Here is a 215765-nt window from a genome sequence, read left to right on the forward strand (position 1 = left end):
AAGTTTGTGTCTTTGTTCAGCTGCACTTAATGCTAACAGTCTGGTTTCAAGATCTTCGAAAACAGTACTGCCATTAGAAAATGTTACCTATTTAAAATGAATGGTACAATATTTTTCATCCGATTTTTTTTTTTTTAATTATTGTTATTTACAGTTGACAAGGGCTTTAAAAATATGTCTTTTGTATTCCTATATTAAACAACTCTTTTTGAAATGTTCTGTATAGTGTAATTTAATAAGGCTGCGGGCAGCAACCTGGGTATCTTGTTACACTTTCTGTATGTCAGTGTGAAGCACTTCTGCATTTTGTTTGCTCAAGCTCAGAATATTGGCAACGCCAAACAAAGAATATGGATGAGTAGTAACACACCAACATCTAGGAGGATCTACCGATGTACTACGGTATCACAGAAAACGGGGGCAGTTCAATTTTTGTCAGTATTGGTCTGCGAGATAAATCACCATCACGTAATAGATGAAGTTCAACCCAAAAAGTGCCTTTATGACATTTCAGTCACATTTTGAAACATGGTGAATGCATGCTTCTCCCCCCCCCCCAACCCCCACCCCCACAGTTCTGTTGTATTTGTACAAGGTCGTCGACAAACAGAGGACTCTGCAGCGAGTGGTGTGTGAGATAGCTTGACTTTGGATTCAAACACCTTGTTCACACCCAAGTCGCTACTGCATGAAATACGTCTTCAGCAGTACAACTGAACAAATTTGTCTTTTGGCCCATATTGTGCTGAACTGTGGAAATGTTTCTCTTGGCTGTGAAAACTAGCTGAACCTTGTTTACAAGATGCTGACTAAATCTTGAGCACAAAACAATGACTCAACGATGACTGCCTCTTTTCAAATGAAAGAAATGTCCATATAAATTATGCAGTCATTTTTCATGCGTCCAATAGTTTTCTATGTGTTATCCTTTTGAGTTTATTCTTTGGCAGTTCTTCTGATTTTCCCAGCAAACTGCTGTAAGACACAAAAGTACACTTTTGTACAATCACTTTTGTAGTTCTTCCATTGCTTTTTAAGCACATACTGTACAGATTTGTTGTTTGCTTTCTTGTATTGACTCTCAAAATTTGTTGATTTGGGACAAGTCCATTTTTTTCTTTTTCCAAACGATGGGGACTAACTGTTGGACAAAGGTTAGTAAGATTGTCTGCCATTCTCTCATGATTGTAACATTGGTTTTCCAAGAATAAAATGGCGTCTTTTTGTTATAAATGAGTTGCTGAGTTCATATTTTGTGTTTAGTGGTTTTACAGTACTCGTACAAGAGTGTTATTTTTCCACAATATTAACTGATACAATAATTGGAAACATTAATGTAACACTTATCAAAGGGTTTCAAAACAGTAATATTTCTGGACAGATGTTTGATGGGGGGGGTGTGTTTGAATAGAAAATAATAATATCCATGTTAAAATTACAAATCATATTAACCCCAAATATAAATTGCTGCTTGTGCAATGTTATTTTGGATGTATTTCTGCAGAAAGTGCAGTTTATTTATGGAGTTACATTTCCTTGAAGTACTTTAGAAAAATATATACTCAGCAAAGGAACTGTAGATTAGAAATTATTTTAGGTGAATTATAGTGTTCTTTGTAAAAACTGTTCCATCTGAGTGATGCAGATTGTGACATTTTTACTTTTAGCCAGAGTACAGGGTAACTGTGAGAAAAACACAAGACTCTTTGGTTTTTACAATTGAAAAGATGGGCGTCTTAGCCAAGTTCAGTCTGCTCTATTTTCGTAAACGTCAGGCTGGCCAAAGAAAATATTCTGTGTGTATTCAGGTGATTTCCATGCAGCAATGGTGTGGATGAATTAAACCCAGGTTGCAAGATTAAACGTGTTCATCAAAGAGGAACAGAGAATACTAATAGGCTTTCGCTTAAAGAGCGTTCTGTTTCCAGTACGCTGCTGAGCTGCTTCCCTGCAGATACTGGTGATGTATCCTACAGTATGTCTGTAAAGGGAAAACATGTGATAATACTGGATAATAATTTGCACCCTGCGCTTGAAATTGATGCAGTTCCCTGAGCTTCATTTCCAAAACTCTTCAGATAGTTGTTGGATTTATAAATACCGTTTCCTCATGTTCTGTACTTTCAGCGGATCAGCCTTCTCCATGTTTGACTTGACATTTGTCACTCGTTTACTTCCTCTAATTGAGTAAAATAATTTCCATTATTAGTCATCATTTAGGAGATTCCTTTCTCTGAAGTGATTTGTAAAGTTAGACATTCACATGACGCTTTTCTCCAAATCGACTTACAGTGTTAAGCTACCTATACTTATTTACCTGTTGATACAGCTGGCAATTTTACTCGAGCAATTTAGGGTAAGTACCTTACTCAAGCACGGTGGGTTGGTCCCGGGTCCTGCTCTTCGGTGGGTCTGGGGTTCGAGTCCCCCTGGGGGTGCCTTGCGACGAACTGGCGCCCCGTCCTGGGTGTGTCCCCTCCCCCTCTGGCCTTATGCCTTGTGTGCTGGGTTAGGCTCCGGTTCCCCATGCCCCGTATGGGGTAAGCGGTTCGGACGGACCTTACTCAAGGGTTTCATAGCTGGAGATGGGATTTAAAGCTGCAACCTTTGGGTCCTATTACGTTATCAGCTGCTCCGTAGACGTGCTACACAAAGCTGCTTACAATTATTTACCTATTTATACAGCAGGGTAATTTTTACTGTCTCATTTGAGGGTAAGCACCTTGTTCAAGGGTATTACAGCTGAAAGAGGGATGTGAACCCCAGTCCTTCAGTTGCAAAGCCATGGCGTTAACCACTGGACTGCCTGCTACCCCTCTCTCTGTCTAACTTCTCATAGCCATAAAAAACTAATGTAAACTTAAGCAATGAAAAAAATGTATATACTAATTATGTAAAGTATATGCTAATATAGTATAGTAACCTGTTGGCCCTCTTGAACCAAAACTTTCTTTTATTCAGAAATACAAATAAGAAATACAACACATTCGACAGCTCAGCTCAGATCAGTGTTTGCTTTGGATCGTTCCACAGGAAACCCCCACCAACAGACCTACTTAGTGCACTCTGTGGAGCTGGAGCTGAGTCGGAGGCTGTTTTACATTATGTAAAAACACAACAGAAAATATCTGCTTCGCACAGAAAGGCTATTTGATAGATTAAGAAAGCTGGGAATATCTAAGAATGCTTTGCATAGCAGACCTGGACTGATCGGTCTTTTCTTGTATCGACGCAAATATGCAAATACACTGATCAGCGTGTTCACTGTCAACATTTTTGTCATCCTGGTGTCAGTTCATGGTGTTAAATCTTTAGAAATATCCCAAAAGCAGCAAAGCCGGGCACCATAAGGAATGTTCTACTGCAAAACTAGATATGGATTGAAGGAGATTTGTTATTTAGTCGGGATGCTGCATTCTGCTGTTGAATGCAAATAAACAGTTTTATTTTAAGCATCATGGAATGTATGAAAAGTTCTTTGTTCCTCCATTTGGTGGCCCAAAGTACGAGAGTAAACATTGCTGGAGAGAGCAGAAATGACAATCTATAGCAATTTTCACACTAGTGGGGCTTCTTGTACATATCCAATAATGAAACAAATGCCCATGTGTCATATAGACCCTCAAAGTTCGCTGACAGCCACTTAGAACGTAAATAAAACATCAGTACTCAAGAGAAAAAGAGTAAAAAAACGCTCATTCCCCAGAAGATATACCCATTGACCAGGTCCAACATTGACTTTACTTTGACCATTCAATAATCCAAGGTTGTTCATGCCCAAACAAACAAGAGCCTTGTAGAGTTCCCCTTCACCTCCCCATCTTTATTCGAGGAATGCTGATTTATGCATCATTTCCTATATTTTTCTACTTTGGTAAAATACGACAGCTTGGGTTTCACCAAATGCTCTGCTGGACGACCGTTTTTCATACTTAAGCCCCTTTTCTTGAATAATGTCACAGCCAGCTACAATCTGTAACCTGCTGTCCCGAGCATTTTGGCTCACATCCAAGCACAACCGTCAAGCTCCCTCATCCGCAATAGCGGAATTGTAAGGCTAGGATGGGGGGATCTTGAAGGAGAGACCCCTGGTACCCCCCAACCCCCCTCCCAGCCGTACAGACGGGGCTCCTAGACCTTGATTTATGCTCCTGGCCCAGCCGCTGGTCCCGGTGAAATATTTGCTGCCACTGGGAGGGATCCGGACAAATGAAGTGTGAAGCTCACAGGAGGAGGGCAGACAGCAGCTCCACAGCCACTAAACACTCGCAGCGCGCTGGCAGGGAACTGCGCTGTGGTCCCAGGTGGGCCGGGGGATGGGGGCGTGATGGTTGTGATCGCTCTGACAGGGCCTCCCCAGCTCTCTCCTAACATGGCCGCACTTTGTACTACAGTAATTTGGCTTGTTGGGTTCATGTTGGTGGATGAACCCATGGCTCCATCTATGATAGTGGATCGGTATGATATTCACTAGCACGATGATGGTATCGCCACTGAATTAGGGCTCAAGTGGGAAGACAGTCACTCTACTTTGACAGCAATATCCATGGAGGCTGCTCACTAAGACAAGAAAGCGCTTTTAACCGTGAGCCAAAAATGGGAAATCCACAGCCTTTTATCTTGCAGCAAATCCATAAGGATGTGGTGATGGATGGGTTTAGAGCTGCGCATGTTGTGGCTTTCTCCCCCAGTCAGAACCATCCACTGGGCTCAGGACACCCAGCAGCTGGCACTTGTGTTAATCGAGAGACAAGTGAAATGAAACGTATCCACCAAACCATTGGGGGGGAAAAGAAATTAAATATCGGCAAGGCTTAGTGACCTTGGTTATGTTCAAAAACGGAAATGTGATCTTGAGTCCAAATGCATCAAAAACACACTGGAGTTTTACTCTGGGTAATTTTTGGGCTGAGTAAAATAATGACACCCATGTCTCCATCTCACCAGCAGAAGGTCAACTACAGAAGACTCAAGAGTAAGCTCAGATGCAGTTTGATTTGTTGTTTATGAAATATTGAAGCATTATAAATGTATTATATATCATCATAATGATATATCATTATTATTACATTATAAACATATATGATATAAATCATGGAAGGAAAGAGGGGGTAGTCTGAAGAGCAGTGGTTACTACCACACCATTTGAAGGTGTCTGCATAGAATCCCACTCTTGCTCTTGTTCCTTTTGTCAAGGTACTTACCCTGAACTGAAACAGTAAGAACACCCTACTGTATACATGGATAAATCAATGTATGTGTCTTAGATTGCAAAATAAATATTAAAAGTCCCCTTGAACAAAAGCATCATTTGGCCAACACAAGATTGTTGATCAATTGGTCCATTAAATTAACAAAAAAAAAAAAAAAGGTGTCACAGCGAGTTTGAGCACATTGCAACCTACTTTGGAGCAGCAGTGAAGGACAAAGGGCAGCAGGCAGCTCAGACCCAGAGATGTTTATTAGTTGAAAACGGCATAGTGGTGTGAAGTGATGCCTCAGACTCAAAGCATCCTGGTTCTCATTCCTCCTGCTGCAGTACCCTTGATCGTGGTACTTACCCTAACTAACTCAGCAAAAACCACACAGTTGTATAAATCACTGCATTGATTAAGAAAAGCACTATCTTATCTTAACGTTGTGAGCTGCTTTAGAGAAAAGTGTCCATTGGAAAAAATGTAAATGTGAAGTGTCATGCACAACTTACAAGAGCAGCTGAGTGTGAGAAAAGTTGGAGGAGAACCAATGAGGTAAAGGCGAAATCAGTTAGGAGGCCAAGGTGCCTTAGTCAGTGAAAATCGTAAAAATCAACTACTGCTGTTAAGGATCAGTCAGAAAGAGTTCCTGCTCTTACTAAGCCATCTGAGTAAGATTTAACCTTGCGAGAAGGTTAAGAACACACGTCCTGGTGTCTCAAACTGGAGACAAAGTCTGAAATGATAATGAATCATGCCAGAGGTCTGCGATGCCAAGTGGTTCTGAGAAACCTGTGGGAAAAACAAGTGGGGCAGATGGGTCACCCAGGTATGTTGAGATGGGTGGAAAAACATTCATCATTTTCGGGAAGAAAATTATACAATCTGCGAAGCGCATTTAGCCCAGTGGGTAGTTGAGGTCACAGAAGAGAAAAAAAAAATATTTGTGTACCTTAATAAGAAATACTTTATTTTTTGTTTGTTTTTACTGTTTTTTTTTTTTTTTTTAAATGCCTAGCTACACTAGAAATGAACTTAAATTAATATGGGTGGCATGGTGGCACAGAGAGCAATGCTGCTGTCTCACAGCACCTGGGTGGTACAAGGGGATGTGGGTTCAGTCCCTGCTCAGTCTGTGTGGGTATTACATGTTCTTGCTGTGTCTGCATGGGCTTCCTCTTGGTGCTCTGGTTTCCTCCCACAGTCCAAAGACATGCTGTTCAGGTTCACCCATAGTGTGTGAGTGATAGAGAGAGAGTGTGTTTGGCTGATGTGTGGATGAGTGACCCAGTGTAAGTAGTGTATCTAGCAGTGTAAGTCACCTTGGTGACTAAGGTGTGTCAGCTGTTAACACTACATAGAGTTCACTGGAAGATGCTTTGGAGAAAAGTGTCTGCTAAATAAATAAATGTAAATGGTCCTTAAAAAATGTAATTCAGTGACTAAAATTGTTACGCTTTGTAGTAGCTCTTCGGCACTCTTTAAGGACCAGAACTGAGGTCCGTTAGTGTGTGTATGCGCGTGAAGACCTTCCTGAGTGCATGAGTGCGTGCCTGTGAATGTATGTGTGACCCTTCAGTGCATTTCTAACTTGGTAACACTTCATCTGGTTTCAATGAGTTGCGTGTCAACCGCATAAGTGAAAAGAATGACTGCATGCCTGTGAATAATACTGGGGATATAATGGGAAAGCCGAGGGAGGCACACTGCGTTCGACTCGGGGAAGGTCAGTGGCGTCGGCCTTAATTTTCCGAACCTGATACCTCTAAGGCTGATAAACACGACTGAAATAAGGTCAATGCAGTAGCACTCTGATCAATATTTTATCAATCTGTATAGTCCAGAGAACTATAATTTAGCAAGAAAGTTATGGCTGAATGTAATTAAAGGTCATATAGAAATAGGTGGGACTAATGGTCACCGGTTCAAATGCCAAATGAGGATGCACCTTAATGTATCGGGATGGTACTTAGCAGCCAAGGACATTCCGGTTATATAGTTAAAATAGAAAATTTTCATCCAGTCCTATTTCAGCAGGTAGCTATTGTTGTTACAGCACATCTACTGTTCATTCATGGGCTGTACAGTGTGGTCAACAGGAGAACAGAGTATTTCACTGGCCCCCTCTATAGGAGAGCGCCGGGTACTGCAGTTAGCTAGCTATTAGTCGGAGCTGTTGGAGAGCCGCTCCTGGTGCCAGTCCCGATACTCCTTCGGTGACCTTACAAAGGTGGTTGATTCCTATCCCCTCATAAACTGCTAACTGTCCATTTTCTTTCTTTTTTTTTTAAGAAATAAAACTAGCAGGAAACTAAAGCAACCACAAGTATACCACCAAAATCCACTGGTCCCAACAAACGAGAGCCTAGCTCAGCAACACAGGGTACAGGGCCAGAGGACACATCCAGGACGTGATGCCCATCCATCTCAAGACACCCCTCGCAGGACTCGAACCCCAGACCTACGGGAGAGTGGGACCCAGCCAAATCCACCGCGCCACCACGTTCCCCCTGTCACAAGAACCGCTATTTCTTATTTTTATTCCAGTGGTTTACACTCCCCCCACCTAAAATTTTCCTTGTAAAACTCTCCATTACTTGGTTGGATGATGGAGAAACTTCTGGTAAAGTTTGTCTATTTTTGTGGTCTAGGCTACTGACTACACGTTCACAATGAAAAGGTTTTGCGGGGTTTGATCATTCAAACAGGGCAGTGAAACAGCAGGAAGAAGTAGCCCGTCACGGTTCAGCTCAAGCTCTTTTGTACGCTTTGCACTGTGTGCAACGGTTTTACAAGTGGTGTAATCTTCATAACATAGTAGAAGCTTCTCCTAGTCTAAAAATTAATTACACATTATTTCATGCATTTTTTGTTTTCGCCCCACAGCTGTATTGCTAAAGAGCACACGTGAAATGAAGAAATTCGATTTTCATTGTGTCCGATTATACATTTCTCAAATCAGAGCATTTTACAGCAGATCTGGGATAAATGTGCTCTTTACAAATCTATAGCTGGTACAGATGTTTACTGAGAGTGCACCATAGAGCGGGTTGCTCGGAAAAAGGAGAACTGGAGTTTGCCTAAAAGCGCATAATGTTGATGAATGTTGATGGAATGACTGGCGAGGAAGTTAGAAAGAAGCGCCACCTTGAGCATTGTGTCACGCAATGAGGAGTCCGAGATAATGATAGTTTTAAAGGTACAGTTGTGCACACTTGGCTTTTGACCTTATTTACTTTTGCAGACTTCTGCCAAATTGGCATTGAGAATTATGTCCTCTTACAAATGAAACGTGCTACTGTTTAGAACACTGAATACCCGGGTGCTGCCTGTAAGCCAATCTTCTGCTGCCAGTGCCACAAAAACCCAAACTGCATGCAAATGGTCTGAATAATTTGCACGGGCAATAATGTTTGAACAATACGTATTATTTGCAATGTCATTCAAAAATACAGTAATTAGGGAACTATAGCAGCTAACATAATAATTAAAAATCCTTCCTAGTTGTCTGAAGCACCTCTTCAGACCATCTAAAGAGCAATTGTGAAACAATTTGTATTTTCGTACACTTTAATTCAAAGAAAATAAAGGAAGGTTTTGCCTGTAACTCAAACTGCTGGCACATCCGTGCAGTCTGGTATCAAGCACAGCGTTACTGGAGCTCTCATTGTCCAGCGTGTGATCCAGACCTTTAAAAAGTGCTGTGTTAATGCATTATTGTGTGAAGGAGACACTGCTGCGCGGGAGAGCATGGAAACAGATGTGTAAAAGGCCAGCGAAACTCTCCTTGGGCACAAGACAAATAAAGGGGGGGAAGCAAATCTGCTATAGCTCTAACACAAGGAAACTGGAGTGTGTGTGGGAGCCAGAACGCCAGTGAGCGCTGGTGCCAAAAATGACACTGCTGTAGCCCTTCAAATTCACCTTCCCAGCATGCCAAGGTACACTGGAGCACAGCGCGTGGGAGCGCACCTCCTGGGCAGAGATGCCACCAGTACGGGGCAGTGGACCCCCCCGCCCCAAACGTCCGATAATAGCTTTAAGAATAAACATGTTGAAGGTAAAGAGACGACTGGCTTAAATTGATGTGACACTTTTGGACAAAGCAATTTACAATGTTATGCTACCTAAAATTATTTACCAATTTATACAGTGGGGTCATTTAATGGAGCAATTTATTAGGCAGGATTTGAAGCTGCAGAAGTCTATCCACTACACTATTATATTTATTCACTTAGCTCATACTTTTCTCTGAAGCAACTTACAATGTTGATGTTACAACTATTTATCTATTTATACACCTGGGTAATTTTACTAGAGCAACATAGGGTAAGTACCTTGCTCAAAGGTGTTACAGCTGGGGCTCAAACCAGTAACCTTTGGGTCCAAAGGCAGTAGCTCTAAATACTACACTAGCAGCTGTCCTATATTAGGTGCCCCCATGGTTATTTTACCACAGTCCTTGATGTGAAACCCAGCAAGGACCTCTGAGAAACTTGATGGAGGACTATTTACACTCAAGGTAACTTGTTTCTGTTCACATTCATTCATGCTTCTTGAGAGGTGGAACAAAAATTTCAGCGCTCATGTCGACCTTTGAGCCCACGATTTCAATGCGCCGCATCAAAGTACATCACTACTAATGCACTGAACCCATCCAGCCCAGCAGGTGGTGCAGTGGTTAGAGTTGCTGTCTTATACTTGAAGAAAACAGGTTTGAATCCCCACCTCCTGCTGTGCTACACTTGATAAACGTATTCAATTTTTTCCAGTAACATCAGTGAGTAATTAGCTGTAAATTACTCTGAGGAGTGTCAGTGTCAGCTAAATGAATAAATATAACTAGGCATAAAATTCTCAACTAAAGAGGACTTAAAGCTGTTCTCTTGATTTTTGGGAGGTGGGAAAAACATCATAATTCTGATCGCAAACAGCAGTTGTATATAATGGGAGATGCAACTGCAAGGTTTCGGCCATAAGTGAGGATCTCAGTTAAGTCATATCAGTTTTTTCAACGTATACTATAGTAAATGCAGCGTAATCGGAATGCTTTCTTCTGCAACGGTTTGAACCCTGCTGCGGAAGTTCTTTTTAATCAGGGGGCTCCACACGCTAAACCCACCTTTCTTGCTTTCCTCTCCCCCTTCTTTGGCAGAACTAGTAAGTGCACAGGTGTTACCGGTGTGGTTCTCACTGATTCCTCAACTGATAGACCCAATACACAGTTGGAAAAGGAGAACAATACGTTGTGAAGCTTTTTCTTGGACTTTTCAGCTCTTTGCTGCCGGCAAAAAAAAAGAAAAAAAAAAAAAAAAAAAAAAAAACTTTTAGACAGAACTGTTCCATTTGACAGGAAGACTCTGAGTTTAATGCGCGCGGGGCCTCGTACAGTATTTGGTGAGAAAATAAACCATAATACTTACCCAGGCGTGATTTCTGCCAATGGCAGCAGTCCTGTATCCTCGGAAAATGGCTGTTTGCTGAGCCCATCTTTCCTTCTTTCAGTGCTACTCTGTAGAGAAATAAGGCAATGAAGGTAAATTTTAACCATGGTATAGCGATCCATGACTCGCTTTGTGTTTTGGAGGGCATGCAAGTTAATACGTAGAAGTCACATAACAGAAACAGTGAGTGCACATAGACAGTAAAACATAACAACCTGTGTTATAAGTATGTTTTGCATCTAATCAATGGCATCGCTAATCAACAATCTTTTTGAGAACTCAAAAACTCTATATTTTTTGTTCCAGGCAAAATTAACACACACAAATTGAAAATATAAGTGCGCATTCCAAAGCCGCGGACAGCGTTCCATTCTGGCAAATGTAAGATTTTCAAATAAATAATAAAAAGGACCATTTCATGGCATGCCAAAATATCAAAATACCAGTATGTGCAGACACTGAGCGAAAAGATGCCAGAAAATATTGAAAACTGAAACAATTGCTTGACAGAAACTTGTAACATATGTGCGTTTAATGTTTTCGTCTCACGATAAGATGTAATTTAAGGAGGTCTACTTTGAATAAAATATTTTACTGTTAAAAGCCTAATTTTAACATGCCTCAAGCAAATCTTGTGCATGTTTTTAAATTATAGATATGGCAGATAAATCTGACACAACCCTTCTCCCAAACATACTCTTTTAATGAAGCATCAAAGGCTTCATTGAACTGCACAGCCTAACTGTTATAAATCAACACCGATGACTATTTACAGAATTCATCCGGCTGCTTTTCATTTCTTTCCACAGCAGAGGACTGAAATCTAACTGCCTATTAATGGGTTCTTCAAACTTCCATGGCTACAAAACTAAGAGGTCATACAATCGCAATCGTTATGATTTGGATTCATCTCCCTGAACACCTTATTTTATAAATGTTTAAACTTCATCTAGTCTGTTTGTTTTCGTGGAGAAGAAAAGTTAGCTGGAGACATAAACCTTCCATTCCAGAAGTCAGTGTTAACATGGCAGGTCCATTCTGCATAAGCAAATTATTATACAAATGCTTTGAATTACACAAGTAGTTTTAAAAGGAGAAAAAAAAAAAAAAAAAAAAATCAGCAAAAATAAACAATAATAACAAAAATCATTATTGTAGTTCTTTTGCTGATTTTTGGCATTTTTTTTCCCCCTTTTTTCCCCTTTCCTTCCTTCTTCCTTTTCCTTTCCTTGTCTACTTGTGTAATATTGAACATTGAAACAATTGCCCGACAGGCACTTCTATGTTGATTTAATATTTTCTCATGATAATTTAAGATTTACTTTGAATAAATGCAATTTCACACACACACACACACACACACACACACACACACACATTTTCAGAACCGCTTGTCCCATACAGGGTCGCAGGGGAACTGGAGCCTACCCGGCAACACAGGGCGTAAGGCCGGAGGGGAGGGGACACACCCAGGACGGGACGCCAGTCTGCCACAAGGCACCCCAAGCGAGACTCGAACCCCAGACCCACTAGAGAGCAGGACTGTGGTCCAACCCACTGCGCCACCACGCCCCTAAATGCAATTTCAACTGCATTTAAATTAAATTATAATTTATCATAAATGCAACAGAAAACAAAAAAAGATTTAGTGTTGGCATTGTTATACTTGGCTACAGAAAATATTACTATTATTTGTGGCGATGGAACAATAGCTCCAAAACTGCTATTATTATGGCAGCAGATATCGCACAGCAGTGAGAGCTGTCACTTTGCAGTCGAAGGATTGAATCTCGTGTTACCTATAGCATCCTTGCTCCTAGTTTATCTCATGGGATAAGCCATCAGTCCATCAGGAGATGGCTCTTGCATCAAGATACTTCTTGCAAGCCATCAAAGTTCAGATCTCTGGTGCTGAGAAAAGGGGGGTCTACTGACAAGTTCATCTTCAGCAGTGGAAGTTCACAGATTCTATCTTTGCTGGAAAAGCTGGTGAGGAGTTTAGGCAATTGGTTTCATTGCAGCTTCAGGGATACAGTTGTTTGACTCGGGTGACTTGCAAAAAGTTGGAAGAGTGGCTAGCAGTATTGGATAGGTCAGGACTACCAGATAAGTTTAATTCATGTATACATCAGTACAGCATCCTGCTACTGCTCCTCTGTGCCCATGAGGTCTACGGATCCCCAGTATCGATAGTTGGAGCATTTGAGAGGAAACAGAGCTGCTGTTCCCTCCGGTGGTTTATTATACCTCAAAGCTTGATTACATTTAATTTAGCTGATGCTTTTCTCCAAAGCAACTTACAATATTAACCTACCTACAATTATTCACAGATTTATATAGCTGGGTAATTTTACTGGAGCAGTTTTGGGTAAGTACCTTGCTCAAGGGTAATACAACAGTAGGTGAGATTTGAGCTGGCAACTTTCAGATGCAAAGATGGCAGCTCTAACTATTACTGATTAATATTTCTTGTACGGGCTGAGTAACAGGCTGAGGTTACCCTTCAGGAGTTTAGAGGAAATGTTTAGGGTAACGTGGGTAAGAAAAATGCTGCTATACAGGGGTTTCAGGGATCCTGGGGTTAATGGAGCTGCTGGTTGAGGTGGGGTAGGCCAGTGTCTAAACTTTAGCACAGTGTGGTGGTGTGCACAGTGGCTTCTGTAGCAGCAGGTGTGGGCAATGTTCTATCATGGAAATACAATGAGGTCCAGTGAAAAGAGAGGTGCCAGCAGATGCAGGAGCAGATGAGTGCAGCAATGTAGTAAGGATGAATGGCCTGGATGGTAGGTGTGCAGCAGCAGAAGCATGGAAGAGGCGAGAACAGGCATTGCAGTGTCAGGTCTCTTGGGCAGAACTCTGAAGAACAGAGCACTAGTGCATGAAGTTCTTGATCCAAGCAGTTTGTGATGTTCTACCTAGTCCATCTAAGCTAGTCAGCTGGGGAAACATCAATTCTCCATCATGTCGATTATGTCTGCTGAGTGCATCATTGGAGTATGTCCTCAGTTGGTGTCCAAGAGCACTAAGTGAAGGCCGTTACTGCTGGCACCACGAACAGATGATCAAGGCTGTGGCAGAATCTGTCAATGTGAAGATAGAACACAGTAGGACCCAAATCTGGCCATATCATTTGTCAAAGAATGGGAAAGGCTCCCAGTGTTGGGTCAGGGCTCCCCGTGGTAGCCTGAGACTGGTAGTTGATGGTTGGCTTAAGAAGGCAACTTAAGTTTCAAGCCATCATCACAGCGACATCACCAAGGCCAGATATCGTGCTACCCTTGGAAACCTGTAGTTTGTTGCCATCATCTTGTTGGAGCTTACAGTTCCTTGGGAAAAATGTATGGAAACGCTAATGAGAGAAACATGGTGAAGTACTAGGAACTGGTGGAGTGGTGCTACTCAAAATGCAGTAGGGCAAGACATGCACCCATCGAAGCAGAATGCAAGAAGATTGTTGCATAGGGTCTGCAGTGCTGGAAGACATAGACCTGAAAGCGGTTGGTTCGAATTTCAGTAGGTTTCCAGACTGCCAGTAAAATAGTTTGTTTAGTACAACTACATAACTCTGCAAGCAAAGAATAGCACAGTACAAACATACTATGGATTTAAACACATGTGACAAACGATCAATGTGTGAACTCATTTGGGTTAAAAGTAATTGCCCCATCATTAAGATTCCATATGTTCTTGAAAGGAACGCAGTGTCCAAGACATATGGTGCTGAAAGGCCCATCTTACTAAAACATATACAGAGGAGCCCTGTACTCTGGTATGCATCAAAACCAGGTGGCTGGCTGGATAGGAGGTCAATGGTAAATGCACAGATCATGTGTCCTTCAGCATGTCAAATTACATCAGTCTCAGTGTATCAAGTCAAGTAACCAAGATTTTTATAAGTGTAAGGTCTTTAGACCTCAAGTGTTGATTAACGTGATTTACATTTGATAATTTAGCTGATCCTTTTTTTGTGCTGCATTTATACATCATTTATCCATCGGGATATCTTTGGCAGAGCAAATTTAGGTTAAGTACTGCGATCAAGAGTTCTCCATTAGGAGGTGAGATTCAAACCTGGGTGCTCTGAGTACAAAGAGCTATACCACCTATATCCCTGTGGATCCTTTGCCCAATATGAGGCTCCTGAAGCAAAATTCATCTTTAAGAATCTAGCACCGTCATCGTTCACCATTACCACTCATTTACAGTGACATGTGCTATGCAAATATCAATATAACACCAGCATAAATGAATGTATTACCAAGCAATGTGTTTATATCTTTAAAGAGTTAATGCAGATCTCTAAATAATAGCCACGCCATCATTTTCTTCCTTTCCACCATCCTGCACGTATTGGGTAGACAATCCTATTCAACGGGTCATTTTTAGGCGGCAGATAATGAAGATACTTCAAGATCCCAGTTCGTTTTGATACACAGAGTACATAATTCCCACAGTTTATACTATAAATTACATTCAGAGAGCAGCCACATGGTGTCTATCTACACTGTCACATGTAGACCAGCGCACTGTTGCCCTGCAGACGCAGCACTAAAGGGATTCGACACACCAGCTGCAACACACCACAATGGAAAGCTGAATGGGGCTGCCTGGCGAGTTCAGATCTACGCACCCTTTACACACTTTGCTCCTGTTCTGAGCACCTAAACTCGGATGCGCCGCTGAGAAGCGCAATGGTCCGAAAGCAGCGAGCGACAAGATGAGCGATGATGTCTGAAGTCGTTTCGTTAGGATGGCAGTGCCACATGTGACACTTCCAGCAAACTCTCTCAGCTCATACCGTTTAAGAGAATACAAGGGCGGGCGTTATATAAATACAAATAAAGACACACATACACACAGGCTCAAGCCGCTTGTCCCGGCAAACTGGAGCCTAACCCAGCAACGCAGGACGCAAGGCTGGAGGGGGAGGGTACACACCCAGGACGGGATGCCAGTCCGTCGGAAGAAACCCCGAGCGGGACTCGAACCCCAGACCCATCGGAGAGCAGGATCCGGTCAAGCCCGCTGCGCCCCTCCCAATAAAGAGTATAAAAGAAAAGAAAATATTCTACACACCGTTTCATACTCTGTAAAATAGTCGTCAATAACTCTGGTGGTGCTGTGACACAAACTGAACATTTCGATAATGAAAATTATAGCAAATATGAAAAAGGGCAATGACAGAGAAGGAGAAAGAGAGGCAAGATAGCAGAACATATATTTAAGCATACAAACTGAATATGCTGTATACGTTTCATAACTATGATTATTTTTGGCAAAGGGCACCGTTATTCCTACGCAAATATTTACATGAACTGAAAGTATAATGGGTTAAGGCTACCATAAGTGAACATGTCACAGCAAATGCTCGCGCAAGCGATCGCAAATTTCGAAATGAAACCGCAGAGATTTTCTTGTCAGATTTTTTTGCAGCGAACAAAGAAGTGCACTTGGGCAGTTGTGCGTCAGAGAACGCTGCAACGGGCCCTCATACAGGATACGGCGTCTTGATTTCTAGATAATGGGGTTATCAGAATATGGAATTCAGTCATTTATTTGTCAGAAAGTATTTTGCTAAAGGAAATAAATATTAGCAGAAATTCATATAAGGTGGCCATTATTATATAGAATTACGGGGTATGTAGAGTTTGAAACGTCAGACGACACTGGCCCTGAGCTAAAACTAATGTTGAAACAGTGTAGACCTCAGACTTGTAATTGTCTCTGAATCACTTTGTGGTGTCTGGTTGGGGGGGGGGGTCATAAATTCCCTCTTTTCCATAACTCGATATGATATGAAAGACCAGAATTTAAATTAATAGAAGAACTGAATAAACGGGAGAAATTTAACTTGATGCACTTTCATTATTTGTGTACATCCTAGAGTCCCACGGATATATGAGACCAACGCAATATACTTTGTCATCATCATAATCGTACAAGTGATCATTCTGGAAGGGTCATCTACTCAGACAAGCTATTTGCAAGCACACTTAAGATGGTTAAACTTACCATGCTGAGTTTGTAGGAATTTTTATTATACGAAAGTCATAGCGCTTGAACCGGAGTGACCTACAGGGCAGTGACTGATGAATAAATAAATAATCTTGCACAGAGTGGAGTAAGTAGTAAAATTCATAACATTGATGTTGTACAAGGGGACAATACTTCCGTTTCCCCCCGAATCCAAATACCACCTGCTTACGGACGGATTCTCCCTGGAGGTATTTACAGAACTCAAATTCCAGCCCTTGCCTTTTTGCAACCTCATCCTAATGATCATGCTGACATCCTGCCTGCAGGAAATGGTGAGTTTCTTTGTTGGGGAAGTAGCATCAAACATTTCCCATGAACAATGCCTACGGTCGCCTCTAATTCATCACAAGCACACACACACACACACACATTTTCAGAACCGCTCGTCCCATACAGGGTCACGGGGAACCGGAGCCTACCCGGTAACACAGGGCGTAAGGCCGGAGGGGGAGGGGACACACCCAGGACAGGACGCCAGTCCGTCGCAAGACACCCCAAGCGGGACTCGAACCCCAGACCCACTAGAGAGCAGGACCGTGGTCCAACCCACTGCGCCACCGCACCCCTCATCACAAGCATAAATTAAAAAATGCCAATTAATTGTAAAAGAGTCTTAGGAGCGATGGATCTTACCTTAGAGCAAGTCCTCTTGGTGGTTCACATGTACATGGTGGCAGTCAGTCATCCTCTTGTTTATTATAACTTGTATAATCTGTGATTTACAGTGTCTTCAGTTTGAACCACTGTGGAAAAAAAAGCACATTTAAAAATAAAATAAAATAACCCGGACAAGTCGCAATTTGTTTTATTTATTTCTTTGTTTTATTGATAATTACATACAATATTGAGGGATATCTGCGTTGAATATTGTATGTAATGATCAATCAATCAATCAATTAATCAATCAATCAATCAATCAGAGATCCAATGGACAAGGCTGGTGCCTTACAGGTGTCACGACCCCAGCAGGTGAAAGTCCTGAGGTCCACCAGAGGCACCACCTGAGAGCCATGTGATGAAGCCAACGCCTGCTTTCAATGAACCTGATCAGTTCCCAGCCCTATAAAGGGGCTGAAGTCCCATGAGTGTTTTGATGAGTTTTTGTCAGCTTTTTCTTTCTTTGATGCTTGTGTCCAGTGGTTTGCGCTTCCTCTCTGTGTTTGATGCCTTCTTGAATGTGAACACAGTCAATGTACAGCACAAACTAAAGCAAATACAGAATGTGCATTACCTTAAAATATAATTAGGCCTTAGAGGAAATAGTTAGACAAAGCTGCTTGTCACAATCGTAAGATACTTTAAATACTTTGTTGTCCATAGACATGTAATGGTCGAAGAAAATGGAAACAAAGTGCTCGCTGCAAGGTGTATAGCTTTGGAGGTGCCACTCGGCAGGTCTCATAGTGCCTGGGTGGTGTGAGGAGGGCGTGGTTTGCGGTGTTCTCCCTGTGTCTATGGGTTCCTGTGGGTGCTCTTGTTTCCTCTCACACTCCAAAGACATGCTGTTCAGGTTCCCCCCTTGTGTGTGAGTGACAGAGAGAGTGTGTGTGTTCTACTGCTGTATGGATGAGGGATCCAGTGTAAGTAGTGTATCTAGCAGTGTAAGTCACTGCTGCTATACAGGGGTTGTGTGGGCTGGTACTCTACATAGAGTTCATTGGAGAAAAGTGTCTTCTAAATACACACACACATTTTCAGAACCGCTTGTCCCATACGGGGTCACGGGGAACCGAGCCAACCCGGTAACACAGGGCGTAAGGCCGGAGGGGGAGGGGACACACCCAGGACGGGGACGCCAGTCCGCCGCAAGGCACCCCAAGCGGGACTCGAACCCCAGACCCATCCAACCCACTGCGCCACCGCACCCCTGTCTTCTAATAAATAAATGTAAAGGTGCTTTTAAAGAAAGTTAGGAAAAACCCTGAGATATTGCTTCACCTGAGAACTGGGCAACTTCACACATTGCAGTTCACCCATATCCAGCAACAGCTTGTTCAAATGTAGCTGAGTTCAGGGAGCACAGTGTACAAGGCAAGTCACATCTCAGCTGATCTGGAGGCCAGTCTATGGCACAGTGCGCGCGCGCACACATACAGAATCATACACTGCGAGACATCGTGCCATACTTTCAGACCGACAGCACTGTGACAGGAAACCAGAGAACCCAGACAGTGAGAAAGCCACACAGGGTGACCTGGGGCGGGATTGGAACCCACTACGCTGGAAGCATGGGACACCAGCGCTGACTTCTGATCTTTTTGTCAGGGCAAAGCAATTTGTTTGCCCTCATTAAAGAAATTGGATTTGGTATCGTGAGGTCCCAGAAAAATCATGGCCATCTGTTTCCCCCAAGAGAATAAGATTAGATCTTGACATTAGCTGCTCTTACCAACAAGGCTCGCTAGCTCTGCCGTATTTGAGCCATGCAGCAGAGAGCAAGCTGTACCCGTATCGCCACAATTTAAAACCAGTTTCTCCATCTGCAGCTCAATGGAGCACTGCTAGGGAGGAAGCTCGATTCTGAGGACGTTTAAACCTTTATTATTATTACAATACCATACATATAGTACTTCCTATTACTTACATATACCATACATATGATACTCACTGTTACTTATACTCATCATACATATAATACTTATTCTTACAATACCATACATGTATAGTACTTCTGATTACTTACTAATACCATACAAATAACTCTTCTTGTAACTTATGCAAATACTTACTTATTGTACACAATACTATTGCTGCTCATACTTATATATCTTGCATATAATTATTATTACTTGTACTTATAATACTGTACATGCAATGCTCATTATTAGTTATAACACCATACATTATGTTGCGCCTCTAAAATATAGAGTGGGGGAGAACAACGGGCACAACTGCTCGATCGCCTATACTTTATGTAGCTATACACTAGAACGAAATGATGAAGAAGCGTCCGCACCTTTCGATGCACGTGTTCCAGAAAGCAGAACAAAAGGCAAAAGCGTATGTGCCCTGGCAGCGGTCGTGCCCGGAGCTTGACGTTTCATCCTCCGCAACGGTCCGGCCCTGCTTAAAACAATCAGGGAGGGATCGGAGCCTGACAGACTCGCCCTCGAATAAAGATCGCAGGCGCGGATGCATGTGGTTTGAATTTCCAGCGAAGAGAAACGAGTTGGACGCAGAGCGGCCTGGTGAAAGGGCTTCCTCGCACAAAACGCCAGTAATGAAAACCCCAGGGGCACGGGGCCAGAGCGCCAGCCTCGCAGTGCAGGGCTCACGTTTCTCTGTTGACAGTGCCAATCTGATCTCCTAACCGGGATAATATTCCTGAAATATTATTCTCCTGTCTAATGAACATAGCATGCATTAATCACAACTGGAAAGAGAGAAAAGAAAAAAAGACAAGCTGATTTAAAAAAAAAAAAAAGTCAGTGCCATTTTTCATTTGATCATTACTGTTTCAGTTATTTTAATAAGTTATGGACTGTTATTGAAACCTGTCTGGAAAGCCACAAGACAGGCTGGGCTTTTCCAAAAATTTAAAATGTAATCAGCTTTCTCTATTAAATATGTCTACTTTTTTTTTTTAAACTACTTTTAATGGAGGAATTAAATTCATTCTGCATTCTGTAAAGTCAATACGATCTGCTTCAAACATTTACATTTATTCATTTAGTAGGTGCTTTTCTCCGGCGCAGCTCAGAGTAAACAAAAGTGCCTTTCACCAACGGCTGGCGATAGAGAAATCATTTTACCGCAAAATGTTTACCCACCGTGAAGTACTTGTGCATTGTGGGAGTCCTTTCCTTGCCAGTGGGGTGCGGTGCAGCCGATCGACCGATCGGGGGGAGACGGCGGGAGTAAAAAACCTGCACGCTAACAGGGTCCCCTGGCGAGACGTGCATTTAAAACCCCTGGTCTGCAGACAATCTGTGGGTAAGTAAGGTGTAAAATACACGGGACCACCTACGCAATCCATGAAGCGTCCAAAGAAAGACGCAGCCAGATGTCCCTTGGAGGAAAAGTCAGCCTGACAGACAGTGAAATAAACAGAAATGCTATGAACATAAGTGCTACTGCCACAGTCATCAAACACAAATGTACAGCAATTAAGATGAGTGCAGCAGCAAAACCAAAGTGTCTCATAAGTCCGTTTATGTTATATTGTTGTTATTATTTAGCTGATCGACAGTATTTGTACAGTCCATCTTACACTATGTATGGCACTGTAATCCAATAACTGTACGGTATATAATAATGAAATAAATAATTCATGGTTGAGGGGGGTGCGGTGGCGCAGTGGGTTGGATCGGGCCCTGCTTTCCAGTGGGTCTGGGGTTCGAGTCCCGCTTGGGGTGCCTTGCAACGGACTGGCGTCCCGTCCTGGGTGTGTCCCCTCCCCCTCCGGCCTTACGCCCTGTGTTGCCGGGTAGGCTCCGGTTCCCCGTGACCCTGTATGGGACAAGCGGTTCAGAAAATGTGTGTGTAATTCACGGTTAAATAACGGGGGGTGCGGTGGCACAGCGAGTAGCGCTGCTGTCTCACAGCACCTGGGTGGTGCAAGAGGATGTGGGTTCGATCCCTGCTCAGCCTGTGTGGAGTTTGCATGTTCTCTGTGTGGGTTTCCTCCGGGTGCTCTGGTTTCCTCCCACAGTCCAAACACATGATGTTCATCCATAGTGTGTGAGTGACAGAGAGAGAGAGAGAGAGTTCCACTGATGTATGGATGAGTGACCCATTGTAAGTAGTGTATCTAGCAGTGTAAGTCACCTTGGTGAATAAGGTGTGTGGGCTCATTGATAGTTGCTGTGGAGAAAAGTCTTCTAAATAAATGTGATGTTAATAATATGTTAACAACTGTACTGTGGTGCTTGCAGTGACATGTAGTAGCAGCAATGTGTTATTTGCCCCCCCATACAGAGTACAGTAGAGTGTAGAAAGCTCCATTCTGTATAATGCATGAATAAAAATGTCTTCACTGAAAGAGATGCTGCAGTCTCATATTGGCTTATAATTATGTTTATTCCAAGGAAATATGGAGCAATTCTATTCAACACGTAAGGAGGCTGTGTTACAAACATTAAAGCAGGAAATATAAAAACCGGTGAACTTTGGAGATGGTCTCCAACTCGTTCAGCTCCGTCCCCAAGTCGGCTGCCGGAGCTGCTGGGCGCCATGTGACCCGGACACAGCTCGGGAAGGGGGATCCAAGCCATGCCAGGCGTCCTGCCAAAATCAATCCTGCCGTCTTTCTTTACTCTACAACAGTTCCACATAAAAAGACCCCAGGGTCTACATGGTCCAATCAGAAATGTCCTCCAAATTATTTTTGTTCACATCAATATATAATCTACATCAACACAAGCTCCACCGTGCCCGCGTGACGGGTAATTTATATGTCAGTCACTCCATTTGTTGGTTTTACTCCTTGTGCCAGTATATGTATTTACAGCCCGTGCGAGGTGACTCCGAGTGATGAGGGTCCTCGTTAAGTCAGCCAGCCGGGGGTATTTCGGTCAAGTGCACGTGGGTGTTCAATAACGTTCGTAACTGGCACGTCAATCAAATCAATTCAGGGCTGTTAACTGGAGAATGGGATTTTAGGAAAGCTGGTGAAGCTTGCAGAGCACCCTTTAAATTATGTGCTAGAGTACAAGTAGAGTATAAAGTGCTACAGTACAATGCGGTACAGTGCAGGGCAGTACAGTACAGTACAGTGTAGCACAATACAGAACAATGCAGAGCGGTACAATACAGTACAGCGCTGCATCGTAGAGTGCAATAGAGTACGCTATAGTACGGTACAGTCTAGTACAGCGTATCGCAATGCGGAAGAGCACAGTGCGGTGCAGGGATGTCGCTGGGCCGCACAGTCAGTGAACTGGAAAGCGTAGAGGATCTAGTGCAGCCAAACACAACACTCAAGTAAAAGAACTTAGTTAAAAGTACTCGCCCAAATATTTACTTGAGTAAAATTAAAAACAAATCAAGAAAAAAAAATAAATTCCTCAGGTATTACGTTTGACGCGAGAAAAACTATCTGGCATCACGATAAAATTATTGGTTGGTTGGTTTTCACAATATTCTAACGTTACACCTGACATTAAATTAGAATTAACGCCAAATACGTTCTCAGAATCAATATGCAAATATTTCCTACAACAAATGAAAACATCTGATAAATGACTATAAATACAGTTTTTAACTCACCAGAATTAAAGGAAGTTTATCTTAAGAATGCTATCATTTTCTTACGTAAAAAACAAAAATCTATTGCATCCGCATACTTCTATTGCTGACCATATTAACCAACATCTATTAACATTATTAACCATATTAACAAATATTTCTGAGCTTTCATTAGCTTAATTTTACAAGCAGATGCTCACTCAGAACTCTCCACTAGATGACACATGTAGACTGAAATAGGTTTTTGTGTGTTTCTTAGAGCAACAACAAGATGTTAGCGTTGAACTGTAAGTTAAAAGACGCAGAGACAATTTGCCGCAGTGACAGATGAAGTGGATTGATGAGAAAAGTAATTTGTTAGAAATGAAAAGTCATGTATTAGGACCGGTGTCACAGGGTCAACTCAACTGTCACGTTTCATGACGCTTTTCTTCATGAGACACAGACCATATCATTTTCAGTCTAACATCTAAAAATCCAACCAGATGCAATGATTTCAGTCTGCAGTTTTGTTTGACTTAAAATATTTACACATTTGTATGCATGACACGACAAAGAATTTAAAGGTTAGCAGAGCTAGTTGCAAATCCCAAATAATTGTTTTCTGATCTCTTTGGAATGTCAATATGTACTTTTACATATTACAAGTTTTACAATAATAATAATAATAATAATAATAATAATAATAATAATAATACTAATAATAAAGTTACTATCTAAAAGTGACCACCAGGTGGCGCCTAAACCGCTCCATTTCCTACAACAGTGTTGAAACATTGTATTGAAGTCTTGCTAACTAATGACATTGAACTGTTGTTCTCTCACAGATCTGCATCCTATGGTAGCTGTGGTGTTTTTCGCAGAGTCTTAAGAATTTTATCATAACGTGGGCATCTTACTTTTCAGTAGGTTTTATGCGGATTAAAAAGTTAAGCTTTATTATTTATTAACCTTCTCAGTGATCACCCATCCGGAAGGCATTGTGGCCGATCAGCATCGCAAGGTCACCTCCTCATATCGGATCACAATTAGATATCCCAGACACCAACGCAGAAGAATTATGGCGTTACCCTGGAGAGCCATTACGGTACACTGGTGCACCACGTGGACAGACTGGAGAATACAGCACTCGAAGTGAAGCTTTTCGGAGGCCTCACTTTGCCAGCCGCTTCGCCACGTCCATGTAGGCCAGCTCAATCTCCTGGTCTGCAGCACATGTGTTCACAAACTCTTCTTGTTCATAGGCATTTCGCAGGTAGCGCCACACCCCAGTCATCTCTTCTGGAATTTCGTACTTACGGTACTTCTTTGCAACCACCTAAAAAAAAAGAGTGAAAATTATGTTCCTGAATTTCTCTGAACTCCTTTCAAGAGATCCAGATTCATTCTGATTCTGATTTATGCTAATTCATCAAATACGACATTTATGATATGATACAGTTCATTATTGTTTGGTGCAGCTTTTGGCTGTTTCATCTATTTCAAAATAGATTTTTGAACTCATTTTAAATCTGCTGATATTTATATTAATAATATAACATGCTTATATATATATATATGTATATATATAAATAATCTAACGTACTTTTTTAATAATATGGATGATTTTGAGACTATTCAAGCTATGTACTACCGAAGATGTTTAGCACGTGGCCTTGGTGTTTTGCTCACCTTGACAATGTGTAACTTTGGCAGGAGGTTGCAGTCAGCCAGCGTCAGCTCATCTCCATCCAGGAACTTGCGCCTGGAGCTCCTGTCTTCTGTGTTGCCTTCCTGGACCTCACCTGGAAGAGGGGCGTTCAGGTAGCTATCCAGCCTTCTCAAGGCCCGGGTCAGACTTTTCTCCAGACCTGTGCGTGGTGCATAGAGGGGCTTTATGACCAAGGAAATGGTACATTTATATATGCACTCATTTTCATACATTCAATTACACTGTTCAGGCTGAATTACACTTTTATGAATTATTTCAGATATTTAATTTACAGAAGTTTCTTCACAAAGTGGCTCAATTTTTGTATTTTAATTCACACTAACTGTTTGTCCAGTCTATCCCAGAAGCACAGGGTGCAAGACTGGGTGGGGTAAACCCCAGACAGGGTACCAGTCGATCATAGGGCAGCCACACACTTTGTGTGTGTGATCCCATTGGCCCTTTTTTGTTCACATTTATCCATATAGCAGATGTTATTCTCCAAAGCAAGTTGCAATTATTTACTCATGTATACAGCTGGGTAATTTTGCTGGAGCAGTTTCGGGTAAGTACTTTGCTCAAGGGTACTACAGCTGGAAGAAAATTCAAACCTGCAATGTTTGGGTCCAAAGGCAGCAACGCTAATCACTACACTACCAGCCTCCCCAAGAATTTCTGCAGTATTCCATTACTGCACCGTGCACATGTCTGTTGAAGATAATCTTCTCTTTGACATTTAGTTTGGGATTTAAAACGTGATACTGCGACAGTGTAATTTCCTAGATAGCCTGGTGAAAAAGAGAGCTTCACAGCACAACATGAAGATGAATGGTTCCTGGATCAAAGAGCCTTTCCCTGGGTTTGGTTACCTTTCCTGGACCCACCTGCATTGGCCTCTGGCTTTGTGTTCTTGATGTATGCTGAGAATTTAGCAAAAATGTCATTCCCGGCAGTATTCGATTCCTTCTGCTTTGCAGCAAGTTTTGGGTACCTGAGGAATTTGCATATTAATTAATCATTAAATTTACTCTGCTTATAACTTTTTCTGAAGCAATTTACACTTTTAAGCTGTTTTCAATGAATTACCCATTTATATAGGTAATAATTTTTACTAGCTGTAAATGTAAGTAAATCTACTAGACTGCAATGTAAGTGCGTTGCTCAACAGCATTAAAGCAAGACATGGGATTCAAACCTACCTTATCTGAGTTAAAGGTGGGAACTCTAATCACTATGCTACATGTTCGAAGATGTTATGACCCATACATGTGCTACTTTTCTTTTTACGGTACATGTGGGGAAGGTTATTACAATCGCTTCCACAGGATGTTTGCTTTGCCTCCAGTTTAAAAAAAAAAAAAAAAGAAAACAATTCACCAGAATACCTCCAAAATTCTGATTTGTACATTACCGTGCAGTGAAAAAGTACTTCCCTCTTCCTGAGTTCCTCTTTTAGTATTTGACCCTGAAGTTTTGAAGTCTTCTAACAAAATCTAATATTAGAAAAAGGGCACATGAGGAAACTAAATCTTAAAAACATTTAAAAACTTTTTTTAATGAACAATGTTATCCAAGTGATGCTGTGTGGAAAAATAAACAATTGCTCCATCACAAAATTAATGATGTAATTAATGGTTGAGCCACTTTCCAAGCCCTTCTTATACTGTAATGTCAAATAGCTATGGAGGAGTTTGTTTCAGAGAAATTTTAAGGATTTTATCTGTGTTCATTTTTAGTTATGACATGTCTTGGATTTTGAGAGGATTTCATGTGAAAAAGATATGAAAGAAGTTTATTTGCATGGACTTAGACTATTTGCATGAACTGAGGTTTATTCATTTGAATTTGTTTGCTTTTGCTCTCTGTTCACGTGTGTGGACTGCTGAATATGAATGGACTTTCATTTATGTTAAAAAAGCAACAAGGAATGAGACTTAATTGCTTTGAATAGCACTGCATATTTCCCAAACTCCAAAAACTGAACCTTCGTGAGAACCTTCATTTTAATTCAGCCTTCCTTCTGTCTGTCAAAATAGACATTATTAATGGATGCTCTTCAGCTGGAAGTTTATTTGTCAATCATAAAGGTGTACAACACACCTGTGTGAACAGCATAGGTACTTATACCATCAGCAGTAAGTGACCCATCTCATAATATGGCAGAAATGGTACACCTGATATTTTAAAACCAATTAGTGGCAAATAGTGATTTGTACTGGTTTACAGTGGATTTTAGATGTATAGAAAACTACTCTTGGGCATGGTACCGAATAATAATAATAATAATAATAATAATAATACTTGGGAGGCGCCAAAACTTCCTCCAGGAACTCTTCAATCTTATTGACGTCTGTCTTGACTTCCCCATTGAATGTGAGGAAAGGTGGATGTGTCCCAGGAGCTAGATTATTCAGGTCAGGTGGCTTCCTATGAGGGAAAACAAACCAAGGGTAATAAAGAATGCTTTTCCACAAAAGACAAAAGTCATTTCTTGGTGCAGACTGAACTGATGTTTCTCATATACAAGAGGTGTATGGTCCTCCAAGCCAATGAAGAATCCACCTTTATGCAGCAGAGTTGTTTTTACATATGACCTGAAGACAGCTTTGACTCAGTATGAAATCATTAGCTCAAAATAGGTTGCTTGATGGATTCCTTTTCTCTCAGATCTGTTGTCTAACCTGGTACAAAACCACAGAAAAGTCGAGCACACCTTTACAAAACTAATGCTTTTTTTCAGAACAGGCAGTGTTTTCTGTCCAATTTATTAATTAAGTTGTTCTTAAATTTATCTCTAAGCCACACAGTTTTACATAACTTTGACTTTGTTTCCAGCCAATATCGTATCTTAGCCCTTAAAGGACTGCCCAGCTGGCCCTGACCCTGATGGCACAGCATGCCTTTGAAGTATACTATGAGAGCCCCACAACATGATGCTGCTACCTCCACGCAGGACAGTGGAAACCACGCTTGTAGAAGTCATGCATTTACCCTTTTACAAATACTCTATGTCTGGAAATATTTCAGATATCGAAACAGCAGTTTCTTTTGTTCCAGGATAGTTTCAGTTAAAGGACTTTTTACTGGTACTGTACATACTAGGCATCACATCAACTAGTAGCAGAATGAGAGTCTTTGCTGATGCTCTGTAATTCATCTTCTCAGCAAAGTCAGTTTGATCTGAAGTTAATGAAAACTGCAGGATACCTCTTCATGTCGATAGTGGTGATGTTGAAAACGACGCCTTTCAGCCAGAGGATCATGAAGAGACGCTGTGAGAAAGGACAGTTTCCAATACTCTCCCCGTCACTCCCAGCCTAGCAAAACCAATCCCACAGTGACCCACTGTCATTTACATAGTTTAATCAAATTACATCTCGATTTAGGAAAATGTTCCAGATTAACAGATAATTTGTGTTTTGTGGTAACTAGCCTAAATATCAGCCAGACTGCATTAATCATTTTACGTGAGCTGCTGATAAAGTTTTGTTTGTGGTCGCATGCTTGTTTGAAATACCCAGGTGTGACAGGTAACAAAAGGTAAAGCACCTGTTTGTAAGGGTAGCCCTATTCAGAAGACTGCATGCTCTGTTCACAAGCAAATGTATTTTAATAACAGACACGATCAGGCACAGACACTGTAATGGAATCCCGAACACAAATACACATGTACATACTGTATTTTTCAGCAGAAGCAAACAATGTATCAGTGCAAAGGAAAGAATCACAGGTACATTTACATATCAACTGAAGGGGATCAGGTTTTCAGAAGGGACAAATGTGGAAAGGTAACCCTGCCATGGGACACTTGTGAAAGCCTAAATTATGCATGAAAATTCCATTGCTTCCTTTGTTAGCTTTTGAGCAAGTAAGTTTAAACTTTTCCAACCTTTAAACTTATTACACACTCTTTTCTTTGGCAACTTTTCACTGTGTGAGAGAAAGTCTGCAAAGAACCCAATCCGGTTTACAGCAGCTGCCGAGTGAGATTTACAAAGTAAAATTATTTTGCTAAGAAAATTCCTTAAGACAAATTTACTTTGCTGATTAAAGTTTTTTTTCTTTAAATTATTGCATCACATAAAATAATCATGCAATGCATTCTATCTTTAAATTATCACATTAGTCCCCATGCTTCAAATTAGGCTGCGTTATTTCAAACATTATTACATTACATCATTATGTAATTCAAGGCGTAAAGTATGTCAAAACAAGAATAATTGTGTATCCTGTCCAGTGAGAACAATCAAATAAAAAATATTCAGGTAAGGATTGCATCATTACTCCTTAGAGACCATAGCAATGAGAGCCCCCAGACTCACAGAACAGTGTACGAAAAAGTGTGATCATGTTTCATTGTCACATCAGAATGAAGCCACTACCAAAGTGTCTCAGAAATTCTAGCACCGATATCATGTTACAGGGGTCTTTTAAAAAGATTATGTCAGACCTGTCAGTCCAGTACTTCAAAGTATAACATGTTTGTCCCCATGTGGTTCCATACAACACCCTTCTGATTTTATGTTCCTTTCAGAAAAATCTGTAAACTTTTACAGACATATCTTCACACACATGCACAATACTTACCTTAACAAACAGCTCAACATCAGGATCCTTGTCATCCCCGTTATTGGAGCACGAGTCCATTATTATTCAAGTTCTCTTTGCTCCAGATTAAGGTAAGTAATTTCTGATGCAATTGCAAATTAGGTTGCATCAATTGCTTGTCCTTTTACATCCATCATCCTTTTTTGTTTTATAAGAAGCCTAGAGAGGTAAGTACACCTCTGATTCACTAATAGGGCTCCAAAGTCTGCTCTCCTACACTATGGTAAAAACTGACCGAGTCCCAGGGCATCGAGGGTCAAATTCACCTTGTGGACCGCATGCCTTGTGCATCTGACAGCGCAAATGGATTTGTCAGCATGCGGTAATAAAATAGGAAGGAAGGAGGACAGGTGACTGGTGGGATACTCAAGGGGAGGAGCTTGTTCACTCTTGCAATAAGGTGTTCTATTACGTGAGAGTTGGCGACTATGATTCTGAGGACATCCCTGTTACGCAAAAGGATGAAACAATGCTTCACATGTTGGTGGTGTAGATATTAGAGCTGTTGTCTTGCTGATGGAAGTTGTCTGGATTTGAATACTTCTGCTGTAGAATCATAATAGTTAGCGGTACTTGCAATGAAGTGAAATAGTATGAAATGTTTCATAAATGAGTAAATCATTGTGACTCTCTGAAAGTTACCTTGTGCATTGGTGTGAGCTAAATAAAGGTTAATGATAAGCATGTCACAAAGGCAAAATGTCTTACTTTTAACTTATACCCACATTGTCTTAATTTTCTCAAAGATAAATTATGAAAACTTTTATGGATTACATCCTAGTCCTTTAATTTATCTCCATTGCGCACCTTCAGGTTAATTAAATTAAGAACACTTTTTTTCTAGACCCAAAACTAAAAATATACTGCTTTCATGTGTCTAAATTGATAGCGACAGGCTCTGCAGAGTCTTGGTCAAATTATATAATGGAGAATCCGTCATGAAAATAAATTGAATTGAATGTAAGTGAATTTAGTTCCACAAGGCTCAGTTTTAAACTAAGGCTAAAAAACAGACCTTGAATACTCCTCTGAGTTTAACAGCAGGGGAGCAAACCTTGTTATCAGTGTGCTGTGAAAAATTACTTTGGGGGAATTTAGGGATATTTATAACCAGTCATGTTCCAAGTTACAAAGTACATTAAAGCAGAGACAAACATGGGTTAAGGCAATAATATGATTTTGAGACTTTATGCTGATGGACCATATAATGAACCTATGTGATTGCACCTAGAGTATTCAGAGAGCTCTTATTGTTTGTACAGTTTATAAAAATATTAAAGCTCTGCAGCAGCTCAGTTTACTGGGAAACTGGGCAGCAGGTGACGTTGTAGTTAGAGTTGTTCTCTTCTCATCTGATGGAATGTGTAATCTACATTTACATTTATTTAGTAGACACTTTTCTCCAAAGCGACGTACATCTCAGAGAAAATATAATTTCTGCATTACATTAGGAGAAAGAAAGACATAGTTGCAGACATATGATTCTTAAGTAAATGTAGTTTGTTTCTTTCCACTTTATGCACTGATGTTCGTCGCAAAAGTAGGTGCACAAAACTCAGGATAGACTAATCCTGATCACCTTCCTACAATTTTTCTTTTTGTTTTAAAAAAGTTACACAAACATTTACATACAATACAGGAGTAGCGGCTATGTAAAGCCTTATCTGGGGATGATCATAAAGTTAGGGTGCATCAACATTTACATGAACATTTGAGAGGGGGAGGTCATTCCACCACAACGGAGCCAGAAACGAGAACCTCCATGCTCTACCTTTCGTGCGTGGGACCACCAAGCGAGCAGAAGTATATGAGGGAAGCGGTCTGGCTGGGGTGTAGCAGTTGATCAAGTCCTGTAAATAGCTGGGAGCAGTTCTATTGATGCATTTGTAGGCTATAACCAGGGTCTTGAATTTGATCCGGGCAGCTATAGGAAGCCAGTGCAGAGAAATGAGTAGAGGAGATACGTAGGACCGCTTTGGCAAATCAAACACAACTCGTGCAGCAGCATTCTGTATCAGCTGTAGAGGTCCGATGGCAGTAGCAGGAAGGCCAGACGAGAGAGTTGCAGTAGTCCAGATGGGAAGTTACCATGGCCTGGACAAATAATCTGCATAACACCATATAATCATTATTGTTATTTTCCATCCAGTCATTATCAATAACAGCTTGTCCAGTGCATGGTCATATTGTGGAAGCTAACCCTGAAACATATGGAGGCAGGGTGCATTCTTGACATTAAACACATCCTTTGCACAGTATTATTATTATTACTACCGCTACTACTACTGCTGCTGCTGTTATGACAATTGATAATTACAACACCCCAAAACTTTGTTGTTTGCTGTAAATGTTACAGTCACATTAAATAATAATAAATACACACACACACACACACACACACACACACACATTTTCAGAACCACTTGTCCCATACGGGGTCGCGGGGAACCGGAGCCTAACCTGGCAACACAGGGCGTAAGGCCGGAGGGGGAAGGGACACACCAGGACGGGACGCCAGTCCGCCGCAAGGCACCCCAAGCGGGACTCGAGCCCCAGACCCACTGGAGAGCAGGGCCCGGTCCAACCCACTGCGCCACCGCGCCCCCCTTAAAAATAAATAATTTAAAGAATTAAATTAAGAGAAACGTCACCATCTAAGGCAGAGAACGTCATTTCTTCCCCGCATTTCAGTGCATAAAGACAACCACAAAGAGCAGATTGTTGTTATTTTCCAGTCAGTGGTAAGTTACTGTCTGCTAACAATCCAAATGGATTAGCAGTTATTGCTATTATAATGTTTAGGGTTAGTGCTGCTGTCTGGCAGTCTGGAGGTTCCAGGTTCAAATCCCGCTCGTGTTATTTGCCCTTAATGAATATAAGTAAGAATGTCCTGCTGTGTAAACAGGTAAATCACTGTAAACACTGATCATTATCTAACACTAAAAAGAGAAAATCATCAAACTCATCGGGGTCATTGTAAAAAAGAAGATGAATAAAGGTTAACAAGATACTGTGATGATATCAATAATAATAATAATAAAACACGACTCGGCACCAAGTTTTCAGCGGAGAGGGAACCGGCGGGCTTTAGGACGGCGCGGAGCCCTTTCTTTCGCAGCCCCAGATGCCTGCTGATGAACAGACTGCAGCAACAGCGGCGAAGCGGCGCATCCTCCCGCGGGTCCGCATCCCGCTGCCGCCCGGGTGTCAAGAAGGAGAAATTAAACAATCTAGGGAAGGAGCACCAGCTGATCAAATAACTTAACACTCACTTCATAGGAACAAATGACGCGTGTTGTTTCAGTGAGGCGCGCATCGCTGCAGCTCCAGGTGAGTGTTTGTGACATTGATTGATTAAATGTGTGTTTTGCGCGTTCGAAGCGCGGGGGGGGGGAATCAGAGCGAGCGCAGTTTTTATTGGATGACAGGCGCCCATTGATTGATTGATTGATTGATCAATAGATGGAGCGGCGGAGAGGTTGCAAAGTGGAGTTCATTCCTTATGAATGGAAAAGCTGCCCATCCCTCCTTACTCACTGTCTTTAACTGCATTTAACTAGTGCCTTCTAATCCTTGTCTGTGTTCATCATTCATTGGAACATACAATACTCCAGAGATCATTTTTCATTCTGCATTTCTTTACAGATATTACAGATATTATACAGATATTTTTACAGATAATCTTTACAGATATTTCTGTTCTTAATTGTCCCATCACGTGACTTTTAAATGGTTCCATCAGTGAAGCTACTGTCAGTTCCTCCCAAGTCCTACGTATGATTTCTGAAATCTCCGGATCATTTCGATGCGTCATGTAAAATCAGCAAAAAAAAAGTAGAAAAAATAGCAATTAGTGTTGACGCAGTGAAGAGGACCTTGAGGTGATGTGGGAAATAGGGAGGGTAGGAATTGCCACTGAGTAAAATTGCTGTTACTTGGTCCTGGGGTGTTCCAGGTATGCGGCCTGCACGCAAGCGCTGCATTGTAATAAGGTCAGGATACAGTTTCAGGGGGATGCGTTCTTTGGCGTGGTGCGCTTATGATCTAGTTTCCCTCCGAGGTGATGTGGTTTTATACTGTAATTTACAGCTCCGATTTTCAGGTGGCGCAATCTCGAATTGAATCTTGGGCAGTGCGAGATAGGGTCATGTCTCACAATGGCGTTTCCCCACCTACATTATTTAGGGCACAGTTTGAAAGAAATGTTTCCCCAGCACGTCTGTCAGTTTCCCTGTGCCATGTTTTTCATTTCATAGCGGAATCTCAGCTGTGTCGATCTTGACAGTCGAGCGACGGTTTCCTATGAGCTGAGATATCACTCAGGATGCACTGAAAGCTCTATCGAAACAAAGTGTCAAATCAGGCATAACTAAATATATGACACTGTAATTATTCATGAAAATGCATCATGTGAAGATGAAACATATCACTTCAGACAGTGGTGTAATAACTTTGGTAGGTGGAAAAGTATCAGCAATATTTCTCAATGGAATTATAAAAATGCTGAGTGGGCACATGAGGCGTGCTTGAAAATTTAGGGTAATATTTAATATTTCTATTGCTACCAGGATGCCTAATATATAAAAGACAGTATTTCTCTTAAATCTTGCTTATCAGACTATAATCCTTTATTATGCAGCTTGTGATTTTACGTACTGCCACTAGTCTATACTGTCCAGACCAAGTAAAAACCTTACTATAAAATTACTACATGTTGGTAGTAGAAACACTTAGATTTAATTACCCACGTAATTGGAATACCTCAAATTCTCCCATAAGTAATTGAAAGTCTGTAACGAGCTTTATAATAATCATCCCACTCACTCTTGTACCTGCAGCTACATTGCAGCACCTGAAACATGTTATAACGTCAAAAGTTTGGGTACACCTGGGTGCTGATTTCCTGCTGAAACTTGTTAAAAATGTCTTAGAAATAGATAGCAGCAAGTGTGCTCAAACTTTTGCCTGGTACTGTACATACAGTATAAGTGCCATGTTCACCTTAAGTCCCTCAAGAACACACACCATTGTCCTCACATCCCATTCCCTGCTTCTGAATGACTGGACAAAAAAAAAAAAAAACAGAAGCTCTATGAAGACTTGGTGGCACATGTTGCTTACAAACTTTGTACTCTCACAATGCTGCTCCGTGGGTAGCTAGGGAGTTATTATCAGATTAATTTATTCCATTAGGAAAATTTCCTCTGACGTGTCCAAGAGTGGCAGCGGTTTCCGGGTTCTTTCGAAAAGACAATTTTTTTTCAAAGAGTAAGAAACAGCTCAGCTCGATAGGATGCGGGCAGCATTCACAACATCTTTTTATATGAAGGCCAAAGACCTGGGATGGACTTCTTGCAAAGTGAAAACTGAAAAGCTTTTATTTTTATTTTCTCCAACTCTTTCAATATGTACAAAACATTTTTCAATCCATCAGCAGGGCTATGTGTGTCAATGGAAAATTTCTTTTCAAATTCATATTCACATTTACATTCTTGCATTTGACAGGCACTTTTCTCCAAAGCAAAGTACAGCTTTAATGATTAATCATTTTTGCCAGATGAAACTGTGCAACCTTTTCTAACCTGTATCCTTAGTGATGTCCGTGGCCACTGTCACTCACCTTGGTGAATAAACTCTTAGATGGATGGAATGAATTCATCCAACTTTTCATGATTGCTAGCCACTTGTCCAGCACAAAGTCAAGGTGGTCTGGAACCTATCCTGGAAGCACAAAGGCAAGGAACACCCTGGATATGATGCTAGATCCATGTAGAGCAAACACACACACACACAATATAGGCAAGAGAGTCACCAGTTCACCAGAAACACACACACATCTCTGGACTGCGGGAGGAAACCAGAACACCTGGAGGAAACTCTCATGAGTACAGGGACCACATGTAAAGTCCTTACAGACTGAGATGGATTTGAACCCATATCTAATCCCCCAACGCAAGCAAAGCAAAGCACTAGTGCTACTTGCTGTGCCATTCTGTGCCACGTGATCTATCCTATTTCATTGAATTCATATGGAAACAAACATAATACTTCTTTCCTTTATTACTATATTTCCATTACAAAGAGCCTCCAAAGGGTAACTCTCTCAAATTTCAAGATAGCTGTTCTAAACACCACTATTCAACAAAGCCCACGTTATAATACAACCTGTTGTTTCCACGCTGTAAAACATTGTCCAGTCAGTCTAAAAACTGGTATTTCCACCTTTTTTATCTCATGCTCGGCCATCAGAACTGCATGCTTTTAAGCTCACATGTCCTGGCAGAAATGGCTCAACAGATTATAGACTCAGTCCTTCAATATACTGGTGAGAAATGACTGGTTGATGAATGTAAAAAAATGTCAGTACCCCAGGGGTTCCCAGTTTAGCAAGCAGCTGCCGTGTCCCAGATTCAGTAGTTTTTCTCTAATCGACCAACAGAAGTTTAAATAGGAAAATGCATAACCCAGGTTCCCTATCACAACCTCCAAAATCACACTGAATCTGTGCAATTGTCAGTGTAAAATGATTCTCACTATGTTCTAAGATAATTTACCGAGGGATGTCGATATGACTTCGGTTCAGGTTTTCTCACCTCAAATGTAACCTTAACCATTTTAAGCAAAAAAAAAAGTCGCGTATTAAAGTCGACTGTATTAAAGTAGAAGTAAGCCCATGGTAAAGACACAAAGATATTTCTGCATATATTATAGAGGCTGTGGAAAAGGACATTTACAGACGGAATAATATGGACCTATATTATATGGAATGGATGTGTTTGGGAGTCTATTTGTACTCCAGCATGCTGTCAGTGGAATGGGAAATTCCTGGAAATAAAGACCAAGGAATCATTGACATTTATGGTCCCGTTTGTTGCTATGGAAACTGCTAGCACATGCAACGTAAGGAGTGTGAGGTTTTCACCAGGAAGCAGAATTGAAATATATGTCGAAATTACACCAATGCATTTTTCAGTATGCTTTTTTTCAGCAGTGCTATAAAAATAATTTTTAAGTAAATATGCTTTGTACAATAAATTATCCATTATACTACTGCTGGAATCAGTAATAAACTCTATACTTTGAATTAGCTCTAATTAATGTAAAAATTATGAATATACCATTCCTAAAATTTTTTTGTACGAAATGTTTTGAATGAAATGTATGAAATGAAATGTTTTCTATCTATCTATCTATCTATCTATCTATCTATCTATCTATCTATCTATCTATCAAATGAAATACAGCAGTATGAAGTGTAGAACAGTTAAACAAGCACAGGTGAAGGACATATTAAACAACATACTGTGTTCTTGAGTTCAGCGGTGGCCAGGGAACTATAAAACGCAATCATGGTTACTGGGAAGCAAAATATGAACAGAAGCCATTTCTTCAGAGACTGTCATAGACGAGGGATTCCGGTCTAGTATGATGATATAAACTGAACCCCATTAAAATTCAAAAAAATTCTTTTTTTTTTGTTCAGTGTTTTAAATGATAACTGTGCATTTACATGTGCATATAGTGTTTTATTGTCCGAACCTTCCTTCTGGAACAGCTTCATTGTTCCACACAGGTTTGACAGCTCAAAAGAGGTTTGACAGCTCAAAGTACCAGAAAAAGGAGAAACTCCACATTCCAGTTTCACTAAAAGAAATACAAAACAGCAAAGTTACCTTACTGGAAGACACATAACAAATATATAGATGCTACAATTAAAAAAAAAAAAAAAAAAAAAACACAAGCGCTTTCCACACAGAATTCCAGAGAAACAAACAAAAAAAAAACAGCAGAAACCTCATGTATATATTTTATACATTTGCTGTTTTCATACTGAACATGCTGAATATATTTAATCATATTTCTGAAACCAGGCTCCCTGTTTCATTTATAATTGATTACATGTCTGAACCCAAGATATATCATATATATGTGCTCTATTCATTTTTGTAGCGTTACTTATTTCACAGGGGGCATGGCGGCACGGCTGGATTGGCCTGTGCCTGCTCTCTAGTGGGTTTGGGGTTCAAGTCCTGCTTGGGGTGCCTTGTGATGGATTGGCGTCCCATCCTGGATGTGTCCCCATTGCACCCTGTGTTGCTGGGTTAGGCTCTGGTTCACCATGATCTTGCTCAGGACGAGTGGCTTCAGACTCTGTGTGTGCTTATTTCACACTTTAGTTTACCTTGTGCAATGATGTCAGCCAAATAAAGGTTAACAGTACATGATGATATAAGTATATGTTTAAATGATCTGATTTAAGTGTTTGGTGGGAAATGTGATAGCTTACACATGTCTTTCTCTGTTTCTTCATTTCTAGAACCAAAATACTGAGGACCTCTGCTTCAAGTGGAGCTGGAGTTGACTTAGCAGATATGCAGTATGTTTCAATTTTCAATATTTCAAAGAAAAACAAATCCAGAAATATTAAAGCTCCAACATCAGCCTCCGTTCTCAATTTTATGCATTAATAATATTATTAATATTATGGCTCTTTCCTGACTGATAAAAAATTAATAATGAATGAATTTATGAATTAATGAATCAGGAATACCTTGCGCAAGATACTTCTAAATACTTGGATGCATCTGCCAGACAAATCCAGGCAAGAAGACCGACTTGTGACGTTTCAGTGTATTTACCTGACATCACTTTAAAGTGTGTCTGCTGTGAAAACTGAGCCTGACGCTCAAATGCTCAGCACATATTGATTCACACAAGAATGATATCTGAGGTTATTGAAATAATCATACATTAAAAATAATAAGTAGTGTTCAGTTTAGCGAATTTATAATTGTGTAGAGTTTTTTTTTTTTTTTGCCATGGACCCACATAAAGTGTCAACCCCACAAATCAAGTGTGAAGACAAAAGCCAGTTAGATCAGGAGAGCCTGGGTGTCACCCATGTTGACCATCTGAGGAGCTTGAAGGCTTTGACAGAAAAGCTGAGGCTGGAGATACGCAAGCCTTCCTACCTGGAGTGGAGATCCCAACTGGAGGCCAAATGTGCCAAAGGTCCCAAGGCCCAGGAGGAGCTGTCGGGCCCCAAGGAGAAGACCCCGGGTTCCCTGAGATGGTCCAAAAGAACCATCTTCAGCACAGGCGTCATGCAGGACGGAGGTGTGCCTTCAGGAACACTGCGAGGGTTTGGGAGCATTGAGGAGGCTCTGAACTGGGTCAAGAAGGAGCTGGTAAGGAAAAGAAGAGGGTCCAGTGCTTTTCCACCATTGAGTAATCAGTGAACAGTACCTACCAGTCTCCGCTTTTGATAGCAAGCATAGGATCATAACATGGGATACTGATCACTATATTCTGTTCAGATCTGACATTTTATTATAAATGTTTTTTTAAACTTGGGCAGCACACTGCCACCTTCTAGTTCCTGGGCTGTTCAGGTGTACTACTCAATTTGAACGTTCTCCTCATGTCTCTGTGGTTACAGTCCAAAAACACACGTTTCAGGTGAAGTGAGGACTCTAAATTGCCCATAGTGCGTGAACGTGTGTGTGTGTGAGTGAAGGTGTCCACCGTACACCCTACTTTGCCTTGCACCCCATACTTCCAGGATGGGCTCTCAGAAACCACGGCCCTGAATTTGAAAAGCCTTTAAGGACAGTGAATAAGAGTGAGTGAGTTTTAAAGTTTTGATTAGAAATAGTGTTATGTATTTGTAATTTGATTCATTTTAGGGAATTTGTTTAAAAAAATCAACAGTGTACTACATACCGATTTAGTGATGAATGGACATGACTGATTTTCATAATCAAGTTTCACCATATTGGTCAGACTACTGTGAGACATGTTGAACTTTAAAAGGGTGCATCCTTAACATTTCTTTCTGTATCCCCTCAAATAATGGTGACAAAGGCAGCTTTACAGTGTTTCTCAAGGAAAGATTGTGCTCAAGCAGTGTGTGTTAGAAATCAATAAAAGGTAAAGTGCTTCTCACACACAACGTTTTTCTCAGTACACGATCTCTTTTTGAAATCCATCTTAGTAAATATAAGAATTACAGGAATACACTCATGACCTTTTGGAGAAATAACAGTTGAAAGGAGTAGTATTTCTGAATGGAGTGAAATGTCACCGTTGGAATGGTTCTGTTCCAAAGGAAGACGTCTTATTTCACTTACCTGATGCTTTTCTTCAAAGCAACTTGCACCTTTAATGCTTCAGTTTTAGGGTTCTACAGCAGGAGGTGGGCTTTGAACCTACAACCTCCACTCCATCAACCAGCTACTCCAACCATTACACCACACACTTCATGTGCTGCTCTACCCACTGTCCCCCCCCCAGACAGAGATGCGCCTGCAGGACCAGCAGCTGGCTCGGCAGCTCATGCGTCTGCGCGGCGACATCAACAAGCTGAAGGTCGAGCAGGCATGCGACCTACACCGCAAGATGCTCAACGACGCCACCTTCGAGCTGGAGGAGCGCGACGAGATGTCGGACCTGCTGTGTGACTTCCCAGTGGGCCCGGGCCTCGGCCTGTCGGCGCCGCTCAAGGTCATTGGGGTCACCAAGATGAACATCAACACACGCCGCTTCTCCCTCTGCTAGTGCTACTAACTGACACCTCAAAGTGTGCATCTCAAATAAACCCTTCTTGGTCCTGGAAAGCTCATCATTGTGGATTTATTTTGTGGCATCTGTTAATAAGGCAGTATGATCCTGCTGTAAATCCTGCCCAGACGCCAGTCTCTCTTGTACAGTATCACAGTGGCTTCTTTTTAGTGCCAGCTTTTTTTTATTATTATTATTATTATTATTTCTTTCACATTTCTGTCTTCGCCTTCAATGTGACACATTGGTTGCTGTCAAAAGTACTAAATCTGCTAACGGCGCGCTGACAGATGCTTGGAAATGTTGAAGTTTGTAGGGTAATGTGGTTTCAGTGAGGCTGTTTTCTAATGTAAACGCAGTGATGCCTTAATATAGTGTGACTGTGATTGTACAAAACGGTGAGTTTTAAGTGTGCTGGATTGACTGTACTTCTCGAATCGTGTGGCTCTCAACAGTGATTCAGAGCTTATTGTTTTAATCACAGTAATGAAGGCCTTTTTTACATAAAATTCATGTTCATCAAGTGCTGTTAGAAAATAAAAAGCAGCTGAATTACAGTTTGTATATGTTTATTAAATCTGAAAAGAGTCTTTGATGTATAAAAGATTATGAAAGCGAGTTTCTACGATCAGGGCCTAAAGAATACACTGAAGTTGACATGTGCTGATACAAGTAATGCAAAATGTCAGTCTGCATTTATGTTGTTTAAGGTCTTTATTATCAGTGGGGATTTAAGGTGCAGGTAGGATACAAGACAATGATAAGACAGATGATACTTTATTCTCACTGTATACAATACAATGAAATTCTGTATGGCAACCCTGAGAAGAACAGCAGCACAAAGTACACTTGATACAAACAACCAAGTAAATAAATAAATAAATAAAAAATAGGATGGAATAAATAAGAATTGCACTGAAAAGCTTTGGAGTCTTCAGTAATTAGCAGTCTTGGGGAGGGGGAAGGGGGTGAATGTGGGGGGAGTAATGGAGGCGGTAGGTGGATTATTGGGTATTGTTTACAGCTTTTAAAAAAATTATTTTAATGGACTAAATTTTAAATTCTAATTTCATTATAATTTAGTTTATGTACCAGCCTGATTGCAGGCCAAGTAATTTGCACTCTACTGCTAGAGAGGTAATGTGACTTGCTGTGATTTTTTAAATAATTGAAAGACAGATTTATCTGATGCTTTTATCCAAAGTAACTTACAGGGTTAAGATACAATTTTTTTACCTGTTTATACAGCTGTACATACCCAAGTAACTTACAGTAAGTACTGTTCTCAAGGGTGGTACAGCTGAATGTGGGAATTAAACCTATGACTTATGTGTCTGAATGCAACAGCTGTAACAACTACACCACCAGCTGTCCCCAGCTTCTTGTCTTTCAAAGAAATAACTAATATTCTGTTGAAGCACCTGTCTGACAACCCTGGAGAACAGGAAAGAAAGTCCCCAGATAGTCATGAAATCTAAAACAAGGGTGGCACTGACAGTTTGTTGTAAACAAACAAGTCATACCGGTTGTTCTTAGCTGAAGACATGAGGGAAACTGTCAACAATGACAATCAGTGTGTCCAAACATTGTGACCTTAACTGATCTTCCACAGGACATATTTCAGAGCTTAGTGCAAATAAAGTAGTACAGAAGGAGTCAAGTGTGATGCAAACATATCTACTGGAAAAGGTTCTGGGGTGCATCCAGATCATCCAGTCAGACAGGGAAATCATGCACCTGGACAGTGCTTCGGACATTATGGTACTTGTGTTTCACAGCACAGACACAATGTAAATGGTATATGTTTGTCACCTAAAGGAGGGCATATTGAAATCACATTTGATTTTTCCAATGCGATGCCTTACTTTCACATTGACTACACAAGAAGAGGGTGGTGTGGTGGCTCTGGGGGATAACACTGGCGCCTTGCAGTATCTGAGTTTACCTGAGCGCTGCATCTGGACACGGGTTTGAGTCAGGATCGGTCTGTGCAGAGTGGAAATGTGTGTTTCAGGCAAACTAGTGACTCTGAGTTGCCCTGAGAGTGTGTGTGTTGTTGCCCTGTGATGATGGACTGTCATGCTGTACCCTGCCACATGCCATGTGTTTCCAGGATTGGCTCTGTGCTGGACACATGGTAATGGATGGACTGCAAAAAAGATTTACTTGTGTTAGTAGAGCAGCAGTTCAGTAGGGCACCACCATTTCTCTAACATCATCCCGCTGGTATTTTTAGGTGTGTCCATTTCCATTCATTACTGAAATACCTCCTTAAGCATAACCAGTCTGGTAAGTTAACTGCCGAGGAAGCACTTCGGAAGGCTTTAAAAGGTGCATGGAGGAGATCTAAATCGGCAGAAATCTCAGAGACCACCTGTGGGTTCTTCCTGAAGGCATTACGCTGGGCTGACTATTAAAACGCTCAACAAAAAGTGCGTGCTTTGGGATGCAAAGAAGCAGGATGTCGCTGTCTTGGAACTTTAGGTTTGGAATTGTGATCATCGGAGACTCTGCCGTGGGAAAGTCCTCCTTGCTACATCGCTACACAGAAGGGACGTTCGACGAGTCCAGGCAATCTCCCCTGGGAATCGACTTCAAGGTTCAACACCTTGACTTTGACCCCGGCATCCTGATCAAATTGCTCCTCTGGGACACAGCAGGGCAGGAGAGATTCAGGTAAGCTGTTTGTGAGGTGTTGCTTCTTTTCGGTGCCTCTGCAAGCAAGAAGAAATACTGAGGGCTGAGTGCAGAGACACATGGAAAAGGCTGCATTGTGCAGTGCATGGCTTTCCGAAATGTATTGTATTATAAAATGCACTTTCAGAAAATTTTGCTCAAAGTCTTGCTCAGGGTATAAATGTTGCGTTTCACAGAACCCATGGAGAAGTAGTTTTCTTACCACCAATAAAAGCACAAATGCAGGGTTATGATAGCATTCATTGCAATGGAGCCAAATTTATACTGCATATACTTCCATGATAGAAAGTTTCTGTTATAGGATGACAGATTTACACTTATTTAATTTGCTGACAATTTTCTCCAAAGCAACTTAGAATGTTAAGGTACTTGCAACTATTTACCAATGTTTACAGCTAGGTAATTTTACTGGGGCAATTTTAGGGTTAAGTACCTTGCTCAAGGGTACTAGAACTGGAAGTGAAGCGGAAGCCTGCGACCTTTAGGTCCAGTGGCAGCAGTTTTAACATAATAAAGGAAAAAAATTAAATAAAAATTAGCAAAAAAAAAAAACAAAAAAGCTTAACCATGCAGTTGTCAAAAGCAGCAACAGATCATTAGAGATAAAAAACTGGAGACAATAGACATTTTTCTGCTGGCAAACATGTTTGCAACTTCAAATAAGAAAAATACTATTTTGAAAGCACCCATATTCTGTAAAGCATTAAAATTTATAAAACACTCACTCACTCACTCACTCACTCACTCATTATCATTAAAAGTTTGTCTAAAAAAGTTTCCAGAGCACATCTTGGAAGTGCAGGGTGGTGGGCTAAGTAGAGTACACCCTGGACAGGATTCCAGTCCATTGCAAGCATTTAAAGTGGTCTATAATCAAATTATTATTGATTTGATTTTATTATTTGGGGGGCGCAGTGGCGCGGCGGGTTTGGCTGGGTCCCTCTCACTGGCGGGTCTGGGGTTTGAGTCCTGCTTGGGGTGCCTTGTAACGGACTGGCATCCCATCCTGGGTATGTCCTCTCCCCCTCCAGCCTTGCGCACTGTGTTGCCAGGTTAGGCTCTGGTTTGCCGTGACCCCACTCGGTTTCAGCCAGTGTGTGTATAATCAAATTTTTTGAAAAATCTATTGAAGACTTTAAAATCTTATTTGATACCTAAATGTGTTTCAAGCTGGCATTAAAGAAAAATGGGCTGTTTTTGTGACCTTGTTTTTAATTTCCACAGGTCTATTTCCAAGTCCTACATGAGGAACTCAGTGGGCTGCATCCTGGTCTTTGACATCTCCCAGCGTCAGAGCTTTGAGCACATACAGAGCTGGCACAAAGAGGTGCAAGATTATGTGAAGCCAGCCACCATGATCTTCTTGCTCGTGGGCCACAAGAGCGACCTGGTGATCCGCAGGCAGGTCAGGAAGACTGAGGCAGAGGCATTAGCCAAGGAGCTGGACATGGCAGGTTACATCGAGGTCTCGTCCAAAGACAATGTTAATGTCACAGAGGCTTTTGAGACCCTTACCAGGGAGATCTACCAAAGGTTCCAGCAAGGAAACATCCCATTGGTGGAGAGCTGGTATGGCTTGACAGTGGGGATGCCTCTTCATGAAAGTCAACCAAAGACCGAAAAAACAGGTTGTAACTGTGGTTAATTCTCCAACATTCCATTCCTCAACCTGTATCGTACAGTTCATGAAGTCACTAATGCAAATGCCTGGAAATTTGTCTGGATTGGAGTCCACAGTAAAGGTGCTGCATCTGATTCTTGCAGCAGAGACACAGTGGAGCCATTTTTGATGCTGAAAGGATACACTTGTCATTAAAAAAACAGAACCGTTATCCACTATTGGTTTTGACCACGTTTAGAATATTGGCGCTATCCAAACAGGTCTCATACATTCACTTTGCCACGCCCACACCTCCGGGTCGACACGGAACACCTGGGACGCAACGCAGACTACAGCATAAAAGGCTGCGTCAGACCACCAGCTGATGTGGAACCTTGATCTGCCTCCTCGTTAGCGACCTTCTCCAGCCGTTTCCTGTTCCCGAACGCCTTCCCCGAACCCGTCCCTTGTTCCCCCGATCTCCTGCCTCTTTCTGATCATCGACCTCTTGCCTGTGTACTGACCTCGCCTTTCGGATCCTCCCTGTTACGACGTTCGCACCTCGAAGACCCTTTGCCCGTCCTCTGACCCCCTCTCTTGGATTTCCCCGAAGACACCACGATTTCCGCTCTGCACTTGGGTCCGCCGCTTCCTTCAAGACCCGACCATGACACACTTAGTAGACGTATCTCTTCAAAATGACATTCAGCTCAGAATTTCAGCAGCTATCTTATCACTGCTTGTATTTTGGGTGCATCCAAAAAAAAACAACATATTACATGTAGAGGAGGTGAGGTGGCGCAGCGGGTTTGACTGGGTTCTGCTCTCTGGGGGGTCTGGGGTTTGAGTCCCACTTGGGGTGCCTTGCGACAGGCTGGCATCCCTTCCTGGGTGTGTCCCCTCCCCCTCCAGCCTTGTGCCGTGTTGCCAGGTTAGGCTCCGGTTTGCCGTGACCCCTGCTTGGGACAAGCAGTTTCAGACAACGTGTGTGTGTGTGTGTATTACATGCAGCTCCTAACAGAACAAAAAATAGTTTCCCTGCAGTTCAGCAGCAAGCAGCCATTTATTTGTACACATTTCAAGGATTTCAGTAGGTTAAATGGTCAAAAGATTCCCTCCTCAGTTCAAAATAACTGTATTATTGCTTTCACCTGAAGCACAGCCAGATAGTTTAAATTATTATTTATAATCTGTAATCTCAAGGGAAGTTAAATTTCTCATCTTTCATTTTATTCATGTTTCTTATTCCACAGGTGAGAAAAGAAATTTCAGTATTTATTGTGCTAAAAATTGTTGGTCTCTTTAAACTCTATTTCAAGTATACATAATTCGATTTGATCTACATTTTATAAGCTCTTATGTATAGTAATTGTAAACCCTGCGCAGTGTAAAAAGAGTAAATTATTTTTTACCTCACTGAGAATTACACAGCAAGCAGACATTCAAAAAAAAAAAATCCATTTCAGTCAAGAAGTTTTTGATTTCATGTTTTTGTTTTGTGAAGTTCGACCTTAAGCTCATGACTCTGTATGTGTCATAAGGAGTCTGATGGGGCAACTTTACCTCGGCGGAACCTGCTGGAACATGTAGGTATTGATGGCAACCGGGGTGGTGAACTCCAGTTACACTCAGCTCTGCTCTATTGTTTTTGGTTTTCGTACCAGCTCCCCTGTGTTGTGCTCGGACGTTTACTGGGATCACCCCGCTAACATTAGTGTGTATGTTTAGAAAGTGGAACAATCAAATAAAGAAACAACTGAGAGCACATTTGCAAACATGCTGGGTGTATCAACTGTGAAAAGGCATGGTGCATAAAGTAAAAGTTTGTATGGTGTATATGAGGAAAGGATGGAAAGTTGCTAAATATACTGGAAAAATATTACACACACACACACACACACACACACACACAAACACACACACATTTTCAGAACCGCTTGTCCCATACAGGGTCACGGGGAACCGGAGCCTACCCGGTAACACAGGGCGTAAGGCCGGAGGGGGAGGGGACACACCCAGGACGGGACGCCAGTCCGTCGCAAGGCACCCCAAGCGGGACTCGAACCCCAGACCCACTGGAGAGTAGGACCGTGGTCCAACCCACTGCGCCACCGCACCCCTGGAAATATTACAGTCCATTTCATATAATATAAATATACTTCTGAGCTGAAATGCTAACACACATCTAAATAAAAGCTTGGAAAACGGTGAAAACCGGTGATTTTTTTTTTTTTTTTTTTTGCCTTTTTTGATAAAGAGAAAAATTATTCTAACCAAATCTGGAACATGTTTTGGTGAAAAAGAAACAGACTGATGAGCAACTGTTGTTTCATAGCACCTCATGATGATGGAAATTGCACTGTCATATGGGAAACTTATTTGTGCTGCTCACAAGTTTTTCTATATAAACAACTGTTATGCCATCACAGCAAAAATACTGATTTAGCAAAAAAAAAAACACAGAACAAGGGACCAAACATGACATTACAGATGTTTTTTTTTTTTTTTAAATTTATTATTTTCTATATCGTTTGGGTGAGTAAAGTATGTACATTTTGAAATAATACAGTTCCAAGACACAAAACTCAAAAAAAAAAAAAGAAAAACGTCATGCTTCAAAACAAGTATGACTGTCTTGTTTCCGACCCAAGTGCAGCGCAGAGGCGCACAAGGCGGTGGGAGGATCCGCAGGTCGTTGTCAGGAAACAAGCGAGGGTCACCGAGGAGCAGACGTCGTTACGAGGAGAATCCCAAAACCGTGAATGGAAGATCAGGCAATGGGCCGAAGGAAACGAGGAAGACGAGGAGAGTCAGGAGGAAGAGGGTTGAGGAACGGGAGCTAGGAGAGGGAATACAGGAAAGGTAAACAGGGTGATGCGAGAAGCGCTGGTGAGCAGTAAGGCTGAACGTGGTTCTGCAGCGTTCTGAGCTCCGAGCTGTCCTTTTATGATATGTGTCTGGGCCCTGATCAGCCGCAGGTGTTCCTCGTTGCCGAGGCGGAAGGCGTGACAATAGCCTCATCTATAGACTATTTGTTAAGAAAACAAGTTGGATAAATAAAGTGCGGTACAGTATTTCACAATGACAGCTAACTAATACTGACACACCTACTAAAAAGTCAACTTTTCCTGAGGAAAATTGGCTATGGTTAACATCAGTTGAATATGTAAATGGTGTTTTGTTTTGAAGCCTTGTTGTTAATGTTATGTTTTGTATATGTTTTATATTCCCTCTGTCTAAAGGACTAAAACTGTGGTTGCTAATTTCCCAGTAATAGACAGCACTGGGTTTTCGCTCCAGCCTCCGCCTTGTTGGATAAAATCATGCTTCCACCACTTCTTTGCACACTTTTATAGGTATAATGACATTATTGTATCTTTGGGGGTGCGGTGGCGCAGTGGGTTGAACCACAGTCCTGCTCTCCAGGGGGTCTGGGGTTCGAGTCCTGCTTGGGGTGCCTTGTGGCAGACTGGTGTCCTGTCCTGGGTGTGTCCCCTTCCCCCTCCAGCCTTACGCCCTGTGTTGCCGGGTAGACTCCGGTTCCCCGTGACCTTGTATGGGACAGGCGGTTCTGAAAATGTGTGTGTGTACTGTACCTTTTAAGTGGATTTGAAAAAAAAAAATTTGCATTTTTATTTTTACATTTTTAACTCAACAATTATTTACATTCAGCTGTATCCTATAAGAAAAATCTCTTATGAAAAATCCAGAAGCTTAAATGAACAACTGTGCCCTCTGCTGGACTGAGAGGTGTGATATCATGTTACATTAAAATATTTACTGTTTCAAAGATAACAGATAAAAAAAAAAAAAAACACTTAACCCGGATGGGGCTATCAATGCGGGTGCCTTGCAACACCTGTGTTACGGTTTCGGATTTTAGTTTGAATCCAGATCAGTCTGCGTGCAGGTTGCACATTCTCGCCATGTTCACGTGGGTTTTATCCCACGAACATGAGAAGGAAATGGTAAACCACTTCAGAACCCTCCCTTATGACAAAAACAACATGAACAGTAACAAAGAGTGGTAACCAACGTTGACTTGATGGCCCTCACTCCTATCCCCATACACAAGAAGTAAAACAGGCCTACACATTACGTTCTGCACAACACTTACACTCCAAAAACAGATTAACAGCTCAGCAGCTGAGCTAACTCTGAGAAGGAGCTGCAGTCAGGCTTTTATATACTCAAATCCTTTTTGCTAGATAAAAAAAAGACGATGGCTACGTGGTCCAAATTAAACTGCTCAACTGCTAATACGTTACTTGCTCGTAGGTATGAATCATGAATGATTAAGACTTTTCTAAAATGTGGGTCCTGCCACAGGATTCCCTGAAAGCTCACCCCTGCTCAGTTATGCCCCAACACTTCAAGTGTTTAGGTATCAAGTCACAGTTATGTTTTTCAAGAGTCAACTAAATGTAGCATCAGAAAAATAAAACGCCAGTTTGTTAGCCACGAGCACTATAGTGGTTAGAGCTAAGTCACTGCTTTGAACCCTAGTCTGCTGTAGTATCCTGGAAAAATGTACCAACCCTAAATTATTTCAGTAGAAAAATTACCCAACTGTGTAAATGAGTAAATAATTGTAAATTGCTTTGGATTTGGCTAAATGAGTAAACGTGGCAGCAAATACATTACTAAACGGGACTAACTTTTTTTAGACAATATCTTGAATTGCGTAAGCAAGGTGAACTATATTCCTGTTCAGTAAACACAAATACTGGGACAGCTGTATATTTTGAAAGTTTTTTGAAAATTTGAAAATCATAAACTGAAGTCTTGGATTGAGACTGAGGCAGAGATGTGAGAAGGGATACTAGGAGCAATGACTGTGGAGAAACATTTGAATATTTTTTTAAATTTAAAAGATGAAATGGGAGCTTAAAAAGAACATGTGATGAAATGTGTGATTAAGTAAACCTTGTACACAACTGTACAAAATTCTGCCAGTATATTGTGTCCTTTAGGTGTAGTGGATGGCACCTATATAAAAAGAGGAAAAATCTGGCAGTACTAAACATGCCCAGGTAGGGATAGTAACCCCAGAGCAACTGAGGGAGTGCACATGCAGTTTATTGCATTATTCTGGGATCCCGTGACTCTTTCAAAGGAGTGTGGGCCGTTGTAAAAGCCAAAAGGCATCACTGAGAATTTTTACAATCCTAACTCCCACCAATTAAAGGAGGATGAGGAGCCCCTTGACACCTGCTCTACTTTCCAGTAGCAGATGTCCATCCTACACTGTGCCACATTCTGCAAGACCAAAGGTGCACGCAGATGGTCTATATAAAAAGTCCACGGCAACCAGTTTCTCTCAGTCAGCAGTTTACCTGCTGTTGTTTATTGCTCAGTGAGCATGGCATGGTGAGTTTCTCACCTGATATCATTCCTAAAGTTCCTAAACTTCTAGAAAGCTTGACACAGTTGCCAAACAAGAAATATGGATTACCAGGGGCGTTTTGGAAGGTGGAATTAATAAACTAATTCCTGGATGTCAGTGTTTAGCAACAGCTTGGTCAGATACGGAAGGATGTGGGGTTTATGGTAAAGATACAAAGCTCTCACTGACTATGAAAGAGGCAGAATACAGATTTTCTTTTTTACTTGAAGGTTATAAAACAAAAGCCCCATGATTTTCTTCAGCACAACTTGTTTTCATTCATCTGAGTAAACTGTGAAAAGCATTAGTGCTAGTTGCTACCCCAAATTGCTCCTGTAAAATATGATTCCATATGCAGAAAATGTCTGAGATATTTTAAGCCGCTTTGCTCATGTCTCATAGCACTAAATGAAAAAGTCAGTAGGTGAGAAAAAGTTGAGTTTAAGTCTTAGTAAATCAGGTAAAACTTGGGAATTTTGTAGAATATATTTATATTCTATAAATAAAACATTATTCAGGGGGGTGTGATGGTGCAGCGGGTTTGACTGGGTCCTGCTCTCCAGTGGGTCTGGGGTTCAAGTACTGCTTGGGGTGCCTTGCGAGGGACTGGCGTCCCGTCCTGGGTGTGTCCCCTCCCCTTCCAGCCTTACGGCCTGTGTTGCTGGGTTAGGCTCTGGCTCCCCGCGACCCTGTATGGGACAAGCGGTTCAGACAATGTGTGTGTGTGTAAAACATTATTCTTAAAGCCATGTGCAGAAATAGCTGTATATTCTTCGAAATAATGAAACAACACTTCTTTTCTAGAAAAATTGACCATTTATATATATTTTTTTTCATGTTAGTCACAACATTGTAAAGTAAAATGCAAATATACAAAACAAAAAAGAACACTCTGACATTTGATATGCAGATGAGTCCGTGCATGGTCTTCAGTCAACATTTTATTTTATAACTTTATACCTATAACATGAACGTAATCATACAGTCATTTAATAGAATAGAAAATGTAATAAGCAAAAAGTATTTAGTGGCAACTGTTACTGAAGTAACAAAATAGCTATGTCATGATAACCTTGGCAACAATTGTTAAAATAAAAAATATTTTTGCTTAATGTAGTTATATTTAAAAAAACATAAATACTTTTTTTAATTGTAAATTTCAACCAGTCATGTTATGTGTGCTCTAATGCATTAGATACATTCATTATTGTCTTTGGGGAAGACAGTCACATATTCTATGGTTAAAATGTCTAAAACTGTACTAAGCAAATGAAGAAATCTAAGCAAAACAAAAATGTGAGAAACTGCCAGATGGCTAAAAAAGGAAGTTATCTAAAAGTATGTTGGCAGTAAAATGAAAAACCAGGTATAAGGCAATGGAATATAAGCCACAAGGTATGCAAAAAAAAAAAAAAAAAAAATCTTATATTTCATGAAGTCTGGGGAAACTACAGGATTAACAAGCAGTTACTTTGTATAAAAAAAACTCTTATTACCATCAGCATCAGAGCAGAAAGGCAATGCTAGTGAATTAATGCTGTGGGGTTCCCAAGATTAATTCAAAATAAATACATGCAATACCTTGAGCAAAAATGTTTAATTAGTGGTTGTCTGAAAAGCACACTGCTTTATGTTCAAATATTGTAATCTTTCATATACTGTAACCTTTTTACTAATACAGTTTGGCATTCTGATCATGAAATTAAAAAAAAATAATAATAAAAAATAAATACATAAATGAAGGTGACACAGAAGAACAACTGAGACACTCTGTGATCATTATGTAGCACATCTACTTAATGAAAGATGTTTACCGTAATATAAAATAATTATTGTTGAAAACATAAAATACCCCTTTCACTACAGAGCTCAACATTTCTGCACCAAGTACATCTTAACCATGCAAGATTACACAAACATTTTAAACTTGATTTTTAATTTTTTAAAGATTTTTAAACAATTTAAACACTGACATTATGCGTTTGTTCATTACATCAGATAAAGACACAGCCATCTGTTGACCGCCATATATCTAATACATCACATACATTTTAAAAATTATTTATACAGCATCTAGATGACATATTACACACCATCGTAGAAAACAGTTTTCATCATTCATTGTTTGAACCTCTAAATCAATATAACATCAATGAGTAATATTCAAAAAGAATCCCTTGAGAGTACACAACCCCAAATGTCCCCCAAACAAACCCCAAAAAATCAACCAGTAATTATTTAAAAAAAATAAATAGATAAATAAAAATAAACTAGGAAACAAAACTGTAAAATCATATTCTGCTGTTATTTTCTCTCTGAAACATGTTACAATTTAAACTGGGATATTATGCTTATTTGATCCTTGACGGAGAAGTCTACATAGAGCCTGAGTTAAATGAATGCAAATACAAACTTATTTAAATATGTATAAAGAAAAGAGACAGTGCATGCTTTGAAAAATATCTTGCATTTGACTCACTTGTAATATCACCTAGATGTGTTCACAGCAGAAAAAAAGTTTTTTTAGAGTATGACCTGTGAAAATAAAATGTCTGAATTACTGAAAATATCATATCAATATATTATAAAAATATGTTCTGTAAATATGACTTTTGCATCCACACTGAATATGTGTATGCACACCATACCAAGCTTATATTTGGCTATCTTTATACAATCCTGACTGATTCACTAATAAGCACTTAGTTAAGCGCTTCATTTCACTGTGTGACGGTTCAAACAACATTGCGTTTTGCGCCGGGTTTCTGGTTTCAGTACCGTGTACACTTTGCTAGTAGAAACAGCGCAGCTTATAGTTTCAAATGCCCAAAATTTCACTGGATGAACTGGAACTGCAACCAATATAAAGACAAAGACAGAAGTGCAAGAACATGAACCACTACAAATATAAGGAGGGAATCACTTTGTTGTTTAGATTATGAGAACAGCAAATTGATCATATCAAAGTGAAATATGTATTAATGGCATAATTGTTATCTAGACGGTACACTATTCTTTTCAGTTTGAAGAAAATATTTTAAACCTTTAGGTTTGAAAATAACAATAAATAACAATAACTTTAAAACTAGCACACTTTTTTGCATGTTTGAGGTAGGGGGCTCAATTAAGCATGTAATTCAGAATAATCTTTTTATTTGAGCACAAGTGAATAGAGTCTTTAAACCCATGTTTTAGTCTATAATACATCAAGGCTCTGTGTTTATTCTGAACATTTGTCATTAATAAATTAAGTAACAGTTTGTTGACAAACTAGTGGGATTTAAGTCTGGTTTAGTTTGGACTCGGTTCTGAAAACACACACACGAATACGAACAAACCCAATGATACACACTGCTGTTAGAAAAACTTTCGAGTATCTCAAAATTTCTGTAATCTTTAAATATATATAAATTTACATATCAATATCAGTCACACTACAGTACTGTGACAGAACAGAAGGTACGTACTGATTTATTGTTAAACAGCAATTTTAAAAGTTCACACAGAAAGCCGACATATTTTCATGTAAGTTAAGAGCTTGTTTTATTTCTTGGAATTGAAACACTGAAATCACCAAAAATTCAGGCCACAACAAGGTGATCCCCATTTTTCCAGTGAAATCAAGTGACAAATATAAAATCTATGACTGGAACAATTCTGGAGATTACTATTAGCTGTATTTGCAGAATCTAATATTAAGCCAAAACATTTAGTTTTAGCAAGAGTCTAAACTAAAAAAATAACAGATTGTTTCAAGGAAAAATATCACATTAGCTGGAAGGTAAGACGTTTCTTAATGACAAAAATTCAGAAGTAATAAAGGAATCTCCAGGTGTCCTTATGCCATCTTTATACTCATCTACTGGGTAATCACTCAATACGGCCTAGAGAATTGATTAGCAATGTCAGAACTCCTTGAGGACATTGTAGTTTTTAGTCAACATCCCAGTATTAGCTCACAACTGCCTTATCGATGCATAAATTTCGGCAGTAAATTGGGCCACAAATAAAACATGTTCTATAACCTTCAGGTCTCTGGCTTGTGATGTAGTCCTAACCCACAAATCTCTATTTGTGTAATTTAACTGCTACCATTGTGCTTATTTCTAATAAAACACAAATAAAATCGAGGTAGAGAAAACCTGTTATCATTCGAGCATGGCAATGCAACAAAAGCAGAAAAAACACTTGGCTAAAGGCAGTCTGTTTCTGCACCAGTAGTTAAATTCACTGATATCCTCTGCCCTGGTGGAAAAGGGTCAGAAGAAGTTGCATCATAATAATAGTCAGTAGGGGCTGCATTACTCTTTCATGGGTAGTGAGACTGCTACCCCAAATATCTGGTACTATGTTATTGTATATTGAAATTTAACATTTCCATAGACACACGTATATTCATATTATACACATAATGAGGTAGGTGCATATTCAAAGAAGTATTTAATAATAAGAAGAAACTTAATTTATGTGTACGTTTTAATTTACGTGTTTAAAAAATCTTGATAAAATTGGTTGATGGGCACCTGGAATGTCCTGGGGAAATCTTGGGCAAATCAAAGCCGGAAAAAGTACAGAATAATGAAGAAAACTGATGTGTTTATGCAGTTGGCTATGGAATTAGTTCAGGAGTGGCAATTACAATCTGCCATGTTAATCTCATTTCCTGGATGACTTAATAGCTTCCGGTTTCAAGAGTTTTAAACTTTCACGTTATTCTTTTCTCTTGACAAAATTACAAAATGAAAAACTGAAGAAAATACAATTAAAACCAAGAAAAATATTATGAGAAAAAATGAGGACAAACTAAGTTACAGTAAGCAACACTACAATTAGTCATGGTGCTGCTTTTTGTGTTATGTACGTAATAATGATTGTTATATATTAACGAATGTCTCGATGACTTATGCATTATTTCATTATAGCTACCTGGAAGCAAGAAAAGTGGAACTTTACTGAACAGGAACTTTACTGAACATGACCAAAAATAATTTTTGGTCCCAGAAGAACTTTGTGGTTGTGGTCTTAATGAAGTACTTATCCTGAATAGTTTAAGAAAAATATTCCACCACACACGAAAGTTATTTTACATGAAACTGTATGCTAAAGAGTTAAATGACAGCCAGGGAGTTACCTATGCAAAATAGCATATGAAAGAATACTGATACAGCAATTTTCCTACCTTGTAAACTACTGTTCTCTTCATAAACTATCATGAGCTATCTTCATTGAATTGTCTTAATTTATCGTATCGACTGTTGCTCATTCACTAGACGATGTTACATGATTTAGCTGCATTGTTTTGAAAGATTTGTATTTTTTAAAATTCAATACTTTCGCCAGTTAGATCTTACTTTTACGGATATGTTTGGAACAGCACGTTTTTGTTTTGATGTGAAATAAAATCAAAAAGCATCTGCTAAATGAATAAATAAAATGCAATGTAAAATCAGGGTCACAACGATTGAAGTGTGAGACCACTCAGGTATAATAATAATAAGAAGAATAATAATGAGCCCTAAAGCAAAACACCTTTAAAGAAGGCCCTAGAAGTTCAAAAGGCAAGGGAAATTTAAAGGAAATTGAAGAAGAGATAATTATCCATATGAGCAGGTCATTGGGAACAGACTATGACTGATATGAGATGGAAGCCAATGTATTCACATAAGAAGGAGAGAAACTAAATTAAGTTTGAAAGAAACAATGAATAGGTGAATCTTATGCTGTCCTTTGCTTTCCGATTCATTCACAAAAGAGTTGTTTCCCACACCGTTCAATAAGAGGTCATGTGATTGATAAGTAGTCGGTTAAAACAAAACACCTGTAAACGCTCTGAGGGTTTTAATAAACTTCCTCAGAGACGCTGAGACCTGCAATTACACCATTAGCAATAATTGTTGAACATAATATCTGTGTTTGATTATCAGTCAATGCACTCTCACCTTAAAGATAAATGTAAGTCTGGCATACGTAAAATGCCTGTCCAGAAGTTAAGAACAAATATTTCCGTGAACTGTAAAACCAGGAGATTGCATAGTTTTGAGATGTGGCTTTACATCAAGGTGAGAAAGTGCATTTTTTAATGATTTAACAAATGTAGTAATTTGTCAGCTGATACACAGCTGTTAGCTGGAAAGATAAGTACAGTCCCCTTGCACACATACATATTTTCTTTCTAAGGAGCCTACTGTGCATCTAAGGTAAAATTGTATGATTTCCATCAGACATAATCAGTCTGTACCACATTAATTCCATTATAGTACCATACGTTTAGTTTATTTCTTCTTGTTGCTGTAAATATATTTTTTTGGAAATTGTTAATGTCTCTGATCAGCTTTAATAATTAGAAAAATAGCTGATGAGCTGATAGTAGGGGAATAGGCAGAGCATTTACAGTATGTGCTTAAATATTATTTTGTTTTCATAAATGGATTTTGTTACTCTGGGAATGCCACGTAGTATTATATTAGTATAAACCCACACGCATATGTACAACCATTCACATATGCATGTTAACAATAGTTCCAAAAAGCACCCACCTAAAAAAATAAGTAACAATAAAAACTGAATATACTATCGAAAAGTGTACATACAGAATACAATTACAAATGAATATATATATATAATCACTATTGTATATGCATTGTCTCTGTGTTGTTTATCTGTTTTTTGGGGGTAAACAGTCTAATATAATGTTCCATAATAAGGCTTCAATGGAAGTTCATATATTCATATTTCTCTTTACATCTAAAAATCAAAGCATATAAAATGAGGTTTAACTGTAGCACCTTGATAATCTTATTCCCAAAAATATGTAGATAGAGCAATACCGGACATCAGAAAAAAGAGATTTGAAATAAAAAAAATCATATATTCATAACAAACATCTTGGTTTCCTGAATGCATATATAATATTCCTATATGAACTGTTTTTGCTAATTAATGCTTTGCAGTAGATTTCTATTTCAGTTGGGAGTTTGGTCTATATATCCTTCATACAAATTCACAAAAACAGCTATTTATATCTTCTCACAATTAACCATTTCAATAAACTGTAATTTTTACTGAACAGTATTAATATAATTTCAATACTCATAACCATATCTAAAATTTAGTTGAGATGACACTTACAAATGACTTTAAGAATGTTCCAAATAAACTTCTTTCCCAGCATAACAATAACTGTAACAAATAGCAACATTTTAAAAATCTGTTTTGAACACAATAGTACCGACAATAATGCAGCAAAAAGTTTATATATACATTGAAAATTAACACAACTGGAAAATATTAAAAGCTTTTCAACAAACATTGACCCATAATGCCATGAAATAACCCTCTCCTAGTGATAGATTCTCTAGGCTGATAATTACAGCACCAAAAGTGAAAAGAAGTAGTTCTCTGATGTAAACATGATCAGGAGGTGCACATTTTCCAGAGAATCAGAAAGTTTAATCCAGAGATATTACCACTGGTATGACTGCAATGAAGCAGATATACCATATTTTTTCCACAATTTAGTAGCACCTTTGATTATGTTAATAAGCACCATTTTCCCCAACTAGATTTACATTCTCCCTAATTCTGGTTCAAGGTCAAAAGAACAGTTTAAAAAAAAAAATCAGAAATGAAAAAACAAAAAACTTTTACATTAAACTCATAATAAAGTTTGAATTGAATACAAGCTAAATGTTTATCAACAAATACATTTCTTCACTGCAGCTGGAAACCTGTGAATCACATTTTGTCTCTGAAATTGATAAACATACTGTACGCAAATCAAAACTCCATACTGCAATTTGTCCACAGATTTTACTTAGTGAATAAAATGTGTACCTTTATATAATGGCATTGATGTTCTTATTCAGTTTTTCAATTTTTTTCTTAACTCTTTCCAGCAACATCACAGGTGTAACCATTAAAACACTCAAAATAAATAATTGAGTCATATGAAGCAATTCAGTGACATATCCTTAACATAAAGTGGTAAGAGGGAAGAATCAAATTAAATATGCCTTTTTACAGTTTATTAAAAAAGATTGATGTGTTATTGAAAGTTGCTTTAATATGTCTTTCGAGACTAATATATTTTCCTTTAAATGCTATGTAAAAAATGCTGTTCCTAGGAGTATTCTAGACTATAAAAGTACAAAATAAAACTACAACATGTCTACTGGACCTACAGTTGTTACTTTTTCACAGACACTTGTTTGAGGACAAGGATAACTGAACACTGAAATATAGCAGCGGATGTCCAGTATTGCCTTGCTTGCTTTTCAAATCCATTCTGTCACTGTTCTGTCACAACTCTTATATAAAGTTCTGCAGTGGAACGTTCATTTTCCAGTGCAGTCACATCACATTTAAACATATATTGGAATATCATAGCCATAATAACAATGGAATGTATAATAGCGTAATATATTCTAATGTCATTATGTCACGTTTATGTACATTTTTCCTCTTACTGCACTGGCACATACAGAAAGAAAGATACTGGCATTGTTGTTTGCTGAGCCGTTGCCTTGACAGAGAGTTTAAAGCACCTACTAAAAAAGGCACCATAAAGTCATGTTTCTTTCTCTTCTGCAACTTTTTTGTGGCTAGAACTTCAATGATCAAGCTTATTCTTAAATGGTCACTGCTGGCATGTTAGTAAAATGCACAATTCTAAAAGTACAAAACAAGGATCTGGTTAAAACGTTTAGGCCTTATTTTCAGTGAAATTAAAACAAAAGATCCAAAAAGACATCATGAGATCACTCTGATTATTAAAACTATTGTCCATTTGTTGAGCAAGTGCACTAAAAAGAAATATTGTTTTGGATTTCTCAATATTATAAAAGCGCACGTGATCCGAGGAGATAAACCTAATCACAGTATATTAGCACCCAGAGGAATCCTCCTTCTACCTCTTTTGTTAGTACATTAATACATACACTAAGTTGCACCTATTACCATCCGACCGACAGAAAAATTCAACCAGTGGATCAGAATTTCTTGACGGTTTCTTGATGGTGTCATCAAAATAAAACTTTTTGATTTCTTCAGGGAATAAATAGAAAAAAATGAGAGATACCTCAGCAAACAACAATGTATAAGTATACCATGAGTAGAAATGGAAATCTAAAGGGGAGAACATCAACAAGCTCACTGGATTGCACAGGTGATAAATGACACCAGCAGAAAAACAGTAAAATAAGCTTCTTGCTGGACATAAATCCAACAAAACTCATATATATATATATGTGTGTGTGTGTGTGTGTGTGTATATCCAAAGCATGGCCACCTGGTCTGAAAATGGCACAAAGCGGCAGTAAAGACCGATCTTATTGTTCACACAACAAAACGTATAATGTAAACCCTTGTTGGATGTTCTCCCAAGACTTCCAGTTCTCTCCCCACCCCTCCCCCATCCAGAGCCCCCCCAGCCCATGTAGAATCCTTAAAGAGAAGAATCTCTGCACCAGAATACACCTGAGTCCTACACTGATGAGGAAAAAGGGGAAGCAGCAACCAGGGATGGAGCCAAAGAGGGCTGAATGGTGGGAGAGCAGCCCGTGAAGCTGCTCCAGAGCAATCGTGTGTCCAGGGCCTACAGTGACATGTTTCAGCTGGAAGAAACCAGTGAAGGTCAGTCAAATTTTAGAAGAAGGGGACTTCACAGACTCAAGCTTAGCAAACAAAGTGGCTCTCGGTCTCACCGACCGTCACATTGCAGGGCTCAAGTTACACAAAGCGACATCTTTTATCTGAAAGTTTCGATCCTGTGCTCCTCAGCGATTTCCCTGGAAGGATGTTTAAAGCAAATCTAGTTGCTCCTTGACACAACAACATTTGAATCTGAATGAAGATTACACTCACCAAATGCACTTTCTCTTTTCATTATTAACCGGCAATCCGGAAAAGTCTAATAAGCTTTTTCTCCACCCAAGCCGTCGGCCATGATTGGAATTTTGATCAAATATATCACATAATTCAAATCACATTAAACTGAATTCACTAACCCAGAAATCATTCTTCTGTAGAGGGAAAGCAAAATAAATTTTTGAAATGTGCATCTGCGTTAATAAAATGTTCCATTTGTTTGGTAATTCATGAATCTAAAACAGAAAATATAAAGTACATAATAAATTTGTATTGTATTTACATTTGGCAGTTCTTTAGTTTGCAGTTGTTTGAACGCTAAAAATGCAGTGGCTGATTAATTGGCAGATTATTTGTTCAAGGGTCCAAAAAATATTATGAGTTTACTTCAATTTTAACCACTGGCTTAGTTATTCCTCAGTTAATGACTTAATTGGCCTACTTTTTGAAACTGGGATTTTCGAGAACTAGTTGTGTTACACCTTGAATTTGTTTTAAGAACTAATTCCTGTAGTTACAAGAAATTCCTAACAGGCTAAAAGTTATATAATATTTTCCAAAAACTGTAGAGGAAAACACAAGAGTGCCAGCAAAACTGGAGCTTCCACACTACATATAGAAGAATATGAGGCACATCAGATCCACTGCTCGAGCCTGTTGTCCATGTAAAAGTGCATCCCTTAAGTCAGAGTAACAAAATTTCAAATCATGTAATACTAATACTGCGAATGATACTAATCTAATACTAATTGGTTTTGTAAATGTGATTTTCATCGCTTTCCTACAGATCAAACGTTCAAAGCTCAATAACTGCAAGTTATAAGCGGTACATAATACCGAAAGGATTGGCTGGAAGGTTGAGTTATTATCAAAAGCATTGAATATTGAAGTTTTATATGATCATATGATAATTAAGTGAATTTTTCGGACTCTGTTATGATTTCCCCGTTTAACTTAACGGTAATTTATTCACCCATTTATGAAAATTTCACTTACAGGCAGTTCTCCGGAAAAAAAAATAGATTTTAAGACAACAAAAATACGTTAAAAACAAAATTAGACTGTTACTTCATGAATAATTACGATGAACTGAAAATGGAGGGGGGGGCGCGGTGGCGCAGTGGGTTGGGCCGCTGTCCTGCTCTCTGGTGGGTCTGGGGTTCGAGTCCCGCTTGGGGTGCCTTGCGGAGGACTGGCGTCCCGTCCTGGGTGTGTCCCCTCCCCCTCCGGCCTTACGCCCTGTGTTACCGGGTAGGCTCCGGTTCCCTGTGACCCCGTATGGGACAAGCGGTTCTGAAAATGTGTGTGTGTGTGTGTGTGTGTGTGAAAATGGAGGGAAAACACAAGCGCTTGTTATAGGCACATATAGTAACTGTTGCAAAACTATTTTGATCAGGAAATCTGGAGCACACTGATTGCTCTGTAGAGGCTGCTCTCCCATTCCTTGTCACCCCTGGCAAGAACCCTTAACCCCACTGGTCTCACCTGCAGAACATCTGCTTGCAAAGATCTACGCAGGCACAAAAGGGTCAAAGAAAGCAGTGTCTTCCTTTTTGTAGTGCACCTAGACAGCTCCTGAAGTGTCTCACTCATATCTTGTGGACACGGTTGCTTGTAGTTGCTGGATATTTGCTACACAAAATACACTGTGCCAAGCACCATTACGAAAGCAATTCTGTAAGAACAAGACGTGTCGCTCCCTCTGCGATTTCACTGTTGTCGCTGAATATTGGGTTACCCACCTAAAACCATTAAAACTAGTGTCTAAAAAGTGTGCAGTCTTCAAAGGATGCTGGTTTTCTTGCAAAAGAGTTTCATAGCGGTCAAGAATATATGTATTTATTTCATCCACGAGAAGAGTGTTCTGTAAAAAATCAGCTTAATGGATGATTGGCTTAAATTTATTTTATACAAATCCTGCAGTTAATGTGTGAACGGAAAAATCTAAAGCGGTTTTAGGAAGGGGCTCAAAAAGACAAGCCTTTCAGAGGACCATCTTAGTCTCACAGAATGTCTTTGGCAACACACACACACACACACACACACACACACACACACACACACACACACACGCGCCCTAATGGCCAATACCATTACCTCAGGATTCTTTTAAGTCAATATTGTACACATTGAAGTGGCACCTTCACACTCAGAATAGTTGGATCGAAGGAGACTAGGCCAACACCAGAAGTAGGGACAAAATTACAGTAAAAGGTGTGATTTGGCTTTCATATTTTTCTGCCTAGTAGGAGCCGATGGCAGAAAGCCCTGTATATTGAGGGAGCCTCTTTTTTGTAACAGATTATAAAAGTATTCTGTTGTAACACTGCAACGTGTTGTTAAAATTGTTAAAATGTGTAAAAATTCAGGTATATTCAGGCAAAGGTATGTTTTGTTGTTCTTGTGTTGTAACATGCAAAATGCGAGCAAATGCTGAACGTAAACAAATAAAAAAGTAAACAGAGGGCCGGCGCAAGTCACCATTCACGGTAGAATCGGTGACGTGCGTTTGCTCCTCCAGCGTATTACGTTAAATAGAATTTCTGTTTAACAAAAAATTGCAACCAGAGGAAGAGGGGCATTAAAGATGTGGAATGTTGAGAGGTGATGAAGAAGAGGAGGAAACCAAAACACATCCAAAGTCAGAAAATGATGGAGGAACCAAAACGCAGCTTTCACACATGCCTTTGATCGCCATTCTGCATGGGATTTGTTGTTATAATGTTTCTGACTTTCATCAAACATTTGCTTGGTTGTCTTGTTTGTTTGCATACCTGTGCACAGGTAACAACGCTACCAGCTCTATTGATCATGTACAACTGTTTCATACGCAAGAAATTGCACAGTCCCTTGGGACATATAAACCTTCTATGTGCTTTAGTAGTGCAATGCACCTTCAAGTCATTGTGCTCTTAGCAACACCCAGGCAACCTTGGAAAAACAATGTTTTTTTAGAGAAAGACACCTTGTTTTGATCCGAAGCCCACTTACACACACTAATTCTTCCATGGAGAGGTGCCAAAAATAAAATTATATATAATTGTGGGAAAAAACTGGAAAAACTGGATTTATATATAGCATTTTCAGTCATAAATACATTTAAATTTAACAGTAAACATCTCTTCATCGATTGTGGCAGGAACGGTTTTTCTGACCTTCTTGTCTGTTTTTAAGTCAACAGCATTTCAATGCATTTTTAAGAAAACTAAGAAATAGCACTGTACTTCCTTTATTTTAAGCAGATATTTTCATACAGAACAAATAGCTACATTGCTAAATAGCTCCAGTTTTGGCAACTTCAGTCTTTACATTATATATGTATATATATATATATATATATCCAGTATATAATATATATAATATTGGATAATAAGTGATACTGACATTAAGGCAGTCTGGCAATCAGTGCCACTGTAATGCTGTTAGCACCAAGCTGGTGAACTTTGGTAGTTCTTCTCTCTGAAAGGTCACTGTGATCAGCAAATTCGATGTGGCTGAACAGAAAAGAATCCACGTAAGTGTTTACTCTCCATGGAAGACAAGGAACAAGTGGGTCAGACATGGATGTTCAAGTTAAGGCATCAGATATGCCCGCCACTGGCAGAGTCACTGTAGTAAATTTTCTATAGTGTAGTCACTTCATAGCCACTCTGCAGTGTCATTGAATTTCTTTCAGTCTACCTGCTGCTGCAGAAAATTAGATTTATGCCCCAGTTGTTAGAAATAAAATGTGCTTTCAAATTTTCAGCATGGATCCACTACCAGTTGAAAATGAATTGGTCCTTCATTTTGTCTGATTGCCTTTTAAGAATTTTGATGGAAAATTGCTGATAATAAAACATGCCTAAAGTTAAGGAAGCCCATACCATAATGAATTACCTAAAATAAGAGCGGAGGTGCTTGCAAGGAACCTACACCTCTCCTCCATCATTCCCATCAGACCGAGCCTGATGACCAAAAAACATAATACTACTGACACCACTATTCCCCAAATGTGGATTTACAGTTTGGTCACCATCAGAGTGACAGGACACATTTCTAACTCAAGTACAACCAAAAGTCTATAGATTGGTACCCAATTAAATGGGAATTAGCTACAATTCCTCCCTTTCTTGTGAATATGAATACTTTCAGATATATTTTTGTGTATCCTTTTTATATTCATACATGGAAATAATTCTAATGAATATAAAATAGATGCAATAATCTGCCCTTTTGTGATGCTCATAACACACTTCAAGCTTTCAATACGTATGGTCAAAAATAAAATAAAATGAAACCCCAGAGACGAATGTATGGAGGAGGAGGAGGAAGAGGAGGAGTAGGAGAGAAGAGAGAAGTCGTCAGAGAGAGGACTCATACTGGAGGAGCTCGTAGAGGAGGGGGCCATCTCTGTACCTGATCCCTACAGCTGTGGGGGTTATGTACTGCAGGATGTTGATAGTCCTCCTCAGGCGTCGGTCAACAAAGTGGGCATCCCAGGCTGGGTAGCGCTTCCTGGGCATGTCGATTTTGATGAGGGGTCCCTCGGGGCGGCGCGGTCTGCCAGAGGGCGTGGTGGGTGGCGGGGACCTCACCTGGAATACAGGCAGACAAGTGTCCGCCGCCAGGTCTTCCTGCTGGGATGGGTCGACCCGGGTCGGCGTGGCTTGGGAGCCCCGGGGGCCCAGGGTTGGGGTCATGGGCTCGGCCTCTGGGGGCAAGGGGAGCCCCCACAAGAGGTCAGCGCAACAGGAGCTGGCCAGGACCCTCACCCTGGGCCCCATGGGGTGCAGAAACCCATAGTAGAGGGACATGAAGGCCACACCCGAGGCGAAGCAGAGGTAAACCCCGCAGAGTGCAGGCACGGCGTATGAGTCTGTAGTGACAGGGTCCCTGTAGGCATACCACAGACAGGTCAGGACGGTGTTTTCCACCAGCACCACCAGGTAGTAGGCCACCATTCGGAAGCGGGTCCGGCCCTCCTTCACGTTGAACCAGCAGAAGATGTAGACGATGCCCACCACCATGTTGAAGAGCACCTCCTCCCACTTGGACATGCAGAAGTCAGTTCCCCCATGTACGATCCAGAAGGCCATGATGCACCAGTGCACCACCACGAATATGCCAAAGTAGATGTGGAAGATGGAGGCAAAGAGGGCAAAGGACAGCACCCGGGAGGAGATGGTAAAGAGCCGCCAGAAGATGTGGATGATGGCCCCTCGGTAACTCATGCTCTTTGTGTCGTCACGAGAATCTCGCAGAAGCTTGTGGTAGGAGGCCAGCACCCAGGCAAGGGACATCAACGAGGCCACGGAGGAGACGCCTGGGTGAGGGGAGGTGGGGGACAGGATGCTGTAATATACCATCTAAGCGCATGCTCCAAAGACCATAGAGCTAGAACTCTTCAACTGAGGTCAGAGACAACAAACGTAATAAAAATGGTATGATTTTGTGCTCATATTGGAACAAAAATGTGTTCATTTAGCTGATATTTTTGTCCCCACTGACTTACAATGTTAAGCGACTAACCAAACAGCGTCACAATGGTGCAACAAGTAGCACTTGGTGCTTTGCCACTCCTGAGCCGTGGATTCAGATGTGGATTCAAATCTGGCTCGGTCTATGTGGAGTTTGCATGTTCTCCTTATGTTCATGTGGGTTTTCCTCCAGATGGTCTGGTTTCTGCCAGCAGTCCACAGACATGAGTTATGGTAACTACAGTAACTACTGGTTACTAAAAATTGCAATAATTATAAATTATGTGTGAATGAATGTCTGATTTTTCCTGCAATGGACTGGCATCATGTAATAAATTAATGCATTTATTAAAAAAAAAAAAAAGAAAAACATAAAAAATAAAAGAAAGAAACAGATCTATGGACAATGTAAATAGAGGTACGTGTGTTAAACAAAAATCTGCAAAGTGTACATCACGGTGTGTTTTGAGGAGGTCAGCCTGACGTTGCTTTATGTCTTGGGAACATTCTTTACAGAAGACATGTTTGGACGATGTTGCCCTGCTCTACTGATTTGTAAGTATAAATTCTATTTATTATTTTTCAGGAACCGTTACACAACAGTTCCCAGCAGTCGTTCTGATTAAAGATTATTAGTAATCAAGGAACCTTTGCGTGGCTGAGCTGCAAATATTACAGCAGAGGGGAAACAATGCGGCGTCCAGGAACATGTGCTGTCAGAGGGGCTATGAAAGTTTATAAAACCCCCTCTATCAGACCATGAAATAAATCTGTCACATGCAAACTTATTATGTACCAAAACGTAATGAATAAACCAAAAACATGAATCATGCTGTCCGGCAGCAAGGTGGGCGTTGTGGCCCTTTAATCAACTGTGCTTCCGACTGACTCAGCACCGCCAGCACAGTGAGGTTACATTCCTTTTTTGCTGTGCACACAAAGCTGTTCTCTTAGAGGCGCCAATATGCTCACTGGGGCGTCAGCACATCTCTCAGCGCTGTCACCTGAGACGTTCGCAGTGTGCTCCTAATATAGATCACCCGCCAAACCGCAGGGATGGTTACCTGCCGAACTGCAGCGGGATCAATAATATTTGCATTGCACCATCTCTAATAAAAACATGAGCGAACGGCACTGGGTGGCACTGGGTGGCATTGGGTAGCATTGTGGTTAAGGACGCGGACTTGAAACACAAAGTTTGCTGGCTGAGCAATTCTACTGTAGCATCCTTGAGCAGGATACTTAACCTGAAATACCTCGATGAAACACACAGCTTTGTAAAAAGGGCCCTAAGTTCATTAGCAATCATGAATCAGACAAGGAACAGAACAACAAGTGTAACAAAATAATTTAGGTGCAGGCTGTATGTTAACAAAAAAACCCAACAAACGTATTAACCTCCACAAAAAAAAAAAAAAAAAAAAAAAAAAAAAAAAAAGTGAAATCCCTGTTCAAGTATCCATCCACCTTATAGATACAGAGATATGGAAGATGTGAATATGAATTGTGAACTATGAATATGACATGCATCATAAATACAGTCACTGTTTCTTTAATATTAGGGTTATGTACCAAGATGCTCCTGGTCATAACACTGTAAGCTACACTCATGATTGGGCTACATAACTCCCCCCATGAGCTCCCACACCCAGTCTCCTGCTCCCCTTACACTGCAGCGTCTCTGCCCGGTTCCTTTGGATCATTATACAGAGCTGTAGCACCAGTTGGGGGGCGCTCTCCAAGAAGGTCTCCAGGAGACGCAGTATGCTGACGTCTGCGTACTCATACATCATGGCCCAGTAGAAACGGCGGTGATATTCCTTCCGCCGCCGGCTCTGGATGCCCAGGTACATGGTGCGGATATACCTGTGGAGAGACATCAGTCTTGTAGTCATGTCACAGTTTACTCCCCTGGATACTTTCTGTATAATAATGTGACATCAAACTATGACCAAATGTTGTCGTTTTCTCTTTTGACCACAAGTAGACTTTTTACTCATGCTTTCCCACAATTCTCAGTTCGTATCAGTGATATCTGAGCGACGGTAAAGAAAAAGGAGCGTATGCCTCTACAGTCCCTGCTAAGAAAACAACAAAGTCATCTGACAGCTCTTCAGGACGGTATGTCACATATTCTATATTGATCTTGATGGTACCCAGTAGTCAGAAATATCATCCTGACACTACCAAGGCTAAATGACTAAATATCACTATAGCGAAATGCAATACTAAGATGCGCTGATTTAAACAAAAAAACAGACACCCCTCTTTTAGTGATATGGTCTGACACTTTAAGATTTAACAAATTAACAAACCCCTCTCTAGTCCTCACCATGTCCTAACAGCAGACAAAGTGCGTGTGATAACACGAAAAAGATTTTACTCCATTACTACCTTCTTTTTTTTATTCAACCAAAAACAAGTGAACATGCAGAATCCATTATTCAGCAGCTTGTGACACCCCCGCCCCCCCGAGCCCCGCCTCCCATTTTAAGAGAAATAACTTGGAGTAGTAATTTTCTGCATATGTCACATCAGAGGAATTCTGACCCACTTCTCCTTGCAAAATTGCTTTGCACCCCATGATTCCTGGGATTTGCTCCAGACTGCTGTGACCCTGTATTGGATAAGCACTTTCTAAAAATGGGTGGATGACTCTTTCAGTGTGTCCTGCTGATTCACTGACTGAATCCGTGGTTCAGTTTACAACGGTGCCACAGCCACCAGAGGGCAGCCGGCACTGCGGGGAAGACTCGTCATGTAGGAGAGACAAGAACATGTAGTAGTACACGTAGTAGAATTTCACACATCAGTTGTACAAAACGAGAAGAGAAAACACACCGTGGGTAACATGTGATGGATATTGGTGGTGAACATCCAGTCAACAAATTCTAGGTTCAGGGTCATAATAACTTTCAATGTGAGATAACAGATTTCCCATTTAAACAGCTGGATATTTTTACTGCATCCATTCAGAGTAAATAAAGCGCTCTACAGCAAGAACTGGATTCAGGCCAAAGAATTTGAGATGCAAAGGCTACAAGCCTAACTAGGATCCCGCCCTAATAAGGGCACCAGAAGGAAAAAAAAATGCCCTGAATTTTCAGATTTATTATACACACACACACACACACACATTTTCAGAACCGCTAGTCCCATACGGGGTCACGGGGAACCGGAGCCTACCCGGTAACAAAGGGCGTAAGGCCGGGGGGGGAGGGGACACACCCAGGACGGGACGCCAGTCCGTCGCAAGGCACCCCAAGCGGGACTCGAACCCCAGACCCACCGGACAGCAGGACTGCGGCCCAACCCACTGCGCCACCGCACCCCCCATTTATTATACATTTACATTTATTTATTTAGCAGATCCTTTTCTCCAAAGCGACTTCCAATGAACTCTATGTAGTGTTATGAGCCCACACACCTTATTCACCAAGGTGACTTACACTGCTAGATACACTACTTACAGTATACTTACTGTACACTACTTACAATGTATACAGGTGAACTGGATTGTGGAAAAAAAAGAAAAAAAAACTGTAATAATAATGAAAATTCTGAAACACACGCTATGTGTTCCTTATCATCACGACAAGGCCCAAACTATTAACTGTTTATCACAGGCTAAGAAACTGCAAAAAGAGTTGGGGCAAGGAGCATAGAGGCTGGAGCTGCTGCTTCTGGACTTGGAAATCCTACATTTGAATCTCACTGCCTGCTGTAGTACCCCAGGGCGAGGTGCTTACCATACATTGCTCCAATAAACACTAGCCAGCCATATAAATGGGTAAATCACTGTAAGCGGCTCAGTGCGATAAGTTTCTTTGGAGAAAAGCATCAGTTAAATTTAAAGTGGGATACAGGGTTAACCTTTGCACACCTACACAACTGGCACTCATTGAAACCCATTATCTTGCCTCTTCCCTGCAACATCTCACCAAGATGAAACATTTCACTTTCAAAGGCGGTCCTTAGGGGGGATGCTGTTATGAAAAAAACATTGTACTCGTTACATTAATTGGCTCTGCGATATATAACATGGGCTGTGATCTAGGGAAAGCCCACTGTATACGCTGAGCGCCCTGCAAAAAGGAGCTCTGGACTCCACATGTTTCCAAGAGAAAGAGAGAAATGGGAAACCATGGGCAATTAAGTGTTAGCACCTCATTCTGTCACTAGTATCTCATTCAACTGTGTTGAAAATGCACCCAGCAGACAATCCTCTTCATAGCATCTAAGATCTGATGAATTCCCTACTTCTGAACGTAAAGATCTAATGGAGACCAAGATTCTACAGAATGTAGAGTAGAGGGTAAATAATACATCTTCTAAGTAATAAAAGGCATATAACCACCGTAAGTCAACTTATTTTGGTTATGTATTCTATCAGCAGTCAGCATGGTAGTTCCAGAAGATGCCTTGCAATAAAAAGATCCAAGTATGAATCCACAGTCCTGCTGTAGTACCCTTGAGGAAGGCGCTTACCCCAGATTGCTCCAGTATAAATCAGCCACCTGTAAAGATGGGTAAATATCATAAGTAGTTTATTACACAAACCTCAGACTGTAAGTTTCTTGGAGAAAAGCCGAAATAATAATGTCAGAAAGTCACAGTGTAAAATATGACTCCTTTGATATTTAAATTATTGGGGTTAGATCCAGGGAAGTATTTGAAATTATTCATTTAAATGTAGATGGAATTTAAACATCTGGAATGCTCTTGAGCAGTACAGAGCAGCGTGGGCAATGCACGATATGTTTAATGATGAAAACACAACATGAGAAGTGTAGTACTATAGATCAAATGTCAATTTAAAGAATACAACAGTGCCTTTAAAGCCGGCCAAAAACGCAGTCTTCAGTTGTAACTGCTCTCATCGCCGGATGGTAAGCTTTTGACCAGGAATTTGGGCAGGGAGGAAAGGGAGGGGGGGCTTTTATTGTATATTTCATTCATCAAGGATCTGGTGGAAAAAGGGTTTTTAATGGTACCCCTGGACCATCATGCGTACTGTGCCACAGTGATTTGGAAGCAGTAATCTACTAACAATAGCCTAATGTAGACTTAGGAAATAGCTGGTGCTTGAGGTTTCCTTAAGAGGCCCACCCAGGGGCTAAGTAACCGGCCCTTTTTCCCTTAAACACACACACACACACACACACACACACACACACACACACACACACACACACACACACCTGCTCTAACTGAATACACTATAGTCAACAACAACCATGGAAACAGCTGCATCTAACCTGCTTGTTATTGCAGCCAGTTAGTCAGAAGGACAATAAATCAGACCTTTCCTGCCCTTGAGATGAAAGTCCAGAAAGGATGAGGAAACAGAGCAGGAGAAGCTGTTATGACTTCACTAGGGGCAATCTAAACAAATGGAAACACCATCAGGCACAGTAAGCATTGAGGACATGTGACATGTATTCACATGTATTGAATGAACAGGGTATGTACAGGGTCAGTATGGGCTACCTGTACGCCGGAAGCCGGGCATATAAGCTTTTTATAGAGGAGTGAAAAAGCCTTGATAACGCACAAGGTTTAACGTTCATTCATTCATTAATAACCCTTTTACCCATTGCAGGGTCCCAGTGGTCCAGAGTCTATCCTGGAAAGAAAGAGCATGAGGCAAGGTACAGTCTGGATGACACACCAGGGCATAAGTTTGAACAGGTTATAGTAAAATGATACACAGTATGTCCTGGGCAAACCATAAGCAATACTGCTAATGTAATAATAATAATAATAATAATAATAATAATAAAGTAATACTTCTCTATTTGTGTTAGTAATACAAAATAATGTTTTACAGAACAGAGAGTTAGGTTTAGACACATTTTCCAAGTCCTCTGTCAAGGCCAAACAGATGGCATGAACTATTGTTTACGAGTCGTTAACAAGTCGATATGAACCTGGTGCTTGAACAGCAACAGGAAATAGGCGCCTTCACAGCTGCATTTCTCAGGTGAGGCTGGTGGACCCTGCAGTGCGAAGGGATGACGGATCTCCTAGCGTTCTGCCCCTGCTCTAACAGCGAAAGTCAGACTGTGGTACTTCTCAGGAAAGACTTGATTTCTACAAGATATGACACCGACTTTCATTTCTCACCCTAACTTTGTAGAGTGAGCCAGGCCTCATCTTCTGCACATACAATTTAAACTGGCAGCTGTTGAGAGGCTTCAAAAGCCCTGTAAAAATTGCTAAAACGTCAAAGTTTCATTTTTTTACGGACTGAAAGTCGGCACTGTAAAGAAAAACATGTAAATTTTGAGCTATATCTATTTATACTCTACAGAGCTGTCAAGTTTTTTGATAAAAATAGCTGTTCCTCTGTCACTAACATTTTTCAATAGCATTTAATAGACGTGACACATGGAGAGCCTTGGATTCGGTTTTTATTAACTGGTATTTAATGGATGCCTTCTGCTAAGCGGTGCTGCGGCAGTGCAGACAGTAGCGCGCCCGCCGCACAGCGCCTGGGTGGTACGAGAGAACATGGGTTCGATCCCCATTTGGTCCGTGTGGATTTCCGCATGTTCTCTCCGTGTTTGTGGAGGTTTCCTCCCACAATCCGAAGACATGGAGGTCAGATAAATTCATGGCGCTATCTTGCCCCGAAGTGCTCTCTGATACTTAGATAGCTGTCACCAGAGAGGGCTATGGGTTCTTCTGCCCAAATGAATCATGAAAGCACATAACCATGAAGTGATGTTGGCCCCAGTGCTTAAATTGCTCTGGACCTAGAACGGAATTTGGATAGGGCAGCTCACAACAGCAGATACCCCACACACACAAATTTCTCCCAGTCATTCAATTACCTACACGACAGTGCAGTGTAACACAGAGTAGGGCACCCACACACACATTGACTGAAATGCTTGTCCTGAGTAGGGTCGCAGCAAACCGGAGCCTAACACAGGGCACAAGGCTGGAGGGGGAGGGAACACACTCAGGATGGGACGCCAGTCCATCACAAGGCACCCCAAGCGGGACTCGAACCCCAGCCCCTCCAGAGAGCAAGACCCAGCCAAGCTTGCAGTGCTACCACGCCACCACACCATTGTGCCCCCTTAGGGGCAACTAAAAGTCACTAATTCCCTTCAAACTGGGACTGTGGACAGAAACCCACACAAACACATGGAGAATATGCAGATTTTGCAGACAGGCTGTGAACCCACAGCCCAGGAGCTGGGAGGTGCCAGTTTTACCCTCTGTGCCAGTAGTTCAGCAATAATTTGCATCTCCTAAATTTCCTCTTTTCACTCTGCCAGCTCGGGTATCGACTGCACAATGTCTATATGGCCATGTAGTAAATAGAATTACAATTCTTTCACATTATTATTTCTGTTCTTGTTCATCCCACATCTTCGTGAGCAATGTCAGCAGTGTGACAGGGACAATCTCTGGAATTCCTGGTTGAATACATGTGTATGGGCTGTGAAGGGTGAGCTCCGCTGGCGCAGGGTAACGACAATCCGCCCTGTCCCAACGGAGACACACACACACTCACATGGGCTCAGATGAGTCACGCAGTGAGTCACAAGTCGTAGGTGAGAGAACAGTGTGTGAACAGAGTCAGGCGGTGACAATCAATTAGGCACACGCCGAAGTCCTACTGGACCGTGTCATTCCTGACGGCTTGCCGTAACTTTGACATTGAGTTCTCGGCTCACAGAACGACGTTCCTTTGTAAGAACGCCATCCAAATGTAAGCAAACAGCGGAAAATAAACAGCTTACTATTTTCATCTGAGTTATGAAAATTTTTATCTATATTTATTCATATTTACTTGTATTCATTCGGTGGACGCTTTTCCCCAAAGCGACGCACAGCTCTGAGTAAACACAAGTGCATTGCACCAACAGATGGAGAGACAGAGATGCAGACACATGATTCAAAGTACAGTCAATTGGTCTAATGCCACCAGCACATATTACACAAATAGCTGCACATAGAATTGCTAGGGAGTAAATTTATTTCTTTATTTTGTTTTTTTTCAGTTTATTTATTATATATCAGATAATGTAGTAAACAATTAATGGAGCTGATAGGAGATCAGGAAAGAAGTGGGTCAGAAAGAGAGAGGGATTCAGCAGTTCTGAGTGAGGGATGGAGCTCATTCCACCACACTGGAACCTTCAGGTTTTCGATTTTGAACTTGTTGTCCGTTGGACGATCGAAGGTAGATAAGTGTTGCTGGAGCATAGAATGTCAATAGGTGCTGCAGGGAGAAGATCTGTTGTTGGTCTTGCAGGCTGTAACTAGAGTCTTGAATGGGATGCAGGGAGCTACAAGAATCCAATGAAGAGAGAAGGGGAAGGGAGATGCATGGGAGCGCTTCGGCAGATCAAATGCAACTCACGCACTGGCGTTCCATACCAAAGGGAGAGGTTTGATGGAGAAGGTCCGAAGACCAACAGGAGAGAGTTGTAGTAACCTAGGCAAGATATCACCGTAGCCTGGAGCAGGAGTTGTGTAAAGTGTGATATGAAAAATGGGCGAATAGTGTGGATGTTATCTGTCGCACAAGTTATGGCATCAGTGTGTTCACAGAAGCTGAGACAAAAGTATTGCTTTGAATTACAACATGCGACTGTAAGAACGCTTTATGTAAAATTAGAAGGACAAAGGTTATTAAGGACAAGATCGGAATGCGCCGGTTAAGGAATACCGTATGTTGCGCCCGGACGTGAGTATAGAATACAGCATATAGAATATAAGAATATAAAAAATCATTTTGTAGGACATTCAAAAAAAAAAATCTGTGTATTCAGCATAGATCAGTGAGACTAGTTTTGCTGTTAGCAATTATCACATATAATTATGAACATGTATTATTATACATGAATGAATGCTGGTTGATTTTACATCCGGTTGCATTCTGGCCTTCAACAAATATCATGCGTCGGGGAGATTTTGTGATAATTATAGCAGCCAGAGAGTAATAAACTATTATTAGTGATCGATCATTTCACTAAGTGCCTTTTAATGGCTTAAATGAATCTTTACACAAATAAAATTATTTCCACTCGCTGGCTGGCCTGCGGGTTCGGAGGAACAAAAAAGTATAATTATGAAAGGAATCAGAAGGAGAAAATGGAGGAGAAATATGTATCTCAGGCCTGGGAGCTAAAGCGAAGAGCACACAGTGCAATTTTCTGGCTGTGTGCTTCCACTCCATCGCCTCCCGTCTTCATCTGGGGGCTTCATGTGGGCCTACTTCAGCATTCCGCGCGCACCTCTCGACTCGGAGCCATCTGTCTTAATCAGCCTGCCATTTTAGCCTGACTCCGCATAGAAAGGAAACCTCCCCGCTACACTCGCAAGGCGAAGACGCGTGAGACGTGTGAAGTAAAATACACAACGCAGACGTAGAAGAAGCCGGTATTATCTTCTTTGTGAAAAATTGAACAAAGTGATATGTGGAATAATAATAATGCGGGTATGACTTTGTAAAATCGTTCAAAAAAAACTGTAAAATGTAAAAAAAAGAAGGAATTCCACGGAATTGGCCTACTGAACGCAATTTTAACACATGGTGCATAGTTAACGGGCGCAAACAATAGATGGTGTGTAATTTCTCGTCTGTCTTGTGCTGTATATCAAGCTGAACATTTGTTAAACTAAGGAGTTCCCACACAATGGTGAATTTACCCATCCATCACAGCAATGGGACCCCAGGGCAGAACAGATCAGTGAGACCTGCTTCCTCAGCAGAAAGAATGTGTTCCGTCACAGAGGGATCTCCAGCCGAGCAGGTGACTGGCAGCCGAAAACACGCCGCAACCAACAAAAGAGAGCTGCACCAAATGCCATCCCCCTAGCCCCAGAGCCCGCCCGAGCCCCTAGCCCCAGTCGATGCCTCCCAAAGACACACGTCAAAGTGCTCAATCAAACACCATGACTGATGGAGAGCGACGGCCTGGCCTGCGAGGACGCTCGTGTGACATGTCGGATCATCGTGTCGCCGCTCACCTCAGCAGTGGGAAACTGGCACTAAACCTGAATGGGATGGATGTCTAATGATCGCTGCATTAAAAAAAAAAAAAAATGTTGACGTGCTGCAAAATGTTATTCAGAATGTAACTGATTTGCATTTTTTTTTTCTGTATGACAAGCAGTGCTTTTTATGAGCAACTTTTAATGCACGACACCCACTTCTGTTACTTATACAATACAAAACCTACCAGCACTATTTTAATTGATTTTCTTTTTTTCTTTTTTTTTTTTTCCAAACTGTAACCGGAATAATTATTACAGAGGTGAAAACAAAGTTGAAATCACAAATGGCCACTTTTGCCAATGGGTTACGCTGACTAGTAGGAGAATAGATGACTTAGACATTTAGAAACTTTATTTTTGTAGTGGAGTGAATGTGGCCTACACTACTACTACAAATAATAATAATAATAATAATAATAATAATAATAATAATAATAATCAGGGAGGACTAAAAACAGATCTATGGATAGTGGCTCCTCTTATGCAATGGAAGGTGTATGCCTTCAAGGACCAAAATAAAGACTGCCCTATAAGAGTAAAGGCTTTGAGCCAGTGGTCTAACTTCATTCATAAAACCACAGCTCCTGCTTTCCCTCTACTTAGATCTCCTTCCTTCCAAATGCACACCTCCCCACCCCCACTCCAACCCGTCTCATGGCATAGAGCCAACTGCTGCTACTGGATGTGCATATTAAATATTCATCAGCAGCCAGGAACGGGAAAGCCAACAGAGGCCACGATACCTCAAAACACTCAAGTGATAGCAGGTAAGGTTACTTCCTATCATGCATTACCACAAGCACTGAAATTCATAATCGCGTGTCATGTCTGTTACAGTCTTGTGCTTCCGCTCGAGTTCAGTATCACAAGTAAATGCTTTCCCTCTGTAAAAGCATGTTCCTCAAACATCCCTATACAGCAGCAATGAGGTTAGTGATAATCTATTGGAAAATAGCACATGCATCCATTCAGCAGCACATTATCAATGCAACTGCAGTAGCTGTGTATTTATCCTTAATTCTAGGAGAGCAGTTTCATCTAAGACCAAAGTGAGAACAGTGAAACATGGGCTATACTGCGTTCAGCTCAAATGGGGAAGGGTGGTGGTGCACCATGTACAGCAGGTGCCTCACTGTACCTGGACTGCATAACTGGACACAGGTTAGATTCCACTTATAGTCTGTCTGCATGTTCTCCCCATGTTCTAGTGGGTTTCTTCTGTAACGCTTCAGTTTTCCCTCCACAGTCCAGAGACCTGCATCTCAGGTGAACTGGTGATCCTAAATTGCCCAGAGAATGTGAAAGCGCATGCGTGTGTGTGTGTGTGTGTGTGGCAGCCAAGTTATGATCCAGCATCCCATCCAACGTGTTCCGTATCTGTGCTTCTGCCATAGACTGCAGATTCCATAACCGTACACATGGTTCGTAACACACAGTTACGGTTAATGAATGAATATACTCACATTTTGACAGTTTGATTTGCCTCCTCTGATGTTAGGATGGCGCTGTACTCAAGGCTAGACTGTTACACAACGGAGAGATGAAGCGTCATTTGTTACACTGAAGGCTTCCCTCTACCCTAAAGTGACATCACATGCAGCATACAGCTCTTTCTGAATATTATAAAAACCAGCATACGGTTTGGAGACACAACTTCCTCACGTGTGCTTTTTTCCCTGAGGGAACGTCACTTTTGGTAGAAGAGTTGGCTAAGCAACAAATTAAAGATAAAAATAAAAATAACACTATACCAAGCGCTCGAAGGCAATCTCTGAACCTTAATTGTCAAATCTGTGAAATGCTGGGATCAGTCGTTCCAACACGGGTACGAGGGAGTTCAAGGACCTGTGGAATCTATATCAGTAACAGTTATAACACTACAGTTCCATAGAGGTAGACCTTAACTTTAAACAGGCACATGATTGTAAATTAGAGGTGCTTCACATTACATTAGCATTTATTTCTTTAGCAGATGCTTTTCTCCAAAGCAACTTCCAGTGAACTCTGTGTAATGTTACCAACCCACACACCTTATTGACCAAGGTGACTTACACTGCTAGATACACTACTTACACTGGGTCACTCATCCATACATCAGCAGAACACACTCTCTCCATCACTCACACACTATGGGGGAACCTGAACAGCATGTTTTTGGACTGTGGGAGGAAACCCACACAGATACAGGGAGAACATGCAAACTCCACACAGACTGAGCAGGGATCAAACCCATGTCCTCTCACACCACCCAGGTGCTGTGAGACAGCAGCACTACTTGCTGTGCCACCATGCCACACACTAGCGTATGATTTACTATAATCTATTGGTCTAGCAAATGTCTTTATCCCTCAGGAAAGGCATTCTTGTTAAAATAAAGCTTATTATTATTATTATTATTATTACTAACAACAACAATAATAATAATAATAATAATAATAATAATAATAATAATAAGAAGAAGAAGAAGAAGAAGAAGAAGAAGTTAGAATATCCTTCTGTGATGACCTTTGTACAAAATCACGATGGTGCATGTGACATTTGACAGCCCCAGGATTAAGCTGCTCTTAGAGATGTTCAGTGAACTTCGAGGCAGGTGGTACATGCGATGTGTTACGCAGTGACAGTGTACACACAAAACTGAGGCCAGCGGTCGAATGAGACCAGAATAATGAGGCCAGAAATAAAATATCCAGACACTGTTATGGGTTTTGCATGAAATTACATGGTATACTCGAGCCTTTATGCATTCAAATTAGAATTGTTAAAATATGCAAAAATATTTAAGAGGCTCATCTGCCTTAAGCAAGAAGAGGATCAAGATCCCTGTCAAATGACCAGGTTGATTGTTGACTGCAGTAGTATAGCTGCTATTCACTATGTTTTACAGTGTTCCTACTGTTTTTGGCAAAGCACTGACCATAATTTACCAATTCCCATTTTCTAGGGCAAACACCAACTCTGAAAAATATAACAATACATTTTATATACAGTAGCATACAATTTATTCTTATATAGCAGTCGATCCTGAAGACAGATTCTGGGCACACTGTAACAAGGTTACAAATAAATTTTCACTTTAGGATGCATGTCATGTTTGAAATTGGTTTTACTCATTTAAACCTGGGAATGTGTGGATGTACATTTGTGTTATCATGCAGAAAAAAGTACAGCTAATAATAGCTTTGTTTGGGGTGAACACTTGGCAGTCTCCGTTCTCCACCAGACATCAGATATTTCATCTGATTTAAATTATAGTTGTGTGTCGATTTAAATTACATTTGTGTCTTAAAGGCACCCTTGCACAATACATTTAACTGAAAAATAAAACTACTTTAGCGTACACTGCAGTTTATAAAACAAGGTCAGTGCTTCAGAAATATTCTTCATGCCAACCTCTGCAAAGGAGCAACCCTGAGACAAAGCAAAGGCCAATGAAAGAATTCACTGTCCACGTACCACCAGCAGATTCTGCTTTTCATTTATTTTACTGCTGCTGCAACACACTCTAAAATGAATTTGGTGTGGAATCCATAACCAAATGGATATGTGGTCAAACAGCTAGTTTCCTCATACATGTTTCAACTCCCATACGGGGGTTGCGGGGAGTCAGAGCCTAACCCGGCAACCCAGGACAAAAGGCTGGAGGGGAGGGGACACACCCAGAATGGGACGCCAGTCCGTCGCAAGGCACCCCAAGTGGGACTCAAACCCCAGACCCACTGGAGAGTATAACCGATCCAACCCACTGCACCACTCCACCACTACACCCCTCTCTTTCAAGTCTCATTTTCAAAAAAAGGTTTCTGCTCTTCCCTTGTGTGTCACCTTCAACATTCATAAATCACCAGACTTATAATTATTTGTCAAGTGATGCCATGAACTGTGAAGCTCTCTCATTTTCACAACAGTGATAAGACAGTTCAAGTCAGTCAAGTTCCAGCCAATTTTGCGTAAGTGGAGGACGCAACATGAAACTCCTGCAAAATCTGAAAGGTATGGTGGGCTATTCACAGAGGGGCCAGGGGGTTTTCACCAAGCTGGGCAGTGACCCAACCGAACCAACTTACTACCCTGGAAGAGTTGGAAAACCAGGGCTGAAGCTGAATGGACCTAGTGTAGAGTCTTAGCGAAAAAAAAAAAAAAAAACGCAGGCTATATTTCACATCACCTGCACGACTAACACACATTCTTTCAGCGTAGTGATACTTAGCCAGATATAAATTCTTTTGAATCTGTCATAATAACAAATATTATATCATATCATCGAACAATTCTTCATCACATTCACAATTTTTTACATCCTTTCATGACTACTGCACGACTCCAGATAATCAAAGCCTACGACAGTATTTAAATACTTTTACATGTGCATAATAGAATGCACTTTGAGCGCCACAAAAGACGATTCAGTCATCGCAAGCCGGATGACACGTTTTGAAGAATCAGAACGCTTGACTCAGTACTGCCTCTGCTTTGCAAAAGCACCACATTTAAATGCTGAACTATTTTAGGCTGGAGGGTGAGCAACTTGATACATCTTGTTCAGCCACATTTTGAAAAACACATCATCCAACCCGTGCTAAGAAATATGATTCTACTGGGATTCTGCAGGAATGGTGTCCTTCAGGATATTAAGGTCTTTCATAATGAACACTTCCAATTTGCATCCGTCTTCATATTTGTTCACTTTGAAGATTATAGAAATATATTTAACTTACAAAAACCAATAAAAGAGAAATATAGTTGCATATGATATTATGCAGATATACCCAAAAGCACCATTAACATCTTTATTAACATAAAGGTGAAACATGGAGGAAACAACAGCTGAAATACTGTACTTCTAAACCCTGCAAAATAACAGGTCTAACATAAATAATGCAGATTGAAAAGGTTGGAATAATTGGTATATAAGACTGGATACCTGAGCTTGTCTTGTACATGCTAACTAGAAGATGATCAAAGTAAACTGACAAAATACTATATTAGCATCTGTTATACACAGACACACTGTCTGAAATCATTTGTCCCGAGCGGGGTCAGGGCGAACTGGAGCCTAACCCGGCACAGGGCGCAAGGCCGAAGGAGGAGGGGACACACCCAGGATGGAACGTCAGTCCATCGCGAGGCATCCCAGGCAGGACTCAAACCCCAGACCCGCCAGAGAGCAGGCATAGGCCAAACTCGTCACACCACTGTGCCCCCCTATAAATAGACATTCATCACAAAATCAGGAGAATAAATTACCTCTTTACAAAAAAAAAAGCTTTTCTCATCATACTCATTCATCAAAATATATATATTTTTTTCTGCTTGTACACGCTCTCCTTAGTTAACAAACCAGAAAAGACTCCCAAGCTGCTTTTCCTTCTCAGGATCCTCAAAACCTAATCATCATGTTCCAATCACAGTACAGAGTTTGATTTGATCTCTACGTTCTCAAATTGAACATGACACTTGAAGAGCAAAACTGGAGTGAGGCCTGAATTTAAGGATCATGATAAAAGATGACGGATTTAAGGATTAACGAAAAGATAAAGGATGGCTCTGGCGCTTTTACAGCACACTGTCACCGCAAGTGCACGCCACTATCAAGTTCTTCTCATCCAATCCCATCTATGGTCTCAGGAGCATAGTGTGAAAATCTGAGAATGAGAATTCTAATTAGTGCTTAACAGCGAGTTATATACTCCCCATCTGATGTTGCATATTAAGCCATTTCCTTGTTTAACGATTTCTGTGTTGGCATCTGTAAAAATGGTGCTGCTGGAGAGAAATCAAAATCATCAAAACATTTAATATTTATTCTGAAAACAGGTAACAATAATGAATATAAGTAACACTTTATTTTTTTTTGGGTTCTATTGCCTTTGAAAGTGCATGCACATCTTGCAAATACGTGGATTTCACGTAAGCACCCCCTGCATCATTTGTTACCAAGGTTCCCATCGGAAGGAGTAACACAAAAAGAGGCAACATCAAACATGAAGCTGCCGTGTCAGGGATGAAACTAACATCACAGAACCTCAGGTCACGTTTGATTCCGCTAATGCAAGAGCGATCAAAGGGTTCGTTGATAAGTCATTATTGGCCTTCATGTTGATATCTTCGTTCATTCTGTGACCAAGCCAGATAACCCAGGATAACCCTTGTCAAAGACCTTCTGCGATTCTTATATATCATTAAATAAGTATCACAGAAGATAATAGATGTAACTTTCAAATATTAAATAGACCAATTTTCACTAAATGGACCATAATCTTGATTGTTTTCACTCCATCCAGAGAAGAAAAGCATTCTAAATTATTATAATTGCAGTTCTATTTGTTACACACCAATATTTCAATACATGCTTCACTCGTATAGAAGATCAGCCCCAAGAGAGACATCACTCTCTAATAATAATTTGACAGTTTGCCTCCTCACCTCCAGTCATTGTTTTGACAGGACATAGAACAGCGTGACGAATATGTAATTCCTCAGTGAACAGATCACATTCATCGTCTTCTTCTTCCTTCCACCCTAATGCTATTCTTAGCCCTTTCGAGCTTGCAAGAGAATAACCTTTATGGCTGAAGCTTAGCAACCTCATGCAGAAATAATTTGGTCTTTTGAACAAACTGGGAAACAATAAGGAATGGAAGGCTGATCATTACATTTGCTGAGTGACTCCTCTGGAGGTAGAGATGAGAAGGCAATGAAGAGAGTAAGGGAGTATTGAGTGTTAACTTACATTGGGCAAGAGCCCTATCCCATGTTTGGTACACTCATAACAGCAACGCTGAATAAGAGCAGTGTTCATGAGAGGTTGACAAACAGGAACACCGCCAAAAAACTTAGCTGTCCATCATAAGTTTGCTAAAGACCACGAGGATTTTCCACAGCACTACCAGAACAATTGTCTTGTCTGTTCGTGAGACCAACACGGATGCATATCACTGTAACGCCCAGACACAGGCGTAAAGTATAATGCCCCACTTGGGTAGTGTATTTGCAAGTGTACAGTGCAAACTGGAAAGTACAGTGTAGCGGTGAAGCACTGATCATGGGACAAAGAGACGCGGAGGGCATTTAAACAAAGGTGAAAAGTGAAACACGGACCTGTGAGTGGACCTCGAACACGGACGTGTGACAAAATACCGGACTGGAACACTGGACCTGGACAGGAGCACAAAAGGCAGACATCGACGGTTTGCTCCTTTTGTACGTGACTGATTACGAAATTATTAACAGGTTTACGTGTCTGGAGTAGAGGAACTGAGTGGCGCCTCCTCTGGTCACTAGGAGTATTGTCCCTGTGGGTTGTGACAACAATGTTCTAAGGAGAGATAAAAAATTGAACATTCTTATAAACGGGCACAGCTTTATGTTAGGAAACGATATAACATTGCATACCAACACCACAGTCTCATTCCGAAGCATGGTGGAGGGAGTATAATGATGTGGGACAGCTTTACTGCCTCAGGGCCTGGATGGCTTGCAATCGTTGAATGACCAATGAATCCCATGTACTTTAAGGAAAGTTTACAACACAATGTCAGAATATGCCTGTGATCTAAAACTCAAAGTTGAATCATGGACCATGGCAATGATCCAAAACACAGGAGAAAATAAACAGATTGGTTAACAGATTGGCTGTAGCATCCTTGAGCAAGGCACTTGCCCTAAAGTGCTCCAGCAAAATTACCCACCTGGAAAAACGAATAAATAAGTGTAAACTTAACATTGTGAGTAGCTCTGAAGAAAAGTGTCAAATAAATGTAAAGCGTTTGTTAAATAAAACTATCCTTACTTGTTATTATGATGAAGATTAGATCACATTTTAAAAGCCATTCATTAGATCCTCAGATAATTCCAAGGTAGTGACAATTCTTTTTTTTTTTTTCTCACAACTGTAAGTAGCATAATGTATGAATCTAACACTGTAAGCTGGTTTGGAGAAACTAAAACACACGCAAGAAGCAATACACAATGTTTTTTTGGAAACAAATAACACTTTTGCTGTTTTTGACAAGAAAATTTGTGTATGACTTCCCTACTACGTATTTTGGGCGGGTGTGGTGGTGGAGTGGTGCAGTGCGCTTGGCTGGGTCCTGCTCTCTGGCGGGTCTGGGGTTCGAGTCCTGCTTGGGATGCCTTGTGACGGACTGGCGTCCCTTCCTGGGTGCGTCTCCTCCCCCTCCAGCCTTGCGCCCTGTGTTGCCGGGTTAGGCTCTGGTTTGCCGTGACTCCGCTCGGGACAAGCGGTTGCACGCTCCGTGTGCGTAAGTACATATTTTGGAGATCCCAGTACAAGACATTTCAATTGTAGAGCAGTGCAATATCTTTCTCTGAGCAGGACCTCTAATGCATGCTGCCTTTCAGCCATCAAGCCATTTTCTTGTCCTTTCAGTCCCACTTTATGCCACTACCTGCCACGGGACACATGCCATATGATGTTATTATGTGGCCCTATAGCATAACCTAAGTGACAAGGTAAATTGTTTTTATCGTGGCAAATGCATCGCAGAGGTCTGGGATAAGGCAAGAGTAATACGGTCAAAATATTCAAAGAGCAATAACATTGCACACCTACCAAAAAATGTTTTACAGTACTTTGTAACTAGCCAATATTTAGATTGTACATTTGCCCAAGGCAATTTACAAAGTTAGGTTTGTAGAGTAAGGTCCTTAATTAATTTGATTTATATATCGAAGTTATTTTTTACTGCAGGAAGGCACCGTAAGTGCCTTGCCAAAGGGTATTAGTTGGAGTAGAGATGATGGTAATAATCGATACATGACCCAATATAAACTATTCTACCCACTTTGTTACTATGAGAGGGCAGCACTTTGATCCAAAGTGTCTAACATTCTTACCCTTTAGCAGAAGTGGATATTTCATGGTGAATTTCAATAACCGCCTGTATAAAGGCTCAGAGAAGGAACAGCTGTTACCTTGAAGGCAGCAAAGCGCTGGTTCAGCTCTCGCCTCCACACCACCCCTACCGTGACACAGAAGGTCAAACCGTTCAAGGGCCGTTTCAGGATTACATAAAACATATGTTCTCGCCGTTGCTGTCAACTAAAAGCAAATGGAGCCAGATGATGTTGTCCTCGCCCTCCCGCCTGCAGCGTCCCCGTTAGAAGATGTCTTGTGTGCCGGCGGAGGTGACGCCGGCAGCAGAGAGGCAAGCAGATTGCCCGCCATTGCAAATACATCAGTGTTCGTGTTATTTGCACAGTTCAACATATTGGCACAGGGGGAAATACTGGGTATATGCATATGGATGTGCCAGGGTTTCCCTTACCATTATTCTAGCATGGCAGCTATGGCAAGATGGCACAATCACTGCCACTCACATTTCATTCAAATTTAAAAAAATTCTTACAATTGTTGTTGTTGTTAATAATACATAACCATTTTTATTATTATTATTATTATTATTATTATTATTATTGTTATTATTGTTATCGTTGTTGTTTTTTATTTATTTATTTATTTATTTAGTTATGTTTCGAAATGTGCTTTGCCAGTTTTTACTTGATATAATCATTGCATTCTCAGCTGCCACAGATTAGAATTTCGTGTAATGAATTGGAAACAACAGATCAGTAAAAATAAAACTTTCAAAGCATAAAGTATATGTATTATAATACTTCACGATACACAAAATAACTTAAGGCTTACGATTCCCTCCTGCAGCGTGAACATGGTCTGACTGACGAAAGAATTGCAAGAGGAGAAGTCACTGAGAACAAGTGGCTCCTGGCTCTGCGTCCTGGGGATTTAGGCACCACGCTGCATTCGCCTCAGTGAGTGATATCCTTCCAAACATCTCAATTATGGATCAAAGTGGGATTTAGCAGCTGCAGCGCCAGCTTCCTTCGCAGAGCTCGTGCTTTAACAGACCATGATTGAAACCCCGCTGTGCGAGGGGGGCCTCCCATCGTGCTCTGTGACTCTGTGTCTGTGTGTGTGTGTGTGTGTGTGTGTGTGTGTGTGTGTGTGTGTGTGTGTGTGTGCAAAATCTGTGCTGGGGGGAGGGCGGGAGTGGGAGATTGTGTGGCACCCCCCCACCCCACCCCATTCAATCGTCATCTTAAATAAAGATCACTTGCTCTTGTGCTGTTATCGCTGTTGCATTGACAAAATGAAATTACCAGTCAAACTTCATTTCCTATGGCTTACTTTGCAACGCAAGTTGACACTAAATGCTTCACGGTACATTTTCTAGCAGGAATCGGCAAACAAGATGCCCGAGTTCAATGTGTTGTAATGTCCTTTTTATTGTGCTCATGACATACATTTAGTGGAAAGAATGTTAAGGTCATGTGCCCAAACACACTTCTGAACTAAACCTCATCTGATAATATATTCACATCTACTATACCCAGTCAGATTTACTGATTTATGCTTTTATTTTCCCTGTTGAGTTTACTAATTCTTCCTTTAATAGTCCGGGGTACCTTGTAGCTGACATGTTGTCCTCTGCCAGCATTAATGTGAAAACTGCAGCCAAATTAATGATGTACCCTCTCAAGGAATGACATAAATTTGTGATTCTGCTGTACACATGTAGAATCTTTCCCTGACAATAACACACATGCTGTCTGAAACCACTCGTCTCAAGCGGGGGCATGGCAAACCGGAGCCTAACATGGCAACACAGGGCGTAAGGCTGAGGTGGGAGGGGAGACACCCAGGACAGGACGCCAGTCAATCGCAAGGTACCCCAAAGCAGGACTTGAACCCCAGACCCACTGGAGAGCAGAGCCCAGTCAAACCCACTGCACCACCACAGCCCCCCTTCATTAAAAATATATACATACACACACGCACTTTCTGAACCATTTGTCCCTTTCATGGTTGCAGGGAGCCAGAGCCTAACCTGGCAACACAGGGCATAAGGCTGGAGGGGGAGGGGACACACCCAGGACGGGACACCAGTCCGTCGCAAGGCACCCCAAGCGGGACTCGAACCCCAGACCCACCGGAGAGCAGATTCCGGTCCAACCCACTACGCCACCACACCCCCTAATGAAAGCCCATTCAATCCTTTATTAAATAGTTTTCAAATAGATAAGATTTTACATTTAATACTACTTCAAATCAAAATCTTTGTTCCTTTTCTTTCTGTTGTGTGTATGTAATATTATCTGTTAAAAGCTATTGAGTGGGGGTGTTTAATGAGGAATTTACTCGACCAGTCAAGTGTATGCAATAAAAAAGCAGCTTCAAAGGCAATGAGAGAAAAACATAATTCGGGTTTTAACTTCCCAATGACCAATGTCTATAGCTCTCCACCATTCCCAAAATGAGTCAACTGCTGATGTACATCCCAGTCCTGATGTTCATTACCTTTTACCTCTCCAGGGGTAAAGTGCTCACTGTAAACCTACAGCTTGGCCAGGCTGAGAGCCAAGAAATCAGCACGTCCCAATGTGAGATTATCATCATGCTTCCATATCTGTTTCGCAGACAAGACCGCAGAAACAAAAACGTTATCGCCCAAGATTGTTGTGTCTGCTCTCGCCACCCGTATCAAAGAATCTACAGGGATGAGGATGAGTCAGACACCCCATCACAGGCAGCAGGGTCTCGTGTTATTGCACCTTGGTTAAGTCGACAAAAGACTACACGAGCGAAAACTGTAAGGGTGAGACTATCACCATTTACATTTACGTTTATGTATTTAGCCTGTGATGTGCATCTCAGAGAACAATACAAAACCATGTTACACAAACAGAAGGAGAAATCTAGATGCAGACATGATTCTTGAGTAGTCAATTTGCCATGTAGCGCTGTAGAAACCAGTATAAATTACACAAATAGCTGCAGAAAAGGTTTTTTTTTTTTTTTTTTTTTTTAATTACCAAACAGATGGGATAGTACACGTTTATTGAGCACATAGGAAATCACTTTCACTGAACTGACAACGTGTCAACGTGTCACAACCCAGAGTAATGAGGCACCACGAGATATGGTTCTCCAGAATGACTGGACCATATATTACCGCCATTACCCTTTTTGTTCTGCTTCTTTGGCTGATGCTTTTATCCAAAGGGACGTATTAAAGAAACTCAACACCTTGCTTGAGGGTACCTCAACAGAGCCCTTGGAGACTGGCTACCTTCAAGTTACAGGTCTTTAACGTTCACCTCCATGGTATCTGCTGTCATAACCTCAGCATCTGTGTGGTAAAAATAACCGCAGTCACCACGCCCCCTTAGAGTACTATGCAGGGGATTTTCCCTATCGTCACAAATGAGGAAGGCATGTTTTCAGAACAGCAGACAGACCTTCTCCCGGTGGACCTAACAGCCACAGGGCAGCTGCAGGCATGAGAAAAACTGGGATGCCTTGCTGTGCTTTCTGCAGGAACCTGCAAATGAGATGTAAAAACCTTTAACAGCAGAGCTGACACTCAGCAGGCAGTGGGGGGCGCGAAGGGGGGTGTGATGGGGCTAAGAGAGATGACTGCGGAGAGACGTTCCCCAACAGCATGGAAATTCTAAAGAAAGTAGAGCTGATGAAACGGGGTTGCGCTGGTGGTATTCCCCGGAAGAAACCCTCGCTTACCTTCTTCTCATCTGTTTCCATTCAGCCCTGTGTAACGGATGGAAAAGTTGAAGAATTCAGTGATCATCTGATTCTCGATTTTAGAGAATGGGCAGTTGAAACCAGCAGACCAGCAATTCTGACAGAGGTCTCGGGGAAAAAAGCGCATACTTTTCGTTGCTATTTCAAGATCAAAGTAACTTTGTTTTGTTTGCTTTTTAATTGATCGCTTCCTCCGACGCTTCTTAGTACTCCCACGTGTATCACGTCAAGAGCAAGAGTGAAAATGCTAAACTATATTTATTCAGCCTGAAGGAGGAAAAAGATATTACTGATACAGAGAGGGGAAAATGAAGCCTAAGTCTATGTTATTTTCTCTTTTTCGTGCTTAGCATATACTTTTATTCAAAGTGACGTGTGCATTTTACAATTTCACACTCCATGCACTTATACAGTTGGATTATATATGGGGATATTTTTACTGAAGCAATTCGGGTTAAGTTCTTTGCTTCAGGGTACAATATCGGGGCTCATACAGAGAGTTGCACTAGCAGCCTTTTTTGTTCAAAGCCCATGTCTTTGACTGCTGTGCTGCCCTGCCGGCTGCCTTGTGTACAAAATCGGTATTTTTTCATTTTGATATTTCAAACCGAAGCAAACTTTGAATGATGACTGCTCCGAAACTCAAACGCTAATCTGGTCCTCCGAGGCGGTAAAATTTTCTAGGACAAAATATTTTGTTGGTGAAATCCACTCACATAGACTCAGAATGAGCCCAGGGCACTAAGAAGCCAACTCCAAAACAACAAAATAAAAGCTTTTTCTCATCTACGGAGAATGACCCACTGACTGGTACATGTTTGCACACACACACACAAAAAAAAAAAAAAAAAAAAAAGAAATAGAAGTGATGGCTGCTTCTTTGAAACAAGAAATCTACTTCTAGTCTTTAAAGATATTTTGAAAGATTATATATAAATATACAAATCTTACAGTAATATTACTAGATATACTGTTTATATTTAAGTTAAACAAGGTTTTTTCAAACTGTCATTAAGATCAAAATTAAAATCATTTTACTGGACCAGTCTGGCAAATCCTCTATGGGGTAAAATCAGATTGTTCACTTACTGGCAAAAACTGTTTAGTTGGGTATCAGAAATGGAACCAAAGCCCATTTTAGTATCATTGTTAAATTTGAGCTGTAAAGTCATACAGCTGTTGGGAAGTGCTGCTTAAAAAAGGCGTGTGGCTTCGAGGCTTTGAGTAGCTGAAAGCTTTAAGTGTCGAACAGGGAGCTGGGATTGGTCTGAGGACCTGAACTAGCAAACCGCAAGCGTCTCTTGGCTCCTGACCCTCTGAATAAATATCTACTGTCCTGGCAGACAGAGATCGAAAGCCATCTGTCGAATGAGGAGAGTTTGTGCGAGGGTTACTGAGTGCAGCTCCCACCCAACCCCAGCAGCACGAGGGATAAAGAGGGAGAGCATTGGATCAGGGTGTCACAGCTAGGAGTCTCAGAGCATCTGGACTTGTGTGAATGGCCTTTGGTTAAAAAAAAGGTGAAATGAGCAAGAACTTCTAGACTTGGTGAATAGTATGGTACATCACACATTGTGCATTACATCTCAGTCATCAGAATCTATGAAATATATATATATATATATATATATATATATATATATATATATATATATATATATATATATATATATATATAAGGGGGTGCGGTGGCGCAGTGGGTTGGACCGCAGTCCTGCTGTCCGGTGGGTCTGGGGTTCGAGTCCCGCTTGGGGTGCCTTGCGACGGACTGGCGTCCCGTCCTGGGTGTGTCCCCTCCCCCTCCGGCCTTACGCCCTGTGTTACCGGGTGGGCTCCGGTTCCCCGTGACCCCGTATGGGACGAGCGGTTCTGAAAATGTGTGTGTGTGTATATATATATATATACACATACACACACATTTTCAGAACCGCTCGTCCCATACGGGGTCACGGGGAACCGAAGCCAACCCGGTAACACAGGGCATAAGGGACACACCCAGGACGGGACGCCAGTCCGTCACAAGGGACCCCAAGCAGGACTCGAACCCCAGACCCACCGGAGAGCAGGACTGTGGTCCAACCCACTGAGCCACTGCACTCCCCTGCAGATATTATATATATATATATATAAAAAATATCTGCAGGGGGGTGCAGTGTGTGTGTATATATAGATATATATATATATATATATATATATATACACACACACACATTTTCAGAACCGCTCATCCCATACAGGGTCGTGGGGAACCAGAGCCAACCCGGTAACACAGGGCGTAGGGGACACACCCAGGACGGGACGCCAGGGGATGCCATCACAAGGCACCCCAAGCGGGAGGGACTCGAACCCCAGACCCACCGGAGAGCAGGACTGTGGTCCACGCCACCACGCCACCACGCCACCTATTTATATATATATACACATATACATATATACATATGTGTGTGTATATCATAGATTCTGATGACTGAGATGGATATATAACCTTGTCTAGGAATGAGTTGCAACCTTGATGAGTTATTAAACCTACCTTTGGTTTTAATTTTTTAGATTGGGGTCAGAGAGTATCGAAGCATTACATACCTCTGCAGTTTTCCTTCAACTATCAATGCAATTTGTGTAAGGACCTCTCTTTGTCCCTAAACCACTGCACATTTAGGCCACCGTAAAAAATTTGAGCTGACCAACAATACGGCTTGAGGCTGGTCACAACAAAAATGACTATTGGGCTCAATTTAGGATAAAATGTAATAAAAGATAGCTTGCTGCATTAGGTAAACCGTACATGGTTGAAACGGGGACATCTGCAAAAGATCAAACCACCACAGCATATTTTAATGAATCCACAAATTATGAATTCAAACATGCAACATAAACATTCTGAATTAAAATATTCTGTAATCCATAAAAGATATTTTATGTTTAAATTATGATTTTTCTGATTAGAGAGACTGAAAGTGAGGGCAGCGAGTGAAAACCAGTTTTCGCCTTACCAAGCAGTGGGATATAGGCTTTTGTAAACAGAGAAAGAAAGCTTTTTATCTGGCTTTTCTCTGACATTTAATTTAGTTTCTTGTCTGAAAGGTGAAAAGGAATCTGCAGAGAAGTCATCTAATGGATAAAGAGGGACGCTGGCACTTACTCTTGTATGTGTTAGGACACCATGAATAAGTGCAAGCTTCTTCTGTGTTCACCTTACAATTTCAAAGGCTTAATTCAAAGCCAAAGGCTTCTTAGCTTTCAGCCAATATAGGCACAGTGGGTTGATTTGGATTCTTTGGGAAAAAAAAAAATACACATTCACACACACGCACATGTAACTAGGCATTCCATTCACTTTTAACGTTCTTGTTGTTAAAAGGCCTAAGTCCCTGTATCTTAGAAATTTAATGTAAATATTTTAAGCATCAATAAAATGTAAGTCATTCTGTCATTAAAATTTAAATCATTTGGTGGACAGTAAAATAAATATCTGAAACTACAGAATGAAACTGAAATGATTATATTCACAGCCCAGTTGTTTCTTGGTCTTCAATGAGTTTAAATGTTTCCCAGCTGTTGTGTTAAGTGTTAAATGTATGGGGTCAAATGTATAGAACAAACTGAGTGAAACTGTGAGCCATCATCCATGTCACGCTTCTAATGAACCTGAAATTTATTCATTTTTTTAAAAATAATTTTAGGAGTTTTCCTTGGCTTTGAAACAGCTTTGAAATGGCTTAAGGACTAAGCTTGCCTGAAGCTCCTTTTATACTCATTAGTCCATCTCATTTGATGAATATATGCATATCTTATTAAACATCAGAACATCTTTCTTCTTGCCCCCATGCAAATTGTATGTTTTCTGGGCAGTAAGTTAGCTCAGCATTGTATTGTATCATTAATACGACAAATCTCACTCTCCAGCATTTCAAGGTAACTGAACATCAATTTTATGATAATTATATAACTGTCTTGTTTAATTAAGCATTTTTCCTTCACTTTAGCAAACAAATTTAAAATACCAATTTTTAACAATTATTTAAAAATCCTTTTTTTGTGATTTTAAAAATTGTCTTCAGGGGCTATTTTTCATAACAGATTACATTTAGGCCTAGACTAAAAGGATATTGAGCACTGAAATCATACTAAGTACAGTATTTTGAAGACTATGATTAATCTTTGTGTAGAACCATTCAATATAAGTATTTAACTGAAGAAAGTAAAGCTTAGCTCAAAGGTTAAGGCATAGGCTTGTTGGTTAAGTTTCATTAGGTTCTTCTGTAGTATCCTTGACCAAGGCACTTAAGGAGAATAGTTTCAGGGAATTATCCATTCCTCCCTAAATTATCAATAATTTACACTACGGGCAACTCAGAGCTATTAATTCACCTGGAACACATGTCTTTGGACTGTGGGAAGAAATCCATAGAAACAAGGCAAAAGAAGACATTCAAACTTTTAACAGAATGCAATTTGAACCCACAGATGAGGACTTGTGATGCAGCAGGAGTTTCAAAGCACCACCATCCTAACTTTCTCTTAATAACAACTCTTGTAAATTTGCAGTGCAAACAATGTATGGTTTAGTAAAAAAAAAAAAAAAACTTTTTTCCATCAGCATCTGATTACATCATACATTTAGAAGAGCAGAAAAATGTAAATATCACTATCAAAAATGCAGAACATGTCAGCGATATCTGCTTACATAAGTTGTTTACAATTTTGCTCTCCATACACTCAACACACCAAATCCATTATGCAAAATAAATAAATTAAAATTACACCTCCACACAGTCTGCACAGTTTTTTTTTTCTTGGCATGAAGAAAAATGCTAAACATCCCGCTGATCATGAAATGTTCCACTGAACGCAACTCACCGAGAGAAACAGTGACTCGTAATGAAACAGCATCCAAATTTATAGTATATATGCAAGCAGTTCAATTGCTTGGCTAGACTGAGGAATGTTCCTGAAATGTGGGATTGGATGTGGGTTTGCATTCAGCTAAGATTATATGGAGTTGTGTGTGTTCACGGGAGTTCCCTCTGAGTGCTCTGGTTTCCTGCACAAGCTTTTATTCAAAATGGATGGATTTATAGCTATCAAAACATCATTCTCATCACTGATGATATTAATTTAATAAGAATTAAATGCTTTTTTGTAACAGGTACTTATTATTATTATTATTACACACACACACATTAGCTGAAGCCGCCTGTCCCAAGCGGGGTCATGGCGAGCCAGAGCCTAAGCTGGAAACACAGGACGTAAGGCTGGAGGGGGATGGGACACATCCAGGATGCAATGCCAGTCCATCGCAAGGCACCCCAAGCCAGATTTGAACCCCAGACCCACCAGGGAACAGGACCTGACCAAGCCTACTACGCCACAGCACCCCCATTACTTTTTTTTTTTCATCTCCACAGAGAAAATTTCATGTCAGACATCAAAGATCATGTTACTGTTAGCAAAAGAAACATGGAAATGCAGAAGTATTTTTTTTCATCCAGCTTATCAGGTGAACAACAAATTAGATGCAACCTGAAGCGGTCTCAAATGACACAAAAAAAATTTGGCGAGAATATATTGTAAAGGTGGGGTCTGTATTAGTTATTTTACCGTGATTAGAAAATGAATTGCAAGAAATTCCTTGTTAAAAAAGACATACTGAACTGAAAAAAGACCAATACAAAGTTAGTACTTTTCAGGAGTCGGCACAAAGCTCCGTTCCAAATCAAACAGCTTTGCATCATCTGCATCTCCAAATTTTTCCAAGACATGACACGAGTAAATAAATGAGTATGGATGGCTCACAGCAGACGTTGACTTGAGCAAGCTCTTCATGTGTGGATTACACATCTGAGTCACCCAGTAAGATCAGATGGAAGACTGAAATTTGGCTACACAATATCAATCATCTCGCTTAGCTGGCGAAAACAGAAGTGAGAAGGTCTGTATTTTTAAAATAATGATTTAACAGACTAACAAATGCAAAAGGACACATGTATTAACACATGCATACTACTCTGGTAATCTCTGAGGTTCTTTGCTCCAAAGAACTGCCCGATGTCCGACACGGGGATAGATTGGTCCCAAACTGTAGCACTGCACTGGGTGGATATCATTACCCAGCTTGCCAAGGGTAACATATGTGCCTGTCTGGAGAGGTTAAGTGCTAATAGCTAATCTCTGCACGCGCCTAACTTGCCAACACTGATCCTCCTCAGCAGGGAATTTACAGCCTCACATCAACTCAGCCATAGACAGAAGGTGGTATCAAGATGAGATGCCCACCTTTCCATCTCTTTTAGATGCCTAATTTGCACCAGTGGGTGGCTTCAGCTGACTTACTGCCACCCGCACTCCCTAGAGCCAGACCCACCGCCCCAGTCAATGAAGTGGTCCAGGCAGATCTGTCTGACTCATTTCTAGAGATCCAGGTCCCTCAACAATTCTGGGAAAGTGTGGGACAGGGAGGACATCATAATTAAGTATTCCCTAAAACCGCACAATATGACTGCTAAAGAATGAACATTCCTCACCTAGCAAAATGGGCATATATCTACAGTTTTTAATGTTTTATTTTGTGTATAAATAATACGTTTTCAGTCCATTGTACATATCCTTATTTCAGTCATAAATCTAGTATGATCACAGGTAAGGTCGCCAGAGGTATCTGAGCGAGTTCTGAAAGTTGCTGGTTGCCAGGGGTGTGAAAAATGCCACAGAGGCCTAATGAGACTTTTCTCTCCTTCAAGGAATAAGGGTCTAGGATGAGACAGGAGTGGAGCTAAAAAAAGGTACATACTGCACTTGGGGAAAAAAGAAACACTAAATACAATCTATGCTAAAATCAATTTTGTTTCTTGTTACATCTTAGTATCTCCACTGGTTCTCATGAGCACAGCATGAGTCACAGCCGAAACAGGCAGGAGGCGTCCAGCCCACGGAGGCAGCTTTGCCAGAGCTTCGTGTCCCAGCAGAGTCACGCTGAGGAACATGGAGTATTAGGGAACCTGCTGGACTCTGCATGACTGTGAGTCAGAGGAGCAGGGACTGAAGGGAGCGTGATATTAACACCGGGGGTTGAAGAAAATATACATGTATGGAGGACCAGTGCAAAATTTTTATTAGCCAAGCAAGGCTGCAGTCAATAGCCATATAGTTCACTGGTACAGAAAGGGCAAGAAATAATTTGAACACTGGTATTTCTTCCCGGGGGTGCGGTGGCGCAGTGGGTTGGACCACAGTCCTGCTCTCCGGTGGGTCTGGGGTTCGAGTTGCGCTTGGGGTACCTTGCGACGGATTGGCGTTCCGTCCTGGGTGTGTCCCCTCCCCCTCCGGCCTTACGCCCTGTGTTACTGGGTTGGCTCAGGTTCCCCGCGACCCCGTATGGGACAAGCGGTTCTGAAAATGTGTGTGTGTGTGTGTGTGTGTGTGTGTGTATTTCTTCCCTTGGGGGGGATGGGTTGGTGCAGTGGTGTGGTGGTGCAACAGGTTTGGCTGGGTCATGCTTTCTGGTGGGTCTGGGGTTTGAGTCCCACCTAGCGATGGACTGGCATCCCATCCAGGGTGTGCCCCCTCCCTCCAGTCTTGCTCACTGGGTTAGGCTCTGGGTTGCCATGACCTTGCTTGGGACAAGTGGCTTCAGACTGTGCGTGTGTATTTCTTTCCTCTTATCAAAGAATGAAATGGCTAGGAATGATCCTGCAACTTTACAGTTTTGTTAGTTTTGGAAGGAAACTAAAATTGTCAACAATGTTGTCATAAAAACAGCAGGTGGCACTGTGTTTAGAGCTGCCAGCTTTGGACTTGAATCCCCTTCCTGGTGTAATATTTTTGAGCAAGGGTCTTACCCTGAATTACTCCAGGAAAAAATAGCCAGTTGTGTAAAAGGGCACATAGTTGTATGCACCTTAAAACTGTACAGTAACTCACTTTAGAAAAAAGTATTGGCTAAAAGAACAAATGTAAATGTCATAAAGTTGCCCTTCTGAACAACTACACTACACTAGTTTTGAGTTTTGAGTATAGCTGCTTGAAAACAGATTTACCTGGGTCAAAAAATACTGAAGCATGTCAGTCTTGTATACCATGCATCCATCTAGTTTGAATAACTGCTTGTCCTGAGCAGGGTTGCAGTGAACCGGAGCCTATCCGAGAAGCACTGGGTACAAGGCTGGAGGAGTACGCTCTGGATGGAATGACCGTCTATTGCAGGGTAGCCACACATGCACACACTAACACATTACAGACAATGCAGTGTCACCAATTCACCTGAACTACATGCTTTTATACTGTGTGAGGAAACCTGAGAACCCAAAAGAAACCCACACAGACATGGGGAGAACATGCAGACTCCAGAGAGACGGAGTGGGGATTGTACCCTCATTCTGCTGTCCAACCCAGGTAGTGTGAGGAAGCAATGCTACTCACTGCACTGCCATGCCACCCTTCATGTATATCAACAACTCAAAATTTTACACATTTGGGTCTAAGAGCCACATATGTGTAAAACAGACCAGACTGAACCCATGAGCTTTGCCTGTGTGGTTTGCACTGTCCAGTATGGAGGTGGCAGTGTCATGTTGTGGGGATAGTTTGCTTTGCTGACCTGGTGACCTTCAGCAAGTCCATGACAATCTGAAGTAGCATGGTTGTTGTAGTGTACTTCAGAAGCAAGCCATTCCATCGGGTTAGAGCCAGCTGGGTAGACCTTCATTCTTCAACAAGATACTGACCCAAATCTCACCTCAAAATTGTGCAAGAACTATCTATCCAAGAAGAAATATGAAGGACAACTCAAAGTAATAACCTGGAGGTAAAACACTGTCAATGATGAAAAAAGCTTGCCCTAAGTGTACTTTGACAGGTACTGTACATTAATCTGACTGTTTGGCCACAGAGGTAAGATGTAAAGGTTCTCTCCGATGTTCAAGACTGACCAGCTTGGCGCAGATAAGGAGAGAGCAGAGCAATAACACAGCCACAGTTTCACACTGAGTTCCTCGGTAGCTCTCGAAGAAATGTAGCATAGTGTTTCCTCTATCATCTTTAAGGCAACATCACGGCTCTGTTACTATGGACACCACTGACATCTCAGAATCTCCATATTCTGGACAGCAGTGCCGACAGCGTTTTAATTCAACAAATCCAATACAAATACATTTGCTCAAAGGTGCCTTTAAAAGCCGCTTGCCTGTAAAAGGCAGAACAATTTTATTTCCAGTTTTATGTAAGCCATGTAACAGCCATAATATCCGTCAATTCATTGCCGGAAAAGTCCATTTTTGTGCAATGGAGCAGTTAGATTTACACTTGTGATGAACATTTCTGGTCATATTTCCAATACATCTTTCCAGTATGAGCCAAGGAGCCTGGATAAAAAAAGGATCAATGAAATGACACATACACCACCTGCTAGGCGTTTCTATCATGGCAAAGAATGTGTAGCGAAAAAGCAGTGCAGCAGCAGTCCCTTGAACGCAGGAAATCGAGAAAAGCACGTGGACACGCCAAAGACAGCAGGATATTCTTGTTCAATTGTATTGATTTGACAGTTCAAGCAATCCCCTTTCTTCCTGCAAAGACCGTCCATCGGAAAGGAGCAGCCTCCAGTCACAGGCCTTATGGAGAGGTCCACCCTTCCCGAGCCAGATTACTACAGAGTCCTGTCAGCGGCTGTCACTCCTGACCTGACAGCTTAGAGGTAGAGATAACAGGAGGCTGGATACTGGGCAACCTTTATGCAACACTCTAAGTCATTCTGAAGAAAAGCATCAGCCAACGAAGCATGATCGTCTTCTGTCACCATCCAGTATGATCCCGAAAAATTATTTGCCAAATTAATAAAAGCAAAATCATTTATATTCTAATCTCAAAGCCAGAATGTTAGTCTTCCCAAGGCATTAAAAAAACCATTGCACCATAGATGGATTAGAAAGATTACATAGAATAACCAGTGCTTATCGCATAACAAACAGGGCCACACTTCTGTGAATCCTTTAAGCAAAGATGGGCTTGTGTTTCGGTACAGGGAAAATTGCACTTTACAAAAAGGGGACTTCAGAATAAATATAAATATTTAAAATTATTATGCTGCATATCTGGAAGAATAGAAGGGGAATAAATCTGTTTCTCTGCAGGGGCACTGGAACCCACAGACGCGCGCGCGCGCACACACACACACACACACACGCACACACATAAACCTGAGCTGGACAAAAGCTTTTCTCACCTTAGCGCTATTCTACTTTGAAGGGAGCTTTTGAGTGCACACCCATGAATCAGTTGTGAGACGAAGCCTTTTGTGAGCACCGCTGCTCTGCCGAGCATGTCAAAGCAAACAGCAATCAGCACCCGCTGCCACCACTGGCCGTGCACCGCCCTAAATTCATGCGCAGGTGACGTTCCCGGAGACAAGTCCCACAGATTGACCTCTTCACAGAAAACGGAGAATGCCCAAGTACAAAGACTCAACAAAAAGAGAAAATAGACCTAGCGCACGCTACAGTTCATGTTTGCTGCATGTCTTCATGACAATGAGTCTTTGGAAGACCATATTGAAAATATTCAGTAATTCTCTTCTAATTAAACCAGTTTTTTTTTTTTCCATCGCCAAGAAACCTGACTGTATACAATGTTTATTTTCACTGAAAGAGAGGTGAGGTTTATGGAGGTCAGTAGTGTTTGTGCTGTTGCCTTACAGTCTGAAGTTCCCAGATTGAAATCTCTCTTCTGCCATAGTACCCCTGACCAAGGTATACCCCACTGTATGAATGGGTAAACAACTGTGATGCTGAGGGTGACACCGTGGTGCAGCAGTAGTGCTGATGCATCACACATCCAGTGTGTTGGGATATGAGTTTGAACCTGGCTTAGTTTGTGTGGAGTTTCCATGTTGTTTATATGTTCATGTAGGTTTCCTCCCACAGTCCAAAGACATGGGTTTCAGATTAAGTGTTGACTCTAAATTGCTTGTGTGTGTATGCCTGAATGAATGTGAACATTTGCCCTGTGATGGAGTGGTGGTATAACCTATAACACACTCTATGTTTGTAGGATAGGCTCTGGACCACTGCGATCAAGCAATGGAAAAGTGGTTATTGATAATGGACGAAAGATTCAATTCTAACATTGCTGCCTCGGCCAAAGATGTTGAAGAGAACATGGTCGTTGAATTCAAAGCTCAGAGTGACAGTAACATACAGGAACATGTGATGGTTCCTTGTGAGGGAGATACAGAAAACCCTCTTTGCTCTGGTTCGTTCCAAGTTTTTCCTGTGTGGGTTCAGCTAAGGACAGTGGACTACGCCTACAGCTCTTCTGAGGATCGCACAGTATGGCAGTGCTACTGCTGAGCTCAAATGTCCTTCCGCCGTACTTGAGCATCGTAATGGCTGCCTATAAAGAGCCAAAAATAAAGCTCAAACTTTTGAAATGTACCACACCGGCAAAACCTGCTGACACACTGAATGTTTTGCCCAAAAGGCCCTGTGATATTTTTGGTGTTCACACCATGAAGGAGAAATGCAAGCTCGTATTATGTTATGAAAGCATGTTTGTACCTTTGTAACAAGAATGGCTTGCCATGTAACTATGCAATTTAATCCTACGAGTGTCTCGGTCATGTACTCATACAGCCTGAGAGGCACATATTGAAACTCATTTTAGAACATAGTTGTTTGCATATTGATAGAATGGCATTGTGGTGAAAGATGGGAGAGTAACCAAACAAAGAAGTTCTCAAGAGTGAGGACTGCCTTTAGTTGAGGAGTTTCTCTGGGATGAATCTGTCGTGAGCTGATGGGAGGTAGATCCCTGACGTTAGGCAGGACATGTTTTGATGAACAGCTATCCACTGCTCACCCCTGCCTCACAAGCTTAATGATGACCAGCTGCTGATGGTTGAGAGCTCATTTCCAGGGACATTTAAGGCAGCTGGTCTGAAAGCTGAAATAGAGACTTAAGGGGATACAAGAGAGGAAGTAGGGGTGCTCCCTCTATTTCAGTGGCTGTGCCTACAACCTCAAGGCTTACGGAAAAATGATGTAGACTAGTTGAGGACAATGCAGCATTGATATATGCTTATACAATGAAGTATGTTCACATCCGATTTGTGCATCATACAGAGGAGCCTGTTATTAAGCAACACTCTTACCTGCAGATTTTCATTTCTTTTTCATTTTGCCCAGTTAAAAACTATGAGAGCCATTGTGTTGGTAATTCATTCAACGATCACTAACATAGCATGTACTAGTGTTTAGGGTCACCAGGCCAGGAAAACATTGTATTTAGGGTCACCGCCAAAAAGTCTGCAGAAATTGCTCACCCTGTATAGTTTTTTGTTTAATTATGGATATTTTTGTGGTTGGTTTTGTTCACTCTTTGGTTTCTGTGGGATTGCCTTAAACAGGCCGTGTCCCCTTTTGCTTTGTTTGCCCAATAAATGCCTCACTTTGTACAAGAAACCCTCTGTCTTTTTGTGTCTGTCCTTCCCATGTGGCAAGTACTGTCCCACAATCTGTCAAACTGTCCATAATACTTTTTTAAAAAAGAGTCAGAATAAGTGTCGTTTCAGAGCTGTTTATGAGGTGCGAGGTTTTGCGTTGATATTGTTTTGAAAAACAAAGAGGTTTTTTCAGTGCAGTCGAGGGAAGCGTGGGCAAACAGCAAGCCCCCTCAAAAGGACAACACACTATAGCAAGATTAAAATCTTTCTTGGTAGAAATGCCGCTACCCGCAACATCTTAAAGTTATTTTACTTTTAGCACGGATAAACGGGTGAAATTATGGCACAGCAGACAGTGCTAGTGCCTTATAGCACCTGAGCTGTGCAGTCAGATGTGAGTGCTGGAGTCTGTCTGTTTGGAGTTTGAATGTTCTCCCCATGTTAGTGTGAGGTGCTTCCAGGTGCTCTGGTTTCCTCCTGCATTCCAAACCTATGCATTTCAGGTGAGGAAGGAAGCTAGTAAGGGAAACTGATGCCAAAACTCTGATTGCGGTCATGTGTTCTCAGTCAGGGTGGTAATCAGATTGTTACTCAGGCAGAAGGAGTGGTCCTCAAGCACAGTGTTCAGCACCGATTAAATGCTGCATTGTGGAAAGATGCTTTAACTGAGCGTGATTATTCTTCCTCCACTCCCCTCGCTCTCACGTGATGAATTTTTGATGGAAGTAAGTGGAGAGACGGAACCAGTGAAACTCAGCTTCCGGCTCAAGGGTGGCTGTTAAGAAAGACCGGTAAACACGGTTTCCCAAAAAGTGCAGCAAACAGCCCGCTGCTATTTGCAACACAAAAAAGGGAGGAAAAAATCTTCCTCAAGGCAGATCTCCATGGCCTTGAGGGCCATTTCGTTTTGGTGACTGTTCTTTTCTTGGAGCTAAATGGGAACACTTCCTCTCTATAATCACGTTAATGTGTAAATTAGTGACTTCTTATAAGCTCCCGTTCCTGATGACGTCTCGGAGCGTGAATGCAACAAAGGGATGTGAGGAAGCACTGCGTTCGACACACTTGCTGTCCTTGGTGGTGGCACCCCTGCTCCTCACACATTTCAGTGAATAGGCAACCTACTGTGGATTAGTCGAACAGTATGACTGGATCATATTTTCCATTTGACTGGCAGCAGTGCAGTTTTTCCACATGGCCCGAACACATTTATGTCAATTTGCTCCTGATGTGACTTTCATTGAGACCTAAAAGTTGTACATTTTGAAAAAATAAAGTTACATTACTTTAACACTCAGTGAAAAGCTGGGAATTTAAGTGGACACGTGGAAGGTCTTGAGAACAACACAAAAGGCACAATGCAGTTCCATCCATCCATCCATCCATCATCAACAACCGAAGGGGGAGGGGAAACACCCAGGAAAGGACGCCAGTCAGTCGCAAGGCACCCCAAACACGGTGCTAACCCCAGACCAGCCACACAGCGGGCACCGAGCCAACCACGCCCCAAAGCCCGGCACCCCAATGCCTCCTACAATGCAGTTTAAGACCAAATCAGTAACAACACAAATGTGACCTTCACAGAAACAAAATGTGTACAATCAAACATTAATGGATGTCTAAATTGGCTGTAGTGCGAATTTAGTGCTAATTTAGTGGTTAATTAATAACAAATTTTTATCGAGTATGGACTTTGTGAAAGGAATGCATTTTTGTTTGTAAGAGCAACCATTAATTCAAGTAATACCGGGATTATCTATTTTTGTGTCAAATGCATATAGGATATTTGGTAAAACAATGTGATTCCAGTTACATTTTAGCATCTTAACCAGTGTTACTTTTTATTACTAAAATTTGTTACAAATTATTCTCAAGGCACAAAGCAGTGGAAATTAAATGATTTTTACTCATTTTGGTTAAGTTTAATTTTTTTGTTCCTTTCAAAAAATGTTTTGGTAACTTTAGCTCCTGATCTGCCAAGAAAGGCTTAGTTAACTTGAACCCACTTTACATAGGCTTTACAAGTGTGAAATCCGCTCATGTCCCGAAATTGTAAATCTTTATATTGGATTAAAATGTAAACCAGAGTGACGATTTACAGTATTTAATACTGCAAAAGGTGTTATGCTTATCGTTGTCAGAATGGTATCTATTAAAAGCTTATTAAGGCTGACCAAGGCAGCACTCATGTAAATGACAGCCAGACTGCCTGATAACAGTAATGACTTATTCTGTAATTTAATAACATAAAATCAGATAGGGCATGTATATATGGTTCAATAATCCAACAGAATATGTAGCATTGTACTGTCTTGTGCCATTTGATCCCAGATCTTGTCAGTTTGTTTCCTGAAACTGAAGCTTAGAAACACACCCACAATCTGACTGGTTCAAAAACACTGACAGCAGTCAACATGTTTAGAAATTAAAAAAAAATAACATCAGGGTGTAAGATGAAATATGTTGGGTTACATATACTAAGTATCTTACAGTTATTTATCAGTTTAGGCAGGCATGTCATTTTTACAGGGGCAACTGAGGGTAGGTACCTTGCTCAAGGGTACTAGAGCAGGACCTTCTGATTGGAAGGTAGCAACTCTAAGCACTACACCACCTGCTGTCCACCCAGAGTCCTTAGCTATGTGGCTCTCCTTACAAAGCACACTTCAGTCTAATATAGCCAATTCTGAGGAAAGAGTTGCTCTTTGTTACCTTGGTCTTTCATTCTCATTCAATAAACTTTTATTAAGCCTCCTGCAGGGAGCTAAGAGCTTCAGTAAAACACCAATTGCACACTTAAGAACTGGAGTGTTTTTAAATAATTGCGCAACCCAGTGATCACATTAAGCATCCAAAAACAAACAGGGTGTTGCATTATGTCAGATACTATGGACTAAAGACAGTGGCTGAGATACTTTACCTTGCAAATAATTTAACATGCACATCTGAGTGAAAGACATACTAGTTTTCAAAACCTTAAAGAAGCAGTCCAGGTTTTGAGACATCGCTCAGAGGTTCATTTACAGATTCAGTCAGAAAAATGGTTAGAAAAATTCCTGCTTAAGACAGTAAATACATCCCTGCAGTACTAATGAAACACCTTACACTTTTAACACTTTAAAGTTCACAAGACACAAAGTGGGGTTCAACCTCAAAAAATAAGGGCTTTCTTCTTGAATTAAATAAGTGCTTAGAACTGTGCCTGTGAGTTATTGATCATTAATCTTCATTTATGTGGATTCTTTGGCCAAGGTGACTTACAATATTTGATAAACAATTTTACAGTGATGTACCCATTTTTACACTGGGGTTTTCTTACTGTATTGGTTCAGGTTAAGGACCTTAATCAAAAGCACTAGAGCAAGAAGAGGGACTTGAACCAAAAACCTTCAGATTAGGAGAGCCCTAGACATTACACTGTACATGTTGTTCCTTAGTGAAATCTCAAATCAATCTGTCAACCACAGACTTTTCTGAAGTTTTCTGCAGCTCTTCTTATCCTGAGCCAACAGTATGCTCTACAACCCCAAGAGTGCTGGCTGAAAGTAGCTCAGAAATTCAAACCACATTGCTTCTACCATTCAGTATAGGGGCCAAATGGTCAAGGAGGGTCACAATTATTTCGCCTAATGCAATATGAGTACAGGAGCATAACACATGAGAGGTGAAGGGGATGTGATCAAAACAGCGTTGGACCAAACCCACTTCGACCTCCACATTTGTGTATAACTCTGCTGAGCATTATTAATATTTTTCTGATTTGTCACAGTGCTGTACCTGACAAACTCCTCCTGTGTATGTAAAGTGTGTTTTTTCTACAGTGTGTGTACATCTATATAGATTTACATGTATACATATAGGATGTCTATGTAATACACATTGTGTGTGTGTGTGTGTGTGTGTGTGTGAAGCAAACGACCAATGATTAACTGTGAAAAGACACATCACATGCCACAATCAAAGCCCAAGCCCACAACACACTGCAAGCACGAGCGTCCTCCGTCGCCCCGCCCCCCTGCATCTCTCCACGGGTCACTTGATAAATTAGATTTAGAATTTCGGGTCATTATGAAAGATCCATTGGCCACACTGCACCTGCAATCAGAGCACCAGTTTCGACAGCGACTGCAAACCAGTCACCGCTGAGCGATCGCCTTTTCCGCGGACACTCGCAATCAGCGCTCGCCTTCGACGCGCGGGACGCGCGCGAGCCGGGCGCATTCGCACGCGAGCATAGAAACACAAAGGAAAATCACAAGGGTAAAAGGCGAAGGGGTAAAACCATAGGGGTAAAATACGACTGGTAGCAGGAGGGACAAAATGAAAGAAAATGGGACGAAATAAGGGTGCACGAGGTTTTGCTCGCGCTGGTCGAATGATGATGGCTGGGAGCGGGGGGTCTTTATGTGTGTTACGGTGTGCAGGTCAGCAGTCACACTCCACTACCGGCCCCGCTTCGCGAGAGCTCCAAATACACGGAGGCTGTTACAGATGTGCTGTAAGCGCTCCGCATCTCACCTACAGAGGACTCATCCGTGCTGCTACAGACCGGTCCCGGGTTCGAACCTATGACCGGCTGCAGAACCCTTGAGAAAGTTGACAGTGTCCGACAGTGTAAGTCACACCGGAGGAGGGACTCAACTCTTAAAATAATCGCAATCGTGACTTGAGTTGTTCAGTTTGTGGACGGGCATCGTCTTTCAGAACTGGACAGCTCCCCCCGCTCTCCATCGCACCAAAGCACGCGTTCAGCTGACCAACGATGACGTACGTTCGGCTTATTATACACTAAGCTACATACCCATTTATACAGCTGGGTAATTTTCACTGCACCAGTTCATGGTTAGTACCTTGATCAAGGGTACTAGGGTGGGAGCAGGGATTCAAACACGGAGCAGTCGGAAGATTGCAAGGTAACGGCTCTAAAATGAAGAAGAATGCTGCTAAACAAATGTAACATCCACACCTCACGCACACACCACGCACACACTGGACCTACTGCGAGTAGGAGAGGGTAAAGCAAGCGCGGTGTGTCACCCTACCTTGGGGTCTTCTGCAGACATCCCGGGTTATTCCAGGTAGGACTGCAGGGGACTGGGGACGGGGGGCAGGTCTGCAATAAGAGGCACATCATAGAACCCCCCCCCCTCCCCTCCCCTCCCCCCCTCCACTCCAGCAACCTTACCTCCACACCTGGCCCATCTGCAGGAGGTGTACGAACACCTGCCACGACCACACGGACACCTGGCAGCGCTTGTCCCTGCCGTGGATGGTTGCCCTGAGGCCGGCCGTGGCTTTCGTGCTGAAGCCCTCCACTGCGCCCAGGCCACCGCCGGTGTAATCCTGCACGAACCACCTGAAGCTCAGGATCTGCACGAGCACGGACGGCACGAGCACGAAGAGCAGCGTGAGCGCGGACCACAAGTACTCGCGCTTGGAGTAGTAGTCCGCGGCCAGCCACAGGTCCGTGCCCACGTCCCAGAAGAAGACCGCCACGGCCAGGACGATCCACAGGCAGTCGAGCCAGAGGCGCTCCGGCACCTCTTGCTCCCCCTGCCGCCGCCGCTGCCGCCGCCGCCGCCGCCGCTGTCTGGACCCGCTCCCCTTGCCCAGGAGCGCGCGCAGGCACGCGCTGCGGCAGCCCCAGTAGCAGGACGAGGTGTTGCAGCAGTGGCAGATGTGGATGGCGCTGCTGTCCGCGGGCTCCTCGTCCGCGTCCCCGGCCGCCACCGCCTCGTCCAGGTTGTGCAGCTGGGCGAAACCGGTGACGACCCCCAAACCATCAGATTTCGCTGCCATCTTGCTCTCTCAAAAAAAAAAAAAAAAAAAAAAAAAAAAAAAGAAAAAAAAAGGAAAAAAAAAAATTACCCCCCTTCCCTCCCTCCCTCCCTCCCCCTCCGCTTCCCGGACACTATGACGTCACTTCCTAAATACCTGTCCGCAGACCGTACCTCGGCATGGTGCCCCGGGGTCTGGAGCTGCGACTGTAAGGCGCGTCTGTAGCGCAGCTCTTCCAAAACAGCTCTTGCAAACAGCCCCCTGTCCGAGCGAAGCACGAGGAGATGTGCAGATGATGATGTGATGACGCTCTGATGTCATTCATGCTGGTGCTCTCTAGTATCTTGAGGCTAAGCCAAGAAGGACGAGTCTGTGTGTCATCATGTAGTTGTTCAGCTTTTTCATTTTTTTTTTTAATTTACTTTTTTGAAGAAGAAGAAGAAGAAGAAGAAGAAGAACGTGTCTCCCGTGTGTATCTCGGACGCTCCGCCTCCGTCCGTGCACTGTGCAGTTCCCCAAATTCGCGCTTAAGTAAAGTTCAATAAAACCCAAAAACAGTAACGCATCATTTTGCGGGAGGTTATTATAGAAATTGCATATAAAATCAAATAATATATTAACGTCTTCCCGTTCCAACTCTTAATGGTACCCGCAAAATAGTATAACGCAAAAATATACTGACACATCATCTTTTAAATATTAACTCTATTTTTGTTAATGTATTTGAAAATGAATCATTTGTCTTGAGCAACTGAAGCATACTAATGTTATTTATTAGTGTTTTTGTAGGAAGCCTAATCATGTTTGCGTTTCATTCTCCAATATGTAATTTTGTTATTCTCTTGGGAACTATTATTAATATTAACCATGATTATGTTTTTTTATTACTCTGTTTCCCTCAGTTTATTTGCAATAAAGCACAGAATAGTTGAATTTATTGTTGTCTTGTGTAAAGTCCTGATTTTTCAGAATTGCCCAGTAAGCTGAACTACACTCATTTGAAATACCCCATTGTAGTATCTGTGGTACCTTAATCCTAGGATGGACTGTTTAACACCCAAAACTGACTGGACTGATGGTTCCTGAAAATGGTGTGTGGATGGATAGCAATAAAATTAATCTCACCACCTAGGTTGTTTGTTTATGAATACAAATAGTCCCCGATCTACAATGCTAAGAAGGACCGAAAAAGTGGGGCTCAAATTGACACAAGTGCTATTAGTGATACTTTTTCATAATGAATTAGAAAAACATTATTTATGTTGGGGGTGCAGTGGTGCAGGGGGTTTGGCCTGTGCCCCCTGTGTGGCGGGTCTGGGGGTTGAGCCCCGCCTGGGGTGCCTTGAGGCAGACTGGCATCCCGTCCTGGGTGTGTCCCCCTCCCCCTCTGGCCTTGCGCCCTGTGTTGCCGGGTTAGGCTCCGGTTCGCCACGACCCTGCTTGGGACAAGTGGTTGTAGGCATTGCATTATTTATGTGGATAGATGTGATGCAATTAAACTGTTTAAAAGAATGTAGAGCTAGCTGGCTTCTTAATTCCCTGGTGAGTGAGCATTAGATTATCCTTGGACAACTTTTATAGATACTTGGGATGAATAAATGGAGTATTATAACAATACTCTAAATAAATGGAGTAATATAGTGTGGCGTATTATAAATGCAGTTTGTACAGAATTCATATTTATCTGTAATTATTACAGTATTTTATAGCATTCTTAATAATTTTACAAATGTCATCAAAAGTATTTGGAGATACATATTTTTAGGATCTTACATGTACATTATGTTAGCCTTGTGAATCAATGGCAGGAACAACAAGAAGCAGCAACAAACACACAGCACACATACAGTAACATAAAAGATACCATCCATCCATCCATCCATCCATCCATCCATCCATCCGCTTCCAATAACTGCTTGTCCTGATCAGGGTCATGGTGATCTAGAGCCTTTTCTGGAAGCACTGGGTGCAAGGCTAAGAGATACACCCTGGATTGAATACCAGTTATCACAGATAAAAGATACCGATACAACATTGTATTCAGACATGTTAAATGAATTAAAGAGTACTTTTAAAGAGAAAATATGAAGCAAACTTTTTATTATAACTTTCAGTTTGTAAAAAAAATTGATCCTTAGGAATGTGTCTTACAGCAAGACATGGTCACAAATAAGAGCAAAGGATATGCAAAGCAGCGTTTATCAAGTTTTCTGTACTCATTGCATTGTATCACAGGGTGTGCATGTTTAAGAATACGATAATGAAAAAGAAAATCATATCATATTTCCAAGTGGTTTCCAAGGAAAAATTGATATGGATAGTCTTTATATGATAAACCTGAAGGGTGAATTTCATTTTTTATTTTTTTTTCCCTCAAATGATGTGTATGTTTGCCCACTTTTTTTTTTTTAGTAGTGTCTGAGAACAATCTAAAATTGAGCCATTTTTTATAAAGATGCTTTATGATGGCTTTTATCTTGCAGCTGCTCGTTTCTTGGGGCTACGGTTGTGTGAAAACCTATTAAAAGCAGGACAGATAGAGTGCCAGCAGTGAAACACTGTGGGTGTGTCTCTGCATATCAAATAGAAACACACTACTGTAAAGGGAAACTCCTTCTGCAGGCATTCTGCCATTTGAATCCTTACATATGCCATCTCATGCACTGGGTGGGGGGGGGGGGGGAAGCTTTTTTTTGAACGCATGAAATTTTTATGAAAGCAAATGCAGCATGCAGAGATTCTCCTGGGGCAGGGGGTTAAATGTCTCGAAAATGTTGGGTGAATAATGCAAAGGAGATAATTTGTTACAGATCTCAGGGGAAGGCAGGTTTGCTTTCAAGTCGGCAGTCAGAAGCAGCTGAGTTACGGATGCGTGCTCTGTGGAACAGCAGTTGGTGGAGATACTGGTTTCGTGGAATGTGCAGCTCTAGTGTCTCCAAAGATGTGGCTTCATTCAGCTATTGCGACGTAAGGTCACAGTCAAACTGTATATAAAATTTACATTTAAGCAAATGATGTGACTGTTACCACTAACCCATAATAACCCTCTAACTCCTAACCACAAAAACCTAATCTCATAACACCTTTTCTTTTACCCTAACCCCAAACAAGTAACCCCTATCACCACTAACCACTATCCCCAAATCCCTAATCATTACAATTTACCGCTAAACTCAAATCTCCAACCCTCTACACTTACTATCTAATCCATAACCTGAATCCCCCTAACCCTTGCCATCTAATCAATAACCATTATCTTCAAACCCCTAACCTGTCCCACAGAACTACTAACAGCTATCTCCAAACCCTTAACCCTATCACCTAACGGCTAACTCGCAATCCCTAACCTCCAATACACGAATCAGTCACAGTGTGTATTACATTCAAAGTAGAGAAACTGATCAGTTGCAAAGGTGTTTGGATTTTACAATCAGCTGTTCTATTTTAAGTACTTTGGGATTATGGGGTTTGGGGCTCGCTGCTACGAGCTGTTCGTTCCCTGTATGACCAGAGCAGGAGCTTGGTTTGCATTGCCGGCAGTAAGTCAGACCTGTTCCCGGTGCATGTTGGACTCCGCCAGGGCTGCCCTTTGTCACCGATTCTGTTCATTATCTTCATGGACAGAATTTCTAGGCGCAGTCAGGGAACGGAGGGTGTCTGTTTTGGTGGCCGCGAGATCTCGTCTCTGCTTTTTGCGGACGATGTGGTCCTGTTGGCTTCATCAAGTCAAGACTTGCAGCGTGCACTGGGGAGGTTTGCAGCCGAGTGCGAAGCGGCGGGGATGAGAATCAGCACCTCCAAATCCGAGGCCATGGTTCTCAGTCGGAAAAAGGTGGATTGCTCCCTCCGGGTTAGGGGGGAGTTGCTCCCTCAAGTGGAGGAGTTTAAGTATCTTGGGGTCTTGTTCACGAGTGAGGGAAAAATGGAGCGGCAGGTCGACAGACGGATCGGTGCGGCGTCTGCAGTAATGCGGTCATTGTACCGGTCTGTTGTGGTGAAGAGGGAGCTGAGTCGTAAGGCGAAGCTCTCAATTTACCGGTCGATCTACGTTCCTACCCTCACCTATGGTCATGAACTCTGGATCATGACCGAAAAAATGAGATCGTGGATACAAGCGGCAGAAATGAGTTTCCTCCGCAGAGTGGCTGGGCGCACCCTTAGGGATAGGGTGAGGAGCTCAGTCACCCGGGAGGAGCTCGGAGTAGAGCCGCTGCTCCTCCGCATCGAGAGGAGCCAGTTGAGGTGGCTCGGGCATCTGTTCCGGATGCCTCCTGGACGCCTCCCTGGGGAGGTGTTCCGGGCTTGTCCCACTGGGAGGAGGCCTCGGGGCAGACCCAGGACACTTTGGAGAGACTATGTCTCCCGGCTGGCCTGGGAACGCCTTGGGGTTTCCCCAGGGGAACTGGAGGAGGTGTGCGGGGAGAGGGAAGTCTGGAGGACTCTGCTCGGACTGCTGCCCCCCGCGACCCAGCCCCGGATAAAAGCGGAGGAAGATGGATGGATGGATATTAGCAAAATATATGTATTTTCAGGGGTTATTCTTACAAATATTATTTCCATATACACTACAGGACCTGCCTTGTTCGCTGTCTTCAGGTTTAGTGCAATCGGTGCACCTCAGTCCTTGTGCCTTCCTTTAGATTTATCGGCAGGGCATTCATCTCGCATCTGGCAGGACTCCGAACTCGGATGATGACATTTAGGTGATCTATGAGGTTAGTTCTGAAGACACTTTACATTTTTCATCCAGGCTTGCATCATTTTCCAACATGCGTGTATAAGAGTGCAGGGATAGTTGTTTCCCAGTTGTCACAGCCGATTAATGTACACAATTCCAGTGTAATAAATGTAGAAGGTGAAAGTAAAATAAAAATGATTTATAGTGATCAGAGATCTTTTTTCTTCCTTTGTCTATCTATCTATCTATCTACTTATTTATTAATGATAGAAAGTACTTGCACATGTTTTGGGAAACTGTTTCTGAGGACTTGTACATCATTTGATAACGCTTGTAGGGTGTTTGTGGCACAAAATTTCATTTTAACCGTACAGTGATCAGTTGTAACTAAAACATAAAGTTTAAGCCATACTGATACTATTATAACTTCAATGAAGGCAAAACATTTTATTCCAGCACTTGATCTATTGTGTAAATGGTAAATGGTTATAGGTACTGCATGATGCTTTTAATGCTGTTAAGCCACCCTGTTGAACAAGACCAAGGTTATAAAGGCCAACTAGAGTTTAACGCAAAACAATCTGGAATCAGATCTGAAAAATTGTCCTGGTAGTTTATTCATCAAGTATTTCACACGGTATAACTGTTATCCACGTTTCCAGAACTGCAAATCTCAAACAATATGAGTACATTTGAATTCAGATTTGAATTCATACCTGATCTGAACACGTTTTAATTCAGACTGAATTTAGTTTTTTAATTATATAAAATATCTGGTAATCTTTGCATATTTTCTAGACAATCTTTTGATGTTTTTAAGGCAATTTGTTAATATTTTTACATTTTCATTTTGCATCAAGGGCTAACTCACTGCATACTTGCACCAATGTATGTTGCATTTACTAATGACTGTGTGTCAGCCACTGTAATTGCTCTGAGAATCTAGTTACTCCCATGCCAGATGTTTTGAGTGCATAATTATGCGGAACTGAAACGTGTCTTGCACATCATAACTGTAATATTATCATCTTCAAAGTTAATTAATTAAATCCTAAAATGTATGTATTGTATTTTTCAGGGTGTGTGTGCTCAGGTGATGCACTCTTCCACAAATACCTTAGCATCAGTTGCACTGTGCCAGATTTATAGAAAGTTTCATTTCAATCATTATAAGTTTTGTTTTGTGATGTCACCGATAAAAATTAATACACCATATGTAATTTGAATATTCATTGTGAATTTAGATTTTGTTGTCAAATTACTTTCCCAGTCTGAGAGAACATGGCTGAGCTCTGCCTTCTCTCTTTCCTGCATTTCCATTACAGGGTCTTGCTTCTAGTTCCAGTTCTTAAATTATCAAATATTATACATTATTATATACAGTTTGAGGATTATTTTAGCATGAATAAGGTGTAAAGTTTGCGGGAAAAAAAAAAAAGATGACAGAGCCCTATTATGGAATGTTGGATTCATTCATGTTAATTGTTTATATATCCTTATGTTTCATATAATTTGGCATAAGGGGATTTTCGACTAACAACCAACAACAAAGTTGAACTTAGCAATGGGGTCATCAGAACTGAACCCCATTGTAAGTCAAGAGCTACTTGTACCTTGATCAAGAGTACCACAGCTGGGGAAGGATTTCAACCTTGGTCCTTCAAATGGAAAGCAATGGCTTTAACTACTCCGCCCCCTGCTGGTTCAGTGTGGTAAGATTCAGGTTTGATTCTTATGGTGGCTGTCAGCAGTACAGACACAAGAAAGTGTTTGAAAAAATTCTTAAGAAGCTCAAACTGCTGGAACTGACTAGGAAACCAAACAAGGTTTTGGGAGCGGAAGCCGAAAACACGAATGCACTTAGTGGTCACTCCCAAGAGTGACATCGTCTTACTGTCATGAATTTAAAAGTGTTTCATTTGCATTTTTCATTGTCAGGTCCCCTGTTCAATACTCTGTCTTTCTTTCTCCTGCTCTCACTCATCTTCATTCTGTCACCCTGTCCGAAGAATTAACCACCCAGTTGCCATGACTACTGATGTCCTGCCTTTGACAGTCAGTTTGTGTTAATTTAGCACCCAGGCTACTCCGTCTATTACTTTGCTGAACTGGGCTGACACTCAGAGTCCAACAAAATATTTACACTCAAAATCAAACCTCGAAAACAGTTGCTTTGAAGGGAAAATGAGCTGTTTCAGACAACATAGGTCTTTTAGGCTATTATTTTTCCATTGGAGGGGTAATATAGTGTCCCACGCTACTGATAGGTGTCCCCCTAGGTGCAGGAACAGACAGTGAACAGTATGTAGGTATCATATGCATAAAGGGATGCTGGGTATTGTAAATAGTTCGTCTGCTGTGGGAACTGTGCAGGACTGTTGGGAGTGACCATGTGTTTTATGGGACAAGTGGGCCGGTGGGGGTTGGTCCTACAGGAGGGGGCTTCCTCGGACCAAAAGAGCAATATTTCTGTATCAGCTTCCTCTTATTTATTTCTTGTATTTGCCCAGGGTTCTAATGAGTGTACTGTTATGGACTCCTGCTTTGTGTCTTGCTTACTCCATTGCAACTCAAAGCTGTGCTCGCTGCAATATTTTAACATAAATAAGAAAACTGTGTTATTTCCCAAGGGCAAAACAAGCTGTTTTCACTTTGTAATGTGTTAATTGGACTTAGGCATTTTTCACCAAATTTCCTTGCACTCACGAATACCCTCCCTTTCAGCAAGGCCAAAAATTTGGTAAAAGTGGTATAATGAATGTAGAAAGACTGTAAACACTGTTTTGTAAGCGTTCTAATGTAGTGTTGCTGAAAATGCCTCGATAGGTTTTACACACACCCACACACACACAGACTGACGCCACTTGTCCCGAGCGGGGTGGCGGCGAGCCAGAGCTTAACCCAGCAACACGGGGTGTAGGGGACACACCCAGGACAGGACGCCAGTCTGTCGCAAGGCACCCCAAGCAGGGCTCAAACTCCAGACCCACCAGAGAGCAGGCACAGGCCAAACCCGCTGTGCCACCATGCTCCCCTTGGTAGGTTTTAATTAAGTTGCAAAAAATAATGACCCCTACATTGGCATTTCGTTACACGTTCCTCATCCCAAGGCCATTACGGGCAGTTATTCTCCATCCGGGTGAACTTTGATGCTGTCTAAAAACATTGTGAAGTCCCTGCTTCTGGGCTCCGGGGAAAGGTGTCATGACCACAGGAGTCTTCCTACAGACATGGAGTTTTCTAAATGAAAACAAAGTTATAATTTCCTTTCCTGTGCTCTGGAATTGGCTGAATGGCACAAGGGCAGCCTTCATCTGCTGCAAATTAAATCAAATTAAAAGGAGGTTTCTTAGAGCTGTGACCCAGCACGCATCAGTCTGGCCCACCTTGGAGTCTCCAGAGCTCGGTACACATCGATTTGAGTCCGACTTATGTCGTTGCAAATGCGATGGGTGAATCCCACCCGCTGTCTCTTTTGCTGGGTGTTTGGTTTCTTGCCCACCACTGCTTCCTCCCATCATCCACCTGAGGCCATTGACCCCCACATCTCCGTGTGTCCGTCTTTCTTTGCCCCTCTAACTTTTCCCCTTTCCGTCTTACTTTTTTCAGTTTCTCTACTAAGCTGGGTTTTTCTGTCTAGAATACAGATATATTTAGTATTTGTTTAACAATGAAAGTACACGACTGGGAATTTACAGTTTTTGAAGCTGAGAGATTTTCCTGTTTTTTTTTTTTTTTTTGTGTTATACTACTACTGTTTGGGGGGGGCACAGCGGCGCAGCAGGTTTGGCCGGGTCCTGCTCTCTGGCGGGTCTGGGGTTCGAGTCCCGCATGGGGTGCCTTGTGATGGACTGGCATCCCATCCTGGGTGTGTCCCCTCCCTCTCCAGCCTTGCACCCTGTGTTTCCAGGTTAGGCTCCAGTTCACCATGACCCTGCTTGGGACAAGCAGCTTCAGACTATGTGTGTGTGTATTTCTTTCCTCTTATCAAAGAATGAAACAGCTAGGAACCTAGTTTGGCTGACTACAATTTAATTTTAAGCAATTATTTTTTAAATTTCATATCTTGTGCAGTGGGTGGTGCTATTGTAATACTTAAGGAGAGCAATCATATTTTGCGCAAACCTGTTGCCAACTTTCCACCACTCTCCAATCCACTCTGCCATGTACTACAGTATTTAGTGTAATTTCTGTCCATGGCCATATTACATCTCAAGCTATGTTTCTTGATATTGTTGCTTTGCTGCACATTGGTGTGGCATTTTAACCCCAGTGTCTGTTGCCTGATAAAAGTAACAATGGCAGTTATATCCAAAGTGTATTACTGAGATCTGTTGATGAAAGTGGAATGCAAATTAATTTTAAAAGTTGTATGCAAAATGTTATCCATATTAAATGAATTGTGACAGATTTTATACAAAATTAATTTAATTTTCTGAGTGTTAAGTTACTTGTAATTATTAACCTATTTATATAGCTGGGTAATTTTTGCCAGAGTAATTCAGCATGAATATATTTCTCAGAACAGAGTTCATTTTTGACATCATTATTTCTTGAGGATATTTCTTGCCTATTACTGATGGTCGTTTTACATTGATAATACACTGAAAAAAGTTAGAGTCTTTTTAGTAAAATATTTAAAGATTCTATGGTTTCCCCCCAAATTTTTCTCTAGTTGTAGTTGACCAGAGATGGAAACTCTGAGAATATTGTTTTTCATCATTCCATTGTGTTTGTCATTGTTCTCCTCAAAATGCCATAGGACTGATCTAAAAGCACTGGAAACAATCACAGTGGTGTCTCAGGGGCACCCTGAAATAAGTACAAGTGTTGGGTCAAGGAACCGTGATAGACAGCTGTGAGGCGTTTGTTTTCATTCCTGTTTTCCAAGGCATTTCATTTCATTTTTATTTCTTTATGTAAGTGCTTACTTCCAGACAGTATGTAGTTTCACCTGTTTGCAGAGTTGGATTGAACTTGGGTGAAAATATATGAGCAAGGTGCCTCTGGGCACATAAATCTGCTATTATAAAAAGACTGGTAGGGCAGCATGGTGGCACAGCGGGTAGCCCTGCTACCTCACAGCTGCTAGGCTCTGGGTTCAGACATGGGTTTGAATGGAATTCAGTATGTGTGGAGTTCGAATGGGTTTTCTTCCGCAGTACAAAGGCGTGCATTTCAGGAGAGTTGGTGACTCTAAATTTCCCTTAGTGTGTGTGTGTGTGATTCCCAGAGGAGTGCGGTGGTGCGGTGGTGCAGCGGGTTTGGCCTGGTCCTGATCTCTGGTGGGTCTGGGGTTTGAGTTCTGCTTGGGGTGCCTTGTGACGGACTGGCATCCCGTCCTGGGTGCGTCCTCTCCCCCTTCAGTCTTGCACCCTGTGTTGCTGGGTTAGGCTCCGGTTCCCCGTGACCCTGCTTGGGACAAGCAGTTTCAGTCAATGTGTGTGTGTGTGTGTGTGTGTGTGTGTGTGTGATTTCCCTGAGGTGAATTAGAACAACATCCCAGGAATACCCTACCTCATGTCCTACGTGTCACACCCCCACTAATGCCTCCTGAAGCTCAGCTCTTCACACCTGTATTGAGACAGTAAGGTTACGGAATCTCGCTAGAGTCTGCATGCCTTTCTAAAGTACATGACCACATCCGTTACCATGACCTCAATCAAAAACTACAACCCTGGCTACAGCATTGTCATCAACCCCTAGCACTGTTTTCAACATCAACAAAGTCTCCTACCTTGTCTTTGTCCCACTCCATGTCAATGTCTGCCGTCCTCAGCTGGCTCACGTACCGTGTCTGAGCACAGCACGTTTCCCTCAAGTAAAACTCTGCACTTGGATTCAACCTCAACCCTGCCTTTGAGTGTTCCATGACACTGCGCTTGTAGGATGGATTCCATACCAATGTGACCCTGCACTGGGGATGTGGTTTTTTGGAAAGTAATGAAAAAGGTAGCCTTTTTATTACTATGCTACCTGCTGTGGGTTGATGGATGCCTTCTCAGGGCTGAGAGTGAGGGAGCGTGTCTTTGGCTTTGATTGCATGTGTGTTTTCATGTAACCCTTAATTTTGTTTCACAGCTCTGACATTCTCCATGTGAGCTTCCTGCCTTAATGAAACAGAGCTTCCAGGCTGCCTTTTATCACTAATGAAAATGCCCCCTAATGATAAAAAGGGCAGTGGGGAAATCTGCAGTCTGTATTTTGCACGTCAGTCTTGCTGGTGCTCTTTGGGAGAGAAACACATTCCAGATTAATAATATCTAAACAAAAAATGGAGGATGGGAAAGTGGTGCAACAGGTAGCACTGATGTCTCACTATGCCTGATCTATCTGTCTAGATGTAGCTTTGTTCCCTTCGCAAGAGTAGACTTTACATGTTCTCCCCATATTCCTGCAGGTATCCTCTGGGTGCTCCAGTTTTCTCTCACAGTCCCAGTGTGTGTTTCACATTAGTTGGTTACTCCGTGTGTGTGTATGGCCACCCTACAATTAACTCACGTGGGAGAGCTGGTGGGATGAGCTACAGCCTTCAAATCTCAAAGTTGGTGGTTCAGATCTCATCTACTCCTGGTGGGCAAAGTACTTACCTTGAACTGCTCCAATAAAAATACCCACCCGTGTAAAAGGGTAAACAGTTAGAAGTAGCTTAACATTGGAGAAGCACAGCAGCTAAACAAATACAAATGGTTAATCTGGAATATATCTTACTTAGCCTAGGAGCCAGAGTTTCAAGACAGGCTCCGGACCGCCACAATCATATGTTCAGAGTGCTTAATGGTAACTCCCGTTTGCTTTTAGGAAACACTTTTTTTGAAGGTGATGTACAATGAAAACAATGTAGTAATGTAGTATTTATTTGACCCCTTCATCCAAGGAGACTTAAAATGCTAGATAAACTACAGACTGTCCCCGGGTTACGATGGGCCAACTTCCGATTTTTCGACTTTTCAATGGGGCGATAGTGATACGCATTCAGTAGAAACCATACTTCGAATTTTGAATTTTAATTTTTTCCCAAGCAAGCGATATGTGGTATGATACTCTCTCACGATGTTGGACAGCGCCAGCGATCCATATTTCCCAGTTTGTCATTCGGTTGCTAGTATATACAACCGATACTGTACAGTGTTCTGTGTTGACAGCGTTTTTTTGAATACCTCTCTGTATCTACATTGTGTTTTGTACCTTCACCATGTCTACGAAACACCCATCTGTGTCTCCTGCTACTGGTGAGAAGAAGAAGAGGAAGGCAATTACTCTTGAGGAGAAACTCAAGATAATTGCCCAGCATGAAGGCAACAAGCCTGTAATGGCCATCGCACGTGAACTTTGACTTTTGCAATCAATGATATCAACCATCTTAAACAATAAGAAGCGATGATGTTCGGTAGGTTAGGTGTATTAAATGCATTTTCAATTTACGATATTTTACGTTCCAATAAACCCATCGTAAGTCGAGGACCATCTGTATACTAAACTGCCTACAGTGTTCACACATCTACATATCAAAACAATATAACACACACATACTTTATTGATTTAGCAGGGGCATTTACCCGAAGCAACATACAACCCAAACATACATATACACTATTTAGAGACACACATACACACTACAGGGAATTTAGAGCCACCAATGTGCCTGAAACACTTGTCTTTGGACCATGAGCGGAACCTGAAGAAAACCCAGGCAAACACTGGAAGAACACATAAATTCCACACAGAGTGAGCAGGGGTATAAACCAACACGTCCAATTGCACAGCCCTGCTTTGCATGCTACCCCATTTACTGGTGTATTTCTGCGCGGGCTGCTCTGTTGTTCTGCCCAGAGGATAATTTTCTTCATTTTGGGCCAGTTTGAAGATTTTTTTTTCCTTTCCTCCACAGCCAACTACCTATATGTGTCCAGTTTAATAGCTTGTCTTTAGCTTTATTTTTAACCCTATAAATGTACTCTAAGTTTGTCTTCAGGATAGATTGTAGGATACAGGGTAGAATGCAGTAAAAGTACTGTATTGCATTACTCATCAGATTTCACCTGAACAATTATCTGTGGGCCCATCATAGTACCACAGCATGCCAGGAAGAGAGAGTCATTTTTCACCCATGAAAAATTATCTCAAGATGAATGACAAGGAGGTGGAAATGCAAGTCCCTGGGCTTCTGCTTATCAGGAGTCCACACCTCTGCTCAGTGGTGTTGTCTGAGACTAGCAGGGCATGAGCCTGATTTATTGATCATTACTTTAGCTCATCTACTCCGACGAGCTGAGACATGGGTTTGGCTACAGCACGTTCCCATTTGAGACACAATCCACGTAATACCGCAAAATTAATCTCTGAGGTAAACCTGAAACATTTGGTTATTTGAGCTTGTAAAAAAAATTAATGCCTTTAAAATGTGAGGAAAGACCTCTGAAGTCTCAGAACATAGTGGTATGGAAGTCTAGACAGATGACAGTTTTATCAGGGTGTGAAAGTCTGGACAGGATCTCAGTTTCTATGTCCTCACTTCCCTTTTGCCAAATTTAGACCCATGCTGTTCTATACTGTAAATCTAGGGGACAGTGCTGCTGAGGTGGTTAAGGACCTGGAGTTATCAATTAAGGCTTCAAGTTCAAGTCCCAACATTGTAACTAAAACTCTAAACTCTTGCAGTGTTGTCTTTCCTTTTCATGTAGCACTGTTTCTGTGCAAATAAAATAATTTCAACTGAAAGCAGTGGTATGTTTGCCACATTTTAAGTAAGATATTTAAATTTAATTTCCTCAAAAAGGAAATCGTTTGGCTGTAAATGGCCAAGTGCAAAAGTGCCAGCTGCAGTGTATATGCTCCTTCGTATAAAAGTGAATGCTAAGCAAATATGTGTATTGCTGACACGGTAAGCTTTTTGCACAAAGAATAAAGAGTTTGACAGTTAACTTTGAATGTTGCTGCAGGAGAGCTCATCTCTGACTTTTAATTAGCTGAAGTCACTGTATCTCTTAGTGCAAATGAAATAGGAGTCATTTTGTCTGTAAGAAAAAAATTAAAAAGGTCCTGCTGTGATTTTTTTTCTCAACTTTTCAAGCGTAGGGGGCTATATTTAAGGAACACACACACACACACACATTTTCAGAACCGCTTGTCCCGTACGGGGTCACGGGGAACCGGAGCCTACCCGGCAACACAGGGCGTAAGGCCTGAGGGGGAAGGGGACACACCCAGGACGGGACGCCAGTCCGTCGCAAGGTACCCCAAGCGGGACTCGAACCCCAGACCCACCGGACAGCAGGACTGCGGTCCAACCCACTGCGCCACCGCACCCCGTATTTAAGGAACAGTGGGGAAAAAATCTATGATTCTGTTATGGTTTGATTCTTTATCAGTGCTTTGCGTAAGTATATATACCAAGTGTATAGAGTGCTCGTGTTTGCTAAACTTCCTGTATATTTTAGTTTGAACAAGGCTTAAACTTGTGTTATCTTCTTTTAGCAAAAGGTCTTGGCTGTGCCTTGATGCTGATATTCTTGGGCTGTGACACCATGTTCTTTCCTGCAGAAAATATGTTTAGTCTGGAGTGGAAGTAAAGTTCTTTACTCTCCCTCCTTGCTGCGTTGTACCTGTGGTCCTGAGGCCGCCTCCAACCTTCTGAGACTTGCCCCCCCGCCCCCCCTTCCTCTCATCCCCTTGGACGACCCATACTGGTTTGCCTTGCCAGGAAAAAAAAGGGAAGACGATAACCGTGAGTCCGCCTCTGAAGGAGGCTTATCTCGAGGCAACACGCGGCACTGGGACTGTATCCCCTTCCTGCAGTGCCTCGCTGGGAACGAGTGAGGAGGAGGAGGGGAGCGCTGGGGCTGGCGGGCCAGATCTCCTCGCAGGAGACTTCAAAAGCGTCCACCCCCAGCCTCTCTGTCTGCAGGAGAGTCCTTAGCTTCTGCCAGCCAGCGGGCGGGATGTGTGTGTGCATGCGCGCGTGTGTGGTAGCCTCAGGGCAAGGGTTATAGGGAACCATGGGTGCTCTTCAAAAGATTTTTGGATGCAGTAGGATGTCTAAAATAGGCCCAAGGGCCAACCCGAGGTTACCAGGGAGGATTCCCTTTTCCTTTCTTGTCTCAGAAATGTCACGTTATCTGTTGTTTATTTATACATAAATCACCATTGTGGACTATATTTGGATTTGGAGACATTAATATATGGACTTGTCTATTAAGGGGCGGGGGGCGCTCTGACCCTCAGCTGTGCTTAAATTAAAAGTCTATTACTGGCCATTTTTGAATAATTAACACTTTGCAGCACAAGAAACCAAAAGTATGGCAAATAAAATTAATTCATAATGATTGTGGTAAGTCATAACTGATAGCCATTTAATGCATTCTCTCCTCATATTTTTAAATTTAGGACACATATAACGATGTTTGCAGACAACCACCATGAACTCCCTTTTCATCACACTGCAGAATGGGGGTGAAATGACATTCTGAAATAATGGATAAAAAGCGCTGTGAACAAACCTTGTTGACAGCATGCCGACGCCACTAAAGCTCGACCCAAGTGTGTCGGAGAGCAGGATGAGGGAAGGGTCACTCGGCCTCCCTGCCGCTGAGCGCGCAAAGGATTTCCTGCCATTCCTGCAACACCTTTGCCAGCTATCCATGGAATGCCAAAATGTTGATGTAAGAGAAAGTGTCCCCAGAATTTCCAGCCCAAGTTGTTCCACTTTGTGATATTTGCAGTGATTCCTCATGACCATACTGTACCCATTACATTGTTTCACATAAGTTCAATATTTTATACCTGAACACTTAAATTTTCATTATCCTATTATAATAATTTTTGCAACCATATTCAGACCCTCTAGGACACCTGTTCTAAATGCCTTTATGAATTGTTTTAATTAAGCCACTGATGTTATATATTGTTTAAGTTATCTTTTTGAAATAACTAAATTATTATAGGATGGATTCTTAAAAACCCTTTATATTCAGTTCAGTTGTTTTATTATGCTATATACTGAGCACAGACTTCCCTTCAGTTACTGCTATATAAAGTCTTAATGACTGTTATAAGCACTTACATTTTCTTATATGATTTTTAAAAAATCTGTTTTGGGAATCGGTTTTTTCTATATAAATATCATAATTAAGGCTTTTTTAAATTAAAACAATATGCAATAACCCTGAACCCATTTTAACAGTGAACATGCAGTTTAATAGTTAAAAATATTACAAGTAACCTGATTTTGTACTGATAAGTTATGATATAGGCACGGGAAAGCTTTTGCTATAAAAACGTAGGCATTCCAGGGAAAATATTTTTGAAATAACAGTTTTGAGAGATAGGAAATTATAAAAACGAGCCTTGATGTGATTACAATATCAATACAGTCTACGTTTAAAATGCTGCAAGGAGCCTTACATCACACTGTCAGCTCCTGGTGTTAAGAGGGCAAACAGATGTATCGCTGCTGAAGAAGCTGCAACATCTCCGCTCTGTCCTTATAGTTGTATATGTTTGATGTAATGATACATAAACTGAAGCTTTATGTGTGTTTTCCTGCTCTTCCACGTGTTCCTCGTGAAACGAGGAGGGGCTCCGGAGCCCAGGCTCTTCCCTTGGTGGTCCCACACGTATAAAAGAGCTTTCAGGGAGCGCGAGGCGCTACAGCGCACACTGACACCGGAGCGCATCCGTGCGACACCTTCATCCTAGATGGGACAAAAAGACAAACATGCCCTCCAGGATAACATAGTGGATCTGATAGCAAGTCTCTAAATACAGGAGGGAATCCGAGTTACTTCCCCATGTAAGACAAGGTGTAACATACTGGATACTACTGATATTCCTTTTGTGTAATTTAATTTCAAAAAGAAAAAGAAAGGATCAAGTTTTTTTTTTTTTCTTTGGAAGAGGACGGGATTTGTCTCCTTCCCACGTTGGGTCGGATGGCCGCTGCCACGGTCAGTGTTTATCCCCCGTGGCCGGAGAAGCCCGAAACCCCCCCGGGAAGCGGGGGTCCCTGTGACGGACAGCGGATGAGTCCCATCAGAGCGCAGGAGGAGCGCAGAGCGGAGCCGCGCATCAGGAGACCCATGAACGCGTTCATGGTTTGGGCGAAGGACGAGAGAAAGAGGCTGGCAGTGCAGAACCCGGACCTTCACAACGCCGAGCTCAGCAAAATGTTGGGTGAGACATCATTCCACAGTCGGAAGGAACCAATTAATTATTATTATTATTATTATTATTATTATTATTATTATTATTATTGTTGTTATTATTATTATTATTATTGTTCACAACAGTTCGGTTCTTTCCTTGATTCAAGGAGGTAAATGACGAAATCTCTGTACACAAGTATAGAAAAGTCAAGCAGCGGGTAATCGGTCATACAGTAGGTTGTGGGGTCGTGGCCGGATGAATGGCGCAATTGGGACTTTCGAGTGATCTTGAAAGTTATCACAGTGATTTGGTTTAATTTCATTATTTTTTTCCTTGGAGCGTCAACATCAAAGTAAGGCTATGAATGTCAAAAATAACTCTTTATACCCGACATAATTAATATGTACGTATATATTTTTAATAATAAAGGGGGTGACACTGAATAATAAGAATAAAACTCTACATTTTAAGATGTATTCTTATAATTCATATGAAGCTGAATCAATTTAATTTGTAAAGAACTTTTGTCCAACGTTACAGATTGTCCCCTCTTGATCTAGTTTCATATATTATAGAAGTATTTTTTATTACCCCAGAAACACAGAAATCAAAATGAACGACACATTTTAAAGAGCAGTGCAGCTGTTTTCCCTGGCTGCTATGTCTCATGATTAGACGTTTTCATAAAACATTGCAGATTATTTATTCATTCATTCATTTTTATTTAAAGAGTGTATTGGATCATTTTCATTTCCCTCCATAACGAAAGGTTTTCTTTCTTATCTGAATTGTTCTTGCATCTAAAAAATAAATAAATAAATAAAAACATGTCTGTGTGCACCTCAGAATTTTTATCTGGACTCAAATGAGAGCAGTGATTTGTTGATGATAATTTGATGATGAGGATGATGATTTCATGCTGATTTGCTTGTGCTGCTCTCAGGAAAGTCCTGGAAGGCCCTGACCACTCTCCAGAAGAGGCCGTACGTAGAGGAGGCCGAGAGGCTGCGAGTGCAGCATATGCAGGACTATCCCAACTACAAATACCGTCCTCGGCGGAAGAAGCAGATCAAACGCCTCTGCAAGCGCATGGACTCCGGGCGGCTGCTTGGCAGCATGTCCCCAGATCAAAATACCATCCGAGAGGTACGCGGAAGCCGTTCGGTCTTGGACAAGGAGGACCGCAGCTCCTTCTCCTCGGCCTGCGACTCCATCTCTGTGACAAGTTTCAGGGACCTGTCCAGCTCAAGCAGCACGTTTGATGCGTTCCACTGCGGCCTTCCCACCCCCCCGGAGTTGTCCCCACTGGATGCTCTGGATCAGGACCAGTCCTCCCTGTACTCATCCTCTCAAGCCTGCCATGTAAACCACCACTCCAACTCATCCTATAGCCCACAGTGCGGAGGACCACACTTTGAACACACATCAATACCCCCAGTTGGTTCAACTCTGATCTCTCCATCGAATTCCAGTTCTGCTCAGTTCTCATACTACAACCCCTTGTATCCCCCCATGAGTCACGGCCTTCAGAGGCACTTGGGACAGATTTCACCTCCACCGGAGCACAGCACGCTGGAGACCCTGGACCAGCTGAGCCAGGCAGAGCTCTTGGGAGAGGTGGACAGGGATGAGTTCGATCAGTACTTGACCTCCATGGGACCACCTGAACAAGGTGCACAGGGGGTCACGGAGAACAGCCAGGTGGCCTCAGCATCTGCACTCTGTACCAGCAGCATTTCAGAGACCAGCATCATTTCAGTACTGGCAGATGCCACAGCAGCCTACTACAATAACTACAGCATTTCATAAATCCAATCCTTCCAGCAATAAAATTCACATAGACTCGTTTTAGATGCTTTGCAAAGAACAGCGCCACCAGACACAATTTTATGGGTGTGTTATTTTTCTTTTCTTTTTTTTAGAGGTTAAACTAGAGCTTCTTCATTCTAACTTAATTTTTCCTCAATAATGAAAATTCATTATTAACCTGTAATTTCAAAATTAATATTAGTATATTGTAAAAAAAATATTTATATTTTTCCCTGCTTTTTCACGACCACTGTTGTCCATTAGGTTTCAAAATGAAATTTAAATAAACCCTCATTTTTATATAAAGAATTCAAATATATATATATATATATTAAGCTAGCTGCAGAAAAAAATGCAAGTTTGAGATAGCAATATATTGTTGCTAATACCTTGGTATTAAATATTGTTTGTAGCTTTGACACAAATAAAAAAAAATGCATCCTACATTTTGCACAAGGGTGTTTCTCAAAGAAAGTCATCAAGGGCAAAAGATACAGTGCTATTACAGAAAAGTTGGGACTGCTGTATTGAAAAAAAAAGATTAATCATTATGAGAGAACCTTGTGCTATTTGAAGTTTTAAGAGTTCAACAAGTCACCAAATTCATGGGAAGCTTTTTTTTTTAATTTCTGTACTCTTAAGTCTTTTGTTTTGGAATTTTTTTAGTTTAACTGTTCAGGCAATGACCACAGCATTATTTGTTTCATTCCTCTATTCTGCTTTTATATGTGTACCATTTTACTGTAGCGTCAAATTTATAGGCTAAACAGGTAACTTACTAAGTACAGGTCAGAGCATTGATAAGATCCTTTTTATGGACACAACAGTCAGCACATTGAAATCATGCCACATAGTATGAATTTCACTCATCCTTCATGTATTTCCACGGTATTTCCCTGTGTTCTGGAACCTACTGACAGCAGACTTCATATTATTTATTTATTTGATTTCAGTGCATCACGTTAGTCTTTGAAAGTATACTCCAAAAATTTAGAAACGGATTAAAAATATGGCAAATACTGAATCTTCAAATGCAGAGATCTATAACAGAACAACATATTTGAGCAATAAATCAGAGTTTTGATAAAGTGTTAATTTTTTAGGGATAGTACACATCTACTGAACAAATCAATGTACTTTTGTACATTTTTTTATTGTATGACAGTTTCACCTGTGTATTTCTTCCTGTATCTCTTCTCATTCCATCGTCACAGTTCATCATACTTGGTCGTTTATTAGTGTATTAGTTGGTGTGAAGGACCCAACTAATGGCTCATTCTTCAGCTCAATGTCCCCAAGTTTTATTTTGTCTTCTCCATTGCTTTTCTCTTTTTTTAAACTATGTGTAGGGACTCAGTCCTATCTCGCCAATGCAGATTGCCATAATCTCGGGGACAAAGTAAATAAATCTTGGCCGTTAACTGGTTTACGTGTTCATGATTTGTCTTCTTCTCCCTTTCTGTTGATAAAAGGAATTCTGAGGCTTGGACAAATCCAGGTCCCTGGCTGGACTTCCTGCATATATTTTTTTTTTTTTTTTTTTGGGAATGGTTGAGTCGTGATTCTTGTAAAGAGGATGTGCTCACAGAGCAGTGTTTCCTGCCTGATAAGGGGAACCTCTCCATCAGGATGTTTGGGTTCGACTGTTCCACCACTTACACACACACACAAACACACGGGTAAAAAAGGGAAAGGTGGCTGTGCAAAATATAATCTCAGCATTTTGCACTTCGACAGAAACCATCAGCATCTGTGCACTGCCACAGTTACCTTTTTCTTACACCGCCCCTGCAAAAGCACAACATCTTCAACAGCTGTGGATGGTTAAGTGAAGACGAACATATCCACCGATGGGCTTGCTGCGAGCCACCACCTTTTTCTTAGTCTTTTGATTACAGGCATGATCAGGGAACTTTATTTTTCAGGAAAGCATTATTACGTGATTCCATACACACTTCAGCAGGCAATCTGGATCATCACTGGCCTCCACTGGAGTAGCAATGGAGTGACATACCCATTATAATATAATATACAGTATAATGTGATAAAATTGCTCTGGGAACACTGATGAGATTATATTATGAAAGGCATCTTGACTCTGATGGCTACTGCCTCATGGTAGAGATTTGAACTTAGCTCCTTACCATACGGTACACTTTGACTTACCTGTCGACAGCTGTGCAAAAACTTAGAGATGCTCTTTTCACCAAATTTGTACATGTTCTGGATTTCAGTAATTTAGTGCATTACCTTTCACCCCTATCCTAATTACAACACTTTTAAATTGTCTTAGTTAGGTGGTCTCTGTAATATATATATATACAGTACATGGCACATACAATCTATGTTTATTATCTAGATTGCATTTTAAATAATTAAAGACAGACATTAAGAATAAATGTTAAAACATTTTCAGCAATAGGAACAATTTTTTTTCTGAGATATACTATTATTTCTCAATGCAGGTGGGAGGAAGGGGGGCACGGCGGTGCAGTGGGTGGGACCGGGTCCTGCTCTCCAGTGGGTCTGGGGTTCGAGTCCCACTTGGAGTGCCTTGCGACGGACTGGCGTCCCGTCCTGGGTGTGTCCCCTCCCCCTCCGGCTCCACGCCCTGTGTTGCCGGGTAGGCTCCGGCTCCCCGCGACCCCGTATTGGACAAGCAGTTCGGAAAATGTGTGTGTGTGTGTTTGTGTGTGTGTGTGTGTGTGTGCAGGTGGGAGGTAGAGGGGCTTTTGAAAGTGTAAGGTAGTTTCCTAGCATCAACTGGAGAGCAGCCAGCACCAGACAGGATCATCTGTTCCACCACTGGCAGGATGACGTGGGCGTCATTGGGAGGAGTCTCCATCATCAGCTACCCATGAGCCAGCGCTAAAGAATGTGCCAGTCTTTTCACCCATTAAGGCTGAGAAAGCATAAAGGAACATACTGTAGATACAGCTGGGCTAATATCTTTGTATCCAAATGTAATAGGAGCTAATGGGGCTGGAAAGCTACCATGCATGCTCATTTTTTTCATTCTCGTAACATTAATTCAGTTTTGGTTAAAATGTCAAACAGCTGGCTGGCATGCTACCTTACAGATCAACAAAAATCTCTACAACAAAAAAATGCTCCAAAATTTTGACCTGAGAAAAAGGTATTACTAAAATGTCGTGATACCTTCTTTTAACTTATGTATCACACCTTCCATTTCACTAAAAACTTTAACTTACTGTTAAAACAGAACTAAAAATTACAGAAAGTGGATCTGAAACATAGCTGAAGCACTGACTTCTTTAACGGTTGAACCAGTATACATGTGTGATGTATGTCCACAGACATGTCCACCCATTCTCCTCCTGAGCTTATATGCTGTTTTTCGAACAGCATCTGGATTAGTTTCATACAGTTCCGGAGCGTCAGTCTGTCTGTAATGTTTCCTATTTCCTTCTTCCCAAGCCATCACATCTAAAGACAAACAAACAGCAGGGATCTCTCCTGAATAAGACACTGATCACCCGAACATTAGCCTTCAGAACAGCTGCACAAAAGATTTGCCACAAGGTCAAGTGAGTTCACAGCTAACTGCTAGGCTCTGTAAGATGAAGGAACATATGTTTGCTAAATCTTTAATTACCATGAAAGGTTGGATGGAGTGTGGTTAATTATTTTAAGGTGGCTGATTTCAAAATTAAAGCAGCTCATACAGCAGTAATACATTTAACTACCTCATTCAAATTCAGTTTAGCTATTCTTTCACAAGACATCGCACTAAAAACTTGCACCATGCTTACAACTTATCCTCTTTTTTATTTTGCAGAATTTTTGATCACTCACACTTCAGCTGAAATCGCAAAGTGGTGGTCTCAACCACCACACTAGATCATGGTTTTTTTTTTTTTTTTTTTGCATCCAAGCATTTGTAGCACCTTTAGAAAACTATACATGTAAAGTTCACAAAGTGCAATTTCAACACAAGTTTTATCACTAAAGCAGAAATGAAGAGCCACCCATTCAAGTATGGAAATCTGATTTGACGAAAGAAACTAAATCTGGCTAAACACTAGTTGCATGTAATGAGGAAACATTCATAAGAATGTATGTTTGATGATGTAGAAGAGGCATAAAATGGGCATATAGGCATAAAAGGTTGGCCTGTCCTCAAATGACCCAATTCATCAACTGTGTTCAATGCATAATTTAGAGGGAAAATGAACAAACATGAAGCATTCACACTGCAGCTGAGGAAGACTTGGGAAATCAGCTGCATACTGAACCCACGTGAGACCATAAACGTCTATTACGCCTATTACTCATGCCTGTGAAGCAGTAGTGTGAATTATTTATGTACGTATTAATTTATTTATTGTTAGCAATTGACTAATGGCAATGTTATTTATGAAAAGGCCAGATAGAGTACCACTTTAAGCAGATTTCCTGAGTTGGGAATCTTTTATTTTATTCAACCTTGCCTGGAGAACATGCTACTTTTGGGAGTCTGTTGGCATCCTGAGAGTGAAGATCTTGGCCAGTCTTTGATTTTTGGCAGCCAACACTTTGGTTGAGGGCTACAGTTATTCCCATACCTGGATGTTTGTGCCCTGATACAGAAGCAGAGGCTTCAGAGGGATCTGGATCTCCAGCTTGGCTATCCTGCCGTCCCTCTTGCTGGACAGAATGGTTTAGTACAAGCCGACTTGTTGGATGGAGCCATGCTGAAAGGTACACAATGCTCAGGCTTAACCTCACAATGACATATCCTTAAAAGAAGTGTATTAAAAAAACAGCAGAAATGCTAGTATGTAAGGATCTTACACACATTTATGTATCACATTTGACTCATACATATCTGACTTAGGGAATTTTGGAATCCCCAGCCCTTGTATATCAGCACAACAGCAGGAGGCTACCACAGTGCCTGTGAACAGGGTGGGATTATGCTATGCATCTGGCAGTGACAAAAGCTGGGGAAATTGCTAGCGTGTCAAGGAACTATCCAGAAGGTGATGTGAGCTTGCGGAAAATAAACAAAGACATTGTCATGAAAGAGTAATGGCAAGCAAAAGCATGTTGTCCCAAAAACCATAATTGCAAAGCATCCTGTATTTATAAAGGCAGACAGAAGAAGGTGGGTTTGAGTACAAAGAATGTGTAATGTACTGTATTCTTGCTCATGTTGTTTAAAACATACAAAGTTAGGAATGGTTTTCTAAGCAGTGTTGTGATAAGTCATTACATATAGTAAGAGGGCAAGGAATTAAAACATAACCGTAGCTCCATTATGGAGTTGTTATATACAAACTTCAATATTACTTATCTTCATTTGGCTGACAACTTTGTCCAGGGAAACGAAGTTAGATTGTGATGTTACACAGCTAACAATAATTTTCCAATAATTTTTACTGAAGCAACTCAGCTGCTCAAAGGTACTATGGCAGGGGTTCAAATGCACACACACACACATCGTCTGAAACCACCAGTTCCAAGCGGGGTCGCAGTGAACCGGAGCCTAACCCAGCAACACAGGGTGTGAGGCTGGAAGGGGAGGGGACACACCCAGGATGGGATGCTAGTCTGTCGCAGGGCACCCCAAGCAGGACTCAAACCCCAGAACCACCAAAGAGCAGGACCCAGTCAAACCTGCTGGGCCACCGCACCACCACGCCCCCCTGATTCAAATGCAGGTTCTTCCAATTGCAGAGTGACAGCTCTAACCATCATACCACCTGCTGATGAATGACTAATGTCTTATCTTCTTCCAGCTCATAACTAGGAAAGATTACTCAAGGACCAAAAGGCTTCTGTACTCTTTATCAGCTCGGCACACCAAGACTAACACGAACAAAGGCAAATACGCACAGTTTTGGCATTAGAAGTTAGTACATGTGAACAACATCAAGTCAGTCCTGCTGTATGGGGCCGAGACATGGAGAACCACAGTGGCTACCACCAAAAGATTCCAGATTTTCCTCAACAACTGCCTGAAAAGGATCCTGCAAATCCACCGGCCTGACACCATCATCAGCAACTAGCAGCTGTGGCAGCAAACAGACCAGATTGCAGCAGAAGGGCAAATACTCAAGTGACGATGTAGGTCAACTGGACAGACTCCTCTGTTTCCCAACTTCAAACACCACCAGACAAGCCCTTGAGTGAAATCCACAAGGCGAGAGGAAAAGAAGTTGACCACAAAACACCTGGTGCCAAAACCTGGAGGCTGACACCAAGAGTCTGAGTTACACCTGGGGTTAGCTGGAGAGAAAGGCACAGGACGGAGACGCTTGGAGGACCCTTGTTGGCGGCCTGTGCCTCAGAAGGGGTAGTAGGCGTAAATGAAAATGAATGGCAGGTGCACTTTGCTTTTTTGCGGGTTTTGTAATTATGGGAACTTGAGGTCTGGTAAGTGTAGGTAAGACACGAGTACCATGGTGTGGGCGATGGATGTGCTCCACAGGGTTCCAATGGTGGAGATGATGGGGATGGAGACCCTGCTGCTGGCTGACAGCACTGTTCAAGTGTAAGTGACCGAACGTGGTCCACTCTTTCCCCCAAGGCGGAAGGCACAGCCAGGTAGAGGAGGACACTTGCAAGCAGGTTCTGCTCGGTTCCGCTCCGCTGAACAGTTGTGCTGCAGTGGCGGGCTCTCCTTTCCCAGAAGGCAGTCCGCGCTGTTAGCTACACCGCCGAATGGTGACCGGCACTCAGCGGCAGCGCGCTCGTAAACTTGTTGCGTTTTCGTCTTGTTCTGTCAGTGTTTATATTCCACTTTTACGCCGTATTAAGGGTGGTATTGTTTCGAAGCGTGCAGTTATGAGCAGTTCTAACGGTCCATGTAGCTGCAGCCGCTAACCGTAATGAGGCGTGTGTGGGGTGGTTGTGGCGGCTGCGCTCCTTATGTTGTATTAAAACGCATCATTGCGTTTGCTGAACGCCTTATAAAAATATAAATACACCAGCCGGTTAGTTATGCCCTGTTATATACTCAGTATACTCATAATACTGTTCGCGTGGTGTCATCATGTTCGTTTTGTTGTTTGTTGCATTTCCGTTTTATTCAGAAAGGCCGTTGTGTTCGCTATGGGTCTGCTAATGAGGAAGTCCGATGCTTTTTAGGCAGCGCTGACGTGGAGGAATAAATATTTTCACCGCTTTTGCTTTATGCGTTTTAAATTACTGTTTAACGCTAACAAAGTAAGACGGAAAGACAGCTTTTTCAACATTTGAGAACAGTAGTCAGGATGGCCGAGCGGTCTAAGGCGCTGCGTTCAGGTCGCAGTCTCCCCTGGAGGCGTGGGTTCGAATCCCACTTCTGACAAATATGTTTTTTGTTTATTTTTGTTTTTTACTCACATTTATTTTCAATCCAAAACCCTCTATAATCCATTAAGAATTAATATACATCATGCTGTAAAGTTTAGTTAAATGCAAAATTTGTATCAATCTCAACAACCAAATTATATTTACTTATTCTACACAGATTATATATTATGTACTGAAACAAATCTGCGATAATAATGAAAATAACATTTGCTTGGTTGATATTATTATTATTCATTTGTGAAACCATTGCTTCAGTCTCACAATTAAATACGGTTCTCAGGTTCACTGGTGCTTATTGGCTAAAGTAATTCTCTACCAACCGCTGTCGGTTTTATAACCACTCAGTTCTGATTTACAAACTGAATAACTGTCCTTACTTTATTGCAGTTCACCTGATCTCCAGTTTTTTCTCTTTTTTTTTGGTGAAAACATCAAGTCTTAGGGCAGGTGCTCCTGAACTAGCGACCATAACATAAATAGGTTCACACGGATTTATTACAATAGAGTAAATATTGTAGACACCCTTGAAAGGAACAACTCTTTGTTGCTGCAGTGAGAGACTTTTCAGACAAAACCCTGCTATGTCCCATTTTTCTCCCATTCTTTAAGCTATGAAAGAAAAGAGAAATTAAGCAATGCGTGACTTAATGTTTTCCCGTAAAATGTTTTAATGTGGATTTTCATAAACACACACACATTTTCTGAACCGCTTGTCCCATACGGGGTCGCGGGGAACCGGAGCCTAACCCGGCAACTCAGGGCGTAAGGCCGGAGGAGGAGGGGTTTTCATAAACATCTCAGGCATATTTATGTACACTTTTTTTAAAAGAAAAACAGCTGTCAGTTTTTGTTGTCCGAATGTTACTGAGCTGTCTGCACCACTTTTACGTATGTATGCATGCATGCATTTATTTATTTGTCTTTTGTTTACTTACACTCATATAACTGTCAAAATCTGAGTATAATTGTGCAAATGTGAAGTTAATTTATTCCATTGTTATTTCTGTCACCAAGTTGTATCTATGTTGTTGTCACCTCATGCTGTTTCCTTTGGGATTAATAAAATTCTTATCTACCTTTTCTTGTATTAACCATTTTGTAAATTCCCTGTTGTCTCCACACTGCTGGAAGCTCATATATTTTGAAAAGTAAACATACTGAAAAATTTGAAAACTCCAATTAAGATGCATACTTTGACCCCCATTGAAAGTTTTACTAAAGCAAATCTGGTTATGTACTTTACTAAAGGACTCAAGAGTACAGCTACACCTGAAAGCTGGACCTGCAGCCTTGTGGCCCCAGTACCTTAACCGTGACATTGACCACTTGCAGGTAAGCTAGAAATCCAGTTGTTGGATACTTTCTAAAAACAAGAAAAAAACTGAATGTCATGCTGCCAAATGGAATTATTTCTTCAGGTACTGAGCCGGTACCTTTTGCATGTTCTCGCACGTTTTAACATTCCAGAAAATGTCCAGGTAAAGTTCAGGTCCTGGAATCGAACACACTAAGTACTGTTGGGTAACTAAAATCCAAGAAAAAGTCACACCACTTTTAAAACTTTGTTGAACCTGCCGTCATTTGGAATTTCTCAAATGCCAGACCTGCTGTGCTCTACGCCGAGATGCTGTCCTCTAGCTTTCGTGAACTTAAGCAACTAAGTCCTCTTTCTACAGATGGTGCAGGCCACTGTAATCCTCTTTCATATCAATCCCATTCCTTCTCTACGTATGGACAGTTCTGGTAATAATTAGGCCAACTGGGTGACTAAGGCTAACAGAGAAGGCTACTGGTGCTTCATCCCTCAGTGCAGCTTTTGGGCTGTAAGAGGCCTGGTGAAGACCGAGACACGGTGAAACATCGACGACTCAAGCTCACCTTCATGGGTAACGGAGCTGGTTGTTGTTTTTGCTGTAAACGTTTCTGGAACTATCGGAGGGGCTGCTGGAAGCAAATCTGAGCTCGGCCTGGTTTTCTGCACAGCAGCCCCACACAGCGAAGGTGATATCAGGTGAAGAGCAGTTTCGGAGTTTTGGAGTTCTGTGAAAATGCATCTTGTGTCACCAAGGTAAGCAGGTGATGCTTTAATTAAATGTAGCAGAGTTTAATGTGACTTGTCATCATAAATAGTGGCTATAACACAATATGTGTGTGTTTGGAACAGTGTAAACTCCTTTGAAAACTATGACTTTTGAGACGTTTTTTTAGGTAATGTTTATATGCATTTTGGCAAAGCTGTATGTTTACGTTATATTCACCTGACCGTTGCTGTACATATACAGTATATAATTTGTTACAGATTCTGTGCAGATTTGTTCAACTGTCCACAATATTTTTTCTATAACAATAGATGTCCTACAGGTGGCTGATGCCATTTCATGTATGTTTCTCGTTTTAAAAAGTGGGGTTTTCTGGGTTGAGAAACAGCTATTTATAACCTTAAAACATAATATGGAATTAGGCTGATTTAACAGCAACCATGAGATCTGACTATGTATGATTTTTTTGAAGCTTTAGGAATGTTTCATGCATTTGTTTAGGAGACAGTGATTTCATTCAGGTCTATTTAAGGATTTTTGGTGACAGACTCGTGTTTTCTTTGGAATTCTCTTAGAAATTGCTTGTGCATATACATGTCATCTTTTGTCTTATGATAAAATCAGTTTTTCCTGCTTGATGTTATATTTTTTACATGTTGGTTTAAAATAAATGAGTGTAGTTGGCTGTATTTTAATATATTCAGTAATAGGCTGAATTTTGACCATTTCAGCATTTTAGAATGGTTTCTCATGGCATTTCTCTGTTGGTATTCTGTGTTTACAGAAGTGAATCCTCAGCACTCCTGCACTAAAAGAGATTGGAATGAAATCGAAATTGTATGGAATGCTGCTTGTTTATGTTTGCTTTCAGAAAGAAAATGTGTCCAGTCTGTGGAAAAAAAAAAAAACGTGTCTCGGTGCTATTAATATTTGAGAGTACTTGGCGGTACCTCATGGCTTTTGTGAGCGATGAACAAGCCGACTGTTTGTCAGGTACTCCCACCTTAAGGCCCCAGCAGACTTCATGCCTGTCAGTTTCCGTCTGAGAGGAGGCAGCGCTTATTGTCACAGCGTATGACTCACAGTTTAAACCCCCTACCCGATTCCCTCCCTGCCCCCCTCCCAAGCTGATTATAGCAGGACCCACACACTCATACAGCGAGATTACTTCTCACAAGACAAGGGTGGAGACTGTGATGTTGACTAAGCATTTTTGTTCTCACTCAGCACTTCCATCATCAGAATCTCGATCTATCTGCACGATAGCTACCCACTAAGTGTGGCTGATTAGGCGGCGTGTCAAAACCAACTGTAAGGCATTCAGTTTCTCATACCTTCCGTGATACCGTTACCACGTTTTTCCCCATTGCAATATTATGATGATGGTTATTGGAACTGTAGCTGTCTGCTTTTGGAAGATACTCAGTATTTTATCTGGCAAGACACTTAAAAAACTGTATGTATATTATATATACACACACACACACACACATATATAATATATAAACTGTCTGTGTGTGGATATAAGGGGGTGCGGTGGCGCAGTGGGTTGGACCGCAGTCCTGCTCTCCGGTGGGTCTGGGGTTCAAGTCCCGCTTGGGGTGCCTTGCGGCGGACTGGCGTCCCGTCCTGGGTGTGTCCCCTTCCCCCTCCGGCCTTACGCCCTGTGTTGCCGGGTAGGCTCCGGTTCCCCGTGACCCCATAAGGGACAAGCGGTTCTGAAAATGTGTGTGTGTGTGTGTATATATATATGCATACAGTTTTTTTGAGTATCTTCTCGGATAGTATAATTGACTGGTATATAACAAATCATATTTTTAAAACATGTAAATGTAAACATTAAAAAAAGATGTGCAAAATACATCTGGCTACTGAATTAAGTAGTAATACTGTTACAATGAACGGGGGGTGCGGTGGCGCAGTGGGTTGGACCACGGTGCTGCTCTCCAGTGGGTCTGGGGTTCGAATCCCGCTTGGGGTGCCTTGCGGCGGACTGGCGTCCCGTCCTGGGTGTGTCCCCTTCCCCCTCCGGCCTTATGCCCTGTGTTGCCGGGTAGGCTCTGGTTCCCCTGTGACCCCGTATGGGACAAGCGGTTCTGAAAATGTGTGTGTGTGTACTGTTACAATGAGTAACCTGAGTTTTAGTACAAACTTTATGATAATCATTAATTTAAGGTAGAAAAGAAAGGAAAAATTGCAAGGGAACAGGCTTTCCAACAAAGTGTGCCAAGTCCTGTAAATATTTATATTGGAACTATGACGTCAGCAGGAAACCTGTTAAAGGTGAGTGAGGTTGGTTACTTGCCAAAGGTGTGGTGATTGATTATCAGCCTAAGAAGGGTCTCCCACGAAAGACTAAACGAGCATTTCACATTTTGTTCCTATTATTTACTTTTATTATCATTATTACAAGCCTGTGTTATGAAATTGAAATGAATTTGTTTTCTAAAAGGTCATTTCAAATAAGTGGCTTCATTTTTTTTAGATGTATGACCTTATTTAACCCCTCCAGGAGCTACAGGCCATACGCTGCACAGATGGAGCCCTGTCAGTGAATAAACACCTGGCCCTTTACCCTACTCATCTAAAACTGCCTGTGGTGGTGTTTTTTTTCTCTTTTACCAATGTGTCACTCCTGGCCTGGCATCGCACACATTAATAAGATGACAATGATTCAAACTTATTCCACCCTCTGGCTATAATGTCGTGTCTCACTTCATCCCCTAACTTGTTTTGGCTTCTATTGATTTTAATTCATCAAATAATTTAGGTTGATTGAATAATGTGCGTTAGGTTTTTGACAAGCTGCTATGACTAATTGTTCACCATTATTTCTTGGATTTTCTAAAGATACCAACTATTTCTGTTGTATTTTTAAGCTCCTAGCTTTAAGAAGATAAACATACACAGCTGAATCAGTCAAAGATAGGGCTGAATATCAGTGATCACCATTCCCTTGAGCATTCCTACATGCTCCACAGTTTCTCTTGTAAAGCAAGAACCAGGTACACAGTTACAGCTCATGGATGTGCATGTGCAAAATGTCAGGCGCAGCAGCTCTGCACAACATCTAAAGTAATGTTATGTCATGCACAATGGATTGTGTGTCGCTATGTTTCTGTAATAATAGTTTTTGCCCACCTTGACGTACTACAAATAAGCCTCGGAAATTTGGAATTATTCTGAAATTTGTGAATTCTAAGAGTGCAGAGCTCAGTGGTCAGGGATGCCCTTGTGGTTCGGTTGCTGGTCGTTCGGATCAAGAAGAGCCAGTTAATGTGGATCGGTCATCTTGTTAGAAAGCTCTGGTTGCGCTCCCACGGGAGGTGTACCAAGGGTGCCCAGACGGGAGGAGTGGACCTTGGACAGATTGAGGACATGCTGCAGAAATTATATTTCTGGACTGGAAACGTTTAGGAATCTGCCAGGTGGAGTTGAAGGCTCTACGGAAAAAGAATTAAGGTCCGCTCTGATTGGCCCGTTGCTACCGTGACCCTCACCAGTATAAGTGCCTTGAAAATGGATGGATGCATGTATGGATCTGTTTGCAAAATATATCCTAATGTGGACTAGCATAATTGCCAATAGCACTATTGCCAGGAGACAAGATACTGCTGAGCTCTCATAATATAGAGTTTAAAGTTCTGAAGCAAAATGTGGAGCTCTGAAATAGAATGAGGGTCTGGACACAAGGAACAGTAAGTAGTCAGGAAGAATAGAACCTGAGACATAGATAGAGCAGACTTATTCACAGAATAGCAGGTTACGCTAACTGGGTAAGTACATCGCTCAAGGATAGGAGAGCAGGACTCCCTCCAAGTTTAGGTTTCTATCTTGAGTTGCTTTGCCCTTTATTGATGGCCTGAGCAAGGAATTTAGACTGCCTTTCAGGAGTGAGAGAACATTGTGTCTTCAGCATAGCAAGTGCCTTGACATACCCATGTGACCTTCTTTGAGAAGTCACCTGATGCAGTTGATGCCAGGTCATTTGACTCCAAAGGATGTGCAGGCTTTTCAAGGATTACAGCAAACAGACAGTTTATCCTGACAGATAAAGAGCAATTAATCCACTTCCTGTATAGGGGAACACATACATAATTCATTATTCTACTAGATTTTTGATGCAAACACCAGATAAATAAGAGCAGTTTGTTACTGTATGAAGGAATAATTGTGCTCTCAATTCAGTCTGAATTAATCTAATTCAATTAATTTAGTCCGAATCACATTTTGCTTCGTAATGATGCAAAGAACATACTTTCTGTCAATACATTTGTTTCATTTCACATCAAATCATATAGGAATGCATACAGTTACTGTACGTTATAAAGGAGTATTGAAAATCACTGAGGAAGCAGTGTTTCAGATAAGGGTTCTTTTCGTAGTTTTACGGAAACAGTTTCCTTTAAAGTGAAAACAAAAAGTCCTAATAGCTTCTACTTTTATAAAGTTCTTTTATGAAGGCATGGCTTGCATTTGAGATGAACTTGCTGTTGTTTTATAAATCAAAGTGTGACTCTTAGACATATACAGTAACTTTGTGCAAGCCTCAGTTTAGCAGTTTTAATCCTTCAAATTAGCCTGCGGACGACGCTGTAAGCTATATATTTAAAGCCCGAGCTTCTCAGAACTCTACCAGATGGAATAATTAATTATTTTAATTGTATTCATTTGGCTTCAAGAAATAATGTGATTGAAGTTCTGAAAACATGTTCTGCACTAGCTGCATCTCATTAGCTCAACCTGAATGTCAGTGTTTTAGGTTTTGCACCGCAACCTGGAGTTACCGTCGCGCATCTTGTGCCCCCCCCCAGGTTTCAGTGAAATCTCATGGTGATTAAAGAGGCTTTTTGTGCTATCCTTAGCCTACAAAGGTCCTGATTAGTGCCGATACCTTTAGAAGGAGCGCTCTTGAACCTCCAGTTGCCTGCTCATAGTCTTTGACGCTTTGGTCTCATTTGGAGTATATATACTACATAGGTTGCGGTTGCAATTGTTGGTCTGTCAGTTGATTTGTTTTAAACAAGTATACATTCTTCTTGGGTCATTCTCATCAAATAAGACCATGTCTTCTCACAGAGTGAGTACTTCTGATGTAATGTATCGAATGGAAGCTAGGGTAAAACCTATACATATCGATGCTTTCTGCAGATTGAGGGTGAATATTTGCTCACAAGAAAAGTTCAGATAATAATAACAATTAGAGTAATAATAAAACGCTGTAGGTTGCAGTTGTTAAGGTGTGCAAAGAAAAATATTGTAATATGTCATACAAGGCCTGCAAGCCTATAGTGAATCGATAGTGTTGGGAATAGTATCGACATCATGGAGTCTGACTACTAGAAAACCTTTTATGTCTTATAAGCCCTTTAGGTGTGTTTTGGTAAAATGAATAAATTGTAACTAAATCTTTCATTTTGCTTTTTACCTGTATTAGAAACTCTGTAGATAATACATGCATATTGTTATATTCTATATTGTTATATTGTATTGGTAAGTTGTATATTGTTAGGCAATGTTAATGAGTTTGTTCTAGCTTTTCAAGTAATTCAGATATTTAAAAATATGCTAACATGCAGACTATTATCTTAATTAATAATATTATTAAGTTTTAATGTAACGTTTTACATACAATCAGTATTTATTCTGTGTTAATAAGAACCTGTAAATGTTTTGGCTTTCTGTTCTTTAATGTAGGGCTTCTTGTTGCTTTTTGTTTGAAATTAATCATATTCTCTATTGACAGTGTTGCATGCTTCATAAGGTTCAAACTCTACATTGACTTAATTAAAACAAATGCTCAGTACAGTTATCTAAGGGACTATTGGACATAACTGTTGAATTTCTTTGCAGCTGGTTCCATTGTCTGTTTTTAATGCAGGCTAATTATTGCACTTAATCTGTAACCCTACTTATTTATCCAGCCAAAATAATTTAGACGGCTTCTGAAAATTCATGCAGAAATATGGCAGAAAATCAATCAAAAGCTGTCAACACATTTACTTAAAGAATAACTGGATGTGAGTTAATAATTCCAGTGTTAATAACTCTTGAACTTTTACAATTTACATATAACAACAGTGTATAATTGTCAGTCAGGAGAAGGGCTGCGGCCTTCTCTTTGTGAAATGCATCTGGCATTTAGTTTGTCTCCTTCCTGTTTCTCAACAGCAGATACTTTCTTAAAATGTGGAAGCTATTAATGATTAATGATTTTATCCAGTTTAGGTCAAATGCTTAGGATATTTTGAGTAAACTTGTGTATTTATGCTAATCTGCAGCTTTAGAAATCTTAAGCTGTGTGTCTTTGTTACCTTGCTGTCTCTCTACTTACTGTGTGTTCCTGTTGTTGAGCTTAATGATGAATACATTGCCTGTGTATCTCCATGATTTTTTGCCCTTACATTTTAGTTAGTTTTACAGTTATTTTACAGATAGTTTCCATATATTGCACATGTTAAATAATCTTACACTGCTAAACATTAAATAACTGATTTTCACAATTACAAAATGCAGTAATGTGATACAAGTGGAAAAGATTGCATCCATTCAAATCAAATTTAGATTAATTTTAAACAAGAATAGTTCTGAAAATATTTTAAATTTTTGTATGACAAAACAGCAAAGCATAACCTTAACTAAATGAATGCTGTCAACAAAAGCTATAAAGCAGAACACTGAGAGTAGACACATTCTCGACAGTGGCGCCCAACATCCCGGTAAAGAGCCTTCGTCTCCTTAGTAACAGGCTTAGCAACAGCTTTTCATCACGCAGAGATTCAAGTGGGTGTAGATAAGTGTCGCTTTTGTCTTCTAGTTCTCACGAAGGTAAACTCAGCCAGAGGAAACGCTAAGGTTTACTCGAGAAAGATAGCAGCGGTAAAAACGTTTTTAAATTTCTGGAACCTGCTACAAAGATTCACAGAAATGCAAAATCTTGCACTTTATAATTTTTATCTTCATTTCCTTCACTGAATATTTATGCCTTTCGGATTGGTGGCTGATGAGGTTAATTGTGACCTTCACTCCCCCAGGGCCGAGTGAGTCTGAAGAATGCATACGGCTCAGGCGGGCAACCCGGATCCCATCGCCCACTTTAAAAATGACACATCCCAGCACACCCGCTCCTCCTCCGATGTGACAGGGGCTGTACCAGCAAAGAGAGTCACCTTCTTCAAGAGCGGGGACGACCAGTTTGGCGGTGTCAGGATGGCCATCCACAAGCGCAGCTTCAAATCTTTCGACGCTCTGCTGGATGACCTTTCCCAGAGGGTACCGCTTCCTTTTGGGGTGCGCACCATTACCACACCTCGGGGCATCCACAGCATTAGCCACCTGGAGCAGCTGGAGGACGGAGGATGCTACCTCTGTTCGGATCGTCGCCATGTGAAGCCCATCAACATTGAGGCGGCCGGGAAGAGGCCTACTGTTTGGCACCACCGTCACTTGCACAACATCCGCAGAAAGCCTTCGCGGCCGGAGGAAGCACCCACCGCCCACTCGAGTCACCGTTACCCTCGACACCCTAAGCGGATTGTGTTGGTCAAGAACAACGATCCTGCAGTGCGGAGGTCTATTATTCTGAGTAGAAGGACTGCCCGCAGCCTCAGGGTCTTCATGGAGGAGGTCTCAGAGCTCATGCAGTGCCACATAAGAAAGCTGTACACATTAGAGGGCCGCAAGGTGAGACTCCTTCCGTAGATGCATGTCAGTTTCCCCTAAACCTTCAAGTCACACATGTAATTCTATTTCTCTTCTAAATTGTATGAAGTGTTTGCGTAAACAAAATCGACCATTTCATCAGTTTTAACACCTCAGTAACTTATGCTGAGGTTATAGCTTTGCTAATTTTTATCATATTGTGTGACAAGTCATTGGTGAGCTTTTTGCTTAAAATCAAGGGGTTAACAACACTTTTGTCTTGCCAGAATTGTTTTCAGTGTTATGCATATCAGATACTATGGACTTAAGTTTGCTATCTGAAATGCTGTTTGGTCATACTACTACAATTTACAAAACATTTATCACAGAGGAGATCTAAAATGATTGAGTAGAAAAAATCAAGTAGCAGTACCTCTGGACTGAATATAAAAAGTTTAAACTTGGTTTATTGGCTTATTTTTATAAACTGCAGCATGGCCATTGGGAAAAGTGCACACACAGGAATAATGGGATATCAGCAGATACTTCCTTTGTGAATATAGCAATAAGTTAGAGATGGTACCCATTTTTGGTTGTTTGTTCAAGACAGGATGTTACTTACGGTCAGCTAGACACATATAGGGCTGCAGGTGGAATATAGCAAAGAGCTCTCTATTCTCGGCATGCAGCCAGGAGCCCATTGAATAAAGAAGAGTTATATTTGCTTTTCTTGAGTTGGTACATTGTGCTTCAAGAGGCAGACTTAAGATTTGTTTGTGTTCTTTTTTTTAAAGAAGAGAATCATTCACTTAGTGTGTAAAATAAATGTTTGCACACTGTTTCCTTAAAATACTCCATGCTTGATAGTAAAAGAACTCTGCTTACTGTGACTGCGCAGCAGTGTAATTACTTTCTAATCAATTTCTTCACTGTGTGGGAGGATGTTACATTAAGAAGTCCCTTTTGTTGGTTTTTTGAAGCTCAGACATATTAAGCCTATTTCTTAATTAGTCATGATCTGAAGGATGTAATTTTTTTGAAAAGTTAGGTAATTGTACCATACCATAGATTATATTTTTTCCTGTTATGTAGCACTATTTAAACTTCTCAGTCATGTATTTTGTAGAAATAGTGAAATTACAAAGCTGGTGCTTTTTTAACACTATTTTACATGTGGAATAACATGCTTTTTTGTTGCAACATTTTATATCGGTTACTTTAGATTAGCTATTAAAGTTTTTGTTCTGTGAAATGGGCTTTGCTCCAGCATCAGCAAAATGTGTTTGGCTATGTTCCAGCAATAACAGTAAGTGCAATATCACACATCATCTCCTGTCTTTTTCTTTTAAATTCATATCTACTTAATAGTTAATTCACAATCAGCAAACTTTTGTCCAGTCTATGCTGTGGTAGTGGTGGTACGTTCCTGAGCTGTTAAAATGTTTAACTCTGAAATGCTGACTGACATTTGAGAGGAAAAGTTTCCCACCCTTAGTGTTAAAGATAAAAGATTATCTTGCACTGAAATTCAGGAATGGTTACCACACTGAGTTACCTAATGAGTAATCCAAGATCAGAAATCTACTCTTGTCCTTGTCAAGTGGGTCACGTTAAGACTTGAGCTTTCCTGTCTGCTACTGAATCAAGAGTGAAACTTGATGCTGCATTGGTGAACCTTGCTGTTTTACCTTCCTCCCAATGTGGCTTTCATACAGGAGGAAGTGGATAGTGGTTAAATAAATGGTCTTATAACATGAAGGTTTCTGGTTCTGGCCCCATTCCATGCAAATTCTATAGTATCATTGAACAAGTCATTATGCTCAAAATAAAATACCACATTGAATAAATGGGTTGATGCTGGAGAACCCTTTGGATAAAAGACATGAATAACTTCTTTACAGGTGTATTTGTAGACAAGGATAAAGCTAGGTTAAAGTAAAGAATAACAGAAATAGCTGTTTCAAGGCTATTCTTTCTCTGATAAGTACTTTTCCATGTGTTTCTGCTATAAAACACAATTGTTTCACTAATAGTTGTGACTACCATATGCTACAGATTGTAATAATTTTTGAAGATTAGATTATTTAAGAGAGGTTGCCTAAACAATAACTTGACATAACGGACATGTCTATTCCAGATTGACAGCATCCAGAGCCTCATGCAGTGCCCCAATGTACTGGTGTGTGTGGGCCGTGAACCCTTCCGTCCGCTCCAGGTAGAGAGCATGAGGAATGGCTCAGATGAAAAGCTCCCAGGACTGACTTCCAGGTCTAGGTCCTCTGTCTGCAGTGAGAGCCATGACAGCAAGAAAAATGGTAGGCTTTTACAATATTAAGATTAAAATGTGTTCATCTTAAAGCATCTTAAAATTCAATTCCTTATTGGTCAGACTTACTTCATAAAGGCATTTATTGTCTTGATTACTTGGAGCAAATTGATAATATCATTTATAAGACAGGTTTATCAGTTAACATTTATCAGTTGAGGTGATTAATTGAAATAATGCATTTCTATTATTAAAAACACAGGTCAATATAAACCAGATTTTAATTTGCTACTTAAGGGTAATAATCAAAGCAGTATACCATGCTGTGATGTATGTGTTCACATTTTTAGTTCATGGGGACAGCTTGCCTTATCAAGGCTTCTTTTATTATTTCTTTACATGGTACCAACAGTCAATTTCGGACTTGAAACAAAGAAAAGCATCATCCACCCAAGATCGGATTCCAGCAATAGGTCAACTCGATTTTCCCTGTCATCAGAGAAATCATATGCCAATGGACTGAATGTGACTCCAGGCAACACTGGCTGTTTTGGAACCTGTCCACATGCAAAGGAAAATCTGATGAATGACGACATTGAAAAAAGAGTGCTTGTTAACAAAGATGGGAGCCTTTCTGTAGAGATGAAAGTTCGTTTCCGTCTCCTTAACGATGAGACACTTCAGTGGTCCACTGAGATTAGAAAGTCTATTGGAACTGTCAATGACAGCTCTTTGGGGAAGGAAGACACCCGTTATCTGCAGCATGTTAAATCTGAAAGTGTTTCAGACCCAGAATTCAATGCTCCGTGTGACACTGATGCGGCCTTTAAAAATAAACAGCAACCCAGACATTTCGAAGAAACACATTGTCATTGCTGCTGTAACCACTGCCATGAGTATGATATCTGGAAAAACCCATTGCATGGGGACTCGGGACCAGTGAGAAATATTAATTCATCCAGTTCAAGTGCATCGTCTCAAAAAATTGTATGCAAAAAGGCTTCTGTAGACAGCATGCATACCATGTCTCAGTCAAGTGAGGAATACACGGAGCGTGTGGTCCAAAAAGCAACTTGCTATCAACAGACTGTTGAGGGTGGAGATACAAGAGTGGAATACTGTACTATTAGCCGTTGCTGCAGCCGCGGTGAGATCTGTGCATCGTCTGCAAAATGTGGGAGCAGAGCATCGACTGAAGAAAAATGTGAAAGCCCAGAAAATGTTGAAACCAGGTCTAACAGTGTTGCTTCTCTTGCCTCTAGGTGCTCACAGAAAGATCAGGTTAGTGTTAAAATAACACAGGTCTCAGAGGAGAGACCTGTATCTGCAATTAGCAACTCCTCCAAGGTCTTGGAGGCACTCAGGGAGGATGATGATGATGATGATGATGACCTTCCACCAAGTGTATCAAGAGCATCTTTGTGGTCTCAGAGTGACAACCCTGAAGACTGTGAGTGTGCCAGAAGTGTTGCATCATGCTGTTCTGCTACTACACATAAATCAGTCTCTTCTATAAACCATTTATGTCCCAGACCCCCAAGTAAGACCTCTGTACACGCCACTCTTTCAGCAAAATTAAAACATAAAAGCAAGTCTTCATCTCCCACACCAGAGGTTCTTGCAGATCAGGATGAAGGCTTAGGAACAAAAAACAGTGAAAGGGCGGACAGTGCTGCATCTGCTGTTTCCAATGATTCCTCAAGATCCAGAAATTATTACAAGCCTCAGGATGGAGTATTAGATACTGTTTCAGTTGTCTCAGGAAATTTGAAAGAGGGAGCTGAGGAGAATGGTTCAAGAGCAGCCAGCACCTTGTCACAGTCTAGCAAAGCATCAAGATTATCTAATCAGTTTCCTAATACTGAATCCTTAACAGCTAAACCAGGATCAGTGAATTCACATTTGCCTCCTGGTCAAGATACAGGTGGAACAAATATACAAGATGTAGAGGACAGAGTTAATAGCACAATGTTTACAGCTACAGAAAACTCAGGAAGTCCAGGGAAGTCAAATGTATGCCCACGTTGTGGTGGGTCAGATAGAGCAACCAGACTTAGGTCAAGAGAATCTCAGAATCCCAGTGATCTGCCTGAGGCAGGCTCAAGATCAATTGTGAAATCTGACAAATCTAACTGTAGCACACCCAAGCTACAGTTAGAAGAAGAAGAAGCAGACGAAATGGAAGATAGTTTAATGTCTGCATCTCCAGTTTCAGTCAAATCTGAGAATATCAATGGACAAGATGATGGTGACGTAGCTGAAGAGAGAAAAGAAATTGCTTCATCAGGTATAACAAACACTTCTACACCATCTGAGGAGTCTTATACATCAGAAAATGTTAATGAAGCAAATGAGAAACCAGAAAAGAGATCAGCTAGTGCATTATCAGCGAAGAGTAATGCTTCTACACAATCTAAAAAATCCAGAAAATCTGAAAACAAACATAGTGAAAATGAACAGGAAGTAGTAGAGACAGAACAAAGAACGCCCAGTGCGATGTCATCTAAAACAAATGTTTCTACAAAATCAAGAAAATCCAATTGTAATGCATCTGTGAGAGGTATAAGTCCAAAGTCAGATAAGTCTGATGGCCTTACTGATAAAAAAGTGAATGGAGAAGATGAAGACATAGAAAAAAGAGCATCCAGTGCCATGTCTGCAAGAACAAATACTTCATCAAAATCACAAATGTCCAAAAAATGCAATGTATCAGAAAAGACAAATTCCCCTGTTTCTGTTGCCTCAGATAATGTTTGTGAAGAGGAAACAGAGGCAATACGAGAAGAAATGGCAGAAAGGGCGCTTAGTGCAACGTCAGCGAAAACGAGTGCTTCTGCCAAGTCCAGGACATCAAAAAAATCTAATTGCAGTTCATCAGAAAAAGCAGTGAACACAAGGGTAACAGAGGAGAGGGTAAACAGTGCAATGTCCCAAAGCAGTATTACTTCTGAAAGATCAAGATCATCCAACAAGCCAGAATGTACTGCAATACCAGGTTCAAGTGTTTTAGAAGTTCCTACTAGTCCGGAAAATGCAGCAACTGTAGATGATGGTGAAGAGAGAGCACCAAGTAATCTGTCTGTCAGCACAAAAACGTCTCGGAAGTCAAAGTTATCAAAGGACAACGTCTACGGCACCTCAGACAGAGCCTCAACTCCAGGAACACCATTACCACCAAAGATATGTGGTGGTGATGATCACACTGAGACAGAAGAGAGTGAGGGTAGGGTCAGCAGTTCTTTATCTGGTAATTCCAAAGTTTCTAGGAGGTCCAGAAAGTCTCATAAATGCATAAACCAAGCTGTTGAACGAGCGACAAGTCCAGCATCGGATAGATCCACTCAATCTTTAAAAACAAGAAGAAATGCTGGAGTTGATTGTTCTCCTTCTGACAGACCTCCAACTCTGGCATCAGCAACAAATGGTGCCGATGAAAGAATTGCACATGCCGCATCACAATCCACCAAGTCCAAGAGTGTCCGTAGCAACAAGTCTGTGCTGACTACACCAAATTCACTAACACCAGAGCCTGCAGATGGAAAAGAGATGGAACAATGTGCAGAGGACACTGAAGAAAGTCCAAAGAGCATACTACCTCTCAGAAGCAAAACTTCAGAGAAGTGCAAAAATAGTGACCGGTACTCTTCTAAGCAAGTAATTAGTCCTTCTTTAAATGCTTCAGAGGCAATATTTGACAATGAGGCTGAGGTAGCAAGTGTGAAATCTAGTTGCACTAAAAGATCAAAAAAAAACAAGAATTGCAGTGAGTCCTCCTCTAGGGGTTTGCAATCCACCAGCACAGGTTTCAGTGATTCAGAAGAACAATGTATCAGTAAATCTGACACTGTAATCAAAAAGGTAAAGGCTTTAGAAAGTGACAATAAGAAACCTTCTAGCAACCATTCCAAAAGTCCTTCGCAGTACAGTAAAAGTAAAACCACTGCTGGGGATGCCATTTCATTTTCTACTTCAAGGCCAGTATCAAGTGCCTCAGCGCGGTCTACACTTGGCAGATCAAAAGCCAGAGATAACACAGACACTGACATGGAAGGCAGACCAAAAAGTAATGCATCTAGAGTTTCATCATCTCTGCAAGTTAAAGGAGACAAGATAAACTCTGAAAGTGAAGATGATCATGAGGGCGCTGTAAACACATCTATGAAGGCATCTAAAAAAGGTGCAGAAATGAAAGAACAAAGGCCAAATTCAGATGCTACATCTGATTTTTCACAGAATGTTCTTAATCCCAGCCCCCCGAAAGAGATGCCTAAAAAAAATAAACGGCCTGTAGTACATCTTGGTAATTCACATGATAGTGATCTGTCTCACTCACTCTCTGCAGCTGACCTTCTGAGGGAAAGGCTTAACAAAGTTAAACCAGAAACGGGAGAATACAAACGAAATATCTCTAGCCAAACACGTAATGTTGTCCTTGACACCCATAAAGCTGTAAGTGACGAGAAGAGTGACTCTGGTACCAAATGTAGACATAGAAAAAGTAGCAGTTCATCTTGGCATAGAAGAGAAGATGAAGAAATGTTAGAGATTGTGCCTTCTAGCTTACCAAATACATCTCCAACAGAGGTTGTGCATGAATGGCTGAAAAAAATTCCAGCAGATAGTCCCATGTATGAAATGGGAGAAGATTTAGATGAGCATCCTGATGGACCAGAAATACAAAAGGATGTTTCTGAAAAAGTTGAGGAACCCTTCCAAGAAGAGTCAGTGAAATTAGTTGATGGGGTGGTTGAACCAGACACAGTCAATGAAGAGGAAAATGAAGACAAAGAGGGACAAAACGAGAAGTCCTGCTTTGAGCAACCTGCTGAGACAAAACAACCAACCCCTGAAAAAACAACTAAATGTCCCAGCAGAGATGCCTTACCAAGAAGCTGTCAGTCTTCAGTGCAGGTTATGAAGGTTCTGTTAAGTCCAAAATTTGACAGATGCAACAGTCTACCTGAAGTATCCCCTGTATATGGAAGAAAACTCAGTACTTCAGCAAAAGGACTTCTAGATTGCCTTGCAAACCTCCAGCTGATAGATTCAGATCCTTCCAGTGTCACAGCAAGAGATGCCAGATATAATGAGTTAATGAACATTCTACAGTCACTGTGGCTATGTGACCCATCTGAAAGTAGCCAGAGTAATAAATTTAAGACTCATCGATCAGTAGAGGATCCCAAGTCCTCCTCTGGTGTCGATGTAAGCAGTGGTTCTGCAGGCTCTGGAAAGAGCAGTGACAATGGTGGTGTGGATCAGACAAAGAAAATAAAACTGGTGCAAACCACAGTTACTCCACTTGCAGACCAGGATGTACAACATCTATTCCAGAATGAAACTGAACAGAATGGGGATAAAGAAAATTGCTCTTCTTCTTCACCCAAATTAATTTTGAATGGAGAAGAACATCCTGTATTATCTGAAACAGCAACTCCAGACATAGCCAGTCGAGTGCAAGGCAGTCCTTTGAGTGAGGAAATAGGGAATGAAGAAGAAAAACAAAAGGGAGAAGAAGGCCCCGATTCAAATGAAACGGTCAGGAGTGATGGAAGTCTAAAGGAAATGACTGAAACACCATCTTCATCAAACAAGAGTTCCGGGAATGGAAGTAATACTTTAAAATCTCCAGATGAAACAGAAACTGATTTACAGGAGGATGCCAGTTCCAGAACCCATCAAACTGAAGAAAAGATCAAGTTGACTAGAAAGACTTCACAAGATCCAGATCCTGTATGGGTGCTGAACTTACTGAAAAAACTTGAGAAGCAATTTATGACACATTATGTAAATGCAATGACAGAATTTAAGATGCGGTGGGATTTGGATGACAGTGAGATGCTGGACACGATGATAAATGAACTAAGAGATGAAGTTCGCAAAAGGATACAATCAAGTATTAACAGAGAACTGCAAAAAATCCGGAGTCGAGCGGGAAAAGAACCAAGACCACCCATAAAGGCCTTGTCAAGGGAGTCTACTGTGCAAACTGAGCAGCGACGTCGACGACTGAAAGTTATGCGCAACAAATCAATAAAAGAATCCCTGCAGAGAAGTGATGAAAATTATACCGCCACTGGCACTGATTTCAGTGACCAACGCAGTGAAGATGAATACTGCCCATGTGACGCCTGCATGAAAAAGAAAATGGCATCCCGACTTGTGGAACGCAAGACACTTGTAACCGCTGCTCCTGTAATGACGGATTTTGATCTCAGGAAAATTCTCCAAATGAAAAAGGATCCTGCTACAACTGCCAAAACAGAGACAACAACGGAAGTGGAACATACTACAGCTGAAGTAGAAGGAGACCAAGACAAAAATGAATATTTCAAAGTCCTTGAGGAGGAAGCACAGGATGAGGGAAATGTAGAAGAAAAGGGCAATCCAGTGGCACCTAAAGAGGAGAGCTTTGAGGCAGAAGAACAAGCTGACAGGGAGGAGGATGATGACCAAAACCCTGAATCTGAGAAAGCTGAAGTGGATTATGCTCTTGATGCAGTAGTGGAAGATGTTTCTACAGAACAGCTGGAAGGAAGTCAAGAATGTTTTTCTGAAAAAGTGGAAGATACAGCAGGAGAGGATGTTGAGGAAACTGCTGGACCGGTCAAGGAAAGTGAGGCACTTGATGTAGTTGAAGAGGGTGAAAGCGGTACTGAAAATGAAGTCGGTAGCAGTGAAGAAATACCTGAGGAAAATGCACGAGATACTGAAGCAGTTAGAGAAGATGATGCTGAAGGAATAGAGGAAATTGAAGCTATTCAAGAAAATGATGAGGGTAATGGAGCAGAAATTAATGATGCTCTTGTGGATAATGATGCACCTGAAGAAGTGACGGAAGAAAATGCAGATAATGACAATGACCAAAGTGATAAAGATGAACTTGCAGAAGTTACTGAAGCAGCATGTGAAAGTGAACGTGATCAAACTGCAGATGATGATGCAGTTGAAGAAGGCAGTGTAACAGAGGACCTGGAAACAACTGAAGAAGCTGAAGGAGACAAAGATAATGCAGATGGAAAGGAAAAAGCTGAAGAAAGTGATTCTGCTAGACAAGATGAAAAATTGGGTGATGAAATTCCTGAAGAGGTCTCGTCAGAAGCTTGTGAGACAACTGGAGATGCAGAATCTGAAGATGGTGCAAAATCTTTAGAGGGCTCAAATGTTGAGGAAGAAGCAGAAAAGGAAAATGGAAAACCACATGAAGAAAAGACAACCTTTAATCCTTCTTGCAAACTTAGCCAAGAGGAGCAAGAGGATGGTTCAGATAAAGCAGAAGGAGAAGGTGAGCAAGATGATGTCGAGGAAATTGCTGCAGTCACAGAGAATGACACAGATACTGCAGTAGAAGAAGATGCAAACAATGGAGGGCTGGATGAGAACACTGACACTGGTAAAGAACAGGAAACAGAGAATTCTGATAAAGATGCAAAAGAGGATGCAGCTGAGACAAATGTTGAAGACTCAGGTGCCAGTGGCGTTGAGAAACAGCATGAGAGTGATGTAAGTGGAGACAGTATAGAAGTAACAGAAGTGGACAAACAAGATGTGGTCAAACCTATGAGTACTGCTGGCTCAACAGAGGATAAATCAGAGATATGTGGTGTTGAAGCATTGACAACTGAGAAAGATCAGATAGGTTCTGATGAACTGGAAGACCTAGAAGATGAGGAATGGAGAACTAAACCGATTAAGCAGATAACCAAGTCCTCTATTGAGTCACAGCCAGGATCAATGGAGACTGCACTGGACCAAGAGAAAAAGCTCAAAGACACAGAAAGTCCACATGAAGGTTCATTTTCACCAACGCAAGAAGAAGAAACAGATAGCCTAAGCCTTCCTCCAAAGGCTAGCAAGCACAACATTCTATCAACAAGCGGGACTGCAGAGAAACCAGCAATCATTTCAAAGAAAAAACCATCAGCAAAAATCATAAAATCAAGAAGGCATAAGGACAGTGGCTTAAAATGAGGTCCCAGTGTAGGAGTTTTAGTTGTCTCTACAAATCATACTACATTAAGCACTTTATTATTTAATCATTGTTACTGTGCAGTGTAACAATCATAAGTTGGTTTCACAGGTGGAATCACATATAAGGTGTATAAAAAGTTGAGCTGCTCTGAGAAAAAAAGAGGTGCTTTTCTTGTATATTTTGAAATAGGGTATTATATATATTACCTGGAAGCTAAAGAAAATTTATGTATAATTTATTTTTAACAAAAATGTGTACTCCGTTGCAAATTTATCTACAAAAATATTCTGAAATACAGTCATTGGACAAATACATATTCTAAAGTATAAGCCTTAGCCATACTGTATTGTACAAATTACAAAATGAGTAGCATGAGTGTTTTTCTTCATTAAATAAAATGTGATTTTAATGAAGGATTCAGTCATGAATTAATACATGATACGAAACGTCATATATTTTATTTTGGAACTGGCAGTCTCAGGGAAATAGATCAATGTAGATTACTTCTACATATAAAATAAACTGTTTACATATGGTACCTTATATAAAGTAAAATAAATAATTCATAAACTACATTTTTCTTTCCTCATATATTACCGGAAATGGTTTTCACGTCTGACAAAATGTAATATGTCTAATTTGTATTTTGAATATAATTATTTCTCTACCAAATACACCAGTTGGTCAAATGTCATTAAGGAATCTTTTTGAAACGTAACTTAATCCAAAACACTAATGTTCTGTGTAATGGTTTTTCACTAATGTTGCCAACACTTTAGCTTCTGGACCCATTAAATCACAACTTTTAAAAGAAAACTTTAACCGGTTATTAAAATCAATTACTTTTTTTTCCATTCACACCAGTACAGTTAGCTCAAAGTTAAATGATGCTGGAAAAATTTGTCCTTTATGATTAATATACAAGTTATGTGAGGACTTGGTATTACCAACTAGTTTGTGCTGGCATTATTCAGCTGTAATTAAATGAAGTATCCCCTGTATATGGAATAAATAATGCGCTTTGATAAAACCCTAAGCCAGTGAAAAATGAAATGTTTCTTCTTTAACATTTTTCCTGCATCTTCTCAAAATCCCCTCTACCTGCTGTACAACTCATACTTGACTTGTGGCTACTTGTAGCCACGCAAGGCACATGGCAAGAATGAACCGGTCATTTAACATGATGTAATTATAAATTATGCATTAATGTAATTTTATTCTTTATGAAATAAAGTATTTCAAATGAGCTTTTGTTTAGAAATTATTTCAATGGCTATATTTTCTCATTTATGTTTCATCAGATAAGCCTATACTTTAGTTTCATTGACAAAACAACCAAAGGTTGGAAAAGGAGAAAGCATTTGCCATGACAATCAATTACTGTTGACTTGCTGAAATGCAAAAAGAATGCATTCACCCCAAATATTCCAATATTTAGATATAAATACTCAAACATAACCAGTAATTGTTTGCAGTCGAAGTACAGTACCTTTGGCAAAAGGAATGGAAAATCTTATAAAACACATGGTCTAAATGCATAAATTCTAAGGCATATCTATATGCCAAGTTCAAGCATCTTTACACATTCTTAAGCTGCAAATAAACATTTTGCCATTCTTATTATCCTCTGGAAGGGGGGTGCGGTGGCGCAGTGGGTTGGACCGGGTCCTGCTCTCCGGTGGGTCTGGGGTTCGAGTCCCGCTAGGGGTGCCTTGCGACGGACTGGCGTCCTGTCCTGGGTGTGTCCCCTCCCCCTCTAGCCTTACGCCCTGTGTTGCCAGGTTAGGCTCTGGCTCCCCGTAACCCCGTATGGGACAAGCGGTTCAGAAAATGTGTGTGTGTGTGTATTATCCTCTGTCATGCACTGCTTTTTAAGAGTTTGAGTTTAACCATTCCACAGTAACACGTTGACAGTAATGTGTGAATGTGTATGGGTAAATAAGTGTGTGCGATGGCCCTGCAACGGACTGCTGTCCAGTCCAAGGTGTACCCTCATGTCCCATGGTTACAGGTTTTGATGGATGGATGTATGGATGGATGGATGGATGGATGGATGGATGGATGGATGGATGGATGTTAATATGTAGGAACTTAACAGAAATCAGTATGAATTGCCTAAATGTATCAACTTTAGCAGTAAGACACTGTTGCTACTCAACAATGTATATGTTTATTTGGACATTTTCAGCAGCCCTAAACAAATTTATTTTCACAAGTGCCACACTTTAAAGAGTTATTTGTAGAATACTTTCATAATCATGAATCTATATCATCATCCCAACAATACTAGGCAAATTTTAAGATCTGACAAGCTGAAATTAAACAGATTTGCTACTTGGCTATGCACAGTATTATTACGAAATTGCCAGATATTACTTCTTTTACGTGTGGTATTCATAATAGAAATTCAAAATTCGTAATAGATTTAACAGAGAAGTTAAGGGAAAAACAGGAAGTCAATGCTGAAGGTCAAAGTATCACCCAGCACCTTTCTTCATGGTGGCCAATGGGGAACTCCAGAAATCTGCATGCTGAGCTGTTTAATTCACTGAATAATGCTTGCATTCTATCTTTTATTGCCATTTAAATAAACCCACACATGTGTGCGTACATATTTGAAAGAATATTTTTTAAAAATTTAATTAGTTGTAGTCAGATTTAGAGTTAACTGCACTCTATTCATCAACTGAATTATGCAAATAAAACGATAATGATGAAAATGATGATGATTGCAGTCGGTTTGGTGCAAAGGTCTCTTGAGGATATGGCAGGAGGCTGTGAATGTGTACTGTAGTGAAGATTTGTGGATGTACACCAGGTCAAAGAGCCCTAGATTTGTCCTCATTTATTTATAGTTATATCAGAAAAAAAGGTTCTTTTTAGGCATTCAGCTGCCATAAGCAACTGTTGGGTCTTTGGAACTTGTACACATCAGCTGGACACTCCGTCCCCAAGCTGTCTTCTGCTGCACTACACACCAGGCCCGATCAGCCAATTGCTGACTTCAGACACCAACATCAGCTTTCTCAGCATGCACTTTACTTGTCACTTACAAAAAAAAGTGTTCAGTTTCTCAAGATGGTTCCAAACTGTTTTTGGGTGTTTTAGGGTATTAAAAAAAAAGTCTGCAGATGTCATAGATAAACCGATGAGCAATAGCAACTCAAAACCACCATAGGCAAAACAGGAAATACATCTGTGTGGAGTGGAAGACATAAAACCCCTTATAATTTGAAGAAATGAAGGGTAAAAAGTATAAGTAAAGATTAAAAGAAATATTTTCCGTAACAGATCATGTTCTAAATGTTTGTGGCAAGGACACAAGTTTCATTTTACTACATCTTAGGACACCACTTCTGAGACATATCTTCGGTATGCAACTGTTCATTCACTGCTTCTTGGAATCTCTCAATCCAATGTGTGCAGTTGAAATAAAACTCATCATTTTAACACAATCCATGATTCACACTCCTCTGTACCCTAGTATAGCTACATTAGACTACGGCACAGTTATAAATTTGCAAGAGGGGAAAGAGAGAGAGAGAGAGAGAGAGAGAGACAGAGTGAGCGAGCGATGGGCCCTGAGCGCTTAGAGCACTGAACCACAAAACCTGAAGAAGCTCAGTTTTGTGGAATTGGTAGTGTGACTTCCTGACTTTTTAAAGACCACTCACACGTTAAAGAATAAGGTATGTATGCACACGTATTTTTGATTGTGTAAAAAAATAGGTATTTACTAATATATATAATGATTTTAAAGCCTCATTAATTACTACAGTGATCATTTCAATATAATATTCATCTTTTTAAGATTTATGTGACCAAATATTAAGAATTCTCAAATCCGCACTGTCTCGTTATTTTGCATTGAATGAATTATTGAAGAATTATTTTTGTAAATAATTATTATACTTATTGATTGTGCTTTTGCCCACTTTTATTATGTAATGTATGAAAATGTTTATAATATAACTATGTTGATAGACATTTTATCAGTCCTTCATTGTTTCCAGGAAGAGAATATCGGTCAGAAAACAGAAGTTATGGAATACTTATTCTTTCATTTGCCATATTGCCAGATTATCAGATAAATTACAGCCTTACACTTAAAATGCAACATTCAAATACAGTGGTGTCTTTTTTTCTATGGAAAAGAAAACGTACATTAAAATTTAACATTTAAAATAGTATGCAGTTCATGCAATAATGTAATACACGAAAATTATTAGCAGAATGTAATGCTGTTGTATTTAGTGTATTTACGTTTATTTATTTTTTAATGTTGTGGTTATTTTTATGTCAGAATTCTTAATTGGATTACATTTTGTGCATTTTTCATTTTCTGGATACTATTTTTAAAAATGTAACATAAAAATAAAAATATAGCATCAATATAATTTCCTTACCTCTAAATTATAGTATATCTGTGCAATATATAGTATAGTTTATCATAATTTCAATTTATCAAATCATGATACGCAATCAGTGACCGCCATTTGCAGCTGACATTGTTCATAAGGTAGCATGAACTGCTTATACATCGCAAACTCATTTTTTATGTAAATAAACTTACATTTCTTTAAATCTATTACAAAAAAAAGCACAGAGAGGTCAAGCATACAGTGAGAATATCAGCGCCTGATATTACTTTGTGTACTCATTTAACAGAAAATAATATAAGACTTCAACATTTCCAAGGAATTGGAAAATAAGACTATTATTTTAATTTTTTATTATTTTTTTTTTAATTCATGAGGTAGTTAACCTTTCTACATGTACAATTAATTTCACACAGATAATATTTTGTTATTATTACAACATTTCTATGTGTATGTTTACATATGTACGTATATAATCCATACAAAAAGCTAACATCTGTCTCATGACATATTAATCAGAACCCTTGTTTGAAATTAAAATTTCTGACATTAGTTTTTGCACCCTTAGAAGCCAGAGAATTTCTGACCGGCAATCCATTTCTTCTAAAATAGTTGTTTTTGTTTTTTTTTCCCCCCAAAAGACATGTCAGAATTAATGGACCATTCATTTTATTTTATTATCTGTCTTGTTATTTTCTTCCTAATGTGCAGGTTCGTTTCAGATGACTTATCTCTAAATGTCATCTTGGCCGAGTGAAGGATGGGAAGTACTTTTAGCATCCTGAGACAGCTTAGATCCTCCAAAGATCACCTGGGCACAGAAAATGGGTTTGCAGGCAACAGCTTATCTCTGAGGGGTGCCTTGGTGAGTGTCTGCGCCTCTGTAACAGAGCACAAGCTGCAAAGCAGCAAAAAAGTTTCCAATTTGGGTATTTACAATGTCCGCTTCTTCAGCAAACATAAATTTTGTTGATATTTCCAGACTAAAAATGAATTGTATATTTGTGGAAATTAAAAAAAAAAAAATCCACTTAATTTATTTTTTTTATTTTAATCACTTAAAATAGCTACTTATTCTTAACACATAGCATATGATTAATACAGGTCACCATTCAAATTCTAAACTGTGTACAATTTAGACTCTTAGCTAAGATTGATGTTTTCGAATTCACTGCATTCATGATAAATGGTGGGTGTTTATTTGTGAGTTTGTTATGTAGGTAGATTGCTTATTTGTGCTTAATTGTACATACTTTTGCAGGGATCTGATGAACACGTGTTAGGCCCTCCAAATCCGGGTAAGTAAGCTTGATAAATTTAAAGGTCTACCTCGATTACATGGTGCTTCACTATTAAATTATTTGCTGTGTTACTTTTTATATTTAAAATACACTTTTAACTTACTGTATTTACTGCACTTGCTTTTTATTTCATTGAAGTTAATAGTTATTTCATTGAAGAGAATAGTCCTCTACCACAATAAGAGAAAAGTACCGATTGGGTAAATAAACAAAGCAAAACTGTAAGAACATAAGAATAGAGAATATTTAGGAAAACTGCATATGTCTTAATGATCTCATTTTAACTGAAGATACTTTGAAAATCACAATTCAATAGAATTTTGGTTCGAATGATGTTTCTTTGTTTTTCCTCCAGATAAAGATATTGCCATTGCTCATTACGACTTTCAGTCACTGAATGATCATGACCTGTCATTTCAAAAAGGGGACAAACTTAAGATTCTCCATGAGTAAGTATAACTGCAGTAAAACTAAACCTGCATGTTTAAAGAATACTGCTTTTTTCCTCTCTCTATTAACCAGCTGCAACGGGTAAACTTCCTGTTGCAAAGAATTGCACTGCATTGCATTTATTTAAAAGAAGACCTTGCAAAATAAAGTGGCATTTTTTAGGGTTGTTTTTTTGAGGAGCACTTCTCCGTGTGACATTCAAAGTACATCTAAATGTATTAGTAAAATCTTAGTGTCCTTGAGAATGGAAAAACAGAAAAATGATTAACAGGTGAGATTCCCACAAATTCATTCACTAATTCTCAATGACATTGCATGAGTGCAGAAAATTTTGCTTATGAAGTCCACAGGCTATATCTAATAAAAATGCTATTTCTGAATAATCCAAGTGTTAGTAATTGTTTGCGGGAAAGTTCTCTGTTTCCTGTCCTTCTCTCCTCACTAAGGGTTTCAGTATGCCACCCTTTTGTCCCTGTACCAGACCAGAGCAGTGCTCATAACGGTGTCTGTTTTAAAGGAATGGGGACTGGTGGCTCGCAAAGTCCTTAGTCACTGGAGAGGAGGGTTACATTCCCAGTACTTATGTGGCTAAACTGGATACTTTGGATGTGGAAAGGTGAGTAGCTACTACAGATTTGCAACATAATCCTTACAAAGAGAAAAGTCACATTAATTCTCATTCTCAAAATGCTGCAGGTGGTTCTTCAAACATATGAGCCGAAAAGATGCCGAGCGTCTGCTTCTGGTCCCAGCAAACAAAGTTGGATCGTTTTTAATTAGAGAAAGTGAAACAACCAAAGGTGTGTATCACTTCATGCAACCAAAATTTCTAGGTCTTTCCACCCAGCAAGACGCACTGAAATACTGGAACACATGAACTTAACTTCTGATAGCTGTTGCAGTAAATTGCTCAAATACATCAAACCTTACATCATTTAGCACGAGAGCATGCTAACACTTTCCATGTTTGTTCAGAATGATTTCAGTTTTGATGTTACCAGATGTTCGTGTGATGAAAAGGCTACGTTTAATTAATTGCATTAATTATAACGCAGATATAGCGGAGTTGAATCTTGATTTGATCCCTGTGTTGAAATTGTATAGTGCTTAAACAAAATTGCGAAAAAGCATTAAAACTTTAAATAGTTTCAAATCTCAGAGTAAATGTGCGTTCAGTGTGAACTAGCTGAAAAATATTTAGTATGTGAACATAACAAGGGCTAACTTAAATTTTCTTAAATGTGTGCAATATTAATTATAGTTCTCCGGTAATCATTCATATAATTAAATCCTGCTTATAAATGCAAAGGTTTTATTTAAAAAGGTAACAGATACAAGATAATAAACTCTGTAATCCCCTTTAGGAGCCTTCTCTCTGTCAATCAAAGACATGGTGCCTGGCGAGGGGAGTGTTGTGAAGCACTACAAAATACGTTCTCTTGACAACGGTGGCTTCTATATTGCTCCAAAAGTTACTTTTCCATCCTTGCAGGAACTGGTGAAGTATTATTCAAGTAAGATGACTTGCACGTTGCTCAGGTTGTTTACTAAGGTCGTAGATCTTATCTTTACTGAACTCCTCGTACTATGACACACTGATTTTATTTATCTATTCTTCTCAATAATCAGAGACAGCTGGTGGTTTGTGCCAGCAACTGACTGTGCCCTGCAAATCCATCACTCCTCAACAGCCGTGGGAAAAAGACAACTGGGAGATTCCTCGAGAAACGCTGAAGATGGTGAAGAAGCTGGGTGCAGGCCAGTTCGGTGAAGTGTGGATGGGTAAGTGAAGTTCAATCTATCAGCGTCACCATCAAGGTGTATGATCTCTCACTGTTATCGCCAAGATCAGGGCTGTGAGCTTTGGATCATGTGGCCCGGTGTTTGTCAGCAACACAGTATACATTGGTTTAAACATGACCATGGTCAAAAGTCCTTTTTTAAAGAAGTTATGGTTTTCTCAAGTGATGTGGAACCTGCTGTAAGGCGTGATGGTAATTCGTGAAGTCTCAGGAGACCTGCGTATTCTCATGATGTGGTAAGACACTCCATCTGGTACGGGAAATCAGGATTTTAATCTCGCAGTGGTTAGAATCACCCCCCGGAATGCCACAGGTTGAAACAACTGAAAAAAGCACGAGGTGTAAATGTCATGTGACCTCAGGCTTTCCTGAACTCGTGCAAGTATTGTCATATCACAATGCTAGTATTTAGGCTTAGTTTTCTGCTTAGGTTTAAGTGTATTTGGGGGGGCGGTGCAGTGGGCTTGGCCGCTGTGTGGCAGGTCTGGGATTCGAGCCCTACTTGGAGTGCCCTGCGACAGACTGGCGTCCCATTCTGGGTGTGTCCCCTTCCCCTTCGGTCTTGCGCCCTGTTTTGCTGGGTAAGCCCCCGGCTCCCGGTGACCTCGCTCAGGGACAAGCGGTTATCGACGTTGGTTTAAGTGCATTGTCATTTTCCGGCATGCACGATCAGCCTAATGTCACACCACAGACAACATATAGTTAATAAATATTGTAGCAAACATTGTAACAAACACAAATAAATCACAGTAACAGCCAGTAATCTATGAGTTAGCAGTAATACATATTCATTTGGTCATAGGGTGTAGGGTGAGCTCCTCAAAATAAAGTCCCTAGAATAAAGTCATAGGTAAAAATATAGTATAAAGAAGAAAAATACAACTGAGTAAAATTATAAAATGTGAGGTGCCAGCAAAGGGCAAGTTTATGAAAGAATTGGTGTGTATAGGGAGTGCATTAGTTCTTTCTATAGGGGGCTGAGAGATAATTTACTGATCAGAAATTGCTCAGCAAAATATGCCCATTTCTCAGGCTACTACAAGAACACCCAGAAGGTGGCCATCAAGACCCTGAAGGAGGGCAGCATGGAACCGGAGGCCTTCCTCCAGGAGGCCAACCTGATGAAACAGCTGCAGCACGACAAGTTGGTTCGCCTGTACGCCGTCGTCACCAAGGAGCCCATCCTCATCGTCACGGAGTTCATGGCCAATGGTGAGCTGTGCTCCATAGGGGGCTGATAGACAAGGATGAAACAGAAGATCAGGCCCACCTTGTAGATCTTAATGTAGCCATTGCTGAAAGTACATTATGTTAGTGCTGCCAGTTCTGCTCCTGTAGAGAAATAAGACACTGATACCCTGTCCATCTGTGTGAACTAGAATCATGTATCAATTCAAATTACTTACATTAACTTTTACTGTGTATCTATTTATTTACATTTATGATTTGCTTGCTTGCTTGCTTTCAGTAGTGCAAGTAACAATAACTTCAGAAATGGGAGTCTTTAAAAAAACTAAATCACACGATTTATTACAGGACATTATAAGAGTGCTGCATTGCAAAGACAGAAAACTGTAGACTGGAGTAAATGTAAAAATAAGAATAATAATATTAATAACACACACACACACACACACACACCATCTGAACCGCTTGTCCCATACAGGGTCACGGGGAGCCGGAGCCCAACCCGGGGCGTAAGGCTGGAGGGGGAGGGGATACACCCAGGACAGGATGCCACTCTGTCGCAAGGCACCCCAAGAAGGAGTCAAACCCCAGACCCACCGGAGAGCAGGACCCGGTCCAACCTACTGCGCCACCGCATCCTCCCGTAATAATAATAATAATAACTGGGGGCACGGTGGCACAGCAACGTGCTGGGGCTGTACCCGCTGTGTGGCGGGTCTGGGGTTGGAGCCCTGCTTGGGATGCCTTGAAGCGGACTGGCGTGTGTCCCTCCCACTTCAGCCTTGCACCCTGTGTTACTGGGTAGGCTCTGGCTCAGGCTCACCTCATTCCTGCTTGGGACAAGCGGTTGTAGACATTGCAAAAAAAAATTATAATGGTTAAAAATATAATTTTTCAAATGCTGTCTTTTTCTGCAACCCAAAGGAAGCCTTCTTGACTTTCTTAAAACAGAAGACGGAAACAAGCTGCAGCTTCCCAGACTGATAGACATGGCAGCACAGGTTTGTGAAATAATATCATTTTAATTATAATTTATTGCACAAAAGAACTTTATGCATTTTTTTAAGAAAATATGGCAATAGAGAAGTGTGCTGAAATGTGCTTTATCCATACTTCATACTAGCTACAATTATGAACTTCCTGGCGTTTCTAAGAGATAAAAAATTCAATTTTTATACGCTGTTTAGGAGTGAACTATGCAATGTTTCATATGAAATATGTAAATAATTAACATTTTCTGAGAAGACTCATAAATTCTTACTTTGAGATTTTCTTCTCTGTCTAATTTTAGGACCCGGTAAGACTGTGACAAATTTTGTGGTTAGCTGTGCCGGAATGTATAGACCTCTCTCTTTATCAGCCATTAGCATCAGCACAGGATGTGAGATGTTTAATTCCGCTCTCCTAGCCTCAGCGACTAAACGTATTTCTTCACCTCCTCCCTGCATGACACAACTGTCTGAAACAGCTGAGAGGAGGGGTTTCCTGTTAATACACATTTAATTTATGCACATATAGGTATTGCATTTATTTTCCATCTGTTCACTCTGCCCCACAGATTGCAGAAGGGATGGCCTATATTGAAAAGAAAAATTATATCCATAGAGATCTACGGGCAGCAAATGTACTTGTGTCCGAAGCTCTTCACTGTAAGATTGCAGACTTTGGTCTTGCTAGGATCATTGACAATGAGTACACAGCACAGGAAGGTAAGGCCTTAAAATGCAGTGTAACATTAAATGGACATTTAAACTCATAAAAGTAGCAAAGAAAAGCTCTGTAAATTTAACAATTTGTGGCCAAGTATATTGTGAGTTATGTAACTTTGGTAACAGCTTTTTTATAGTTGTGACTTCCATATATGGTTCTAACATTTAGAGGTGTCATTTTGTTGCTCATTTAATACTTGAGAACAGTCATGGATGTGTTGCACAATCATACTGAAACCAGATACCTGTGGAACTGACTGCCAGTATTTAATTATGGCAAGTCCTGTTTATTCATAAAAGTCTACTGGCCTTTTTCTTTATTCTCATCATTACTGTTCCACTCAGGATCAAAGTTCCCCATCAAGTGGACTGCTCCAGAGGCAATCAACTTCGGCACCTTCAGCATCAAATCGGATGTGTGGTCTTTTGGCATCCTTCTCACAGAAATTGTAACATATGGCCGGGTGCCCTATCCAGGTATGTTGCTTTTTTGGAAATACAACACATGATAGGAGACAGATACAAAAACAAAAAAATAGCATGCCTATGATAGCATTACAATAAAAGAAATCTGAATTCAAAACGCACGCCTTAGCCTTGGTCACCCTCCACCTCATGTGTGATGTGGCTTCTCTTGTATACCTACAATTTCCCTTAGCTACATTTCCCCTCACAAGCATCTCCTAGAAGCCCTCAGACTTTTTCCTATAGCGGAAAACCAGATCTATTATAAAAATAACACTTAACGCAAAACATTTTAGAGAAAGTGTCAAAATAACTGAAAAAGCAAGGGAAAGCCCTATCTAACAGTTTAAAAGTATAAATGATAAAAGGACAGCATTCTCTGTTAAACGGCAAGACCATTAGTAATGACTTCGTCTCATTTGATTTGCTATTCTTTCATTGCACAGTATACTTTAGGAATAGCTCAGCAGAAAATGGTGTATTACAAATGATAGCAATAATGCAAATTCCACTCAGACTGAGCCAGGGCATATGAAGTAACCGCACTACCTACTGCACCCCCATGCAACCAATGAATGACAAACTAACACAAGAAAACAGAGAAAGTAAGAGATAAATAAATAATAACAGGAAAAGAGGGAAATACTAGGAATAGCACACAAAAGTATTAGGTATAAGTGACTTTGAACACATGGGGCTTAATCCTGGATTTAAAGGTGTCCAGAGCAGATTTGATATTCTCAGTTTGGTTCTTAAGATTTTCTCACAGTTTAAAAGTTCTCACTGTTCTGCAGCTCATGTACAGTGTAAAGGTTCATGCACCATACTTTCAGCCGCTACTCCGGCATTGTATGTGATTGTTTGTGTATCTTACAATTTTTTTAAAAAATTTAAAAAAAAAAAAAATTGTAGGAGGGTATCAGGATTTGTCTGTCCTGTGTTTTATGCACCTACTTCAGCGATGGACATCGGTGCATCAAGTGGAAGGTAACAAACTAGGTTTACTTGAGAGTCACATGTCTGCAGCCATATCTCTTTCTCTTAATGTAATGCACAAATTGTACTTTTGCTGAGATGTACGTTGCTTTGCCTAAAAGCATCTGCTAAATGTATCAGTATAAATGTGAATGTAAATGTAAAAGGCAGGAATTTTGCACATTTGGTGAAAAACGTTTTTGAATTTTTCTTGCTCGGGTACACATTATTTTCTCTTTTCAATACGACTGAGTTATTTTATAAAATTTCACTTGAAGAGCAGAATTTTACAAACATAATTATACTTTGTTTTGTAAAGGAAACCTGTATAAAAATAAATAACTGAAGATGATGAAATGTTTCCACCGGAAATATTCCCCCCGACCACTAAATTAGCCTGTTCTGTATTCTGTTATGTGCGCTTGAACTCTGAAACAACATTTTGACACATATGGCCCATGTAGGTATGAGCAACCCAGAGGTTGTGAGGAACCTGTCCAGAAACTACCGAATGCCATGTCCAGACAGCTGCCCCTATGAGTTGTATGACCTCATGCTGAAGTGTTGGAGAAACCATCCGGAAGAAAGGCCCACCTTTGAGTACCTACAGGATACTCTTGAGGACTTTTTCATTGCAACTGAAAGGCAGTATGAGGACCATCCGTGCTGATTTTGCACAAATATGTACATTTTTATGCTTTATTTATTTTTTAATCATCTTTAAGCTCCAAAAGAAATACTTCTGCTATTTTTACGAGATAAACTTGGGTTTTAAAATATAATTTTGATTTAAATTTTTCTTTATATTGCACCATTTTCATCAAAGGATGCTTAACACAAGTTTTGAAAGCAAAGGAACAAAGAAGGACATTGACTAAATTTGATAAGGTATCAGCCAAATCCAAAGATATTCTGTTGACAGTAATGTGTATAATAGTTGTTTTTAGGGTTGACAGATTAAAATATCAATTAATAAACTGTATATAACTATACATTCTGTAATTAAAATATTTGTTAGCGTTCATGCAGTGATCATATAGTAAGAGTTAAACATACAGTTTTGTACATTTTCTCATAAACAATATTGTCACTCTTTATGTATCCAATAAAAAGTCTTTGGGAAATCATTGTATATCTTACAAAATTAACATAATGCAACATAGGCACCATTTAGCTATGTAATGAAGTTTTAATATTGTGTATAAACATTTTTTTTACTATGCTAATAAGGAATAGGGTGTGTGGTATGAAGAATTAGCAACTGTTCATTCTATTTTTTTTTATCATTTTTATTGGAATGCTGTCAATCAGGGGGGTGCGGTGGCGCAGTGGGTTGGACCGCAGTCCTACTCTCCGGTGGGTCTGGGGTTCGAGTCCCGCTTGGGGTGCCTTGTGACGGACTGGCGTCCCGTCCTGGGTGCGTCCCCTTCCCCCTCCGGCCTTGCGCCCTGTGTTGCCGGGTAGGCTCCGGTTCCCCGTGACCCCGTAAGGGACAAGCGGTTCTGAAAATGTGTGTGTGTGTGCTGTCAATCATATATAGTGCAATAGAGTTATCCTAAACATAATTCATCATTTTATTCACTCCCTTTTGTGTGACACAACAAAAGAACACAAACAATGACAAAGTGTGCCCACTGTTACAGCAGAAAAAAGGAAAGCAATGTTTATTATCAGTCTTCCAACTATAAAGAAACAGCTAAATCTTGCAGACTCCAGCTCTGCTCTCCACAAAGAGATCTCGATCTGCTTCTCAGATATGAGTGTGGCATTAAAGGAGAAGCAGTGAAAGGCTTTTAAAGCAAGAAAAAAATTCGGAAATAATTTGCACAGGCTCACATAGGCTACTTCTGTGTTGAGCTCTTCATAAGGAATCACTTCAACTTCACAGCTATTAAGTTCAAATTTTGTGTTATATAATTTGACTAGTTACACTTCTATTACTGGAGTGAAAAAAATCACTTCTGTGAAAAACACTCCCAAGTGTAAAGTTCTTGGCTAGTGTGGATTTTTTTGAGTGATTTATCTTTTTTACTACAATCCCACACGTAAGGTGTGCTATAACGCTGGCCCACAAACCTATCAAGATCATTTGTAACACTGGGATAAGGAATCATTACATCTGCTCTCCCTATACAAAATTCCCAGAAGCTGTACAATTTTTTCTCAAAAAATTCTGGACATTTCTCAAAATTTTTCTCAAAATTTACAATTTTTTTCTCAAAAATTTTCATTTTCTCATCTCACAGTTCACAAGTTCTTTGGTTTTCACGCAGTCAATGTACGCATATTTTTAATGTGATACATGTAATAGATATGATCCACATGATCCACATCCTCATGTACAGAGCCTTTAGTCCAGTAGATAAACCAACATCTTCAAACAATGTTAATGCCACAAAAAATCATCTGGGACAGAATTTGTCTCTTCCCGTCAGTTCCGTAGTCCTTCTCACTGCTGACATTCAGTACTACATTGGAATCAGTGGCTTTTGGACTTCAGACAGTTTATCTTTGAGATTGATGAATCCTGGCCGTTCCAAAGGGTTCGAACTCCAGCAAATAAGCATAATGTCATACAGTGACTGTGGGCAATCAGGGGGCTTTGGCATCCTATATCCATTTTTTATGGCTTTTACACAGGATGCCTTGGATTTGTCTAAAAAATTAGAGAGGAAAGAATCTTGTTTGTAAAATCTACCTTTGTCCATATGCACTGAAATTTAAAGTCAGTATTGAGAGATATTTTACTTCATAACAGACTTCACATACCTGAGTATGGCTCCTCTCCAGATGTAATAATTTCAGTTAAAAGGATCCCAAAGGACCACACATCACATTTAACTGTGTATTTTTGAGAAGTGAAGACTTCTGGAGCCATCCATTTCACAGGAAGTTTAGCATCTAAAGAAGGATTTAAATATTAAAAATTGAGCTGTCCTAAATTTTAGAATTCATAATTTCAGCATTTTTTTCCAAAGTAAATTTATTGGAAGTCGGAAAAAATTAAACACAAAATGAAAACATTTGTCATTATTGCGATTTTGGTGAGGCTGGAATTCTTACCCATTTCAATTGCATTTTCTCCTGAAACTGTGAATTGTGCCAGGCCAAAATCGGCAATCTTACAGGACTCAAATTCAACAAGCAGGATGTTTTCTGCCCTAAGGTCTCTGTGCAGGATCTTCTTGGCTTCAAGATAAGCCATTCCTTCTGCGATCTGTTTGCCAAAAAACTCAGTTTAATGTAATGGACAAGTTTGACACATTTTAGCGGACAAGAAGTCACATACAAAATTTAAAGAATTTTCTTGTAACACACTATAAAAATGTTTATATTCAATAAAATAGATATAAAATTTTTGTATTCGCATAACCCAGCAATTTTTTTCCAAAAGATTTGAAAACTTGAATTTTGTGAAGTTAGTCATACCTGAAAGGCAAATTTCATCAGCTGAGAAAACTCAATGCTAAAATACATGCTTTTACATCCTGAAATGAGTTGAACAGACATACATGTGATTATAGACATACATGTGACCACAATCAATTAAAGAAATTTTAAATGTGTTCAAGACACATCTCAGAGCATTAAATGGATTGTTAAAATCTATAAGTACTTCTAAGAAATCTGGACAAGCTTCCGTTGAGCAGTTCTGTGACGATACTGATTGGGTCATCCATGGTGCACACTCCATAGAGTTTGAGGAGCCGTCTGTGCTTCAGCTGCTTTAGGATTTCAATCTCGTTCAGGATGTTTTGTTTCTCACTAGAAACATCAAGATAAAACATTCATAAAGATCCTCCAAAGTGAAGAACCAGGTCAAAAATCACAGAGAAATGTGTCATGTATGGTATATGAAAATCAGTTTCCCTCAGATTTTTAATTTAAAATCAAAACTTTTCATCATGATTGAAGATCAGGTCTTTTATATATCTTACCTGGAAACTCTTTGATGGCCACTTCAGTTTTGTTCTTCCATATTCCCTTCCACACCTCCCCAAACTCCCCACTGTCAAGTTTTTCAACTTTCTCCAAGGAGCTTCTTTCAATTTCCCATTCCTTGCCCTTACACACCAAAGGGGGGGATATTTCCACCTGGAAGAGACAACATGTTCTACCAACCGGTGGTATTCAACTCTCATTTCCATGTGCCAAAGTGTCAAGTGCAATTATAGAATACATTATTTGCAATGCATCAGGACACAGACAAATTATTTTAATGTGCTAAGATGACAGCTTACTTAAGGAAGGCAAGAAAAAAGTTGTGTTTAGACACTTACTTTTGCACAAGGCTTGTTGAGCTGCTCGCAAAGTCCATCAGGATCTCTGGAATATGAATCAACCAACTCCGAGACGCTCAGGAACTTTTTGCGTTCCACGAGGTAGAAAGATTTGTCATCTTCTGTAATTTTGTAATGCCATGCGATACCATCGCACTTTACTGGAATGCAAAACCGTATAAAGTCATTATCTTCCTTTGTTTTTTTTCCAAAGAAAGTTTTTTAGCATTTCAGTTTTTGCCTCCACTATGCAACCTCCATCTTTTTTTGTTTTTTTTTTTTTTTTTTGCAATTGCCTACCCAGCAACACAGGGCACAAGGCTGAGGGGGGGATGGGAACACCCCGGATGGGACACCAGTCTGTCGCAAGGCACCCCAGGCAGGGCTTGAACCCCAAACCCACTGCGCCACCTCACCCCCCCATCTTTTTATGATGAGCTAATATATTTCATAATATAGTAATATGGTTAGGCAGTATGCCGTAGTGTTCAAAATTGAATCAACCAAACTGAACAATACTTTTCAGAATGTTTTTTTTTTTTTTTTACCTGATAAGTAGTAAAAGGAGTTTTTTGCCTTTTTCCACACAAGAAAAGAACCTGGACCATTCCGTTGTTCAAGTAGATATCTTTTGGCCTGGGTACGCTTGGTAACATTCCCAAAGTACCACCTATCAGAGTAGACAAAATGTCACATATTATATTATTGTGTAAGCACCAGTGCTAAATCTAACTTCATAGTCATTGCCTTGACACTTCATAGACTCATCCTTTAGTATTGTGAGGCAGTTTCTAAATTTCAGTAATATGAGACTATTAAGATTTATATATACTGAGGATACAAAGAAATAATTTGCTGAACATGGAAAACATGATACATTTTAAATAACCAGCTAGATGTTATGACATTAAAACAAGTATAAAAAATATCAAATCAGCCAATGACTGATCCAGCGCAGTGTTTATTAAGGAAGACTTTTCTAGGCTGTGTGCGTTTACTGTTCATAGTTCCACATTTTAGCCCTCCTCGGTAACATAATAAGAAGGTGACAACAAACGGACAGAGGCCATGGCTAGATCCAGAGTTTCCCGCGCTCAAGTTTCAGAAATGAAAAACAGAGTGACTCTTTTTCTCACACCACAGATGCACTCACAGAGTGCCAGGCCATCCGTCTGTGAATGAAAGCGTTGTACCACGCAAAGCTAGGACAACGTCAACGCCGATTCAAATTCAGAAAGGACCAAACTCACCAAGACGACATATCGTTTCGACTTTCACTAAACGCGTTTTGCGTTTCAAGAACAGCACTGCCGTTTGAACTCAGAAAAGTAAACGAAAAGCAGCTTTCATTGTTGTGGAATAAAACTAAAACTGCAAAAATGTGTTTGAAATATTAGGAATATACAAAATTTGTGCAACTTCCTATCGATCTAATTTTCTCAATAAAATATACAGTACTTACGGCTCCTCTTCCAGCTTTTTCACAGTCTTCGTCAGCTCTACGGGCACATATTTGCTCCCCGACTTGTGCAGCTTAATGCTCTTCACGCTCAACTTCCTGACGATGACACATTGGTCTGTTACCCCAATCACCTCCAAAAGATCTCCTTGCGCCAACTGCCAGTTTTTCAGAGTGTGGCGAACGTAGCTGTACTTGGACTTCCTATGGAGCGACTTGTCCTTCTTAGTAAAGGACCATAATTTGTGCTGCAACTTTTCCCGGTTGACTGTGTTCCCCATTGCTCTTCAGCACAACACTGGCTGCAGGTTCAACGTGTAGATGACACAAAATTCTCAAAAGGTGCCAAACAAGTTCTGCTGGTTTTCTGTTTAGGTTCCCATGTGTAACATTAACGCAACGACATTTACAGAGTGACTGCCAAAATGACATTATCTGAGAAGCTTAGTCAGAGATAAGAGATACTCTTGCTCTCCTGTACCATAGTGTCCTTAATAATCTGATGTCAGCAACCTTTGATGGATCAGAACCGTCTGTTTTAAAAACTACATTCAGTTCTGTGCACAAACCACGAAGGAATAATATTTTTCACTCAGCGGGGCAGAGGATCCAGAGCTTATAAGTGTTTTAAAGTACCTTACTTTAAATTCACTATTCCAACAATATTCTTTCAACCATAAAATTTAAACTGATCCTGGAAAATATATTTGTACAATCTGAGAAATAAAGGGACATGTAAAAAAAGACTGCGATGACTTCATCGGGCCAACCTGCACTGAGCGCATTCCAGTGCAGGGCACTCAACGTTTCCTGGTAAATGATAGATTTATATAACAATGGTTTCTTGGCGAAAGGAACTCCACCAGCTTTTATCCTCTGTCAGACCAACAATCTGTGTTTGAAACACAATTGCCATTATTTTGCAGGTATTGTTTTGGCAATTCTAAATTATACTAAGAAAAAGCCGAAGCTGGTTAAGCTGCTGTACAAGAATATTACTTGACACACCAGGAAACATTAACACTTACCTGTAAGCCTTTTCATTTACGGTTCCTCATGTTCATTTGACGTAAGTAAACAAACCGGATTTGCATTTTCTTTATTTGTGTTTGCTAGTGTTTCATCGTCAGTAAATGTACTAATAAATTTACTGGCATAACTCTTGAAGGGTTTCTGATGGTAATGACACATCTTTTGAGAAAAGGCATGACTAAGTTCAGCTAACACTGAACTGAAAATACTTTATAGAGCACATAATGTAAGAGAAAACACACACACACACACACACACATTTCCTGAACTGCTTGTCCCATTCGGGCCCGCAGGGAGCCAGAGCTTAACCTGGCAACACAGGGCATAAGGCTGGGGGGGAGGGGACACATCCAGGACGGGACGTCAGTCTGTCACAAGGCACCCCAAGCAGGACTCGAACCCCAGACCCACCAGAGAGCAGAACCTGGTCCAACCCACTGCGCCCCCCTAAGAGAAAATACCAAATTATTAAAGCACACACACACACACACACACACACATTTTCAGAACCGCTTGTCCCATACAGGGTCACGGGGAACCGGAGCCTACCCAGGAACACAGGGGCGTAAGGCCAGAGGGGGAGGGAACACACCCAGGACGGGACGCCAGTCCGTCGCAAGGCACCCCAAGCAGGACTTGAACCCCAGACCCACCGGACAGCAGGACTGTGGTCCAACCCACTGCGCCACCGCACCCCCATTATTAAAGCAATGATTCCTATTTCTTTTAGAATTACTTATGAGTACCCTAAGGACAAAATATCCCTATAATATAAGCATGTATGTACTGTCATGAGGTTATTAGGATATCTCATATCTCTATATACAGTATATTACATTTCTAACTGAATAGTACTGATAATGAAAATCATTGTTAACCTTTTAATTTTTTAATTTACAATTTGGGAGAATCCAAGGAGGGGAAACAGTAAAGTAGTTTGCAACCACAGAGATTCTAATTTTAATTCATTTCTTGCTATTGAATCATTCGAGCATATATATATACAGCGTGTGTATGCATATACTGCATATATACAGTCTATATATATTTTTTTACCTTTGTTTCACTGAGATACAGAAGCAAGAAACATAGGCATTCAGTTCCAGCTGTTGAGCAACTTCGCATACGTGCATTTTTTAATATAATAAATTCTGACTTTTTTCCTTAAAAAAGTATATGTAGATCATCTGGGTTTAACCTTCTGGTTGTTAATTGCTGTGATGCATTGTATTGTCAGCACCTTCACAGACTGTAAGACAGGCTTCCACAGCATCTCTGATCAAACTGTAAGCATCTAGCAGTGACTTGGCTTCAGACAGTGAGCAGTTCCGGGTAAGGATCACAAGTGCAGTTGGTACCACCTGCCAAGTAAACAGGAGTGGGGCAGTGAGTTGTCCGTAATTCCTAACTCCTTTAAGTAAATACGTGTATTTTTTTGTTTTTCTGAAAAAAATAAAATGAATTTCTGGCCTCTAATTTGGTTGTATATGTTTGCGTTGTGACTTTTTTTCATGCAGGACATATTTCTTAAGCTCAGATTCAGTGGCAGTCAATGAAAGCTTGATAATCCATTGATTTATTCTCTGTTCAGGTTTTACAAAAACCCCAGATAAATCTACAATAAATATGAATATTCAAACTGTATCTTCAATCAATATTAAAATTAAAACCGTTAGAAAAATACTGAAAAAGAAAATGTGATCTCCATAAACTCGCATAAACATCTCCCTCATCTTGTTACCGATCATGAGCACTAACAAACACAAGAAATAAACTCTAAATACTGTGGAGGGGAGCTGAATGAAGGTGGTCCTACACTCCTGTACTATTATGGTGCATTTTACTGTTAAGTATTAGGGGGCTGTGGACACCAGTTACTTTCACACCACGACAGACAGAAATTTTAGAAAAATTTTAGGAAACCGATGAGTGAAGAAAATATATTAAAAAAATTAATAATCTGAAAAAAGGGCAACTTCAAAAACTTCATAATTCAAAGATTCATAATGCGAGTTACCAGTCTAAGTATGTTTTTAACAATATTTCATATGCATTATAATCACAAAGCCGGAACAGAATGGTATCTCATTGAAACTGCATGTATAAGCAGTAACACACTTTGCACACTAAGCCAAGAACCTCTGTGTTGAAACGAACGATTTTTACCCTGCTCCTTGTGGGTGCCAGTGTAGTGTGTTTTGTGACCTCTGCAGCCGTCATGTCGTCTGTTACGTCCTCAGTATCGTAGACGGCTTGAAGAAGAGCTCTGATGCAAACCGTAGGTAAACAACCAGTAATCATCTGTTGTTGAAAAAAGTATTAAAGGAATGATTAGCACAGAGAACATGGTGTTTAGATGTGGTGCTTTAATCTGCAGACTAAAATCATATCTTTTGTGCCAAATATATAAAGTCTAGGATGGAGGAAATAGGCGTTTTCACCAATTAACGAATTCGCGTATTCTAGGAATCGTCCGAAAGAGGTGTTCAGTCAGGAGACGGTGTCACAGCGCTGTTGACCCTGACGGCTTCAGGAAGATTGTACAGTTACCTGTAGAATATTTACAGCTCTTTTAAACAGCTTGCTGTTCGTGACTTTCAAGTCCATCATGTAGTTGCGGAAAATTTTTCCCTTTAAGATGTGCCCGCCTGTGCTCACGGCATTCAAAATCCACTTGGTGGACAATTCCTGCATCACCTTCTGTACGGAAGAGGGTACAAGGTGTTATTTAAGCATTGTTTTCACTCTTACTACATAGCCCGTATCATTATTATAAACCTTCACCCATTTGCTTAACTTGAAGGGAACAGAACAGGTCATGAAAACTGAGTTGTTGTATCACAGAGAGGAATTTCATGTTCTGACTTCAGTGTTTGTTGTTTTTTGCTTTCTTGGTATGTTTTTATGTTATTACCCAGTGGAGCTGGATTTGGTTTTCAAATGCAGTACCGGTCAAAAATTTTGAATACACTTGCCGGAAGCTAGTTTTTTATTCACAAGACATTCCAGGAACAAGTCTGTTCGAGAAATGAGCCCACATGTTTTGCCAGCTCTCCTGGATCAAGTCCCAGAGATGCAGGCCAATTACGAGTGGTAGGGCTTTCACTCTTCTGTTCATTTTATCCCATACAAGTTTTGCCTATGCTTTCACACTTTTTACTTGCACTGCATTTAGAGCAGGGGATGTGGTGGCGCAGCGGATTTGGCCTGTGCCTGCTCTCTGGTAGGTCTGGGGTTCGAGTCCTGCTTGGGGTGCCTTGCAAGGGACTGGCATCCCATCCTGAGTGTGTCCCCTCCCTCTCCAGCCTTGCGCCCTGTGTTGCCAGGTTAGGCTCTGGTTTGTTGCAACCCCACTTGGGACAAGCAGTTTTGGTCAATGTGTGTGTATTTACTGCCATGAATTCTTACTTTAATTCTGAGATGCTATGGTAAAAGTCAATGAAGGGTCATTCTACCAGTGAGGTATAGTACCCCCGCATCCGGCTGGAATCAGACATTTTCACTGTGGAGGGAGGACGCACCAAAGATGGATGTGAAACCAATCATCCTCTTAACACACAGTGATGTCCTGTTGATTGGTGAAATGCGGTGAACCATTAAAGGGGTTTTACCTTATGAGCATAATTTTCTGTCGTCCATGTAATGTTCAGAACAGAAGCAAACGCACTTCTGAGCATAGTCTAAAATGAAAAATTTTATGTAAATTGAAAATTAAAAAAATTTAATCACATTTAATAGATTTAGATCTCAGTTTAAAATGTAGCATTCATTATAGTATAAGTTGTGTTTATCTCAGAGAATGGCAACAACACAACTAACCAAATCTTCGCTGCCCAACAAGTCATGGGAAATGGCGTGCAGGTTCGAGGTTCTCTGTTTTGTTCGATTGGCCAGAGTTTCAATTTCGCACAGACCATCTAAAGATATTTAGATATTATCTTAAACATAGAATTAAAAAAAAAAAAAAAAACACTGTGAGTATTGAGTACTGTGGGAATTTCATTCCCGGTGCATGCTGCTATAAAAGAAACTGACTTACCGTCCTGTGTAAACAGAAAAATTACCGTATCAAGTTCTGTGACACTGGGTAAAATAGTGTTTACAAAATCCATGTGACTAATGCAGAATTCTGGCCCCTGAAGGTCAGTTGGAAGAATGAAATACCATTATTATTTATGGAAATCCAAAATATAATGTGTCTCTCTATACATATAAATACTTTATTCTCCATATGCATACAGAAAAGGCCATACTAATGCTGTTAGGTCTCCATCCTTGTTCTTCATTTCATTATAACCTTGGTTTATGAATCCACAAATGTCCTTAGCATCTGAAAAAAAAATGGGTAGAATTAATATTTATTCTGAAGTGCAAACTATAAAGTATTCTACTAATTTAACAAATTATTATTGCTGACCACTTAGCTACATAGGCAATATGCACTGCTGAAGTAATTTGATATATTTACACTGAATAACATGAGAATGGGAATGAATTTACGTTTATATATGTTTAGTCAATTAGTAGAATTCATAGTAATTTTAAAGAGAATTTTATTCTCTTTTGAGCAAAGGATGAGGGTGAAAAACTGATAACATTAATTAGTGACACATTCTAGATGGGAATATAGTACCTGCTCCGAATGTTGGAATGCATTCGCTTGCATCAATAATTCCCATTATGCCTAAAGTGCTCCATCCGACATAATACACATGCCCTTCTTTCCGCAAGCTGTAACAAAATGCAGTAGAAAGGTATTTTATATCCTAAGTGATTACACAAGAAATGAAATCAACATGCAGCCAGAAATGAACACTGTCATTTTAAAATATTTTCTTTATTTATACTTAATTGTTCATTAGCCTGCTGCATAATGCTGAATGCAAAAGTATTTACAATTCACCTTCATAATATATAAGCCTACCTGTCTCCAGCTTGCTGAACCAGGGATGCAATCATTTCGCTTTGAGAATACGTGATTTTATGAACTTGTTCATACATTCTTATCCGGTCCATAACGTCTCTGTAAAGTTCAAATCAATTAACATGAAGGTAGCGTCTCTATTTAAGAAGTATGTGAATATGTCTAGACACAAAACAACAGAACGTAACAATATTTTTAGTCATTTACGACATAATACATGACACTAAAAGACAATAATGTGGGTTTGCATGAGATGGGCGTCAGGGCATTAAATAAACTCACTCTGCTGTAATTCTCTTGTAGGCCGAAACAGCTTCATGTGCACCCAGGAAAATTGTTTCCAAGATGATTTTCGTTGTACTTCCGCCTTTCAGTCTCGAAGATCCACTTATGGCTTCAGGCTGCATGAAAAGAGGTACGTTGACATGGTTCTTGACATGATTACTTCTTGTTATTTCATATCAAGAATGATAATTATGCACTTGTAGCCTCAATAATCTGTACGTGAAGCCCAGTCATTTGTTTCTAAAAAAAAGAAAAAAAAATTGCAACGTGGCTTCATTCTCCCAGCACCCCCCCACTCCCCATCCTGTGACAATGGTACCTTGTCATACAATACTTTTTTCTTCCAGGAGGTATTTTACAAAATAGCACTCACAGAGCTGATGACAAGTTTTTATAATGTAACAGTGAACTCTAGCAGCAAATTAGAGCAATAAAAGACAGACCCCAACAACAGGGTTAATGATGAAAGCTTTTTTTCTTTTCTGCAGCTCCTCCATCCTCTCTATGACTTGTCTGAAGGTCAAGTGCCAACTGGGAATGGGCTCATTCCTGCAGAAAATCACCACAAATTGATTGTAGAGCACTTTGGTGCTACATATGAGCCACCAATCATATTCATGCATTAATGTTAATGTTATTTCAATTTTTTAATGTGATAAGTATAGCTATTAAAGCTTTATCTTGGGAACTATATCACCATGTATACATATATTATGTGACTCCTTTTAGCTAACCATAGCTAGACAAACAGTAAACTAACATTTTCAAATACGAAAGTAAATCTTCGACAGTAAATGATTATTTCACAACGCAGGCAGCAGCCATACTTTATAAAATAATTGAACAGTGTAAATATACATTTCCATTGTAGAAATTCAAACTGATCATTATAAAAATATAATAACAGACAATAACTGAATAGTGAAGTGTGTGTGTGTGTGTGTGTGTGTGTGTGTGTGTGTGTGTGTGTGTGTGTGAAATTCAAAAAACAACAGAGATGCACTCTTTGGCTTTACCTTGCCATATTTGCCAGATTGAATCCAACCACAGCTGGTGTGAAGACATTCAGATTATTTATACAGAAATCTAACTGGCCAGCAATGAAAGGTGCCTAAAAATCAATCAGAAAAACCCATGAAATAACAATAGTTAATGCTTTGCTCAAACAACTATGTCAATGTGTTTTTTTGCTGGAAATTCTAAGAAAGATATATTTTTACAGTTAATCAGCAGAATTTTGATAGTAATTTTAAAGTGACTTTTGGTCTTTTCAGCAAAGTATCAGGGTAAATAAAAATAAATTTTTGCTGTATTCTTACCGAGAGACCACAGGATATTCCAATGTATAAGACATGCTTTTTTCCTTCACACATCTGGTGGACAGATGGGGGAAAATACACAGTATGTATTCTGACAAAAGGCAAAAAGAAGATGTGCAGCCCCACCAAAAACATGCAGAGCAAAATGACGTAAACCACCGAAAAACTACAAACTATGAAAAAAACTGGAAAATGTAATTGCGAGAAAACAGACATGTGAAGTTGGGGTTGGTTAGAATCTCTTTAACGGGTGTGAGAAAACGCTACAGAGTAGGAATGTCTCTTTACAGCCATACTTAATATTACTTAACATTTAATATTTTGTCATATTTATTAACACTAAATTCTGGGGTCATTTTAGACTTCTCTCTTTGATTCTGTACATCTTGTTTACCTTCTTCAGAACATCAGCACCCTTTGTGGGGTTGTCCTCAATGGACTCCTGGGATGTCAGTAGGGCCCTGGTAAGATTTCACTACAATATTAAAACAAAGTAAAGTTTTCTGATGTCGGGGGAAACAGAATATAGCACAGTACTTACTTATCTCCACCAGCAATGATGTAGGAGTAAACCTGTTCCTTCCGTGTCTCTTTCAGTAGTCCATTGAAGGATCTCTGAAAACACAAATCGGTTATCCCAGAGTAATAACTCTGCCTTAGATCTAATAAAAAGTTGTTCTTTCTCCAGAGCAATGCTAACACTAATGCTAATGCTAACACTTTTGAACAAGTTTTGTTCCGCAGGTTTATTTTAATATGCTTTACAGTAACATATACTTTAAACATCAGTTTTTGTAAGTTCTGCTTTTCTAGTTTAGATTCTTACAAAGGGTAAAATTTGTTAAAAGTAATGGCTGGTTACCGCCAAGAGAAAGGCAAGCCGACCAGAGGTTCCACACCCGCTAATAACGACGAGGCTTTCTTCCGGATCCTGTTAATACAGACAATTTCAAAATTTAATGTTTTCAGCATTTTACCATTTCACTATTTTCCTTCTCTCATTAAGAGTACTCTACATCTTCATCTACTGTCTGCACTGCAACAGCATTTCCTAAAAATGTTACTGGTGAATATGTCCTATAATAACTTTTACCTTTAGAATGTCTTCCACCTTATTGGTCAACTGAACCAGAGTCTGAACAATGGATTTACTATACAGAGTCTGGATAGAAAAAAAACATATGTCAGACATGGAAAAATATGCTTGCTATAGGCCTTTTCTGCTTTCCAGTGCAAAGCAACTCAATTCAGTTGTGTTTTATTCATCCATCCATCAGTTGCTAGTAACTCTTTCTTCTCTACGGGTTTGCTTTGGTCCAGATTCTATCCAAGAACACAGATTGGATGTTAGGCCATGATAGGACAAACACACACAGACTCATTCATTCACTCACACATAAATTAAGGGCAAGTTCGAGTCACCAGTTCATCCGAAACACAAGTCTTTGGGCTGTAGGAGGAATCAGAGCACCTGAAGGAAACTGGTGTGAACGTGAGGAGAATACTCAAATTCTGCATGGACTGAGATGGGTTCAAATCTGCATGGGAAACCGTAGCCCGGGAGATGTAAGGCACCAGTGCTACCCGCCCGGCCTCCATGCCACCCGCATTCTGTTCAGTTCAATTCAATCGATCTTATATAGCACCATTCCCAATAAGCTGCCAAAGGGCTCTTAGCAGGGATCCAAACAGAAATACGGAGAGCTGAAATAGTTGCAAAGGTCACAAAAAGTAATATAGACCAAGACTGACATTTAAAGCCTGTTGTGGGAGATTAAACACTGATATATGTTTAACATCACCATGAGTTTAAAGAAAAACATACTCTACCTGCTGATTTAATAGCCTTCCCCAATCTCTGTGAAATATTTCTGCATCGCATGCTTTCAACAAGTGGACTATGTGCTCAGAATCTGCTCTGTCTATGTCTCTGGTGAGAGGGTTTGATCTCTCCGTAACAGGCAGGTACGGTTCATGCTCAACAAGCTGAAATAACAAAGCACAAAGCACATGCATCATCATATTATATTATATTATCACAAAACTAGTAGTTGCCATCGACTAAAAACTGTGTCTACTGTACTTTTTTTGAGAAACTGTATTTTCTGTGCACTTACCTCCCATTTCCTTGACTCCATTGGCTCACCTTGAGGTATCTGTGATGTTTGCATGCCTACCTGTTAATAATCATAACACCACTTACACACATACAGTGGAAATACAAAGCACACAGAAGTGACTTTAAAGGATTTCTGTGTTGGTGAGGTAGAGAATTTCAGACAAGAGTTCCTTTCCACTGCAGGTGGAAATTCATGTGGTCACATGCTGTTCGAATGCACCAAAAAGTCAAAGTTCACAAAATGCACTTTAATCCTGAGTACGGATTTTAACAGGAACTCATGAATTGCTGCAGTATGTTATTACCACAGGCTGGCTTAAAGCGGTGGTTTGTAATGCTTTTTATTACCTTTGCTGTACACTTTTACTAGACATCAGAGTTGTTTGTAAAGCAAACTGTACTGGGGGGCGCTGTGATGTAGCGGGTTTGACAGGGTCCTGCTCTCTGGCAGGTCTGGGGTTTGAGTCCCACTTGGGGTGCCTTGTGATGGAGTGGTGTCCTATTCTGGGTGTGTCTCCTCCCCCTCCAGCCTTACGCCCTCTGTGCTGCTGGGTTAGGCTCTGGCTTGCCGCGACCCTGCTTGGAACAAGCAGTTTCAGACAGTGTGTGTGTACACTGTACTAATTTTTAGGAAAAATTTAAGTGAATGAATCTTAAAAGAAAAGTAACAGTTTTTATATTTCATAATACAAGACTAAATCATTGTAGAGCACAGTGTAATGAGTCTGCATAACCTGGAGTTTTCAATCTGTTATATTTGAATTTAAAAAAAAAAAACAAACATTTTTGGGGCCAAACATACCATAATGACACCTACGATTCTGGCATTTCTTAAGATAATAGTGTCTCTTAACCAAATAAATTTTATTGTGCATTTATTTTGATTTTTTTTTTTTAATTCTGTGAAAATCCTGATTTGTTTTGTTTTATCGCCCCTCATAAGATAATAAATGCTACATTTAAATTAGTGAAGAAATAAAAGGGTCACTGAATGTACGACAGAAGGGAATATGATAATAGAATATTGTAAACAGTAGAGAAAATCAAACGAGCTTCATTGATTGACTTCCACTTAATGTTGAATGACTACAAATACCAGGAGACCTCGGGAAAAAGGAGCACGAGACGACCGGAAACTTCTCACTAGATGCGGAAGTTCCCACGTAACGGAAGACACCCGATAAAAAAAATAGAGAACACATACAATGGAACTAAGTTGAGTTCAAATACAGCCTTCGCGGCTATGAAAAATCGCGTTTTCTTCCATCGCTCCCACTGAAGTCGAAATAAAGTTAACGGAAAGCATGTCGGTCGACTGAACGGAAGAAATGTTTGCGAAGAGACCGAGTGTGACTGTGAAGTCGGCGGCTAGCTAGCTTTGTGCTAGCTAGTCAGTGTGGCAGGCAGTCGGGGGAGCCAGGCTTTCGCTCGTGGCACAACTGTTTAGCTACATCTTCACTTATATACATGTGTCTTTCCCTGAAATGGTTCTTGTATACATCTATTAATTGTTTGTCAATTAATATGCCATGGCTGTCACCGTGGGCAGTGTTGTTGAGCTGAAGGAGCAGAGGCTCTGGGCTTTTCACTCGAGACAACAACTTCTTCTGTGTGTTGTTGGGAAATGAAGGAGCAGTGACTGAGGGTCCGACTGGCATCGTCGACGACGAAGCGTCGGCATTTCATCGTAAAAACGGCTCGTAGGGGTTGACAATGTTGTGACAGAGAGATAAATATAAGCCTTTTTTTGAAAAGGAAGAAGAAAGGAATGTGTGGGCTCTCAGTGAGTGCTGAGGAGGTTGGTTAGATGATCTTGGTTGTGTTATCAGTGTGTGGGGGAGGAAGAAGAGCAGAGAGAGGTGGACATTCATAGAAAATCATGACACACATGATGATGATGAGCCTCTAGCGTGGAGTCTCTCCGAGGAGGACAGAGAGACCAGAAGAGAAAGGAGAGGACAGCCCACCTGAAACAAAAAAATGCCCAGAAGAAAACAGTCAAATCCACAACCCGTGAAATGTGAGTAAAAGTGTTTGAACTTCCTCACTGTGGTTATCGTTTAAGATTATTATTATTATTATTATAAAATAAGGTTGTAATGCCAACTGCATAATTATGACAGCACCATGGCATGACAAGCTGGATCAAAACAAAGTGAAATGTGTCAGTTTTAGTGAAATGCAGTTATACTGTTTTTTTTAAAAACTACATTAACATTTACACTTTGTGTAAGTTACACACGAATGATTCACTCTCATTTCTGCTTTTATTTCTTATCGATTGGATATTTACTTTTAATGGAGTGCAAGGAGTAAGCTTTCCTGTGTATACTTGATGGGAGGTTCAAGTTTTAGGGTTTTTTTTTTAGTTTTTTGTATTTAATAAATTAAAATGCAAGCAGTAATGTTCAAAAGTGACTAAATGGGATCTGGCTTTATCCTAAATGTGTTGTTGGTAGGGTTTTTGTTTTTTTTTTTTTTTTTTTTTTTAAAAATTTGGCAGCTTATTGTTCTGTGTTGCAATAGTTCAAGAAACTACTCTTCCCTTTTTTCCTAACATTCCCTCTTACATCTACAGCAATTTTTTGGTCTGAATCATGTTGTCTTCCTGAAAATATGTTCTGCACTACTTCCTCTTCCTGTCTTGCATCTGCCCTTCCTCTCAGTTTCCCTTAGCCCCCCCCAACAGCTGCCAGGAACCTTGATGTTACCAGTGACCCCCACCTTGGCCCCCACCTACCACCTCCTTGCCTTGCATATCTCTTGGCAAGCACTCTCTCCCCTTTGTTCTTGAATTGAGATTTTGTCTTTTTGTTAGCATTTACCCAGCTAGTCTGCTTGTTAGCAGGGTTTCCACACATTCCTCTCTGTTCATCATCTTATCCATCATACCACTGGGTGCCACTGGAAGAGTACAGGGTTACAGGCCCTTTTAAGGCCACAGCTGCATAGTCTCTACTGGGGCTAGAACTGGCAGCCTTCAGGTCACAGGTCTGTGTTCTGAATTACCATTGTCTCAGCAGTGCATGGAATGTACTGACATGACTGTCTGAGCTCAGTGAAAGTAGTATGCACCCAGAAGTTCAGGGTGGGAGTTTGGTTTATGTTAACCACAGAAGTAGTTAGTACAAGATCAGTTCACCCTGCAGATAATAAAGATTGAAAATGCCCCCTGAGACCAGTTGCACCACTGTCATCCTATGGCTTTTTAACTGCAAAAACCAATTTTGCAGTTGGTGCTTTTCATTCACTGTCTCCATACAAGTATCAGCTAATGATTTGCTTTGCTGTATTCAGCTTGGAAACACCAGTATCTTATCGCTTTTATTATTTTGGGTTTTTGTATTTCTCTTCACATTCCGTACATGACCTGCTAGTTTTTGATGTTCTGTGTGAGATGTATTACCTTTCTACACTGTGGTTATGTTAAAAATAATAAATGTCTAATATTTCTGTGCTAGGGATTTTGCACATTTTCTCCATAATAGTGAATGTATCTTCATGTGACTTTTTTTGGAAATTAGTTTTTGCTGATTTTTTTTTTTTTTGGATAGCAGAAATTAATTTTAATTAACATTTATATTTTAGGTGTTCATATTTTACAAGAAATCAATGTGCAGCTGTACATCTGAGTTTTTAGCGGATCATTTAAAGGTCACATTTTAAATTGCTTGAACATAATCATGGCTTTTTGGTGATGGGTAAATGGAGACAGCATGTCAAATTGATTGGGATGTTTTTGTGACTGTGTGATTGCAGTGGATTCTGAAGGTAGCGTAGGTGTGGAAAATCCGGGAAGCCTCGTTCTAGAGAGCGACTTTCTCCTCGGGCAGGGTCTGGAGTTTGGAGAGACGGATTACAAGATTATGGGTTTTGAGAAGGACCCAGGTGAGTGGTGAGCTGAAAAAAATAGGTGTTCGAAGTATGCAAGGTTTTAGTCTTTTTTTGTTTACACCTGTACCTAAGAACATAATAGAAGTTTTTAGTGGTGAAAATTACTTCTTGAAAATCTTGTTAGAAAAAAGTTGGATTTTGATAGGTTTCTAAACATTACTTGAATATAATCTATTTAGTAAATTGTCATTGCTAATTTCTAGTTTGCTTATTGCTTAGCCAATAACCCCCATCCAAAGCTAGGCTCTATCTGCTGTCTTCTCTATTATTGTGCCTTCCTTTCATTTTCAGACTCTGTGGCTGCTGAGATCGGAATCCCTGTGTATTCACTTAGCGATGAGGACTGTGCCAGTTATAACAGGCTAAGCATGGAGAGTGATGCAGATGACCCCCGAGACACAGAGAGTGAGCGGGAGGAGGGAAATGCTGATGCGCCCTTCCCTTCCTACCCCTCTTGTAGACACTGTAACCAGCTGCTTGGTGACCCACTGGGCAGCGGTCTGGATTTGGCTGGACCTTACTGCCTCAGGTGCAGTGGTGGCAGTGGCGGTAGGGGTGGAGCCACAGATCGGGGCGATAGCCAGGGGGAAGAGTCGCATTCTGCCACCAGTTTACGGGAGCAGGAGCTTGAACGTAGCCTGGTTGATGGCGGACCAGGACTCCCACCCAAGGTGCACTGCTGCAAGCTGTGCAGTTTTTCATCACGCTACTCTAACCACCTGAAGCGACACATGAAGACTCACAATGGTGAGAAGCCATACCGGTGCCCACACTGCGCCTATGCCTCGGCCCAGCTGGTCAATCTGCAGCGGCACGTGCGCACACACACAGGCGAGAAGCCGTATAAGTGCCAGCATTGCGCCTTTGCCTGCAACTCCCTGGGCAACCTGAAGAGGCACCAGCGCATGCACACACAGGAGAAGCCCAACAAGTGCAGTCACTGCAACTATAGAGCCAGCAACAGCCTCAACCTGAAACGGCACATGATGGGCCACAAGGTGGAGACACCCAGTGGAGCGGCTGAAGGTGTGTCTTGTCAACTGTTCTTCCTGCCATGGTAACAGTTTAGAAATATGGGCTTCCTTTTTACTATTGCTTGTGGAGTTACTATTGTAAATTTTTGTAAATATATATAGTTGGTACCAGAGAATCCATAGAAAAAAGAGAAAGTTGCATGCATGTCTTTAAAGAAGTTTACTTTATTCTTTTATTGAAATCTGTAATTACTATTTGTGTACATTTGAGCCTATTAAGGCTGTCATTATGTTTTGGTTGTTTATTAATAATTCTTGGTTTATTCATTCAGCTGATGCTTTCCTCCACTGTAGCAGACAGTGTTGCATGTGTATACTAAGCTATTTACAGTTATTTACCCATGTATCATCTGTACTGGAGCAATTTGTCGTGAGTACTTCGCTGGAGGGTGCTGCTGCTGGACTGAGATTCAAAACTGTGTCCTTTTAGTGCTTTAACCATGACACCATCTACTACCCCTACACCTTGATATGTGATTCATATTGTAAGTTGCATGAATTTAGCCAGTGTGTTTTTTTTTTTTTTTCTTTCCATGTTCCTTCAGTGACAGATACAGTTGTGTCTGACCTGACTCTGCACGTGAGCAGTGATGCGGACTTTCTGCAAGGCTATAACAGCCTGAAGGGCAGCCGACAGCCAGGCAGCTTGCTGGATGCCGATGGAGTTGGGGACGAATCGGACACACTGCCTGAGCTCCTGTTTCCCTTCACATGCCGGCTGTGCGGTCTGGTCTTGGACGACGAAGACGGCGCCTCTGGTCAGCTCTGTGGAAAGTGCACTCTGGAGATGCTGGCCAAGCGGCCAGGCAGCCCGGGTGAGAAGAGCGACAAGGCGTTCTCTTGCGCCGCCTGCCCTTTCATCACGCAGTACCCAAACCACCTGGCGCGCCACATGAAAACGCACAGCGGCGAGAAGCCCTACAAGTGCCCCGAGTGTGACTATGCTTCGGCCCACTTTGACAACCTGAAGCGGCACCACCGCGTGCACACGGGCGAGAAGCCCTACAAGTGCCACCTTTGTGACTACGCCTGTGGAAACCTGGCCAACCTGAAGCGGCACGAGCGCATCCACTCGGGTGCGAAGCCCTTCAAATGCGCCGTGTGCAGCTACAGCTGCAACCAGAGCATGAACCTGAAACGGCACATGTTGCGGCATACAGGCGAGAAGCCCTTTGCCTGCCAAGAGTGTCCCTACACAACGGGCCACTGGGACAACTATAAACGGCACCAGAAGAAGCATGGAAACACTGCTGACGGCTGGGTGAAGGTGCAGCTGCCTGACAACGAGGAGGAGGAGGAGATGTAGCGATCGTGAAATGGTCCCAGCAGTCACAGACATGCAAACTCTTCCGTGAAACAGATGCTACCAGCATATTTTTTTTAATTATTTTTTTATTTTATTAAAAGTCTATGGAGGAACTCTGGTGGCTGCTATGTCAAATTATGCACAGTTTCTAGACAATGATCAGAATGTTGCCTTCTGGGATGCTGGTGGGAGGGTAGGGGTGGGGTTGCTGTATACAGACTTTTTTCCTTTTTTCTTTGTGCCACTGCAAAATGCTGCACTGATTCAGGGGTTATTGGAGCTCGCTCAGGTGGGGCTCACAGGATTGGATGTGTGTCATGTTGACGATCATGTCGTTCTTGATTGGTGTGCATTACTTACTGTGAAATGGTCCTTATTTCCTTGGAAAAAATAAATCAATAAATATGGGTGTGTAAAAATCATATTTTCCTTGCTTGTTTTTTCATTTTTGCTTATTTTTTTTTCTGTCTAGTATCAAAACGACTGAATCTACTCGGTGAGTCACAACCTTTAATAATCTGAGACCCAGCAAAAGGTTTTTTTTTTTTTTTTTTAATGTAATTCTATAATTTATGGGAAGCCGTCCAAGCCCTACTGCCAAATGTGGTATCGTTTAAAAGTATGGAATATCCTGTATCCGGTGTGTTTGGACTTGGCATTGTAGCTTCTGTAGTTTGGGAGATGATAAAGTGGCAAGAATGAGTGGCTGTGTCTCTCATTTAACATCTACCAATTCAGATAAGTAATTTTTGAAATAATATCAGTAATTGCGTTACAAGGTCAGTAGCCAGTGTGTTTCTTTTCAGAAAGCAGATGTGTGGGCAAGAGTGTTTCAGTACTTTTTTAACCAAAAAAGTGCTTTTTGTGATTTAGTACACAAGTGTTGAGTACACACACACACACTGTCTGAACCCCTGGTCCTGAGTGGGGTTGCGGCGAACTAGATCCTAACCCAGCAACACAGGGTGCAAGGCTGGAGGGGGAAGGGACACACCCAGGACGGGACACCAGTCCATCACAAGGCACCCCAAGCACAGGCCAAGCTCGCTGTGCCACCACACACACCCCCCCCCCAAGTCTTGAGTAATAATGCTTAATTTAGTGTGATTAATAAAAAAATAACACCATCAGAGGCATGCTGTGTACACTGAACATACATTCCTTTATATGTTTTGTATATTATTGAAATCCTCACTCATGTTTGTCAAAGCTTTATTATTTTGTAGGGGGCGACTTCAAGGAACGACCTGAGGAACCGCGTCACATGACTTTGGGTTTAACTTCAAATCTGCCTCTGTGCGGAATCTGTGTTTTCTTCCAGTGTCTGTCCGTATTGTCCGTGCGCTCCTGTTTCCTCCCACACTCCAAAGATGTGCTTCAGATGACCCGGGGCTACATCCTGTCCTGGGTGTATACCCTTACTAGCCCTGTGCCCAGGGCCTCCAGCACTGTGACCCTGACATGGACAAGCAGTTCATGAGAGCGCGTGAGTTACTTTTTTTTTCCCCATTAACACAACATCACATGAGACCAAGTGTTTTCCTTTGGCAAGCTGAACCTCGTCACTCTCGTTAGCTTTATTAGAAACCATTCACACCAAGATAATAAAGCTGTGATGCGATTTTTCCTGGCTTCAAACATTTCTGCTTGACTGCCCTTAATTACCAACAGTGTCATATGTCTGTGGCACATCGGCTATTAGATATGGCTTATTAGAACTGTGTCTTCTGGATACAGATCAGTCCATCTCTAGCCGTGTCCCTGTAGGCATGTCAATAATAACAAAGGCAACAAATCTTGTGCATGCAGTGGCTTGTATACTGAATGCTTTAATTAAACTGGAACTTTTTTTGATGAAATTAGTGTGCTGAAGATCATTTATATCACGAAGTGTTGAATGCATAATTATTTGTAGCTGCAGATGATGCGAAAACCATTGAAGTGTTAGTTGCCCAGGCATGTGTTCCTGAGTAAAAGAAGCTGTCAGGGTAACTATACATGTATAAGTTGCATTTACAGTGGTGGCCACTGGAGGGCAGAAATTTCCCACAAAAATAAGGAGTGATACTCACTTTCCTTAACCTCTTACCTAGGCCAGGGTCCCAGTGGTCTGGAGCCTATCCTGGAAGCACAGGGCACAAGGCCAAGTAGGGTACACCCTGGATGGGATGCCAGTCCGTGGCAGGGTAGCCAACACACACTCTCTCACACACAGACACAGACACACACTATGGGCAATTTAGAATCACCAGTTAACCAGAAATGCATCTATTTGGACGTTTTAAATAATTAGTAAGAATAAGAAACGTGAACAAAATCTGAACAAAACACTTAATATTTGTTACGTGTTTACCAACATTAAACTTTTTTTTAAAAATACAGTGTTGTTGCCAAAAAAAAAGCACAAGGACTGCATTTAAAATACACAACAGAGCTTCATTATTTATTTACGTTTTTCCTTTAGCAATAGCATGAAGTTGTGAAGAATGCCACACTAAACCTGTGTTATTTCATTTCAGTTTGCGATCGTGCTGTAGCTGGTTGAAAGGGACCAAACCTCACTGGGACACCTGACTTGGTTCCGTTTGACCAGCCGCAGCAAGTCGTGCTGCTTCCTTCAGAAACAAGGGGAGCAAAAACACACTCAATGCAGACAAGGCAAATGGAGAAGAAATGATCGACCTGGTCAACCCTGATCATCCCTTCCTGTGGACCGTGCCTCTTTTTGAGTTCTGCAGAATGCATCACCCTCACCCCCTCACCCTGACCCACCCTGGTCATTTTGTGGTCCAAGACCCCCGACTGCCACAAACGCCCACACTGTACAGAGGGCCCTGGTGGTCAACAACAGTCTACAACGGTGCAAACGTAAGTGGAAACGTAAGTTCAATGTTTTCATTATCACACAGCGCAGCCTGCAATACAAGTAGAATCACGCTGCAGTATCAATACACAAGACAGACGCGCCCACTTTCGCAATATGGCACACAAATATATGTCAGTACAGCAGTGTCACCAGTGAAAAGCAAAAACATTGCAGTCGACCGTATGACTCGAGTTTGCCCCTGTAAACCAGGGTAATCCCTTCATTTGGCTTAATAATTAAGTTTTATGCTTCATCTTCCCATAAGAGCAGTGAGATCCCCCTAAAACCACACACTTCCTTACATTCCATATTTGACCGATACATATGAGGATATAAGGAAGCGTGTCATCCTAGAGGGTAACAATGTGATTCACGCCTCTTGGCACAAAGCCCCCTTTTTTATTTCTGCTCACACACTCTAGACACCTGTCATATATAGAACAACTGAGATGCTCCATGAAAATTGACCCCTTACATTTACTTCCTGTCCTGGACCTGGACCTGTTGACACAGTGCTGTTTGTTCTGCTTTGCCACATATATTCCAGTGCTGGATTGCATGTTTATATAACACACACGTCGCCTGTCGAAGCTATAATCAAAGCATCATCGCAGACTTTGTGCTCACGACACCTGTTGGATGTTTTTCTTCCGCTTCTTGGCTTTTTCTGTGTCCCACCAACAGTCAGGCACCGCAGGAGGTCGACAGCAGGTTAATGTGACCAGACTTGACCAGACCCTAACCCTAACCTTACCCCTAACCCTAACATTTAACTCACTTACATGGTTGGATAAAAGGTTAGAATATTGCACCAGCATTTCAAACTGTTTCTACGCACGCCGAGCTGCTGCGTGTTCTTTTTTCTGCCGAGTTCTTTCTAGCACATTGAGAGTTCGTTCCCTTGCTGGTGTTGAGTCCTGCGCGTTCGCCGAGATTTGGACGGGAGAGTGGAGAGATCCGAGACGAGCCGTGACTCATCCTGCAAGACGAAGGACGCACCTCTGAGCTCGGCGCGAATCTGCCGCTCCGCCGCGCCGTTTCCCGTGGGAAATCGCTCAGCCGGGATGTCCTTAGTGCCCATTCGAGGCGTCTCACACACACAAGGAGGCACACATCCAAAACGAATGATTTTGGCCCCTCGAATATTTAGCAGGCCAGGTTGTGCGTTCAGACAACATAAATGTCCTTATGAAGGAGACGCCTTCGTAACGGTAACTTTATTTGCTCACAGAGCTCATATTAGCTGAGGATCGTTAAATCAAATAAATCGATAAATCAGTGCGTGTCTCAGCAGTTCAAGTGTGCCAGATAAATGTAAAGAGCAGTGCAATATGTTTTGTGTGGAACAAACTAAGTACATTAACAAGCAGTTCTAAACGCTCAGAAATGAGGGATCAGGCCTCTAAATGTTGCAGTGAGTACGAATTATCGTAGATTTGAAGGTAATGTCGAAATAACGTTAAATACTCCTTACGTGTTAAAGCATTTGTTTCAGAAAGAGAAAATATCAGCTGGTTCAGAATATATATGGTATATATGGTAGATGATAGTGGTATTTATGTAGATCAAGTCTAAAAGGTGAAAATGTGGTTAACGCTCTCACCGCAGCATTACCTTCCGCGTCAGTCTCCCCAGTTTTAGAAAAGCGTCCCTCAAACTGTCCATCGGACTCCTTTGCGACTCCTCTTCCCTCGCCTTCCCCGCTGTCATCCTCATCAGAATTTAGCTCCTGGACTGTGTCCAGTCCGCGGCTGCGGAGCCTTGCCTTTTCTATCCCCGCGTCTCCCCCTCGGCGACGGGCCTCCCACCTGTTGGCGTCGCTTAGGGCCCCGGGCCTCGCCTGCGCCTGCTGTGCGGCCCAATCAGCCCCGTGACAGCAAGAGACGGCCTGTGAAATCACACCTCTCAGCTGTTGGCAGAGCGCAGCGCCGCAGACACCCAACACCCACTGCTCCCCGGCGCACAAAATGTCAATGGCTCCTTGAAAAATAGTGGGGCAAACAACTGCGGGAAACGTTTTATTGGAGCAGCGTAACACAGTACGGCTTCGGGAGCACAGGTGAAAAAGGAGTTTATATTTCTGCTCCGCGAATCAAAATGTTTGGCATTTACAAGGCGAGTCTGTACGCTTTATTTAGGAGCAGAGGCCTCAAAGTTTTGCGATGGACTCAATTTTTTTTGGCGATTCCACACGGCTTCCATAGAGATAAACACAGGATCACATATACTGTACGAATTGTACGTTTACGGTCGGTTCCCACATGTATTAATCATCTCAAGGTTTCTTTTTGCAAATTATTTGCATCTTCTGAAATGTTTTCGCAACGAGCTCTGTTTTCGTCAGATAATTAAATTAGCGCCGTCATTTATAAGTATGTGCAGCCATAATACTCGGCATTACGGATTTGTCGTTGGCTGGATTTGTTTAGAAATTTGAAACCGTTTTAATTCATAACGCTAATTATTTTCCGGTAGACTGCAAATCCTAGTTGTAATTTTCTGTGTTTTCCTTTTAAAGGAATCGACCCCAAAATACAAACTCGTTTAACGTGTCGTGTCGTGACTCTCCCAGCGTCCCGCTCCCAGGCCGCTCCAGGCCAGCACTGCAGTGCCAGGGAAATGCGAGAGCGCAAGAGCAGGGCTGCACCTCTCCGGCCAGCAGCTAAGGTCAACACCTGTGAGCTGCCGTCAGAGCGGAGAGGCCGCGGGGATCCCGCTCAATGAAAGTTATGGCTCTAACATGGACTTCAGCTGAAATCCAACACGGAAACAGCTACACGGTGTCAACAAATAGCACAGCACATTTATAGCTTTTTCAGGGTTCTGCCTGAGCTGCTTCTCTAACCACAAGCGGAGCAGGTACCTCTTTTACTCTTTCCCACTGTAACTGTAACTCATACATTTAAAAAAGGAAAAAGCTTTCTTTTTTTCTTTTTTGTTATTCTGTCATGTATTTTTTTTTTGTCATCGCAGGTGCAATCTGTCATATTACACTGCTGTGTGTGACCTTCCCTACAGGGTCAACAAAGTATTGTCCTGTCCCGTCCCATCCTGTACTGCAAGTCTTTAAATATAAACAGCATCTGTGAGTCAATCAAGCCCAAATCACAGCTAAGTCTCTATAAAGACAATAAGTTTTATTCTAATAATACAAAAAACAGTGAAGATGACAGTAAAGTGTACATAGTGCTTCAGATTTCGGGTGTGTGAACACATTTGGAAAATGTAATGTACAGTAATGTTGCTGTCTGACAGCATCTGGGTGGTGTGATAGGACATGGGTTCGATGCCCGCTCAGTCTCTGTGGACTCATTTTCTCCACGTGTCTGTGTGGGTTTCCTCCCACAGTCCAAAGACATGCTGTTCAGGTTCACCCACAGTGTGTGAGTAACAGAGCGAGTGTGTGTTCCACTGATGTATGGATGAGTGACCCGGTGTAAGTAGTGTATCTAGCAAAGTCACTGCGGTGAATAAGGTGTGTGGGCTCATAACACTACACAGAGTTCATTGGAAGTCATTTTGGACAAAAGCGTCTGCTAAATAAATAAATGTAAATGTTTAAATAATATACAGTAATAAAGTATTTCTATGTATAAAATAAAAGATCTATAAAACAAACTAAGCAGGTCTACGGTCTTTACGTCAGTGACCGGAGCATGACTCTGTTACAGAGCTCCAAACCCCGTTTCTCCGCTGACTCATTAGCCGCTGGGTCTTGTGAGCCAGTTGCTGGCCAAGGGGTTGATACAGCTGTTTCTCCAAGCCTGAAGATCTGCAGCTTTTGAAAGAATTGCTTTGTAAGGATCAGGAACTGAAAGGTGAAAGATCAGGGCTGTTTAGTTTAATAGGCGGACAGGTGGGAAACCCCATAAGTGGGAACACGCATTATTTCCTTCAGAAAATATTGTCTTATTTATAGAGTTAATTTCAGCCGAGTATCAGATATGCGTTCCAAAACAGTCATGTTTAAAATCAACACAATCCACGGCATAAAGGAAGAGAACTGTGAGATGGGTATCGCTGTCAAAGCATCGCTCATTGCAGCCAGCTGGACAACCCAGGTATCTAAAACTTACATGAGAATTTTTTGGTTTTTTCGAAAAAAAAAAAACAAAACACAGAATCATCCAAGTAACTGTCAGACTAGTGCAACAGGTGACCGCATAAAAGTGTCACACAAAGGTGATGGGATGACTGCACAGATATCAAATATACATTCATATACATAGAACAGTGTAAACTACATGGAATATGTAAGTACTGGATTTTTGTTTTCACCCTCTGTATGTATAAGTATGTCTTTAAATATGTTGGAATGGTTGTGTTACGGCACAACAGACATTATACAGTACAGTTATAATTATAATATTTATGCACTATATAAAAATGTATGTTTTTTTAATTTTTTTTCTGCCTCCAAGCATAAATCATTATTTTTGATTCATAGTGGAAATCTGGCCTACAGCTTATGGAATAAGATGCCTTCACTTTATCAGGTGAATGTTTCAGAGCAACCAAAGATCTCATCTCCCTTTAAACCGTGAAACCTCCTTCCGTGTACAAGCCACACACTTCACAGGCTTCGAAAATGGACCAAAGACTGCAAGCATATTAGAGATTTTTTTTATTGCTGTTATCGTATGATGAACGCGCACCTCTCCGATAAACCTAAACCTTCTCGACAAAGAAGGTGAGACGTTTTTGGTCTGATCAAGACGAGCGAGGGTCGTGAAAACTTCTTGAGAGCATCCAAGGCCGGAGCGATGGTATAACCATATTGGGAAGTACAGCTTGACATCTGCCAGGTTCTTTACTAGGAAACAAGCTAAAGGGTGTGGACACCACATCTCCTGAAGGAAATAACAACTGTTGTGTCTCGCTTGACTGGATGGCAGTTTCTGGTTCAGCTTCTGGGGATACAAGCCATCAGCTTGGGCAGGACAGCAGCAGACCGTACAAAACTGAGCGTCAAAGTGCCGCGGCACTCCTGCACGCCAAACACGTCTGTACGCGACCTGAAGACACCTGAGTGTTTGTCATGTTGATGTACTCAAGGTGGACCCAGCATGGCCAGACCTGAAACCCCTCTGAATAACATGTTTCTGTCTGCCTGCTGTCCCTTGGCTTTCCTTTCCTCAGCGGCGCAAACCCCTTGACCCAAATTCAGAAGCTCTGTCCCCCGGCCCAGTTGAGGTGACAGCTGTGACACGGACCACCAGCTCACATGGTGAGGAACACATGGCAGCGGCAGGTGGGAGGAGGCCCCGGGGCTCTTTCTCATCCCCCTTCCTGCAGCGTCACCTCTTTCCAAGGCCAGGCGTTCCCGCTGGAATGTGTCGACTCCATCCCCCACATCCACTCGCCACCAGGCAGCCTTTTGACATTCTGGACCTTCTAAGAAGAATGGCATTTGCATTTAACACATTGCAAAAATCCTCCGAATTCCACGTCCTGACTCAGGGCCTCGGGTTGGCCGCCGCGGTCTGCTAATGAAAGGCCGTGGTTCTGGGAATTTATTGTGTGCCAACTGCGGCAGAACACATGGCAGATGCTACTGTAGGAGCAAATAGCGACATCGAAATGCAGAAGAAAAGCTCCTCAGGCTTTGAAGTCCAAGACAGTGTGGAAAAAGGTGACTCTTGACTTAGAAGGATGGAGTCATAGAAAAGGAACTGTCCCACCGAAAGAAGCCACAATATAAACCTTTTATATACTATACATACATATATATGTATATATAATATGTATGTAGCTCCAAAATTATATATTTTTATACATATATAGTACGGTTATGAGCGCAACTAGTGGAAGGTACAACTACGTATGTATATACAGTATATTAAACTACACTATGTATAATTGTACTATATATACACTGTATACATATTGGGGGGTGCAAGGGGTTTGACCGGGTGGGTCTGAGGTTCGATTCTCGCTTGGGGTGCCTTGCGATGGAGTGGCGTCCCGTCCTGGGTGTGTCCCCTCCCCCTCCAGCCTTGCGCCCTGTGTTGCCGGGTCAGGCTCCGGGTTCGGCGCGACTCCGCTTGGGGCAAGTGGTTGTAGACATTCTACGTGTGTCTGTGTCTGTGTGTGTGTGTGTCTGTGTGTGTGTGTGTGTGTGTGTGTGTGTGTGTAGCTGTAGTTTGCATTAGTTCAGAATAAGTGTTTAAGCATTCCATATTAGGGAAAACTTAATGAATAGAATATAACAAAACAAAAACTTTGCTCTGACAGCAGAACTGAAGATCTAAGATTCACGTGAGAATATCTGATTGCTGTCACACTCAGAAAGTAAAAAAGCAGTCATAAACAGATGTTTCCTATGAAAAGGAGAAGCAGACGTTATGAGGCATGCCCCGATACACTATGGCTCACTTGCGGCATGCAAATTATACGCTGGGCATGCACAGTTTACAATATATATTTAATTTTCTTATGAATTGTTTGAGTTATTCAGCCGTCTATATGCAGCACCTCAGAAAAACCTTGACATGTACATTTCTGTATTTTCTAGTGTAAAAATTGTGAAAAAAGAAGATATTATTTCACAAACCTACACAAGACACTGTTCACATTCAGTGGAAAAGAACAATAAGGGAAATTAAAACATGATTTGTTTTTTCTTCTGGCATCCCATCAAAAATCTTATTTGGCACCTTTCCTGAGTTTAATCACTAATTTAATGTGTAATATTTCTATCATTTGTAATGAATAATAATTTATGCTTTCAACTGATATCCCTTGACTGAGGAAAACCACACTGATGATCTTCTAGAAAGGATCTTCCTCAAACCTGAGATGACACACTTGATTGAGTTCACACACATCCATCCTTGACAAACTTGACAACACTGTGCTCCTGCTGGACAGTCAATAATAAACATTTTGTGTCACTAAATGCTGACAAAGAGGTGCTGGAGTCAAAAGTCTGACAGCAACTGATCTCTTTCTCTGTGACCCTCTTCCTTGTGTCTTCAGATTGATTTTTATAGATCTATCAGTTGTTTCAAGAAATCCATACTATAATTAAAGGGTTTTTCCTTTCTCTGGAATCTGGGTCATTACAGCGAATCTCACTACGGTGTTAAAGTAAAATATTAATAAAAATTACAATACGCGGGGATGGTGTCATAACAACACAGCATAACACGGAGGTTGACTCACATTCGGTGGAATTATGAATAAATTGACACGTGTCACTAATTTCACTTTAGCACCAATGTGTAACTTTACGCTCCTATAAGCAAATACACACACCTTCTGAACCGCTCGTCCCATAGGGGGTTGCGGGGAACCGGAGCCTAACCCGGCAACACAGGGCGTAGGGGACACACCCAGGACAGGACGCCAGTCCGTCGTAAGGCACCCCAAGCAGGACTCGAACCCCAGACCCACCGGAGAGCGGGACCCGGTCCAACCCGCTGCGCCACCGCACCCCCCGTGAGCAAATGCACTTTCTATATTCATTTACATTACATGTACATTTATTCATTTAGCAGATGCTTTTCTCCAAAGCGACGTACATCTCAGCGAAAATACAATTTGTGCATTACATCAGGAGAGAGAGACACAATGTAATTCTTAAGTAAACCTTGTTTGTTTCTTCCCACTTTATGCACTGACGTTCATCGCACGACCAGGTGCATAAAATGCAGGATGGATGAATCCTGATCACCTTCCTACATTTTTTTTTTTAAATAAGGTACGCAAACATTTGCATACAATACATGAGCAGCGGCTGTGTAAAGGCTTCTCTGGGGATGATCATAAAGTTACGGTGCATGAACATTTACACCATACATGAGCTTGAGAGATCGTGGGCAAAGTGAGTCCGGAAAAGGTGAGTTTTCAGACCCTTCTTGAATGTAGACAGAGTTTCTGCGGATCCTTTCTTGGAGTTTGAGTCTCCAGCCATCTAGGCCCTGAAAGTACCCTGGTACGGGCCTATTATGTAAATATGCCCTGATGTGCAGTGGAGGGTGATACAGAGCACAGTGCCCTAAAGGGAGTGTCTCAGTACTGTGTGAAACCAACCAGGAGTCAAAAATAATAGCCGGCACATGTAACAATGCACTTAAAGTACATATTTGCATAAAGACACATGTGAAGGTGGGCCAGGCTGAGTCAATATAGCGTATCATGTGAAGAGGAGATCCACGCTATTGCAGCTTCCCTCCCGACGACGTGGTGACACTCGGATGCTGCTCAGGGACCCAGCTTTGCGTTTCACCGGAGACTGAAGAGCATCTGGCATCAATGGGTCAGGTAGGACGATTCATTTCTTCTCGTGCCACATATTGTGCTCTTTAAACTACAGATACATGGCGTATGGTGAATTTTTTAAGATTTTAAAGTTGATCTCTGTTTGCCGAGTCGATCCAGGGGTCATGTGGGGGTGGGCGTGAGGGTGACGCATTTTCATGCTATCCATCTTCTGTTGATATTTGGATAGAAATGTGTGGTTTTGGTAAAGGGACTGCAATGTCGGGCTCATTCACCGAGACGCCGTTTAAAGCCATCCTTAAATACAGTGGTTTAGGGAAATCAGTGATGAAAAACATTATACAGTATTTATGAAACGTCGTAAGTAATTGCTCACTCGTAACTCATACTCGCTTGTCCTTGTGAGGGTCACAGTGGTCCACATTCTATCCCAGAATCACTGGGTGCTAGGGTAGGATGGGCATACATAAACTGTATACATAAACTGTTACATTTCAGCATTTTTATTGCATGCATCAGTGTATTCCTATATCAGCAACAGCAGATGGTTCAGTGATATGAAAGGGAACTGTTATAGACCCTGGTGGCTTTGGGCAGAGTGAAAGGTCACCCCAGAACTTCAGGACCTTCATTTGGACACCATAGATTGGTTATGAAGAGGTGAATGGGGGATGCCTTGACACTAAGTGGAATTTCCCAAAGCTAGTAGCCCTGGTTTCATTTCATGATTCATTTTTCATTTCATTTTTTTTCTTTTGCCCATCTAGCAGATGGCACACACACACACACACACACACACACACACACACACACACACACACACACACCTTCTGAACCGCTCATCCCATACGGGGTCACGGGGAACCAGAGCCTACCCGGCAACACAGGGCATAAGGCCGGAGGGGGAGGGGACAGACCCGGGACGGGACGCCAGTCCGTCGCAAGGCACCCCAAGCAGGACTCGAACCCCAGACCCCCCAGAGAGGAGGACCCAGTCCAACCCACTGCACCACTGCACCTCCTTAATCAGATGGCATACATTTTTGTTTTTTTTAACTTCTGCTGAACTGCATTTGAACTACAGGGAATATTCAGTTCTGTTTAGTGTGTATTTAAACTGCACTGTACCCCAACATATATTAATAATTCACCACTCATTGAGAGCAGCAGCACTGGAACAGCAAAGCATGGAAACGATTAACTTTGAAATCAATGTCAAACTTCGAAGTCTGTTAACTGCAGAGGAAGAGTTATGTTAATGTGCCTCATGTGTTTGCCAATGGCTGAAGTCAAAGAGGAGGCCCTCATGTACAAAATTCATCATCATCATCCATCATCATTCTGTGCCTTGCAGAATGTTGTGACTTAGAGAGTTTTCTAGCATATGGCAACTTTACAGTCATTAGGAAACAATGTGCAGTCTCCAAAAATGACACGTGATGATTATTGAAAAGAGTTCGGAGCAAAGAAGACGGCGCAACTAAGTAAAGCCTGAAGGCTGTGGGCCTTTATTCAAATTGCCGGTATCACAATGCAAGCCAAGAGACTTATCGAATCTTGACATTCTAAGGCTGGGCGGCACAGTGGCGCAGTGGGTAGCACTGCTGCCTCACAGTGTCTGGGGGTGCGAGAAGACGTGTGTTTTATCAGTCTGTGTAGAGTTTGCATGTTCTCCTGGTGTCTGTGTAGGTTTCCTCTGGGTGCTCTGGTTTCCACCCAGAGTCCCAAGAGATGCTGCTCAGGTTCACTATAGTGTGTGAGTGACACAGAGAGTGTGTTCCACTGATGTACAGCTGAGCGACCCATTGTAAGTAGTGTGTCTAGCAGTGTAAATCACCTTGGTGAATAAGGTGTGTGAGCTGGTAACTCTACATAGAGTTTGTTGGAAGTCGCTTTGGAGAAAAGCGTCTGCTAAATAAATAAATGTAAGTGAAGAATGCAACCACAGAGTGACGCTTTTAATATTTTAATGACACATAACCCGATACCCATAATGCTCCAGTACTGAGACTTTTTTCTTGTCGTTTCAGGGTAGTTCAAATCCTCAGTTATATCCAGGAGACATCGTTGAGTTTCCGAGGAACAAGTACTTCTCCCACTTTGGAATATATTACGGAGAGAGAGATGGGGTGTCTTATGTGGCACATTTTACATGCCGGGGTACTGTATGTCAGCTCATTCACTTCCTACCGAATTTATATTTACACAGTCTCTTTACAATTGTACACTCATACGATTCTTCCATAGTGACCAAGACTCGGTTTCCTAAGATCAAACGTGTCCTTCGTCCTGCTGTTCAGATTCCGATTCGAAGATCCTGCTCTTTGGCAGAGCCCTGAAGTCCGCAGTGAAACTGGAACCCATCGACATAGTGGGGAAGAAGTACAAGGTGAACAACTACCTGGACGACAAGCACCCGGCACGAGATTTTTACACCATCGTCAAACCCGAGATCGACGAGGCCATGGGCAAGATCATCACTTACGACATCTTGTTCCACAACAGCGAACACCAGGCCACCCTGTTTAGATACGGAGTCAAGAAGTCCGAGCAGGTGAGCTGCCTGAGGGTGAACCCGTTGCGACACTCATCTCTGTAAGGCGACGTGTTGCTCATTTCCAGAGCAGTTCCTCTCATCTGATATTAACGAGAATATATTTTCTCAGGATTTATCATTTTAGTGGGTGAGTTTGGCTACGTGCCAATTTGCTGGAAATGTCATTGCAGGAATAAATGTGAAACCAGTATGAGCCCTTCACATGGTACCTAACACATTGGAGTTTCACTCTTCATATGAGCACGTTCCTACCAGGCCGCCACAATCTAATAAAAGATTTCCTCCCCAGATTGAAAAAATCTACGCTCATATTGCTCCAACCTGGAAGTCACTTTTCAAGAAGAAAAAATTGTAAGGAGTGAAAGACAACTGTTGAAATGTAATTTTTTTTTTTTTTGTGTGTGTGTGTGAAGGGTTAAGATTGGAGCTCCAGTCTTTACAGCCGTACACAGGTTTGCGTCAATGTTACGCATTCCCTTTTTTGCTTCTTAACAAAATCAAAATACGGAAATCATAACTGGGTGACATGAATCTTTACAGTTACTGCTGGACTCTGGTGTCGGAGCATTTTCTGTTCGGTTAAAGGCAGGATATCATGGGATTCGCCTCTCATGAGCCTGACAGTTATGAGAGATTCTGCAGTTTTACCTTTGAGGGATGGGCGACACATGACTGATCACATTGATTCAGGTTTTTCAACGGTCTGTTATCACAGACCCAGCATAACATGTCACAGGAGACGGTTACATCCCGTCATTGTCGTGTCAAGAGATCGGCAGGATTTCATTTAATTTTCTTTTACTTTACCAGAACCTGACTGCGTTTCCCTTTCGCTTCATGCATTTAGTAGTTTGGTTATTCATCATATTTTTTTTAATCAGTTGTCCTATTCCTCAGCTTCTTCTATTAAATCCTAATGCCTTTCATGTTCTTTAATTCTTAGTGAGGACTAGCGAGCAAAGTATGACCTCTTTCGCTCCCAGAGTGCTGTGACTTTTCACACACTCACATCTGTTCTTTGTGTATTTTATGCTATTTATGTTTTTTTCTTTTCTTTTCTTACTTTTTAAATTGTATTTTCTGCTTATTCAGGAATAAATAAGTTAATAAACAAATGCTGAGTTCTATCTTACTGCATATTCTGCTTATTTGGGAATAAAGAGTAAACTAACAAAGGCTAATTAAATACTAATGTGGGTGGGGATTAGTGTTTTAAATAACTAAATTTTTCCATCACTGATAAAGGCCCCGCATCTGAGTCTTGTGAGGTCGGTACAAGTTGATGGCTTCACCACTTATCTGAGTCTAAGGAGCCAAGAAACACATCAAGTTCAAAAGGTTAAATGACCTCTGGTTACATTTACATTTCTTTATTTAGCTGACGCTTTTCTCCAAAGCAACTTACGATGTTAAGGTCACAGTTATTACATGTTTCCAATCATTTACCCAACTGGGTAGTTTTACTGGAGCACTTTAGGGTAAATATGTTGCTCAAGGGTACTACAGCCAGAGGTGGGAGTCAAACCTGCAACCTTTGTGTTTAAAGAGGATGGCTGGTAGCATAATGGTTAGCACTATTGCCTTTGGACCCGCAGGTTGGAGCCTCACCCACCTCCTGCTGTAGTACCCTTGAGCAAGGTACTTACCCTCAGTGCTCCTGTAAAATTATCCACCTGTATAAATGGGTAAGTAACTGTAACCTCAACACTGCAAGTTCCTTTGGAGAAAAGCAGCAGCTAAATGAATAAATGTAAAGGTGGTAACTCCAACCGCTATGCTACCAGCTGGTTAATGCTCTACTGCTCAACCAGCAGTGACACCAGCTGTATTCCTTCCAAATAAAGTGCTTGTAATATTGAAATAGAGCTGCTAATTACCGTACGCATTATATTAGCCAGAAATATGTGTATAAGTTATATTGCCTCCCTTTAAAGGGTTCTTTATATAGACTGTATTTAGTGTCAAAATGATTTGCGTTACAGAAACCAGACTAGAACATTATTCTTGAAAATCTATAAATAATACATACTTCCACTTTCACGTGCAACTCGCTGAGATCCAGTTACAGTAAAATTACTCGCATTTGCCTTTATGGCTCATACCTTCTAAAATAAATAAGAACAGAGTGATGTTGGAATTGAAAGCACCTTTCATTTGAAACCGCACACTTTTATGCTGATACGTCATACTTTGGGACATATCTCAGTTGTCTCAGTTCAGATGGCCATGCTGCAAAATACACAACGTTTTTTAGTGAAATCTGTACCGGTCAGGGAGCAAAAGAATTTGGGTTTAATAATGGTAAAAGGGCACGCATGACAAAAGTGCCCATGAATCATGATCATGAAAAGGGGGACACGGGGACGCGTCACAGACACGGACATGGATGAGCACTTGGGGGCAGTAGTGGATTCCTACAAACAATATCCAATGTCATGGCATGAGAGAAAGCACATTTCCTCAGTTTCCTCACTTTCCAAACCAAAAATTGCTGACCTTACAGAAGCCCTAACCTCTAACTCACAGCTTGAGAAATACATTGTTTACCGTATTACTCTAATGTGGAACGCTGCAGTGAATCGTGGTCCTGCTTTCCCATGAATATGGAAAGACACTCAATACACTGTTGTGCATACATTAAACATGGTAATACCACTGCTGGGACAAGTCCAGATACCACGTTACAATGTGTACAGTGAAATACACATTTAGTCTTGGGAAAATCCAGTGCTTCTCATGTTAAAGAAATATAGAAATAGGTTTTTTATTTTACTGACATTGTGTTCGGACTGCAAAGCGAAATATGTAGGACACATGAATCATTTCTAGAAATAATACTTGATTTTGGTATTCAGAGCTAAAAGAGAGCACATTATCTTTCATAGGTGAGCTAGAAAAGAAAGAGCACGTGGGAATATTGAAAGTTAATAATTAGGCCATAAGGAGAGTGTGCTCCACAGTATTACCATTCACACTCCACTTGGAGGCTTTTGGGATACCCGCTTTAATAACTGTTCAGGATGAAATGCAAGTGAAATTAGGAAAATTTCAATGTATTCATTCATAAAATTCAATTAACTTTTCTCAACGCTACGTCTTATTTCTGAAGAATTTAAAAAGGGGATAGTCACAGCTAAGGAAAGTAATGAAAGTATGAAAAATACAGATTCTTCTTATCTGAAATTGTATGAATAAACGATTCCACCTGACCTTTTTATTCCACATTGAAGTCAGCGAAGCTTCTCTCTGTTCGGCCAGCAATTTTTATTTTGGTTCTTATACTAAACACATATAGTGCAGTCATATAATTGTGTAATTATATGTGCAAACACATATAATTGCAATGCGGAGGTTAATACTTCAAATTTAGGTAGAATACAGGTAGACTGACACCACCGCGGGAGAAAAAAACTTTGGGTTTGAAACACCATGTGTCCATCTCTGTCCCAAAATGTCTGATACAAAATATAGAAATACCTGTTGTGGAAATAAAATGAAATCTAGTTACTATTGCACAAAAAAGGGTATATATTTAATTATATATTCAAGCCGTCGTAGCAGGTTTTTGTAGTACAAGCGTTATATGTTATATGATATACAGAAAATAAAATAAACTTTAAGATAAGGTGCAAAATAAATGTCCTTCATCTCTTAGTCACATAAATACTATACTGTTATTTGACTGCATACGTTTTTACACCCCAGTCATATAAATGAAGAAGCAGGCCTCCCATGATAGCAATGGCTGAATGATTTGCTTTTCACCCCAGGTCCCGCCTTTCACAGCATTGAAGTAAAGCAGCGTGTTGACAGTCATGGATTCATCCAATTCTGAGTGTATACTGGTATGGCACATATTTCTTAGGACAAAATACGAATTAACACCCCAAGCAGGACTTGAGCCCCAGACCAACCAAAGAGCAGGCCAGGGCCAAACCCACCCCCCCCGTATTTGAAATACACACACACACACACACACTTTCAGAACCACTTGTCCCAAACGGGGTTGCAGGGAACCGGAGCCTACCCGGTAACACAGGGTGTAAGGCCGGAGGGGGAGGGGACACACCCAGGACGGGACGCCAGTCCGTTGCAAGGCACCCCAAGTGGGACTCGAACCCCAGACCCACCGGAGAGCAGGACTGTGGTCCAACCCACTGCGCCCCCGCACCCCTATTTGAAATACAGTTTTATTATTTTAAAACAATTGTGTATTTACAGGAACTGTAGTAATTTCATCTATAGTTTGCCACATTTGACAATATCTTGTTTGCATGCATACTTCAATCAATGCTTTTGATTTTGAAATATTTAATGTACTGATTGCTTTGCTTTGTAAGTTTTGCATCAGTCTTTCGTATAAATATGAAAATGTATGGCATGTATGGCAAAAAATGTATCAGCAGTGATCCTCCTGAATTATGTATTCTTATTATAGTTGGAATCACTTCCACCTCTAGGTATACAAGTCATGTTTTTTGACAATGTACTTTTCAATCACAGCGTTTCCCTCTTGTATTATAAATGCATTGTTTTTTAACGTAAATCAGTTCTCCGGTTGCTCAGCGGCCTTGCTATCACTGCACACTTTCTCAGTCAAACTCCAGCTGGTCCTATTTATGCTCCACTGGAAAAATCCATCTCAAATGTTTTGCAAACAAATCGGCACCATTTCGCTCATTTTACGGGCCTCTCGGCATCTGCTGAAGAGCTGCTCAAGGTGGCGGGAAATAAAGCAGCGCACCATCTGGAAAAAGTAACTGTGGATTCTGGAGCAACAATTATCAAGGAGAACGAGAATAAAAGGAGGAAGTAATAAGAGGGCAAAAGTGCAGAGGGCTGAATGGATATTTTTATGTGGAGGACTCATCATAGCCAGCAAGAGCATCATAGCGATGCTCTGCAAGCAGTCTAGATTAAAGGAATTTATTCTTGGTGATCCTGCTAATCTCCACAACCAACTGGTTCTCACCACTGGTTCTCAGAAAAGCAATTAACGGAATCTACCGGGGAGGAAAGAACATTAAAGTTAGACGTTTTCAAGCACGAATCTCTGGGTGAATCCTCATCAGCCAGCCGTTCCCGTGTTCCGCATTTCATTCCAACCCGCTCAGCGCTCAATGGTGGAGGGAAAAGAGGATGAGCTGTATTATTCCTGCATTGGGTGATCAGCCTGCGATTCATCCCCTCCAACAATCCAAAGCAAACAGTACTGAACTTGAAAACACTCAAAAAATCTCCTGTATTAACATAAACTTTGCACATATTCCACAGTTACAGATGGGTGGAATATTAATAAACTCCGCAAAGCTATTATGTTTTATTACTCCTTTGTAACAATCCAAAATTGCAAATAGATTTTCACCCTCTGTAGATATAAAAAAAAAAATTATGTGAAAAATCACTTGAAAAGGTACCATAGTACTTACTGGTTTTTTTCTGACTAGTGTGGCATGTTCAGTTAATTTCAATAACATTGATGATCAAAAAATGCCTAATTCTGCATTATTGTTCATTTGTATTTTGCTGGTGCCTTTGTCCAGTGCAATTTACAGTACTTTATACACTAAGACACTGATCTGTATGTATGCGTTCAACTGTCGGTATTCAGAAACCCATAAACTCGCACACCACTTGACCTGAAACACACATCTTTGGATGTGGGAGGAAACCAGAGCACAGATGGGACACACAGGGAAAACCTGCAAACTCCACACAGGCTAAGAGGGGATACAAACCCAAGTCTGAACCCACAACCCCGGTCCTCCGAGGCTACATGATTAGAAATTGTTCCACAGTACATATTTTGATACCTTTCTATGTCCATCCCCCCACCATAACCATCTTATCCTTTAAGCCTACCAGTGGAATTTCCCCAACTTTTACTGTCATTGGTATGGACCCAATGACATTTTGGGTCCATTTTGACCAGCAGTAAGTGAGAAACTGAGCCAAAAACACCTAATGCTAAGTCATAGTAACAGACTTTTAGACGTTGGACATCTGGCAGGCAGGTTAGAAAGGATGTCAGGAATTATAGTCCTTTTGCCGAACCAAATGTGTCCCAGCACAGCTTGTGTGGACACTGCTTGATGATGATGTCTCTCATGAGTGGCCATTTTCAGGAGGCCATAACCAAGGAACAGATGCTCACGTCCCCAATTTCATTCGGTTATGAGGGTACAGAGAAAGTCGGAGAGAGAACCAACAGCCACTTTCAACTTTCAGACAAAGAGTAGAAACCAACTCACTTTCACTGAAGTTGATCATTTGTCTCTTGCAGTTTCACTCATTTGATGTCCAAAATAGTTTACTGTATATTTAGACAGTTACACACACACACGTATCACCAATTCACCTTAAAAAGACACATATTTGGACTGTGGGTGGAAACCAGAGCACCAAGACAAGGATAAGACAAGACAATTTTGTCCTAAGGAATATGTGTCATGCCAGTATATACTCACAATAACAGAGGGACATTACAGCCTGAACTGGATTTAAATCCATGTTCAAACTCAGTGCAGGAGGCACCTGCTCTACCCACTGTGCTACTGTAAATAAATATTTTCAGCTGAAACTTTAAATCACTGCAAAAGCTGTATGAAACATTGTTATTGTCCTCCTTTGTACAGCCAGTAAATGAAAGACCAACCAGTGAAAACGTATTAAGGCTTTACACTGCATTCATAAAGTTACTAAATGAAATTATTCTAATTTTGTTGGGCAAACTCTCCCAAATCTAAAAATATTTCCATTACTGTTTTGAAATAAAAAGTATTTAATTTTATCCTTTCTACCATACAGAAGCAGCTTAGTACAGAAAATATCAGCATTATTCAGCAATATTTTCACCTTTATTTTCCTAAAGTGTTAAAACTACACTGAATCAGAGACTCTGTCAAGCAGTTTATTCGGGATCTTTTCACATTTGCGACTCTACAAATTAATTAAGCCATACATACACTGAACAAATCCACTGTTACTGGTTAGAGTTATACCCATAATTATAGCATATTCACAACTGCAAGATTTGTAGCAAGCAAAAGAAAATGCTGCTTTTCTAGTGGAGGATTCGTGAGGTGTTTGTCTAAACTCTTGGATGTGGGGTAAATGTTACGTCCAGGGGAGTGTCTGTTCTGTTTCCTTTCTGGTTTTCCCTCCCCTGCCTTGCATTTGAAGCGACACCTGTCCATCAACATAAATCCAAGAGTGATGAATGTGATTCGCTGGACCAGAAAGGCGGGACTTCCAGCATGTGGAAAAGCAACTTCCTGGAGGCCATTTTCAGAGTTTGCTTGTGGAAAGAACATTCTAGTGTCAGTTTAATAGTGAATGTTGAATTTTTTTTTTTTTTTTTTTTTTTTGGTGTTTTGATACTTTTTGCTTCTTTCTTTGTGTCACGTCTGTGTTACTTGTACATCTATTGGTTGTTTTCTTTCTTTATATAGTAGGAAAGTAGTGTACTTAGGAAGGTGAGGAAGTCTTTGGCTTTTGACCCCTTTTTGTTTCCAGGTTTCAGTTAGAAAGTTAGGTTTTTTCTTTGCATTGTCTTCACTTTCCTACAGTTTGGGTTGTTGGCTTTTTGTTTTGTATATTTTACACTTTGTTTTGTACCCTTTCACACAAAGATGAAATACACACTCCTCTTTGTTTTGTCAGTTCATGACCCATAACTTGGTACAAAGACTTTGTTACATGCCTAGGCAACCTTGAGGGTTGTAACATAGTTTTAGAACACCTCCCAGGAAATACTGATGTCAAGCCTCAGGTCCCTGGTAAGTAACAGTGAACATGAGGAGTCACTCCCACTATTTGAAAGCTTTTACTGTGCATGGTGAAGGAATTGGCCCTCTAACCATCACATCCCTAGGCAGGTTATTAATTTTCATGGAATGCAAGGTGCACCCAGGATACTAAAGTAATGAGAAGTCAGTTTGCCAGGTTGTTCCAGACTCCTTAAATGGTCATACAGTGATCTACTGGACTGCTTTCAAATATTAATGTTTAATTAAAACAGAAAAATACCATTAATATACTGGCAAAGCCTCCATTGCCTCACACATTCTAACAAGTCTGTGTGTGTCTGTGTATATATATATATATATATATATATATATATATATATAAATATTTCTTTTTTTTTTTGAGAATTTATTTTTGTAGTCCTAAATGAGAAATACAAGGCATAGCTTCTTCTAGCAGAATCCTTTTAGGGCTTGGAGAGATATTAAAGACTATGCAATACTGGCATACATAATTTTTTGTCTACATTAAAAACATGCAAGACATTCCCTGGAGGCTGTACACTGCAGTCTGACAGTACGGTGCATTCATCACACTGTGTATCCATTAGTGCAGGTTTACATACAGGCTTCTCTTCACTTCTTTTAGGAGACCTAAAGGAGTTTCAGCAGGCATTATGGTCAAGTGTCAATACAGCAAAAAAATCCATGTAGATGAATCCAGTGAAGGAGTCATTCACTGAGTCAGGTACCATTGTGCAGTATTCATTTATGTATTAATATGTCTTCGCAAAGCAAAATACATTGTCTGTGGCAGACTCTGGCATCCAGTCTGTGACTGGCAATAAGTGATTATTTTTAAAATCCTTATTTTTTTCCCCATTGATGAATGATGCATTGTATATGTGTTTACCTATTTATACTGCATCTTGACTGGATTATTTTATCAACCAGCATGTCAGTATTTTTGAAGAGAATATTTTAGAAAACAAGGAGAATGGAAAATATTGGTATCTAATTTGATGTATTGGGATCAAAAAGACTGAGAAATTTCTGATGATAAAATTGTATTGAAACATATATTGTATTTCATAGTTGTTGCTTGAATATGTCAGAACAGATTTTCTGTGTAAGCAAATCATCACATGAAGGACACATAATTTCCCAGGATGAGACAAGATGATATAACTTAGTGAATCGGCTGACTGCTCAGAGACCGATTAATGGGGGGGGGGGGATTTCATTCTGGGTTTCTAACAATGTCAATTTACATTTTTCGAAGTGGACACAGTCTTGCCAGATATGCAAAGGATCTGGTAAAGTATAAATTGCATTAGTATCGAACTATCCGTGATGAGCAAAAGAATTGTGTGTAGCAATGCTGCCAAACATAGAGATATCTAATTGATACACACACACATCATCTGAAGCCACTTGTCCCATATGGGGTCGCGGGACTTGAACCCCAGACCCACTGGAGACCAGGACCCTTTCAAATCCCCTGCACTACTACAACCCACTGTGCCACTACCTCCCCCCCATCTAATTTATATCACATCAAAATTCTGTCCTGGCAAACATAAATACAGAACGAAGTAAACAGATTAAGATGTAGGCAAAAAGGTTGATTTGCTTATAAATTTCCCTCTAAATCTGTAGGAAACTCCAGTGTTTTAACTCCAGGAACCGAATGGTCATTTGCAACCTCATTTGAGTAACTTATCAACAGATGGTAATTACAGGATGCTTTTTCAAAGCAGTAGCCAATGGTGTGTGTGTTAAACAAACATCTGTCTCCAGCACAGAGTTGTACACACACAGCATGTCTGCTTGATGTTTGCTTTCTGAAAGAAATATTCTGCATTGCATTTTATTGGTGTTGCGTTATGTAGCCTGTGGGAAAGGACGTGGATGCAGAAAATGTAATGGGACCCATGTTTGTTCTAGACTTTGAATGTCTCACTGGGGGAATATTACATGCACTTAAGGATACACGAATGCGTGTGTTGCCTTCAGTTACCCAGCGTGATTGCTCTGGAAACGTTCGGCCTGAGCCGTTACATACGAGGCCTGCACTTGTATAACTTGCTTACTGCCGTTTCCTGTTCTGCTCAGAAATTCCCAGATCATGTGTTTTTTTTTTTCTTTTTTTTTTTTTGGTGGAGTCTTAACCCTTTTGGGGCTACAGAGCATCAAGGCTGTCTGACTTAAGCGAAAATAGCACGCAACGTAAACGCCAGTTGTCTGAAGGGTAAAATATAATATATATTTTCAATTTTTTTGTGGAACAGACCTCACTAGGCATTTTAGAAAGTAATCAGCATGAACATTCAAATGTTGTCCATTACCTTCCATCCATCAGATAATAACCACTTGTCCAGTGTTGGGCCATAGTAGACTAAAGCCTATCCTGGAAGCCCAGAGCCTGGGACAGGGTCTACCCTGGACAGGTCGCAAGGCTGGTGCAGGGCTTATTTCTTTAAAACATAAATTTCCTAACCATAGAAACAAATCATTTCTCCTTTTCTCCCTTTCATATTTGGTGTTTCTCTCCTCTCATTGACTGTGTAAAGTGCCTGCGGAACCCAAGCTTTTATAGCCATCTGTCCTCCCACATGTCACTAATTGGATGACTAATCATCCAATCACAGGCCTTGTCTCACGTCTCATTCTGATGCCTCCATTAAGAACCAACCATCAACCATCTGCTCATAGCTCATGACAGCCACATGCACAAACTGGGGTCAAATCAAATTCTTTCATGAAAATAAAGTTCAATGATAAACAAACACAATAATACCTGAAAATCTGACAGTACTTTTTGACTTACGTGCCAAACTTTTCATTGAGAGTAGATTCTACACCAGTTACCTTGATGGATGAAAATCCATCTACGCCGTAAATACTCATCTCAAGTTCAATGGCCCGGTACCAAACTAGCGTAAAGGAATCAAAACACAAATAAAACGGTTTGGATTATTTTATTAGTATGGAAATGCCAATTTTACTAATTCAGTGAGGTTTCCACCTGTTGCATGGGTCAAAAAACTGTCAACTGACCAAGATGCTCATATTTAGTTTGAACTGAAACCAAATAACTTCCTTGTATTTCCCTTTATTTTCTTCATTTACAGCACTTGGCACCATGGCTTGTAAATGTGTAATAAGTTATTTTTTCTCTTAATGGGAGTGTGGGTATGGCTTTTAGCTATTCCATATTGGCCACAGTATTGAGAATGTCACAAGGTCAGATCATCCAGCCAATTTTACAGTCAAAGACATGGCTATTTACGTACCTCGTGGAGAGACCAGCTACCACTTTGCCATCTGCTACCCAGAGCTCACAGCATGAGGACCAATGTCGCACAGATGCACAGTGATGAGAAGCATTCAGGCTATGTCACAAACACTGATTCAACTAGTTCAAGAAAAGATGAGACTGCTGACATCTGCCATCCCACCACCCAAGGTCACGTTTTCTCAGCATCGCAGTGCACATGATCTGGATCTGTGGCAAACAAGCAAATTAAAAATTCATACATATTAAGTCAAGTGAGTTTTTATTGTCATTCCTCTATATAGCTCGTATACAGTGGAACGAAATGTCATTTCTCCAGGACCATGGCGCAACACAGAACAGCGCACGTAACTACATAAAGCGCAAATACACAACAGTGTGAGACGAATGCAGGGCAATAAATATACAGAGCAGCAGATACACAGGACACAGGCTGTAAACTGTAAATTGTTAATATATGTAATATAATAAAGTAACCAAGCTGATATCACATTTTCAAGTCAGATGTATGCAAAGTATATTTAAATGTGATCAAAACAAAATATTCCGTTAGATAAAAGACAGATAATATCTCAACTGACACTATCCACCTACTTGCCAAAAATGGGGGGCAAAGATTGCTGTATCATGCTTTCCAGTGAGGTGATATCTTTTTCGGTAATATAAGGTCAGCACTGTGATATGAACTTCTTTATGATCATATATCGATATGTTTTTCGTAACACTGTATAATGTTGAAAAGTATTACAAAGCTACTTACCATTCAAGTTAATTTTTTGTTCCATTGTTGCAAGGTTGATTTTCATCTCCTTAGCCTTGAACTACCATTTAATCTGCCACAGCTTCTTTAAATAGTGAATTTAAATGTACCAAGGATTTGAATGTAAATCTAAAAAGCAAGGAAATGAGATTGTCTTCTCTAGAATGCCTGCTATAGAAGAAAAAAATTTCAGATGGATGCTGTAATGACACTGTGATAAAAATATTAATATTTATACTTCCTATAAATATTAGATATAATTGCACTTTCAAATTTTTTTGCTGAAGAACACCTGTCAGTCTCTGTTAAAACTGCTTTGCTGCTGATAAAAATAGTGGACCATTTTTATTATATCTTTTAGAGGTCAGTAGTTTTCATTCCTTTCCTCTCTGTCTTATATCCAGTTTATTTTTTATTTACATTAAAGAATTTTAATTAAAACCAATTAGATGCATTGTGAGATTTATCGGCTTAATCAAGATCATTAACACTGAAGGAACAATTTAAAAAATTCATTGTAGCCAGTAACTTTCTCGCCATTGTTTCTGTGATAAAAATGCATAATTTATAGCAAGATTGAAATAAATCATTTAAAAAACCTGGACAGGGCGAGCCAAGAAATTCAACCAATCGGATAATGATAACAATGGTTTTATGGAGCTGAAAAGGAAGCAATTAATTTGTGTTGGTATAAAGACAAAGCACTAGAAATTAATGTGACTATCTTTCCCGATAAGAAATGGCCTAATCATCTGATTAATTCCCGTCCTCCAACAGACACAATACCTGTATGAAATAAGCTATTAATAACTAAACAGATCAGTTGAATAGTAGCAGTGGGACTGAGTGCAGTTTGAGAAGCAGCACTGTGACCTGCACAGCTGGACTCTACAAGTGTGTGTGTGTGTGTGTATGTGTGTGTGCACGCAATTAGCTAGGTGTGTGTGTGCAGATCTAGGAGTCCATAGCTGAGCGATGTCATTGCTGGGATGTTAACTGTCCATAGCAGAATTTCTGAGGCACCACATAGAGTGCAATCCTTATTAATATGCAAAGGCATCCTGTGAGAAGATGCCTTTTTAATGTATCTTTAGATACATCTTTTAGATATATTTTTCATAAGCCCTTATTTTTGATGTTGATGGTGAGCCAAAACGGAAGCCTTCCGACTAGAGCGCAGCTGAAAATTCAGGTTAATGTAAAATATCGGGTCTTTATCTTAATATGCAGATGCCTTTCAGTTAGCAAAAAAGGAAATTATAAATAATTACAGCCTACAAATGGTGCTTTACCATGAAATTCTAGTTGACATTGCATGAGTTATTTTTGGCCTATGGGGATAAAAACTTACTGGTTCCTTTTAGAAGTAATAGGATCTATTTGACAGGAGTTTTCCCCCCACATTGCAAATTTCTTAAGAAAACAAAAAAAAATTCACCACTTACGTAGCCCTCTACAGTGATATTATACTTAACTGTAATTGCTTCAGGAGACATGGCGGAAACTGTAAGTTATGAAAGACACTTTAGATAAACAAATTTGCTGAGCAAACAATAATGAAGAAAACACAAGAATAATGTTGTAATGCATACTTTAGTAATCCCGTTTCAGGTTTTACATCTATGACATTAGTCGTGTCAATTGGCAAAGTAAATTTAAATTTACCTTGCCAAGAGAAAGCTTGATGAGCAATTAATGGAGCCACAGCAGTGTGTGTCACAAGAGTAAATGCATGCAGTTGTTTGTTTTTCCTTATATTTTCCAAAACTGTAAATAACTGCATATGCATATTCTCAGCAAGCTTGAATATAACTCAGTGTTCATTTAAGTTTTCACTGAATACATGGCATATGCTGTAAAATCGACCATGAAACCATGAAAACTATAAAAAAGAAACCAGAAACATTGTATGATTTAGCAGATCGTTGACAATTTTAGGGAATAAATATAGTTTTTGCTCCTCTAAAATCAACTTTGGATGAAATAAGTGTACAGTCTGGCTTCACTCTACACTCACTTGCATGTGTATAGGAACTAAAAATATAAAAGAAATTTTCAACAGAGCTACAGTAGGCCATGTTCAGAACACTGTTTACAATGGACTCTTTTGCCTGCTATACAGTTTAAATCTCCTTCATAAAGCATGTTTATTAGATATGCATTTGAGTTATCTGACTCGGATGCAGCTGATTCTGCCTTGTATAATAATGACACTGTTCTGGGTCGGAAGTGGGCGGCAAAACGTACCACTGGGTTACGGCACCTTTAGAAATTTATTTAATTTTTAACAGCTTTTCCACCTGTTACCACCTGGTGTTACTGAACCACCCCACATGACAAGGTTAAAAAATGACGATTTATCCAGTCAAAAAGCTAACTTTAAACAAGGAAATACAATCAATTGCAACCACATCGAAAAAAGCCTTAACATTCCTTTCTTTCCGGAAGAACATTACTGCTGAAGTCTCTCAGAAGTGGTTCTGTCCTCTTTTTTTTTTCCCTAAATCTGCACCTCTCTTGGTGTCACGTCTTTTGAACAAAAATCAGCTCTGTCTCGACACCTGACACTTTGCAAGGTTGTAGGCTTTTATCAAAGGGAAATTGAGCTTGTTTACAACAGGTAATGCTCAGGGGATGAACCTGTCGCTTACCCTAAATGTACGTATGTGAATTCAGAACTTTTCGTGGTACTCCAGTATCAGTTGAAAGGGCTTTTGATATGCAAAGCAGGAAAGAAAAAGCATATACAGCATTTTGTAAATACTTGTATAACTTGGATAATTCTGTATAAGGGGGAATGTGGTGGTGCGGGGGGCTTGGCTTGAGCCTGCTGTGTGGTGGGTCTGAGGTTTGAGCCCTACTTGGGGTGCCCTGTGGCTGACTGGCGTCCAGACCTGGGTGTGTCTCCTCCCCCTTCGGCCTTGTGCCCTGTGTTCCCGCGACCCCGCTCGGGGCAAGCGGTTGTAGACATGGGGAAAAAAAAGAAAATTCTGTGTAACAGCTTTTTTGAGATACTTCTGCTACTTATTGGACCTGGATATGACTTCGGAGATGTCAGTTTTTAATGCACTGTTACACAATGGTTCATACTCACATGCTCATAAAAATGCACGTAATTCCTCAAAAGTCTTTAATAATTGCTTTATAGGATACATAACTATGTTATGCAACTGCAAAAATAATGCATGATTAAATATATATGTTAACTTCTTGGCATTAAGAAAATTGAAACATATACCTGTATGTGTTTGTGTAAATATATATATATATATATATATATATATATATATATATATATATTTATATTTTTTTTAAATCCGTGAACAAAATACATCATACATAGTACAGCTTCAAGATATTTTTTAAAAATCTGTTAACTCCATTTTTTCCTTTTTACACTATGCGTATTTCACACCATACTTATACTTTTGGTTTCTTTCCAATCAATAAAATATAAAGTATTGGTTAAAACTTTATGGCATCATCAAAGCCTTAATTCCTTTGTCACATGACAGTACCTTCTGCATTAATACCTAGGTGTGGGCACTCAGAAAGGGAAAGTTCAGGCAACAGTTTACATAACCTCTAGTAGTGAAACATGCTTCACATTTTTATCATATTTTATCAGTGGCTTTTTCATTTTCCTCACCATTACCATTTAATGCAGCATTTTCATGGGTGCAGAAGCATGAAATGTGATTTGGCACTCAGACACAAGATGTTTGAGCTTTGTAGTTCGGCTGGCTTCGGAACTTTAACAGTCAAACAATATTCTGCAATCTTGGCTGTCAGTATGGAAGGAACCGAGGGTAAGCTCTGACTTTCCTGATTCATCCTGTGAAGATTCGTATCAATATCGTCTACACTGACGTTTGCTCCACCTGCTCCAAGATTAAAACTTCGCCACAAAACTTGACTGTGCCAACATCAAAGGAATTACTAATTTTCAATTCATTGCTGCATCTGAGGAATTAGGATAGACAGTCCCTGAAGCCCCAGAAGCAATATAGTCTGTGTCCAATCCGAACTAAAGTAAGAAACGTTTGGGAATTTTAATATAGGATCTTAGTCTAAGCATTAACATGGCACATATTTTAAAATACTGTTGGTGAGCAATAAGGAAGTCAGTTTAGGTCTGGAATAAATAAGTAATACACTGCCTCTCAGGTTCACTTTCACCAACTCCTCAGTTCTGCCAACACCTTTCTGGTTTAAACAGAAGGCAGAACATAGATTTTGACATATGGTAATCAGACGCATGACAATGGTCTATGACACTTTATAGTAATGCCCTTTGGATTTTGCAGCGTTCCTAAACGTCAGAGTTATTTTTAGAAATGCAATGTACAAGCTGAAGCTAAATAGTGACCTTTGTCACAGCTTTCACCACTACATTATGAGGAGCACAATCCCCCCCCCCCCAAAGTCTTTGAAAATTGAATTTTCCATATATGAGTTAAGGATATACACAGATCTAGAGTAATAGAATAGTATGTGACACCCCTAATTTCACAAATGGGTTGGGGTGATTTGTCAATGTTTTGAAGGTTTAATGAAAGCTGCTCATTGCAGTCACTAATAAACTTCAACTCAAATGAACTGCTAAATTTTTGTTGCAGAGTTAGGTTTCATGCTCTGTTCTTGAAACAGTAACTATGAACATGTTAAGAAAAACAGAGCAAAAGAAATCAAATATGTTACCTTCTGAACCTTGCAAAACTGTGCAACCATTCAGGTAAAAGCATTCAGCTTCTGATTCTTTATCTTCAGAACATCGCTGAAATCCTGGATAGTTCAGCTAGGAAAAACCCTTCCGCAAGGGCAAAACCCTCAGTGCTTCATCCAGACAACAAAATAATGCATTAAAAAACAAATTATGAAATTGATTTCTAGAGAGGTGAAACAGAGATATCACAAAGTCTAAACAAAAAGCAATGTTCAGCTACCCAAAGTGCTGAGTGTTGAAGACACTCAGAAGTATTATTTCAGTGATAGCAGCTTCTACTCT

The 215765-nt window shown here is 40.8% G+C and overlaps 11 protein-coding genes and 1 non-coding gene across 12 annotated transcripts; 8 read left to right on the forward strand and 4 right to left on the reverse strand.

Moving 5' to 3' along the window:
* Positions 1 to 24014: 24014 nt before the first annotated feature.
* Positions 24015 to 29214, reverse strand: clic5a (chloride intracellular channel 5a). The gene is made up of 6 exons (XM_018730824.1): positions 29139 to 29214; positions 27759 to 27868; positions 26853 to 26978; positions 25436 to 25542; positions 24533 to 24711; positions 24015 to 24179 (listed from the first exon to the last, which is right to left on the reverse strand). The coding sequence occupies exons 1-6, from the start codon at positions 29196 to 29198 to the stop codon at positions 24015 to 24017; spliced, it is 747 nt and encodes a 248-aa protein (XP_018586340.1). The 5' UTR covers positions 29199 to 29214.
* Positions 29215 to 32304: 3090 nt separating this feature from the next.
* On the forward strand, positions 32305 to 40550 carry fam167aa (family with sequence similarity 167 member Aa). Its single transcript, XM_018730917.2, has 3 exons — positions 32305 to 32489; positions 37477 to 38347; positions 39453 to 40550. Exons 2-3 carry the CDS (start codon positions 37979 to 37981, stop codon positions 39714 to 39716), a joined length of 633 nt encoding a protein of 210 aa, XP_018586433.1. The 5' UTR covers positions 32305 to 32489; positions 37477 to 37978; the 3' UTR covers positions 39717 to 40550.
* Positions 40551 to 42026: 1476 nt separating this feature from the next.
* Positions 42027 to 44375, forward strand: LOC108921429 (ras-related protein Rab-39A). The gene is made up of 2 exons (XM_018730906.2): positions 42027 to 42395; positions 43641 to 44375. Exons 1-2 carry the CDS (start codon positions 42166 to 42168, stop codon positions 44059 to 44061), a joined length of 651 nt encoding a protein of 216 aa, XP_018586422.1. The 5' UTR covers positions 42027 to 42165; the 3' UTR covers positions 44062 to 44375.
* A 19234-nt stretch (positions 44376 to 63609) lies between these two features.
* On the reverse strand, positions 63610 to 105560 carry xkr6a (XK, Kell blood group complex subunit-related family, member 6a). The gene is made up of 3 exons (XM_018725141.2): positions 104947 to 105560; positions 66395 to 66591; positions 63610 to 64571 (listed from the first exon to the last, which is right to left on the reverse strand). Exons 1-3 carry the CDS (start codon positions 105558 to 105560, stop codon positions 63610 to 63612), a joined length of 1773 nt encoding a protein of 590 aa, XP_018580657.2.
* Positions 105561 to 121882: 16322 nt separating this feature from the next.
* LOC108921337 (transcription factor Sox-7-like) lies at positions 121883 to 124413 on the forward strand. Its single transcript, XM_018730788.2, has 2 exons — positions 121883 to 122388; positions 123305 to 124413. Exons 1-2 carry the CDS (start codon positions 122148 to 122150, stop codon positions 124168 to 124170), a joined length of 1107 nt encoding a protein of 368 aa, XP_018586304.1. The 5' UTR covers positions 121883 to 122147; the 3' UTR covers positions 124171 to 124413.
* A 6968-nt stretch (positions 124414 to 131381) lies between these two features.
* Positions 131382 to 131464, forward strand: trnal-cag (transfer RNA leucine (anticodon CAG)). The gene has a single exon. It is a non-coding gene; the product is annotated as a tRNA-Leu (tRNA).
* A 1109-nt stretch (positions 131465 to 132573) lies between these two features.
* Positions 132574 to 151388, forward strand: rp1l1a (rp1 like 1a). Its single transcript, XM_018725270.1, has 4 exons — positions 132574 to 132801; positions 140543 to 141191; positions 143287 to 143464; positions 143828 to 151388. Exons 2-4 carry the CDS (start codon positions 140562 to 140564, stop codon positions 151384 to 151386), a joined length of 8367 nt encoding a protein of 2788 aa, XP_018580786.1. The 5' UTR covers positions 132574 to 132801; positions 140543 to 140561; the 3' UTR covers positions 151387 to 151388.
* Positions 151389 to 154998: 3610 nt separating this feature from the next.
* LOC108922546 (tyrosine-protein kinase Blk-like) lies at positions 154999 to 164571 on the forward strand. Its single transcript, XM_018732742.2, has 13 exons — positions 154999 to 155076; positions 156478 to 156631; positions 157028 to 157064; positions 157423 to 157516; positions 158035 to 158133; positions 158214 to 158317; positions 158882 to 159031; positions 159147 to 159299; positions 160352 to 160531; positions 161432 to 161508; positions 162066 to 162216; positions 162562 to 162693; positions 164121 to 164571. The coding sequence occupies exons 2-13, from the start codon at positions 156527 to 156529 to the stop codon at positions 164324 to 164326; spliced, it is 1488 nt and encodes a 495-aa protein (XP_018588258.1). The 5' UTR covers positions 154999 to 155076; positions 156478 to 156526; the 3' UTR covers positions 164327 to 164571.
* A 1456-nt stretch (positions 164572 to 166027) lies between these two features.
* LOC108918238 (tyrosine-protein kinase SRK3) lies at positions 166028 to 169681 on the reverse strand. The gene is given in 9 exon segments (XM_074559723.1): positions 166028 to 166312; positions 166426 to 166557; positions 166720 to 166873; positions 167086 to 167144; positions 167273 to 167413; positions 167586 to 167751; positions 167937 to 168097; positions 168485 to 168606; positions 169399 to 169681. Coding segments are annotated over 9 exon segments (1401 nt in total). The 5' UTR covers positions 169677 to 169681; the 3' UTR covers positions 166028 to 166124.
* Positions 169682 to 171635: 1954 nt separating this feature from the next.
* gckr (glucokinase (hexokinase 4) regulator) lies at positions 171636 to 179179 on the reverse strand. The gene is made up of 19 exons (XM_018725503.2): positions 179073 to 179179; positions 178786 to 178941; positions 178049 to 178117; positions 177818 to 177886; positions 177497 to 177570; positions 177350 to 177416; positions 176956 to 177009; positions 176653 to 176747; positions 176080 to 176185; positions 175634 to 175752; positions 175352 to 175450; positions 175061 to 175158; positions 174681 to 174757; positions 174467 to 174563; positions 174247 to 174344; positions 174039 to 174107; positions 172978 to 173127; positions 172594 to 172728; positions 171636 to 171788 (listed from the first exon to the last, which is right to left on the reverse strand). Exons 1-19 carry the CDS (start codon positions 179124 to 179126, stop codon positions 171636 to 171638), a joined length of 1839 nt encoding a protein of 612 aa, XP_018581019.2. The 5' UTR covers positions 179127 to 179179.
* Positions 179180 to 180235: 1056 nt separating this feature from the next.
* znf513b (zinc finger protein 513b) lies at positions 180236 to 185745 on the forward strand. Its single transcript, XM_018750734.1, has 4 exons — positions 180236 to 181094; positions 182834 to 182962; positions 183260 to 183994; positions 184548 to 185745. Exons 1-4 carry the CDS (start codon positions 181055 to 181057, stop codon positions 185306 to 185308), a joined length of 1665 nt encoding a protein of 554 aa, XP_018606250.1. The 5' UTR covers positions 180236 to 181054; the 3' UTR covers positions 185309 to 185745.
* A 10603-nt stretch (positions 185746 to 196348) lies between these two features.
* Positions 196349 to 199853, forward strand: plaat1l (phospholipase A and acyltransferase 1-like). Its single transcript, XM_018731176.2, has 4 exons — positions 196349 to 196439; positions 198428 to 198557; positions 198698 to 198951; positions 199244 to 199853. The coding sequence occupies exons 1-4, from the start codon at positions 196431 to 196433 to the stop codon at positions 199307 to 199309; spliced, it is 459 nt and encodes a 152-aa protein (XP_018586692.1). The 5' UTR covers positions 196349 to 196430; the 3' UTR covers positions 199310 to 199853.
* The last annotated feature ends 15912 nt before the right edge of the window (positions 199854 to 215765 follow it).

This window comes from Scleropages formosus, chromosome 15 (assembly GCF_900964775.1).
Source record: "Scleropages formosus chromosome 15, fSclFor1.1, whole genome shotgun sequence".
NCBI lineage: Eukaryota > Metazoa > Chordata > Actinopteri > Osteoglossiformes > Osteoglossidae > Scleropages > Scleropages formosus.

Excerpts from the sequence above, each read along its gene's own strand:
- clic5a (XM_018730824.1), bottom strand. The coding sequence starts at position 29,198 with ATGGACTCGTGCTCCAATAACGGGGATGACAAGGATCCTGATGTTGAG. Across the intron at positions 27,869-29,138 it reads ATGTTGAGCTGTTTGTTAAG|GCTGGGAGTGACGGGGAGAG; the intron begins GTAAGTATTGTG and ends TGGTTTTGCTAG. Across the intron at positions 24,712-25,435 it reads AAAGCCAGAGGCCAATGCAG|GTCTGGAGAAAAGTCTGACC; the intron begins GTGGGTCCAGGA and ends CACCACGCACAG.
- fam167aa (XM_018730917.2), top strand. The coding sequence starts at position 37,979 with ATGGACCCACATAAAGTGTCAACCCCACAAATCAAGTGTGAAGACAAA. Across the intron at positions 38,348-39,452 it reads ACTGGGTCAAGAAGGAGCTG|ACAGAGATGCGCCTGCAGGA; the intron begins GTAAGGAAAAGA and ends TCCCCCCCCCAG.
- LOC108921429 (XM_018730906.2), top strand. The coding sequence starts at position 42,166 with ATGCAAAGAAGCAGGATGTCGCTGTCTTGGAACTTTAGGTTTGGAATT. Across the intron at positions 42,396-43,640 it reads GCAGGGCAGGAGAGATTCAG|GTCTATTTCCAAGTCCTACA; the intron begins GTAAGCTGTTTG and ends TAATTTCCACAG.
- xkr6a (XM_018725141.2), bottom strand. The coding sequence starts at position 105,560 with ATGGCAGCGAAATCTGATGGTTTGGGGGTCGTCACCGGTTTCGCCCAG. Across the intron at positions 66,592-104,946 it reads CAGATGGGCCAGGTGTGGAG|GTATATCCGCACCATGTACC; the intron begins GTAAGGTTGCTG and ends GTCTCTCCACAG. Across the intron at positions 64,572-66,394 it reads CCGGGCAGAGACGCTGCAGT|GCGTCTCCTCCGTGGCCTCG; the intron begins GTAAGGGGAGCA and ends CCCCTCACCCAG.
- LOC108921337 (XM_018730788.2), top strand. The coding sequence starts at position 122,148 with ATGGCCGCTGCCACGGTCAGTGTTTATCCCCCGTGGCCGGAGAAGCCC. Across the intron at positions 122,389-123,304 it reads CGAGCTCAGCAAAATGTTGG|GAAAGTCCTGGAAGGCCCTG; the intron begins GTGAGACATCAT and ends TGCTGCTCTCAG.
- rp1l1a (XM_018725270.1), top strand. The coding sequence starts at position 140,562 with ATGCATACGGCTCAGGCGGGCAACCCGGATCCCATCGCCCACTTTAAA. Across the intron at positions 141,192-143,286 it reads ACACATTAGAGGGCCGCAAG|ATTGACAGCATCCAGAGCCT; the intron begins GTGAGACTCCTT and ends TGTCTATTCCAG. Across the intron at positions 143,465-143,827 it reads CCATGACAGCAAGAAAAATG|TCAATTTCGGACTTGAAACA; the intron begins GTAGGCTTTTAC and ends TGGTACCAACAG.
- LOC108922546 (XM_018732742.2), top strand. The coding sequence starts at position 156,527 with ATGGGAAGTACTTTTAGCATCCTGAGACAGCTTAGATCCTCCAAAGAT. Across the intron at positions 158,318-158,881 it reads AGAAAGTGAAACAACCAAAG|GAGCCTTCTCTCTGTCAATC; the intron begins GTGTGTATCACT and ends AATCCCCTTTAG. Across the intron at positions 162,217-162,561 it reads TGAGTACACAGCACAGGAAG|GATCAAAGTTCCCCATCAAG; the intron begins GTAAGGCCTTAA and ends TGTTCCACTCAG.
- gckr (XM_018725503.2), bottom strand. The coding sequence starts at position 179,126 with ATGCAAACATCACAGATACCTCAAGGTGAGCCAATGGAGTCAAGGAAA. Across the intron at positions 175,451-175,633 it reads TACAAGAGAATTACAGCAGA|AGACGTTATGGACCGGATAA; the intron begins GTGAGTTTATTT and ends TGAACTTTACAG. Across the intron at positions 174,108-174,246 it reads TGTTGGGCAGCGAAGATTTG|ACTATGCTCAGAAGTGCGTT; the intron begins GTTAGTTGTGTT and ends TTTTCATTTTAG.
- znf513b (XM_018750734.1), top strand. The coding sequence starts at position 181,055 with ATGCCCAGAAGAAAACAGTCAAATCCACAACCCGTGAAAT. Across the intron at positions 181,095-182,833 it reads AAATCCACAACCCGTGAAAT|TGGATTCTGAAGGTAGCGTA; the intron begins GTGAGTAAAAGT and ends GTGTGATTGCAG. Across the intron at positions 183,995-184,547 it reads ACCCAGTGGAGCGGCTGAAG|TGACAGATACAGTTGTGTCT; the intron begins GTGTGTCTTGTC and ends ATGTTCCTTCAG.
- plaat1l (XM_018731176.2), top strand. Across the intron at positions 198,558-198,697 it reads GGCACATTTTACATGCCGGG|ATTCCGATTCGAAGATCCTG; the intron begins GTACTGTATGTC and ends CCTGCTGTTCAG. Across the intron at positions 198,952-199,243 it reads GAGTCAAGAAGTCCGAGCAG|ATTGAAAAAATCTACGCTCA; the intron begins GTGAGCTGCCTG and ends TTTCCTCCCCAG.